Below are 250310 nucleotides of genomic sequence, written 5' to 3' on the forward strand. Positions count from 1 at the left end.
AACACGCACTCAATGTAAATAATTATGAAATACAATCATGCTGATAGGTTAATTGTTTGAATATCTTTTTGCTCCATCTATTTTCAGAGGTACAATTTAGTTATTTGTGTGTTTATGTGTCCACATAACAACAAGAGAACATCTATCCATTTTCTAACAGCTTCACCCAATTCAAGTTAGCAGGTGAGCCAGAACCTTTCCTATCAAACAAAAGGAGCAAGGCAGGATACACCCTGGACAGGCCACCAGTCTATTACAGGGCAGGCACACACTCACACCAAGACCAACTTTCCCAGAAGCTAATTAACCTTCCAGTATGTTTTTGGACTATGGGAGGAAACTGGAGCACCTGGAGCAAACTAAACAAAAGAAAATTTCATAACAAAAACATCATTCAACAGTTCAGCACTGTGAGCTTCATTTTATGTTGCTGTGAAACAATCTAATGACTAACACCATAGCAACTGAATTATCTACTCATTCCTTAAGTAGGAGTAAAAATTATTTAACCGTATCTGTAGAGAAAACATGAGTACATTGAAATGCTAGTACCTGGTAAATTAACAAAGATCGATGTTCAGTATTCATTACTTTCCCTAGCACCAAAATGCAATGATTAGTAAAATTCTGAACATACTAAAAGTATATATACAAAATGGCCCAGGCTGTGGTATGGTATTAGTTGTGATTCTTGAGGACTGTAAAACAGTATTAGACCCGGGCTTTCTCTCAGTGTGCTATGGAAAAGACCACTAAATTAAACTGGAGTGCATACCTTTTTTGTGACTGTTGCAGTATCAGCAGCAACAGAGTGGTCAATGCGAATAATCTCAGGAAGTCATACACATGTGATACATAGCTACCTCAGCTGTTGTTGGGTGAATGGTGGTAGTGGACTGATCTGCTATTAGAGGTGTTCTGTTTTGATACAGCAGAGTATATTCTCTGATATAGGGGTGTGTTTGTATGCATATTCAACAGACATCTCTCACAAAACATTATCAATAACATTTGGAAAAATGCCAGCCTGCTTGCTACAAATTATTCTAAAGGCCAATTAAATTGCAGTCATAAAACCGTCAGACAAAGTAAAATGCATGATATAATGGCTGTGTACCGATAGCAGAAATCTCAGTTAAAAAAAGGTTTAAGCACAGAGCACATTCATCAAGATGTCATCTTCCTCTGATAAGTTTTTCATTTTTCTGCATATTATTGTATAGAACAACATGAGGAAAACACCATGGATTTTCAATTAGCATTATTAGCTATGCCACCAAACCAAATGATAACTTTTCAGATTATGGTGTTTTGTGGTGGCAAAACAGCAAAATGTTAATGCTGCTGCCCCTGGTACAAATTAGGTACTTGTGAATTTGACCATGCACAACTGATGTTTGCAGTCATGAAAGACACATATGTTCATGGGTCTAAACATGCTACACAAATGGCACGGCTCACTCAAACTGTGAGAAAATGGTTCTGGGAATGCAACAATATCCCAAAATGAAAATAACAGGAGATAGATCTAGTCCACCATCTATTAATCCAACCTCACTGGTATCTGACAACAAATACTCACAACATGGTTACCAGTGTGTAATGGGTCCAAGACAGGATTGCTGGATTAGGGGAAATTGATTTGACACATCAATCGCATCAACACTAATGACTACTGACACAAGTAGACATCATGAAAAAAGACACAAACTCTATTACAGTCAGCACAGACTTACAGTTTCCAATATATCACTTGATGTCCTCTACAATGATCAATTCATGGCTCAAAATCCCTGGGTGACACAACTATAATTTGTGTATGGATACAGACAATAGCTACCTGGATATCTGCAAAGAAAGTTGTTTAAAATCAGTCCTAGTTCTGATATTTATTTAGTGATGTAAGAGCACAACTACTGTATTATAGAAAAAACATAAAATGTTGAAGGAAGTCAGCATAAGGAAATTTACACTGGTTTGGATGTAGTGTCGCAATTACAAAAGAGTAGCTGCTAATGCGATCTTAAGGAGGCATTATTTTCAGTATTAGTTTCACAATTGCTCAACATTCTGCTGGCATACTTTTAGGATATATGCTCCTGTTGTTACAGCAACAGCAAAATCAATGCCAACACAATTCTTTAATATTTCAACACACTAATTTTTATTCCCATGTGACAAGGACAAAAAATACTTTCTGGTCCAGCCTGTGTTCAGTTCAGCATCATTGACTTTTTCTCCGATCTTAGGATCAAACACCTGTAGGACAGGCTGGCTAGAACATATTTGACCCATACTTTTTTGATGACTTATTTAATGGATCCTACAGGACATGATGTTTTTAGGCCAGAATCTTGTTTCCAAATAAGAAAATGATGCTGCAGTTCAAAACCTGCTGACTTACACTGTTTAACAGAAGCTTGTGATTCATTGTTTGAACTAACACTTCAATCATTTTCTATTCCATATACATAAAACACAAATTAAGTTAATCCCTTCAAGATTTTATGATAGGTCTCAGTGAAAAAGTTTAGCATGACTAAAATTGAAAAACATCTGATAATTTAAATTTAAAACTAAGGTTCCAACCCACTTCTGTGTGTTCAAGGGTATAGAAGTGAGTAATAAAGAGTTTTCAATACTGTAATATTTGATTGTCCATCCATATATTTTCTAACTGCTTTATCTAATAAAGGCTAATGGGGGAGCCAGAGCCTATCCCGGCCAACAACAGGAGCAAGGCAGGACACACCCTGAATGGGATGACAGTCGATCGTAGGGCAGATACACTGACACAAACACAGACATGCACACACACTCACACCAGTGCCAGTTTTTCCAGATGCCAATTAACCTACAAGTAGGTCTTTAAACTTTGGGAAACGGGCGCGCCCTAAGAAAACCCGTGTGAACACAGGGAGAACCTACAAACTTGACTCAGCTTGCACCCCGGGTCTGGAATTGTACCCAGAGCCCCAGCACAGCGAGACAGAAAAGCTAACCACTGTGCCATCGTGCCATCCAATAGCTGACCGTGAAATTGCAAATAAATTTCTCCTTGCACAATAGGTTATTTCTTGAAGGCACAAAAAGTTTTCTTTAGAACATTCTACTGGTCTGAGTCAAGTAGAGTTCATATTAAATTCAAACCTTCAAGGATATGGTACAGTATATAAAGGAATAATTTGTTCCATTACTGAAGAGATAGCTGTTGCGACTGAGGCTCCTTAATCCGGAAATGACAGCCAGCAATGTATCAAGCCATCAAAACTAATTCTAATTAATGCTTTTATGTGACATTATCCTGCTGGGCAGTGATTCCTCATATAACGTCCCCCACGTTTACATCCTTTACGCTACACATCATTAATAATGGCACATCAAAGAAAGATATAAAATTAAGTCCATTTAGTCAAAACCTTCTTTAATGTTTTGCCCCCTAGAGATGTGCTTTGCATACTTGAATGTTCAAATTGATTATACAGTAAGAAGACAGTCATCTTTCCCTGTCATATAGAATGTGTAAACTTGCAAGGATAGGACTTGTCTGTAATAATCAGATGTATTACTATGCAGATAAAAGTACATCAATGTATTATATTTTTAGATTAAAATGAAAAAGTTGTTAATGCCACTGTCAGAAAATGTGTTGTTGGGAAGTGATTATTGATTTTGGTAAACATTCAGATTTCAAACATGCTGTAGATGAGTCACCCCTTTTTCAGGTCTCATTGCTTTTCAGGTGACATTGCTTACAACTGAAAACTAATTAATGAGAAACCCATGAACACCTACCAATACGCCTTAATGACCAGGCTGTGTTCCTGGTATGTAAAATGCAATGCATACTACCAGCTATGAGGGCTTCTTTATTTCACAATATAATGAGTGCAAGGGCAGCATAATTGCAACTTATTTGTGAACCTGTCTAGATTCACACTTTATGGTGGAGGTGCTGATTTCTACTCCATACAGCAAATTACAGTTCAATGTGATCCATCATGCTTTAAAAAATTCACTTAATAATGGTGAGGAAGCAGCTTTGGAGGTTAGGGGTAAGGTGGTGCAGAGCCAATTACTGATAATGAAAGTGTATGCCATATTTTGACCTAAAGGAAGTCATAAACCATGTTTAAAATGAGTACAAATAGACTTCTATCATTGTTTTTAAATTTAGTGTCAGTGAAATAAATAGTGCTCCTATTACTGAGTGACAATGGTGTCAATGATATTGATGACGGACTGCTTTCTGTTGTGTAACAATTCTTTAAACACTGAGACTGCAGTGGGTGTTTTTATGCCCTTGCCATTTTTTTTCCAGAAGGAACAAAATATTGCTTTTCCATGTCATGGATCTTTGTCATCGTAGAAACTTAGGAAAACATGAATTTGGGAACACTGTCAATTTATTAAGAAATCTGAATAATTTTTTAGAGATTATTTTAAGGAGCGTTAATAGCTCACCAAAATATTTCCCAATAAGATATTAAAATGTATAAAGCCTGTACTCTTGATATAGTAATTTCTTGGCCAAGAGTAATTTTAATACGATCTCACTTTTCAGAAACTATTGAGGACACAAGTGGCAATTGTTTTACGGTTTCACTGAGATGCTTAGCACAGTTAAAACATTTTTTTTAATTAGCTTAATTTCTTGAAAACATAAGCTATAAAAAACACAGGAATATAAACAGATTTATTACTTTAGAAAAGTTATATAATTGTTTTCTTGTCCTTTGTGGTCTACGTAAGGAGTAATACAGTATGTCTAGCGTATAGAACAGCAGCAATAAATAAACCTTATTTTATCATGGTACAGATCAGTTTAAAATAAAGATCACCTGAAAAGGTTTTGTGAGATTCAGGCAAATGACTAACTGAAGAGGCCACTGTAAATCAGGACAAAAGTACCATTAAAAAAATGGATTTGTACACTTTGACCTTCACATCAGGAGAAAGTCCACATTTCAGAAAATGCCAAAATAATTCACAAGCTGCTGGCATAATTCCACAATTTTCTCATTTTTTTAAAAGTAACATTCACGATCAGTGGATAAACCAACACATTCCACATTGATATACTGATGCAAAACGTTTACATTATAGTGCAGTTTCTAGTCACTTAAGAGTTTGGCAATAGCCTGTAAGTGATTCCTGCAGATGTACTGAAAAACTTGAGACAATTGCTTTGCTTTGTAAAAACGTCAGTCATTGCACAGATGGTGCTACTGTCATGACATGCAAAACAGTGATAATGAAGCGTGCTTCAAAGTCACTTAAAACCTCACTTTGGTAAGTCATTTGAAAGATGTTAGAAATTGAGATGAAAAGAAAGTACAGCAACTCCTTATGAAAATTTTGTTCCTGGCAAAATCATTTTATGACAAGGGCTTGGATGATGAAACTAAATGCAATACATCATAGGAGGGATAAACTGTAATTTAAAAGATTAAATGTCCTGTTCTGTATATAGAAGTGAATATTTTGAAGTCAAATTTAAAATATCACAAATAAAAGTGATAAAAAAGTCTATCATCTAGAAAAGGAACAAGTACATTGTAACATGAAAGTGAGAAACTGTAATGGTAAGTATAATTAACCTGGAGTATGATTTAGTTTCTCTCACCAAGTCAGGACAACAATGAAAATGAAGAAGAATTAAGCTTATTTGTGATTCACTACATTAGCTCTTAAATAACATAGGCTATTTATCATGTGAAATGTAAGTTTTTTTAAAACTGTTTTTTTAATACTTTGCAGTTTGTGAAACAACTTTTGAGACTATAGTCTTTCCGGGCAGTGGTTAGCATTGCTGCCTCATAGCCCTAGGGCCCTGTGTTCAATTCTGGACCAGAGGTGTAGTCTGCCTCTTGTATGTTTTCCTTGTGTTTGCATGGATTTCCACCAGGTGCTCTGGATTTCTCCCACAGTCCAAAGACATACTGGTAGGTTAATTGTCTTTTGAGAACATTGGCCCTGGTGTGAGAATGTGCGTGTATTGTATGTGTCTGTGTGTGCATTACGGCCAGAGTTTATCCTTACTTGCACCTGTTGCTTGCTGGGATAGGTCTCAGCTCCACTGCAACCCTGTATTGGTTAAAGTCATTGGAAAATGGATGGATTACAATTTCCATCTAATGAGGTATGGTAAAGTAACAACACTAGAAACCTTCATACTACAGTAGAAAGAAAAGAAGAAAATATCTAGGTAAGAGATATAACTTGCAATAACTAACAATTTCAGCTTAGGTATTCTCTTAGGTATTTCTCAATGTATTTATCTTGTTCTGGACATACTGTACAATATAACTGAAAAGAAACATACAGAGTAGATAAGTTAAATATTAAATATTAAATATACCCTTCATAAGGTGGTAGGCTAAAATGTCATATGAGAATTTCTGGGTTAAATACATTAACACATCAAAACATATCAATCTGCTAATAATGCCATCCCAAGACTGCACAGCCTACAGTATATTCCAGGTTCACAGCCTCAAAGTTGATGAAAGAATTGGGATCAAGACTGGAAGAAACTCTCTGCAAGAAGGCATAAAAACATTAAGGAATGATAAGTATCATGCATGGTGGACTCAACACACAAAGAACTTAAGTTGCTTTATTTGTGTAATTTATTATGAAGATAACATAGCTCATGTTACATTATTGATCGTAATGAGGGCTTTAGTTATAAGACTGGATGAGTCATAAAGCTGAAGTAAATGGTTGTAAAGCAGGGTATTTCTGATAACGGCTGACACATTTTGATGGGGAGTTCCCGCTTTTAAATGATTTTTTTCAAGTACTTGGTAATTTTTTTCATTTTTATTGAGTATCTAAATCCTAACAAATAACACAAAAGACAGATTTCAATATTATTACATAATTTTCTTTCTATTAGTGCTGGTCCTCAGTCTGCAGATCATAGTAATATCTTATTTTACCTTAAGACATCCTCCTCACACTGGGAGTGTAGGCTTCTGGGATATCACACATTCATCTCATGTGGACAACTAATTAATTGTTCTGTAGGTTTCCTCTTTAGCCTACACATTAGTCTCACAAAGTTTCTGTTTCTCTTATAATAGCAATGGGAAAGGGAGAGCAGATAAAGAAAGGCAATTTTTTCAGGAAACAAAATCCTTTATAAGATGCTTCACACTTAAAGAACATATCTGTTCCATGTGCATTTTTTACTTGATAAAGCTTTATGTACTTATTACCATGGAGACTGTACTGTTAATCAAAACAGAGAAACAGTTCAGTAGTGAAAATGTTTGCCTCATAGTGCAAGAAAGCAGTCATTTAAATCACTTTTTTTTCATCATTTTAATTTTTAAAGAATGTTTGTTCTGAATATCAATAAATATCAAGTCACGGAAGGAGAAGCTGAACATCCATATGAAAGGCTGGACTACATTCTGTCACTGACAGATCTCATGCAGGTACCTGGAGTTTCAAAGGCAACTCCAGCTTTTGTGCTTTTGCTAAGAGCAAACAAAAGTCAAAGGGCATGAACCCACATAATTTTTGTTTCCAAACTTGCACGCCTCTGACCGTTCAATTTAAAAAGAAAACACACTATATATAAAAATCTTAAATATGTTTTTCATGTTATCATTTTCTTTTCATCAGAAAATATTCATATAATCCACCCATTATCAATAACATGCAGCAGATTGCAACGTATACCAGAAGTATAGGCTCAAGGCAGAACTAAGAGCACCTAAGTGTTTCCCCCTTAAACAGACTCCAGGGCCATGGAGAAAGGAACTATTTAGAACAGCCAATCAAACTTAACCAGCATGTTTTTGAAAAATGTGGCAAACCCACACTAACAATGAGGGAGCATACAAGCGCCACACAGATACATACCAGATGCTGGAATCTAAACCAGGAACCTTGATATAGATCCCCCAGATTTATTTAATGAAGTGAAAAGCTATGGAAAATTAACTTGTCAATGATCAAAATACTTGGCTTACATTGGATATTAATAAGCAGTAAAAATCCTGGGCTTATATCCATGTCACTATTTTAAGAAATCAAACATAAGATTCTGAGCCCCAAGAATCCATATTAATTTAGTAATAAATTAGTTGCTTCATTACCCTAAGACCTGGAGAGGATTAATCACTTATCTTCACTTGTAGCTCAACTGTACCAAAGCCATGTTAAACAACTTATAATTAAACTAATTTAATGACAGTTTTGTAGAATCTTGCCATTCCTTTTAAACATGGATTTAGTCTTACAGTGGATATGTTTTTAGAGCATATACTCTGTTGAGAGTGTAGGCTGGGCAATAACAAAAGAGTCATCAAAGTCAGATAAAGGCTATAGATATTACTATTGCCTCCCTCCTGCCATTTCCTTTGCTGTAAATTAACTTTGTAAAATAGCAAGAATGCATTAGGTATATATCATATTTTTAAACAGACACAGCAATTGAATGTGCATTACGTGTTTAAAACCATTGGACTAAAAACATTGGACTAAGTCTAGGAAATTGGTATGAAGTAATGATTTTAGTTAACCCGAAAAATAATGCCTTCCTGGCCAATTATTTTTTCGGATCACAGTTTGTAAAACGAATGTATTAAAGTGGGCATGAAACAATGATTTCTTGAAGCATGCAATTTCTACTCCAACTCTACCAGGTTTTATCTCAGACTATGCTATTTCCAGCCATCTTTTTTTTCTAACCAGTGCTATTAAACTGTCAATATTTTTGCACCAGGCAGGGAAATGCTTCACATGTTAGGCTGATGTTAAATGCCTCTCTCTCTCTCTTGCACACACTCTCTCTGCTTCACATCCAAGAAATTGCAAGAGTAGGGCTCACCTTGGTTTATATTGGAGCTGTGAAATGAAACATATCACAATTCTAAAGGACAAGGGGTGACTCAATCAGATGATATGTGGTTTACCCATATATAAGAAGGTTGCACAGTTATAAAAGTTGATTTACTGTAAGTTATAAAAAATTTAGATATAAGTGCTGCACATTTGAATACTTTCTTCACCTGGTATAGATGGTTTTGGTTTGGTTTGTTTACTCTAGTTGTAAAAATCCCAAGGTTACATATCAAAGTTCCATCTGACATTAATATATTGGGTCTATTTCTTAAAGATTACTTTGCAATTTCAGCCAGTGGAAGACAACTTTTGAAAAAAATCGTTTGATTTCCAGGGGCATAACTGCACATGATTTTCAAAATATAAAATGACAGTTACATATGAGATTGTATTAGCAAAACAAATGAAACATAAAACAGATTATTACAATCTCATAATTTGCCAAACAAGTATTCAAGTGCCAAAAAGTGAATAGGTTTGTATAGAATTATGATTAAGGCTCTCATGTTGACATTTACTGTATGAACATAACACATATCTTTTGCTCTTTTATAACTATTGCACAGGCATCTATCTGGCTATTATTGCATTTTTTGAAAAGCAGCAATGTGATATTACTCGTGTTTTTGAAGATGGTAATAAAGTGTGCAGTAGGACACTTTTCATTCAACCTCTATGAGAGTAATTGGTCATGTATATCACACTGAAGAGTCATTAAAGGGCACTGAATTACAAAGCTGAATAATTTATTAAACATCTTCTCTACAGTACTCAGTTTTATGAGAGCAGTCTGTTTATATTTAGTATATGCTACACTAAACCTCTAAGACTAGAAAGAAACAGAAGAACCCAAAAGGTTTTTGATTTCTCATGAATCACAGCAGACATATTTTTGTGTTAAATTGACAAGGGAAAATAAATTAAGTTTGCATAAAGACTTTGACACTTTATCAATCATATAATGGCTCTATATTATTTAGTTGAATGTGTCAGACATTTAAATTCTTCAGACTAAGAACCTGAATCAAATATTTAATCCGCCTGTCAATCACTAACTGCAGAATGAATACCTGATTGGGGTTTTACATTACCACAAATAGCCTAACAAATATCCTTAAAATAGAAAACTTACATCAAGTGACATGTTGAAAATTCTTTACTGGTGAGTGTGATGAAGTTTAGAATTAATATAGGCCTACATTTCTAAATTTCTATAAAAGAAAAGGCTTGGAAGAGATTTCATAAAACCGAAAAGTCACTTAATATGCATAAAAACATCCATGCTTCCTTTGTTACAGATATAAGATCTGTAACTAAGATCTTTATCATGCAATACACCAAAAAAAAGAAGAAAACTATCAGGCTATGTTTTCAGTTAGTGTGACCTCTTTTAATTAAAACATTTTTGCTGGTTTCTGAAGTTCATTTTAAAACAGGGCCTGATAACATTTCTTAATGGTCTGTATTAGTGCTTTTTAGTATTTCATTCATGGCCAACTCCTGTGCAATCTCCATTAGATAAAGCTTTCTTGAAGTAATGGTGTCATCTATGCTAGGGTTAATGAATTATATAGAGGTCATTTCATAATAAAGTGGTACATTCCTTTTAGAGGTGAAACACTTTTTGAAAAACGTTTGAAAGTCACAATTGCCTAGCAACATCAGGGTGGATTTTACTTGTCTTACCTAAGGAAGTGCTTCCAGGTCAATAGGCATTATTTCAACAGTCATGAATGCCACACATTTTTACTGAGACTGGAATGGCTATCTCAATTGCTACCTCACCTTTTACAAAGTTAAAGTTAAATGGTATAGTGAGGTTTCATGCAAAGAAGTTAAAGAATACAAGATGAAGTACTAATAAAATAATGTGAGGTCATTGTGCCCCTGCTGGGTCATCTAATGCTTCTCAGTATTTTCAGAACATAATAACAGCTTTGACTGTACTTATTTGTCAAATTTATGAGCAGTCGCCAACTCAGATAAAACCCTATTATCTTTTTTTTTCTCACTTTATTGTGTTTTTAAATATTTTTAACATTTTCATCCCCTGGCTATTTCTTAATAATATATACCTTTAGATATATTTAGATATATCATTTTACACTATTCAATTAACTTTTTGTGAATTTACTATTGTGCAAATTATGCATCAAATTATTTATTTTATTATTTATTGCAACATGCCCTGTTGTAAGAGTACAGATACATAAGATAATTCTAATATATAAGGTCCCATTTATGTGTGGAACAAACTACGTTGTACTTCCTCTTTACAGAACAAAAAAGTAATTTATTTTATATCACATGCTGGAAGATTGTTCTCTATTCCAAGAGTACAGACTAAAGGCAATAGTAAAGGCTGAAGCAAGCACATTAAATTTTATTTCTAATCATTAAAACAAAATGTAGAGTAATGATTAGTGTTCTGGACAAGTAAGTGGAGCATTGCACGCCCCAGTCTTGGGTGGATGGATGTAGTTTGTTGCCCTATCTTTAGAGCAGTACTTTACTCAGACTGCTTCAGTAAGCTACTTGTCTATACAGATGTGAGTTGTGTTGGATAAAAATATCAAATAAATCAATAATAATCTTATTCAATCAACCTCTAGCAAATTTTCATACATTATGAAACTAGACAAGTGCCTCATTTCTGAAACTGATATTACAGTACATTTTTACCTGCAGACTATAGGGTTGCATGTTGCATCTGCTAAATTGCACTGCTAAAGTTTTACATCAGACTCAGCCTGTAAAATGGGTTTTACTTTAAATGTGCCTTTCCTCCTGGCTGCAAAGCATCAAATGAAAAGAAATTGATCTAAAGATAGTAATGCATTCTTTCTCAGGAAGGGTTAACAATAAGAGCCTAGATTCCCCCGATGTGAATGCCCATCAAAGGACTCTTAAATACTTCTTGTTTTTTTTGTTATTGTTTTTCATTTTCAAAGTGGTGATAACCTGCATTATATACTCACCAATACCAAAAATACAGAATTAACACAAGATTATCATCTTTCTTTATGAGATCCTAAAGCACATGAGAAATTCTGTGTTGGAAGAAAATAACAATTTCATGATAAGTTTGGACACCATGGTTATGTATTTACATGAATAATGGCTCCAGAGCTGTACATACTGTACCACTTGTCTCAATGACTACAATAAGATTTGCTGCAGAGCTGAAAAAAAGAACAGTTGGTTATTCCAAAACAGGTGAGTATAGAAAAACAAGAAATTCCAGTTAATTCCAATTAAGTAGCAGGATGATTGTTTAATTGTATAATGTTAATTATCTTGATTACTGTGGATATTAATAGGATTACAGACTCTGTAAAAAAAAAAAACTTTCCAATATTCTCAGGATTAAACATAAATTGTAATACATATTTTATGTTAATGTCCTTTTAATACTTATTCACTGTGAAATAATGTAATTTCAATAAGTTTAAAAATAGGGTCACTTCAACAACACTTTGTTAGCATATCTATTCTGACCATCACTTTCCATTACAGTCTCTTTATACGATTGTGACACTAACATCTAGCAGGTAAATCTTTGTCCCTGCTGTAATGCATTTCTCTCTACTGCTTTGTTGTTACTCAATTTAACAGTTGATTAATAATGTATGATATCTTCTTATTTTAGAAATGGCAGAACACCTCAACACTGTGTAGGAAATCTGTTTTGGATTATATTTATGTTCCACTGGGAGAAGAATGGCTCAGTGTGCCAGAAATTGCAGAGATGTGCTATGTGAATTTCTGAAGCCATTTTATAAAACTCAGAAAAGAGCCATCACATTATAAAATATAATTCAAATGCGATGAAGACACATGGTTCAGCTGACCATAACTGGACTTTTTTTTTAATACAGCCATATTATTTATAATGGTTTCAAATAAAAGAAAATCTCTTTTCAAAATTGAAGGCTAGTTCACAACACCAAAAGTCTACAAAAATCTTTAATTAAATCAATAACATCCCATTTCTTCAACTAATCATCTTGAATTTGTGATGAAGAAGCCCTTGACTGCTGTTTATTAAAATGTTGTTAAAATAGGGCGTGTCTGCAAGTGCCTGACATGCCACCCTATGTCTAGTTTAGCTCAAGTTCTATTTGCAAACTCACTCTGTGGTGTTACTGGTTCTATAAAAAATATATCTGTGCCTTTCACTAAAGTAGTAAATAATTGCATGTTTAAGAGTACTCCCTCCTCCTCCTCCTGCAAGAAATCTTCAAAGGGACCTAGGAGAGAGTGAAAAATCTTAGAGGATCCCACAAAGATGTTACCACAAATGTTGCGTACATATTGCCCACTCCCAACAACAAAGCCTACAGATATGCTGTATCAGTAATAATCACTGTGCCAGTATGAATTACTATGTCCACCTGATTCCAGCTTAAACAACCTGCATCTAACCATATAGCTGGTTTCCATTATTCCCATTGGAAGTGATGTATTTCAGTTTTGTTGCGTAGTAAGTTGCCACTTCAGAATAGAAAACGTATTCGTTGATTTACTTTGGCTTATGAGATTCTGATATAGCGTGCTAAACTGCACCTTGATCTGCTACAAATAAACCAAATGCAAATTAAGTGAAGGAAGCTTCAATAAAACCTAAAGGTCATCTGGTAAAATAGGCGGTACTCAAGGCCAACGTGGAGCCTAGATCACTTCCTTATGGAGATAAACCCCGGGAAGAACAATTCAGATCCCCCACTCCAACCTAATCTGCATGCCTTCGGGATGTGGGAAGAAATCAAGGCACCTGAAGAAAACCTAGGCACAAAAGAAGGACATGCAATGTAATCCACAAAAACAGGCATCTGAGGTCAAAAGCAAATTTAGGAACCTGACGCTATGAGGCAGCAATAGTAAATTTCATGACAGTGTGCTACTCCCAGATGTAAACAATAAAGCACATGATCCCAATGCATTAACATTTTTTTAATAAAAAATAAAATAGCAGCTCCTCCAAGATTTACAAGTTAATTAAATGTTCCTACACCTCCTCAAAAACTGTCACTACCAACACCCTGCTTGTGGTGTGGATAGATAATTTTGTTCAGGGCATCGACTCAGTGTTGCACTTCTACTTTCTCCCTTCTCTCCCCACCCATTTTAAACTATTGCTGTGGCTGGTTGCTACTAGAATTATAATGAAAGTGAAGCTGAATTCGGGTAGAAAGGTTTAAAAACATACAGTCCACCTCCAGGGAACCAGCTCCAGTGAACTGTTGCAGATGGATGGCAGTGCTCCAGCACAGAAGAATAATGAGCTCCAGCATAAGCTCTGACACATTGGACGTGGGTGCTGTAAGGCTCATTGTGTTAGAAATAGCCTTTTTATCAATATTCTGAAATGGTAAAGCTGCAACCCACTGTAAGGATACATCACTATTTTTCAGACTCTGGCAGTAATGTGTTTTATTGTGTCGTATTCTTCACAGGGATGAGCAAAGCCTAATAATGGCTGCGGACAGTGATAAGACTGTGGAGCTGTGCCTCTGTATTCTCACATCTATCCTCTTTTGTTTTGTCTGAAGTACACCAAATCTTCAGAAATTGTCCTCTTATTAGTGCATTCATTAGCAGATGATCTATGTTACAAAAATGAACTCGCGTTCATTGCCGTAACATGCTGGGTACTCGTTTCTGAGATTAAGAAAATCAGCAGGTGTTATGTAGGGGTAGCACATCGAGGAAGCAACAGACCAGTTTTTCCTTGCATGGAACATCTGGCATTGAAGAATAGTTTTAGTCATCATCTCCAATACAGAGGATGATATTGCCAGTGCAAAAACATGAAGGTCATAATTATTGTCATTGACACAATACTAGGTGTTTTAAGCTTGATGCAAGATGTAATGCTTCATGAAAGAAAACCTAATTCACAAGAAGCACCACAAAGTAATGGCAACAGCCATCACAGACCTTAAAATCATTACCTGCCATTGAAAATTTCACTAGGAATGACAACACCCAAGAATTATTGAAAGTTTAATGAAGCGTTTTAGTCACAATAAAATTTGGCTTAACCCACAGCTGCAAAGGTGGAGATGGGGTGGAGGTGGGATGCAAAAAATTTTACAGTATGCAAGTATGTATAATATTTATAATGTACTAGATAAGGAAATGATGTCAGGAATGATAATGAATTACTGGATGACAGCTGAGGCTGATTAAACTTGGTTGTTGTCATCACTCTTTAACTTTTGTTATGAACTCTATTTATAAGTATCTGCTATATATATTAACAAAAACTAGCTGTATTTTATCATTCCTATCCTGGATGGTGGACATATGTAGTTAATGACAGAAGAGATAAGCAAGTGAAGTGAAGTAACAACTGTAGGTAATGTATTAATAAGTTAAACAAAATACTCTGTTCCTATATTTTCTAACTCAAAAACAGGTCAGCATGCTGTGAGAAGGATGCTGAATCCTGTTGTGAGACTTCAAGGACATAGATATGACAAAGATAATGAGTTATAACTTTACCAGTGGAATGAATACTCTGAGGTGTTGTGCAAAGTTATACTGTACATCTTTTTTTGAAGACACCATTGAAAACACTCAGTGGAATACAATGAAGAAAAAATCAGACAGGCAGTGCCAAAAGTTGCCTCCTGTTTATGCAACTTGTAACAAATCCTCTTGTGATTTATTAAAATCAAATTAAGTACTCCTATTGTTTTGTTTGACATATGAAATTAAACCATCGAAAAAGGATGTTAATAGCCTCTATGACAATGGATTTAGAACTGCTATTGTAACAGATGGAAGTCAAAGTCAGTTCTAATCACATATTTATTTTGTTCCCCAAAGAATGGTAACATTTTAAATTCAGATAATCAGACAGATTTTTAAAAAATAAATCTGGAAAATATGCATTGTGAAATATGTGGATATTCAGTATGACCAGTTTTTTAGAAAGCACTGTTAAACCTTATCAGATGCTTTAGTATGAGTTTGTTTTCTCATAGGAGTTCTCCAGAATTTGGAACAGGGAGCTACAGATTCTGTTTTCCAAATTGAAAAAAGATACATGATTTATTTAACATCATCTACCAAAGTATCCATCCTGTACACTATGTTTTTCAATATGTGATTCTGTGTGGAGTAAGATGAATTTCAAGGAAATGAAAGCTGTGTTTATTTTCTTGAAACGGAGACTGATGTGCATTTCCCTTACTTAATGGAGCATTTCCACCATTTAAATAAAATCTCTCTCACACACAGTGGGGCTCCTAGCTTGATTCAATGCTGATCTCTGTGGTTTCAGTGATTAAGTCTGTCTATGGGAAGACAGATTTGTGTGGTTCATGCTCCCCTGTGTTCCCATGTACAGCTTAATGAAAAACTGCTACAACAGCTTACGCAGGGCATTATCAGTCCATGCACAGTGATTGCCACATTTTTTTAAGTCAAAGAAAAAAATATCTCTTTGCTTACGCTATATTTAGGCCTAGTACAACACTGCCTTTTGCATATCGTTTATTATTGCATAGTTATAATGATTTTGATTGCTCTCTGTAGTTGTAGTATCTCTAAACGATGTGCCATTGGTAATGCACTGGCTGAACATTAGCACCATCCATTTTTGGTGGAGATTATATAGAATTTTGTTTCTGAATCTCAAAGGAAATGTGGTATCTGCCAAGGTAACAAATATTTATTAAAAATGTGAGAATAGATTTATAACAATTAATAGGCGCCTGAAAGATGTATATATGGTGACCTGCAAACAGTGTATACAGTATTGCTTGCATTGTTTTATGGGTGGAGTGAAGCCCTGGCAAGAGACTTCTGAATAACTACATTTAAAGCATTTTCAGATTGTTTCCTAAATCATTTGTCAACGATATCTGAATGATGTTCAGAGCACTTCAGAGGAATTGTGATATATTTAAGTTTCTTAGGAACTCTAACCTTGAGTTAGAGTGGCACACATACATATTTTTATATTGGAGTAACTTATAAAGCTACTTAGAGTCAGCTCTAAGATGACAGGATATTAAATAAATTAGATTATGATAAGGACTAGAAGGCTGAGGTAAACATTTTAAATTAGGCTTTTTTTACAAAAAGGCTAAAAGTGGCAGAGAAAACCAAAAGAGTTTAATTAAACAGGTTTTTCCATGATATTAGGTTTCATTTGGGATTATGTTTAAGACAACAGTGAAGAAAAGGGGCTAAATTTAGTGCTGGATGTGGATTAAAGTATATACAAGGATGAACAATCACATTGTTGATGATTCACAAGATTATTAGCATCTTTCATCAAATCATAGACTTTGCTTTTAATGCACTTTATTCTTCACTAGTCCTAAAGCCAGAACTGATCTAGTATACTCAAGTATAGCTAAATTGTGGTAAACCACTTAACATCCATGGGAAAAGATTCTCCTGAATCCGTGAAATTCCTGGATGGTGCTACAGTACTGTGTATACATGCTGTATACTGCAGTATAGGAAATTAGATTTATACTTAATTGAGACTAACAGCTATTTTAAATGGGTTACAAATCTAGTAACATTTAAGTAAAACTATTTTAAGGATTTTTGTCTGTTAAAGAATGACAAAAACGATTTTCTTGGACAAAGTTTACAGTCCTTTTTGCGCTGTGTTCTGGTTTCTAAATGATAAATGTAAATCCCCTCACTAGCACAGTAATGGAAGTGTTTTGGGGTTTTGGAATTTTAGGTCTCTCAGGACTACGTTAGTAGAATTTAATGTAGAATGTAAACTGTCACCTCATTCAATGTTAGTTGTAGTTATTTAGTTTTTCCGATTTTAATTCTGTTGGATTAATCAGGGATTGGAGTCAGAGCCTGTGATTTATATACTTTGAAATCACATTTGTTTTGATCACCATTTACTACAATATAATTTAATGGACAATGTTATTATGTTAATATACTATATATTAGATACTGTATATATAAAGTATGTGTGTACTTTAATATAAAGTAAAACATAATGAGGAAAAACATAGAATCACATCCTGTTGACATGAGAAAACATGAGAATCACATCCTGTTGTAAATCTGTATCTCTTTACTTACAGATTTAATAAGATGCTTTTAGATGCAATATGTGCTGAAAAACAGTTTAGTTGTCAAGTTCTCATTGTTCCAACCAGGAACAAAAAGTTTGGCATAGTTTCATATGCTATATATTTTAATACACAGTGAGGCTATACCATGCTGACAACAAGCATTTTAAATACCTTCGGAGCAGGCTGAATAATCAATTTCCATCAGTCTTTAAAAAATGCTTCTTCAAGAGTTCAGAGTGTAAAATAAATTTCCGTGATATTTTACATTTTTAACATCACTGTACAATTAATTGAATCTTTAGATTATTCACAAAGAAAAAACAAAACTTAGCCAGTATGTTTTTTTTAGGTACTACAAAAATATATACTTAAGCCTTATACTGCTGACATATGATCACCCAAAGTTTAAAATAGAGCCTTGTTTTTCTTCATAAGGCATTTGGCTGGTTCAAAATGATCAGTCAGCAATATGTTCTAGATGGTTCCCAGGCTAGTGTATTATTGTGCTATGAGAATATAATAAGAGTTTGTACTGATAGGAGGCGGCATGGTGGCAGGTGGTTAGCAGTGGGTTTAGGGCTGGACCTTAGGTGCTTTGTGCATGGGATTTGTACTGTATGTTCTCCCTGTGTTCATGTGGGTTTTTTCTGTGTACTTGTTTCTTTTCCACAGTACATAAACATACTGGTAGGTTAATTGGCTTCTGGGAAACTGGCTTTGGTGTGAGTGTATCTGTGTTCCCCGTGATGGACTGGTTTGCCAGGATAAGCTCTGGCTCCCCCACGACCCTGAATTGGACAAAGCAGTTGGAAATTGGATGGATGGATTTTACTAGTATGAGTCTTCCGTTGCTTATGTTGTTGTTCTGTCTGGAAGATGAGAGAATTATTGCATACAAGAAGAATATTTACTTTGCCTCCAATGCAAAACTGTATCACGTGGGTAAGTAACAATTAGGGCCTAAATCAATAAAGAGAGCAGAGGACTTTTTACTTTATTGTCTTATCTAAAAATTATGAGAGGATCCATTCCTTCATTTTCAAGTACTATGAAAGAGATGCATTGATCGGGGAACACACAGCACAAAAGAGAATTTATTTCAACCTGGTATTACACAGATAAATCTCTAATAGTATGGAGGAGACATAACTAGGTAGAAGTACATTTCTCCCGAGAGAGACAGTGGCAGGTATATTTACAGAATTAGGTCACAGGAATAAAACTGCATCTGTAACCTTGAATGGTAGTATCCAATCGAAAATTCTTCCTGCCTGGTAATTTTCTTTAAAAAAAGGCATCACTTAAACCAATCATATATTATTTTGACTAAATGTCTGATGAAAAACTGTCCTGTCTTATCCTTCTGAAACCCTCCTGGATGCTTATGAATTAATTAAGGAGATCTCAGCGACCTTAAGACATAGACACCAGATCCATTGGTGCTGTGTGCACATAAGCACCCTCAAAATATTTCAGCATATTTTAGCAGTCTGCCTTTTTCCCTTGTGTTGGTGGTGTGGAACAGGAAGCAGCCAGAGGCAGGTTACAATGCTCACTGACATTTATTAAAAGACATGTCCTGATGAAGGCTTGTATAAGCCAAAATGTTGACAAGTATTAATAAATAAATTATTTTGCAGTAGAGAGAGTATGCGCCCTGTAGATTTTGCAATTTTTGCCAATTTTTTTCTTGACAACACATCAGTAACTTTTGGGTGTGCATTTTTTTCCCCTGTTTTTTGTTCATAGTTTTATTGCCTTTAAACCTTAACAGAAGTGTGCTAATCATCTGTTAGGACTGTGAGGTGGAGCACAGCGTTTGCTACCACCCCATGAGGCATAACTCAAAATGTCTAACTTCTGTAGAGGCAAAGAGGTGAAACAAGGTGAGCTTGCGTGGGATGGAGAGAAATGTCAGGGAAGTAGTTCCAGTTCCCCAGTCCAGCTCTGGGGGTCGGAATGCTACAGTATTATTGTTTGAGCGGGTATGAGTGCATTTTTACTTTGCTGGGAGATTTCCATAGGATTGAACTTTAACAGCGCCAAACAACAAATCAGTTTTGTTCCAACGATCTGTGGTCAGCATATCAGAGTCTTAATGAATTATGATTCAGTTGATTTTTTATTTAATGACAGCACTGTCTAGTATCCAGTCTTAGCCTGTCCAGCAATTGATGTGTATCTAGTCAAACAGTGCGTTATTCCATTGGGGATGGTTATCAACTACTGTACTATATGCCCTACAGCTCATGAAAACCTAAAAAAAACTACAAGGCACTTTCCATGATATGCAGATGGAAAATAGCCCCAAGTTGCTGCCCTATTTCCCACTTTTGTCACCCCATGACATAATGGAAAAATGAAATATATTTTGTTGTCCCATATTCACCGAAATTGTTTGACTGCACACTGAAGATGCCGTAAATAACTTCAGTAGCAGGTGTGCAACACAAAGGAACACATTCTCCAAAACACCTTCTTACTATTAATGAAGCCTTCATTAAATGTAAGAAATGTTATATTTTATGTGTTAAGGTGGAGTGAGGGGCACAGTAATGTTTTTTGCACATTTTTTAAGGCATGACCATCCGCAGTTAGAGTGTTAGTGCCTTTGCTTCAAACCTTTATTTGTTCTCAAAGACTAAATATTATTAAGTATTAAAGATAAAGAAAGGATAATGCTTTTTCCCCACAGGTCGCTCTACTTTAGATTTCAACACAGAAATGTAGCGAAAACTTTGAAAAACTCTGGAAGGTTTTGAAAAACCTTGAAAGGTAAAGTCTATAACACTAAAGCAGACCAAGGAAATATAGTTATTCTGTCTGTCTCAGCTGCCCCTAGATATTAGGAAAGGGTTTATTGATGGGACTATATCTGCCGATTCTACCAAGACACTCCAACAAGTTCTTCAGACCACAAGGGAAATTACAACATTTCTATTTTCTCAGCAGTACTATCTCTCACATTAATGACTCTTGAGGAGCATCATAAAATAGCATAGCTTTTTTCATTAGAATATTCTTTTAATATGTTTTTTTGGTTTTTTATCTTTTCTTTTTTATCTTTTGGAAAAATCATAAATCACTGTAAGACCAACAAGTCTACAGTAATTGTGTATTTAAAAAGCCTAATTCCCAACTGATTCTGTACGATACGGTCTAAAGAAAGTCTTCATCGCAACAATAGAACACTATCGAGGGTAGAACTTTTCAGCCATTTCTCGGGTCACAGAAGACGTGTCAGTCTTTGTACATGACTCATATATCAAATTAATTCGTCTGTCATTCTCACTCTATCTTAATTAAAAAAAACAACCCCAGAAGTATAGGTATAGGTTTTTACATCTAGATCTTGCCTGCATCTTGCAGACTACCTGACTAAATGTCTATATAACGAAATACTAGCTTAATCATGAGTAATCTTAGGAATTTTCTGTCAGAGGCATTGGCATTAAGAAGGCCATTTGAGGGCTTTATGCTGGATTATTACGATATAATGTATTTTAAAATAGCTTATTCTTTTCTATTATTATGAACATTACTTTTAGACAAGACCTAGAAGGTCTATGGACAGATTATTCAATTACAAAATAACAAGTCAAGTAGTGATTCATAGCATTGCTCTTTTAATTTCCATTATGTTGTTCTGCTTTCTAAAGGAGAAACTATAGTCTAAAGGACTTGACTATATTATTAATGTTTTTACTGAGTAAGTGGATAAAACAAAATACTTTCTAGACCTATTCATGTTGTTTTTACTCAATACTCTTATAATTGCATTTCCAATTTTTCATGAGAAGCTGAAAGTCCTGATAATTTGTTTAGAAGATGTAATGTCGTCCAGCTCTTCATATGTTTGTAACTCAATATTTGGTGGAAGCACTTTTGGCAACAATTACTGCTGTCTTTTTTGGGTAAGTCTTTACCAACATTACCCCAATATTGCTTGGTGCAGTATTTGTACATTTTTTTGCTGAGTTGTTCAAGGTCTCTTAAGGTGCTTGGCAATCATGTACTGGCAAAAGGTTTCAAGTCATTTCACAAATTATGATTAGAATTAAAGTTATAGCTTTGATTGGGACACTCAAGGACATTCACTTTCTCATTCTTAAGCCACTTCTCTTTAGTTTTGTCTTTGACGTTTGGACCAATGCCCTGCTAAAAGGTAAATGTTAGTAACGTTTTTATATCAGAAGTAGGTTTTGCTCTAAGTTTTTTCCAGTACTTTGCTCCATCACTCTTAACAAACCTCCTAGTCCCTGCTGATAAGAAGCAGAAATATAACATAATACTGCCATCACCATGCTTTACAGTAGGTATGATGTTGACTGAGGTATGCACTATGTTGGGTTTGCATCAGATATAAAACTTTGGATTTAGACCAAAAAGTTCCAATTTTATTTTGTGTGAGCCCAAAATGTTTTGTTACATGCCTGTAATATCACTTTAGTGCTTTGTTAGGAAACCCATGAAGGGTTTGAGATGTTATCAGTTCCATACCAGCCCTCTTTGTGGAATGATCATGATCCATGGACAGCTGAATTCTGTAAGTCTTTCAAAGTTATCGTTTGTCTCACTGTGGCATCAATAACCAGTTTCTTTCTTGCCCAGCTGCTCAGTTTGGACGGACAGCCTGATCTAGGCTGAATCCGGTTGCGGTCCACTTCTCAATGATCAACTGTAACATGCTCAAAGAGATATTAAAGGTCTTTGATTTTTTCATACTCATCTTCTGGTCTTTATTCAAATTTATCGCTGAATTATTTTAATAGATCCTTGGTCTTCATGGCTGAATCTGTGCTTGACATTCACTACCTGACTGAGGGACCATCCACAGATACAGTAGGTATATTTATTCTTCATGTGAACTACTTGTATTGCACACAGACAAAGGCCATTTAACTAATCGTGTGATTCATCAAGGGAAGTTTGTGCGCCTAAATTATTTTAGGTTTGTCACAGGAAAGAGATGAGTATGTATGTGACTTTAACGTTTCCATTTTTCTTTCTTGTTAATTATCTGTTTACTTTTTTCTTTTGATTTTTACTTTGAGTAGAGTAGAATCTGCATATAACAAATACTAATTGCTATTTCAAAGTGTCATTACCGTAAGCTTTAAAGAAACAAAATGTGAAAAGCGTGCAAGGTTTTGAATAATTTTGCAAAGCACTGTATGTGAATTTGCAATGAGATGTCAAATCAGGGATCACAAAAGGTTTGTAAGAAAATGACTAAAGGAGAGGAATAAATAGAAAATGTCCAAGCAAATGTTCCTCCATTCTGTATTTGAAAGCATTCTGCAAATACATTTGAAAAAGACACAAGTGAGATGAAGTACTGTAGATGCTTAATTGCAGCAATATAAGCCATGGCTTTTTAGTTTAATTGCTACAGCAAAATGTAGACATTAATTCACAGCTGCGTTTTGACACAATTAAAACAGGCAGTGGCAGTCAACTTGTCTTTTGAGTTTGTGTGTTTCTTGGTACACTGCAGGAACTAGGTTGTCGCCATCTGTTTAGGATCTAATTATAAAATGCTCTGTCATACTAGAGATAGTACTAATGAGTTTCTGCTTGACGTGTGTTCAAATCAGGTCATCTCTTTTATGATGGAAGAAAAAACAATGTGTTCCATAATCTCAGGTGTTTCAGAAAAGTAAGGCAATTCATAAATAAAACATGAAAGTTACCGTACAGTATATCATTTGTTGGACATCATTAATTTGTCTATAGTACCCCCTGTTTTGTCACATTTGTAGACCATTAACTAGATTGTTTTGGTACCATCCTGGTTGAAACTTTGTGATAGCTAGAACTTTCAATTAGGCCTTATGGATGTCCATAAATCCTCCTACTTTAAAACTCTCTTAAAGAGATCCAGGTTGTTGAAACATACATTTGGGAAATCAAAGATGGTTCAAGAAAATTGATTTGTTGTTAAAATTATTTCTTAATTGAAAATAAATTGTTTGTAGAATCTATGTTGGAATCCACTTTAAAATTAAATCCCACAAACACAAAAAATCCAGGTTCCTTTTCATTTATCCATTGATATTGATTAGCAATAAAGAAAAGTGCAACTCTGAGAGGTAAAACAATGCCTGAAAAAAGACAAATAATGCAGACAAATAAAGGAGAGACCTGTAAAAAGACATGCGATAACAATTGTTGTTGATATAATGTTAGAAAGGAAGTGATGATCCGAAAAAAAATCTTCAAGCCTTCATTTGTTGAAGAACCCCTATATAGAGTCTGACCCTTTCTTCTGAAATGATTTTCATTTATGATTTTCAAAGGCCTTATTTCTTCTGTCGAACTGTATTAGGTTTTGAGAAAATACTTCTGCACTCTACCTCCTAACTTCAAGCCTGATATTTGCAACCAGTTATGAAGGTAAAAGACTGTAGTTCTTCAGGTCCCTTCATTAAGTGTAAGAGGGATTGGCCCTTGAGGACTCAATCCATAAATAACCTTTATGGCTGTAAAGAAAACACAGATATTGTTTATATGTGAAAGATGTTGAATTTCCTTTGCCTTGTCTGTCAACCAACTGTTTTCCCTGTCTTGGGTTTTGGCTTTTCCTTTAAATCTCTGCCTTTATTGTTGATGGGTGTACAGAAAGCCACATACAAGTGATCAGTAAAAGCCAAGTGTCTCTTTGCAGGCATTGCTGTTAATTATCTTCAGGTCTTCCCAAATTATATGAACAGTTCTCTTCTGTTCTTGGACAAGGACTGAGAGCTTTTTCCTAAAGTATTATTGAAAACACTGTCTTATGGTTAAATCCTGAAGTGCTTTAATGTTGATTTTCCACGGATTTCCATTTTTCATTTTCATTTTCCTGTAGGCAATGTTTGGGGAGCCAGTTTGATAGACATAATTGAACATATGTCTTGAACTCCTGAAATTGAGTCGGTCAGGCGACAGTGTTTGGACTGTGGATGTTTACCAGAATATTTTGTGCCCATGCTCTTTGGTGAGGAGATAAGTTAAGTGCTGTTGCAGTTAAAATTTCAAAAGTCTTCCTTGCTGATGGTTCCATTTCAGAGACTGGCATCTCTTTCAACTCAGACATTAAAATCTCCAAGTACAATAAATCTGTCCACCTTCAGGATTCCATGAAGAACCTGGCAGAGCTTTTCCAATGCAGTAGCATCAGAACAGGTGAATTATTGAGCTCTAGAAAAGATAATATGGTCTCCCATTCTGTACTTTTACTAAAATGATATATCTGCTATTGTGTAGCAAACCATTAACGAACCCCATTATTCCATCCTAAAGAATCTTATTTCATAGAATTCCCCACAACCTGCAGTGGTCAGATAGCACAGCATCTCAACATTATGTAACACAAAAAGGTTTATGCAAAAACATTCAATATATTGTAATATTGTAATATATAACATATAGAAAGTATTTTTGTCAGGGGATTGAACACAAGCCATATGTATTTCATATCCATATGAAGTCATATTTGCTTTTCAGTTTATTAATGCTGTAAATGCTAAAAAACAGTACATTCATTTCTTTTGATTTTGATCTGTTAAGTATATGATTTATGACAGCCTTCATAATTGCACCCAGAATCACACAATACTCACTGAATTCCTCTAGGGATTTGGAGACCAAAAAGTCTAACTTTAATGTTGTAAGGGCAAAATCTGAAAAAAAGGGAATTCTTGAACTGCAATGTACTACTATCCTTAAGCCAAATATAGAAATGTAGAAGGTCTCCTTAATGCAATTAAAACATTCTTTGTTTTCTTCAGAGAGGCAATCTCAAACTAATACTATAACACAAATCAACAAATATGTTTTTGTTTCAGATTAAACTGCTGTATTAAGGTTCCTGCATTTTTCTCCTGTGTAGAAAATGTTTTACAGTTTGCATTTGTACCTGGTAAAGTAAAGAATTTAGTCTTTCTATATTCCAGTACAAAAGAGAAACATGAGCCATTGGTTTAGAGACAAAACCTCTTATCAAAGAGAAATAAGTCATGTGCAAAATGACTAAAGTATATACAGCAGGCCGTAAGCCAAATAGGAGATACATATAACAGAGACAGAAATTAAATCCTTATCCTTGCTTCTTAAGAGGATATCACCATCTATCCAATCCCAACAACCACACGAACAGTGAATTCCATCCCAAAAAATTCCCTGGGGAAAGAGAAGTCATCCCACCTTACACCCCTCCTTATTCAATCTCCTCTCCGTGATGAATCTACCACTAGCAGGGAAAATCAAAAACACAGATGGCTACCTCCCTTACAATACCAGGAAACAAAATTGGTAATAAGAAAAACAATGCTGGAGATCAAACCTCAGTGTGCTATCCCAGTGTACTGATGGCACAGTCTTTGAGCATTGTTTTTTATTTGGCATTGATTGCAGTCAAGAAAAGGTAACTCGCTAGTTAGCTTCAGAATTATTTTCACTGCAGTGTAATATTTTATTGCATTTATAAAAGTGTAATTACTGTGTATCCCTAGCTTGTACAGACTTCCACACACTAAATGCCTTGAACTGTAATCAAAACTGGCAACACACTGAGGATCTGTCAAGCTTGAGGGTTATTGAGAGTTCAAATGAATGTCCCAGTACTCATGCTGAAATATGCTTCCACTGCAGCCCTTATGAAAATTATTTCTGTATCATCTGCTGCCCCAGTGACTGTGAGATACATTTGTTCTTGCACTGGGTCAGATACATTTGTTTCCAAATGTGGCATAAAATGGCTACATTTCTTTGGTGTTGTGGGAAGAAAAAAAGAAAAAAAATCCATAAGAGAAGTGCCATTTAAAATGCATGAGTGTATTCTTTTTTTGGCTGTGCAAAATGTTTTCACAGCTGTTCCTTAGACACAGAATTGTTTGTACTAATTGTAAAATGTGGGGCTTGGAATGCTTTTCCTGTAATTGCAATTTGTATAATTATGTTGGACTACTTGTTGTTGCACTGAATGATGTTTCTCTGGTCATCAGAAAAAAATAAACAGAAAAAAACAGTTGTCTGTTAAAAAGAAAATGATAGATTCACCCATATATACAGGTAAACATAAATATAGTATCTTGCGTACACTTTATAAAAGGGATATTAAACCTCAAGATCTCAAAATAATCATATGACCTTGAATCTGGGTTTTCTTATTGTATGTGATAACACCATCATCTCATTTGTGACAGAATGCATTACTGTGGAGTATAGCTGTTTCAATTTTGGCTCTGGAGTGATCTAATTTCACTGTTTTAAATGATGTTTTATGTGTGATTTGGCTTTCTTTGAGCCGGTTTATTAGCACAGTCTCCTTTTTACAAAAAAGCAAAAAAAGTCGGTCCATTATTTCTGAAAGCAGCACAATTACAGACTAACAGATTGCTGGGTGCTGAGGCAACCAGCCCTGATGCTTCCCATGCTAATGAAGGGAAGATGATGATGTAGAAGACCTAAAACTGCCAGCCTGCCCTGAGTTATGTATTTTAATCTGCTAAGTAGCATTATGTTTCCTCCTGGCTGTCTCCTTGTAAACACCTCTCCCCTCTGTTGGCCATCAATAACAAGGAGGCAACACAGAGGGACAGTGCTTTGTGAGGATGGATATTTGTCAGTGAGAGACTGATGAGCTTTGCCCAGCACAAGGACACACAGTTGTGCCCTTACAGCTTTGAAATCATCTGCAGTCCAGCTGGCGTTGTTTGAACAGTTCAAGTTATATCCAATTTGACATTTGCAAAATTTTCATTCATTCCTTGTATTTAGTCTACAAGGTAGAATACAATTATATGTGCCATTTTAATGTATGTAGTTCATAGTGTGTATAGATTATAATAAGCTTAAGGCTTTAATTTAATTGTTGGATTTTTCTAGTCACCACAGAGGCTGCTCGTTTGACATAATGTTAATCTGCACAGAATTGCAAAAGAACAGAATTCCCTGCCAGCTGTAACCCGCCTCAACCAGAGGCACTCAGCTCAGTTCAGTGCAAGCTGGGATTCACAGCCAGTATTTGAGGCTCTTATTTCCATTTTGTAAAACTAAAAGATTTGATGTGACATAGAAAGACCAGGTCTAGACTTGACTTTATTAATTATGTATTTTATAGCATTGTTTTAAAATATATTGAAAAATGGTATGCTAAATTGAATTTAACAAATTATTCATTAACAATTTATAAATTAAGGAATAATTTGTACTCCTTGAAAGCTAAAACACCATCCAACAAAATACCTAGACTTTATAAACCTTGACTTCACATGACTCAGAATTTATCTTAAAGTAAGATTGTTACTAAGGAAACAATAGGAGTTATTTTTATACAATAGCATACATTTAGTTTTATTCAAGTGCAGTCAAAATCAAACAGCAAAATATCACTCATGATAATGCTGGTTCCGCTGAGTATTAGATAATGTTGAATATAAGAGCTGCCTATTATTTGTACAATATGCCAGCAGCCATATCACCCTGCAACTCACAACTGGCAACCCACTGAAGCTAAGCAGGTGTGAGCCTGGTCAGTACCTGGATGGGAGACCTTCTGGGAAAAACTTAGGTTGCTGCTGGATGAGGTGTTAGTGGGGCCAGCAGGGGGTGCTCACCGTGCGGTCTATGTGGGTCCTAAAGCCCCAGTATGGTGATGGGGACACTATACTGTAAACAGGTGCCGTCCTTCGGGTGAGACTCTCTGTGGTCATTAAAAATCCCAGGGCGTTTCTCGAAAAGAGTAGGGGTGTAACCCTGGCGTCCTGGCCAAATTTCCCATTGGCCCTTACCAATCATGGCCTCCTAATAATCCCCCTCTATGAATTGGCTTCATTACTCTTCTCTCCTCCCCACTAATAGCTGATGTGTGGTGAGTATTCTGGCGCACTATGGCTGCTGTTGCATCATCCAGGTGGATGCTGCACATTGGTGGTGGTGGAGGGGAGTCCCCATTACCTGTAAAGCGCTTTGAGTGGAGTGTCCAGAAAAGCGCTATATAAGTGTAAGTAATTATAATAATTATAATATTGTTCTTATAAATAGTGAAAACAGTAGAGACAGAACAGAATCTTACACATATTTTTGCCTTAGTAAGGAATTCTAAAGGTATTTGAGAGAGTTTATACTAACACTACAGAGTTTGTTTCAAAGGAATTGAGTTATCCTCAGTATCTCACCATCCATCCATCGATTTCCTGACCATTTTATCCAATACAGGGTTGCGAGGGTGACAGAGCCTAGCACAAGAAGCATTGGGTGCAAAGGACCCTGGGAAGGATGCCAGTCCATGGCAGGACAACAGTATCTATTTTAGATAAACATACTGTGTAAAGGTAACTACACAAGTGCAATTTTTGTTAAGAGCCATTATAGTACTGAGAAGCTATAAAGCTGCTGTAACACATCCATGCCAAGAATTAAAGCCATGCATCACATTATATTAAAAATATATGTGATACAGGAGTTCATCAATGAACTTCATGAAGTTATCAGACCTGTTTTATACTGAAAGTTTTGAACTGTTGGCGAAATTTCACATTTTTTCATAGGAATAACCAGCGTCACAGACGATCCTTGATATATCCTTGGGGCGGTATGGTGCCTCTGTGGCTAAGGATCCACGCCTTTGAATCCCTGAGCAAAGACCTTAACCCCAACCACTCCATGGGTGCCGTGTGAATGGCTGAACCTGCACTCTGACCCCAAGCTTCTCTCCCTGTCTGTGTGTCTCATGGTGAGAAAGTTGGGGTATACGAAAAGACAAATTTCTAATACAAGAAATTGTATATGGACAATAAAGTGATCTTATCTTATATAGATCATTTACTTTATACATCTGTTGTTTTTTTTCTTTTGGATGAAAAGGCTTTTCTGCATACAGCCACAGACTGGGTGTTTTTCTGTGGCATTACTGTAGTAACCACTCAGTGAAATCCACAGTTGTTTTTATAAAACTTCCTATGTGAATAACATCTGTCTGCCTCTTACATACTGTAAGCGTATAAGTAAAAACAGTGTAAATGTTACTGTAAGCAAATCTCACAGAAAACATAGTGCCATAGAAAATATTCTCTTTATCTATTTTACAAAACATTGAATATTCAAAAGATTTTGTTCCAGTAATATTTCATATTGGAAAATACCACACATTATGAGAATATGCTATTATGCAAATTAGTTTTGACAAATAGATATTTGGAAATATCAGACAAATTTATAGAACCTTTAGGTAATTTCTCTTACCCTGTTTCAATATTTTCTGAAACTGTCTCCTTGCAAATTTGATGTGTCGTTTCCTCTCTGGAATAGTTCATTCGAAACCTTTTGTAGCCCTCATAATTTGGGAGTATCATGGTAATAAATACCAAACCTTGATGATGTCCCTGTCTCTAATTATCAGTGTGAAATGTCCAGTATCTAAACAACTGTCCAATATGTGACATGTGACATACATCAGGATGAAGGAAGTTGTTCTTTTTAGTTCCAGTGGAGCAGACATACATTCACATTGACTAAATAAGCAGCTTTCTGCCACCACCCCCAGCCTCCAGTCTTCTGTGATTTGTTCTTGTATGCAGCATTGGGCTTTAGAAGGAGCTGAAGGTCAGGACTCAGCAGTGCTGTCCCATTGAACAAATTAATCATTCCAAAGACAAATCCGTCAAATAGAAGTTTCTTCCAGATTGAATCAACACTCACCAGTGCCAATTTGCCAATGGGGAAGGTTAAAACCGGCAGACATACCCAGCCCAGTACAGATTTAAGAAATTTGATGGATTGAAACAAATAAATTCCACTATGTAAATGTGTGTTGTCTCTAAAAACAGAGTACCTTCCTATCCCTCTTCACCAGTACAAACTGAGAAAATAATAATAGCCATAACCAAATTCTGGAAATGTTGCATCTGGTTTTCGATATTATCACAGGAATTACATTGTCATTTAATGTCATTTTTCAGTTGCCAATAAGAAAGTGTAAAAATTACGAAAGGCCTCCAGGACAGCACAGTAGTGCCTATACCTCTATTTGTTTAAAATAGAATATTTAATAACAATTCAGCCAAAGTCATCATTTAACAGGTTACTGCAAACCAGTTGCTCTTTTTATTCAAACTCCCTGTGTGCTCCGACAAGAAAAGTTCTTAGTTTAATGAGTTGTTAACATTTCCTCTAGCTTATTTTTAAAAGATGTCCTTCCTACATTATCAGTACAAAGTTAAAGACAAATCCCTTTATCCCAGGGCGGTAAACAGCTTAAAGACAATGTAAAGTTGCTAAACAAAAATTACAGTAATAGTTGTAAGTATCTTTATCATCTGGAATGTACTGCAATCGGTGGAGTGACCTGTTCCTCTGAAACAAATGAAATGTTTGTTATCTGTATGCAGTCCAGGAAACCTGTTTTAGAGGTATGTCATGTACAGCGGGACTAAGCTTGTTTTTCAAAATCTATATAGGGCACCAGTTACAAGTTACCTCCTGTGTTGTACGTTCAATAAGATCATCATAATTTAAACCTGGGTTCAACCATAAGCCAAAATACTTCTGTCAGCAGTAATGAAAATCTAACAGAGGTTAAGACCATAAAAGACCCTGTTTTATATTTCTTTTTGCTTATACAGTATATTAGAGTAGAGATGAAGACTTTAGTACTCTCAATGAACATCTGTCAATGCCAGCCTGTAAAGTGAATACGGATTAAAGCTTTGGAGATTAAAAGTTCCTTTGCTGTGGATCTTTTTTTTCTGTTTTATTTTTGAGTTTCTCCTTCATAATTAATAACGAATCAAGGCCAGACGTGTACTCTAGAATGGGTATGAAAAGTGATTCATCAATGAGTAACTTAGTTCAATAAAGTTAACATATTTATTTTAATTAATGTTGGAAACAATACATCATCTATTTTAATTGCTTCTCTTTGGACTTCATTTCATACTAAAAGAATTCATAAAAAACCAAAATATTAGGTTTGCATGGAGCTTGTGTACTCTATGAGTATTTTATTTTACAATGAGTAAAGTGCAGTATGGATATAAATGAAATTGTGATTTCTAAGTTGTACAACACTCTTGCAGCTTTTTGTATTTATTGTCTCTACATTAAACAAATGAAAGGATTGCATTTCAGTTAAACTGGTAGTCGGGGTGTTTCATTTTATCTATCCAGCCCCATCAAAATGTTTCTGAAAATAACTGTTTTTTTACACTTTAAATGGTTGGATGAGCAGTTACCTTAATTAAAAAGTACACACACAAATGTGGCATATTTATATTATTTATTATATATAAACTGTATATTCTATATATTCTCAGAGTTTTGAGAAGTATACATAAGATATAAATGCTTGTAATTGTGGACATAGCTCCTTATATTATCTCAAATTGTGTGGGAGCCAAAGCAAAGCTTCTATAATTATTATGACCATGTATATTTAATTAAAATAATAAACTAATGTGATATACCACTTCTAATTACTTCAATGGATGTCCAGATCTGATCAGATGTGAACTGAGGAATAGCCCAAACAAACTAACTAGTGGCTTACAAGTGTCCAGAATAGTACTTATTATTCTTTATTCTTATGCAACTGTAAGCACTAAATTGAGATTTTTAACATGACCAATGATTTTATATCAAGTCTGCACTTTCCTTACAAGATAAATCTAAAAAGAAATGTACTTTGCATATACAAGCATCAATAATTTATGTCACAAAGCCTCCTAGTGATTTTGACTATTAAAACTACTTAGACTGTCATTATTACATTCAGTTTGGATCTGAAGAAAGAAAGCATGTCTTTGGCAGTCTTTAATTCACATGGCTCAGAGACTGCATACATTTGATTACAGCTCAAGGAGAACTAAACAAGAGTAGCCCATATGAAGCTGCAGAATCAGTCCATCACATTTTCCAATCCAGTCTAATTGACTTCTTGTCAGGTGTTTCTTGTCATTAACATAATTCTTTTTTCCCTACACCCCTAAAGCTAAAAGGCTACTTTTGTAAAAAAACATACACATCTATTCAGATTAATTATTAAACCAAAATGACTAACTAGACTATTAGCATATACTATAATTCTGTATAAATAAATAATAACACAAGAGCAGGACAATGCAAAATGGCATACTTTTGCACAGCAGTACTTAAAATACTCATACTTTAGTATTGAGTATTTTGAATACTGCATATTTGTTCAAATCACCAGAAATCCCAGTTATTGTATGAAATGTAATTGCCTTAATAACACAAATATAGTGCAGGAACCAAAACAAGCATGATACAGTAAAGTAATTTTTGTAATACATACAGTATTGATGAAAACCTCTAGAATACCTTTTTTATTTTATCTATATTCTATTGAAGACATTAATTTAAATGTACTGTCATACTATAATATTCTACAAATACAATAATATACAATATATACAATATATCCACACCTGAAGAAGGCTCCACGGCCGAAACGTTGTGTTCTCTTTCTTCTTTTTTTCAGCATGGAATAAACCTATTACTTGTTCCTTTGCAGCCTACGCATGCTGACGCAGCTACCCACCTGAAATATATACAATATTATCATTGTACATTTGGTTAGTGTTTTAAAATATTGTTATGTTGTGTATTTATTAGTCCTTACACATTGATTATCCCATTCATATTTTTTTAATTTAGAGAGAATAATCGCTGCTGTAGATTTGATACAAGTTGATACTTCATAAAACTAAGAAAGCAGTACATGAAACTCCAGCACAAATATATATTGCTGCAACTCCTGCTTCTGTATTATATGTTCTTCTGAGAGCAATGAAACTAACTGTCATCTTAAATCAATAGACACCAAACAAACAGTTTCAAAGGTTACAGCACCAAAGCCAATTTGGCACATTCTCTGCATCTGTTAGGAAAAAAGAACCCTCTGCACTCAGCTTAAACATTTCTAAAGGCACTGTAGTTCTTTAGGTTTCATTTCATTTCACCTTAATTTTTTTAAGGCGCCATGATCTGACCTCTGAATATCCAGACATCACATAATAATCTAGATGGGATATGATAGGAAGGCCTCTTTGACACTTGTCAACTTCAGTGTCTGATTTAGTGAGAGGAAAGAATCATCATATACTGTACATCTTTACTGTGCTAAATACAAAATACAACTTGGTAATAACCTTAATAAAGCATTAACATTATTGCAGAATGTCATTTTCTGTAAAAAATGAATAAAAACATTTTTCCATTTACTTATTAAAATGTATCAGGCTATCTTCTATGGTTAAATAAATCTAATCTGAATTCTGCCAGTGATCGTCCAAAGATATTACTGCCATAAGAAGTTTAAAACTCCTCTATTTTTAGACAAAAAGAGTCTGTAAGCTTGACTAAAAAAAACATTAAAGAGTTAATGCCTTGAGAAAAGTAAAGTAAAAAAAAAACAAGTGAAAAAAAATTCTGAGAAATAAAGAATTCTTTGAAGAATACAGAATAATAGAAAAATGTATATTTGGCATACTCGAAATTGTTGTGCCGATTACAGAATCAGTTAACAAAACTTTAGGAGTTTAAAAAATTTTTGGTTCTTCCTACTGTACCTGGATCACTAGGTGATGCAGTAAATTCTACATAGATTACCTTAAAAATCCGCCGACATTGTAGCATTCTTTCTTAAATTTCTTTTTTTTTACTTTTCTGTCACAGCCACATTATATCATGAGTTTATAATAACTCAGACTCCAGAAAACTTTCTCAAGTAATTTCATAATGTTTAAAAGATAAATTATTGGCTTATTCCCTTTCTTTACTTAAGGAAAATACATCTTGTTTAATAATGGCATCTTGACACAATAGCAAATGCCTTGCCGAAAGCCTTTCTACTGCCAAAAGTATAGCATTTTTTGTCAACTCTGCTGACACTAGAGAAATGACAGTGACTGAAAGTTATAGATGATAGAATACTTGCTCAAGTCTGCAATTTTGAGTTAGGAATTTTTTCTCATTAAAATGACTATGAAAAAATGTCAATACCTACCCAGTTAAAACAAGATGTTAAGGGAAAAAAAGAGCACACTGTAAATAACACAGTGTTGTGACAGAGCAATTCAGAACAGCACCAACAACCAAACAAGCAAAACAAGCTGAATGTCTGTTATGTTCTGATGTTAATCATAAATAAAATGTATGCCTCTCCAATGTATCTTAACAGTCCAATCTCTCAAGAAGCTAACAAACAAACAAGCCACACTGTTAAAATTATCAGTGTTGTAAAGTCTTATGAGCATCCTTTTCTTATTCATTTTTAAAACTAATTTGCTTTTTGACAGTCTGAATTGTGTACAAATGTCATGTATACCATGATAAACAAGTAGCTGCGTTCAGTAAGTACTGAATATATCTTCCATAAAATATTAAGGAACACTTTCACATCAGGGCCAATTTTCCCAGAAGCTAATTAACCTACCAGTGTGTGTTTGGACTATGGGAGTAAACCAGAGCACCCAAAGGAAACCCACGCAAACACAGGAAGAACATACAAACTCCATGCAGATAGCATCATAGGTCCACAATAAAACCCAGGGCTCTCCAAAAAGCCAAAGCTAACCACTATACCACTATGCTGCCCACCTTCAATCACCATATTAATTAATTTTGAGAATGAAAGGAGATCCCAAAAGAAAATAAATTGAAAAAAAGCCAAGTTCAGATATTATCAGGAGGAAGAGGCTATATGGAACTCAATGGAGAATAAGTGTGGAATGGTTATTGAATCTTTGGGCTCCGCTCCTTTGTGAAAACAGATGACTTCCATTTCTTTCTTTAATTTTGAAACCCAGTGGCCAATTGGAATTGCATTCTTCCTGCATTACAGAGAGCTGCTAGAACTGCATAATTCTGCAGCTTAGGAAAGAAATAAAAAATACTGGAAGACAATATCAAAATCAATGCAACAACACAGCTCTGGGCCAATTCATACTGCTAGCATATTGTAGAAACCGGATAAAAATGCCTTGCAGAGTAACTTACAATAATCTACCTTCTTTTTCCCCCCCAACTGACCATGCACTGAGATTTTTAGTTTAACATACATAAATGTACTCCATGTTGTATTTGTGTATTTATGGCAATTTTACCAAACCATTTGGCCAGTTTTGCATTGTCAATTATGGAGGAGAAATATAAAGAAATAGATAAACAAGAGACATTATCTTGAGATATGAAAATTTCAAATGTCATCTTGGGAGTATAAGACAATGGATTGGGTTGTAACACCACTCGCAAAGCTGAACCATTGATATAGATCGCTGAAAAAACAAGTTGATCAAGTCTCCTTTTATGTATTGCCTCAGAACAGTACATGACAAAGCATACATTAAAATAAAAAATGTGCCACTGTTTTCAGACTTCATATATATACTACAACTGTGGAATAACCCAAGCGATATTCCCCAATTCATTCAAGAGTTTGTGTTAGCATTTCGACAAGAATTGAGATGACCAAAAGTTAATGAATTAATGCTGAAATGCAGATATAAAGAAAAAATTAGGCTGAAAATGGTGATATGACTTCAGATCACAGAAAGGATCATAACCTTGAATTATCTGATACTCTGTTTTACCATGCAGGAATGATAGCACTGCTTTTTAAATGTATGTCTGATAAATGACTGGAAGTTAAACTGACTTTAACAAAAATTAAATGCTAACTTTATCAAAGTATTGACACTTTATTTCTGAAATGACAGTAACAGACTTCTGCTGTAACATTTATAAATATTACGTAATCAATTCTAAAATAATGATGCCTTTTGCTCTGTCAAAACATATTCAAAATGTATCTATATTTCTAATTATATAGTTATTTATTTTAAAACCGAACCACTTTACAATATATTTTGAATGAACATTTATTCTAATCTGCATCCTTTTTTTCAAAGCCATTTGAGAACAAAGTCAATTTTATGGTTCCTAAAAGCATAAAAAAGGTCTGTTTACAGCACAGTTTTGAACTGGAAGCAAAAATGAAACATTTCTGAATGCTTTCAGCAAAGAAGCATTACAGGTGCAATATCTGTGTACCATTTAAATTACCTTGAGGGAAAATGTGAGGAGAGACAAGCCTTATCTTTTGGTTTAATTACATAACTCTTAAGATCCCCCAAACTCAAAGCCAAGGGATATAAGCTTACAGATTTCATTAATTTGCTACTTTTTAATGGTTATTGTTATTAATTTATCTGGTTAATTCTTTTATCCGAAGCAAAACATGACTGAAAGTAAACCCATGCCCTAGGGGCTCCTAATGCAGTTTGTCTGTATGAATATGTATAGTGTATGAGAAAATTATAAAAAGCATGCTGTGTGTAATTTAATCAGTTACAGTCTTTTCAAATGAAACTGCTAATTGCTGTGCTGGGAGTTAGCTATGGTTTGCTTTGCCATCACATTATCATGGCACAGTGTGGTTGCTTTTTGCACGCAGCTTTTCAGATATCATTACCACAAACTACGCTACTCCTATCAATATCATGATACACATTTTATTTTTAAACAGCATCAGAGAAATATAATAATTACATGGTATAACAAAACACACAGCAAGAAGGAGACCTTAAAAGTTGATTTACAGTTGTATCACGCATTTTCAGGCCTAATTAAAAATGCTCATTAAATTGTCAATTAAAAAAAAAATATGGTAAAGAGTTCATTTGGTGAATATGATTTTATGCAACCTTCAAAATACCTTCTTAGAAGCTACATGAGACATTACAATAACATTCAGAATTCTTTGTAACCATTCTTCCAAAAGACACAACTGACACATGCATTTTAATAACGACCTAATCCTAACCTACCTGCAAACCTAACTCCAACCATCACTCAAGTCCTAACCCTAATCCTATCCCCACCAACAGCTCTATACCTAAAACATACTACAACATACAGTTTGACCAATGTTTGAACACTTGTGTATTCATTATGTTTTTCTAAACAAAAGTCATAAAGCATTATGAATATGGTTCTAGTATCTTATGTAGCCTATAAGAAGATGTTATGAAAGCATTATACAAGTTTAATTCAAAGGAAACATTAATGAAATAATTACATTATTAAAAACCTATTAAGGATGTCATGGTGGCACACTGGTTAGCACTGCTCCCTTGCAGCACTGGGGCCCTGGGTTGAATGCCTTGAGTTGTATCTGCATGGGGTTTGGACGTTCTCCTTCTGTTGGCTTGGTTTTCCATTTGGCTGCTCCCACAGTTCAAAGACATACAGTACTGGTAGGTTAATTGACTTCTGGAAAAACTGCCCCTGGTGTGAATGTGTGCCTGTTTGTGTCTATGTGATAGCTTGGCATTCTGTACAGAGTGTATTCTGTCTCATGCCCATTACTTGCCAGGATAGGCTCCAGCTCCCCTGTGACCCTGTATTGGATAAAGTGGTTAGAAAATGGATGGATGGATAAACCTATTATTGCCTGCAAGACTGTATTGATTTTAATAGCAGCTCACAAAGGTTTTTTTGGGTAATAAAGATAATGTGTTTCAGATGCTTGAAACATAATATCACATTTCTTTTTTGATAAAGTGAAACTTTAACTTCTAAGAATACTGGAAAACACCCTACCTTAAATGGTAGACCGATATTGCTCATGTACATAGCTTTGGTAAAAAACCTCAGTTGAATTAAGGCAGTTGTCTTTGTTTTAGTCTACAGACTTGATACGGTGGTAGAAAATCTGTTTAAGTGACAGGGAAAAGTATGATAAAAAATGATGCAATCTGTGGTTACAGAGCTGAAGTGCATTTCTCAGGGAAATTGATAATTTTATGCCTGGGATCCAATATTCCTGTCAGTTATATTTAAATGTCTCTTGCGTTAAGAAGACAAAATACACAAACTATAGCCACAGGAGTATGGTAAATGTATTTTTCTACCTTTGGTAAAACCTTTTTATTACTTAATTTATTATTTAATACAATATATTATAAGGTAAAACCTTGTAATACCTTGAGATGATTTGAAATGACTGTCAAGATTTGATTAACATCGTTTTTTGTATAAAGTCAAATTCTTCCTTCTCTCCTTTTCAAAGCTTGAATTACAGAGAAGTAAAAACTGACAGACCGACACAACAAAAGGCACCTTGTAAAAAATGGTGACATTTAATGATATTCACTGCAATGCTGCAAATGCTTACTTACCTTAAACCCTCTAGCAGTAATGTGGTGGATTCATTCTGCAGTCAATTAAATAAAACAAATTTAATTTATATATTATATAGTGATCCATGTCTCAGATGAGAGATGTTATGTCATATTATTATAAAGAATGGAAGCAGTACGTTACCTTCCACATGACCATTAGCAAAGAAACATAAATTACTAATGTTAAGTATTATTACTTTACATATGTCATATTTGTGTGCTTGACTTCATCTTTATTAGCAGCAGTCTTTTTTCTCCCACTCAGAACAGTTCTCTGAAAACATGAAAACTTTAAACAAGCCTGCATCAGTCTTTGAGGTATAGACAGAATTTTCAAACTAATCAAAATCCCCTCCAAATGAAAAAATAAATCTTTTTAAAAATCCCTAAATGAAATGTAATAGAAGATATGAGAAAATAACAGGGAGCTACTCTGTATAGTACCAAACAACCCAATACACTTGCTAGCTGCAGGCCATTAAGAGGCTGAGATCAGAATCAGTTCACTCAGATAGTTAGAGGATCTTCCTTCCAGTGACTTCTGTACACTTCCAAAAACCTAATAGACAGCAGGCAATTTTTAGGATTTATTTATTAACTCCACCTCTTCTCCACACAGATACCAATTTAAAATGTGTTCACATCGTTTCAGCAGTAGCAACGCTCTACACTTCAATTACATTCAGTGTAATATTACAGGCTGTTCTCAGAATTGAGCCAAGCTTGATCTCCATTACAGCAAACGTTATTTATCTTTGGCCCACTGAGGTAATACCAAAACACTTCAGTATATTGGCACCCTGCAGTAGATAATTAGTTTTCCTGGTAATTTATGGTTGGGATCAAAATATTAAAAGGTTTAGAAACTGGTTACAGCACAATAACAATTTTAGGATCAATTATTTAAAAGAAGATATCATTCGATACATGATTTTACATAAACATTTTTGTCACATTTATTACACATTAATTTCTTCCTCAAATAATACCTTTTCCAAATTAAACAAAAAAGCATGGATTCCTCGATGCTTTGTCAAAATATAAATTACGTCATGGTGTTGGATTCAGAAAACTGATCAATGCTAACCATCTCACCACTATAATATTGTAGCAATAATTAAAATGTAAACATCTGACAGAATCATACATCTTTTTCGTGCTGCTTTTGTACTCTTAATATTAAGAGTTAAATCTCGGCAGTATTTTGTTATTGCTTTTAATTCTGATTTTTTGAGAAGTAGTGGAGTGAAGCGCCCCTTAGTGTTCAGTCTATAGTGTGGTTTATAAAACAGACCTAATCACTAAGGTATTGTAGAGATTAATATTATCCCAAATAAACTGCAAAAAACAGTTTTAGATATTAGAATAAATTAAACGTATTCACTCACAATCGTGCAGTGCTCATGATGCATAGAAACGTCGTTTTAATCTTCTCTGAGGCATGACCGTTTTCACAATTCAACGTTCCGAAAAACACCCTTATTTAAAACAAAGGTTAATTACCCAACATTTATGTTTATTTCAAACTACTGTACAAGTGATCTGAATTTGCAGTAAGGTTTCAAGACGCTTAATTGGGAAACCGTGTTACCTTTTACTTGGTATACATTATTCCCATCCTTAGAGAACCGACGGGGTGTCTGTGGTTTGTACAACAGCACCACCATGATATGAATATTCGGTAGTGCCGCTTTTGCATAGTTCCAGAACTTCGATAACTAGCAAGCAACACATGATCGTAGACATCATAGTAAAAATAAACACTATTCAGGTTATAAAAAATTACCACGACGTTTGCAAGGCATTTTCAAAAAAGAACTGCCAAAAAGGGTATGAATTAAAAATATAAATACATTTTACTGTGGAGGAAAAACACCGTACAAATACAGTGCATTATGATTTGAATGGTAGAATACTCTCCAAATATATGTTCAAAATAAACTAGCCTTTAAACCTTATACGTCACCTGTTAATCTTATCGTGCGCAGCATTCAGAGGAAACTGTAACAGATTGCTTTCCATTTTGGCTCACCAGCTGTATTCATAACTGAGGCGACCGCCTTTGTTAGAAGAGCCGCAATGGCGTAAATTTCCAAGATTGCCTTTGAACTATAATTGGTCAGAACCGCTGTCAATCACGACTCTTATTTGTTGGGGGGCAGGGAAATGCGGTAATTTGTTGGCTGGTTGTCCATCTGAAGTTCAGTAGTCTATGCGTAGGGAGAGCTACATAGGATTGTTTTAAAATATTTCACATTTATATTTCTTTCCCAAAATGTCACAATTCGATTCAGGGCTGCTTAGTGTCAGAGGCCAGAGATCTACTGGAGCATGGGTGCGGACACAAAATGGTAGCTATACTTTAATGCGAAATACTGAATGCATGTTATTGCAAATACTGTTCCATGTCCTTTGCGTGGTTTTGGAAATTCTCAAGTGACATTTGGAGTTATATGCTCCGTGATGCATCTAGTGATGTATTTTATACATATTTTAGGATACTACTCAAATTGAGGTGCGTACGTCTGTGGTATTTAAAATGTGCAGGTGAAGAGTGAAAATAGAACAGAAGATTATCATTGCATATAAATTGCCTTTTGTATATATCACAAAATACATTTTGAGTTATTAATTGATCAGAAACTGGAGCATGAATACTACCTAGCTATGAAAATCCGCAGTATATGGGTTGTAGTGTCATGTGACCAGAAAAGGTTCTTCGCAGCAACTTTTTTGGTACCCTCTGAGAGTAGAAATTATGTCGGCTGGTTTCTGGCTGAAGTGTATAACAAAAATAATACGGTTGAAATAATTTAATATTGGCATCTGTTGATCTGTCACGTTATTGTTCATAGCCGCAGCTAAAGAGGCCGCCCTTGGTTGTGTTTACGAACAGTTGTTTGCTGGGGTGTCTGTGTGGCGTCATACAGAAGCCTTAGTAGAATCTGCGCAAACATTGAATTATTGCCCTTTATTTTTCCTCCGAGGTCAATATTTAGATATTATACAGTCATGCGCTATGATATCTGTTGCATATACCACCAGAGAATGTTTTACTTTTTTGTAAGAAACGTGCTTAACCTTTTAGTGGATAAAACGTTGCATGATTCGAGTTTTTTTAACAAGTATTTTCTCTTAACATAGTTATGGCTGCAGCATCTATAGCCAACATTGTGAAGAGTTCCTTGGGACCAGTTGGTCTTGACAAGATGTTAGTTGATGACATTGGAGTAAGTCTGGAGTAAAGTCTTTTACACATGCCTATTCATAATGTCAGTAAAGTAATTTTCAAGAATGTTAGCTAATTTTATTTTATTTATGTTTTATTTTAAATGGTTAATTTGCCTATTGGAATTTTCAGGAAATCAACACGAATTCTCCAACAAATTATTAGCTATAGTCCCTGAACATTTAAAAGCTTGTACTATCTTCTCTTTTTTCCAACCTTGATCAAAGCAAACAAAAAAAAAATACAAAGTGACTAAATTTTCCAGGACTAGCTTTTGCCTATTTTATCACTTGATTTATTAACATTTGTGTTGACATGATAATATTTGCTACCTGTTTAAAAATTTCTTTTCACTTTTGTTTACCTATATATTATTATATATAAGATGGACATTTTGTTCGTAACGCTTTTTAATGTTAAACAAGGCTTTTTAATTGGGCATTTATACTTTGTGAAATGTGAAATTTTTGGTTCCAATTCAAGGATATAACGATTACAAATGACGGGGCCACAATCCTGAAGATGATTGAAGTTGAACATCCTGCTGCCAAGGTTCTGTGCGAACTGGCCCAATTACAAGACAAGGAGGTTGGGGATGGAACAACTTCAGTTGTAGGTGGTCTTTCATCTTATACGCTGATTTGTAATTTTGTTAACTTTTTTACCTTGTACCTATTTGGTTTGTAGTTCCTAGTTGTTTTAATACATGGCTGTCCAGCAGAGATTCCTGCATCTGTAAGTATTCCTGGTGCTGACCATCTGCCTAACAATCCTAAGCAGCCATCCAGTAAATCTTATGGACACTTAACCAAACATTTGCTTCTTATGTGAAGTGTAGCAGGCAGCGAAGGGTTGGTTCCAGATGTTTGGCCCTTTTCTCCTATATCAGATTTGATATGTTACTGTCATGGTAAGACCCATTGTCTGAAAACGTTTAGTAAATGTGGGAAAAGTTACCACCGTCGTATTAATAGATATACCTTTTGCTATATATAAATAAATTGATCTCTATGGGAGGTGTTATTACCTTAAATGGTGACTCATGCTTGCAATATAGATTTTTGTACTGGGTTCCACTGCAGTTATCTAACATTAAGAGAAATCGTTTTAAATTAGTGTATTTTTAGAGCTTATACTTTGTTTTTTTCAGGTAATACTGGCAGCTGAGCTACTGAAGAACGCAGAAGAGCTAGTTTCTCAGAAAATCCACCCTACCAGTGTCATCAGTGGTTATCGCTTGGCTTGCAAGTAAGAATCTAGATTTAAACAAAATGCTAAAAAGGCCTTGACAAAATATTGGTTAGCTTATTTATGGACCTGGTTAGGCATATGTTTGTCTATTTTTAATTCTTTCAAAACCAATAACTGCATTGCGTATAAAATGATCATACAAAAATACTGTGTACAAAACAAATTGGGCCAAGTTTATAAAATATTTAATAACATGCAACCTTTTATACTTGTTTTTCCCAATACAAAAAATAATAAAGTATTTAAGCAGTCTTTTAGGATGCAAAATGAATTTAGTTTCTTACTTTCATACAATTTTTCTTCCTTTTTTAAAGAAGGTGCAAATTTGGTGTGCAACAAATTGACATGCAGTTGGCATAACTGACACTTATTTATATAAAAGGCTGTGGAAATCTGGAAGAAACTACCCAGCTATATTCAGTCAAGAAGGGTTTGGACAAACCGTTTGGATTAATTACTTAGCAGAAACCAAGTGAACAAGTTGGGTTTATGGCCTCTTTTTGTTTGTATCATTTACTATGTTATTTTGCTCATAGCAAGAGTCAGGCACGTCTTGAAACAGGTAGCATTAATGTAAGTTGACTAATGATGAATGCAGCACAGAAGCTGATCTTTTAATACAAAACTGAAGGTACTGTGCATTTATTTCTAAAGGTTTAATGCATTTATTTACTCTCATCAAATTTTGGTATTTGGTTTTTAGTAGTTGAATGTCAGATTTTATTTTCCTTTTTTTGTTCCTAACTCAGTAGGGCTGGAGTATTATTTTCATTGTTGTTGTTGTTGTTGTTGTTGTTGTTTGATGAATAGTTGTCTAAGAAGTTATGGGACAGTTGTGGGTTGATAATTACCACAACATGGCTCAGACCTACAGTATCTGAAGGTTTGGGTGACTACTCCACTTACCAACAATTTATACTGCAAAATACATCAGCTGTTTTGGTTTTAAATATACTACTAGTATTCCTCATGTGTCTCGGGGCCATCCTAGTCTGCACTCTTAAAAATGAACAGCCCTTTGGACACTAGTTTTTATAACCCTTGCTATACCTCAAAGAACTATGACTTTTTTTGGCAAGATGATAAAGAGCTCAGAGTCTCTCAGGACCCTCGGACACTTTTCTTAACTTTTCCTGATGTTGTGTCACATACTGTAGTGTGTAGTATAGATAACATGTATATGTTCATATTTAAGTGGATTCAGCTATCACTATTGAACATTTCATACAACTGCCTGCATTCTTATCCTACTAGGGTCCCTAGTTTGATAGACCAACAGCTCTGAAACCAATACAAAATACCACATTATTACATTCCAGAACAGTATTACATCATAGATTGAATGAGATACAATTGACATTTTTCTTCTGCTCTCCTTGGAATTGTTTTCTCATTGTTTTTTGATGCGAAGCTCGAAAGCTTTTGGTTTTTATTCAGGCCCCAGGTGGTAAGACAGATTGGTCTCACCCCTTTATTTTGTATTCACAGAGAGAAATCATTGACGTGTAAAGCTCTTGCAGTTATTTATATGTAGTAGGATTCTGTGGTCTCCTGATCAACAGAATGAGCTGGACTGTGTCTGAAGCATTAAGACTTTCTAATTAGAATTCTGTAAGATGTCGGGGGCTGTCAGAGTGAAGGTAGTGTTATGAATCATCACCTCAATTGAGCATTCATTCATCAAGTGGCACTGCAGTATAAAATAGAGCATGGTCTGAAAAGCACCTGGCATGTTGGTCAGAATTTAAGATTTCTTTATCAGTCCTAGGAGACTAAATTGAAAACATCCCAACCATGATCAGCACCTCATTATTCCTAGAGTACTTCTTGACTGACTGAAAAAAAAACTTTTCAACTTCACATTATTGTCTCAGTGCAGAACAATAAGGTAGAAAGTAGTTTGATTAAGAAACTGACTGAACCCAGTGCATTACAGGTGCCTGCTACTGGAGTTCAACTCGGATTGTTGTGGCCCTAAATGTTGCATAGTGTGAAATAAAGTTGACGGACTCTTGCTTAATTTGAAAGTGATGTAATTACAGCATGGGCCAAAAGAAAGTGTTTTGTTATGTCATTTTCTTTCAGAGCTAAGGACAAAACAAAATTCAACAGATCTGCAAGGTGTTTTGTATTTTAAAATAAAACCGACTGAAATGTAGTTGGTTTTCTTTCGTTTATGAACTCTGTGGCATTTGATAAGCCAGTAAGATGAGATACTTTTTCATTATTGTGCTGGGGCACAAGTGGACCCTATTGATAAGGCAGATATAGTCTCTGAGATGATGAGAGGATTACAGATAAGTCACTAAAGCCAGCTAGTTGGTATCCTAGCCAAATCATTAAATGCGACTTTAAGACTGTACACAGTGATGATAACATACAATTAAGGTGATTTGCTTTCTGTCTGACCTGTGATGAGTAATTCACTGTTTAGCTGTTTTATAACAGTGTCTTTGGACAATCTTAATGGTACATATCTGGTCTGCATCAAAGCATTTTCTTTTGGGTTCTATTAGTCGCTGATCTTTTTTTCTTTTTTAGAGAAGCTGTCAGATTTATCAACGAAAACCTGACGATCAATACAGATGAGCTGGGACGAGAATGTCTGGTGAATGCAGCCAAGTCATCAATTTCTTCCAAAATTATTGGAAAATATCCTTTGAAACTGTAATACATAAACTTGTTACACAAAACGGTGAAGCACAGTTCTTTTGGTTTAGTTGCGATCTCAAGATACATAAGATCAAATTAAATGATTAATTTGCTGTTTCACAAGATAAAATCATTCCCCTGGCACAGTTTTTTGCTTAATGATTTAACACGTGTAATTTACTACATATTGCTCAGTGAAATACCTATAGCCCACTTCCAGACACACTGAAGAGAAATGTAGACAAATTAATGTAGGAAACATTGCAATCAAGCAGGACCAATTCAGCCTGTATAGTTTGTTTGCTTGTTGCTGATCTATCCAATAATTTCACCTACCCATTTCTTGAATGAAGCCAGGGTATCATTTTTTACAGTAAGGCTTGGAAGCTTATTCCAGACTTCCCCATCCATGTCCTACTGAAATATGTATCTGTTAATCAGTCAGAATTGTATGCTAACAAGATATTTCTTCCCCAAAATCTACAATGTAAAGCCAAGTCTCTTTATATTTTATAGCAGTAAAGCACTGATTTGAATAGTACTTTACATTGAAAAAAATGTTCTTGCAATTTTTAGATCAGTAACTTCAACTCTGAAATTACATTCTGCTTGAAGTACATCAGAAGTATGTTTTCTTCAAAGAAGCTCCCTCAATTTATTTTTAACGTCTTTGTGTTTTATCTAAAACCGCTTATAGATATTACCTTTATATATTCTGTTTATTTGTGCAAATCTTACTACAGCTGGTCCTGTGAAAGACGAGTGTCCCAGCCAGGTTGTGTCCAGCCTTGTGCCCAATGCTTCCTGGGATAGACTACCTGCCACCATGACCCTGAATTGGATAAACAGTTATTAAAATTTAAGGGATTTTTGTACAACAACTGGGTTTGCTGGATACCTTGGTCTAGGGTACAGCAGTGGCGTGCCTTCTAAGCCTTAAAGACTACTGTACGTTACCACCCTAATTCAGAAATGGGTGATAATGGCTGTTCTTTCATTTACTTTGACACAGTGATGTAGATTTCATGCAGACAAAACTAGTAGGATTTTCCAATGTTATATCCACAACAAAAAATACTTTTTAAAAGTTTTTTTATTCTTTATGGATTTTGCCATTTTGAAAAGCACACTGTTTATTCCAGTGTTTTCCTTGACTACAGTTTTCACTGATGCCGATTTCTTTGGCAATATGGTAGTGGATGCAGTCATGGCTGTGAAATTTGCAGATAGTAAAGGCCAATATCACTACCCCATTAATTCAGTTAATGTGCTTAAAGCCCACGGTCAAAGCCAGAGGGAGAGCATGCTGGTCAATGGCTATGCCATTAACTGCACTGTGGCTTCACAAGGTATTATAATTTAATATTTTTAAAAATGTTTCCTAAATACTTTTTTGTTTTACCTTGAGCATTTGTTTGTGCTTAATATGTGTTTTTAATGTTCTTATAAAAATGTTGGTCTGTTTTATTTAATTCACTAGAAGGGCCATAAAAGGCCTGTGAAATTTAGCTTTTGATATCAGTAACCCTTTAAATATATACGAAGAGGCCAACTTTTTATCATCTGGTGCTACGTGTTTTTTTCCTACTTAAGCAATTTTAAGAATGTATTAATGTACAACTCTGCAAGTTAAATATCACATTTGTGAAACATATTATTTCTAAACTTGTCTATTTCATGTACGTGGTACAGGAGTCAGATAAAGTATTATATTCTTTAAAGGGCCAGGTGGGTAGCAGATGGAATCTAGTGTTTCATGATTATATTGGGAATTAGTTTGCCTGGGAGGTCATACAAGTTTTCTTAAAGAAGGCTGAAAAAAACTCTGGATATGTTCCACATCTTATACTCATAAAGTGTGGTGTTTGATGTGTACTTTAGAAGTGCTTTAGTTTTAAGGTTTATTTTTTATGTATTAAATGTATATTAGCTAATTTATGTCAGGCTCTTGATTGTTTTTTTTTCTCACAATAATATTGCTTCAAAATGCAGGAGTATTTTTGAAAATACAAATTCAGTTTCAAAATTTATCTTAACATTACTGTGTTATAAAATATTGGAAAATATGTTGTGTTTGTATATTCTGTTCACTTTTCTTATCTATCCTTATGTATCAAATTGAAAAGCTTGAGGCTACACATGGCCTGTAAAAGGTCAAACCTCTTAAAGAATGAGTGTCTCAGACATTCTTGATGATTACCCAATCTGAAGTGACAAAATCCTTGAAATATTGCCAGGGGTAGCACACTGTGCCAGCAATTAAGCAGTGTGTTGTTAAATGCATCCAAATTCTACTTATTTCATTTTGTTTGTGTGGAGCTCTTCCAGTTTGAGCTAGACTTATTGTCATTGTATTAATTAATTTTAACCTTACTCTGCATGATTGTTTTATACTTAATATAGTTTTTTGTTGTACATTATTCCCTATCCAACTCTCCCAGATATAGATATCTTCTAAGCAAATGAATAACTTTATTAAGTAAGATGTAATAACTGTCCTTAGTTTAATTGTGGGTTTACTATTCCCTAAACTCAAGTAGAGTCACTAAAATTTGATGAAGTACAGTAATCTGGATGACATCCACAGCAGATTGTCACCAAAAAAAAGTAAAATCATTTTTTTTTTTTCCAAAGCAATGCCGAAGAAAATTACTGGTGCAAAGATCGCATGTCTGGACTTCAGTCTGCAGAAAACCAAGATGAAACTAGGAGTACATGTTGTCATTTCTGACCCAGAGAAGCTCCAGCAAATTCGCCAAAGGTACAGCAGTGATTGGTAAAATGCTGCTTATTGTGTGCAAGGAAAAAACGTATGGTTAGGTGCACGAAAATACTTCAGGAAACCTTTTCTCAAATCTCTTTGATCTGCCATGTTAACGATGTTGTGCACAGCACATTCTGAGAACTTAAAATACACTTCTCCTTGTTTTCAGCACATTCAGAACAATGTGAGTCTTGATGCTAGAAGAACATCAGTATACATCTGTGCAGAAAGTAGACTGTGAGGTAACTCCTGTTTCTTGTCGCACAGGGAAATTGATATCACAAAAGAACGAATTCAGAAAATCCTGGCAGCAGGGGCTAACGTGATCCTCACCACAGGGGGGATTGATGACATCTGTCTCAAGTACTTTGTGGAAGCGGGTGCCATGGCAGTAAGAAGAGTTCTGAAGCAAGACCTGAGGAGAATTGCAAAGGCCACTGGCGGTACTTTGAACAATTTCTCCCTCTTAACCTTTTTCACATCTTAACTTATTGATTTGAAAAGTGTGCTTTTCTCTTTATGTAGAAGTAGGGTCATTCCATATGAATTCAATTACCTGTTGATTTCACCTTTTTGAGTTTTGGGCCGCAGTTACAAAGCTCTTTGTACTCCTTGAAGATGTGCCTAATTATCGGTAAGTAAGACAACAGCCTTGGTGCCAAGTTAGGAACAATCAGATTATTTTTGCTTCAGTATTTAAATTCAGCAGTGCAGCATTCTCATTTTAAAATAAAAAGGTATCTGCTAAAGTAATCTGCCCAGACCTCATCACTCGCAGTCTGACTGTTGTTCAGCATAAGTACTGAATTTTTAGCTTGTATTTTCCGTGGTTGCCTCCAGCCTCTGTGTGCCCTACTCTGGTGAACCTGGAAGGAGAGGAAACCTTTGATTCCTCCCTGCTGGGTCAGGCGGAAGAAGTGATACAAGAGTGGATCTGTGATGATGAGCTCATTCTCATCAAGAAGTAAGTCTAGATAACACAGACACTAAAATATTTGCCAATCAAACATGTTTTGCTGCTAGAGGAATTTGATACAGTTGTGTATGCCAGGTACTGGTGACTGGGTTGGAAGTGTGTGTTGATCCAAAGTAACATGATGTTTAAAACTCAAATGACGTTTGAAATAATTTACTTACCTTAGTCCTTCCGGAAACTTCAGGAGATGTAAACAGGGGTCTAAATTGTCATGTAAAAATGAAATGAGGTCATAAGTCATAAAACAACATAATTTTTGTAACTTTAATACAAATTCTAAATTAGTATGACAAATCTGCTTAAAAGGTATAAAACTATCGATATCACACTTCTGTATTTACCAGTGATGGGGAAATGGAGGGTATCATGGGAAAAATGAGAAGGATGGTTGGACATTCAGGTCCATAATGCATGGAGAACAAAAGCAGGCATTTTGTGATTGACTTATTATGAAGGATCCCAGTAGCAATTAAGGACACTTAGGTTTAGAAGTTTCTCTATTCCTCTGTGATGAAAGTTAATTGCATTTCTAATTCCAGTACAAAAGCTCGGACAGCTGCCTCACTGATTCTAAGGGGAGCCAATGACTTCATGTGTGACGAGATGGAGCGCTCCGTTCACGATGCCCTGTGTGTAGTGAAGAGGGTCCTAGAGTCCAAATCATTGGTGGCAGGAGGGGGTGCCGTGGAAACGGCACTCAGCATCTACCTGGAAAACTTCGCAACCACTATGGTCTTTATTTGTTTTATAGAGATTGGGTACTCTTAACACAGAATGCACTCTGATTATGAATTCCATAAGTTAAAATAGTGGCAAGATCACAAAATGACACCAAGTTACGTTGACATTTCTGTAAACAGTATTGCCTATTCTGTGATGTAGTCATGTCCAGCTTTTACAGGAACATACAGTTTTATTTTTAAATAGATAATTGAATGCAGATATCTTTTTTTTTTATCGTGAAGGGCTCCAGGGAGCAGCTGGCTATAGCAGAGTTTGCCCACTCAATGCTCATCATTCCAAAGGTCCTGGCGGTGAATGCAGCCCAGGACTCCATTGACCTAGTGGCCAAGCTCAGAGCCTTCCACAACCAGGCCCAGATCAATCCTGATCGCAAGCATTTCAAATGGTAAGTGTTACTTGACAATTTGTTTTTTCAATACCAGACATAAAAGTTCTACTCTTTACAAATGACAGATCCAGCATTGATGTATTATACTCTTGTGTTTGAGATTTATATTGTATTATCTACACTAACTTTTTTCCTATCATATTATTTTTTTTAAGTACTTTTATTGAAATGGGTGGCTCCAAACCAGAAATGAATCTTGTATTTTTTTGCAGGATTGGTCTAGACCTTGTTAATGGCAAACCAAGAGACAACAAGCAAGCAGGTGTCTTTGAGCCCACAGTGGTGAAAACCAAAAGCATCAAATTCGCTACTGAAGCTTCTATCACCATACTACGTATAGATGACCTCATCAAGATCGTTCCAGATGAGAAGGAAGGTGCTAGTAAGTCATACCAAGATGCCATAGAGTCTGGGGAACTGGAAGGTTAATCAAAGCACAAAGCATATGGCTACCTGAATTAATTGCTGAACATCGGCATTCTTTATATTTTTTAAGTGTACTACTTTACCGTAATGCTAAGGATATTATAACAGACTGGTGTTTAAAGCTTATTATTTGCTAACGTGGTGGGGAATCAACAGATCTTTGCATTTTTTTTGAGCAGTCACCTTCTTCAAGTGTAATCTCAAACACAATAATTCATCCTGTTCCAATAATGTATGACTGCTGCACAAAACTAGTTGTTGTGAATTTACTTATATTTAAAGGATTCATTGTGTTACTTAAAATGAATATAGGGTGTAAAAGTTGGCTTTGTAAAAAGATTGTATTAAATGTAATTACTTAATGTTTGTTGTATAAAAAAGTTCCCCAAACTAAAACAGAGATTCTGACTTAAATTAAATTATACATACAACAAACTGCAGTATGTCACACTGTGAATTCAATAAAATGTATTTTCAATAGCGCACGTTTGTTTTCAGTTGTTTTATTATTAATAGTTTCTAGGCCTGATTTTTTTATGTGTTCAAGATATTAAAAATCTAATTTTGGTGTTAAATTAGATGGCTATGGGCAGCTGCAAGATTAATTTTGTGCAGCTGCAGCTGAAAACATTGTAGATCTTAATTTTTCCATTGTGTACTTTTCATTGACATAACCATAATGTCTTTAAGTGTGATTCTAAATTGGAATGTCAGGTTAATCTCATTGTTATGAAGAAGAAAAGAGAATAGAGAGAAATCTATTCAGCCCATCTATTTGGATCGCTAGTAGATCAATTGTTAAATGTAGCCCAGCCACCTTTATGAACTCCCCAGAAGGTCAGCTTTAATAAGTTGGCTAAACTGTCTTAAATTAGACACTCAAAAGTTGTTGTGTAAAGGAATTGTTTTAATTTGTAAGCAAGACGCTGCCCCCCAAATTTGCATTGTTGATCTCAAACTAGTCGGGCCAAGTTAATATTTGAATCAAATTCTTTCAGGCCTTATCGTTTGATAAAGATATTTTAATAGATTGTAATTCTTTTCTGCATTGCATTTGTTAGGTCAACTTCTTTAAAAAATAAACCTGATTCCCCCCTTTCAACCCTGAAGTGTAGTTATTGATTAAACGCAAAGACAATAATGTAGTTGCTATTGATGTAGGGAAAAATCAGATCAAAGCCATCAAATCTATCACTTTAAGTATAGTGTTTGGAAATAATTGTGTAACTGATGGGTTTGTTTCAAATAAACCAAACTTGTAACGTGAAAAACAACAATAAAGTGCAAAAAAATCCTTGTCCTAGTTTTGAGTCTTTTATACTACACCACACCACTCACTTTTTATTAAATCAACCAAATGTTATGTTAAACTTAACTAATATAAAGTCAGAAGCCCATAATAGGACTTACATAAAACATGACAGTTAGAATGTTGTTGGCACAAAAGGATTTATTGAAGGAATTTTGGCCAAAACCATATTAAATCAATTCACAAGAGTAACATTCTTTAAAAAAAGAAAAAAATCACTACAAAATGAGTTTTTGAATATAAATTGAAACATTATGTACAGTTATATAAAATAAAAACATGGTGCAGGAACAGCTTAGAAACCTGGCAAATACCAAGCTGATATTTATCCGGTTTATAATTTGTACAACAATTAGAAGAATAATGTCTTTGTAATACTTGTATTGTAATAAGTATTTGTATATTTAAATATGGCGATTAGTTGTTGGATCCATAACCTCCCAAAGAAATTGGCACTTGTTAGAGTGATGCTTCATTAATGATATGTCCTGGTGTGTGAAGTTCTTGTTAAATTTAACTTTCAAAATCAGTTGTCATGTGCCTGTATTCATAAAAAAGAAGTCACATTTTTTATTGAAAAGTTCTTAGAGCTGTAAAATTACCAGTAGCAGACCAATCTATTTTCATTAAAGATAGAAGTAAGGCAAAATAACTAAGCCTGTCTAATCTTCAAGCAAAATTCATATAAACTAATACATTTGGAAGTTTAAAACCTCAGCACTAATAAGGAATCCATTTGGGCTATATTCATCACATAAAAAAGGGTGTAACATAACCAAGTGTTTGAATTCAATATATTAATAATGAAGGCATTATATTCTGTCACTAGTTTAATGAAAACAGATGATATCATATTTTGTCTACTTGTACTACAGTGTATACTTTCTATTACCTCCTAATTCCATGTAATGGGGGGGGGGAACAAATGTCAGACATTTCTATAAAAATAATACTGTTTGCAAATGCCGATTGTGGGTCAAACTAAAATATTAGAACATCTTCAAAAAAATGAATGCAATCTGTACCTGCTCTAGAATATATAGCTGTAAAAAGGAACTTCAAAATGAGCACCCTAAACATTAATTTTCTTTCTTTGGATTTTTAAAATGCTTCCATTTCCTTTAAAGAGATGAACGTGTCTAGCTGAAACAAAGGAAAATAACAGAGATTAAAGGTCATATACAACAAAAAAGAAACAGGGAAATGAAGGAAAGTTTTACTTTAACTGTATTTCATGGGACTGCTAAATGGTCACGTATTATAAATGAAGTTAACCACCATTAAATGAAATGCCCTTGACTCGAAGCATGGCAACCTTGGTTGCCTAGGATATCCACAGAGGAATTTGCACTGTATACATTATAAGCCAGGATCACAGTGACATGTGACAGATGTCAGTGATTCAAGCATCTAAGTCAGGAAAATATATTTAGTATTTCATACAGAAGGCATTATCTCTTTTGCACACGGCTTAATTTCCCTATTGGATACATTTGGAATCCTTCATCCTTGACACTAAACATTAACTTCAATAAAACACTCACACTGCTTATGTGCTATATACCAGACTAATTAACATTTAGGTATCCTTACAAAAAATGTTTTGGCATACAGCCAATTACATTAGTAATTTATAGAAGCAATCTGTAATTTTTAAGTTTCTGTTACATGTTATATACTGTATATATATTAGGCCCAACAGTTTTTACATGAGCCTGGATTTTTTCCCACTAATACTGAAGGCAAATGAATGTTTACTTAGAGACTCTGTGTAAGCTACAGAATGTATTTATTAATGCACAATGTTAGCACCATAAAAAGCTTTTTCACTAAAATTGATTTGAAAACAAATGTTGTGCTTACACCACTTTTAAATATATATAAAAATACAAAAGAAAAACAAACAAACGGGAGGTTTCTCGTCAGGTTACCACGTGGATGCTGAGGTTAGGAAATGTATGAAACAGTGTAACTTTCTTCATTCATCTTGCTTCCTCTTGGGCTTCTTGGGATTGCGTGAGCGGCTCTTGGCTTTGCACAGAGGACAGATCGGGGCATTCCGGTGAATTTGCTGATGGCAAGACAGGCACGCCTAAAAAAATTAGAAATAAAATATTTTTAGATTGTAGTGCTATTGAACCCTTAGCTTAAAAGCTTGTGGAAATGGTCAGTTATAATATTGAGCTGTACCTTACCATGCATTTATAGCATGATGATCATCTATCATCCTTTTTTATTTATGAATTATGTAATATCTCATAAATTTTAGCAAATGTATGTTCTTTTTTAAACAACACAAAATGCAACAAACACAAAACAAATCATACAAAATAGGAGGAAAAGGGATGCTAATTAAGTTCTGGAGATGAAACATCTGACCATGTGTACTTTTAATTTCATTAAAAAAACAAGAACCAATGAAAAACAATACATACAAAAATATGTAGCCAAGATTTTACTAAAACTATGGTTATAATATACTTGATTCCATTGTAGAATGCATTTTCAGCTTGTTACCTTAATGGTAGATTATTCTGGATTCTCTCTGGCTTTGTAATGACTTCAACATTATGATTACTTTCTAATTGAGAGTATGATCTAAAGGTTTATTTTATTATACAGTCTCTGTACCTGTAACTTTACTGAGATCCCCCTTTATAATACCAAAGCCCTGATCAGATGTGAAAGTCAATAACCAATGTTTTGGTACAAACTATTTGGGGGTCCGATGCCTATCCAATCTCAAAACGTTCCTGAACAAAAGACAGTGTGGAATATTATTTTTATCAATTTCGTATAATATTTTTCATGAGATCTCATTACTTTGCTTGTGTCCAAGCGATTAGATTGATTTACATTTTTCACATTAATGACGATTATCAATCTGAGAGGTACAGTACTTTAACATCCAGTTAATATTTTCTTACTTTGCATAGCAGACAGCATCAAAAGAATACTTCCACATTTCTCTCATTTTATTGATGATTGATGCATTATCTGCAAAAACACTTAGGTTTTAAGCAGCAGTTTTTTGCTATTTTGCTTTAAAACTAACAATAAAATGTCATCATCAGAATTTCTTAAATGAAGCCAGTAGGCTATAAATCCTCTCACTTTTTTATTTTTACCGTATCTTTGTGATGTTTTAAGTAATTGAATCTAGGTTGTTATAAACCATAACAGGACAACATATTAAGTTAATCTTTCTATAGAAAAACCACCTAGTAGCTACAGCCCCCAATGAACAACCTATGTTGTAGTTCAGCTTCAACTCATAAAGCTGCCAGTGAAAGACTGGAATTAATCAAGTCTTGCCAGCTAGATGTCTAATTAAACCTGAGCACTTGCCAAGAAATGCCTATTTAACTGTAAAAACACAATTCAGCATTTCAGCCCAAAAATGGAAATCTTACAGGAATAAGCTGACTATACCTTAATCAGAAGCCATAATTATTATTTGCATGAAGTGGTAATAATCGTTCTTAAAAAAACTACAGGCCTACACTATACATGAAATGTTTTTAGTTTGTTCAAGATAAGCGTATAATACTTTTATATCAGTTAATGTGCCAAATTCCCTAACTGCACTAGGTTGAATGTTATTCTTTTTGGAAAGTCAATGATTTAATATGTCTAGAATTTCAGCAGTAAGGACCTCTTCTGAACAGATTATTAGGCAGGAACAGGAAAGACCTTCATTGGTGGTGGCTGCTGTCGGAAGGTGGCAGTCTGTCGAGCATCTTGTTTCCGGGCAACCTGCAGTTGCTGGGCAGCGGCAGCAGCTGCGGCCAGTGACTCAGGAATCGGGGGCTCCTGTGGTTCTGTCTGCCACTCAGCTTTCTGTTTCTCGAAGTAGCTGCATCAACCAAGAAACCGGGAAAACGAAACATGGCTGGTGAACATGTGGATTGTATCTTAAGCAAACCAAGGAGAATCATTTCTGTTTTAACTTAACATGCATCTGGCCGGCTTTTATTGTCTAAACAGTGGGGGACCTGAACACTACCGCCAAAAAACCCATAAACCTGGTGGAACACGCTTGTGTATTGTCTGGTTGCATGAGCACCATAAATTTACACCAGAAGGAATGAATAGCAGCTTAAGGTAATTTAAAATAATTGTCCAACAAATATGTCTATTCTCAAACCCCTTCTTTTTTCTCTTGTTCACCACTAAAGAACATTGACAACATTTTGTGATAACATCATATTTGATGCAGTTCTAATTTAGTAATATTAGATATCTTTATGATTTTATTTGTCCAAAAAAATGCAAGTGGTAGAAGTGTAGGGGAAAACACCCACTAGCTTTTTTATGATTAATAATTTGACTGAAATTCCGCTTGTGATTCAGACATCTTATTTGATTCTACTTATCCTTGCTGCTGCCCACAAAAATCGATTGTCCGTTGTCAGCTTTGACAAATGTTTCTATGCGTGTGCTGAAATGAAGATTAATGGCTGGTTTGTGCAACTAGAGCTGGCAGGCCAGACTAATGAATGCTGTGTCAGACTCACTCAAGTGAGAGCTTCTCTTCCTCCTCACACAGGTCTGGCAGCCTTTGTAGACCTAGTGTCATCCTCAGTGCGTCTACGTGCTCTTTCAAAGGCTTGTACTCTTCGTGGAGACGCCTCGTTGATTCCAGCAGCTTGTTCAAGTCATTTTCAGACTGCTTGATTGTGTTTTCCATCTAGAGTAGAACAGAGGGAATTTTTAAAAAAATATGAAAAGCAAGTTTAATGACTGAGATTTTTAAAGCCTTAAAAGTATTAAGATAAAAAAGTGTCCCATTTGGGAAAGAATTCCCATACCACGCAATCCCTTTCATTTGGTTGACGATTCAAGCTTCAAGCTTCACTGTAAATCCAGCATTACTGAAACTGAGTCACCAATGACTAACATCAAAATAGCTTCAGAAAATGTTTTTAACTTGACATGAAATACATTCAATTTTATTGTGATATGAGAAAATCCAGACACTCTGTTTAAACATTCAGAAAACTCCTAAAGCCCACTACTGATTATCCTTTTGAAGTATCAAAGTCAACAGGCCATTATCTATAGCCTGTTAACTGTGCTAATATTGTAAGAACACATTGAACAAACTTGGTTTGCTTTCAAGGTCACCCTCAATTTCAGGGAATGCTAGATCCTATTTTAATACTTCCTTGAGTGATGCCATCATTAGTTAGGATGACAAAGACTTGAGCAGGTATAAGTACTCTCCTGGTACTTTGTCTATCAGAAAAGCAACGAGCCCAAGAAAGAAAGATAATATCACCATGAGCACTTGCTAAAAGGCCTAATTCAGATTCTGCTGTTCTCTGACCTCTGCAGCTCTGATTTCAATAATGGATGTTCACCCCTCTAGGCTGCAGAATACATGTCCTTTGGGCACATACACCATTGCTTGTCTGCCTTTATTACACACCACATTGATGTCGGCATGGATTAGTCGTAGCTCCTCCACATGAGCCATCTTCTCTTGCAGTAACAAGTCCATCTCTTGCTTGTATTCCTTCAGGTGCTTCTCCTCTGACTCCAGGGCTTCGAACTCTGTCTTCAGACGGGACTTAATCTTTTCCATCTGGATGGTTTTATTCCTGGAAGAGCAGATCATGTAATAGATCACTATGTTCTCTAACATTACACATTTTGCCATAAACCAATTTATTTTCTCGAGTAAATGCCTAAAATAAAAATAGCGAAAATAAAAAAACAAAAACATTCCATTTAATTTGTGACCCCCCCCTATCTACTTATTTCTGTTATCTATCCTCTAGGAGTGTCAAACTCAATTGCTATGACAGTTCAGATTTTATTTGAATGTATTTCAAGGGGGCCATACCATAAATCATCAAAATACTACACACTATTGTTATATTTTTGTAGTATTTTGTGTTTGGGGTGCTTATTTTATAAATAAAAATACATGCCTCTAAAAATCAATTAGCAATCATTGTGTCTTCACTAGATGCCAATTGTACAAAACCTATTTCCCACCAAGTATGTGATGTTTTTTAGCATATTTTGAATAATAACAGTATTATAGATAATTGTTATTACTGTACACAACACAATTGTACTGTATGCAACACTACTGTACAAAACAATACTATATACAACAATTGTTTATCAAAAAATATGTAAGGACATATTATTTAATAAGTGGCAAACATAAATGGCAGCTATATACATGCATGTACTATACAATTTTTGTATTTATACAAAATCCCTTCCCTTTGTAGTCCACTTGCTTTGAGGTCTTGCTTATGTGTTGATTTGTATTATTGAAGATCATCCTTATTGTTAACATAATTTTGACAAAACATGTATCTAATGCTGCAGGTGTTACTAAAGCAAAAAAAAGAAGGAAATCATTTTGCTCTGACTGTAAAACATGAAATGATAGAAAGGACTTAAAAAGATGAGCAGTTGAGAGACTGTATATATTTAACAATTTAATATCGTTATATATTTGTCTTCATTCTGTATTAAATTAAAGGGGCACATTATCATAAACATATAATAGTATTCTTATTTCAAACAACTCATGAGCATTTGCATTTAAGGTACTGGGAATTAACACGGAAATAAACACGGAAAATGCAGAATCATAGAAAAACCAAAACACTTCACTTTTTCTATTATTGCTTTCGCTCTTTTGCAACAACAATCTGTTGTACAACTCATGTAGTACAATCCTCATTGTACTTGAGCATATATGTCCAGTCACGTCTATTAAGAAACATACATTTCTCCGCATCTCTTGAAACTTGTGACTTTTGTAAGCATTATCTTTTGTTGACAACATAATTACAGGGGCCTTATTATAATTTTCAAATCTTTAAAAACCCTATGAATACACTTTCAATGAGTCCTGTGGTGGTTCAGTTTCTGAGATTGCTCCAAAACATGGAGGGTTTGGAGGAAGTGTCTGTAAAGATCTTATAATGTTTTTCCCACTATTTTTGTGCAAAGTCACCCCCCTGTTAAACTTGATTAATGACATAATCAAAAAGCGGTACCATGACTGGACAGATGTAGGGCACCACAGGGAGCACTGTGTGTGTGTGGTACTGAACATCACCAAGTGCATGAAGTTCTTGCATATACTCTCACCACAACTACCACACAGGCCGAATAAAAGGGCTTGGTGGGACAAATCTGGCAGGTCACAATGGACTAAAGCCTAGTCTGGAACACACAGAGAGCAATATTACAAATATAGAAATTTTAACACATAAGGAACTTCATCTTGATGTCAGACTCAGGACTCAAGAGCTGTAAGGTACAGTACTACCCTACTTTGCAATCAATATCTCTAAACTGAGTTTTTCAAAGGAATCTCGCAACAAGAAATGCCCTCTATATAGTATAGCACAATTTCACTTAGAGTAGGGCTTCTTAGTCCGCTTGCGCTAATGAATCCTGATACCCACAGGTTTTTCCTCCAGTAGAGTTCCGAACCCAAATTTAAGAAAAACATACTAATTAGTTATTTTGAATTGTCTCCACTATTGGAGCTGTAAAAGACTTTGAATGTGCCTGCAAAAAAAACTCAAAGTAACTTGAAAACTTACTTTGGTGAGAACAAAGAACATCACCAAAAATGTTCTCCAATTAATCAAATAATTAGTTCAATTGAGGGCTCAATAAGGTAACAGGAAGCTCTGCTGGGATAGAGACCAGTCAGAAGGAGGGTCAACATACAGTAAGTGGGAATGGAATTCATTTCTGCATAGTTATATAACTATTGCCATACCAAACAAACGCAAAGCACACAGTACTACGTATAAATATTTATGGCTTTGTTACTCATGCAACAAATGCATCATTCACTGCAAAAAGTGAGTAAACCTTGGTCTGTATTTACAGGATCATAGTTCAGGAGTGAGTGAAATCCTCATTGCACTGAACATAAATATATACTGTAGAACTTTCCATCATCACGCATTGCATCGTAAAAGTAACTTTCTGAAATAAAATAGATATTTTCAGAGAGAAACATATATAAAAGGGCACTCTTTTCCGTGTGTTTAAAGACTCGCACAAGATCATAACCTTTACCAAAGAACATGTTTTTACTTGTATCAAATTATAAACGAAGTTATGCGAAGCAAAGTACACGTTAAGGAAATAGTCACTATTAACCTTTGCAGGTGACACAGCATCGTTAGAATTTCTAGTAACGTACAGGTCTTGGAATTAGGATCTCATCCTCAAGCTTAGTGAACGAATTTTAGAGACAGAATAAAACATTACAAAAATATAATATTTTACGGATTTCAAGTAAAACGGAGAGGCTAGAATGTGTGTAAGCCTTTAAAATCACTATGTTTTCCATTAAAAAACGAAGAATAATATAGTACTAATATAAATTTCCTCTATATTATAATATTATATATTATAAGAGCATAATAATAACTGATGATTCCATTCCCCCCTCTCACCCTCCAAAACGCTAATTCCTTTGCTAATCGGGTGATTGCATCCGAAAGGGCTACTTTCACTTGAAGTGCGCTCTCCATTGTTTCTTTCACGAGCAGATAACTGCATCAGGAAGTCGCCAATGGCAACTGTTAACTGTCCTATTGTTTTTCACAATTTCGCATGCAGAACGTTCTACGGAGCGCCTGTCATTTTGATACCGAAACAACACGTTTCTTTATTTTTTAAATTCATATCAAGTCGTGATCCTTTTGTGATTTATATGCATTCGTTTCTCAGGGAAGTTCAAAACCTCTAAAAATCATCATCAGTCGTTGTAGCTAACATGAAAATTGTTACGCTACAATGATGGTAACTTTTATCTCCTTAAACACAGGAAAAAAAATAAAAGAATTGAAAGCGGATGTTATTTCTATTTTTAATTGCTCTGCTCAAGCCTCACACTGCCAATGATATTTAACGGACCATAAAAGAAATTGTAACTACAATTCGAATAATTAAACATGCAACACCATGTATTCCGTCCTTAAATATGTTTTTTATCATTTGCATTGGCACACAGAATTATGTCAAAAGTGAAATCGTCAAGATGCAGTCTTGAAAAAAAATCTCTTTCTACTTTTGTGTCTAAATAAAAAAAAAAACAATGAATTAGAACAATCGAAAATCGCTATTTAAAGCAATTTACTTAGCGGGTGTATCTATTACCTGATTTCTTTGATGTTTTCTAATTTGCACATAATCTCTTGCTCATCCGCCATGGTGCTCTCAGTAGATTCCAATGTACCAGACCGAATATCCAAAATGCCAGCAAAACAATAGATACAAGGTAGCTCTAGCTGGAATCTGTGGGCATGTGCAAGTCGCGGGGAATCATGGTAACTGTAGTCAAGTGTAAAGAAGCATTACAGAACGCCTGAAGAATCAGGTGAAAACTACACTTCCCATCTTGTGAAATGCATGGAAGAGAGAATATTTTTCATACAAACTTTGAACATGAAAATGAAATGAAACCTATTGTTTTTATTGCAGTTATATGACAACCCAAGGAGACACCTTAAGGTTTTTACAATTTAATTAAAAACACAGATCAGTGGCATTTGTGTGTCGAGATGGGTTGCAAAAATGTCTTTTGCAACAGTTAACATTTATATTTTAGTTATTATTAAGTTGTCCGTAGTCAATTTGGTGACCCGTTTCATTTCTATAAAAGACGTCTCCATACCTCGGTCGTTTTTTCAGAACATTACACTTAAATAATTTCAACGAACAATTAAATGAACACGTCTGAAGAATAAAGCCCAGTACAAACCATAAGAGGGCGCAAAAAGCATTATGACACGGCTCCCAGTTCATGATTTTCCCGTGAGGACCGTTGGTACCTCTCTTCTTCGACGTACAGTATTATGGGTTTTGAATCACGCAGACAAACTGAGATAGCACTCTCTGGTTTTGCAAAGAATTGTATTTTATATTTGTACTAAATGTATACAATTCTCCCCCCGAATACCGGTATCCCTTTATTTAATTTTTAAAAAAACAAGCAACTCATAACCTTTATGCAAATCTCTTTTACGTTTGCAAATACTTTTGCCCGTTGTATCTCACTAAAATCCTTTTTGTTTTCTCTCTTGGGCAGAATCAGTTTTTATTAACGTATCATACTTGGATACATGGATGTAAACGTTGTAGATAACAGATGGCTTGTTTAAACATCTGGGATTTTCAGGTCTGTTGCACTAATGTATCACTATGGTATTAATCCAGTTATTCACTAATTTGCTTCATTCTTTTTGTAAAAGGAAAACTTTGCCAAAATATTTGCCAATGTTGCTCTGCTGTCTGGATATCTGATGCTAAAATATTAATACATGTCTACATATAATCAATCATACAGTACAGCACTACCTGATTTAGTGGGTATTTCAAAGGTGCTCAAAAGTATTCATCATGTCCCAAATTCAGTGGCCATTGCGCAAACTTAAAGTACTCATCAGCATAAAACTTTGTAAATTGTACTGGCATCCTGTACAATTTAGAGTGAATTTCACTATTCATATATAAGGCACTGAAGGGCCTTGTTCCAGACTGTCTGGAGGATTTTCTGCATGAATGTAGTTCAACTCTTAATCTTAGATCTGATCTTAATCTTAGGCCTTCTTAGTCTGCTGAAGATCTGGATTCACACAATGGGCAATAGACCCTTCTCATAGGCATCAATGCATCTGTGGAATTACTTTCTTAAATCCCCTTAAGAGAATAAGCAGCTGACAACATTTTCAAACTTTATTTGAAGCCCATTCATATTAATATGTAATTTATTCTTACTCTTAGTTTCAAGACTCATTGAAACTGTCAGTTTGCTGTACCTTTTTCTTTCACTTTATTTTTGCTTCGGCAGTTTATTGTGTGTGTTATGCAGTACTTTGAGTTTCTTGAAAAGCACTCATAAAATTCCATTGTTTTATTATAATCTCTAACAAAACAAACTCCAAACATTTTACAGTCAGAGGATTTTCTAGACACCGTTTTGTGTAATCAGAGGACTAAAGATTAATGAAACCTACTTAAATCATCTGTGACTTGATGACAACATGATTATATTTGCAATGAAGCAAATATGATTAACCTGTCATCAGTGCCGAAATAAACTTTAAAAAAGCATACTGATGATAAGTAAGAAATTAATTTCTCCTAAGTTGAACGAAAGTAACACCATCGGTCCTTAAGACACCAGTTGCTATGTATGTCTGGATCAATTATTCAATTAAAACCATGTGTAGAAATAAAGAACAGAGTCAAAATGAACTGGAGGGCTTTTGGGAGAAAGCAGAAATCGCCTTAATCTCTCAAAAGAAAAGTTTTTGAAAATCATGTGCTGCCTGTACTAAAACATTTACACTTTATTTTCATTCTTACAGGAGTGAGGAATTAAAATGACAATACGCAAGATATATTGCAAGAAGCATACATGATTGTTGGATAAAATAAACTCTGAAATAGAACCCAAGAGGCAAAGAACTGACTGAACATGAAGACAACAGGTTTGAAGATCACAAGATGAAATTAAGAAGTATGTTAATGCAACTAGGCCAAGGACATTGTTGAAGACTCTTGAGTAGGCCTTTATCCAACAGCTGGTAGGCAAAGACTGAAGGTGATAACCCTTGCAACACAGTTGACTATGTTAGGTACTTCATAATAGCTGTATAGCTAGAATTTTCATATCAGTACTCATTTCATTTCATTTTTAGTACTAAATAATTTTCAAATGGCATACCAAGAAGGTTACTACTTCCTCGTCAAAGAACAGAGGGAACCTGGTAGAGGCCCTATGAAACAGCATTAAATGGGTTGGAGTCTTTTGTTGGATTGCGAGGTTTGTTGTCTTCAGTACTGGCGACAGGGGGCGGCAGACTTGTTGCTAAGAGACAGTCTGTGGGAGGCAGGATGATGGAGGAAAAGGATGCAGGAGAAAATTTTGCCGAAACGCTGCTCGGGAAAAAAAGAAGCTTAAATGTCCTCACCTTTTAAAGTGTTTGACCCTTGCAGCGACTGCAATCGCCCATTAAACTCAGGAACTGCCTTTGTTTGCGTGGGTCGCTAATTTCTAATAATAAATGGTTCTGGAGCTGGCAGCGCCCGCGAGTGCAGGCCCATTGCTGCAGCGCTCTATCCCGTACATCGAGCGAGTTTTCCGGGTGAGTGTCAGGCACAGCACCGCTGAGTCAAACTGCGGCAGCGCCGGCGAAAGCAGCTTCAGCATCAGGCTGAGTATCGGGGAGGGCGAGGAAGGTGACTGCACGAAGGCAAAAGTAAGCACTAGCTAATCGCGTTTCTGTAGTTTTGTTTCTGGATTGAAATACACTTTTTTTTTTCGTATTGATGAATGGCCATGATGATAAAGCTTTTTAAAATGTCGTGCTTCAACATGTGACGGTTGATAATCATCATCATCATCATCATCATCATCATCCGCATTATTATTACTATTGTTGGGTGAATTCGATAGTAATTGAAAGTGTTCATTAGATGTTAATATTTTACGTTGAAGTATTTTAAATAAAACGAAAGCTGAAGATCTGAGAATCGCGCAACAGCAGGATCGTTTGAAAAGGTTAAGGGTGTACAGTATAAACTACAGAATAACGATGTATTTGTCATTCAAGGTCTGCCGCTTGATAAGTGGAACAAATTATTTTAACGTTAGCCTGACCTAAAACTACATTGTGCAACTGGATATGTGCGTAAATGAATATTTCCAGCGGAAAGTTATCTGCGATGCCTCTTATGCTAAAGAGCAGATAACAGGAGATGTAACAGGAGATGGGACCTTTTCGTATTCTGGTTAGTTACATCTAGAACTTCTACTGCCCATTTAAAAGGTTACAGTGCTAGCTTCTGTGATTACTCTGTAAATAATATTAGGATTATTCGATTTTGTGGAAGCGGGTTGTGTACAGGACAACAGAAGATTAATGAAGCGTTTATTATTACAAGACGAGTATGTGGGGTTAGTATCACAGGCCGGTTTGATTTGCCTCAGTGGATCTGAATTTTAGAAAAAAAATGTTCACACTACTCGGTCACATAGAATTTGGTGTGGAATTCGCACTTTAGTTCTAAAAAAGATCTAGTTAAAGTTTCAAACCAAAATGGAGATTACAGCCGATGGATAAGTATTTGTTCATTTTCTCGCTTAAGGAATTTTTATTCAAGTGTTTAAAGTGAACATGTTTCTGAACATTTGTTATTACAGTTGCATTTGATGATGTTGATTACTGTATACAGTATATGCTTACTCTTTCTAATGACTTTTAAATTGTGGCATCTAAGTTTAGACATGTGGTTAGGTATTATGTTTAGATGCTGTAAACTACAACACAGATCAAATACTCTTTTTGAGTTTTTGTAATTTAGTGGATTTTGACTTCTTTGTTTTGCTATTTAAATGCCTGTAGTCAAGCCTCTGTACAGGCCCTCATACAATAATACAGGATGCTTTGCAGCAGCCCCTATACTTATTATATTGAAAACCAAGAGGGCTTTAATGGTACTGAATGATGTGGTGAATTCCACATTTCCCATGTGTGCTGTCACATTTTTGTTTAACAGAATGACAGGGTTTAAGAATTTTCTTGATTTTTTTAGAAAGGAAATTGACATACAAAAAATCTCTCTTCGGCATGTTTAGGACCAGGTTTCTGTGGAACTGGTAAAACAGAAAATTTCTATTTAAGTCAAAATACAAAAGGGAATCTTAAATAACCTTTAAATAAGTAATTCTCCTGGAAGTATTCAGATTCTTCTCTAGGAGAAAATTCCATTGTAGCTCTTGAAGGGCTAAAGAACAGAACAGTTAAGCAGCACACAGTGTTTTGGAGAAAGAATCTTGAGTTCATTGCTGTTTTTTTGTGCGGAAGATATTTATTGTGATCCTTTCAATTTTAGTACAGTCCGGTGCTCAACTATCTTTTTACCAAAGCATTTAATGTGTAATGTAGTCTTTTTGTTGGTTTTACTTAGTCTTTTTTCTTTCTGCTTTTGAATATTGTGTGCTATTATATAGACCTTTGAGTTTATTGAACCATACTGTACTCATCTAATTCTATGATATATTAATATTGACACTATAAACACAGCCTCAATCTTTGAAGTGAAGCAAAGCTCGTTACCTGCTCAAGTTTGAAATAAAATGACCTGAATGTTAGTAAAGAAAGATGAGCAGGAATCATAAAATATATTTTTATGTCTTTCTTGTTTTTCAAATCTGAAGGAACAACCATGATTATGTTTAAAGTGATTTAGCCCACGTACCTGAAGTGGTTAAGATGTCTGGATTAGGCCAAACACATTATTATTCTAAACTGCAATTTAAACTATGTAGTATAATTATCATGGCAAACCAATATATTAGAGTTTTGAGTGACCATTTGCATTTATAAAATATTCACTTTAATAAGTTAAAGCACTTGGATTCATACTATTTTGCACTTTTACTATGAGATGATTATGAGATGATTAAAAAAATAGATTCAGTATGCACTAAGTGGCAAGGTGAATATGAATTAATTACAGTAGTTTCTTAGTGAAAATAGTAAACATTTGTTATTATATATATTTGCTGCAAAATATTGCATGTCAGAAACCTTACATATAAACATGTATGAGTGAATATGTGTCCAAATTGTTGTTTTCTCAAGAATTCGGCTAGGTAGGTGATTTAGAATGATCAAGTGAAACGGGAGATAAAAAAATGGGTTATGATCTAGTTTCCTTTAAATTAAAATGCAGATTGAAGGCTGAATCATGAAGATGGGAAAGAAAAAGTATACACTTACCACATTTTAATTTGCACAATTTGTTTTTGTTTCAGCGATGTAGTAATTTAAGGGGTTTATTCGGTAAAGTAAGGCTGAGTAGTTTTGGTCGTATGCTTTCGTTTGTTTATATAGCGTCTTAGAGATGGATTAATCTGTATGCAGTACATTTCCTATTATTGTTTTAAAGTAGTTTACTTACCGTTAAAAGTGTGAGAGGTGCAAGACTTGCTGTATGTAGTGGTTTACTAAATGCTTTTGTGTTTTCAGAAGCACAGAAAAAAACAATGGCAGAGGTGTTTCACTTGTACAGTCTCTTTTTCTGGACATGATGATGAAATGAATTTGGGTGTAACATCTCAGAGACTGGAATCAGCAGTACTTGATTCAGGGTAGATTGATAGTAGGTAATGGGCTCCTGTACTTGCAATCAGCCCCACAGAGATGCATGGCTCCACTTGTTGCTATGAGACCAGTCCCACAAGCCTGCGCATGTGCTCTTAACTCAGTGGCCTTGCTGGGTTGTGGCCTCTGTAGTGGAGGAGGAGAGGAGGAGGCCCACTGGAGTTTCAGTTGTTGTGCCTTTTCATAATGTTAGGAAATTCCAGCTTGAGGCAGAGGGAAAACACAGAGTTTGCAGCAGTTACTCACTTGCTTACTGTTTTGTTTAATATCCGTGTACTAAGTTGACGTGAGAAACAAAATGCTATTGAAAATTTTATTTTCAATATTTAGAGTCTGTCTTCATGCTTTGCTTGTTTATTCATCCAGATATCTTCTGTCTCTCTTATTTACTCTCAATAGTTGTTCTTTACATATGACTTTAGCTGTTGGTTTACGTCTTAGTGTTGTATACCATAAAATAACCATTATTTTATACCACAAAATAATCAGCTGACTGCAAATGAATACTGTTACTGCATCCATTTATATTTTAGCATTTTCTCTAAGAAAGGGAAAGGTCTAATACACATTACTGTGTTTAATTTATTTCACATGGTTCCTTGAATCAGACATTTTTTGTTCAAGAGAATGATGCGAAGGATTATCCTAGTGTTTAGTAAATATACTCTAACAATCCTCACACACTCTTACGTCTCATGTTTTAATGGTTTGATTTTTCCACCATACATAGGACGTTGATATTGGAATCCGACACTACACAAGTCTGTTAAACACACCTCAGTACTCCATGTGTACGTCTTCAGTTAGAGATCTCCTTATCAACCTCAATAAAACCACCCAGAGTGTTACAGAAACAAAAACTGACCTTTGTTTCATTCATACATATGACGTAATGCCGGTTCACGGTGACTTTTGATCTATTGCTCTTGTGCTCGATCAGGGACATGAAACTGTTTTGTGTGTGGGAGTTAATGTGGTCAAATGCATTTTTTTATGTTCAGCAAAGCCCACAAGGAATATTCAGTGCCTTTTCCTATGTGAGTGCTGTGTAATAGATTAGTCTTATTTTATTGTTTACCAATTTTACACACTGGTCTGGTGCAGATTTTGCCCTCTCAGGTTATTTGGGGTCACATATGGACAGCTGTTTTCAAATGTTTTCTCAGATTCTCAACAGTAAGGACATTGACTGGGCATTCTAGGACATTCACTGTCCTATATTAAAGACACTCCATTGGCTTGCTGGAAGGTGAATTTGTGCCCCAGTTTTAGGTCAGAAGCAGGGTTTCCTCCAAGATTTGCCAGTACTTTGATTCACTTATGTTCCTATCAGTCTTGACAAGCTTCCCAGTTCCTTGGTCATGAGAGGAAGAACTGTGATATAATACTGCCTCTACCATGCTTGACCGTAGGGATGGTGTTGACTGAGAGATGTACTGTGTTGGGTTTGGATCAGATGTAGTGCTTTGTATTTAGACCAAAAAATCTAATTTTGTCTTGTTTGAGCACAAAACATTTTGCATACAGTATGTTTGCAAGATCAGTTTAGTGCTTTGTGGAAAACCCCATACAGGATTTTAGATGTTTTTCTTTTTCACTTCCATACAATTCCTCTTTGTGGACTGACCAGGATGTTGTTGATCAATGTTCTTTTTCTACTGCCTGAGCCACTCAACTTATGAGTTATGTCTGATCAGTTTAATCTTTGACTGGCTGCTCAGTTTGATCAGGGACAGACTGATCCAGGCTGTGTCTAGGTGCCTTCGACTTCACCATGCTCAGTGATATCACAATGATATACTTCACAATGCTCAAAGAGATATTTAAAGTGTTTAAAATATTTTATACCCTTTTCCTGATTGTTTTTTGTTATTTTTGAAATCACGAGAACCCTATTATTGCACACAGTGTACCTACTTAATTTAGACACACTGTCTGTGTGCCTAAATTAATCTGTGTCCAATTTAATTAATTTGGTGTATCTCATTTTAGGTTTACCACAGCTAATGATTTATATATTGAATATATTTATGCAATCATGACTTCTGGATTTTAATTTTTTATTATCCGTTTACTTCTTTCTTTTCATTTTTCCTTTAAAAACGTGGAGTGAACTGTGTATGTAATAGGCACTAATTGGTACTTTAAAGCATCATGACTGTAAGCTTTAAAGTACCAAAAAGCGAAAAACTGTGCAGGAGTCTGAATACTTTTGCAAATCAATGTATAACAAAAGGTATTACAGAAGGCTGCACAGATGATTGGGGGGTTGGCAGTATGCCTATCTACAGGTGTTCCTAACAATTATGAAGTTGTATACTGAACAAATACTATCTGGACAGCAAGGTAGGCTACTATACCAATGTAATCGCTATGTGGCCTTTTATCTTCTTACCACATGTAAATGGCAGCTGCTTCCATAGGGTGAGTTCATGTAAACCACAAGGGCACGTTTTCTTGTTGATTTAAGGGCCGTGCAACACCCTGTCCTTTTGTACTGGAGTGCCTTTAGGGCTACCAAGTCCCTTTGCACAGAATCCATTATTCTGTATGTCTCATCTGATTCATTATAAATCAAATAATGGAAGCTGTATTTATGACCAGTTCATAAACCAGCTTCTTACTCACTCTTGATCATTTGCAAATGGGACTTTTTCTTGTGTTGTATATTTAATGATGGTTCTAGTGTTGAACTGAAGGAAATGGAGTATATCACACAAGAATGTGACAGCAGAGTCAAAATGAAACTGGCTTATAGCTTTCATGACAAAGATATTATAAGCTTTAATACAGGTTACAGTATAGTATCAGGTTCATTTTTGCTTCATTACAAGTTAACTTTTCTGTTTCAAATGAATGCATGTTCTTCATGTTGTGAGAAAACATTTAAAGGGAAGAAGATCTTTCTGACAATATTCATTGGGGTGTATTCCAAAAAACATTTTTATGCAATAAGGAGCATCTTATCCAATGATATGATAAGTTTTATTAGGTAAAAAAACCTTTTGTGAATTAGGCCCTGTGTTTGAAACAGTTCACTCTACCGAAAATATTTTTGTAGAAGATGCACAATTACAGTAAGTAACTAAATTGTTATTTCTGTGTGGTAAACTGACAGAAAAGAAATCACTTTTTTAATCCTTTAGTATTAGCTTATCAGTGCAGAATGCGTGTTGCAATAGTCCTTGTCTCTTATTTAAGACGTAATTAGAAGCATTCCAAAATTTTAATAAAGGTACTATTTTTTAAAGTGTTTGTCTGTCTTTAAGTAGCCTGTGATGCTTTATTTTATAATATGTATTGTATTACATTTTCTACTGTTTGAATGACTTAGGTTATATTCCAGACCTAAAATGGAATTAGTAATTGACATTGTATCCAAAACAGTCAGCTAGGGCCTGAAGATATGAGAGGTTATATTTTTTATTTCTTTGACACACTGATAAGTGTCTTTTAGAACCTTTTCTAATATATCATCATAATCAAAGGAAAGGTTCACATTAATTCTGAGAGTAGTGGTTGGTTTCTTGTTGCTGGGCAGAAAGACTGCTGGGCCTCGGTCTGCTTTCCATAAGCTCATAAATCTACTGGAGTGTCAGGAAAAGTTCATTTCTTTCCTGCTGTTTACCTAAAACACCTTTTGCGGAGGTGTAAACCTTTTCAGATTATTAGGCTGAGATTGCTAGTGACCTTTTACCTTAAACTCCAATTACGCCTCCAGTTTGACATTTAAAACCAGCATCTGGAGTTTTGTGAAACTAGGAGCAATTCAGGGTAGGGGGTGTTCTGCCCTGGAAATCTGAGGAATCTTTATTTTTTACTGGATATATTTTGTGCTCACTAAGTGTCACTAACGTCTGTGACAGCAAGTTAACAGACAAATTAGTTATTTGTTTCAGATTTGGCATAAGGCAGATCTGAGAATCATTTTTGATTACTTGATGTCACATACTGCTTTCTCATGCACTGGTACAACCGGAATGCTTGCTTGTAAACTTGATTACTTCTTTTAGGCACACTTACTTATGCCACAGTTGTACATTTTCCAGCAAGTATTTATTATGGCACTATCCCAGCTGTAAAATAATGTTTTTAAAGTTTTAAGTTCATTGTCTTGTGTACCACAAGATGGCAGCAAGAAATGGTGATCAAGTGTCTTCTTGCTTCTTACAGAAATAACGTATTTAAAAGGTTATTGTTTCAAGACATTTAGTCTATTACAGCTTTAACTAAATCTGAGGGTTCTTTTGCAAGAGTGCTTCAAAAATTGACTTTTGAATACCTGGTGTTTTACAGTATTTACATACTGTGCTTGTACATACTGTACTCATACTAATTTAATTCTTTTAAACAAACTAAATTAATCGAGAGGTATCAAAAATGCAGGACTGAACGTAAAAAAATGGTCATCCAGGACTGTTAATTTGCATTAGGAGCAGTAGTGATGTGTGACTATCCTTACTGATTACTGTGATTTCTCTTGAAATGTCCAATCCTGTCTGTTTAAGGTAGCCTACAGATAAATTTAAACTTTCAGTAGCCCTTGGGGAGTAGAACATTCAGCATTTTTCCAATTTTATTATAAAAAATACCTCTGATATTTCCTGAAAGTATTTGTCTATGCTTGCATTTTTGGTATCTATTGTGGTGCCTTGTGGTCTGTCACACAATGGTAAACACAGACATGTTTTTTTTTAATAGATTAGAGCTTTAATCTTTGAAAAGTCTTCTTGGTTTTCTCATCAGTTCTTTAAAGCCCCAATTCCTTATTTATTTTAAAGGAATTGTAGAAGAAATGTGCCCAAATCCAGTGAAGTGAAAAATGCATTTCCTTTATCACTCACAAATCAATGAGAATCAATGTGAGGGTAAGGTGGATGCCTTAATCGTTCTTCATATACCGGGTGCAGCTGTAGTTCCTCCTGCAGACAGTTTGGCTAGGAAGGGTTTTCCCATTAAAACAGAGGCTTTATTGGCCTTTATTATCCCATATGTGCTAATACATTATTTTTTTTATTGACAGATGCAGGAAAGAATCAAAACACCTTTAAATGCGTCCAAATGATACCAGATATCAATAAAATATACAGGTACATGAATTAAGAATTCATTGTAATTTTGTATTTAAACTCATGTAGGCTATATTATCGTCTGAACTATTTTAATGTCAGACTTTTTTTAATCCATGTACAAGATTTAAAATATAATTTATTTAAAAAAATATATAATCTCACATGTACAGTACAGTTGTCTTTATAAAGACTGAAAGTGTGTACTGTAGATCATAGATGCTTATGGTTTGGCATATCAACAAATTATGGTAAAGAGGGCATGTTCTTTTAACAGTGTGCCCTTTATATGTAGCTAATTATATACATTATAGACATGAGTTCATGTATTATGCTGTATGGTCTGATATTGTTTTTGCAATCATGTCCTTGTTATTACATTACATCCTATGAAACCAAGATCTGCCTTGCCCCCATGTTGATAATGATTATTTCAGTTCTGCTTTGAGAAAGATAGGCTCTATTTTGCCAGTTAGTCGTGACTCTGCTAAAAAGCTGTTTGCTGATGACAAGGCCCAGTTGCTAGGTAACATATGTCATGGGCTGAGCCTCTTGAAGCGCCGGTGTAGTATCTCTCTCTGTAAGACAAGGGGGTGAATTGCTGTTTCTAAAACATCACAGCATTTTTTACTTTTTATTTCTCTTACTTTTGTATTGTACTAATGCAATGCTTATGTAACAAAGTTCGTATACCCATACTTAAGTTGGTGCCTTTCAGTCAACTGACTCTAAAATCAATGATGATTTTTTTATCTCAATTTTCTTAAATCTTTGGTACTGAAAAAATGGGCTTTTGGGAAATGGAGCACCATGTACTATATTTGAAATATTGATTAGCATGAGGGGTTCATACTTATGTATTAGTGTTTTTAATGTACCAGAACTACAGCCATAAATCTAAAAACTAGACATGAAATATTGAACTCATTGACACACTAAGTAGGATTCAGAACAAGACATTGACTATGAAGAGGGGAATCTGAAATGCTGGCTATGTATGAAAAGATGAATAACTGCGCTTTCATGTCAGAATGCAAAGTAGTTTCTTGTCAGATGAAAAATAGACTTGTTCCATTACTATTATTAGAGTGATAATTCAACATTTGTACTGTGTGAGCAATTAAATGAGAGCTTTTTGATCAAAATATAACAACTGTCCTTACATAACAGTTTATGTATGAAGTGTGAACATATTTAAATTATGTTTCAAATGTTCAGATTAAAAATATATGTATATTAAAAGACCATCCACAACTGAATGTGGAGGTCACTGCAGCAATATTATATAATATTATCTCTTAGCTAGGTATTTTGTAAATGGCTTCAGAAGGGAGCATTTTCATTTTAGAATTGCAAAGAGAATTCATAGCTGTGTGTACAGAATAAGACTACTTGACACGTCTGCAGCATCTTGTGCTTGTCTTATTTTAGTATATGCATCGAACACATCAAGGAAGTGCAGAAAGCTCACAGTGTGTACAGTTGCTTTTCACAGCAGATGAACATAGATTAGAACATAGAAGTGTTTTTGTAGAACTAAAGAATATCTTTTTTTAGACAGAACCCTACTCTTTATTTTTATAGTTGTAATCACATTGATAACTATATATTCCTTTTGTGAACCATTTGCTCTTTGTTTTCAAAGACGATTACAGCATTCTGTCCCTACCGCAGAAATTTCTTCATCTATGCGTTAGTGTAAGAACGTCTAAAGGTTTGAATAATGCCTCTTACAGAAAAATGTAAATAAAAGCCAGTCTTTATTTGTTGATGAAATCTAAGACAGCCTTACCCTCTAGGGGAAGCAATTGGAGTATAATACAGAACGTATACAAAAACTGATATTGTGATTGAAAGTCTTGGAATAAATGAAGACCATCCCCATTACAAATATCACATAGAATTAATGTCTCCAAAGTGGAGGGAGTTTGATTGGGAATTACCTACAGTATAAGAAATTCATGATTTTAGAATGTATTAAAACAGGAATGTTCTGTCTTCTGTGATTTCATGAATCTTCCTATTAAATGCAGTGTTGTAATTAAGTACACAATTATAAGATGAAATGCAATCTACAATGTGAAAGGGGAAACACTAATCTAGGTATTCCATATAGTGCCCCCCCCCCAGGATTAAAAAGTGTGAGGATTAAAACAAATAAACAATGATAGCAAAACAAGTAGGACGATTACAATTTAACAGACTTTTGAAAATCTGACAGTTAAGCACACATTGCAGACATTTTATAATGCAGAATAGAAAATTAAATTTGTAAATAATTTAATTATATCCCCTCCCAACACGATTCCCTCCAGTTGTCATTCAGTTGATCAATATATCTATCATCCTGTCTTTAATTTGCTGTAGCACCTTTTGCGAAAGAGTTACAGAGTTACAGAGTTACAGAGTTACAGAGTTACAGAGTTACAGAGTTACAGAGTTACAGAGTTACAGAGTTACAGAGTTACAGAGTTACAGAATTATGTAGCTGATAAAAATATAGTGTTAGGTCGCCGGTGTAGTAAACAGCTAGACCTTATGCGGAGCGTTTAATTCAGATCCGAGAGCTTACTATCTGATTGAGGCAGAGCAGAAGGCTAAATCTAATATTCAAGGCTGAGGTCGAGAATCCAGAGAATCCAAAGGAGAGAATTGTGCGGAAGGAGTAAACTGAGCTGGCAGCAAGCTAACAAGTCAGAGACTCTAATACCGAGTGTGGAATGCAAGACAAGAGGGTTCAAATAGCAGAGAGCTGAGATATGATTGGTAAATGAGTTAATTAGTGAGGACGCGTGCAGAATTTGGTTGTAACGTATAGTAACAGTTTATCATGAAATAAGATGTAAGTAGTGTAGGACCATTTGGGTACGGAAGAGAAGAAACCAAAACTCCTAGTTTGTGAAAATAAACCTCATAGTTATGTTGGGAAATAAATATGATGGAACTAGACCTGTTAGTGCTTTGTAGCTCCAATGGAGTACCTTAAAGTCTGCCTAATAACGAACTGGCAGCTAATGTTAAGATGCTAAAATTGGATATATATGCTCCTGTTATTTTTAGTTAAGAGACACACAGTAACATTTTGAACAGTAAAAGTTGAAATCTAGATATAATGCAGTTTGGTGTGTTAGACATTAGCCCATTACAGTTGTCCAGTCTTGGTGTAACAAATGTGTAGCAGTTTTTCTTTGTCCTGTGTTGAAAGAAATGGCTTTTAATTAAAAATATTTCTGAGATCTAGTCATATATTTTCATATGAATAAAAAGATGAGTTTTTGGGCAAATAATACACCCATTGTATGTATTGAAACATTGAGGTTGAGCTTATAGCTGTCTATACTGTATTTATTTCAGATAGTTCAGAGTTCTTCTTTCCTAATAGTAAAACCTCCATTTTAACTTAATTTAACATGAAGAAAATACTAGTTATCCAACTTTTCATATTAACAAGGTAAATATATTATTTATAGCCAAGGAGTCATGGGGTTTCATAGAAAACATGTAAAAAGCATAAATTGTACAAGATGGTTCCTGATGATGTCCCCTAGGGCAAACAATAGTAGGTCAGACAGAGCCAGGCAGGATTCTTCACGTAACTTGTAATAAACACAAACATGCCTCATTTTTTAGTGTACTTTATTATCGAATCAGTAAACGTATGATCAGTTATTGAAAAAAAAAACAGAAATTGTGATGCATACAAATAAACTTAGGAAAGAGTCATAAAAATCATGCTGTAATTTCTGTGTAATGTGTACACATAAGCATTTAGACTATTAAATAATAGATGTAAATAGTTTAGGTCAGTAAGATATCAGTAACTAATCATAACTACAGTAAAATAAGAACTCTACACTGACACTACCCCCACGCATATAAAAGTCAATCATAACAAGTCATAACAAACCTATGAAAATAATAACACCCCTTTTAGTCTCTTGCAGTCCGTACTAATATAGAACAAATGAAAGTAACAGTTATATTTTTCTCTGCATGAAAATGAAAATATTCTCTGAAATATTAATTGATAATACCAATCTAGCAGGCGTAAGCATTTTTGATGGGTACAGCTTCAGGCCTTTATTTTCTACAATTGCATCTTTTCATTACTGCTGATTCTATGGAATGAAAAGCACAGTGTAAATTCAAGGAACTTTTTATTACAGGGCCTTGCAAAAATATTCTGACCCTATCTATGGTGTTAAAGTTTTTTTTTGTTTTTTGCTTTGAAAGTGTGGCGTAGGTTGTGTATATAAAAAATATTAATTGCTACTTCAAAGTGTCATGGCTGCAAGCTTTAAAGCCACTAAATGTTAAAGCTTTGCGATGGTCTGAATAGTTTTACAAGCCACTGTATGTGTGATCTGAAGAACTGTTTGCTTTTATATACTATAGCTGTGTGAAACCCTATTGCATTAATTCTGTATTAACCAAGAATCTGACACAATGGCAAAGATGATATATGCATTGTGTGGTTTTACTGGTATTTTATCTGGGTTTTTAGTTTACTTATAAAGGATGTTTCCTTTGGCAATGTTAAAGCCTCCCAGTAAGTGCTTAACCCAATCACAACCACCCACATGTTGGTCAAACTGAGATTATAAGTATTGTTAACTGTGGTTAGATGTTATGCAATTGTAAATGTGAAATCACTGCTGCTTGAAAGTTTAAGTAAAAACACATACAGGTACGTTGTTCTAAGAGTTATAAGGTTTCCCTATGTGCCTTTAGGATTAAGTATTAAACTGGTTTTAATATATTTTGTGATAATTGTCTTTTATTAGTTCTGTATTATTTTCCCTCATCGTGGCGCTTAACGCAACTCCTCCAGAGTGCATTACAAATATTGCAATCATCCACTACTCTTCAGTCTGTATTTGTGTAATTTCCTGTATGAAATCTTCACTGTGGGAATTGGCAACTGGTCTCTTCTGTCAACTTCCATAAGTTAAATATTTTTACCTTTTATTTTTATAATATACAGATTAATTTGTACCAAGGAGCATTTTTCATTATTCATGAATAGAATTATTCAGACTTTTGCTAATTTAATATATTAACTAATATATTTGAACATTTATATATTATATTAATATATTTGAACACAAATATATTAACATACTTGGGCCCTGGGATCAATTCCTGAGGTGCTATCTGCATGGAGTTAGTATGTTTCCAGGTTTCTTCCAGGTGCTCCAAATTCTCCCCACAGTTCAAACGCATATTGTATTGGGAGGTTAATTGGCTTTTGGGAAAACTGGCCCTAGTGTGAGTATGTGCATGTTTGTGTCTATATGTGTGTTGTGATGGACTGGTGTCCTGTCCTGGGTGTATCATGCCCTGCATGTGTTGCCAGGCTCCCCTGTATGTTACAAAGGGTTATAAAAAGGATGGATGACGTAATAATACCAAAATGTAAGTACTATGGTCTAACATTTGTTAGAAAGCTGTCCGTCTTGGTAAGGACCGTAGCAAGTTTAACCCTGTCCGCAAGGCGGTGGAAGGTGGGACCACTTCTATCCTGCAGAATGGGGTACCAGTCCATCATAAGACCGCAGAAGAAAGGGCCAATTTAGAATAAATCAAACTGAGCCAGCATGTTTAGGAGGTTGGAGGAACTGAACCTAGCAGTGCTAATGGTCATGCCACCATGACATTTTTACAAGGCTTGAATAAATACTGAAGATAGGTATTGGCTGTTTTGAATGTGTGAATTAAAGTTTTGCTGCACAGAATGGAAATAAAATGTTACACCTTTTCAGGGTCCAGCCTGTCATGCACTAAAACTAATACTTCTTTTCCTGTAAGTGGATAACTGATGTATTCCCAAAATGCGTCTGCAAGGCAGCTAGATTTGATACTCTCACATACTGCTGTGTATGCTGAAAATGTTGCTGAATGTTGTACTTTGAAGTAATTTTAAATTTGGCAATTTTGTATACCATTGTATACCAAGATAATAATGCTTACAACAATAGATGTACAGTATTGGGCAATTATTGATATTGATATATCATAATTAACGAGGAAGTAAAAAACGGCTTTTGCTTTGGATAATTTTAGGACTGTTGTAAACAGTGTGGTACTTGCATACTTTGCTTTTTTCCATTCTGTTGTGAATTTCTGAGAATAGTGACCTCATGTGGGCATATTTTATTATTTTAGCAGTTTTATGATGTTCAGACACTTTATAGATATACATTAATATACTTGTGATGTTTTTTCATTGGAAATAATATATCAGCCTAAAAAAACTGTAATTCATACAGGTTTAAATTTGCTTACCCTCTTTGTGAACACATCTGTATAGTCCCAAAAACAAAACAAAATAACAAATAAGAATAACCATTCTCCACCCCTGATTAACCTATCCATCACCCATCCCCTTTAGTGGTACTCAATTACAAATTTCTGCGTAAGAGCCCCTAAACTGCAACTAAACCTTTTCAACGGAACCCCAATGAAAAAAGGCTGTGACTCCATTAGTGGCAACCTTGATTCCAACACCTCCCTTTTCTCCTACTGGCACCATGGATCTAGCAATTGAAAGTTTGATTTAAATGATAATAATAATGATAAGATAGGCCAGTGATACCAGGAGAGGGCACCCAGCACAGTGCCACTGATTTTTTAGCTGCAGTAGGACCTGACAGCTAGGTCCATTTCTGATACAATGATAGAATCATCATTCCGCAACAGTGCTCAATCTGAACAGAGAAATGGATAAACAGGAACATACCTGTTTCTAGAACAACTTCTGAGCGAAATATACAAACGTGTCGACCCTGCACTCCTGGACAGGATCTAAATGAGCTAAATTGGCAAGTGAATGCCTTTTGTTTTGTACCATTTTTATGATCTTATTTTTCTGCATTGCCAAGTCAAACTAACAGACATCTAGACAATTACAAAATTGGGGAAACAGATAGAAAGCTAGACTAAGTGTATTTTGGAAACATTTCTGGAACAAACTGTCCAGATGTCCAGATAGTAAAATTCATGGATCAATAAGGCTATAGTCATGCCAGCACGAAGTGAGAATTATCAACAGCTGTGATTTCATACAATGTTTTTTTTTCTTGTAGTAATGACAGGATAATAAGCTCTCATATTGGCCTACGGAAACATATAACTACGTGCAATTATGTTTCTGTGACATCAGTGGAATAACTAGAAAATGAATTTGTCTTAGTGTGCAAACCTCTTAGTGTTGTATAGAAGTGTATAAAAGTAATTGAATGAGGAAAGACTACTAATAGGTATAGTTAATCTGCATTAACTTGAAAGCTAAGGGGAGTTTGATTGATTTTTCCAAACAATGAAAAAATTAAAAAACTCCATCAGAAACCATTCCTTTGAGAGGTTATACATGGTGAACTTTTTATACTTTTAAATTTTTTATTCATTTGACTAAGCAGATTCTACATGTGTAGCATATGCATTTGCTGAACATGTTCTATAGCTAATAGTCGGCAAATCTTGGTTTGTCCGGTTAAAAGTTTAACTCCTTTGAAAAACGTTTTACAGAAATATTTGTAGATACTGATATATGAAAAATACGGAACTGCCTAAGATTGGGTATTAAATAGTCTCAGACTTATTTGTTCTCTTAAACTCATGCACAAAATGATCTTGTTCACTGATCTGATGTGTCATTGTGATCATTTGGGAGCATCACAGAAACTCTTTTGTAGGAGGAAGCATGCAATAAAAAGCTACAGTTGTTTTAAACTTTTGCTGAGGTATTAGGGTCATTTACACCCACGTTATTTAGGGGCTTGCTTGTTGTGTTATTTTCATTCCTGTTTGACAGCTCCACCTTCACAAAATAAATTTGTATGCCTGGAAAGACGACTCTAAATAAATACAAGTGGCATGTGCTTGTGTAGCGGTACAGTGTTCCATGTGGCTGACCATGTTCATTTCTAGTTTGTGAACAAAGGCTTTGGGTTTCCATCCAGAACTACTGCTAAATCCTCAGTTTTAAAACTGCGCTCAGCAGCATAAAATCTGTAGATTATCAATTCTGATAAATAATAATGAGTTCTGGGTTTTTGTGGTCTCATTCTTCATTATGTATTGTATTTTTGGACAAAACTGTGTGACAATACATTTTTAGACTCCTAGAAAAATGTAAGCTGCAGAGTTGTGTAGACAAAAAAAGGAAAGAAGATAAAATAGCTGTTATCAAGAAAAGGCCAAGCATTTACTGCCATTCACTCTGGACCATTAAAAATTGTAGTTGTTCATTTGTGTTAAAAATGTGGTTGTTTTCAGTTCTTCAGTCCTTTTTGTGCTTTGTTTTCACATAACCTTGAAACCTCAGGGTTATACTGTATAACTCTATGAAAGACATGAAATCATGTGTTTTCCCCTCTTCCCATATGATGAAATTGAGTAAGCTCATATACTGGTGTTTTGAAACAGTCTGAAACGGATTATTTTCTCTTAACTGTGCCGCTGAAGCAGTGCCAAGGCGGTGCTGTCCGTGCGTAGAGCTTGTGACTCAGCGTCACAGTGATCCTGCAGGGGGAGTGACTGGAGAATAAAAGGAGTGCATGAACTATGTGAGCTGTTGCACACCGTATTGTAAACAGATATGGATTTGGAGTTATTAACCTTAAGAAAGATCTAATGTGAGTACCCAGGTTTTGTTTATTTTTTTTAAAGAGGACCTGCTTATTCAGAATTGTACTTTCCTTTAGGTAGCTTTATGACGTGAATTTATGTCACATATATTTACAGCCATTGTGTAAATATCTGTCTAATCTGCTTTATGTATCTGTTTATATATGTGTTCACAAATGTAGTAAAACATACAGTAGGTATAAAGTGTGACACAAGTGCTTTTATGTGTGATTTAAAATGTTGTATAACCTATAGTAAGTAAATATGTTTGGTTTAAATAAGTATTTACATCAGTTTCTTTTAATTTTATTCAGTATTATCAGCAAGATGTTTTATTGATTACGCCAAACAGATTAATGTTTTCTGAAGTTTAGCCAAATAATAAAAAATAATCTCCTGTTTTATTTCTTGTGCAACAGAGTGTTAGTTTGTCTCACAATGCAGTTTAACCATTACTTGAAATCAGATCAGTACTTATATGAATAAAAATATTCAACTAAAATATGTAATATAATATATTTTTTTATTTTGTAACAGCAGCACATTTGGTTAACCTGTACTATCGTCACACTCAGCTTTTTCAAGCCTATAATTGTTCAAATTAGTATATTTCAATTCATAGTACAAGCCTGTACTGAATTTCTGTTATATACGTGTGGGTTTTGATCCACTGTTAATTTGCATTTAATGTTCTGCAAAGCTAATGTATGGTGAGGAAAGATTTTGTGTTATCTACTATCTTTTGTTATTATGAAAATGTTTTAAGAACAATTACAATATTGCAATTAAAACAGATTATTACCTGTAACAGATGTTTGATAAAATCTTTGTATTTGAAATCAGTGATATTGCTGAATTTGATCAAAGGGAACTGTTTTGAGGGCTTTATTTGGATTAACTACAATATTGCTCCATCATGTACTGTAGATATGCTAAAATATTCTATCTAATTTTAAGGATTCATATAATTTCAACTGTTTTATCAGCTTAATTAAAATAATAGAAATAGAAAACAAAACAGTTCACAGTGTATATTTGAGTTTTTGTAATGAAAACATTTTTTTACAAATAGAAATAGTGAAACTAATCATAATCATACTTTTGGTAGTAACAGTTGACACTTGAAACTCTAATCTAAATGGAAATTATGAGTACATATGACATAAAGAGATTCATGAGACCAGACACTGTTTTCACATGTTATTATTCTTGAAATGATTTTAAAAAGGGAAGTAAGATCAAGGTAAATGGTCTAGTTCCTTTTTGGAAACTCTGTAGTGATGTAATTCTTCTGCTGAATGTTTCCCACTGTTGATAAGGAAGCTGTATTATTATTGTTCTTTTAAATTCAATTTATAACCTCTAAAAAAATCTCTAAAATGCCAAAATAAACGTGTTGTAGAAGTGAAATAAACCAATACAGGTCCTGATGGGCTGGTGTGTCTGCACTTTTTAAATTCTCTTTAAAGCACCAACACCTGAAAAGCTGGGAAAAGATGTTACATTTCTTCAATTAAGCCAACAGTAAGCTGATTCATGTCATTAAGAACTGAGTTGGGATAAAAACCAGTGGACAGATTATCTCTCCAGGAGACGGATTGAGGATCCCTGATTTAAACAAAAGATATTCAGCTTACAGTAGGAAACCCAGGGCTGTGAATGAGTGGACTGAACAGAGCAAAACATGAGAAAAGAGAGTCAAGAGATGAAGCAAGAGAAGCAGACCTGAGGTAGCTAAGTCCACAGAGAGTTCCAAAAATGTGTGTTAATCAGTGTGGGAGAAAGGAGCTAACAGAGAACGCATGAATAGAAATAGAGGGAGTTGAGGCCGTGGCGAGGTCATTAAAAGGGTCTAGGAAGGGAGAGAAGGGTGTGAAGGAGCATACAGGAGGAGTGATGGGGAGGAGGAAATATAGTCTTAAGAGAATCTGAGGTCCAATTGTTTGCTAGCCATTTAGGACATAAAGGGTAGAGTTGGAAGGTGAATCAGTTAAACATAGGGCATAAAGTTAAGTGAGTAATTAGCTTGAGAAGTAATAATATTAAACCAATATAATGGCGGGAGTAGAAAAGCAACACATTAGATTAGATTGATAAATAAATACTCCCTGCTTATGGGAGATTTTCATGTGATATTTTAATAGCTAACTAGTAATCTTAGACCTAGTAAGCTAAAATCTTCATTTTAATGTGGACGGCAGTGAAATATAATGGTGATCTTAAATTATTTAACTGTAAGACAGGTAACAAAATCAAATTTAGAAAGACTGCTTCTAATGATCTGTTTTCTTTCAGGATTATATAGTGTCTCTGATTTCACCGAAACACAGAAGGAAGGAGCGTTTAACTTTGGCACTGCGCAAACGGCTGCTGTCAGTGAAATCGATCATTGAATATGACACACAGGCTGTTGTGGAGGTGAAAGAGAACACTGTAGAGATTTCGGGTGGGGGGCACAACGTAATGACGGCCTGGTCCATGGTGGAGAAGCTGAAAATGGAGAAAAGGTCCTCCAGAGAAGATGCCAATGTCCTCAGAGAGGCAACAGATGGCAGTGGGGAGTCTGAGGATGGCACTAGCTCAGAGAGTGAAGCGGAGCAGGTCTGCAGCAAAAAGAGGGAACCACTGATCTCCACCAAGCCCCACAGACAGCTCTGCCGCTCCCCTTGCCTGGACCGGCCCAGCTTTTCCCAGAGCAGCATCTTGCAAGAGGTCCGACCAGAAGACAGCAAGGTTGCTGGCTGCAAGTTCAGCTCTGAATACCAGTCCAAAATGGATTTTGCATTGAAGCTGGGATACTCACGTGAACAAATAGAAACTGTACTCAACAAGCTAGGAGCAAATGCTCTTATTAATGACATTTTGGCAGAACTTGTAAGACTAGGCAATAAAGGTGACTTGGATGCACAAGCTAGTGGATCCACAAGCACATTGGTACCTCGGGGCCCTTGTACTAAGGAAATCTCAAGTCCTGAAGTTTCATTAGAAGATGAAGTAATGGACAATTTAGATAACCTGAGACCTATAGTTATAGATGGCTCCAATGTGGCTATGAGGTAGGTATCAAATGCCTGTTTACCAGAAGATCTCAATTGTGTTGTATTGTAAGTGGTAAAAGTTATAACAATTATATTGTGCATGAATGCTCTAAGTGTTCTAGGTAAAGTTTATCATCACTATAACTTAAGTTATAACCGCTTAAGTGCATAACCAAATTTGGTATTTTTACATTTTGTAGCATTTTGTGTGTTTGATTTGCAATCCCAGGTCACAAGTTATATATAATACTTTTGGACCACCCCTGTAAGCACAAAATGCTTATAGGTCAAATCACAGTCCTTTATCATTAGTTTCAGATTTACCATAGCGACAATAATTCAGGGCAATTATTAAACCTTAAAAAGCATAATTAAGCTATTCATCTTTAAGGCATTTAGGTGACATAAGGTGTAGTTACTTTAAACTATCAAGAATTTAATGGAAATTACTTGTTGCTTAAAATCTGTCTGTGCTTTACAGATTTTGTAAAAATTCAATCATTTTTTTCCAGTAATGACACATTGTAATACATTAATTTGAGAAAAAAGCATGTTTTAACCATAGGTTTTAACAAATGCTGTGTTAATTTTGACTTTGCATTCTTTTATCAATGTATTTTAATGAAACATTCCATTTACCTTATTCAAAGGGCTTATCCACTTTTGTTCTAAGCCTACAGTTGGAGTGAGAATATTAAATGCATTAATGGCCCTGACACAGGCACCTGCTGGAACATATTGTATGTTGCCAGTGTAACATATCAAGAAAAGCACCGCTTCTATGCAGAGCAGTGGAAACATACACTTTAACATGTTACAATTAATAGACTGTTATTTGTAATAGTTTTTCATTATGAAATTGAATATATTTAATAAGGATATAGGTCTAGAGTAAATACAGCATGCTTAAGTAGGGGTAGACTATACAGTATATTGAAATACAGTTTTACTTTCACATTTGTGTCATGTACATACACACTGCAATCTTAATTATCTTTGATTTATTATATATAACAATTATGATATCAGCTATATTCATAAAACATAATTGACAGGAATTTAATGATAATATTTGATTTCTTTATCACATATTTTAGATTTGGTTTGGGAAAAAAAGGATACATTACTTTTCAGAGCAAAGGGTTTTGTGAATTTACTCCTTTTGAAGCTGAGTTCATGAAAGAACTTTGTGTAAACATTTTTCAAACCACTGTTTAATCGGGAAGTGTTCTGTTTTATGTAAAGGTGTTAGTAATGTTAATATTATGATGGCTAATATAAAATATAGGAACCCCAAATCAGAGTTTTTAAAGAATCTGTGTTTTTACAAAAGGTAGTTGTTAGTTACGTTTGTCTTTTGTTTCTTTTTTGTAGTCATGGAAACAAAGAGGTTTTCTCCTGCCGTGGAATCCAGTTGGCTGTGGACTGGTTTCTTGAGAAAGGACACAAAGACATTACAGTATTTGTGCCTGCTTGGAGGAAAGAGCAGTCCAGGCCTGATGCCCCCATCACAGGTATGCAAGACTAGGAGAATCTCCTCAGAATCTGTATGAGTTAGGCTATTCAAAAGATATAGTGATAGGAGTAACTTACAAAATAACATATTCAGGTATAAAATAATTTAACATTGTTTAATGAAATTTAAGAACATGCTTTTAAAAGACGAAATGCTTTTGAGATTTAAATTTTCCCTACATACATTTACATTTTTTATGTAAAAATAATATGTCATTAAGCAGCAGAAACTGAAATGGTACACATGGCTAATGACTTTTACCTTACTCAGTTTGTCACAGCACCTACAAGAGATTATGTATTGATGTTGTTTTTCAATTGAGCTTTCAAGAGAGAGTGCGATCAAAATGTGATATTATTTGAAGTATACTTTGAAACTGCACTGACAGAGTGCAAAACATGTTTACAATTGGCCAATTTACTTAGTAATAGTAATAGAAGTGTACAATGTCAGGAATACAGAGTATGAAAGAATGAGAATTTGAGAAGAATGGATTAGCATGCATATGGAATAATTTAAAAGATTTTGTACTCAAAGCACAGAATAGAATTATCTCAAAAGTGAGTAAATTAAAGACTTGAAAGCAGCAGTCATATAGCTTTTATAAATCAATTAGAAACTATAAAGAGAAAATAAAAGTGTTCTATAAAATGAACAAAAAAGAACAGGATCCAGATAAAAAAAAAGAATATAACAGTAATGAATTGAAATCACAAATAAAAATAATATTGAAAAATCAAGCAATATGGAAAGAAATATTGTAGTTCAGGCTTTTTTTCAGTATTACAGCAGCAGAAGAACAAATAGAAGATGAAGTGATTTTATACAATAAATGGAAAATTGCATACTGTATGTATTAAATGAATATTTCCTTCAGGTATTTACGAAGGAAGAAATAAAAAACATACCACAGGAAAGATGAAGGTCTAGATGAAATAATATTACCCTATAGCTAAACATGTTGTATTCTAGTTGTGTTGAACTCGAAACATATCTGTGGGGTCTAATGGTATTCTATTCCTTGTCCTTGAGTGCCCCAATCTATATCCTGACTTGAATCCAATTGAGAATTTGTGGAAAGACTTGAGCAATCCACAAGCAACTTGAGAGAACCTGAGCAAATCTGCCAAGAAGAATGGGCAAAAATTGCACCAAGCCAGTGTGCAACATTGGTAGACACTTACACTCACTACACAGTGTGCCTTGTGTGGTACACAAAAAAGAAATCTTGACCACATTCAAAGTGCACACTTTTTTGAGAAAAATCAAATGTTTTTCTTCATTGTACTCTTGAATCATTGTGAGTGAATCATTAATCTATGAATGTGTATAATACTGATAATTTTGTATCTAATGGAACACTATACAGTATACACTCATTGTATAAAACTATTTTTTGACAACCTAATAAAACCAAAATATTTAACATGGGTACATAGGTGCAGGGACTTGTTGGGTTTTCTAAGCTCCTCTGCCTATTAATATTGTACACGAATTACATTTTTTGAGTTTTCTATAAATGTTAGCATTCCTATTATATATGAGCACTCCTATTTTACATAAAAATCAGACTATAAAGGGTTAGAAGATTCATTTTCAAATACAGACAGAAGGCAGCCAAGGTAACACATGTTGGTATTGAGAACTGGTTAATGGATAGAAATCAGAGTACATATAAGGGATAGATGCTCAATAATGGGTAATGTAAGTAGTAGATTACCAGAGGGATCTGTACTAGAACCACTGCTCTTTCTAATTTAGTGTTCTGGATTCTAGAGAAGTAAGTGACATTTGTAGGTGATATCAAAAGGATTATTAAGTACTGCAGAAGTTGCAAAGGAAATTTTAAAAACATTTAGATAGAATTCAGACCTGGGCAAATGTCTGGCCGCTGAAGTATAATGTAGTCAATTGCAGAGTATTACTTTGATCTAGACTGGGAAACACTGATCTTGATGAAAGTACTTATAAACATGACTTAGGTGTTAACACATATTTTAAACAATGCTAGGAGCAATAACAAATAATTTACAATAGATAAGATGACATTCCTGTAGACAAGGGCTGTAGCACAATTACCCACAGATGCTGTTAAAGTCACTGCCCTGGCTTGTTTAAAGAAACAGCTGGATAAGATCCTCAGACCAGCTGGCTACTGGCAACCAAATGACCTCCTCTTGTTTGTAACCTTTCTTATATAAAAACAATCAGATAATTTAAAGCATTATTATCTACAAATTGTAGATGAATTTCCAGTTTTGCTTCTGAAATATTTTTGAATGCATTCCACAATCAGTAAGCTTTTTTCTACAAACAGGAAATGTTTAACAATGTTTTACAGTGTTTAACAGTGCATAACATTTCTGTTTACCACACATTTTCTGTTAGTTTTGAACAACTGGAATGCAAAACATCTAATGATGTGATTACTACTAAACACTCAAAAGCTAATTCCTAATAATACTTGTTTTGCTGTGGTTTGAGATTATGATTGAGAGTTCTTGAGTTCATTTACATCAGATGCATTAATTACTGTGTCTAGTAATGAGGAGGAATCTACTGAATCAAAATTTAAACAGTGAAGATGGAAAAAAATGTTCTCGTTCACTTGAAACTTGCTTTTCAGAAGTGTTCAAATCTACTTTGGAGCAGTCAGGCGCTAGTCATTGTTATAAATCTTATTAATTTATTTATACCAGAATGACAAGGTTAAATATTTGTTTTTTACCTGTTTCTAATTCAGTGTCATATGTTACAGATCAGGAGATCCTGAGAAAGCTTGAAAAAGAGAAAATTCTTGTCTTCACTCCGTCTCGGAGAGTCCAAGGAAGAAGGGTAGTGTGCTACGATGATCGCTTTATAGTGAAGCTTGCATATGACTCTGACGGCATTATTGTATCAAATGACAACTACAGGGATCTACAGAATGAGAAACCTGAATGGAAGAAATTCATAGAGGAACGGCTGCTGATGTATTCATTTGTAAATGATAAGTGAGTAATTACAAACAAGTCTGACATAATTTATTTAAAACATACAACAGGAATTTCATGAACTGTGAAATCAGAAAAGGTATTTTCATTGACACCATTTTATAAATCAATATTAAGAGTTAAATATTTGAAATAATTGTCTTCAAATGTTTTAGTGAAGTACATTGAAAAAGATAAGCTAACGGTAATTGGACTAATCAAAGTATGTTATGCTATATATAAAAACAAAGACGTTCAAATAGGTAGCTGTGTCAGCCTGCATAGGCTGCAAAAGAACAGGTAAAAGTTTATTCCATGCTGAAAAGAAAAGAAAGGAAACACAATGTTTTGGCTGTGGAGTTTTCTTCATATAAAAACAAAGTATTCAATTTGTATTCTTTAGATTCATGCCCCCTGATGATCCCTTGGGGAGACATGGTCCAAGTTTGGAGAATTTCCTCAGAAAACGGCCTGTTATTCCAGAGCATAAAAAGCAACCTTGTCCTTATGGTGAGTTTACTGCCCTGCAACTTACACATATGTAGATTAATTAAGAATGTAAAATATATTTATATACAAACATTAAAAAGAGATAAAAACTATCCATCCATTCATTGTCTAACTGCTCTATCTGATTCAGGATCCCGCCTCAGATAAAAAATATATAATTGTCAAATACATATTATTTAACTCGTAATAATTATTACACTTAACGCTCTAGGATCTGGTATATTCTGGAATTTGCGTCTATAACTGTATATACAAATTTCTTTTAATCCTTTATTTACAGTACACCTTGCCTGACTGCTTTTTTAATTTGTCTTTAGTGCTCATCAGTATTTATTCACTGCTTTTCCTGTTTCTTTTACAGGAAAGAAATGTACCTATGGACACAAATGCAAATACTATCACCCTGAACGTGCAAACCAGCCACAGAGATCAGTAGCAGACGAACTGCGTGCTTTCGCTAAGCTTTCAGCTGTAAAAACAATGAGCGAAGGGGCCTTAGCCAAATGTGGCACAGGGCCTGCAGCAGCAAAAGGAGAGAGCAGCACTGAGGCAAAACGCATCACTCCCAAACGTCAGTCTGACCCCAGCATCCGCTCTGTGGCCTGTGAGCCTGAAGAGCGACTGTCAGCTGCCCGCAAGTCTGAGGCAAACTCTGTGCCTTCTCTTGTGTCTGCTCTCAGTGTCCCAACCATGCAGCCTGTGAAAAGCCATGCGGCTGGTGCCTTGAACACCCGATCGGCCAGCAGTCCTGTGCCAGGCTCTTCCCAGTTCTCCCACAGTTCACTGGAGCACATGTCCAGCGTGCAGTACCCACCTATTTTGGTGACCAACAGCCATGGCACCTCTGTCAACTACACTGAACAGTATGGCAAATACGATTCTGTGGGTGATCACGGGTATTATTCTATGTTGAGCGACTTTTCAAACATGAGCTTGAACAGCATGCACAACACAGACAACTTCTATAGCATGGAGCATGAACATGGGATGTACCAGAGAAATCCCAGCCCTTGCCCTGACCCGTGCAATGAATCCTATTCCTCCTACACTGATTTGTACATGAGCTCCTTAGACAGCGGTCCTGAAGAAAATGTGAAGAGTCACCTGTCATCCTCTCAGAACAGACTGCAGGCATTTGCCCATGGATTCCATGAAGCGTTAACAAGAGTGCAGAGTTACGGGCCTGATGAGCCAAAGCAGGCACCTCGTAAGCAATCTGTGTCCCATCTTGCGCCACATGTACAGCATCCAGTGGTAGGTGCCAGGTCAAGCTGCCCTGGGGATTACCCTATACCTCAAAATGTTCACCCTTCATCCACTTCACAGCCAGGTCGGGCACTAGGCATGACCAGAATGGACAGCATTTCGGACTCCAGACTCTATGAAAGTAATCCGATGAGACAAAGGAGGCCTCCACTTTGCAGGGAGCAGCATGCCAGCTGGGACCCACTTCCCTGTGGAACTGAATCCTATGGATACCACTCTTACCCCTTAAGCAACAATCTCATGCAGCCCTGTTGCGAGCGAGTCATGGTACGGAGCATGCCGGAAAAGATGGAGCAGATCTGGAGGTCGCCTTGGGAAAGCATGTCTCCGGAGCCTCAGGAACGTCACATCATCCCAGAGCACCAATACCAAACCTACCGCAACCTCTGCAACATTTTCCCAGCCTATATTGTTCACTCCGTAATGGAGAAGAATCCCCACATGACAGATCCACAGCAGCTTGCAACGGTAATAGTTGCCAAGTTAAAGTCAGGGCGTTAAAAGTTTCATTTTGAAGGGAAAATAAGTATAATATTATATATTTTATGGACTGAAGCCAGTTAAAATATATTGTGATGCACAAGGTAGAACATATTGTGTATATATTTGTACCTGCTCTAGCACTGCTGTAAATATTTTGTGATTGGCACATGATTTTTGTGAGATCTGAAACAAAAGGAAAAGGTGGAAGCCTAAGGAAGTGCATACCTCAGTGCATGGAATTTCAATTTTAATTGCCTTATATTTAAGTGACCTCAGTGCGATCGTTACTGACCACTATTAATTTATATTTAAACATTGTTAAAGAGGTCTGTTTTTGCTTTTGAAAATATCTAGTGTTATCAGTAGCTTAAAATAATCTTATTTAATTTATATTGTATTTTATAGAGAAGCTCATTTCCTTAAGACACTACCTTTTCATGGTAGGAATTTGCCAAACTTAAGAAGACTAAGCCAAACGTAAAGGCAAGAAAACAGGTCGTATTTGCATTTCAGTTGACACTGTATCTTGCGTGTTTGTTATTTGGGTTTACCTTTATTTACAAAAAAATAAAACTAGCCATGGTTAATAATATCTCAAAGCTGCTGTGATAATGCCAAAAATATACTTAACTGTGTTAGATCAAGATACAGCACATTTTTTGTTAACAGTGTTGTTTGTAGGTTGAGTGCCGCGATAGTGTGCAAATCATTTTCTCATATATTACAGGTCATGTTACATGCAGTTACCTTAATAGTATTTTGTTTTCAAAATCTGTTTGTTTTAATATTTGAAAATCCATGTGAAGGTGTGCATTGCTTTCCTTGAGACTCTGTCTCATGTACCTACTAAGGTAGATGACAAAGAGCCTTAACAGAATGGCACTTTGAATGATTTTAAATCCTTACGAGATCACAGTTTGTAATTAATTTTCTGGGGGGGGGGATGGTGTTGCTTGGCAGTAAGATGCCTTCAAAGGCGTTCCTTTCCTTTTTTAACGCTGCCCTGTAAGCAGCCATCACCCTTCTTACATTAGCTTATTTAAATACTTTTGAATGTTAATAGCTCGGACACGTTCGAGCAAGGACTTGTTGACTTCAAGTTTTTTTTCATGAAAGTCGAGAAGGCCATGTATGGCCTTTGTTTCTTCATGAGAAGGTGTGACACTGCCTAAATGTTTCTTACTGTGAAACACTCAGAACGTGAGGCTGCAGTCAGGGTTGTTTCTGGCATTTTGCTAATGGCTTGCATGCTGCTATTTAATTTGTTTCCCTGACCAAGAAGATCTTTCAAGTGACTTTTTTCAAACTCCATTACACAAAAAAAATGAGGTTGTTTGGTAAGTGTTTGAACTGAGGGTTTATTTGAGCCCATATTCTTGAAGGTGCTTCCGTAAGGTATAATGCCACACTGGTGTATTTTAGAAAGACACTAATTTTTAAGTAGATATAGTTAATAATGTGAAAAATAATAAATATCTGAAACTATATTTCAAATGTTCATCAGTTTATAAATATATTTTGTGTATATATTGCTTTTATGAGCAACATCAGTATCTCTGTTTAGACATTCAAGATTTGTGAACCTCTTTGTCATTTTGATGGCTTATCATATGTGTAACTTGTTTTAAAGAAACTATGAAAGATTTTTCACTATTGCTTAGTCCCTTTTATTCCACGCTATTGCTATCGTTTTCAATGCAGCAAACAGCAATGCCTCAAATGTCCAGAAATGACCTTTGTTTGTTGATACAAATTGTATCTCTTTCTTGATTGTAAAAAAATATTTATGAAATGTACAGTATCATCTATATAGAATAGCTTTAATAAAAAATGCCACAATGTTTGTGACACTGTGTGTCACTGGGAGTAGCCCATGGGTATGTACTATTTCTTACTGGGCACTGTAGTTTATAGACAGAAAATCTTTTTAATCTGTTACATGAAAGTGCACAGATCTCTTGTGTACAGGTGTTAGCATTATGATGTTTTCTGTATATTAGAAAGGAAAAAAATCAGCTGTATAGTAATTATGCTATTAAAACTGAAGTGTATTGATGGTATAACTGTGTCCTCATAATTTCAGTGTGGTAACCCTGGCAAGGTATATGATCAAAAAACAAAACCCTCCTTCCTTACAATATTGCTGATACACAGTGAATCACACATTTTGTAGTGTTGTAATAGATACATGCTTTCACTGAAATGCATTTTAATTTTTTAAGTCATGCAAAGTTTCAATTACATAAGTCACCTAAACTAAGGTTACCACACTCAGTTTTGAGGAAAATATATATATACGCACACACTATATAAAGTTTTTTGTAGATTATAAATCTTCTCGGGCACGTAGCTTTGCCTTAAGCATTACAAATTCAGCAACAGGCTTAAGGAGTGCCATGTAAACAATGCTCTATTTTTCTGCTGTATTCTGAAGGCCTGTCTGTCATTTTTGTAAATGACAGGACGATATCTTTGCAAAAAAACTTTTGAGTGTATGCAGCTGTTTTGAAGAATTTACTGAAATGGTATCTCTTTTAATTGTCAGTACTCAAACTTAAGCAGGGTTCTTTAAATATTATAGGGGCATGTCATAAACCTATCCTATTTTTTCACTTTACCTTGTAAATGGATTGAAAGAGATATCTGAAAATTGTACAGTATAAACAACATTTTATATAATCTGCACTGTTTAACTTACTGATCAATCTACTTAATCAACTTGTCCTCTTAATAGATAGTTATTATTATGTAGAATTCTGTGTACTCTTGTTTCAAGATGTACGTCTAGTATAGCAATTCTCAGGTAATTAATGAGATTTGTGATGAAGTTAAAGCTACACCAACTGCATTCTTGATTCTTATGCTATTCTAATGTACACGCTCAGATTTATTAAACTGAGTGAACATCTTGTGTGTTGTAAAAGTTGTTTGATGTCTTCAAGTATTGTTGTTATTATGCAATGTCAAGGGTACTCAGAGTGAGTTGACTATTTTTAGTCCTTGTGTTGTAATGAGCTGCAGTAGTTTGTTTTATTCTTTGTTGAATGAAACATGTTGCTTTTAAATTGTTTAACAAAAAGTACACAAAAAACTTTCAAAACTCTTTGAGTCTGTTGACTCAAACAAAATGTAAGTCGCAATGACAAAGTGTGTCTGTTTCTTTAAATAAAGCCAAATGTGATGTTTGTACAGAAATTGTAATATGTGAGGAATAATATTATGTAAACTGTGCCAATAACATGCGGACATAGACATGTTTTGAGGTGCAAAATCCCACTTTAGATAATTCTTGCTGAGTTTTCCAACACACAATATGATATAAGGGAAGTAAACCTAGAAACAAAAATGTGAAGGCTTTTTTAGTGTGTGATCTCTGGCTGTTTTTGGAGACACTGCACTATTAAAAACACTTGTTGCTGCTGTGTACACAGTTTATTACATGCAGAGATCTGCTCCATTTTCATTATTAGTGCCTGGGTAATGGAATTAATCCTAACAGGAATTTTCTTCATCAGAACCAAATAAAATGGTATAACACCATGAAAGGCTCAAAATGAAACTTGATTTCACAGACCTCTCTTTTAATGAGGTGTCCTGATTGCAGCTTTTTAAGTTTGTAAAAATAGAATTTACCAGCTGTTAGTAGATTTCCCCTATAATATCTGCTATGGAAACCATTTCAAACATCTACAAAAGTCAATGCTATGACAGTGGACATAATAATCCAGTAGCTTTTAATGTTTACACCTTTTTGATTCATCATTGATTGGAACCTCAGTCTTTAATTTTGCAGTTACCAGTTCATAGTGACAGGAAGGCCTACAATACAGTTAATTCTTTTTAGATGTATTGTATAGGAAGCAAATAAGATTCCTGGTAATCAGATCAATTATTACATTTGTTTGTTAAATTTCAGATTCATTTTAAAATAACAAGTATTCATTACTACAGTGTCACTGAGTTTGCAAGTGCAGCAGCATTCAAGGTTTATACTCAGTCTGGTCAAGTACAGCCCCTCATTTTCGTTTAATAATTTAAATGTCTCTTTTGACTCTAAATTTTCATCATCTATAGATGAGATTTTAGTAGCCTTATATATTATTCATCTGAAAATCCTAAAATGTATACCTCATTATATGCCTACATCAAAAGATTTGAATTTGATTAAACAGTATTTAGAGCTTCACAAACCTTGCCTTTGGGGTGGTGTTGTTTTCTGACATTTTCTTGCATTGGAGCGCTAAGTCACCTTAAAGAACCTGATACCAATTAGGAGCTGAAAAGAATCAAAAACATGTACCTGACCTTCTTCTCATTGTGTGAGGTTTCAAAAAATAGTAATAGAATTCCTTCAGAACAAAAACTTTTGAAACTACGACAACCCAGATACCAGATACCAAGTTTGGGCAGCCTTACATCGAAGGTTTACTCTAAAGCAATGAAATGGGTCTATTTTGCATACCATAGAGTATATAACTTGTATTACAACATGATATCCTTTTTCCTGAAGTAATAATGAATGTTTTCACCTATCTTAAGGCAACGCTTTGCAAGCAGAGATCTTCCTCTTTAAATAGCCCCATAAGTTATCGTGCATCACCAGTTTGTTAACCCCCACTGCACTGCCTTTTGTGTAATATTATCCTTGGTTATCTCAAGTTTCAAAGGAGATAACCGCTCCTAGGCTGCTTATTGTTTGTAAGTTACTTTGTGTACCTATAGTGAAACTTAATAAACCAATGGGTATTTTTCACATCAGAAGACAAGAAATCGTTGAATTTCCATAGGTTTCAAAATTGTTCACTTACTGAAAGCTAAAGCTCTTTTAGCACTTTTGCATTTTGGATTCATTTATGAACATGCATGTTTTCTTTATTTTAGTGTCAATCTGAAATGCACTTTTGTTCAGTTGTTATATTGTAAAGGGATAGCTTTTGGTGTTAAAAATGACTGAAAAATCTAAATTTATTAAGAGTGTAAAGTTACTTCATTACTTATAGCCCAGAATTGCTGTTATCAAATGTACAAGACATGGTATAAAGTGTAATGTGGTTTCGTTTTTTTTTTCTTGCCGGAACGTCTTGTGTTTGGAATAATAAAGGAAAAATCCACAAGGTTAATTTTTGCATTTATATCTGAACGTCCACAAAAAAACGTGCCTTTGATACACATATAAAGATGTTTTCAAGTGATTCAATATTTAAAAACACTCTGAAAAGATATAGAGGCAAAAGGACAAATAGTTGACAGACAAAACTGGCAAAACATTTCCCAGAGATGTGATATCATGTGTATTAAGTAGCATGACACACATTTCATGCTATTTAAATTTCACACACGACACAATGTTACAACCTTCCACAATTTATATAACATATAAACAGAACAATTTTTGTAATGTAACTTGTGAGGCATTTTAAAGGGCTTATTAGTGAGAGAGAAAGGGCCAAAGATAGTTGTTCAGTTGAGATGCACCTATTAACAAGATTACTAACAGTCTTCACATTATACATGGAATTTATAATCATTAAAAACACATTAAAATAACTTTTAGTACAACTACAGTATATAAACATCTTGTGTGAATACATGTGTGACATTGTTTTCTTTGGTTCTACTCTCTGGTTTAGATTGGACCCAGAACACACCAACCTATTTTCATGCATTCTTATGAGGAACTTTCATTTACACTGCATTCTTTAGGAACACATCTGCCTTGTAAATCAAGACCTACAGTAGCTGTACATTGTAATCCACAGTTACACAGCAGGGTACCTATTTTTAATCAGTCTGCAGGAGGTCCTTTTATTAGTTCAGAAATCACCCAAGATGAGTCCTACTGTATATACAGTATATATACTATATGTATGCGTGTAGCCAATTCTGAATACACACACTGTGCATGTATAGCCACTTATAAATATATACTAACATGATAATGTACAGCAGCCTTCTTTCATTCAACTAGTAATTGGCAGTTTGAGCCGTTGGGAAACAAAATTTAAGTTACCCTTCATTAACTGAAACACAAAAACAGTACACTCTTGATAGAAAAAACCCTATTTATTACATTTAATCATAAGCTGACATAACAGTTGGATTGTACAGGCTTTGGTCCACAGATTTCACTGTTAACAGATGTTCTTCTGAACACAACACATCAGAGAAGAATTTTTCAGGCATTTCATTTTTTTGTTTTAAAGGTAACTGGTTCCACAGATGAAAGGTTGGCTAACACAAGTAAAAATACGTCTGCAAAAAGCATGTCTGCAAGAGATTACAGAGCACCATACAACAAACATAGCAGTTCCAGTACGCTAAAACTGCATTGTCTGGACAGTCACCAACAAATAAAAAAGAAATACTTTGGATTAAGATGTTTACATTTCATGACACTAAAGATCTTTAAATCCCATCAATAGTTCTATGAATTACCACATATAGGTCTTGTGTGTTCCCTGTAATCCAATCTTTCTTGACCACATTAAAATAAAGACTGAAAATATGTCCTCTTTTTTCTATGCATTATTTCATTATGTAAAATATATTTTTCTAAAACAACTGTAGGCCTGCTTTCAGTTTGCTAAGATCACTGTGTGTCCACAATGGTCCATCGGTAACAGCATGGTTTAGTCCAGATTCACTGTAAAAAAAAAAGTTGTTAAAAGCAACAAGATGGCAAGTGTTTTACTGAGAGAGCTGTGCCAGACACTTTCAAAGCCAATGAATTCCCCATACTACTGCAAGGTCTGTTCAACTACAACACACTTGGACGCACTATCATTGTCATGTCACTACATCCATTTAAACCTGATTTTATCTCAGTATTTGGCAACACAAACTACTGATACCTCTCCTCATTTTACAGCACTACTGATGGCACTAGACTAAACAAGACAAACATAGGTATCCGTGCATGTCCGCCAAATCCCTCTCCCCATTTTATTTTTACTCTTACTTTGAGATTCATGACCTTCTCATAGCATAAAAGCCCAGCACTGTCTCCACAAACACTCTTCACTCTAGGGTATTTACCACCAGCACTGCTAGTGTGACGCAGCTCCACTCCGTACAGACGTAACAACCAGGCTAAACCTGATTTAATAAAGTTACTTTCCGCCCACACTCTGCTGTGTTCTACCAGGTTACCTAGCAACATCCAATAATATTTAAAACACTGGTCACTAAACAAGGAAGGTCTGTTTGCTTTGAGTTTTTCTTGTAAAAGATCATGAAATATTAAATAGGTTCTGTCCTTTATCTTGACTCCTCCAGCAGTTTTTCACACATGAGTAATATGTTAATGATATGATTCTCGGATTCTCAAATTTTGGCTAATTTTCGTTTAACTACTCTGATGTCAAACATTTAGAACACAACTTTGTGTTATTTAGTTAAGTTTTTAAATAAAAAGCATTGATATTTTTCAACCAATTACAGAAGTATTAACTCCCTGCAATAAAGAGCTGTTGAGTGTTTTTGCAGGTTTGGGGGTTTATATGTTAATGGCCAAAGAAGCAATCTGTATTTAAACAGATTATAGATTAATTACAACAAAATTTGTATTTAAATTATTCTAATCTGTAAAATTAGAACAATTAATTAGAAATAATTAGAAATTATTTTCTGATGCTATGGGTTTGTCTTTTCCACCATTACTTACAATTCATGAGTTTACTACATAAAGAAAGGTACAAAATAGCCAAGTAACTCCTTTTTCAAGCACAAAGGTAGATTGTCACAAACCTTAGGTTATACAAAAGTTGCAATCAACACCTAATAAACTCCTTTGGTATGCCTCTTTCACAGGTCCTAGTAAAATATCCAAATGATGCAAGTGAACAAGTACACAGACGTAATAATATGCCTGAAGCAGGAAATTCTTCTCATAGAAACCAATGAAAAGAATATGAGAGAAAAAATGGGAAAATCTGAGAACCAACTTTTAAATAAATTCACAATCAGATTAGCAGCAGCATACGGAGAAGAAATGACGTTTCTGTCACTACAGGGGAAGCCCAAACTCCCTGTAGGTTGGCTAATAAGATGCATTCTGTTTCCAGGATCTCACATAAGAGAACTGAGTTAACTCCCACTAACCGGATTAGATTTTCAGAGCAGTGGAAGCGAAAGAAAAGCCATACAAAACCATTATATTAAAAAATCCCAATCTGGGTTTCTGTAATAAGAATTAGTCCTTTATTATATAATGACAGAAAGGTTGTTACTTGTGTTACTTTTCCACACAATAACCAATGATTATTAGAAAAACACTACTAGTAAAAACAGATTATCGTTTATTTTTTACATGCACAAATTAGTTTGCCAATGAAAAGCTCTTTATAAATTCCAGAGTACCACACGTTAAAGTGTTATATAGCACTGAGCGTTATTTCTTTAAAAAGGGGAGCCCTGTCTTTTGGATGAGACGTTAAACTGAGGTCCTGACTCTCAGTGGTCATTAAAGATCCCCTGGCATTTCTCAATAAGAGTTGGGAGTTTTCCCCGTGTCCAGGCCAAATTTCCACCCTCAGCCTTTACCGTGGCCTCCAAATTGTCCCCATGTATGATTGGCTTGCATTTGCCCTGCGATGGACTGGCGCCATGTCTAGGGTGTACCCTGCCTTGTGCTCGTTGCCTGCCGGGTATGCAAATGACACGACATGACACACAGGGAGCCTTCTTAAAACTCTTGTGAGCAGCGTCCAGTATTTCATTCAAACAGAATTCCAAAGAGGCATTATAGCACACATTAAGGCAAAGAAAAATCTTTCTGGAGGTGTGTAACAATGTGTTAATGAATGCTAATTAAACAAACATACAGTATGAATATTAATGCCTAGAGTCATTTTGAGACCAATTATAAAGGACTCAGGAACGGGAAGTTGTTTCTAAGCATTTAGTTAAGAAATTAATTATGTGGAGTCAAATATCTTTATAAATCTGTTCTTTAACTAACCGGTCCTCACATTAAATAATAAGTCAAAAACTCAAGCTCAAGAACACTTTCTAATATTCTCAGTGGATCTGGGACTGTGATTTAGAAATGTATTAAAACAATAATTCAGCTGTCATCATTCCACCCCTACAGAGTTTCCCAGGGATGTTTTAATGAGTTCTATAAAAAGGGCTGCACTGAGTATGCTCCCACTGCTTGGTCTGACGTTGCATGTAGAGTGCTGTATATGCTGCTCTCCATACTTTGACTAGAAGTCTGTCTTTTTAAAGGAACACTGCCATATAACATATAAATGATGCTGGAATCTCAGCTTGTTGGCTACATTTACTCAACAGGTTAGCTGTGTTTCTGTACAACTGTTAGATGTTAAGATGTTAAAAATAAAAAAAACAAGAAGGTATCAACTAACACAAGCTACTTTTAATGATTCGTTCTGAAATCTGCAGTTATTTGGGGTATCTCTTTCTGTTTTATGCAGATTGACTAATTTTCTTATTGTGTGTGTATTGACGGTTAGCGATATACACTGACATTAAGGAATTCCTTTCTTCCAAACCTTTTTATCAAATAAGTAAAACAAGAAGACTCTGGAGCAGATCGATCAGACTTTCACATAGTGTTTCACTGTATGATTTTCAGTTCTATAGCAGCCACATGAAAGGGACTATTGTTACAGTGATTTGTGTCTGCCCACCAAATTCCGTTCCTTATTATGACACAGCCCTCAAGTCCTTGGAAAAGCAACTGTGCGGTCATATTTTTTCCCCACTTGGATAAGTTGTCTTCATTACTCGCGGTGGCCAAGATTTTTCTTGGTGATTTCTACAGGAAGCAGCTGCTTCTTGAACGTCATGGTTCAGCTTCCTTTAAGGGTGCTTCTCATGTTTGTTGAATGTCACAGAGTGTGAACTCAAGACACCAAAGAAGTGCTTTCTCCAGAGTTATAACCAGGAAAGCTTTAATCCACATATACAGTACAGAGAAAAGGGTGGTGACCTTCCTAGGTTGGTCTATATTGTATATTTTAGACATAAAACTTGATTCTACATTTATGAAAGTCTTAATGAAAGATAAACATAACCTGATTAAATACATAACACAAAGACATACAATATATTTGGCTCATTTAACAAAATGATCCAAAAAGCCAATGCGAGACACTGATAAACAGTCACGGGAAATGTCTATCTGAAGTTATTGTTGCCAAAGGAAGTACCGCCAGTTACTGAATCTAAAGGTTCAAACATTTAGTTAAAAAACAAAAAAGTTTAATGTGGCTATTACAAGTGAACTTGTTGTAGGCCCATCTGTACATGATTTTCTTACTTGCTTACTTACTGTTTATTTTTCCACTCAGTAACACACAGTACCAAGGTCCTTCTCTGTTCCTGAAGTGGACACATACTAGACATCACTCAGAACTAGACAGCCAGGGTCTAGACAGTCTGCCCACACCACTCTTATTACACAGAGTTGGACACCTCCTGGCTGCACTTCCTGCTCTCTCTTCAACTCCAGGTCACCGGCAGAGCCAGGAAGCAACCAATCAGCCCTCCTACCCTTATTCCATCAAGGAGGGGGGATACAGTTTCCTGCTCTTCAGTTTCCCCAACTACACATCCACCAGGAGTGCCAGGAGCTTAATAATCAGTCCTCCCACCCTTCTTCCAACAGGGCTGGGGGATTACAGCCAACACCCCTGCTCTCTTGTATTACAACTACAAGCTCAGTACAAAACACTTGCAGACAAGTTTCACAAACTTTTTTCACTCATTCTCAGGTGTTCTTTCTAGACAGGAAAAAATATCTGCAGTAGTCCGACACACCACCAGGGAATACACTATTCCCTGCTGGCTCCACAGTGTGACATACACTGGACCCCACCAGCGTGTCTCCTTACCGTGGTCCGCCATTTGCCCTTTTCCATTGAAAGCCCTCTGGGCTCCTAGCGCTCACACATTCTTCCTCTTTGGTGTTCTCCATTAACTATCTTACTCTACATTGTTCGCTCTCACAAAGAAACAGGCCACACCTCCCTGACATCAGCAGCTGACAGCCTTTGGCCATCCAGACCTCGTGGCTTCTCCGGTGCCTCCAAGCACGCATTTATCATTTATGGGCTTCTGCAGCCTACAGCAAGAATGGTGTCTAGCCCTGCTGCATCAATGGCAACCACCACATCCCCCTCAGAAGCAGCTCATAAGGTTGATTTTCAACAGGCTCTCTTTTAAAGCTCTGGCAGACAGCATAAACTCCTTTTTATCTGCATTTCACATACCTTCATGGCCATTCCAGCTGATAGCTGGTGACCTCAATAATACTTCCCTCACTTACTCAAACAGATCCCTGGCCCTTTGCCGACTTAATTCCCAGAGAGCAGCCAACACCTTTGCTGCCTTCTCCAGTGGCTTTCCCTACACCTCAGCAAAAGTCCAGACCAGCACCCAGGCCCCAACATTTCTCTGGCAAACACAGACTGCACACACACCCTTATTTTATTATTACACACTGCGGGTTCGGGAGAGTTCTCTGCTGACACACACTGCTGCTTTAAGGGGAGTGATATTTCTTCCCTCCGAGAGGGCCAGTGCAGTCACTCTGCGGTCCGAGAGAATAGAGCAGTCTCTCAAGGGAAGTTAGACAGGCCATATAAATAGGACAGCCCACAGCTGCAGCTTCCTAATCGTACACTGACTGAAGGCCTGTCATGGTGACATTTCACCATCCACAAAAATAGAGCTGGTGACCAAGTACCATCTTTAAAATGTAAACAGCATTAAATTTACAATGGTATTTACGACAGAATCCAAACAGACTGAAAAGTAAGACTGAAATTAGACCATAGAAACTCAACTACAAGCAGATATACATCAATATATAGATATTTCAGTTGATTAATCAACAAAAGACAACCAGTGAGATCTTTTTAAAACAATGTGGTGAAAAAGAAAACTCGCAACAATCCGTCTTTCATGAACACAGGAAAAATTTGTCTTCTACTAAAAGAGAACAATTAGACTTAGCTTATGGCTTGAATAACATTCTATGCCAGTTTACTTACTTATTCTATGCCTATGTATTTATTTTTTATTTATTTATTTTTATTTATTTTGTTGTCTTTTGTTTTATAACTATTCTGTTGTCTGTTTTTGCTTGTCTTGGGCTGGACTGCTGTAACACATCAATTTCCCTACGGGATTAATAAAGTATTATCTATCTATCTTTAAAGATTTAAGAAAATGACATCAGACAACAACTGGACATTTCCAGTAAAAATTATGAATTGGTAACATGACCAGGAATTTGATACAATATTTCCCAATAAGGATTTTTAAGGACAAGTTTTGAGACTCTCTAACTCTGTTCTCCTATTCTTGGTGTGCAGTTACAAAACACTTCTCAGTCTAGCATACATAAGGAGACCAACACATGGAGTTTTGTGCTTTTATTCTTAAAATGTGGAATAGTATTTCTGTGGAACAGATGAAGTTGTTTTCCCCAAAATAAATCCTCACAAGCATTTCCTCCCCAATAATTTAAAGAATAAAAATTATTTCAGTCAATATAACTAGTGCTTTAAAGATACTGTATATATTTCCACTGTATAAGCTTCATCGTATTAATGGTAATTAATATTAATTTAGTTTGTATCGACATATTAAATGTGGGGAGCTTACCTGGTGTATGTGCTGTGAGGGGCTGTCTTGTCAATATCAAGAAGCTGATCCAACACTGATATTGTGGAGAAACTGTCCACCATCAGGCAACCTGGGTCATCAGACTGACCTGGCACTTTACCAAGTGGGTAATTCTTCCATTTCACGTTGTCTGAAAAACACCAATTCAAAACTTATGGGTGAGACAGCTTGAAGGACATTTTTTTCTAGTTTTCTATGAATGTAGTTGAAAGGGGTGTCTGATAAAAAAAATTCTCAGTTCATGTTTCTGAAGAGAACAGTGTAGAATACTATTGGCCTGTCACAGATACAACTTAAGAAATAAGGGTGGGACACCTTTTACTTGCTTAAAAACCCCACGTATGAGTAACCATCGTATAGGACGCAGCTTAAAGGGCGCAACAAACTGAAAAATGCCAATATTAATATGCACCAAGGAACTAGCCTTGCTCGAGACAGTAAGGGTGTGTTGGGGTGTAAAAGTAATACAATTCAGAATATTTTAAATAAGTCTGAGAAGATAACTGCTTGTATCTCTTTCCTGGGAAGTTTAATTCCTAAGACAATCTGTAGTAATCAAAGCAACAACAATAGGCTAAACAGAGCTGTGATTGATTTTAGAGAATATACAGTATATATATAATATGGTATTACCTGTGCATATCTGCCACGGTGACCCCTTCAGTGCCATTGCTCTCTCAGCTATGACCTCTAGACTCAGGTGCTCCTGTAGGTCCTCCTTAATCTCAGGTACTGTCACTGGGTCTTTTGGGATGGCCTGGGACATTGTGTTGGAATTGTGGGTGACAACATGTGGAGACTCTTTCACGGCCCTCTTGTGAAGAGTCTCCAATGTGTAAACAGGCTGTTCTTGTTGCTCTGTGTCTGGGGAAGGGCAGGAACCACCTCTCTGTGTGTAGATGCAGCAGAGATGAAGCAGCTTCTGCTGGGTGTCGTGAGGTAAGGGCTTGTCCATATCTGTCAGGATTCTGCAAGAGCAAACATCGACCTTCAAAGGCTGCCATTGGTAGGGATGATTCTGGTGGACATGCACTGTCCAGCTGTGTAGGCTGGTGTCTCAGTGGTATAAATACAAACATTCTTTTGGTGATGATCTCTACAAATCATCATAATTGACCCTTCCAAGCTATAAGGTACACAAAGGATTTTTAGAACATTTTTTTTCAAGGGGGGCTTCTCAATGCGACGAAAAAGTACAATGCGCTCTAACCAATTCATCTTACAGAGCCCTTAATCCCTTAAAAAAAAAAGAAACACAAAATCGGTAAGTCATTGTCCAAATCCGCAATACACGAATCTGCCCTGTGACTCATACACTTGTCAGGACACAGAGGAATGCCAAAGGTCTGCGGGTTTCTGCCTCATTACCAACAGAGGTATTGTATTGCTTTTCATGTTATTTGAACTACTCCAGACATTTCACTGTTGATGAAATAGGAAACTGCAGACCAAATTAATATAGAGGTGGGAGGAGCTGCCCCTGGGTGAGGCTGAAGGAACAATCTACTCATCCACGAAATAAGTCTATGGAAGAGAAAAACAAGTCACCTCAGCAACAATAATCAAGTGAACTTGAATACCTGGGGGATGTAACACAGGAACTTTTATCCAACGCCTTCTATTTGCTGTGTATGAGGAGTAGAGGGATACACCAATGGTTAGGTGGCAGTAGTGTCAAATAAAATATCACAGACTGAATCCTTCTCCATACTATCAATTTAGCTGCTGCCCTTTCACATAAATTGCACCTGCTTCTTCTGTCCACTCTTTGAACTATTTTATATCATACTTTTGAGTACTTTTTAAGAATGTGAGATGGTGAACAGGAACCTTAAAGGGACAAAGGGAGATGGGGTTGAGGGCTGAGGCACCCTCTCTCAGTCTCTGTTGCACACTGCAGAGTCCCAGTCAGGGAAGGTCAAAACTTACTGTTGCAGCAAGTGTGGTGTTGCCACACAAGGAGCATCAAGGCACAACGACAGCAGCTTTTTCCACTGTAGCCGAACTGGGTTCACAAACATCTGAAATTTGTTTCTCATTTTCCTTTGACTTGGAGTGAGACCTTTGACTGTTTTCCCTAAAAAAGGGCAAGATTAGGAAAAACACCATGTTTGATTATCAAAGTTATTGAAAAGTCAGACAATTGGCCTCCTTTCATGACAGGACATAAGATTATACACCCCTTTCAATGAACCTCATTAGAAAATCAGAAGTCAATTCTAGACCATGACTAAATTAAGAGCAACCTCTTTCAATTCATCACATTCATGACTAATCTAATACAAAGACACAAAACAAAACGTGTTTTAAAAAAAAATACACCTTATGTATTCAGCAATATATGCCTGCTACTAATTAACACAAACGCAGAATTAACAAAATAACTTAACAGACCTGATTACAGGTTTGCATTAAAAAGGTATTACCCAATTAAAAGGACACTGAAAAAAATTAATACAAATAAGTAGTTACAGGTGGACAATACTTTGGAACATAAAGTTAATTTCAAATACTGATACTTGAGTTCTCCAAACAGATCGGTCACATTTAATTATCTCTTCTGATTTTTTAATGATTTAGTTATGACTAATATCATACCCATCTCCATTTAGAGATGCAATGGAAAAAATAAATTTAATTGTACCAATATCAACAATATCAACAGTATTTGAAGTGAAATCAGCCTGTTCCGAAGTGACTAAAGATAGTGGACTCACATATAAGAAAATAAAATATTTCCCATTATTATAGAAACCAGAAACATTTCACCTTTCATGTTTGGTGAAAATGGTAATAAACTGAAAATGAAACTCAGAAAGGAATTTAGTCCTTGGTTTTCTAAGGAACTTTAAGTCGAATAGAAATTATCTACTAAAAAAATCTCTTCAGCTTTGCATTTTAAAAGAAAAATGATCATGTCATTAGAGATTGTCTATAGTATCCGAGACACATTTTGAACACTATTCATGGATAAATGCTTACAAAGAAAACAATTAAGTCTCCATTGCTACATATCAGTTAAGGCACAAAACATCCCAAACATGCAATGTTAAATGTTAAAAATGTGTTACATTAAAACCTGACTAACAACTACAAGTGGTGTCAATACATGTATTACTTATAAATTACAAATCACCAAATCTAGCCCAGCCCAGAAACAAAGAAACTGAAGATTTTTTCTTGCATGCCATGTGTGACAAATGTATGTGTATTTTTAAGAACACACTTAATGACTATCACTCAATGCACCTGATGAAAAGAAGTAGCATACCTGCTCTGTTATTGCAGGACAGGATTTCAGAAATCCAGCCAGAGATGTAGAAAGTCCTGTGTTCAGAGGTCTCGCTGCAGAGCTGCAGCTGCAAAAACAGCTTCTCAGTCATCGTCTGGATGAACATATGGGAGTTAAGGACCCGTAGAAGTGGCAGCCAGAATTGAAGAAACAGACGAGGGATGCAGGGTGTTGAAGTATCAGAGCTGTCTGGAGGGAAATTCAGCACAATTGTAGGCGATGAAACTTAATTCATCTCACATTTTGAACAATTGTCAGTCTCACATTTTTGTTACCTGAAGGTTCGATATCTAAAATCTCAAGCTGTTCTAATGTTGGGACAAGAAAGCCATCACCAAGCAGAACATCCAGCAAAGCCTCTCTAGAAAAAGAAAAAAAACAGGAGCTTTTCAGGTAACTCAATAACTCTCAAATAACCCCGTTCCGTTCTGACATGCAGTAGGCATTGGACAAAACTCTTTTGTTCTTTAAAGTGCAGTACTGCAGGGTCTGTTCGACATATCACCTAAACATATACTCACTGAATTCCACCTCTTGAAATGTTTTAATTTGGCTGTTATGGTGACACTATTCTATGGGTGACCTAAAAACCTCACAAGGGAAAATCGCCCGGAAGATTGAAAACAAGCATAAAAAATAAGTTATTGTACTCACTGACAGTCTGTTGAGGGAGAGAAATAACTTTTAAGACAATAGGCAGGCTGCACAGTCTAGAACATTCAGCAAAAATCATCCAAAACTATTTAATTCAGGGATAATTACAGCACAGAGATGTATTAAAAGGTGTATCAAGTTTTAATTAAGCAGCGTGACCAATTCTAGCCCTCCATGATCAAGGGATGAAATATATGCACCAGAATCATAAAGTTTAGCTAAAGCTCCTACAATAGCAGTTTCAGTGGAGCTTCTCATTAATTCTGGCATCAGGCAGAGTTGCATATCAAACATTTCAATCTGTCAGTCTCAACGGCAGTAAAGATAGAGGGAGTGGGTGGCTACCTTTCCAAACACCATGGTCTGAAGCAACACCTACACACAAGACACTCCCTGTGTTTTCTTGACATACATAGGATTCTACAGCAATGCATTCCTTTTTCGTTTGAAGCTGTTTTTTTGTTCTGCAACCCCAATCACAGCTCTATTCAGTTTTCAACACAATTTGTTCAAATGAGCCTACAAATAATAATAAGGTACAAGTTATAAAAAAATAAAGGAATGACTGCATATTTATGCAAAATAACCCAAAAATGATTTATTGTACCATTTTAGTGAATTATTGTATATTTTATGATAAAGTTAAACATAAAAGAATGTACAGGTTGAGGGAAGAGTAGATCAAAAGACTTAACAGTAATTTGCATTGTGATCTTTAAAAAGAATAATTAGGCTATTTAGCGCAAATGTTATGGCTTTGGTTTCTTCGCTCAAATGTCAAGTCATATATAGACTGTGATAACCACGGCTAAAAAAACACCTTTTCCCACACTGTACCGCATAAACCACTGACACTACTAAAAATGCAGGGTAAACGAGATGGAACAAAAAACCCTTAATTGTTCCAAAGCAGCTTTTATTGTTCATATAGTAAATGTACAATATTTCCAATTGTACATTTTGGACCTCATAGATTCCTACAGCACCAGTAAGCATAAACAAATATAGGCGTATTACTTCTGATTTTTCCATCTCAGTCTTAGTTTTTGTAAAAAATCTGTGTGTGTGTGTGTGTGAAGCATGGTATGTGTGGGAGGTTGCCATGCTGGGATTCCCCAAAGTAAGTTAATAATCAATACAAGGTTGTGCAGTGTGGGTGGACATGCTGTGGAAAGAGCCCAGCTTAAACGCCATACACACAAAGAAAATGAAATGAGGGAGAAGAAACCTCCAAGACTGCAGTACGCTGGTTGCAATTACCAATTACCTCTACTGTTCTTCAATTTCTTCACACCTTGAACACTCATACTTCTGTTCTGATAATAATGACATAATTTAGGACTAGTAGTGAAACAAGGATCCAAAGACACAAATGGAAACTAAAAGTGGGTGCATTAAAAGAGAGTGAAAGAAAAATAGGGGGTACGCTTTTACACCTGGGGCTGTGGGAGCATGGAACAAACTGACCACACGTTACTGAAGCAGATTCAGGGGGCTCCTTAAAAAAAATCAGCTTGGCTAGATTAGTAAAATGGGAGCGACAAAATGAGCACCATGGACTAAACGGCCTTTCATTTGTAAATGTATTGTGTTCTTCCAAGATAATTATTAAAAAGCTCCTGCTTTCTCCGATGCATTTTCATTTGCAGAGTACAATTGTAAAGAGGTACTCCTAACTCTTCTCACTTCCAAAAAATGCAAGATGATAGAAACACTAAGGATTAAAATATTGATTTTTAATTAGAATTTGAATGCTTTTACCTTTAAGCTACTGCAGGACAGACCTGCTTAATAGCAAAAACAGCTACTGTTTAGCTTTGGGTTAATGTAATCAGGCTTTCTGCAGTATCCTTGTCCTTGTTTATAGCGCCTGTCTTGCTAGCTGGGCAAGATTCTGTGAAATCATACTAGCCAACCAAAAAAAGCTCTATTCTAAGTCTAGGCACTTTCCACCATAACCAAGAATTGAGAGGCAAGATTGTGATGGAATCAGGCAAGTTTAGATCGATTGTGAGAGAAGAACATAAGAAAGGCGGCAAATGAGAGAAGACCATTCAGCCCATCTGGCCATTTTTTGCAGGATTTAAATTTGAATCTACAACATGTTTAGTCAAATAATAACAGTACAAGACTTCACTTAGCAGGCTGTCGTGTGCTTAGATCATGAATATTTAACTGGAAAATGTGTTAATGCGAGTGTTCACATCTTTCACAGCAGCAAGGAATTCCTCATCGGAGCCAAAGAAAGTTTTCCTGCTGTCAGAAACGCGGCAGCATTTTAACATTTAAACCCAGGTTTATCATCATGTTTTCTACAAAACACACATCTTTTTAGTTTTACAATCGCTTCTTCCAATTCAGGGTCACAGGGGAACTGGAGCCTATTCCAGAAATCAATGGGTGGACAGGAAACCAGTCCTCCGCAGGGCAAACACAAGCACACTCACACCAGGACCAATTGTGCCAAAAGCCAATAAACCTGCCAGTATGTCTTTGGACTGTGAGAGGAAAACAGAGCACCCAGAGGAAAACTCAGGCAAACACAGGGAGAACACACAAACTTCACATAGAAAGCACCCCAGATCCAGAAGTGAACTCAATGAGGCAGAAATGCTAAACACTGTGCCACCATGCCGCAGTACAGGACATAATAAGGAAATGTCTTGGTCATTTGCAACCTTACCTTAAATATTAGGCCTTTGTTTTTCCACTGTATTGTATGAACACATTTGCACACTTACTACAACTACAAAATTAGTGTCATGACTAAAATCTATCTCTTTATAGGTGGAAGGTAAACATGCAGCAAGGCAGGACACAGATGACGGCATCTTAATTCCAAAACTAGAATACACATTTTGGTCTGAATAAATTGCAATAATGGCTAACCTAGACTCTGTTTCAAAGTCTTTGATTTGCATCACTATCCACTCCAGGTCAGAAGAAGGACTGGGCCATAGTTTCTTTACTTTGTCCTCTTTATGAAGTTCATCAAGAACCTGGATGAAGAAAAAAAAGACTGACATCATCAAGATGCCAACCTGTCACTGAAACATTTAGTATTGGGTCATTATTGGATTCAGGCATCATAAAACAGTCAGTAAGCAGCTTTACAAATAAAACTTACACATTCAACTATATACTTACTGGCAGTAGGCAAACTCATTGTACATTATAGAAAGTCCAATTAGTGTTTACAGATCATTTAGGTGACATTTCACTATTATGAGAAGACATAAAACATAAAACAGCAAGATAACTGAAATCCAAACACACATAAAAAGAAAAGGCACTGATACCAAAAGAGAAAAAAATATGTTGTGGAGGTTTTCACAGGAACTACACAGATGATGTCAAAAACAAGCATACTTCACAAATAAATATGTTTAATTCAGTTCTAACACTTACAAAAAAAGTGCTGTAAAAATAAAATTATTCATCTACCCGTTCAAGAAATGGTCAAACTTAACTAGACTACTACACTAGATTGCTGCTGAATATTTCATCCCTAGTTCTGGCTAGCATCACTGCTAAAACATGGTCTACTGCCTTCAAAGAGAAATTTCTCACACATTTCGGATCTCTCCCACTCCCCCTCCCACACACCTCTGTGGCGTCATGTGGTTGGCTGCGATAACCAGACGAGCCTGAGTTATAAATAATCCGTCGGACCAAGAAAACACTTCTTTGAGAATATTGCAACAAAGTAGATGCCTTCAATTAAATTCTTTTAAAAACGCCTTTGATCTTCACTCTAATTACGCTGTAATGTGAAAGTCAATGACTTGGTCTTACTAGTAACAGGAAGCTTCTAATTTGGCTGTAAACTGCTAAATAAAGTCCTTAGTGGTATTAAGAGTACTGGCATGTGCAATTAGCTGAGAATCAATTTTCTGGACTCCCTACACAATGCGTCAGCAGGCTCCAGTTAGTAAAAATACAGCAGCCAGCATCGAAATTGATGCCAAACACATTGATTTACAACTGGCTTGTATGCACTGGCCACAGATCAGACCCTTATACTCTACTAGTTTTTATGTATAAATGAATGGAGTAATGTTTGGATTAATTGATGAAATTGCCTTGCTTATATTACTCATTAGACTATACAATAATAAAGGCTGCCACTTATACTGAAGTATAACTGCTCCAAAGTGAGCACCTGTTGCGTGAATCAATTTAGGACACCAAAGTGTGACGGCATTTGTAGACAGCAGGCAGAGTAAACTAGTGTCAGAGAATGACCAGGAAGACAAGACAATGAACCATCTGCCATGCACACAGTTACCCCTGCTCTTGTATCAGCCCTGTAAGCTGAATGCAAAGGTAGAAGAAAAAGGTCCCATTTTTGGCTTGGATGCAACAAGCAACTGACCACATAAGAAGTCCACAGAATGATGATTTCCATTTGTCCAATTAAGGTAAAGTTAACACTTGGTTTAAGGAGAAGTGGCCTCCAGCCCTAGTAACATGAGGTACTGCTTACAAAGAGCTTTCACAGTACACAATGTCACCCATTTAGGGCTTTGACCTACTTATTAAAGTGTGTGGTCTGACACTGTCATAATGTTTTTTAAAACACTGCAGTAAAACATGTATTACTATAATATATGTTGCTGCCCTTGCTGTGGTTTCAGTGCTGTAATAAACATTAAACTGGAAAAAATGTGATATGGTGGACTTCATTTCTGTGATTGCGACCACACTCATTTTGTTTAATTTAGAAACCTATAAAAGGTTTAGGCTGTAGGAACTTTGAAAACAAGCATTTTAGAAACATGCACAATAAGATGTTAAGGAAAAATATGTTTTTCTGGCTTGCTAATAATAACTTTGGATCTAATGCAAGCTAGGAGCTAAAAATAATTATTACTGTTTACAGCCCGGACGTCATTGTGTGCACCTTCAGAAGTAAAGTACTATTAAACTGCTACATAAGAACATCTAATGGTACTTCTCATTAAGAGAACATTAACCCTTAAATAGAATATACACATTTTCACTGAGCATCAAAAGAAATGTATGTATAGTAAACATACTTGGATTTTAAATATTACTCAAATGTTTTTGGTAACATTATGATTAATAATTTCTGACCATGAAACACTCTAGCTCTGTTTCAAAGCATTATGTGAAAGAAATGATAGTTCACAGGTGACAAGGTGATTTAACCTATGGTTACAGCTAAGGGGGTCATAAAATACATAGTGTCTGCCAATTCACAGTTCAGAAAACCTAAAAACAATGGGTTTTTAATTCAAATGTTTGCCCTCAAGAGCTACCGAACATAGCATAAGACAAAGAAGAGAGAGGGAGAAGGAACCAGAAGGAAGACAGAGGAAACAGAGAACATCAACATCAACTTCTCTTCTTCTAAGCCTGAGCCATGTAAGCAGACCTTGTTCTGATCAGTATTGTAGACCAGGTATGAGCGAAGTAATTTAAACCTTGTAATACAGTTTGCTATCCTATTTATTTCAGAAAACTGATTTCGTTTATTGAGGAATCCTTTGGTTAAAAACTTTCTTTCCCGTTTTGGTGATGTGTTTTTAAAACAGGGAAACAGGCAGTAGGAAGACAGATTTAGTCTTGGGTTATATTCTTTTATTTAGGATGCAGAGTTTTTCTCTAGTTGGCCTGTGAAGGTGCTACATAGCTCTTTAAATTGGAATCCTGGTTTTCTATGGCTGTAAGATGTAAGCTTCTGAAACATATATATGTTTTTTAAGACAAGTGTTGTGCATTGTTAAATTTTGTTATTGTTCATTATTAATAAACATTTGTTTGACATGTCTGACTCTGATTTTACGCTCTGTGCTAGAGAACATAAAGCACTCACATGCTGGACATTTTTACATACTGCTTGGGTTCAATTTAGACATTAAAACATTTTATTTAATCACTATATTTTCCTTCCTCCACCTATTTTGTAACACTTGTGCTAATCAAGCCTGGTGAAAATCAAGAAAGAAAAAGACAGAATGGAACTGGATGCTCCATTTTTAAGAGAACACCACCTTCATGCCACCCAAGTATGTTGGAGATCTAAGGACGTCAGTGCACTCTCACTTGCCGTCTGGGGTGTTCACAGTCAGCAATTTATAACCTAGTAAAATGTTACAGTCAAACACAGTCCATCAATGACAGACCACAATCTGGAACACCATGACTCATGACAGGTGGCCAGATACGACACATCATCTTGTTAATTTTTAAACTCCTAGTTCACTCCACCAGAAACACTGACTTGCAAGTACTGATTGATTGCAACCCGACTGTGTGGCACTACAGTACATTGAGCAATGTCCTGGAACCTTAAATATTGTCCTTTTTGCAAGCTTGCCATGACAGATTGCCAGCAGGATAACACCCTCATGCTATTTGTGTAACAAGTGCCTTCTTGTGAGATGAGAATGAACTAATCACCATATCTGAGCATCACAGAACAACTGTGTCACATCTAAGCCTCACAGACCATTAACAAGGCACATACAAGATGTATGGGACAGAATTCCACAAGACAGTGGCACCAACATGCTAATTACATTGACTGACATTCACAGTAGACCTCCTGTTGATTAGCTGTGTTAATGCTAACAAATGCTAACATCAGCATAATGAATGAATAATAAAGCATTATGAATCGACATCATCATGTGGATTGAAATCTTAGTGAATCAGCTGTAAAAAAATGATAATTTTCCTAATAATTAATTTGTGAATTTGTTGCGGTTAAAAGTGATCAATTCCATTTGATGTTCGGTTTTTAAAATGTAACTTCAAATGCAAAATTACTTTATATGCTAACAATCCATTTTCTAACCACTTAATTCTATACAGAGTCACAGGTATCTACAGTATATACAACGGAAACTATATTCTGTTCAAAGGCAAAGAGAACACAAGACGTATGTTGGACTTATTTCAGTTTGATCTTTTTTTTTCACTGAGAGCACTTGATTGAGGTTAAGGAAGGTTCTATTTGAAAGGTAGTTGATTAATTAGTCTTTACTATATGAATGAAAGCTCACATCATAAAGATTAATTCAAATGAACAGCCATGCTTCTATTACGGAGGATAACAGCTTTCTCTACAAAGATAGCCTTCACAAACATCTACTGTACTTCAAATAAAAAATAATATGCAATACAACAATATTTAATAGTAATACACTATGCCTGTTCTTTAAAAAACTTAAAAGAACTGCTCCTGTAATCTAAGACCCTTTTCTTATGTAATGCTTTAGTGCCATCTGCTGTTGGATTCAGGTAAGCATGTTCACCAGGAAAAAAATGAAATTTACTGTGCAATAACTGCATAAGACTGTATGCCTTTACTCAATGAATGAATTTCTGAGTGTAAAATGGGTTTAATAAGTGTAAAATGGGTTTTCCTTCTTACTTCATCAATTAATTAAATCAGCTATTAGTGGGGAGGAGAGCAGAGTAATGTAGCCAATTCATAGATAGGGATTATTTGGAGGCCATGATTGGTAAGGGCCAATGGGAAATTTGGCCAGGACGCCGGTGTTACACCCCTACTCTTTTCGAGAAACGCCCTGGGATTTTTAATGACCACAGAGAGTCAGGACCTCGGTTTTACATCTCATCCGAAGGACGGCGCCTGTTTACAGTATAGTGTCCCTATACTGGGGCATTAGGACCCACGTAGACCACAGGGTGAGTACCCCCTGCTGGCCCCACTAACACCTCTTTCAGCAGCAACCTTAGTTTTTTCCCAGGAGGTCTCCCATCCAGGTACTGACCAGGCTCACACCTGATTAGCTTCAGAGGGCTGCCAGTTGTGAGTTGCAGGGTGATATGGCTGCTGGTTAATTACTTTGTAATGCATTCAGTCCCTATATGCAGAAGAATTACAAGGGATAAAAACAGGTTACTGTATGTACTGTATTAGAAAGACAACGGCAGACACAATATGCTGTTCTACTTACAATAAGAACACACTTAAAAAAAAAAAATTACCTGAAATTGTTCTTTTTTGTAGGATAACAACAAGTCTCTTGCTTTCCCTAAGAGGAAAAATAGAAGGGACTGTTATGGCTTTAACAATGCTCTGTGACATCTTAATAAATCATCGTCTCAAACTATAAGAATGACTTAAATACATAGACAAGAAATTTATAGAAATAGAAACAAGAAATCTAAAGAATTCTTCCAATAAAATCTAAGTAAGTTCTAATCAAAACGATTGCACTTATTAGGATTATATGAATCAACACTGCTGATGTCATGTCAAAGATCATCCAGAATAAATGTGTTTTTAGGGCCGCTCAAGACATCCAACCAGCAGTTTCAAATCTGCAGCTAACTACATTTATGTGAAATGGGAAAAATCAAGATAGGACATAGGAGATTTTCCTTAAACTAGAAATATTTTTATAAATTAATAAGCAAGCTATCTTCAAGACTGTTGTTGCATGCTACACAACCAAAAGATAATCAGAAACTCAAGTTTCTCCTTACGGTAAATTTCTCGTTTTCTATGTCTGTCAGTGAAGTCATCTTCCACTTCCAGATCTTCTTCTTCCTCCCCTACTGAGTCAGAATCCCAGGGCTCTGCTAGCGTGCTTCCCAGCTGGCGAGACCAGTACTCCTGATGTAGCCAATCCAAAACAAACTTACAACCTGAAAAACAAGGTAGAAGGTCAGTATCAGCAAGGTGTTCTACTACTACTGTGCTTCTTACACATACAGTCATGTGAAAAAGAAAGTACACCCTCTTACAATTCTATGGTTTTAAATATCAGGACATAAAGAATTATGGTAAATGAGTCCTAAAATTAGGTAAATCTAACCTCAGGTGACAAAAAACACATAACAGATTCCACTATGTCAAAATAAGCCAACATTTAGAAGCCATGTGTGAAAACTAAGTATACCCCATGATTCAGTAGCTTGTCGAACCAGCTTTAGCAGCAATATCTTAATTCCTATGGAAGCAGTAAGGGTATACTTAATTTTTCCCACATGGGTTCTGCATTTTGCCTTACTTTTTGTTGAATAAATAATGACATAGTGAAATCTGTTATGCGTGGTCTGTTATCTGAGGCTAGATTTGTCTAATTATAGAATTTGGTAAGGACCAGACGATTGTTATTCATACCCTGATAAGTAAAACCATTGAATTAAAAGAGGGTGTACTTTCATTTTACAAGACTGTACATAAAACTCTCCAAGAGTATCTATTGCTTTTGAAGCATCTACACTTTCTTTTAAAATTAATATTGCAAATTTCTACTATATATTTATCAAACTGTGTAATACTTAGCTCTCTGGCTCTTACATTCAGGAAAGAATAAGACAATCTCAATGTTGTCTGTAGAGTTGTTCATCTTTGACATACTGTAAAATCAAAAGCAGGGTCAACTCCAACTGGAAGAATGGTAAATCTCTCACTGATATCAATGAATCCCTGAAGATTTCTCACAATTTGTAGGTTTTCCTGTTGAACTGAAAGCATCCTCCCAGACTAATCTCTACCCTTTCCAGGCTGAACTTGGCGAATTATACACCACCTATGTGGGGGATCCTGGCTACAGTTGGCAAGGGACATAATCCAGTTTCAAACAAGTAATGTCTAGGCCATAGAGTTCAATTTGCTCAAAGTGAGGATCCTACACTCACTCTCACAAACTTGAACAAGAAAACCCAGCCCATCCACAAGAAGGGGGAATTGAAGGAGAGGTGTGTAAAGCTGAAAGCTGTAAATGGGGAGAATTTAAAAAGACATTTGTCAAATTATCTGTTAACTCAAGAAAAAGGAGAGCACCAGCCTTCACTGAATTCTCCTGCCTTACTTGTGCTTGTCCGCCAGAAACAGCTGGGTCAGCAACAACACAAACAGAACCACATAGTCTTACTGCTAGACACAAAACCTAAACTTTAAATAAGTGTGGATATTTGTACACTAATTTTGAGGTTTTAAGGAGGAAGCATCGGATAGTAATTAGGACTCTAAACCTATATCCAGAGGGCAGAGGGTTTATGTGCTGTATAATGATCTCATGGCTCTAATTTGTGGTCCAATAAGGCAGTAGGTTCATGAAGGTTTAACATCTTGTGCATTGTCTGGATTTAACAGCAATATCCTACAGAAACAAGCAACTCTTTCACAGAATTGCACTATTTCTAGGGACAAATATTTAAGCACTAGTTCACTCACCTTTTCGGCACCAGTACAAAGTAGGGAGCTTGCCATGAGTTATCTCATGTCGAAGATTCACTACCCATTCTGGGATGTTCATCTAAAATGTACAAAACAAGTTTATTGTATCTAGTTAAACCACATTTTAAATTCCTTAACTGGTAATCCAAGCAAAAATTATTAATCATTTTTAGAGCACACAACAGGAAACTTCATGGACATTTATTATAGCATGTATATATACATTCAGTATATTATTACAGATTGTTTTGTACACAGACCTGATGCAGTCCATTAAGAGGATATCATTTTAAAGGTTTATTTCATGCTATTAGTTTTTAAACGCAGAGATGCTTTCGTTTGTGTTAATTTATTTTCCAAATGATAAATGGGCTCCCTGGGCATGTCAGTTTTACATATCCAACTCTACTTGGGAGAGTGTACCAGGGAGACAGCCTTCACATGGAATTGTTTTATTTTAATAGGTCTGTGAAAAAAGGTCAGTGCTAGTACTGCAAACATATGTAATAAAACAATAAAAAAGTCTCCAATTATATTTTTATATTATATTTTTACCACAGCTCTCACTTTTCACGCAGGGTGTATTCTGTCTCACCTGACCTTTGAGTGCCTGACAAATGGAGGTCTGCAAGTACTTTGAACAAAGTGTAAGAAACAGACATTTAGACTATGCCCAGTAGTCCTACTAACCTGACTGGCCAGTCGTCTCAGGGGAATGGACACTATCTTCTGCCTACGTTCTGTGATTAAATTCACAAACCTGAAGCACAAAAAAATTGCATGATTTCAGACTAATTGGGCTACTGACAATTACGCTACACAAATTAGTGATAATGACAATACTACACAAAAACAATGACTGAAGACAAACATGAGATATAAATGACTGAGTCAATGATTATGTTTTTTTTTTCATTTGTCTTGTTTCTACTACTTAAAATATGGTTTTATAAAGAAAAAAGAACTTGAAATAGTTCTTTTCATAATATTTGCATTTAACTAAAGTATACTCTCCTCTTTTGAAGACTAAAGAGATTATGTTCCTCTAAACTGTAAAGTGTAAGTTAGTATTACATGGCAAATAATAGCAACGCTGTTTTGGGTGGCATTATTTAGAATATTGAGAGCAGTTTCTGAATTCATAATAAATCAATGCCACACTTTTAGCAACACTTCCCTTGATTTACTGGGTATTCTACACTTTTAACTATATAAAATAACATCATTTTGACCTTTGTACTGCTCCTCAACATTAACAATGATGGCAAATACCAAAATCACTTTTCACTCCAAAATCTCTGTTACAGACACACCATACTGCGTATAGCGTTTTTCACAGACTGGCCCAAATATTATCACAAAGGATTTACTATCTTCAAGGTAGTACTGTAAGTAGGGGTTCCTAATTCTAGTCCTCAAGTGCCACATTTCTGGTTTTACTACTCTCTTTACATCACAAGCACCTGAAATGCTGGGAAAATATTGAACTGCTCCCAATAATTAGTTCATTTAGATCATGCAGGACTGTGGTGGAATAAAAACCTGCAGGGCAGTGGTTTTAGAATTCCTGGGTCTCCAAGACAGGGAGGCACAACTCTATTCGTGGAGGATCAGAAGGTCACTGGTTTTATTTCCACCTGAGCCCTTAATTATCAAGATGAAATAATTTAATTGGACAGAATGAAGATTTAAAAAGACCTATAAAAGTTACAGGACAGGGGACTTTATGGGCCACATTTGGACAACCCTAATCTAAGCATTAACACTTAGTGAAAGTTTCTCAATTTAATTCTTGAAGGCAAACTAATTAACTAAACTCTTGAGTCATTAAGAACATATGGTAGGAAAGCTAAGACACAGGGAAGGCTGATTCAACCCTTCTAGTTTGTTGGATTGCTGGACTTCAATTGATTACAGCAGCACCTCTTACTCCTGGTCTTGGCCTAATCATTTCATCACCTCTTATCACTTATTAAGAGCTGTTAAATAAAACATAAGAGATCCAGTACTTTAATTGGCAAGTTCAGATGGCAATGCATAAGGCTCTGTGTGCTGGACTTGTTGGAAATAATGCACTTCGGGGTATTTCAGAAACAAAGGACTGAGTATGGATAAAACATCGAAATCAGCAAGTAGGGCAGTTACAGGCACCAATAACCCCTAGTAAAGAAAGGCCCAAATGGAACAAAAAACTTATAGGCGTACTGCAGGGCCTGGATTGGAGAACACTACAGCAACATACAGTACAGTAGCTGGATAGGTTGTGTACTACTCCAAAATCATTTTGTGTAAAGTGATTCCTATCCTACACCTTAATGCACTTAAATCCACTTTGAACAGAGCAAACTCTCACCTTACAAGAGCCATTCCATACAGCAAGATTAGTTCATCTGTATCCAGTTTTCCAGAGGCATCCAATACTTGACATCGGACCAATTCTGCTGTGCTCTCCACAGCCACAGGTGTGCTATTAACAAACCTAGAACACCAATCACACAGAATCGTGTATATGTATGCTATAAGAAAGACAGGCATGCAGCAGTCTTGGAAAAACTTTGATCCTGTGGATTATTACTATAATAATAATAATTATCATCATCATCATTATTATTATTATTATTATTATTATTATTATTATTATTATTATCATTATTATTATTATAATACATTTTGGTTGAGCTTTTAAAGAATAGAATGTTAATCCTGATTTTTACAATATGCATTATGAATGTATATTCCTTCAAATAATTAAAAGGAATAATTATAAAAAAATCCTAAACACATAAAGGCAATCGTTATAATAACAATAACATAACAATGTATTATCTGACGTTGTAAATTGTTAGATTACAAAGACCGCCCTTAAAAGTGTATCAAATTTATAGCAACGTTTCTTTGAACAATTCAAGTCTGCCACAGGAAACTAATGCTTATTTGAAACGAAGATCAAAATGCTACTGTACATCTCAGTTCGTCTTCTTACCTGGCTTTCCAAGCAGAGAGTCTTTGTAAAGCGTATTTCTGTAATGCACAATCTTTGGAGTACAGATATTCGAGAACCTGATCCCATTCTGCTTTGTTAAACCAAGCAACTACATGACTTGATTTTTGTGTTGATTTTCTTTTCATCCTTTTACTGTAAGTGACCGATCGCAAAACAAATCCAAAAACGTGAAAACTACAGCATGAAACCCGCCACAGCCTAACCTAAAGCTACGCCCACTTCAGCAACGTAAGGACACAAAACTGTGCTGTAGTTCCGACGTGTGTAAAAAAACCGTATACGCCCATAAAATGAATATGCTAATACAGCACACTCAAGGTTGGTTGCATTCTCATTGTGTCAGTTTGAGAGGTCTGTTTTAAAAAGGTCCCTGGAAGTATTTAGTTCGTGAAAAATGGTTCCGCATTACGATGTACGTGTTAAAACGAAGGGGGTTGAAGAAGTTATTGTATCCATAATTAAAATTCACGTGTCTTTAATAAAATGTGTATTTTTTTTAGATGTCAAATATTTTTTTTTCAATGGTGTCTTTTCGGCGTATTTCCAGATAATACAACTATAATAGTGTTGGATTATTTCATAAATTACAAAGAGGTTTTATGTTAAGGTGTGGCAATCAAGCACTGTCGTGTTTTAGGAATGCTAATATTCAAATCAGCAACGCCTAAGAGCAGTTACTTTTTCTAAAATTGAATTGGTATCAGGTAGTTTTAACACATCTGAGGTCAGGGGGCGGGTGACGGAAGTCACACATTTGCAAGATTCAAGTATTTGCAATTGCAAACGTATTTCCAATGTTTCTGTATTTTCGTTTTTTGTAACTGTCTCAGGAAATATACATTCATCCACTAGGGGTCTTCCTTTCCGTATTATTGATAATCAAGACATGAATTCATAGATGTGAGTCTCTCTATACACATATTGGAAAATAAACCTATTATGCTTTATTTTAGATATTTTGTGACGGCGTAATTCAATGAAGAAAGCTGGTATCTATTGCATGGTATTCTACATACACCCAATACTGTATACCTAAATAAAAACATTTCATACGTCATCGTACTGTAAATGTAACTGCAACTGGTAAAGAAATAATAATAATAACGTGTGTGGGAAGGGGTCTCTTGAACGCCTTACCAGTTATGAATTAAACATTAGGTTTCCAAGTCCGGTCATGACTCGCAGAACTTTTTTAAAAAGCAAAGATTATTTTCAGTTAATTGATTCCTTAACCAATATGCGATTTCCCCTTCTCCTGCGGGTTCTAGTATATAGCGGAAAGAGGGCTGAACCAATCCAGTATCATCAATTGATATTTGTTGTTGCCTCCAAAAACGTGACGTAAATCAGTGCTATTATTACACGAACAGTCTAACGTATGGTCACGCATTTCATAACTGTTAAAAAAAAGGGATAAATCTAAAGTGGTGAAAAACGTTTTACATCTACAATTCTGAAGTCCTGCTGTGATTCAGTCCTAATGTTCAGTACATCCATCCATCCATCCATTTTCCGACCTTCATCCAATGCAGTCCTGGGAAAACAATGGGTGCAAGGCAGGATACAGCTTGTCTATCGCAGGGCACATACAGACACACTCACTCCAGGGCCACTTTTCGCAGAAGCCACTTAACCCACCAGTGCAGTATGTTTTTGGACTGTGGGAAAAACACTGGAGCACCCACAGGAAACCCAAGTGCACTTGGTGTGAACATACAAACTCCATGCAGACATCATCCCAAATCCAGAATTGAACCCAGGGGTCTAGTGCTGTGAGGCAGCAATGCTAACTACTGCATCGCTATGCCACCTCATGTTCAGTACATACAGTAGATAAATTATTATTATTTATTATTTTAGCCAGCACCCATATCACCCTGCAACCCACAACTGGTAACCCACTGAAGCTCAGCAGGTGTGAGCCTGGTCAGTACCTGGCTGGGAGACCTCCTAGGAAAACCTAAGGTTGCTGCTGGAAGAGGTGTTAGTGGGGCCAGCAGGGGATGCTTACCCTGAGGCCTATGTGGGACCTAATGCCCCAGTTTAGTGACAGGGGCACTATACTGTAAAAAGGGGCTGTCCTTTGGATGAGACTTAAAACTGAGGCCCTGACTCTCTGTGGTCATTAAAAATCCCAGGGCATTTCTCGAAAAGAGTAGGGGTGTAACCCTGGTGTCCTGGCCAAATTTCCCATTAGCCCTTACCAATCATGGTCTCCTAATAATCCCCATCTATACAGTGGTGCTTGGAATTTTTTGAATTTCTGCATAAATTTTACCTAAAATGTGATCAGATCTTCATCTAAGTAAAAAATAGAGAACCCAATAAAACAAATAACACACAAAAGGATATACTTTTTCATGCATTTATTGATCAAAATGATCCAACATTAAATGTCTAGCACCACTGTAGCTGATGTGTGGTGAGTTTTCTGGCGCACTATGGCTGCCGTCGCATCTTCCAGGTGGATGCTGCACATTGGTGGTGGTGGAGGGGAGTCCCCATTACCTGTAAAATGCTTTGAGTGGAGTGTCCAGAAAAGCGCTATATACAGTAAGTGTAAGCAATTATTATTATTATTTCAGTCTTTAGTATATTTTCTATATAGTTTTAATATAGAGCTTCAATATAGTTTATACCACTAAAACAATTTAGGAAGTGTGAGCATGTCATGTATGGTATTCACACACTGACATGTTTAACATAAATGCATCCTTGCTACCACAGCTAAATATCACAACCATATTTTTGTATTTCTGATGGCTTTAGATTTTTCAACACCCTCTTAGCAATAAACAGTTGTGCTGCAACTACATCGTAGACTGCATCTATGAAAAAATCCCATTGTCCTCAACAACACCAATCTAAGGAAAATGAAATGAATGAGAACATTTAATGTAATCTGTGTCATCTTTTATTTAACAACAAATTTCCTGATGATTTCTATATAAATATTTTTTTATGTACAGTAAATATCCTGAACAATAGATTATTTGAAGACATTTCACAAAGGTCCCAACATTCAATACTGAAAGATTTCCACAATAAGCATGGTATTTATAAAAAATATTAAACAAATATAAAATATTTTATTACACAATGGAATACATCTGTAGTGTATGATTAAGCAAATGATTTACAATTACATTCTTAAATGCCAATAATAAAGACAAACCAAGCTCCAGGAGGGACAGTTACTCGAATCCTATGCTGAACTTTCATGGAATTCATGGAAAGCCTACTGAAAGATCAAGGAGCAAAAGGGATTGTTCCTTTCTGTGATGTAAATCTGATTTTTTTAGTTGTAGACTCAGAACTAACCAATGTCATGGTACTTTTAAAATTTCAATAACAGGAAATGTTTAAGAGTTTACTCTGGCTGACTCTGTCACAGGGTGATTTTTAACTTCCTGGCCAATATCTGCTTCCCCTGATTAAAATAAGCACATGGCACATGAACAAAATGGACAGAAACTTTATTAAAAATGGTGAGCAAAAGTATATAGTTTAATTATTGTTAGAAAGGGAGAGGCACAAACTAATATAGAATCATCATATAGAATCTTAAAGAGAACCTGAGAAATTCAAAGAGGGCCATCAATTTATTGTTACAACACAACAGTAAACTTGTTACATTTCATTATTTGTAACATTTCAATGATGACTATATTCAAACTAATATTGACCATTTTTGATTTGCCTCCAGAAGTAGAATTTCTCTAAATCTGTTTAATATGAAATAGTATTCTGTCTTCATGTAGATGTCTTCATGTCTTCAGTTTACATTGCTGTAAAATCATTAGGTCCTTCCTGATATAAAATACTGAATCTGTAGATGTTCTAGCATAATGTATATTAAAAGCTACTATTTTGACCATGAAACCTTAATTGTTTCCCCTCAGTTGCCCCAAAATTCAAAATTGCAGCAATGATTAAAGTTTTTCAATCCTGGCAAGGAAAGATGCAAAGTTCCTGATGTAAGTCAAAATCTTCAGTACTGTATCTCATATTCTTTAATATACATTATGCTGATAAAATTTAACACTTGAATAGCAGATGAAACATTTTCTGGTTGTACAGTGTCAAAGAAGGCCTGGGTATACTGAAATAAAAAGGCCATTTTCCCCACTCAACACATGAAGCTCAGTCTTCTTCAGTTGATATGGTAGCATAACCCAGTGGTTCTTAAACTTTTTGGACCAAGTACCACCCCTGATCAAACCAAAGCATCCAAGTACAACCTACTGTACAAAATCATCTTCTCAGAGGAACCCCAGAAAATCTCAATGACCAACATGAGTGCGGGTGCATGCACACACTCACATACACATATAATAATTATTATAATAAACTTTATTTGATATAGCACAACAATTAAAAATAAAGAATAAAAAAAACACCATTTCAGTGAGAGGGGTGAGCCTGTTTAGCCGAGCAAAACAGATGTGAATTAATTCATCGAGCCTTGATACAATTCAATACAGAGTCTAACAGATTTTAAAACCTCAGGCATTTTCTTGACGGCCAAGGCCTCGCGGTGGATGCTGCAGTGCGTCTACTTCATATCTAGAGCAACCTCTCTAATTCATGCAACTACACCGCTGTGTCGGCTTGTCATCGCTTTGGGGGCAGTAGGTCGAGCTGTTTAGCAGCTTTTTCTCCACATATAATACGTGTCAGCTCTTTTGCCAATGGTAAACAAAGTTCTTCACAAGTAGTGTTGGGCTTACCTGATTTAGCAATCCACAAGCTTGCATTTTTCCCCGTTTCAATCTCAGAAGTTAAAAAGTTTTTATTTCATGCGCATGGGAGCGAAACACAGAGAAGCTCAGTGTATTTTCTCAAATTAATTTAGAACAGTTCTTAAATATGTTTCTGTCACGCTTTCCTGTGCTCACAAGATTGCCAGAATTTGTAGCACACATTTCTATGCTTTCCTGTGCTTACAACATTGGCCTACCTCCCTATTTGCTGGAGATAACTTTTCTTAAATACAATTGGCAGCTTTCATTCGTAGCACGTATTCCTATACAATGGTATAGAATTACATAGTAGCTCTTGTGTCCACTCAAGTATTAGCACGGGCTTTATCGTAGTATGTAGGCCCAAACTAATTTTATTAAAATAGAAAATATGAAAACCCATCCTAATTTTTCAGTGCACACAACAAAGTTCTGGGATCATATGGTGTACCCCCTGGCAGCGCTCCGGGAACCACAACTGGTACGCGTACCACAGTTTGAGAACCACTGGCATAACCTATCAACAGGAACTGAGAATGTAACACTTGACCTGACCTTTCATTGTCTCACTGATGACTGACATATACTGCATTACTGTGAAACTGTGTAAGAGGTGTAATATAATTAGATACAGTACATGAATTACATTAATTACAATCTAAAAAAAGTTTTCATGTTTGTACATTTACAAACTGAGGTGAAGCTCCCGAGGTGGTACTTCATAAAAATGTTCACATGAGGAGGAAGTACTCTAAATTTGTTGTTTTACCAGTTTCTGTTTTGTTTGTAATTTTAACAAGTAAACCAGATAATTCAGAAAGGGTCAAAGCTGGGTAAAGTAGTTCAAGTTTAAACATAAGACCCCAACAAAATAATAAATAATTAAAGAAACATGTCTACCTAAATTCTAATAACTTCCCTTCTCATTTTCTTATGTCTGTAAAAGTCTCTTTGAAGACAGGACAGACTTGTTTAATATATTTTGTTGTTTTCTGTGCTTGAATACCGTTTTAAACTGTTATTAAATCAAATTATCGTTAAGCCTTTCAGGTGGAATAATATTTTAAAATAACACAATTCAAAGACGTGAAGTGCTTTGGTTCCATTTTACATTACTTGCATGTACAATTTTCAAGGTATATTCATTACTGGGTATGTGTTGTGTATTGTCTTCCAATTATCTAACCGAAAGTTGACAATACAAAGTAGCCAAAGAGCTAATTACAAAGTGCTTTTTCTTTTCTCAGGAGTGCTATGTTGTGATGTACAGACGAAACTTAACGTTTCAAGTCACACCCATTATTTCCTGTATATTTTTCTGTTTTAATGTTGTGTCCTTTTCTCTTTTGTTTAGAAACATAAATATGAAAGATGACAGGACCATAGCTACAAAAAAGGCAAATAAAATGTTCGGAAGAACAGAAGAATTGAAACAACATGCCAGACTAATATTTCAGTTATTTCATCCTAGCCCTTATTTGTAACCACAAAGCTGCCTACGTACAAACAGGATATTGAAGTCCACAAATAAAGTTATGTTTTAGAACAAAAATATAAATGATCACTACTTTGAAAACTTTGGGGGCATTAAATTCATGGTAATTGTTATGCTTTTTTTGCACATCTGGTTTGATAATGACCAATGGCCACATTTTATTGTTGCAAAAATAATGTTGTTTTTTTGTTTAGAACTGTGGATTTTAATTCGTTGCTGAATCCATTGAAAATACACGCAGGAGTACTATTAATGAAAAAAAAAGAAGAAATTCTAACTGTCATTTGGTGTCTCTCGTGGCAGGGCAAACGATAATTAATGTCGACACACTTTCCAGCATTCAAATAAAGAACTAGAACTGGAATATTTTTGGCGATTTTTTACGTACCATGCGGAGTCAAAGTAGGTTAGGGCATCCCTCATTTAACTCCTCGGAAACTTTAAGAATTCCTTTTCTCGTTTGGGGGGGTTTGACAAGGGCATTGATGAAATACGGGTCATTGAAAACACAGGCGGGGTCTATGTGCAAACTCAACTTGTATGTCTTCATTTTGCCTGGGTGTGGTTTTCAGACATTAGAGTTCCGTTAGCAGGAAATCAAACTCTAGACTCATTCAGAGCTGCAAGAAACACACAGCAGTCACAAATAAGTAAAAAAAAGAAAAGTTCCTTCAAAATCGTTTTTATTCTGTAAACTGGTTAACGGTAACTTCTCAGGGCTGTATCCGGTTTTGCTTTAGTCGTGCATGTGGCAGCTGCTGGAAAAAAGTTTTGATTCTGAAAAAGTTTCGATTGTATCGTACATTTCCTAAAGGCTTGTTATCTGGCTCCAAACTAGAGTGAAAAGATGCCGAAAACGGTGAGTACCCGACAATTTACATTTTAACTTAATTTAAATGATTATACGTCATAGTGCTGTGTTACAAATGGAAAAATGATAATACTGTATCGAATCTTGGTTCACGGTAATGGGAAAAAGACGCTGGGTTTAATATAACTTAATTCAATCCGTTTTTACCCACAATTAATGCATTTGTGAATCAGGATAGCATTTGATTATTAGAAATCTAAGTGAAACAATCGTAAAATATTCTAGTGATAAAAAACGACAAGATCTAGGATAACGTTTTTTTATTTTCTTATTTTTCCAACTAATGTGCACGCTGATTATCGTGAAATGTTGTCTTGTGTGAGCTGAGCTATTTCAGTAACAACTTAGTGAAGACTTAGTAACGCGTTTTTATATTTATCAAGCAGCTCCAAGTTCATTGCAATGCGGTACAAGTTAGTTGCGTATGCCTCAAACAGTTATTCTGTATCGACCTATGTGCCTTAAAGAATCCGTTCTTCTGTTTTGTGATTGGCCAGAAAAGAGAGCTTCTTGAAAATTGAATGGTCTGGGTTGCGTCTATTCTTCCAGCCTAGGCCTGCGGCGTTCATATTTTATACAAGCTCTTGTACATTGCAATTTCCTGTGTGAAACGTTGTAATCCAGATCATTCATCTATTTTAAATATCTATACCTACTTCTACAGAGAACCACAAAATAAAGTGCAGAGTATTTCTGACCAAGATCCCCGGTAATTTGCTAAACTTTAGGCGTGGTTGTCGTCTGTGCACATGAATTGCATGGCCTTCAAACTGTACAAAGGCAATAGTTATGGATTTTTTTCTATTCTGTGCTTGTTCTGTATTTAACATTTAAATTGATAATCTTGTTGATGACAATATTAATAGTAGAGGTACCTTTCACATACCATGTATCAGTTTATCAAATGAAAAGTACATATTTATCAATTAATCGACATAATTAACTTAATGCTATGCTTTTATTTGTGGAAGTTCACTTGAAAGCTTCTAGCCCTGTAAAAATAAATCAGTTTGTCACTGTGCAAATAGCAGTTTGGCAAGATGAAACTGAGCTATTGACTAATAAATATTCTATATGATTACTGTATTACCTAGTCTGGCACATTTACCTGTTGTATGGGAGTCAGCTAGATTTTTTAAACAAGAATTTAGTCTTATTCGCATCAGAACACAATCTTTGGTCCAGTTATATTTTTTTTGTCTTTTAGTAGTGTAATTTTTCCTTCTAATACTAATTACCTATGCTGATGTCCACATACTCTGATTGATGAAGACAACTTGATGCTAGGCACTGCAATGGCACAAAACTGCATCTTCATACTTTAACTACAGCAAAATAGACCAGGTCTCTTTTCTTTTGAATGGAAGAAACGTCTATACCATATAATCCCATGAGACAAGCTCCTTATGTTTTTGTCAGACTCATCTGACATGCTCTTTGAAATGTGAAAATTTCCTATCTGAAATTCTTACTATCTGGAGGCTGGCATCACTGAGAATATTAATTTAGCTCCTTCCAGGCATTAATGCTCTTCTTACATTATCTGCTGTGCTTTCCATGCACAACTCTGGCCACAGTGTCTGTGAAGTGTTGTTCCACCTCTACATTTAATGATCCTAAATTAACATGTTGCAAGGTCTTCAACCTATAGCAATTTATAGCTAGAAAGCTAGAAAGCCTACAGGGTTGTGGGTCTCAAAATTGTAAAACCTGGCCAGAAAGGTAAAGTACACCCTGCTGAATACAAATGAGACATCAACACACATACAGATACCAGCTTAACTTCTGACCTGGATTTCCTCTCTGATAAGCAACAAAAAAGCCTTTTTTATCACAGCATTTTGAATAGCAGAATCTGTAGGTTGGTGGTATTACTGACTGCTTTTCTTTTTATTGCACTATGTTTCAAAGTTTGCATTATGATGCTTTTGTAAATACATTTTGAGGTGACAGAGAGGGCAAGAAAATGTTTGAGATGAAAAAACTAACATTTCCTCATACTGTAAGTTTTATTTCTATGTGCATAATACTGTATAGATATTTAATTAGGGGTGTTGCTTTATTTTTCATAAAATGTGTATTTTCATCATTGGGGTACTTTTTTTCTGGCTAAAATGGTGTAGTTGTACAGCTTACTTTTGTGGTACTACCACAGATTGTAATTAAATTCCTTCTAAATCCTTGTTGGCATTGGTTCAGCTTCCCAAGGAACTGCAGTGAAATGACTCAAAGCTTCCGGTCCTACGTCAGCTCCCTGTAGACTCTTTCCTGGCTTCCAGTCACTTGACACTGCCTCTGACAGCCTTATTTGGGGATTTAGAAAGCTAGACTCCCCCTCTGCCACTGCATCAGAAAGCTCTGTAGTTATTTCCTTATCTCCTCACCACCATTAAATGTCTGCGCTGTTTTTTTAAAAAAACAACACATGGCCCCCACCTCAAGTTCTCTGTAGTTCACACTGTTACTCACTGTCTAAGCTTTATGAAAATACTGAAAGGCTGAAATGAGGTAATGGTGGGAAATTCCATGCTTTGGGGTGAACTCAGCTGTCTAATTATAGCAAGCTTGTCAAAGGGAATTGGAAGTCAGGAGTCATTTTCACGAATTATTTTTGACCAAAGCTACATTACTTTTAGATAATCTCTGCTCTTTTCTAAAGTTTCATTTGAGATTTTTTCTTTTCGTAATGATAATGATTCCCTCCTGATTGTGATGTGTGTGATACATGAAAAATTTAATACCAAACTGGTTTCCAGGCCTTTGGGTTTCTGAGCAGAGTTTTCCAGGAATCACTTCTACCAGTTCATTCAAGTTTTCCTAAGAAGTCATTCTTTAGAGACTTAGACCTAGCATTACTTTACATGACTGATCGCCATGTGATTAGATAACACTTTAAAGTTATATCGGTGCGACATAATGTAGAAAATATGATTGATTTATTTATGATAAGAATTCACAGACGCTCATAGATAATAACAACATTGAGCAGAATAGAGATTGTATGTATACAAATGTTATTTTCTTTCTTTTTAGAAAAATAATTTTAGAAAAAATACGTTACATACAGGTTTATGTCTGATTTTTATTAGGTAAATCCAAGTTTTTTTGCTGAGAAGATTCCATGAACCTTCCATTTAAATCTTATTCTTTTTCTTTAACATTTCATGTGAATGAACAGTTGCATTTATAACTTTAGAAACCATATCCTTTTTAACTTTTGGTTTCTAGGTTTGATCATAGGCCCGAGAGACTTTGTGGGGTTTGCATGTTCTGCCTGATTGCGTGGGTTTTCTCTAGATGCAGGGGTTTACCCCCTCCCCCTACAAATATGCTTGCTGCCTTTGATAAGCAATACTAAATTGTTCCTTTCTACCTGACCCTGCAACGGATTGGTGCTCAATCCAGGTTGAGAACTGTCATGTGTTTTTGGTCTTGGTGTTTGGTCTTTGGCTTGCCCCTTGTGTTTCCTGGATAGGTTATCACCCTCATCCAGACAAGCTGCCTTTTGATAACTGATTAATGGAGAACAAATGTCCATTTTTGGAATTCTTGTAGTTTCTCTTACAGCTGGAGCAAGTCAGTGTTTTAAAATCCTCTAATCTTGTCTGATTTCCAAGTTAAAACTGAAGCAGGTTTGTACTTTGGATGTTTTTGATAACTAGATAGTTCTATATATTCCAGTTTATTAGGATGGTTTTGTTTACCACTGATTCAATGTAATATATCCTTTGGCTTAATTGCAAATAAGCAAGAAACTGAAATGCTAGGCAACAGAACCAACAAAATGAACTGATGTGGAAGGGCCACTGGTATGTAAGTAGGGGATTAGGTACCACTGGGAGTTTGAAAAGCAAAGCAGGGCTTAACAGTTTGTAATAAACTAAGCTACAGGTGGTCGCCAGTGTTAAAGGGTAAATTATGTGAACTATCCCAGACCTTTACTAAGAAGATTGGCAGCAGGAAGGCAGTTTGGAAATTTATCTTTCTGGCATTAAAAGCCCAACGAATGATTTGTGCATATGTTTCCAGCTGATTATTATTTTTTCAAAAACGTTTGATGGGGTGATGGGGATTTCTTCCATGTCTTAGAGCACGTGGTAAAGCGTGTACGATTAAGTTTGTTGCAAGTAAAATGAAGCCGTAGTGTACAGCTCTGCCATCTCTTGACTGCTATTTTTACCTGTTTGCCTTGTTTCTGAACTTTACAAAAGTGAGTAGGAAGATTAGTGTAAGACTGAAGTTTGTTGACTGACAACTGTGCACAGGGTAGACGGAGATCTGCATGAGTTGAGTACGTCATCATGGGTTGGAGCTGTAGTGAAAAGGAGCACATGAGAAATGGAAAATATTTTGTAAGCAAGCATAGTACTGTACAATGTCATAGGTTGCTGAAGAGGATCTGAAAAGATTGCTCTGCAGTAGGCATAAGTTTAAAGGTTAACTGTCGTCATGCTTTAGGTTTTTAAACAGTATTTGAGAGTTTGAAGTTAGCTTGTTCAATGTTACTAATGACCACTGATTTATTTTTACAGCCTTCATATTTGTGTTGTAAATGTGGCATGATTGAATGAGAAAGGAGCAATGGTGCTTGAGTTTTTCATGCAAATAATGGTTTGACCTAGCTTGATGTACTTTATTCAATGGCTGTTTTGTATAATAAGAGAAAAGAAAGCTTGAGCTTTGATGTCAAAGTGCAGGAACATTTTTGTCTCATTTAAAAGACAATCCTACTGACTGATTGATGTTCCTCAAAATGCAAATTAACATAATTATGCCAATTGTGCACTATTTTTGTCATGTTTTCACTTAGAAGTATCTTGCTTGGTTTAGATATGCTTCCACTACTGTGTTTCTGTTGTAGTCAACATTTTAAATGTTTGAAATGTAAGTATTTCGATAGCACAGGAAGTAAACTTCTGTTTTCAGGCCTCACTGGAAGTTTTGTAAGAGTTGCTGCTGGTATGTTACACTTTGATAAGGAAAGAGGCAAATTTGAAAGTTCTATCACTTCTTTGTCTAGGGTTTAAGTATTATTTTTCTTGTTGTGATTAATTTTCATGCTTACATACTGAATCTTTTTTGAAGCACTTTATCAGTTACCAGGTTTACTGTATGCTCTTTTATCATCGTCAGAGTCGGTTTATGGTTTGAAACATCCAGAAATAAATTAACTGCATTCATCGCTGAGATGCTTGGAGATTTTGGAGGTGTAGGCTGGTTTTCTAAATAATGTCTGTCAGCTACATTCTTTCTAAAATACAACTCTCCCATTTCATACTTTTTCAAACCTATTTAGTTGTTGACCCTGTAAGTTGTTAGCCTACTGACACTGGCTTTATTGCTGTGGAGAAGCCAAAATGCTTATATGGGTGATTCATATATTTTATTACCCGGGAAACATACCTTTTAAATAGTATTAATGATGCAGATGAAATATAGAAGTTGTTTATAGCTGGTTGTATTGAAGTATATTGCTAAGTGGTGGCACACTCTACAAACTAGCAACAAGGTTTCAGAGGTTTGCAGATTTGAGTCTGTTGTCTTGAGAAGGGATACAGGACATTTAGTTAAGGGGACTCAATTTAGACTTTAAAATACCAAAAAGGCCTAGGATTCTCTTTAAAGCACAAGGAACCCAAATGGTGAATTATAGCCTAACTCTTAAAGGACACATTGTTAATCATTTTCTTTAAACTCATGACTATTGTATCTTTATATAAAGAATTATGTCATAGGCTAGGTAATTATTTAAGCAAGAACTGGGGGTCAACTACACTTTTTATAATAGAAAACATAAAAAAAGTGTCTCCACCCTTGTTCAGCATAAAGCCCCCATTGGTGTGGTGAAAGGTGATTACTGTAAAAGGGAAAAATGGTATCTTGAGGAACCTGTGAATAATTCTTCTCTCACCAATAGTGCTAATAATAGTATCTGGAAAACACCCTGATCACTAGCCTGGGCGAGACCCGCCCTTACCAGGCAGAACTGCTCATTCTTAGTTCCTTTTTAATTTGGAGATGAACTATTTTTACCAGAAACAGTCACTAGTGAAAAGGGTTTTGAAATGCGGCCAAAGAGCCGCTGGCTTCAGTAGCTAACGGAATTTCTCCCCTGACTATGAACAGCACAGAGTGTTCTTGGTGCAGTTGCACAGGGTGGGTTTTCTGCATTACATCACAATTTAAAAAAGTTACCACTCCTTCAGCAGCAAGCTGAGTAGAAAAGCCACTGGAAACTGGGTTCAGAAACCAGTTCCTGGTTGGTAATTTGACATGGAAGGTTGCTTAGCTACAGATTTAAGTATGGGGATGTCCTACCAAGGTGTTTAAGCTAGAATTCTCATTCAGAAACAGTCAGAGGGAGTTGCTTTTTCAGCACATCTTTTTGTGGATTGGGGTTCAAAGATCGGGTATGATTTCATATATGAATGTGGAAAGTATAATTTTCCTATTATGTTGATTTCTTTGAATTTCTAGTTTAGAATTTAACCATTACAATGGCACACATTGTTTTTGGAGAATCTTAGAACCAATATACAGTAGTATTATGTTATTTTCAGGAATCTTTGACTGGAGAGCTTATATAGTTTCATGTATACTACTTATGAACTGACCTTATTTCAATTAACACTACTTAATCCAATTCTATGCTCTTGGGTAATTAAAGTAACATGTAATATACAGAGCTGTCATTTTAATTTGGGTAGTTTTTCCAATAAGAAATTTCATTTATGTGCATTAAATTTATAGAAGGATTAAGCAAGAAATAGCAATCATTATTCAAACAGATTTTGTAAGTTTTAAGGTTTCTAGCTCAACCTCGGTTTGTATTTTTACACTTGTTTCATTTTCTCATACAGCATTTTAATAGGAAGAACTTATATCTAAAACTACACAAATTATGTTCTTTCAGTTACAACCAAAAGATTTCTGAAACATACAGTATAAGCACTATTGAATTATGAAGATTTACCTGCTAGTTTAAAAAAAGATATGTTTTAGTTTGTATTGCAATATTCTTGAATTTTATCACCCCAGTATTTAAGATTAGTTTTGTAGATGTAAGCCAACCCTGGTATTTGTGCTGCTTTGTCAAAGTGTTTTTACCCCCTCCCTTTTGTTAAAATGATTTTTACCCCCGTGTTGGACTATAATTTTCCGTAAGAACCCATCACAATGGAAAAAAGAAATATAAATTGTGTTACAGCTACTAAAAGGTGGTGAACCAAAAAAAAGAAGAAAATTATGCCCCCAAATCCTAATTTTCAGTTTTTTAAGGCACCACTAAGGAACCAGATTGTTCTTCTGAGGGCTTCTCCAAGGGCTGGCGGTATAATACCAGTAGTTGCTTACAGTTGCAAGGCCTTGAGATACTGTGGGCCCCACCCTGTAGACCTGCAGTCTTCGTTACACTGTTGGTGATGACAGGAAGTGGCATTGCGACAAGTACAGAGCACAGGCTGCTGATACATGAGGGAAAGAACGCAACCATTATCTGCCATGCAGCTGTGAAAAAATGCACGCCTTTGTGACTCTCAGGCTGTCGGTTTCAGTTATTTTTCATATTTATGCAAATTAATTGTGTACTTGTATTCATTGTAGTGAGGACAGTGGACATACAAATTATTTCCAAATCTTCTTTTGGACACGGCTCCTATGGTGCAGAATGAAGGCAACCTTACTGCACAGCCATATAATGATGAGTCAAAGTTTTTTTCCATTACTGCATGCCCATTCAGAAGAGTTGATTTACCAGCAGGACAGTGTATGTCCAAACAGTGCTAGAATTACAATGCCAGAATCTGAAGAAAATTATGTAGGTCTTGCTGTGTACTAAGGTTCTGCTGGACCAAGCTCAGAAGAAACATCTGTGGGACAAAATTGTTAATGCCATTAACTGGTAGCAACCACAACTAGTCAGTCTTGGCCAACTTCTGTGCAGCTGTAACCAGAGTGGCAAAACATCCCATAGCAGTCTATCCAGAGGCTGATCATATGCGTATGTCAGCACTACCATGCTTTTTAATATGAAGGGAGGTCACACCTCGTAATGGTAATCCTTACATTTATATAGCACTTTTCTGGACACTCCATTAAAAGACTCCTCTTCACCAACACCAGTGTGTAGCCCCCACCTGGATGATGCAACAGCAGCAGAAGTGCACCAGAATGCTCATCACTTATCAGCTCTCGGTGGGGAGGAGAACAGAGTAATAAAGCCAGTTCATAGATGGGGATTATTAGCAGGCCATGATTAGTAAAGGCCAGAGGGAAATTTGGCCGGGACACTGGGGTTAACACACCCTACTCTTTTCAAGAAACACCCTTTATCAAAATGAAAACATTACAATTTGGCACATTGAAGACTAAAAATTGGTCATGATGTTCCTGTTATCTAGATTTTCTTCATGTATTCTGTGGTTATTTAAAATGCGAATAGGACAGCCGGATCAGACAAGGAGGCAGCTCTTGTCTCGAATAAATTCTCAAGAAAGCTGCAGGAAATTACCTGCTGCCCAGTCAACTAATCAATTGGTGTAAGACCTGGTTGGACAAGATTAAAAAAACAGGATGTAGAGGTTTACAGGTCCATCTGTTGGACATTACTCTCCTCTTGGACAGCATATAGAATCTCTATTATGTAGCTCCACCAGAGGGAGAACTGACCATGCAACTGTGGTGCTTGAAGCTCATGACTTTGTGAGCGTTGGATTTTATAATTTTGGAAGTATGTGTTTTTGAAAGGGTTTTGAAAAGCGACTTAGCTGCCCAGTTTTTTATGATAGAGAATGATAAGATGGAGTTATGTTATGTTATGATAGAAAATCTAGGTAGCAGCTCAAAGAAAACCTTAAGTTTTTGTGTGTGATTTTGATCATTTCATCACTGTAAAATAAAAATCACGATTTTTACCTTTGTGTATTTATTTTCCTGGGATGTAAAGATCACTTCAACACCACTTCTGAGTGTATTACAAACCACATGACCACAGCATTTAAATGAAATACCTGTTTTACATATTTTCAAGATTTATGTTGTAGCTATCCCTGACATTCAAAATGGTTTTACAGCTTTCAGCTCCTTACCTAATATGTAAGCAAGTGGAATCTGTAAAATATTGATAATCTATATAATAATAAGTATTAAATTCTTCAATCATCAGCAGCCGTGTAATGCACGTGTTGACAAAATGGGTTATACAAGGTCCAAAGAACTGAATCTATTCTAGTGCTGCCTGCCGTTAATGTGTAACTAAACAAGTTATGATAGACTGATGGTGCTGCTGCCATTTTTTCTTTTAGGTGCTAGGTTTTGATAGCAGAATGGGGAGCTTTATTGAAGAGTTTACATGTTCTCCCCATCTCCATATGGGTTTTCTCCCAACCCCCAGAGGCATGCTGGTTAGGTTAATTGGTTTGTCTGATTTGTATCTGTATCTGTGTGGATGGACTAATCCCACTTTGCTCCATTTTGCAATGGTCCTTTCTTGGATTATGTGGATTTTCATATAATGGTTAGTTAGGTGGTGAGGTTCAGTAGTTATGTCTGAAGTGTGATTTTACTTTTTACCCTTGTTTGTTTTTTTAGTATTGATTAAACTTCACAGTTTACTTTTAAATTTTTCAGTCACATTTTGACTGCAATTCCGAGCCCAAACCCCTGAACATCATGAAATAGCTTTTATTTTAAAATGTAAAGTACATATTAAGATTAAATTAAGAAATTAAATTGTCTGTTTTTCCTGAATATTTGAACAAATACTTCAATAATCAATTTTAATAGCATACTAAGTATTGAACTTTTCAGTTGTATAGCTAGTTTTTTCTGAAATGAAGCCATCTACACTTTTATTCAGCATTTTGCTTTAATTTTATATTAATGTATGCATTTCCCTCTTAGTACTTTCACTCCCATAACACCACTCATGTTTATTATCTGTTTCAGTTCCTAGCCAAGATTTTACAGCTAGTTAGGGGGGACTGTATAAACTTTAGCACTTTTTTCATGTTGTCAATTATAACTCCATCACTCTTTGATTATTGCTAAGACGGTTAGCACAGAACTGTAATGATTTTAAAGGGAGGAAAATGAATTAATACCTTAAAGTGAATGTATTTCCTGAATATAACGGAAAAGCAGGAAAAGCAGAACTGCATCTGTTGCAGGGCTAGAGGAGTTTAGCCAATCAGTACTTTGCTTGTCAGGATGCAGTCTTAGTAATCAGTTTCTAACAAGCAGTAATAAAGTCAAGGCTGAGCCACCCAGTTTGGATCTAAGGGCCTAACTAGAGGATGTGGTTTATTTCCTGTAGTAGAATGGTTAATGGCTCACTTGCAAAGCAGTGAGTACAGTTCACTTGAAGGAAATCATGTAAGCATCAGTGTAATGGTGGAGCACACAAAGTAGAGGAAGTTACACTGCATTTAAATTCTACAGCAAAAATGAGAACTGGAAGCATTTTTCCACACTTATCTTCTGTACTCGTGCCTTTTCAAAGTGTGGCAATTTTTAGAGTAGACTAAGCGCAGAAGTATTGTGAAAGGGAGACAAAGATAAACTCTTCACTGAAGTGTGAGACCTTTGCTAAATGATTCTAGCTTTTATTCTGTACATAAGTCAGAATTTTTTGGAAATGGTTTGACTCAAAGCCCCCTGACCAGCATTAGAAAATTGAAGATTGCTGGATTTTTTAAAAAATCCTTAAAACTACCGAGTTTCTAAGTATTTTAAATAATGGTCCAACGCCTTGAACTGATAATATCTCAAACAACTCGCACCGTAGTTCCTTTCTTTTGTAGTTGTAATTTTTTACCTAATCTATATAAAACCATGACCTGAATGGTAAAAATCCAATGACATGACGATTTATAAACAAACCTTCATAAAGACCAATAATTACATTTTACCGGAGTATTAGGGAAGGTAACATAAGACTTTTATGTGGTATACTTAAAATCATTCTGTCCTACAGTGCAGTATAAAGTAAAGTTAAATATAATGTGATTTAATCTCATAAGGATATAAGAAAGGTTACAAACAAGAGGAGACATAGCTCAGCTAGCTGCCAACTACTTGTTAGTAATAGAATTTTAACATATTGTAACATTTTTTGACTTTGTTTATCTGTAATTACCATAGAATCAAATCATCCTACAGATGGTAATCTGTTTTAATTGTTTTCATTTCCATAATTTAACATGTGAAATAGTAAAGCCTATTGATCTATATTTACGGCCTTTTTGTGGATGGGTTCTGCTTCTAGTCAGTGGGTATTAGGCCTGTCTTCACTGACTGTATCTCTGTCAAGTGATTTAAACTTTATCACAGTGAGCCTTTTAGGGCTACATTTGTATTTTAACAGTACTGCAGTAGCAATAATTTAAGTGATTAAATCTGAAATTCTGTAACTACAGTGTATAACAGGTCACACTTGAAAACAAAACAGGGGTCTGCACCCTAGCAAGAGTGCTGAATTATTATTGGATTATAACTGTGAAAAGCCCATTTAACTCTGGTGAAGTGGGGGTTGGTTTAATTAAGTGTAATCCCTTTAAAAATTGCAAGCACTTTCATATGACTTGGTGGAAACTGAAGGCAGAAGGGGAACATTTATGAAACAGTTTGCATCTGCATTGAAAGCTTAACAAATGTCTGTAAGTATTGATTTATTAGAACCTAAAATGTATTTTAATATGTGTTGCATCCAAATTTTAAAAATCTATGACATTAGAGATCCTATATAATGTTGTATTGCTTGAAGTAAAATGAATTTGATTAAAGTAAAGTTTGAATTGAAATGTTCAGAATGATAATGCACATTTGTTGCTTTATTTTGACAATTTGACAGACATTTTGTTTTTAATGACCTTGGATTTTCTCCAGTTGGGTTTTTATCTGTAGTTTGCTGGCCTATACATCTCTGTAGATTGAGAAAAGTAATTGCAGACTAGAAAATAGTATAGAATATTTATGTCCACATTCTTTCTTGTGTGTAAACCTACATTTTGTCTTTCATTTCATTCATATTGTAGTTGCAGTATAATGAAAGCATTTTCTGTTTTTCATTGTGCTATTTTTTAATGCCTGCACAATATACATCTGTAACTTAAATACAATTGGAGGCAGAAGGCAAGCATTTCTGGAACAGTTGAGATTTACATTGAAGAAACATAGGAATAATCACTGTAATGAAACTATATGTAGGCTTTGTAGGCGTACAAGAAGGCATTTGGGCATAAATTTCCTGCACTATTTCGCAGTTTAGTTATTTTTCTACTAATTATGGCATTGAAATGCCCTAAAATTAAGGAAGAATTGAGCAATTCTAAAACTGTTAAGCACAAATGTTGCAGTAAAACTTTTTTTTTACAAAGCACGGATCTGCATGATCTATTATTTTATTATTACAAATAATAACAGTACAGTAATTCTTAAACTAGACAAACCACAGCAAAACAAAAAAGGTTAATGGTCATGGTATTTTTTAAAAATATGGTTAGATCTTTGTCTTCCTTTATGTCAGGCTTTGTGAACTCATTTTAATAATATCCTTTTGTTTGTAAAGATTAATTTGTTTTGTAAATATCACAGCAATAGTTTTGGAAATATATTCTTTATTTACTTTATAAAATTAGATCTTCACTTTGTAAAAATGTAAGCATTGAAAAGCTTACATTCATGATGTTGAATATGCATTAAAATATTTGCCTTTTCAGTGTGGCTTAAGTTTTAAGGAAATTACAGTCATACTGTGTTCTGAATACTGCCACAGTTGAATACTGTAAAATTTTAAGCTTTAAATTATTTGTAGATAAAAAATAAACTAGTTGCTTTTTCTACAGTAAGTTGTTTAAAAACATTTTCAATCGTTCTTAAAAGATAATTCTAATAAATCAGTGAAGAAAGGTTAAATATGCAGTGTGAGACTGGCTCAAATTCATTGTTTATTAGCTGCAACAATAACAGTTTATTTTGTATAAATACCTTAGAAAATGTATCTGTTTGCCATTTAACCCATACAAAACTGCTAAGATTACAAATGATCCCTTCTATGGCTTGGAAGTCATGGGAGTGGTATAATCGTCTAAAGAAGAAAAAATAGATAGGGGCTTTGAAATTTCTGGTATGTACTTGTGCAGTTTTTTATATTCTTTCTTAAGGTATACATGAGCAATAAACTTGGGCTGATTGTTTCGATTGCATAGCTCCACAAATGATATAAATATTTGCTCAAAATAAGACAGCCCAAGTACATTTAGTCCTGTAATTTGCAAAAGAATCGTTTTTGGTCTGTACATGTTACAGTGAAGGCCTGGTATTGAATAGTCTTGTCAGATCATTAATACTTGTAGTCCTCACTGCTTGGGAAGTTAGTGCTCAGGTATTTCCTTTTGCTGTTTTAATCATAGTTTTGTCACGTTTTATATTTTCTTTACATTTAAAGAACTCTTTATCAAGTTAGACACCAAAATTCATTTTCTCAAATGAGATTTTGGCCTGTGGTCTTTAAAATCAAAGACATATAAAACAACGTACTGTATCTACTGTAAGTTCCATTCCTGTTTTGCCAATCTCTTAGAGAAACAATGCGACGTCCGTGGAACTTGAGACTCTCCTTCCTCCAAACCTAGCGTCAAGAACCCAAATTAACTTATGATAGCTAAGTATGGACTTTATGCCTCACAAATTTCTCTGTGTACCCGAGAGCACATGGAAGGTAATCCTGAAGGAATTTAAAAGGGAACTCCAATGCCATTTTTATATTTTGGGGGTTAGACAGACTCAGCATTGATGAGTGCATCTCAAAACACATTAAAAGTAAAATATACACAGTAACTTGTTAAACCTCCAATTTACATCACAAAATAGATTCAATTTCCGGGTACGTGCAGTGCTATATTCTGTGATTCAGAATGAGGCAACAAAACACCCGATGACATGAAGCGGCTTTATTGTAAGCAAGTGGGCCCGTGAATACACCTATTTTAATCCAATAGAAATATTGCTCTCGACTTTGACATGGTTTTGTCAACAATACTCTGCATGCAGATCACGTTGAAACATTTCTGTGGTGAAATGCCTGCTGCACAACCTGTACTTACTCGCTTGTACATCGCATTACATTATTAGTCATTACAGTGACTAGCGAGTGGGAAGGGCTGCATCACATCACAATTCGTGGCAACAGTTCGAGACCAGGGGTTTGTGACAACATTGCGACTTACAGGAGTTTCACAAAGTTCACGATTTTGTGCTTAATTTGGAATGTAATGTAAGAATCTTTCTATACTGTCAATGAATTTATTTTGTTACTGAATTTTAATAACCGGTCTGAGAAATTGTGATCATAGTTCCCCTTTAATTGCTTCTAAAAAGTTAGCACACCATTTGATCCATGCAAGCTATGCAACGCCATACAAATGATCTGCTGAGAGTAAAAATGTACCTCACCTCTGTACATGCAGTATATGACAGAGAGGGTATGACTAGCAGCTGTTTAAATATGTATTTTGTAACTAGTATATTATGACATCTATTTTGTGTGACCATTCCAATATGCCTCTTTGCTTGAGGTCTTACTGCAGCCAAAAAATCTATTTTGCAGGCCCTTGTGGAGACTGATACTTCTGACTCACACTTGACTGCATTCATTTCTTGAAATTGTGTTTGTAGAAGAGCTTTGCTCTTGTGTGAAAACTGTCAGCCTGGCCAGATACATTTTTTTCCCTAAATCCGTTTAAATTAGCCCCTTTCCTTCCTTTTGTTTTTTGAGCTCTTTGTTATGCTGTTTTGTTTTGTAAGTGTTCAATGTTTGTTGTAAAAGGTTTACCAAAAATGTTTAAAAATTAAACAATGGAATGTAGTTCTGCGCTACATGTCTGTAAATTGAATAAAATGCTAGGATGTATGGTTCCTGCCCCCCCCCCCAACCCCCAAAATAAGACTATTAAATTATATATTGAGACAAAAAGGAGCTTTAAAGATCCTTTTTACAGATTTCTGACTTTTTCATGCTATGGCCTTTTCTGATATATACTGTAGTATCCAAACAGGCATAGGGTTTCTTCTCTTGAGTAGATAAAACCAGACACATTAAATTTCCAGATGACATGTTTATGCTTTCCAAGGGCATTAACATTTGATTCAGTATTAGACTAGGCGATTTATGAGAGAAAAAAATGGATGGACTAATCTGATATGTGTAAATAGTTTCTTTAAAATTCCCCTGAATATTGTTAATGGATTATTTTTTGAGAAAGTATATTTCTTGCTACAGCAATGTTTAATAGTCAGTTTAAAATAAGTATTCTTCAATATTCAAAATTAGAATGCAGATATTTGAATTTATATACAGTATTTACTTGTAATTGAGTTTTCTTTTATTATGTAAACGAAAAAGGCCAGTTTTTTCATTAATTTTGATTTATGTCTGACATACCATAATTTGACATAAAAAAATATTTGCACTGCAGTCAAGATAGTTTTGTGCTCCACGTTTTGGCTATAGTGTTTCCTTTGTCTTTGCTTGATAAAACCTGAAAGTGATTTAGTTGGCTTACACAGAGCTTATACTTGATAAACTGAACTGTAGTCAGAGGGAATTTCATACTCTTTTTGAAAATGAAATCCCTTTATTTCAGGCACTTTTAGAACGTTACTCCAGCAGGCTACATGGACAACAAGGAACCAGAATGATTTCCCTATCATTGACCTCCATTGCCATCTTGGACAAAGGAAAAAATTTAATTTGTTTCCATTTAGTTTGAACTGGAGGTTCAGGAACACAGATCTTGGAGAAAGAAGAAAATAAAATGTTGCCAAATTATTTTTTTTATTTATTTATTTCCTGTTTCCATACACTGTGTTTTTGTTATTTATAAAAAGGCATAAGTAGTTTATTTCCAAAGCCATTCGTCATGAACTGTGAAAGTCTCAAGCCATAATTTATAAGGCAGTGGCCAAAAGTAACCATGCAATGCAAAAATTATCCTGTGAAATCATTTTCCACAATATTTATTTTAAGAGTAGTTTAAATGTTCTTTAAATCCTACTTATTTTTTCCATTTTTGTAAATGAATTTTGGCTAATTTATAGCAAAGTGGGGAAGCAGAACAATAAGACTATTATATTAGTGTAAAGAAGTAATTATCTATACCATTTTTTACTTTTGTTAGTCTTAAGTCAAATTACTGTATTTAAAATCCATGTATCAGATCAGCTCATTAATTTCCTATAAGAATCCAAGACATGTTTTAATTTTTTTTTTAGTTTCTTGAAAAGAAACTAATCTAATATTTATGTAGAGCTATCCTTTGCAGACTGTTATAGAATATATCTTGTTTTGGATTTGTGGGCGTCTATATGAGGAAGAAGGTACAAAATAATCTTGAATCATTCTAAAGAAATTAAGGCTGACATGGTTAGGTTTAAAGTGTAGAACTTGTAGTACTGTTAGTTAACCATTGTTGTAATTCTTCTTCATGGGAATCGGTAATACATTTTCTGGCACGGCAAATTTCTCAATTATTTGCAAAGCTGTTCCTGTGTTTTCTTATTGTTGTTTTTAATAGGATGGTGATCTGTAATAGACGAGGCTGTAATAAAATCAGGTTGTTACTGGACCAGGCTTGACCTTTCATTTCATTCTGTGGGTCACCATTTGAGAAGTTTTGTCCTCAAATATTGTGTGTAGCTTTAGTACCTGCTCATCACTAAATGCTTTCAATATGACATCTAAAAAAGTTGCTTTTAACTTCTCCATTTGCATCCATCTCTATAGCTGTGGGCCACTTTAATTGTCATGACATTGCAGCATTTGTTTTCTTCCGCTTTTGCTGTCACAGTCTCGTACTATGTAAAAAATGTGCAAAACAGTGACTTGAGCTTCAATATGGGTAATATTGGTAGAATGTAGTAAGTGAATTTCAGGCATTCAATAAAAGCACTAGTGATCTGCCTCATTTGGCTTTTTAGCTGCTGGTAACACGTTTTATTCAGCCTCACAGTAAAGTACTGAACAATTAAACGCAAAGGTATACATATTTGTGGGTGGAGTTGACTGATGTCTCAATCCTGGTTGATAACTTTCTGTTGCAGTATTATATTCTGAGAAATATTACACGGGAAGTTAAAACAATCACATGCAGTGTATTACGCAATACTAATAAATACTGGCCTAACAAATTCGAGTATCTAATATTCAGACGGAAGCAAATGAAGCAAAAATACAGTGCTGGACTATGGGCAATAATAGCAAGTAAGGTGTGCATTTGTATATTCTAGAAAAGAATATGTAAAGCAACAGAGTTCAACAAAACGTGCTTGCAGTTTGCTGTTTAATGCATAGCACCACAGAAGAGCACAGTTTTTACATTACTTAGCAGTAAGGTTATAGCAATATTAGGTTTTGATTTTGTGTTGACTGTTAGGTGGTGGTCAAAGAATGTGCATTCCTGAGGTGCTGCTAACTCATTCAATTACTGGGGATTACAGAGGAGAGTAAACAGAAATATTAGGTTTGAGAGTGATGGGGAAAGTAGAACCACCTGGTTAACAGGAGATGATTGGAAGGAACGAGATTAGGGAATGCAGTTCGAATGGGGCTGAATAGTGAGAAGAGGCCTGACAAAGGTAACAGATCTCGACCAAGAGATGAGCATACAGTATAATTTGAATTGGAAAATTTAGATATAGCCTATGGCCTGTGGATTTCATTCCAGAATGCCTAGTTTAGATACGAAGGATTTTCCAGGACATAAAAAGCAGACAAGTGAGAATTAAAAACACCAGTGACTTTTGAATGATCGTGTATGTTTTCATTTTGTTCACAGATCAGTGTGCGAGTTACCACTATGGATGCCGAGCTGGAGTTTGCCATCCAGCCAAACACAACAGGCAAACAGCTTTTTGACCAGGTAAGTTTTTTTTTTACACATTTTGAAAGTCTTAAATCGACGTTACTGTTTCAGACTTTGATATAACTATGGTATCATATGGTATGATATCAACACATAGATCAAGTCATAACAGGATTTAGTGTATTTGAACTAACATGAGAATCAGTCCTTAACTTATGTCAATTTTGTACTTTGACCCTTTTGATTCTTTCCAAAAACTCACATCTGACTCTGTATAGTGAGTTGTGTGTTGTACTTTTCAGGTGACAGTGGGATCTGTCAGTTGTGATATATTAATGTCACCTACAGCAACCAAAACACACCTAAAACCAGTGAAATTGGATTATATATTTTTTTTCCAGTGTGAAATTCTCCACAAACACAGGATTGAAAAGTTCATTAACTAGTGTTTTGAATACTGATGTGGCTGGAAATTTTAAGGAGATTCTGCGTGGGGAAAAAAGTGGAAAAACATATAATAGGGCTAAAATGAGCAAATCATCTGTCAGTACGAAAATATACAAGGACCTTCCTAGGATGGTGGCCAGACTTTATTTAATGGAGGTTTGGCAGAACAATTTTGAGAGCTAACACCACTAGACATTTTCCAGGAGATGTATAAATATACTAAATACACATATTTAGGTCAATCAAAACATCTGAAGAAATGCCTGCATGTACAAACCATAAGACAGTTTACAAATGAGACAAGGCCATTAAGGTTATATCTTCTTTGTAGTTGCCCATTGAAATGGAAAGGTATATGAGAAAAAAAAATAGTTGACCTAATTCGAAGGAAACAGCTTTACCTTATTATCAAATTGCATAGTGTCATTTTAATAAAATATTGCTTTTAAAAAGCTAACTTAATGAAAAGCAATGGCTTATTCCTCTTTGAATGAGTTCCGGTACAAGTTTCAGGCATACCTCCAAAAAGAATTTAATTATTTTACTGGAGTCTTGTGGGGTGTGTGGTGACATTTAAACCTTCTGGCAGTCATTTCTGCATTTGTCAAACAGTAGCAAGGAGACAGGAATGCCAAGATTAAGAGCCACTGAAACAGATGACCTGAACATCTACAGTTGTTTTTGACCTCTTTCACCAGACTGTTTGCTATCCCAGCAGTAGTCCCACAGGTCCAATTCAGACAGCTGACGAACTCTTACTCATAGTCCATGGGATGACTCAGTTTTCTGCTTCCGAGGCAATACAGACTGGCTTTGTTACAAGTGTCTATTACTTTTGTTTACAGCTAGCTCCTCCCCTACATGCTACACATTACGTGATATAAAGGAATATTTAAGTGTTTAGATCTTGATTTCACCTTTGTGCAGCTCCAAAGCAAATAAAATGAGACATCCACACACCTTAGCAAACTTGCCTTCTATAACAGGAATCTGCAAAATGGGTAGTTTTATTATTAAAAGTTCTAATAAGCTTTAACTGTTAGCTTTGCAAAACTGTGTGCAGTTCCTTCTTAATTTTAGCTCCAGCTCCATTACAAAAGAATTTTGCACTCACAGGGATAATTGTGCCCTTAATATCCTGGAGCTTTCAATATAGACGTTTCAAACAATCAGACTTCAAAATAGAAGTTCTGTCAAAATGCATTCCTTAATCTCTTCCTTACTGGATATGTTCAAATTATAGTTGTCAGATCCTGTTGCTGACGGGGGCTAGCAGCGATGGGGGAGACAAAAGTTGAATATGCGCAGGGCAAGATGGCTAACAGTGTACCAGGGAAACTGCGTAGTGCAGCAGTAGAGACTCTGTGTCTGAGTGCACAGGGGAATATGGACCAGCATTGTACATTTACACAGGGACTGAGGTTGATCGGGAAGTGTACATTGGGAGACAAGCTGCAGGCAGGGAATATAGTTCAGATCCGTGGTTGAGCGGGGGGTTGAATCTGGGGGATGAGACATCAACAGAGCAAAGCACAAAGGACAAATCCAAAAGACATTGTTCGAATGGCAAACAGGGTCAATGCCGAGTTAACATGGAAAACAAGCCAAGGGGTGATCTGGGATCGAGGTAGAAAATAGAAGAGGTCAAGATTCCAAGCAAGCCAAAACTAGGGACTCGGAGATGCAACTCTATAACAGAACCCTGAGCAATGTCCTAGGGGTACTGGGAATTGGAGATGTCCTTAAGTACTCTGCACCTACTAATGCAGGTGAGGATGTAAATTGGCCAAAGGTGATGCAGATTTCCTGTCGGCATTCCTTTCCATGGTAACAAGCTCTGAGTGACAGGAGTGTGGCTGGTTTCCATTGAAAATGCTGGCTTGTTCCACAGTGTTAACTTGGGGTTAAGCCTAGCAATAGTTACAACAATGTTTCTGCCTTGTGTTTACAACATTTGAACTTGACCAATTAATAAGTAAATAGGTTAGTAAGGTATTTTATGGAAAATAGGCTTTTCATGTGTTCTGCAAAGAATAAAACTAATGTAGGAGGATTTCCTGTTGATTAGTCATAGAACTAAAAGAGTAAGCATGATATCACCCTCTCAGTCAGTACGTCTAAGTATTGTCTTGGGGTGTCTTGGCACTCGTTGCTGTAGATTTTATATGGGCACATAGTGGATGGTCACAGTGCTTTGGTTCAAGAAACATAATCTTCTACCTTAGTAGCAGTTCTAAGTCTTGGTGCTCAAGTACCCTTGACTGCAGGTTTTGGTCCACTCAGGCTGAGTTCTTAATCATAGGCTAATTTAGTTACATTTCCTATTTGAGGTGTTTTTTTATGTATGCTTTCAGCTCTTAATATGTTGAAAGAGATTTATTTTTGGTATGAACTCTGTGCTAATGAGTGAGTACTAGGATGTCCCTTATTCAGTTATGCCTGCTGAAATCAAGCTAATTTGACGTAAGCAGATGGAAACTTGATAAATCAGTGGTTATCTGATAGTGTTATTCCCACTTTTGTCTGTTCGCTATTAGTTCTACCTATTGGAGAGCGGTTTTGTCAGAAATAAGGGAACAAATGAATTATTTTCTAGTTCAGTAGGGACAACATAAAATTCTGTTTGTTGAACTAAAAATTTTAGTGGACAAAAAGTCCAGTAAGCAGATCAGTTACAGCCAATGGTTTAGGACTGAGAAGCACTGCTCTTCACACTTCAAGATTGTTTGAGACAGACCTAGAATTTGTTTTTAATTTTGTTTTTAGTTTGTAATAGTTTATATTGTTGGCTAAAGTAGTATCCTCTCTTGCTAGGTCTTAAATGTTCTCATTTTCCTTAAACTTTTGCAGACTTGTTTTAAATGCTAGACCCTGAATTTTTATATTTCTATGGAAGATGCTATTTGCTTCTTATGGAGCGTATAGATGGGCAGAAAGTTGGGGCATTGGAACTGCATGGAGCACAGTAGGGGAATTGCTGTTCAGATAAATATTCCAGGTGTGATGCTGTAAACTCTAATTTCATAGTTTACTGTAGATTCAGTGTCAAAAATGGCTGCAATTTCACAGGCCAGGATTGCTAGTCATATCCACTGAATGTGTAAGCTTATTAGCTACACTTAAGACTACCATTTTTTATAAAAAATAAGGACAGGTTAAGGCACAGTATTGAAATAGTGAAATGCTTGCTTTACCTCAGTACTGCTTTAGAAATGGAGAAATGCTTTGAACATGTTTATATAACAGCAATAAATGATGGAGTCTTAAAATTAAAATTAATAGGACAGGAGATGACAACTGTTTCAATTTACTGGTTTACATAATTTCTTTGGGCTCTCCAGACTCTTTCAGTTATGTTTTTTAGTGTGTTCTTGGCAGATTAATGTATTATAGCTGCTACTCAGATTTAACAAATTCTAGTGTAATAGAGCTCAGCCCAAGACTGATCTGCCAGTGTTTGTACAGAAACAGATGGGTTTTCTCTAAAGACGTCCGTTTACTTTTGGACACATTGGTGAACTTTCTAGTGATCCGCAATAAGGCTCTTGTGTTCTAACTTAGAATACAAGCTTTGTTTGTCCTTGAGAATCCTCCTTATTTCTTCTTTCTTTACTTTGATTTTGAAGTGTAATTTGGAAACAATATTTGAAAAGATGGAAGAAATTACTTTAAAATAAATCAGTTAATTGATTTAAAAAAAAGTTTTAAGAAACAGCCCTGGATTACGAGTGCCTGTGGAACTCTTTGTTTTTGACTTCTTATGTTGCACAACCTTTTCAGTCTTTAGGGTTGCTTAAGAACACATTAAATGTAATAATTCCAAAAATTAAACAGCCCAAGGTTGTTTTTCCTTAGTCTGCAATAAAACGATTATTGTAGTAGGAATACGAAGAATATATTGATGTTTTGTGCTCAGCTTTTCAACAGTAATTTTGTTTGGAAGAAAGTGTGGGCCCACTGCTTTAGCTGTCCATTAAAACACCATTTTTCTTTCAATATTTCCTTCAAAAAACTGACAGCATTTTCTATGCTGATGCATTAAATTATCTAAAGGTATTTCAGTAAGTAGCAGCTTGGCTACAATTGTTATTTGGATCCAAAAAGTGTTCTGTTTTTCTATTTGGAATTTTTATACTAACCTATTTTGTTGCAGGGACAAATTCTGTGAACTGTAAAATGCAGTTGAGTCTCTTTAATCTCAAAAGAAATGTGTATAAACAAGTTAATATTTAAATATTTAAGTTAAAATTTCTTTTTTGGGCAGGCTATTCAGTTGTTCCTAAAAGGCCACATACACACAAACAAAATTGCCTAGAAAAGCTCTTATCATTCACCATAATAACCCAAAATACAGACCCATTGTTGTAATTTAAGTTAATGTACCCAGTAATGAAACCAATTAATTTATTAGCAGCTGAGGATGAATGACCCAGAAAGATCTGAAACTGCCATATTCAACAAAGTATTTTACTAAGTATATTCAGTATGATTCAGGGTTAAGCCCCCACCTTAGTATTCAGTTCTTTATGAGATATTAGTACTGTATATTTGAAAAGCAGTGACAAAACTATTATATAAATTAATGAATGAATATAGCTGGTAATTACAGTATGGAACTTGTAATAAAACCTACTCTTGTCATGAAAGTGCTTGGTATTGTGACTACCATAGGAGATGAACAGATCTGAAATTGCTACTTACCCTCTACTTAACTTATTAATGTTCCCAAATTTAGCTGTGGGGGCAGTGTACTGCTGTTTTTGATAGGTTGAGTTTGACCCATGTTACTCCCTGGGGTATTGAATTTTCCAGAACTATCTGTTGGAAGCATCAGTTTGCTGTGGCTGGCTGTATCTCGTGTCTTGATTCCAAAGGACAGTGAAATCCGTACTTGCTTTCTTAATTGAAGATCTTGTAGTGAATCACAGAAGGTAGCAAAAAAAAAAGTCTTCCACTGTTAAGAATGTTTTCTGGCTTATGACTTTTATTTTAAAATTCAGTTTTTTAAATGAAGAATTCACTGGTAACCAAACTAGTTGGGACAGCATTTAGTGCTGTTCCTTTTATAATGTTTCCATTAAGTGCTTGAATATGTGCTTGCTTTTTTTCTATGTACTGTAGGTTCATGCTCATAGTTATAACTGGTCAGTGTCATACTGTGGATAGTATAGTTTGTAGTGTGACTGACATAAGCAGTTCACTAGTGCTGAGAGTTTATCCTGGTTATATATGCTTAAATAAAGATAAGGATGTTTGTAATGGGATAGCTGAGAGGTATCTAGGTTTAAGTTGGATCTGAAGACTGGAAACAGTGTAAGATAAAGAAAAAAGACCGCACTTCCACAGGATGCAAGACTTATCTGTACTTTTTAAAAATAAATAATTCATTGTGCCTGTACAATGAAGAATACATTCAATTTCAGCAAGCCTCCAGGGTTACCACTGACAAAAATGAAACCCTACATTTGGTTGAACAGTGCGCTTTTACAAAACTGCCTCCAATAGTAACCTAAAAACATCATCAGGAAATCACTGTTTAGTTTCAGTACTACCCATTGCTGTTGGTGATAAAATTTCATTTAAATGACCTCCGCTTATTAGTACTAGTTCTTTTAAGTGAGGCTGATGATAACAGCAGTGCATTCATTTGTGGAAATTAGAGTAATTAAAGTAAATTACAACAGAATTCTGCCAAAGCTTGTTTTTTTGTTTTTTTAAGAAACTACCATGTTGGAAAAAGCTTTAGAAGGTGTAGTAAAACTAAAACAGCGATTATATATCTGATACTTTTTAACAAGAACTTAATTTTCATTTCTATGAATCAAACTTTTGACATTTATAGTCCCTTGCAAAAGTACTCAGCTTAATATTTGTTATACAAACAACGTATTTCACAGATTCAAAGCAAAGTACATAAAACAAGGAAGTAAATAGAACATTTTAAAGTTAAGTGGGAGATGGGAGAAAATGTCCACGCTTTAAATTTCTTAGCCATTCCACAAAGAGGGCTTATATCGAACTAAAAAAAGATGAAAACAGAATTTTAATGGACCTTTTTCTTCTATTGTTACATCTGATGAAAATCCAATATACAGCAGTACAGTCAACACTAACCCTACAGCCATGCTGTGATGATGGTAGCATCAGTAAGGATTGGGGAGCTTGTCAATTGTGATGGGAACGTAGATGGAGCAACGTACTGGCAAATCACAGAGGAAAACCTGCCTCTGACCTCGAACTGGCACAAAAAATCACATTTCAACAGGACAATGATCCAGTGCAAGGCCACAGCTCCACTGGAGCGGATTGGAAATAAGGAAGTGAATGTCCTTAGGTGGCACAGTCAGAATTACTTGGTGAATTTGTGTGAAATATCTGAAAACTACTGTTGCCAGGAGCTGGAGCAAATCTGTCAAGAAGAATGGGCACAAATTGCACTAAGCCAGTGTGCAAAGTTGGTAGAAATTTATCTGGAGCTTTAATTGCTGTCAAAGGAACATGCACGAAATATTGAATTAATGTGTTGGCATACTTATTCAATCAATATATTTAAGCTATTTCACTTTAGTTTTTCTTGACCTTTACATTTCCTACCCTTAGAATTCTTCATTTTCAAGATTCAGGTGTTGAATAAAGTATTTCTAAAAACTTGTATGCGTCATTTTATAATTTTACAAAATAGGACACCATAGGAAGTTTATGAATACTTTTACAAAGGTGGTGTACATACACTGTCATAACATTTTGGTGTAATGACTTGGTTAGTTCCTTCTGAAAATACTTTGCTATGTAGTTCTGTTTAAGGGAAATGTGTATTAACAAATACACTAATACATGGTAAAAAGTGGTAAATTATAACTATATGTCTGTTCCTGCCTTCAAATTTTGAAAACAAGCTACTAAATCGCATAAAAACACCTAATATCTTCAACAAAACATACATTTGCTATACATTTTTTAAATAATTTACTAGTTCTTATAATCCAAATGTTGCCTTACATTGTGCATTGTGTGTTTCTTATCACACCCTTGGGTACATTTTTGCTTTTGTACTCCACACGTATAAAAAAATACTGATATAAAAATAGTCAACATGCATTCAACATCCATTTGGCGCGTATTTTGTTTGTTTTGCTTTTTTTCTTGGTTTGGCTTTTATATTGGGAAGTCCTGTTATATTACACCTAGTAACAATCTTGACTGCAGAGATCGAATAAGACCAGAGGAGGACTTTTGCGTAGCATTTTGAAGCTATTTTTGGTGTGAGAAAGTGATTGACCCTGCCCTTAAAGTTGTGCTGCTGTTTCCATTTCATGCACCGTACGTAGATGCTCCATCAGTGAGTCATTACTGTGAAAGCGATTTTCTCTGTTAATCCTGCCATGTAAATCTGCAACGTTCAGATGTAAAATCCTTGGCTACGACTTGATTAGATTTTCCAGAGTTATCAAGCTTCTGCTATAGCCTAAGGCTGGCATTCAGTCCTATAAGCTGTTGTGCCCTGTCCTCTTAACCATTGAATCTTAACCTTGAACTCCAGACTTTTCTGTCCCTGTAGTTCTTTTTACCTCTCTTAAGTCCAGTTAAAACCTAACCAGATAAACTGGAAATAAACCTAGAAATGTGATTCATATCTAAATTATTTCTATATTTGTGAATCCATTTAAAAGTGGAAACTACAGTTGGGACTTTCTTAAAACGATGCATATATTTTGAAAGTAGTCTGATATTTTTTTTTTGCAGGGCCTCAGATGTATTTAATCTATCACTTTGTTGTGCCGAGATACATTTCTAATTTACTGACACAAACAATGAACAAAGGTAAAACTGCTGTGTGCATGATCTGTGTTTTGTAGTTTTTTTTTAAAAAAAACCTATTAGTTGTCAACATGCAGCAGCAAAATGCAACAATTAAACCCATATTTCGGATACGAAAACACGTCCCTAACTGTCATAGTTTTTGCACATGAAAAGTGTAACCTACAGCAGATTTGCTTCTTTTTCATAAGTAACGTTTCTACAAATGAGTGCAGTTGAAGGGTATCTGACTCACACACCCAGACCCATGAGATTTTTTTTTTTACCTAGACCCGCCATGCAAGAAAGTCTCTCTGCCTCAAGATTGATAGCAATTTGGGTGTTGTCATTAAGAGGAAACACTTTTCATTTACGTTTACATCTCCAAAAATGCTTTTTGTACAGGACCTTCCCAGGATTTGTAGGACATGTTATTGGGCACATCTGGAGTGCAGTTTTTTGTCAGGTCTTTGTCGTTTGCTTTTACCTGAATTTACAAATGATTTGTAATCATTCCTTGCAGAAAATAGTGACAGAATAAAGAGGAAGAAATAGAAGAAAATGGGATCAAATAAATGTACATGCAAAGAAAAAAACACAATTGCTTTATAGATTCTGGGCTGGGAACCTAGTTGCAAACGGAGCTCTTGCCTTGCCAGTGAGTTTATTAAAATGTTCCCTGCAGCTATGACTTTGACTTAGAATTCTAAAAAAATAACAACAAAAACTTCAAAATGTAATGGATGTGCATGATTTATTAGTTAAAACTAATATTTTTTTTGTTCTTAGGTGGTGAAAACTATTGGGCTGAGAGAGGTTTGGTTTTTTGGACTACAGTACCAGGATACCAAGGGCTTCTCCACTTGGCTTAAACTCAATAAAAAGGTAAAATTACAGGGGAATTATGATCTTTGGAAGAGATCAAATTCATAGCATTTGTGGATTTAATTTTACAGTTTTAAAATCCAACCTTGCAGGGAGTAATCTCCAGAACAGGAAATTGCATTTGGACTTCAGAATTACAAATTGTTTATACTTTTGACACACTCCGCTCTCTAGTTTGTTGTATTTTGCTTTTGTTTTAAACAAAGTAGATTATTCTTGCAGATTGCTGTAAAGTAAAAAATAATATTATGCCTCCAGTAAAACAGAGAGATAATGTGTTCAGTGGGAAATATTTGCAATGCCTATCATTAGAATCATATCTTAATTTATCATATTGTATCTTTTAAAGAATAAAATGATGGACTGCTTTTTCATTACATTACATCACAACTCCTCACACGCCCTGGAGACAAGCTGCTAAATGTGGTTTTATTTTCTCTGTTGCCAGGTGACAGCGCAGGATGTGCGAAAGGAAAGCCCACTGCTGTTCAAGTTTCGGGCAAAGTTCTACCCTGAGGATGTGTCGGAGGAGTTAATCCAGGAGACAACACAGCGACTCTTCTTCTTGCAGGTCAAGGAGGGAATCCTCAATGATGATATCTACTGTCCCCCTGAAACAGCCGTGTTGTTGGCCTCATATGCAGTGCAGGCCAAGTATGGAGATTATAACAAAGATGCCCACAGTCCAGGATACCTGGCCAGTGACAAGCTACTCCCACAGAGGTACGCCCCTGTCATGTAAAGCTTCGTAAAACTTTTTAAACCATGAACAGGATCAGATTTTGATTTTCTAAAGGTATTGTACTTTTTTTGCTTTGCTGGAAAAAATGTAAATAATTGCTTACTGCATATGATCCACTTAAGTTTTACTTGTATACTAGCACTGGGAACGGTTTATATTTAATTTATGTTTCTATAATGCTGGATGTTTTTTTTTAATTAGTCAAACTGATTAATCTACAACATTTGAAGTTCATTGGATTGCCAATAGCTGTTGTTCATTCATTTACTATGTGAACACACTTATGGAATTGTGGTCTGTTATTTGTTTTAAGTATAAAGGAAAATACATGACTTACTCTTTAAAAAGGCTAAGAATATTCCTATATTTTGTTGAACAAAACTCAGTAGTAAGGCAGTGTGATATCAGATGTCTTGTGTAAGTTGTTTATCATCTTTATAATGAACTGAACAACAAGAGAAACCGCTAATAGACAAGACAGAACTCAAACACTTTTAGGACATTTTGTTTGCCCTTTCTTCATTCACAGTATATGGATATTTTGCAACTGTGGTCGTTTTGTAATATTTTCTTAATGGATGCAATTTACTGAATCTTAGATAAATCAGAATGAACCATCTCTCATGTGAAAGGATGTTTGATAAACTCACCTTTTTAGACCTAGGGTGCATAATTTAAAGAACAAGGGGACAGGTAAAATTGATCTTTTTGTAAAATAGTTGGTTTCTGCTGGAGCATTCAAGTTAAGGCTTTGTAGTTGTGATTGTACAAGCAGAGCCATTTACAGAATGGTAAACAGGGATCCGATTCACTTTTTTTTTTAGAGAATCTCTGAGGTTTTTCAGAAATGTCATGGTTCATGTGTCTGAGAATTTGGGTAGGTCTTTTCCAGACATTTGTCAGATCAGTTCACAAATTGTTCCATATGGTTTTCAGAGTACTGGAGCAGCACAAACTGAATAAGGAGCAGTGGGAGGAACGTATTCAGGTGTGGCACGAAGAGCACAGAGGAATGCTGAGGTATGTACAGTAGTACGCATAAAAATTCCAATTCTGATGCCTTAATTCATCCATCTTTACAATATTTAACTTTTTAACTTTCCTGCTGAGTTTTTTTCTTTATGAGTGTATATAACAGAAATGTACAGTATTAGTGGTTTAAAATGTATCTCTTCCAAGCAGAAAGTCTGCTTGCCTATGACGAAATTTTAATTTGTTTTCCGTTCCTCCCCCTTCTGTGAAGGAGTGTGGAAAAACTAGCAGTTTTGAAACCTGAAAGTGTTGCACAAATTATATTGGAGAAAGGGATGAATAATCACTTGTTCCAGTGATATGAGCTTACCTTTTTTTCCTTTGTAAACAATACCATCTTTAATAAGCAAATTTAAGAAAAAATTGTTAAATTTAAATTTTTAGTAGTTGTCGTAGAATGTCTGTTTGGAGTAGAATTTCCTTGGTTATAATTGTATTTATGTTGTATTTATGATGTGAAGGCAACATACAGTATATGAAACATAACATTCTGCATCTATTATTACCTTGGTCAGACATGCAAGAGTGTGTAGCTGGAAAAACTTTAATCGCACCTGTTGATTAATCAGTGGGTATTTTCTAGGCCATAGGTTCCCAGTCATGGTCTGGGAGAATTTTTAATTGCTCTCAGGTTTTAAACATGTTAGAGGCTGACTTTTAACTATTGCTTTTCATAAGTAACGTAAAAACATGCTACTTAAAATTACATTAAAAGATGTTCATTCACTTACGTAAAGACATTGGACAGCACAGAAACGTTTAAAACCTGTGTTGAAAGGGAAATATTGTGGTAAACTATTAATATTAATCATGCACAGTGGCTTAATTTTAACAAAAGTTATTGTAGTAATCTCACATTATAAATAACCAAAATGCTGGATAAAAATGAAAGTAGAAAACACAAAATTGGCCTGCAGTTACCAAAACAAAAGCAGTACAATCAAGCCATTAGCTTTACAGTGAAGATTGTGGAATCTGAAGGAAAGAGTCTAAACAGAATACAGTGTCATAACTAAGATTCAAACTGATTAAATTAAAATTGTCTGTAAATGCAGTATATTTCTAGAGTTAGGTAAATTCTAGATCTCTCAATGGTACCCCATATAGGATTGCAGTATCTGTACTTTTTGTCAAAGTCAAAATGCTAAATGCGGTTTGTTGAAGATGATGAGGAAAAAATGTTCAACAGGGAGGATTCTATGATGGAGTACCTGAAGATTGCACAGGATCTGGAGATGTATGGCGTGAACTACTTCAGCATCAAGAACAAAAAAGGATCAGAACTGTGGCTGGGAGTGGATGCTCTGGGACTTAATATATATGAGCAAAATGACAAGTAAGTTGAGAGTTCTTCCTTTCTAGAAACACTTTTTTTTGGCAAATTTCTCTCCATTTTTATTTTGCATGCTGCTTAAGAGGTATTGGTCCATACGTACAACAATTAACTTCTTTTCTTGTCTTTTAGTAATTATTGATCACATTGTTCCAGAGCTGAAAATATACTGTCTACTGATCAAACATAATTTTTTGTACTGTTTGATTCTTAATAATGAATTGACTGAATAAATGCTTCCACTAATATTAAGACACGCCTTTGCCTTTTTAAAAGGATGACTCCTAAAATTGGATTCCCATGGAGTGAGATCAGAAATATTTCCTTTAATGATAAGAAGTTTGTCATCAAACCAATTGACAAGAAAGCACCGGTATGTAAACTGCCATTTCCTTTGTTTCATTCTGTTATATTTAACTTGCTAGGTATTGAGTAATAATGAGCTGGATAAAGTCACTGGGCAGTAAGCTGTTCTGTATTTGAATAACAGTTTCACAGTCTGCAATATTGCTTTCTTCTACGTTTTGTAATCTTCCTTCAGTTTTTTTTTTCAAGGCAGACAGCTGTGCCATCTTGAAAAAACAGAGCACTTACTGCTATTAAAATGATTTGAAAAAATGAAATCTTTCCTGTATGGAGAAAGAAGTAACATAATTACATAAAATTTGAAGTGAGATTGAACATGTCATTCTCCCTCTAAAGGAGTTATGCTGTTAAAAGTGTCCTAGATACCTAGAGCTTTTCACACAGACCTGAGACTTACAAAAAAGAAGGCAGACCTTTATTGCGAGGATTTATTTTTGCTTGGCCTCCTGCTTTTTCAATGTTATGCATTGAATATAAAAATTGAATATGAATGAATTGTTCCAAATGTTCAAAGCACATGAAGAGACAATTTTTATGAATTAAAAATGAGCCAGATAACGTAAATCTGAGCAATTTTTCTTCTTCAAGAAAAGAATGCTAAACAAAGTCGTTAATATATTTTTTACTGTAATTAAAAAAGGAAAAATGGTGTCTTAGGGATGTTATTAACACATCTAAACCGGCTTCCTCTTTCAGGACTTTGTGTTTTATGCCCCTCGTCTGAGGATCAACAAGCGGATACTTGCCCTCTGTATGGGAAACCATGAGCTGTACATGAGGCGGCGCAAACCAGACACCATTGAGGTACAGCAGATGAAGGCCCAGGCTCGGGAGGAGAAGCACCAGAAGCAGATGGAAAGGTTGGTTATAATCAATAAGATGTTCCCCTTCAGTCATTCACAAATGCCATACAATGATTCAGACTTTTCTGCCTCTGAATCTCAAAAACTGCTGTACATACATACTGTAAATGCCTATCTGCTGTTTCTGTTTGGAAGTCTTACTATTGTTCTGTTTTATGCACGTTTCAGGTTTATTTGATCACTCAGATAACAGGCTTATACTGTATGTACTGTAGATTCACATTAGTTACCCTAACAGAAGGCTCCACAGCCGAAACGTTGTGTTTTCTTTCTTCTCTTTTCAGCATGGAATAAACCTATTATTTGTTCCTTAAGCATTGCCCGTTGTACTAAGTTATTCACAGTTCTGTCCTGATATGAGTAATGAGTTGACTACACTTGCTTTCAGAAATACAACAGTTTTTTCTTGTACTCAGGGCACTTTTAGAAAATGAAAAGAAGAAGAGAGAACTGGCTGAGAAGGAGAAAGAGAAGATTGAACGTGAAAAGGAGGAGCTGATGGAGAGACTGAGGCAAATCGAGGAGCAAACTAAAAAGGCTCAGCAAGGTTGGAGGAAAAAACAACAACTTCAGTTTATTGAAGTACATTAGCATTGAATGGTCATGATAAAAAGGCTTTCAACTTATTTCCTTGGTCTGGAGCACAGCTGTCATTTTCAAAGTTCTCCCTCACAAGACAGTACATTTTTCTGTTATGTTTTCTTAAGGATCTGTGCAAAAACACTGAATCAGTGACACATATTTTGGACAACAGTTTTAGCTCAAACCTCCACAATTCTAAAACTCCAGGATTTGCCTTCATTACTGAAAGCCTGTGTTTGCCCCTGCAGAGCTGGAGGAGCAGACCCGTCGGGCTTTGGAGCTGGAACAGGAGAGGAAAAGTGCCCAGGAGGAGGCTGAGCGACTGGAGAAGGATCGCCGGATGGCAGAAGAAGCTAAGGCTGCAATCCTCCAGCAGTCCGAGAGCCAGATGAAAAACCAGGAGCACCTAGTGAGTGGGACCTACTGAATAATCCATCCATTTTGTATCCATTTAATCTGGTTCAGGGTCGCGGAGGAGCTGGTGTCTGTCTTTGAAGCAATGAACGCAAGGCAGGGTACACCCTGGACAGAAGACCAGTCCATCGCAAGGGCAGACACACACATTCACACTAGGGCCAGTTAACCTACAAGTGTGTCTGTGGGAGGAAACCAGAACACCCGGAGGAAAGCCACTCAAACACAGAGTATATTTGAACTTCACACACACCCCAGGCCTGGACCCCAATGCTATGAGGCAGCAATGCTAACCAAAGTGCCACCATGCTGCTAATCAGAAAAAATGCTTAGGCCTAGTAAAGTTAGACCCATGGTCGTACACAGTGCAGTGTATGCTGGCCTCACAAACGTGTTTTTATGTGAAACAGAATCTTCCACATTCATGTAGGTAGCTACGTCAGCATATGTAGGCTGCAAAAGAACACGTAAAGGTTTATTCCATGCTGTAAAGAGAATACCCGAAGAAGGCTCCACCGCTAAAACGTTGTGTTTCTTTTCGTCTCTTTTCGGCATGGAAAAAACCTTTACTTGTTCTGTTGCACATTCATGTCAGTCATTTGTTTTTGTTTTCCTGTTATTTTCTGAGTACAGTACATGTTTTTGTTTGAGGATAATTGGTAAAGCTAAAATGTATTTGTATAATTGTTCTTGCTGCATGTGTGGAGATCACAGTCACACCGGTCACAGTTATAGGTAGAATTCAAAGTGCTTGGTTATAAATGTTACAGCACAGGAAACAGTTATTAGACTGTTCAAATAAAGTGAGCTTGTTGGAAGGGAACTGGGGAATTCTTTTCTTTTTTGGTTTGCACATGGTGTGTCTGGTGAATGCATTTGTTATTTTAGACTCTTCAGTTTAGGAAAAAAAAATACCACCCTTTCCTTTTTTTTTCCTTTTTAGGCCACTGAACTGGCTGAACTGACTTCGAAAATCTCCCTCCTGGAGGACGCCAAGAAAAAGAAGGAAGATGAGGCCCTGCAGTGGCAGCAGAAGGTGAGGAGCCCTGGTCTACCCTTGTAGCTAAAATAAGTCTTACAAGGGCCTTCTAAAAATGAACTGAGGATAGAGCATATGAGAAAATGTTTCCTTAAAAAATAAAATGAAGGTTTTAACTTTACTTCATAAAGCAAAACAATTACATTTTGGTAAAGAAATGTACCCAATTAAAATGCCAAAGTTAACGTGAGAATAGGCATCCAAAGCTTTTAATCAACCTCCCATTGCTTTTGTTGGTCATAGTACAATGCTACGAACAAGGCTCCACAGCTGAAATGTTAATTTCTATCTTTTCTTTTCAGCATGGAATAAACATACTAACTTTGCAGCCTACGCATGCTGATGCAGCTACCCACCTTTAGTACAATGCTAACCCAAGATGTCTTTTCTATGATTGCTGTATCATTTGTATCCTGTGTGTCAGTTTTGTCCTGACTGCTCAGTGTGAAAAAGTAGAAGTTCTTGACCCGGGCTTAGCCTCAAAGGCGTGCATGCACAGCCTATCCAAGGCGTCGGTGAGCTCCAGTTGTCTGTAAAGGGTGGTCTTGCTTTCTCTGAGGCAGGGAAATCCTGTTTGCCTGGGAGGATGTTTGATGCCCCATTGTGATTTTTTTTCCATATTTTAGCTTTTGAAAGAGTGTAATTATAAATGGCAATTCCCAAATGTCCTGTTATTGTGCTCGCTAAAATAAACACCGATGGTTCCTTTGGTATACGAGCTGAAACTATCACCATTTCCTACATTACTTCATTAACAGTTTAGCAGTCACAGGTTTTTCAAGTACAGGTTCACTGAAATTCCAACTAAACTATCACGATGTTGATTTCAACCATCTCAGCATTTTCATAACTAATGTCATAGTTGAGCTTAAAAGTCACATTTCTCCTAAAGTAGAACAGGGTAAAATCTTCCAATATATTAATACAGATTGGTTAAAATATTTTTTGTGGGTTGTTCATTGTGCAAGCTAAGCCTTAAAGTTCATACATACAGAATTGGCTGTGCAAAAAGTCTTGCGGTGATGTTAGCAAGAGACACTAGTCTTAGTGTTCAGTAGTCTAATTACAGACCTACCAGGTACTGTGGAGTCTGCAAAGCTGTAGTGCTGTTTGCCTCTGTTGTTGGGTTGTTAGAAAGTTGTGTTCCCATTTTTTTTCCCCTAATCTGGCATGGGAGTCATTGACAGAGAGCCCAGTCTTTAAGCAATTGGTGATGTCAAACTGGGTGGATACATACTGTATATTATCACCAATTGTTTTATTTTTTTACAGAATACTGTAATTTACTTATGTAGTAGATTACTTTGTAATAATACAGCAAATATAGGCAGATATTGATCATTAGACTGAATATGATGTAAATATTAAATATTAATGCGTGAATGGTATGTAATAGCTGCTCCTTATTACCCAGGTGAGGCTGCACTTCATTGATGGATGAAGTAGGCCCTCTTCTATATGGAAAGTGTTTTGGGAGTTTATGGGTTGAAAAAATAACTTTTTAAATATAAGCCATTAGTTGTTGTCGCATAAAAACATTTTGTAAATGAAACAAACTACAATGGAGTGCGCATTTGTTGGATATAAAGCACAATGATAAGGTAGTGTATTACTGTTACTGTTACTATTACTGTCATGGAAGAGGTAATTGTACTTGAGGGATTGTGAAAAATTGGGGAAAGTTTTTGCCAAAAAGGCAGTTCATCCTCAACATTCGTGTTATTTTGTAAGGCGACCATGGTCCAGGAAGACCTGGAGAAGACCAAAGAGGAATTGAAATCCAAGATGATGGCTGCTCACGTACAGGAGCCAGTCCACGAAGAGAACGAGCATGATGAGAATGACGAGAGCAGCGCAGAGGCCAGCGCCGAGCTCACATCAGCGGGCACCTACAAGGATCGTAGCGAGGAGGAGCGCATGACAGAGGCGGAGAAGAATGAGCGTGTGCAGAAGCACCTAATGGTAAGCGGAAGTTTGAGTTTGATGTCCATACCATATAAGGAGGCTGTTCTTAATAAGAACTCTGATGACTATATAATAAAAATAATTTCTTACACTTATATAGTGCTTTTCTGGACACTCCACTCAAAGCTCTTTACAGGTAATGGGGACTCACCTCCACCATTACCACCGATGTGCGGCATCCACCTATATCATTAATATTGTTAATTGCGTCAAGAATGATAACAATACCAGAGACTATAAATTTGGTGCTCAAAATGTGAGCTTCATTTTCCATTTTAGAATATATTCTCATTCATGCTTCTTTCGGTAACTAGAAGCACTTGCATTTCTTTGATATCGGATTCAAAACAAAACCTAAATGCAAAAAATGCAATGAGTTCCTTGTATTATAACCAAATGGGGCATTTGTGTACCACCGTCGAAGATAAGCTAAATTTATGTATAACACTGACATATGTTTGGATTATTTAATAAAACAATCTAACATTAATAAGTACACTCTTTTTAATAAGTATGTGAACCCTTGCATTTAGTAACTAGTAGAACATCCTTTGGAACCACTGACTTAAATTAGTCATTTCCTGTGACCATATACAAGTCTTTCTGATCAACCTTTATGAATTTTAGGTTCTGGCTTACAAGAGTGCTTAAGGCTGGTGACATTGGAGGGTTTCCTCGTAACAAAAACCTCAGTTCTAGTTCTGCTGGAACATTTCAGTGGTGTTTAGGCCACTAAGAATATTTCCTGTTGTGGACAAAAACTTCAACTTTTAACTTGTTTGTATAGAGAGTGTTCTTCAGTAAGAACTTAAGTAAGAAATGAATCAAGAAGCAGCCATTTGGCCCATCAAGCCCTTATAGTAGTAGTACTTAGTAGTTCAGAGTATTTTATTCAGCCATACCATGAGTTCCATGTATTGGCTTCAGCAATATTCTGTTCTTAGTTTTAAACGCATTACAATTTAGTTTCCACTTGTGCCCTTGCAGTGGTATTGTGGTTCTTCCTGGTGCTCTTCAACTAACTTAAAATGGGTGGCAACATTCTTTTTAGATAGCAGTGGTTTGTTCCTACATAGTAAAGCCTAAAGGTTTTTAGATGCTGGTGTTCTTTGTGACTTTCTGGATGATTTTCTGGGCTACTCTTTTTTTTTTTTCCCCAAGACAAACGGTGCTGGGTAGAGTCACCGTGACCTTGAATATTTTCCATTTGTTAACTCCCTGTCTGATAGTGGATGGATGGAGCCCCAGATGATACAAACCATTTCTAAACATTTTCCAAACTGATAAGCATCAACTACCCTTTTTCTAAGGTTCTTTTAAATCTTTTTTTATCATGGCATTGTGTTTTAACATTTAACCTGTATAATGGTGACCATAATGGTCTCAAACTTTCTGACCATTATGCAGAACAGGGTTGCTCAAACTCTTCTTTACTTTTCCAGAGTATTTAGCTACTTAATTCTAATGATCACCTTTATTGTGCTAAAAAAACTAAGGTTTCAGTTATTTCACAGACACTGATTTTTAATTACTATTTTTTTCTATTTTGTACACCATTGCACTTCAGAAAATATTGAATTGGTAAATATAAACCATTTTGGTTATTAAAGGAAAGACCGTCTTTTGACTAAGTTTGTAATAGTAAGAAACTAATTCAGTAAGGATATGGTTCTACCTACCACTCCTCCTGACATATTCCTGCTTCAGTACAATGACTCATCATAAAGGCAAACTCATGTGAAATAAACTCGTCAGTTACATTCCTAACCTTAAAGAAATGTCCTTTCTGAATCAGAAAATTGGTTTCAGATGGTTTCCAGTTTAAACCTGTATGCCGTTGTGGATGATCAATAATAGATCCTCAAACAGATAAACAAACAATTATTTATCTAGTATTTTTTAGACACTAGTCTTTGTCTCTTGGCTAAAATAGAACATTAAGTGACTGAAAAAAAGCCTGTTTGTTACAGGATAATGTGTTGTGTGATATTTAATTTCTTACAATTTTATGACTTGGGCTCAGTTTATTAAAATAAGACTGTCAGTGTCGATGCTGCCAGTTTGTGGATCTTACATCTTTGGGGTATAAGAAGAATGTTCACAATGAAGTGTTAAATCTTAAACATATTAAGCCTTATAAATGTGTAAAAAATGTGCAATTTGATTTGGTATGACCAGAAGTCATGTTAACTTGTATTTTCTTGAAACTGATAGGGCTTGGTATTTTTGCAGTCTTTTCACTGCACACTTTTCAAATTGTGATTAAACCTTTCATGGAAGGGTATGGCATTTAAAATTGTTTTGAAGGTAATGCCACTCATTACATTTTCTTGGTTTAATATTCACTTCTACTATCAAGATGCCAGTAGTGATAGGATGTGACCTTCAAAAAAAAAACTTGGTTACTTGCAATACAGTAGGTGTCTAACTGTATACTTGACAGTTAGTTATGACTTATTTTAGACTTATTACAAGATGTTCTGCTATCATTGAAGACTTAATTGAATGCAATCAAGCTACAGTAGTTTTTAAAACATTTCTTGTAGAGAAAGAAGTACCAGTGTTTTGATTTCCTTGCTTAATCCTCCTACATGTTCTTAGCTAAACTACTGGTTTACTTAATTAGAAGACTACTAGTCTGCATGTTATTCTTGATTGTATACTTCACAATTTTTTTCTAAGATTTTAAATACTATTTTTTATGTTGCGCTGTTTATTGAATATCCGAAGGTTGTGCATAACATGTAGAATATTCAGAATAATATAATACAGAATTAAACTAATAGTACAAAGTGCTACTCATCAGTAGGCAAGATTTCAAGAATTTGGTTTAGAAAAAGTCAAGCCTTTTATCATACCGTATCTTGTTTGTAACAAAATACAAGGTCATGTTGTCATGTGCATGTTGCTATATATTAGATCTTAAAAGCATTTTGTAGAACCTTGGTTGCATTGGTGACCAGTGACTGCAGTCCCTTATTATTGTGTAAGATCCCCACTTCAGAATAGCTGCTAGGACCCTTGACTCGTGTGACACACCGATGAAACAGGGGCTCTGCCTTAGTGCAGGTTAAAATAAACAGAGGGGCTGTAAAAACAAAACCTAGCTCCCTCGCAGCTCTACACACAGGAGAATGTAATGTGTATGCTGGTGCATTTTAGGTGCTACTCCAGTATAATTTATATATGCGCCATAATACATGAACTACCGCATAGCTTGGTTTTTAGTGGTTGACTGATTGTAGGATGTCATCCAGCGATTTCTTGAAAGAAGACCAGTGCCTGGTTGGCAACCTGTGAAAACTTGCCACATCTTGAATAAAAATAGACCATACCAGACATTCAGTTTAATTCAGTTATCCTGGAACCAAATACTGTTCTTAAATTGTTTCAATGGCGGCCTCTAGTGGTATGAATTTTCAGCTTCTCCAGCTCCGCAGGGGTAATGCACCACGTTGTTTCATGGAGATTGTAACGTGCGTTTTTTTCTTTTTGGCTTGCTTTTCCTTAGGCTTTGAGTTCAGAGCTGGCCAACGCCCGGGATGAGACCAAGAAAACGCAGAATGACATGATCCATGCAGAGAATGTGAGAGCAGGGCGGGATAAGTACAAGACACTGCGCCAGATCAGGCAAGGCAATACCAAGCAGCGCATCGATGAGTTTGAGTCCATGTGATCGGTGCCCGCTGATACCTGTGCTGGAACCACTACAGAGGAGTCCCATTGGACACTGCCGCCCCTTCACTGCAAACCTGTCTTGAACTAATCAGCAGTTACCTTTCAAGATGTGGTAAATACAATACATTAATACTGAAACCGGAACATTTAATGTGAATTGCAACCATTTTGACTCAGTTTTCATGGGCGTACTGTTACAATTTATAGTTGGTTATTGCCTGACAAAGCAGTAGACCAATTTTTGTTTTGTACACGTACTAATTTTAATTGGTTCAGTCTTCCCATTCAGTGTCAATAAAAATGTTCTAGTAAAGTTTCAGTGTTCAGTAGTCTAATTGCATACCATACACCAGGATAGTAGGTATTGGGAATGATTTAGGAACTGTGAGAAAAACAGACCTCAAAAGCATCTGATTGATGATTGAACCTTAGTGTGTTTTGATCCCCATCTTAAATTGACAACAAACAATAAAACACCAGCTTGGAACCACCTAATGGTTAAATGAAGGAGTTGTACAAATAGAACTGATTTTCTCTTGGTGTTTATTTTATGTTATGGGGAATATTAAACATGCTCAGGGTTAAATAAGAGAACTAATAACAGTTCTAAGTTAATTTTGACCTCTTCAATCAAATCTTCTGAACCCAAAAGCTGCTTTGATGCAATAGAGTAAAATATCACATTTAAGCATGACTAGAATAAATGTTGTGCAGCAATAAAGCATGTCAACAGTCATTTAGTAGTGTGTTTAAAAAGGCTTGTTTTTAATAGTATTTCTCAGATTGTGCCTTCAATAAAAGAGGTTGAGCAGGTTTGTAGTGAGGAGTCTGTTCAATTGGATGGCTCCCCACTCTTAGTAAGTTCAGTACAGTAAGATACAATAGAAACTGTATTTCTTAGTTATTTTTTTATTTTAAGCTTTTAACTTTTTTGTAAGTCCACAATGTTGTGTTCTTGAAAAGCAGTTCTTGTCTTCGTTACGTGAAAAATCAGATAATTTGCAGTATTATATTTTCAGACTCAGTATTAGATCACAATCCATGCAAGGCTGCAAAACCATGATTGCTCCTTTTGTAGTTGGTTACATATTTTTCAGTGAGTATTATTCTCTGATATATCTGTTATGATTTTTATAGCTAAGCAGAGTAGTAAGTAAAAGATATATAGGATTTTCTTTTTATATAACAAATCTTTTGCGAAATGTTGTATAATATGAAGCATCAACTATTTTGAAATAAAAATATTGTATGCAGCCTAATTGTTTCAAGGCTTGCTTAGAATATTTCCATTTTTGTTTTGTCTTTATTAAAAAATAGCTTTGTGATTTTATAAAAAAAAGCAAGAAATGTATGTATTACTAATGTAAGAGGCCCATTGAAATATTCATTTTAGCCTTTTTTGTTAAATTATGTGAAAGACAGAATGCCACCATATCAGAAGAATGTTAATATTGCATTGCTGTATTAGCGACAGGCAGTGCCTTGTTTTCATAATAATAAAAATGTTCGCTGCTTGAAAGGTTTTCATTTCAAAACTGTAATAAAATTTAAAATAATCTGGTGACTGTAATATTTTCTCTCCTTCCACCTCTCTCCTCTGTAAGTGGGTGGGTGGGTGCTGGTGAATATGCACACACCAGGCAATCATATGGAGCTATTCTCATTTAGTAATTAACTGGCCCTCCACAGCCTGTGGAAATGGTTTGAGCTGGAACTTGAACGTATTCTGAAGATTTTCAGATATTTGCTGTCCAATCTCACCTCATGAAAACCACCCTTTAATGAGGATGATGGTGTGTGAGAATGAACTGTGTCCGTTTGTAAGATGGCTGAGATTTCTTCTTGACAGGGAAGGCACACAAACTAATTAACTAAGTTCTGACTAATTAAGGATGAGCCACAGGTGTGGAGGCTCTTTAAGACACACTGAACACCTCCCGGAGGGACAAGTAGACCCCCGGAAGGGGAGGACCATTCCTCCGATTGTCCTGGAGCGGATTGTGACGGAACATCAAGGTCGTCATTTTTCCTTCATTTTATTTTTCGTTTTGCCTGTCCTGCCGTGCATCTCCACTGGGGCGGGCTGACCCTTTTTGCACAGGTTGAGGTTTTTTGTTTTGTTTTGTTTTGTTTTGTTTTGTTTTGTTTTGGCCTTGTGCTCCCTGCTCTACCAGACTGGACCCTGTCTGGCTGTGCTAAGCGGGTTCTTTTTCCCAGGCTGGGCCCTATTAAGTACGGTAGAGTAAGTTCAGACTGGATGCCGCAATGCATGGCAGCGCATATTTCTTTTTCGTCCCCCAACATCCCCCCTTTTGTGTTAGTTTTGTTGTGTTGTTTTCTCGAACCTCACACCGGTGCCTCCTCCCCCTCAGATGGGCCACTGACTTTTATTGGTGCTTGCTGTGGCTCCTCCCACTCCCGCATTGTTACAGTATATAAAACCACACTCTTACACCTTTTTCTCTATTCTACATGCTGTGTATCTGTGTATCTGAAACATCAGGTGCAGTTTTTCACTGGTTTTATTTTGAACCATGACCGCAGTCTTTTTGCACATGAGGAAATACTGTACATTCTGACAAATACAGATCTCTGTAGAGTGCTTAGATGCTCTATAGCAGATGGAGCTATGAGATGTAGGAAAAACCTTTCTTTATCGAGTACTTTCATCTCTTCATCAAAGGATCCCACAGTACATTGCTTACAGGTGGGGCCTCACTTAATTCATCCTTACCAGGATGGCATGTGCCAGCCATTTTAAATACATACTGTATATGTGTGCATGTACCTGGATACAATATTGTTGCTAATACCATTAAACTCTGCAGGTCAAGGGCAGTGTGCATTTAGAGAGGGATATTTGCACAAGTATTTAGTTGCTTAATAATTCAATTATAAATGATGTAGAATTTTTCTGGACATCCTTGGGTGATGGGAAAGATGTCACTGGTTAAGAGTTACATGTACTGAATTTATGGACGTAATGTGTGCCACAGGTGAAGGATCCCTGTTATGATTTGATTACATTTAGATGGGTAAATCGTATATCTTTTGTGCACTATAGACTTTTTGCACAAAACCTTTTACTGATAAAGATCATCTATGAACTACAGTGCAATTTGTTTTTAGGCACAGAGCAGTAGAACTCTTGAAATGGGAGTTTGCTAATCTTTCTTTAGGGGCCTTTGATTAGAACAGCCAGAGCAAAACAAGCGTCGTCATCACCTATTACATTTAAATGTTATAGACTTACCATTTTAGCAGAAACAGGGAAAATATACAGGAAATGCAGTAAAACTAGAAAGTAGTAATTCAGTGCAAGATGACAATGGTAATTTAATCATCATAAAACCATGCAAATATACTGTATACTGTATGTGGACTGATGGATATGGTCAGTTTCAGTCAGTGGCCTTTTTCTTTGTGACCTTAACCAGAAATGGTCTTAAGTGCCAATTTACTATAAATGATGCTTATTACTTTCTGATTGCTACTTCTACCTGTGGCTTTTTTTAATCATTATTGTGTTGCAATAATAAACATCTGTTTCTGGATAGCCTATGCAAGCGTAAGAGAAACACACATTCACATTTATTTTTGCTCGCTTCACTAACATTTCTTCTAGGTCTTTTGGGTTATCAAGTACTGAACTCCTGAATGTTACAAAAACATGTTTGTGTCCTTGCTTAACAGCTGTAGAACATTCAGTATGTAGAATCTTATCTAAAAAATCCATATCAGAAGATTTAAATCTTTTTTTTTTTTAAAGGAGGTGTCTGATTTATGGAAACATCAGTTATTTGGACAATAAGTATAAAAGGAATCTATAATGTTATTTGCAGTTTTCTTCAGGGAAAAAAATCACTCAGCAGATATAGCATATTCTCTTTAATGGGAGAATTCTCTTTAGATGGTTCTGTATAGTTTTAGATTTCTAGACACTATAAATAAGAGAGAAAGGAGCCAATGGCACAAGGAGTTCTTGAACAGAGGTGAACAGTGATAAAATCCTGTTTCCTGAAACTCTTCCCCACTGATAGCTGATGTGTGGGGAGCATTCTGGCGCACTATGGCTGCTGTCGCATCATCCAGGTGGATGCTGCACATTGGTGGTGGTGGAGGGGAGTCCCCATTACCTGTAAAGCTCTTTGAGTGGAATGTCCAGAAAAGCGCTATTTAAGTGTAAGCAATTATTATTATTATAAGTCCATGTAACAAAGTCTTTATTTCCTTAAAGAAGCACCCCCACCATTGTGCATATCAGCAATCATAGAACCTGCCCAGCAACAGCTTTTTGGTGTCACAAATATCAATTTCCAGGCCTTGGTGCACAGCCCCCACAGCATTATAACATTTGAAAGCAATTAGTGTTGACCAACCTTTCATTCACTGTGCTGGATTCAGACTATTCTCTGGTAGTAAGGATATTTTCTTAACTATTTGGTGGAAGTTTAACATCAGCAGTTATAAGCACAGACAACACATTTGTCTTCCTCCTCTGTAACCTTGCAGCATTTTAAAAGTTCTAAACCTCTTAAAAAAGAAAACAACCCATTTAAAACACAGCATTTTATTCACATTTGTCCCAGTGCAATTCAATAGTTAAAACCTTTACATAAAGCCATTTTGCTCTCCCTCGGCACTTGGTGAGGGTAATTTGAAGACATTTCTTGAAAATATGTCACTGAATGCAGAGCAGAGAGAGAAGTATGAATTGGAACACCATGAATGAAGGATTGATTCCTTACACTGCTTGGCTGGTGTCTTTAAATGAACTCGGATGACCCTGAGCTGACTGGATGATTGATGGAAAGATTCGAAGACCTTGGTGATGAAGGACAGAATTCTTTTTAGTATCAATGAGCCTGGTTAGTATTCTTACTACCTAACTCAAACCGTCTGTTTCAGCTGTCTTATGAAAGAAGTACGTTTTTGAAAAATCCATGTCTTAAGAACATTTGTAATATCGATAATCAGTATGTAACTATAAAATGTTGTGTTAAATACATTACGTTCTACATTCATCGTGACAAAATCTTATGTTCTGCGATGCTGATATCCAACATATGTCACTTAAAATAAAGTTTTGTATGTTTTACAAAATAATGCAAAGACAAAATAATTTAGAAAGGAATTTCTATTGTCTATAAATGCTAATATAGATCTTGATTTCTTTATATGAAAATGTTATATCCTATAATGACATATATAAATAATAAGTAAACGAGTAATAAATGATAAAACAAAAATGTAATTGTAATAAATAATAATGTGATTTTAAAGTGATATTCAAAATTACTTATATTAGATGTCTTCTATTATATGTAATATAACTTCAACCAAGTTAAGAAAGCTTGATCATTAGAACCAGCCCAGAGGTGTGAGCTAATTTCAAGGCCATTTGACTTTATCTGTATTGAGTCCTTCCTGACAGTGCAAGTTTTAAGAGAAGCACAGGCAACATGGCAAGGTGTGTTAAACTCCACTCTTTCCTTTCTGCATTCGTCTCTGGAAAACCTGGCTTTATGGGATTGAAAGTGGCAAGATATTTAACTAACACTCCACAGCTCTCAACTTTACAAAACAGGGCTGTTAGCACAAACCCAGTGTCTTACAACAGTTCAGCAGAGGAATGGTGAGTGTTCAACAAAACATTAAACTATGATATATATGTCTATAGCTATAGCTCATATACTTGTCTTTGCAACAGAGGGTTTGTAACCTTTGTGGCAGATAACCTGAATCATCTCAGTTTTATATTGAGCGTTATGTGGTAACTAGTTGGTTCAATTAAATAATTAAATCTTTCTGATGCTGATAAAAATAAACACAGAAGACCATATGGTGCTCCAAACTGAAGCTAACGGTCTTTTTTTTTCTGCTTTGAACTCTACTGCAATCACGTTTTCTTTAAAAAACAGGCATTTTAAGTAGAGGCAGTTGAGGTTGCCTTTCTAGTTGCATTGTAGAAATTAGAATTGTACCCTTTAAAAATCAATGGTTTTTGCAATATAACAATAAATCTGAATGCGACCTTCACATTTGATCTTTGAGTTAAGATAACAGCTAGTTGTTCAAGGTTTTGAGACCACTTAACAAATAATTCATAATGTGAAAGTGTAAGCGTAAAGGTTCATTCTGAATTCAAGTACTACTTGTAGCAAATTGAATGCTGATAATATTTATCATTTATGATTAACTGTAATGCCAAGCAATTCTAAAGAGCTACAATTTAAATACACTATGGTTGTATGCATTTGCATAAAGCAAGAGCTTTAACATGTAATTTTATATGGTATCTTTAGCCCCTACAGACAAATGAAATTAAAGAGAGAATTTATACCACATATTGTCAGAAAATTAGATACAATACTACTATTAAACAGAATTATGCAATTTCTAATTATCATTTTTTGGATTAGTAGAGGACTGTTATGTTCTAACACTGATAACAAGAACGCATTTTTTAAATGGTAAAAAAGATTGTGGTTTTCTAACAGCACTTTTTTTTACCAGCAAGTCAAGTGACAAGGTCGTAGTACACTTTGTGAACCAAAAAGGAGATAGAACTACTATTACAGTCACAGAAGGTGAAACCTTATTGGATGTTGTGATTAACATGAATTTGGACATCAGTGGGTTTGGTAAGTTTATTGTTTCAAATTCTAAAATGCATACTGAACATACTTTTGCAGACTGATGGATTTTTACACATTTTCCAATTTTAAACAAACTTCGAGCATCTAGAATATTTAAGAAAAAGTACAGATGTGATGATAGATAAGCAAATATTTTATGTTAAGAAAATATTTTTGGATGAACTTTTGTTTTGCTTTAGAAAGTGATGGGCATACCTACTGGCTGTTTCATTTTAATATGAATTTGTCTTACTTGCAGGTGCCTGTGAGGGTACATTAGCTTGTTCAACATGTCACCTGATATTTGAAGAGGACATTTATGCAAAAATGAAACCTTTGGTAGATGAAGAGATAGATATGCTGGATTTGGCTTATGGGCTGACCAAGACGTAAGTTAAATATGCAAACCAATGGACTCTGAAAGATCTGAACTGGATTGCAATAGGACAGCTAGCAAACAAAATTCGATTAGCCTGTTGAAACGTCTTACATCAACAAAGAGATAATCATTCTCAAGACCATACATTTGATAAATCTGCATGTAAATTGTATAATATATGAAGTGTACTACTGAAGTTAATTTCAGGATAGTTCCTTAACACTGTATGGTCTTCAAGAATGCCCTCAAGGCAGGTCACTTTACAAGAGTAGGGTGTCCTGAGTTTTTCCAAGAAGAGACAAGTATTTAATACATAATAGAAATTGCTGCTGTGTTGTCAGATCTCGCCTGGGCTGTCAAGTGTGTGTTCAGAAATGGATGGATGGCATGACTGTCCGTGTGCCACAGGACGTGATGGACATGAGAGAGACCATGGAGTCCAGACAGAATCAGTGAACCATCTGCAACCTCTGCTGAAGCAGGCTCTGAAAGACCTTGTTTGATCTTTTTTATCACTTGGAACATCTTTTAACAATATTCACTGTTTAAAACTGAAACACTGCATTAGAGCCTTGGCTAGACATCCTGGTTTCTTTATTGCTCAATTTTTAGTTGGTTTAACTCTTTAGCTGCTTAAAACCACTGTAGTGTTGAAGGCATCTACATTTATACTTCCAGAATGTGCACCACTAAAAGCTATTTTATTCATCCAACACTCACTAAGGTGATATTTTAAAAAGTAAAGCATGACTATGCTAGTTCTTTCTTGATATCCAGGACTCTTCAGAAGTTTACTCTGAAGCATTTAAACATGTTTGGCATGTAAGTCTGATTGATGAATACTTCAGAGTTACTATACTACTTTGAAATCCAAGTACAAAAGCTGTTTAAACAATGCTATAAATATTTATAACTTGTTTTCTAGTAAATAAAACCCAATTTAATTCATTTTGAAGCATTTATTTTTAATTGTGTCTTGAAAATAAATGTATTTATTAACTAGCTTCCCATGCAAATCAAATCAAATCAAAGTTTATTTATCAAATGCACAACAATACGGCGTGCAGTAGTAGTTGCTGGCAATGAAATGTCTTTTTCTGCGAGCTCACAAAAATTACAAGAATCACAAAAATCACAAAAATTCACAAAAATCACAAAATTGAGGTTACATTTTTTAAATTGAATAAAACTCAATGTGAGTAGAGCTGTTATGTGTCCGTGGTGTATGCAATATATACATGTAGTGCAGTTATGCTGGATAAAGTGAGAATTGTGTGTCCATGTAGCCATTACAGGTGATTTGCTAAGGAGCTACAGGTTGGCTATTTAGCAGTCTTATTGCCTGGAGGTTGAAGCTGTTCCATCGTCTGTTGGACTTGGACCGAATGCCTTGGTACCGTTTACCGGACGGTAGGAGGGAAAACAGTTTGTGACTGGGATGACTGGGGTCCTTGAGAATGGACCTGGCCTTCTTCAGACATCTAGCTGAGTAGACCTCCTGGATGCTTGGTAGCTCACAGCTGGTGATGAGCTGCGCTGACTTCACCACCTTCTGCAATACTTTGCAATCCCGTGCGGAGCAGCTCCCATACCAGGCAGTGATGCAACCATCACTGCCTGGATGCACACAGTTGAACATTTACAGCTTACATAGTAGGTTAGGTGATTCCTTTTTGAAAAACATTAGTAGTCAATATTCAAATTAAGTCAACATTTTAAAAAATATAGAACAAAGTAATAACTCAAGTGCAAAGAGATATTTTACTCATGTTCTCTGTGTATGACTAGGCTGTCTGAATTGGATTACTTTACTTTTTAGAAGTATAATTTCATGCTACACATTGCAAATAAACATGAAATAACTATACATTTCTTCAGAGTTCTCATATGTGGAGAAAAAGAAAGGCAATCATGTATAATCATGTGAAAAATGCACCATGTGAAAAGAGTAGGGATGTTACAGTAGGGGTGACATAGATTTTATCCGCATAATGTTGGAATGGGTTTGGATTGGATATAGGGAATGATGAGCAGGTAAAATAATGATAATTTGAAGTCATTTCTTACAAAGTTCCGACACACATCAGTTATCAGATCTGACCACCTGCCTGTGTGAGTATTGTAGAGACTGTTGTACTCTCTGTGTACACGAGGGGGCGGTATGTGGTCATGGATGTTGGACAGTTCATTTCAATGCCTAGTACTGTATAATCACCATTTAGCATGCATTTGCATTTTGAAAGTGTCTAGAAAATGTATTCACGTGATATCATGTGAAAGTAACATTTTAATCTAATTTGATCTAATCTAAATCCATAATGCATAGTACAAAAATCTTTATTTTGCACCAAAACCTCTGTGATTACTATTACGTACTGCAAAAAGAACAGTGCAATAGGGTCCATATAGGGCTGATGTGCAGTGAATTAATGTCTTCTTTTCAAATTCTTCCCTAGTTCTGCTAGAATGGGGTGACCTAAGAATAAACATGGTGATTTGGCTTTGACTGACCAGGTTTTGTGCTTATCTGTTCTGTCACGTCTTACAAAATGTGGAGGCATGATAGGCTGTCTTTGGTGTGTGAAGAATCATCCTTGCAGGTGGCAGAACCTATTTTCTTCTTGGGTCTGCCTCGCCTTCCTCTGTGCATTCAGTTTGATATTCTATACCTTCTAAATCTTGATGGCTTAATTTCTGATCTTGTTCTATAATTCTCTTAAGTTTCAAAAATAGTTACTTAGCAAAATGTTTCAGTCCTCAAATGCATAATCTGATGTATTTCCTTTTGACGATATTCCATTTCTGTGGAACACACAAAGGAATTTATGAGGAGTTTTCAAAAGTCATCAGTTGTAAAGCATGCACAATTAATATAGCATGAACACAGATTGAATTTTTCAATTGAAAACTAATGAACAATTTAAATCTTATGGCTCAGTTGTGAACATAATATTAAAACCACAACTTAGTTAAAAATGTGTAATCACAATTTATAAGATGTCTTATAAATATGTGTTTTTCATGTTTGTGTATGATGTTTTTTTCCACATTCTGTAAATACATATTGTACTTTTTAATTTTGATTTTTAAAATTATTTTATCTATAATACTTTGTAACTGGAAAATATTTATTCGAAATAGAAATAATTTGTATTTTGCATTATAAGGTGATATAAAGGAAGGTAGAGTACATTGTACATAGTAGTATATTACCATACATTTTCCTAAAATAAAAAATAAAAAAGTATTTTAGTCATTAAGATGTTTATTTAAAAACTGTGGGAAAACAACATACTGTATACAATATAGCAGACCTGTGCAACAAGGTGTCCTGGAGAAAAAAAAAAAGATTTTAAAACATGATCAAAAACAGTTCAATATATTTCCTTGATCTGCTCTTTCTTTCCTCGAATATTTTCTCTTTCATATTAATAAGGCAATTGTAGTAAAGGAGTATTTTTTCAAATGGTTTTTGCAAACACTATTATTTATAAGCACAATGACAAACCCTGTTTCCTCCTACCTGGACAAAATATATGCCCCATGGGTAATTTGTTGAATTATTTCGTTTTTTCTTCTTCGTTATTTAAAAATAAAAGTAGAGACAGAAAGAACTTCAAGGTACACTGTTCTTTTAAAAAAAATTCACAGTCTTAACTCAAAGATTTTAATAAAGATAGAGCATGTTTCTAAAGTAAAATAGCTCAGATAAGTGCTCAGCACCCTCAGCAAACTCTATTACAGTGGGATAGAAATTTACATTAGCAATACTGTACATAAGTGGTTCCCAGCCTTTCCTCGGGAGTGCATCATCATTGTGGTAACTCACATTTGCCATAAACCACAAAATAGTGAGTAACAGTACCTATTAATGCTGCATTGATGTAAGAACAAAAGCATTTAAAAATTCTCCTCAATCTTTTGTGGCTGAATGAAATTCCCCATTTCCCCTTTGAAAAGAAAAGCATAATTATGCAATTATGAAACATGAAATGTACAGCAATTTGTTTCTAGAATATGGGAGCAGGTAGGCTTTCTTAATTGATTTCCAGAGCCTCTGTTTCTCACAAAATCAAAGACCACACTTCTTCAGTGGTCATGTCCGTTCCCGGCCTTCTTCCTTCATTGCCCTTTGACAGGTCTCCTCCTAACCTGAGGGCCACAGCCCTCGCAGGTTTTGTAGGTCTCCTTAAATCATCAATAGCATAACCCAGGAAGATTGGTAAATGTACTCAATTAAGAATTAGTTAGACTCATTTAACTCTCTTGCACTGCTGTGAAGCTGTTCATAATTTAAGGAGACCTATGACACCTACAAGAACTATTGTCTTCAAGGACCAGACCAGTATGGTGTTTTTCTAGTCATCATATTTGAAATGTACTCTCAGACTTTCAGAAAAGAAAAATGTCCTCCTCACCTTCTGGTAACTGCCATGCATCCTCCACTGACAAAGAAAACCACATACTTTTGCCAACATTTCACTTGCTCGTTCACTTTACCTACACACAATGTCTATCCATTCATCCATTTTCTAATTGCTGTATCCGATACAGGGTCGCTGTGGAGCCAGAGAATATCGTGCCAAGCAATGGACACAAGGCAGGATACACTCTGAACAGGATGCCAGTCCATCACGGGGCACACACAGAGACAAATACAGAAACATACACTCAAACCAGGGCCAAATTTCCCAGAAGACAATTAACCTACCTGTATGGTAATTTGGACTGTGGGAGGAAACAGGTTCACCCAGATGAAACCCACACAAACACGGGGGAGAATTTCACACTTCATACAAAGAGCACCCGAGGTCCAGAATTGAACCCAGGGCCCCAGCACGGCAAGGAAGTAATACCAACCACTGCACCACCATGCTGCCGTATACACCATCTCACTCTTCATAAATACTTACAAAGGTCAAAGAAGGCAACAACCAGCTTATTTTCGGTTGCCTTAAAGATCTCATCTCATTATATAAAGATTTAGGTGCCATTGATGTGTAATTTAACAAATTTATCTGAAAACTGTAAATATATTGTGTTGACATGGGTAACTGTAGATGCTGTAGCTCTTTTTGCAATAAAAATGTATATGCCCACTGATATCACATTGAAGAGGAAGAGACAAATTGTACTTGTGACTATATTTACCAGAGTTGTTATGATTGTGATGTAATGTTAATACAACTGAAGATTCAAGTATTTGATAACATTTAGGAAATGTCTTTCATTTAACCTTAGAAAATTAAAAAATGCCCTCTTCAAATTTTATCATAAATGAATGGGGAAGTCTGGAGAGCTCATGTTTAAGACAACAAAATGCTCTATGTGTCAGTGCTCTCATAAATTAAGCGATGCAGATGGACACAAATAAAGGATAGAACAATTAAAGGATTGATCAAGGAGTCAGAGGAAATATTTCAGAACCATTTACATGACTTGTTTTGACATGCAGACTGTTTTTATAAAACATAGGTTTGTCAGAGGAGTGTTAAGTGTTTATAGAATTCACTGTTTAAGCACATCATTTGGCATGGAACATCCACTGCCACATCTAATATACGTCTTACAATATTTTCTCTGTTACAGTAATGCAAACAATAAACCATTGTGCAAAAGCGGTGGTGTAATTCACATATTCATTTCATAGATCCTTACAAAAGAACACTTGATGCATGATTAAACAAAAGATTCTTCTCCATGCATTAGTTTTCTAACTGTCTCTTGCTGTGAGGCTGTGTAATTCTTACTGTGCCATTCCAATTTGCTTCTTACTATTTCTTTTTCCACAGCTTTTACATCTGGGTGGCTGTTCTTAGGGTCACTGTGATGAAAGTATTCCTTAACAGTGTTTCTGACAGCAGCTGGAAGCCTTATCCGAATTGTATGCCGTATTGTGCTGGCAGCTTTGCTGTGAGTCTTTGACACTGGATGAATTTCAGGACTGTGTTCTGTGGAAATGTTGACCACTGGACCACCTGTGACAGCAGTTTTGGCCTGCCCATCATTCTCTTCAGAATTTAAGGATTGCCTCGTTGATACAGATCGCAAAACCAAAGGTGTATTTTGACCGTAAAATACACTCTGTGGGATATGGACCTGTAATGTTTGGTTTGTTTTGTCTGCATTATCTTCAGCTGCACCACTTGCACTGGACACACTCACTGAAATACTGGGCTGTTCTTTCTCATGGTGGTCTGAATGCCTTTTCACCGTCAGTTTGCTCGGGGCCATGTAGAATGTAATTTTTGTACGCTTCAACTTATCCTTATTAGGCATTGAGCCTTCAGGCCTAACCAGTTTTATGTGTTTCACTGACAGTTCTCTATGCTGGATGTTGGTCCCAGTTTTAGATGTCTCAGACGCCAGATCTGTTTCATTCCTGCCCTCTGATAGACTTGATTCCATCTCTTGTCCATCAATTTCTGAATTGTTGTCTTGGTCGGTCTCATAACTGTTAATGTTCAAGGCACTCAGACTACCCGAGCTGCTTTGTTCTTCCTCAGGGGTCTGAACATTGGCTGCCTCCTCAGCCTCACTGCTGCAGTTATTGTTCTCTTCATCCTTTTCATCATATTCATCATACCACTTCAAATCGCAAGGTTCTCGGGCCATAGAGGATGGTAAAGCCATGCTCCAATCTTTGGGGAACTTACTGGGAGTATCGGGAGAAAGTGGCTGAAGTTTTGCCGAGGTCCCGAACAGGAAAGGCAATGAAGACACATCGCTGGGGCTGAACACTGAGTCGGAACAGTATGAGAAGGCACTGTCTAGAGAGCTCAAGGACGACGCAGAGGGTGATGTGGCTGTAGAAGACAAGCTGGAAAAACTAGACCTGTTGGACAGATTCATCCGAGGTGGCCCAAAGTGCCTCATCCTTGAAGCAATCTGAGGTGACCTCCAAAGGGAGTATTTGGACTTGCTGTTTAGCTTAGGGCTGCAGTCTCCTTCTGAAACTTTGGAACTCTCTATCCTCAGCTTCTGCATGTGCTGGAAACAGTCTGTCTGTCCACGGGTCATGGCAGCGTCGCAGCTGGATTGACGCGCTACAGGAGCATGAAACCGAGTGAGGGGCTGGGAACTCATACACACACTGGGTTCTGAAGAACAGCGGTCTCTAGCAGACTGAATACTCTGTGTGGTGCCCAAACAGCAGATGGACCCAGTGGAATGGAAAGATGCATCATCTAAGTTTTCGCAGCTGTAAGCACTGTCCTCAGTTAGGACTTCCTTTTTATATGTGTCAATTGCGTCCAAAAGCCCCCAGCCCTCCTTATCCTCCTTCAGTACCAAATCATTTAAGGGCAAGAAGTAAGAGTTCCTTTCCTGACCATGTAGTAGTTTCTGCCTCTCTTGTTCAGAATCAAATTCATCAGAAGAGTACTGCTGCTGCAAAGTATCCCCATCTAAAAAAAATGTAACATGCATATTACATTAGGTAGAATCATTGCTTAGCAAAAGAACAGAATAGATAGAGCTGATAATTATAAATACTAAACAAATCAGATACAACGCCAAACAAAAGTATTTCAACCCATTGTATGCAAATGTGTATGATACAGTACACATTTTTTTAAAATGCAATATTTTCACAGAACCTGAATGCTCAAAGTGAATACTTCAAACAATGAGAAAGGTTACCGTAAATATTATCAAAAACTAAAGAGAAATAGCTTAAATAAATTGACCAAATACATTTTTCTGACACATGACTCAATATTTGGTGGAAGCTACTTTGGGAGCAATTACAGCTCCAGATAAATGTCTACCAATTTTATACACTGGTTTGGTGAAATGTTTGCCCATTCCTCTTGACAGATTTGCTCAAGGTCTCTCAAGGTTCTTGAGCGTCACTTTTGGTTGCGTTTCAAGTCTTTCCACCAATTCTCAACAGAATTCAAGTGAGGACTTCACTGTGCCACTCAAGGACATTCACTTTCTTATTCTTAAATTAATCCAGTATTGCTTTGTTCATTGCCCTACAGAAAGGTGAACCTCTGTTCAAGGTATAAATCTTTAGCTGACTGAATCAAGTTTTCCCCTCAGATTTCTCACAACTTTGCTCTATTTTTCCACCAATCTTGTCAAGTTTCCTAGTCCCTGCGGATGAGAAGCAGGACTAAAACAAAATGCTGCGACTGCTACGCTTAACAGTGGAAATGATTTTGACTAAGTGATGCACTACGTTGGGTTGAATCAGATGTGCTGTACTTTTTTGTTTTCTTACAAACCTTTTGTCACACACAGGATTTGCAGTATCACTTAAATGCTTTGTTGTAATCTCCATAGGGGATTTGAGATGGGTGTTCGACTCTGCCAATCGGACTTGCTTTGTGGAGTGACTGGGTTTTTGCTGACTCATGGAGATTTTCTCCCATCTCAGCCATTGAACTTCAGCTCTTCAGGTGACCTTTGGCAACACTGTTCCCTCCCTAACCAGTTTCCACCTTGCTTGGCTGCTTAGTTTGTTAGGACAGCTTGATCTAAGTAGTGTCTGCTGCTTTCCATTCTTAATGATTCACCTTAACTTCACCTTGCTCAAAAAGATATTTGCTTTTAAAGGTTTTGATGCACTTCTACTGATCGGTGCCTTTATACAGCTTTATCCCCACGTTGTTTTGAAAACTCCTTGGTTTAGTCACTACCTGACTAAAGAATGTAACATATACACTGTACTGTTCTGAACCACACTTTTTGCACTTCTTGAGGCTTATCAAACTGTGAATATACTCACCTATGGTATCCCCCGAGCTCTCTCTCTGCTTCTTGTTTATGTTTTTGAACAGAGACATAATGTCATCTCCAAAAATGGTTGGGGAATTTTCAATTAAGAGCTGCACTAGTGATGCCACCTTTGAGAGAACATTGAGAAAACATGTTTTATTATATCCATAAGTGATCGAGATCTTAACAAGGGAGTTGAATAAAAAACGTAAAAATGGTTATACTGTATATGGTCATATGTACATTAAACATCTGTTGTTGTGACCTCTGCATTAGGTTTTCAAAATGGATACAAATAGATATGAGGCTCATCTGTGCTATGTAGCAAGCTGGAAGCTATATCTTCACTAATGTCTAATGTTACTAATTGCCAAGTTCCCTTGCTCTACACTGCATTCTGTTCCTCTCAGGGGAGGCCTCATTATCTCTGGAATTCACATCCTCAGATAATCAAAAACCCAGGCTCCCATGTACCACAGCACATATTTGTTCATAAATTAAAAACAACAACAAACCCCCCTCCAAAATATAATGATAATAAAAAAAAGATCACAGAACCAAGATGGTCACAGTGTATCTTCTAACTCTAACCATATTTTTTTCCTGGCTTTGTTATCTTAACTCATATAATTTCTACGGAAGCGAGACAATATTTTCCATGTGTTACGAATGCTTTAAGAGTTGAGCTTTTACTTCGTGAAGAATAAGAACCGCATTCACAAAAGATTCTAATGAGATAAGAAGCATGTAAGCCTGGGATAAAGGGAGAGAACTGAAGCACCGTACTCACAAACCTAGAGCAAAAGCACATGCATGTGTAAAATCACAAAATTCAATGTAAATTTACAGAGGCTGAAGATGCGGGATAATATATGCAAATTATGCAGCAGGATAAAATACGGTTAACTATCTGCACACAATATTCACAAAATCTGTCTAAATATACATAAACATTTGTATGATTGTTTGCTTAGATGAAAAGCAGTTGTAATGGGGGACAAAAAAGGTCTAGAACATAAAGAACACAGATACCCAGATTATTATTTTAAAGGAACAAGTAATAGGTTTATTCCATGCTAAAAAGAGAAGAAAGAAAAACAGCACACCTGAAGAAGGCTCCACGCCCGAAACATTGTGTTTTCTTTCTTCTCTTTTTCAGCATGGAATACACCTATTACTTGTTCCTTTGCAGCCTGCAGATGCTGACGCAGCTACCCACCTGAACTACAGTACAGTACATTATTTTAAATACATAATATATTCTGCCCACACAGGGTTATGCATTTCAGTTTCCACCTATTTCTCTTGTAACCTGATTGTGATCTTGGACGTTGAGCGCCACTTGGGCTTACAGTAAGGTAGAGCATCTTCATTGCATCTCACCTTTCTGGTGGATTTGCTCTCTTCCTCAGGGCCTGCAGGTACTGGGAGCCACAGCATGTTGGGAGCAATACAAAGGGCCAGATTGAAGGCAGTCATTTGGTTCTCCTCTGACTTCTTCTCTATATGGTGAAGCAGGCCGAAAAGGTGACGGAGTAAGGTGACATTTGCTTCTGGCAAATGGTCTACCAATCTAGCATGGGAAATAAAGAGGCTTATGTATTTTTATCTATTATAATTACTGTAACACATGAGAAAAACTCTATGGATTATTTTATGAAAAATAAAGAATGCAATTTGTACATTTAAAAATAATTATTAAATATTTAATCATGATTGAAAAACAATTGTCCCGTACATCCTTCTTATATGGCTTATATTTCATCTAAGATGGACACAATTTTATAGGTATCTAATGGTAACAAGTGTTTTGTATACACTATGGACATTAAAGTTTAATAAAATGAAACAGGGAAATGTAACAGAAGCTCAATTTTAAAAGTCTGATATATTACCCAAACGGTTCAGGGCCATTATAGGGTTGAAAAGGTGCTGTTATCTTAACAAAGCAAAAAAAAAAACCTTACTCCATCCTTATGACATAGTGAAACGTTATTCCAGGACCCAGAGCATTGAGGTGTAAATGAAAAGCCTGTCTTCCTGTCTTGCAGAGAAGCAAAAAACCAGACACTCCTTTGACTAGACAAAAAAATCACTAACCTTTTCATGGCCTCAATCTTATCGTCGTGCTCTTCAATCTCTATGACTTCCATCCACTTTTCATACAATTCTGTTGAGAGGACACTGCCAGGGATATTACGCAGAAAATCCTAAAAAAAAAAACATGTTGTAATAGAGGTGAACATAAAATCATCTTAATTTTGACACAAATAGCTTTAATGTTTGTTTAACTGGTTTTCAATTTTTTTAAACAAATATCTATTTTTACCATTTCATTTCTGATTTCATTTTGTAATCTTGCGTCAGCTAATGTAGGTACCTCAGCTTGTCCAAAACACCCTAATATAGAAACTGCTTTTATTTAGAGATGCTAAAGTATAGACCTCATATGCAATTTTGCATAGTTACTAAAAAGCACACCAATTGAAAAATATTGGCTCAAAGTAATTAAAAGCAACAGGTTCTTATTTCACAGCACCAAAGAATATTCAGACTGACATTTAAACAGATGTCTTATATTTGCCTCGGTACACATCTGGGTTTCACCAGGAATAAGGTAAAAAACAGTTCATATAGATGTCTTACAGTGATGACAGCTGCAGCAACAAATACAGACTCCCCTTCCACTTGGACACTGCCCCCTGAATTAAGTCTTTCTTTTAACTCTTTGCATGTTTTGGCATTTGCTGAACGTCTGAAGATTCCCTTAGTTGTTGAACCTTCATGGTACAGCAGGCAGAGCATGTCCTGGAAAGGAGAAGAAACAGTAAGTAAAGTGAGGATATCATCATGGTCTGCTGTTTAGAATACATGATTTCATTTTCACAATTGCATCATCATAATCTATTTCGCAAACTTCATATTTGCCATCAGAATAAAGATTCATAAACCTCAGATTTATTTTAAAATATAATTATTACATTGCAAATTATATGGCTGCATATTGATGATAAATACTTCATATAATTGACAATGGTTCCATACTTCTTAATTTATTTTTAATTCACAAATTCGTAATTTTCTAAGGAGTTACACACACCTTAATTCATGGTTTATTCATGAGATATTCACTTACCACATTTCTAATGAATTAATCATTAATTAATCAAAGTCTCTGAGTGTAAACTGTGACCAAACGAATAATATGAACTGTGTTATACAGAGTACTGTATGTAGTGTAGCAGGGTACTTCTTTGCAGAAAGAATTGCAATGAACATAGCACGACCACTAGAGGCCGCCATGTAGACGGCAACAATACATTCGTAATTGGATCTCATCCCTCGCAAGTTGAACACTGGTGGACAACAGTTTGTCCAGAGTGGAATGTGAGGATTTTCACATGGGATTCATTTCTATGAAAAGGATATGTTTCAGCAATAGAGTGGGAGTCTGAGAAGAAGTATTTATGATTGTGTTTTAGGGACTTCTGGCTCCAATTTTTAAGATTTGTGTTTAAGAATAAAGCTGGACCTTCACTTTACTAGAAAGTGGAGTTTTCATTGGTAGCATGGTTCAGTGACATTTACACAGGATGGGAATCTTTCATAGTAATTCATCCTTCCAGTAATTCACAGCAGTGTGTTGTGGTGAGCTGCAGTCTTCCTCTTCATCAGATAAGACTCCGGTGTGTCTGAGGGCACACACACATTCACTCTCACAAGGATGGGGAGAAGCTATTTGGGGATGTAAATTAACCTGGACATCATGTCTTTGGACTGTAGATGGAAAGCAGAGTACCTGGATAAAAATCTGGGGGGAACATGCAAACTCCACAGAGACAGATTTGAAACCAGTCACTTGGATCTGTGGGACAGAGGAACTTAGCTTTCATTTCTGCCTGACTGGTTATCAATTAATGTTTTTCTGTTCTACATTACCTAACAACACAAACCCCAAACTAATTCTCACCATGATGGGTTTTGGAAGGTTTCCATTTTGACAGATTGTGGACAGGGAGTGACCAAAGAGCTTTCGGGGAGTGCTTGGAGATTCTCCTTGGCTGCTTAAGTGGCTGGTATTTCCTCTCCTCAGAGCCCAGTCTATTAGGGACTTTTTTCTTTTGAAGTGTTTTTGAAAGTAATCTAAGAAAAGAAATTCAGAATACAACAAACCTTAATGCATAAAATTTGATTACAAAAAATCAGACAAAAAAGAGGGGTGAGTAGATTACTTCCTAATGTACTGAAGTGAAGTGACATTATCAGCAATTCTTGAAAATAACATAGCAAAGAGTGCAAAAAAGGGCATAATTACAGGAAGTATAAAAATTGTGTTTCCTGTGCCATGTACTAAGAGTACTAGCGTGAGAGGAAGTTGTTTACTGTCTACAGTCTAAATTAACTTCTTCCTTCAGGAGGCTAAGATAATGTTTTAAATTTCCAAAGCATTTCCTTGTACCTAGAGAGAGGATCTAGTTTGTTGTGAACACAAGGATTATGTCCATAATTACTGTACATAAGTAAATAAATCAGAGAATAAATTATGTGGGAGGTATATTTCATCTTGAGAAACATTAACTAGGCAAACATGCTTTGTAAATTCGATATGGAAATGAAATGTCTCCTGTGGCCAAGGTCTGTTAAATGAAAACATTGCAGTGATGATAGTTTGAGAATCCTACAAGGATAGAAAGATTTACTGTAAAATCTGTTACACTGCCTTGGTACAAACATTATGGATTTGTTAATGTTCCATTATATGTAAATGTTCTAGTGTAACTACCTTATATTATGCTTGTTCTTAAAAATGACCTTTTTCTTTGTTTAAAATTACTTGTTTTTTCACAAATTGCTGTAAAATGTATAATTTGCAGGCAGACTATTTATGCTGAACAGATTATTAAAACGAAACAAAAAGTGCACCCAAAATTGTTGTTTTTTTTAATTATTAAATATTACATGCTGAATTCTAATGAAATGTGGTCTTTCCTGCCTTTGACTGAACTTGAATGAGATTTTTTGCTTCCTTGTGTGAAAGGCACAAAATGAATTCCATTTTCATGCTTGTACACACCTGTCCTCATGTGGCTACGTACTGCCTTTCTGGGCTTCAGAATGAACTGGCACTGCTGATCCTTGGGGATCTGCTCTGGTAGAAGTGTCCCATCTGGTGTTATGATGTTGTTGTTGGCCAGGTAGCACTGGTCCACAGACTCCCGCACGCAGTTCATTATAATACTAAATGGGTACTCATGGCCTGTTCAGAAGAAAGCTACGTAATGAGTCATACAAATAATGGGGTAAATTAATTTATGCCTAATCTAAAATCAAGGTTAAATCTATAATACATTATTTTTCTATCTTTTACCTTGTTTGCTCTTGACAGAAAACTCACATTTTGTGTGCATTGTTGCCTTAAAAGACTTGTGCAAGGGACAAATGGTGCCAGACTATAAAAATAGCACAGACGTCTTGTCAGAAAAATCATGGACTTTCTGCTCAGTTCTAATGCAGCAGGAGGAATGAGCCACTTACAGGTGGAACAATGTCTAAAGAGATTAAGATTTTGTTCTCAAGTAGAATTTTTATATACAGTACGATAGCATATTGTGCAACTAAATCGATTGCTGATTATCTTTGCATTTACCAGAATATATTTGAAAAATAACGTAAACATATTTATATTGTATGTAACATATATAAACATATTTTCCATATTGAACATTTATAGCATCTCTACTTCTTGTTATTTCAAGACGAAACTCCAATGTTATATAAAGATAAAGACCAGACAATCATCATGCCATAATACTACTGAATTTATCATTTTCAACCTGTCACTCCCAATATGTGTTTTTACTATCAAGTTAAAGTCCTCGGATTTTTCCGTTTTTTAAAATAAAGCATTCATTTTTACATTTGTTCTTGCCCAAAACCCATTCCTAACAGGCAAATATCTCAAAGTACTGCATTAAAGGGTTGCTTATACAGTATTTTTCATGGAAATAATAACACAATATATCACAACCTTTTACAAGACTGAAATGAAGTATGGAAAAGTAAACTATGTAATAGTAAATAATTCATAAGCAAGACAAGAATGTCTGACCAAGTCCTGAAATGTCAGTTACATCACCATTCTGCGAAAGTAATTTACTTAAAAATACATTATCCACTGGATAAGCCAGGGATAGCATAAAGTTAACTTTCTAAAAACTGAACCTATAAGGTATGTTGCTACATACAGTAGTTTTGTAATCATTACCACTAGATTTTCATTTTATTTGTAATCACAGTGTATAATCTCAGTATCATTCTGACGCAAAGAGCTAACACTGTTTTATTAAACATACATTTCAGACATTCTTAAGCTCTTATGAGGTCAATATGTCTGAAATCTTTAAGATTCAAAGATTAAACCTTGCTTTCCTAAAAGGTGAAAAGATTTCAAAGTTATATTTAGAGCACTATACCCTTCATGAAGCGGTTTGTTGAAATTGGAAAGAGTTACACCAACAATTAAGCATTTATTAAAGTTATGGTGGCCTAAGAAAATCTCCTTTGTGCATTTGCTATTATCCCAAATTCTGGTTGTAAGGCTGTGTAGGGGTAAAGAAAACAGACTGATTCCTTTTGTTGTTCCTGTTCTGGCATCTGTGTTATCCTAGGTACAGGATAGTACATTTTCTTACCAATGAGAGGGTATGGGGCTTCCTCTTTCCCTGAAATTACCCAGAGATGGTAATCAGTCGGCCTGCCCTGTGGGGTGAGAAATGAATATTATGTCTCAGAAGGGAAACAGATAACTGGGGTGACAGTCATGGGAGAGAAGAGGAAATTCCTGTTGGGTAACAAAAAAAACACTGTTAGTCATTTTGTTTTCCACGGCTTTTACAGATGAAGACAGATGGCCTGGGGACTTCCTTTCTGGGGGAGTCTAATAGAACAGCTTTTAGGCATCATATCTAAATAATATTTCTAATAAAGTAATCAAGTGATTGACATAGTCTTTTTAAATCTATGAGGCACATTACAGTTTTTGCTTATTTTAGACTGTTTGGCCACAGGTACTGTTCAGAGAAAATAGAACAAACTTGTCCACCAAATCAGGGGTGAGTGACACAAAGAAAATGTGCATAATGCCAGATATCAGAAAGTGATAGATAGTCTTTGAATCTTTTATGACCAAAAATAGAAATACTGTAGATGCACCTGTACATGCATAAAATTGCACCTGTACTATCTTTCTTTAGTTACAAACACCTCCACAGACCTGTTCTACTTCTTTACGTAATCACGTCAGTACCATAAAACTCATAATACACATTTCAAAATGAAATGTAGAATCTATAAAGTATTTGACGAACTACTCACCAAAAATCCAAGCTGCTGTATGGCAATCATTATCACTTTTTCCACTGTATCTTTATTGCTCACATCTATAGTTGTTGTCTAAAGGCAAATAAAATAGCAACAAATAAAAAGTATAGTATAAATAACTCCTTAGTAAGAGTATTTTGAATTAGCTTTCTTAATGCTGATGAATTGCACTTACAGATGTGCAGTTTCCAACATCCAAAAGCATTATTTTCATGGCTATTTTCTTTGGATACTCGTCTTGTTTCATTTCGTTGATCTGCCTGTAAGATGAAAAGGCAAGGATATTGAGATCTGATCCCACTCCATCATCATTATACAGAATGTATAGTCAAACTACTGTTCCAAGTTTGTGCATTGCTTTTTCCCTGTCATTTGTTTTCAGAGAATAAACTGCATAAAAAATGAATTTCTGAAAAGAATATGCAAAGCTGCTCTTTTTAAGTTGCTGTCTGAATATTTTTAGTCATAATATTGGCATAATATTTTTTTCCCACCAACAAACCAGACAATATATCCTTGTGGAAATATGTACGTGACAATATGTTATAGTTTAAATAACACTTTCAACTGTAATCATAATTGTAATGATGTAACAGTTTAACTATTCCAAATATAACAAAACTTAAATGACTATACTAGGTGAAATAAATCTTACCATTGCAGAGTTGAAAACCATTTCTCTTTAGCTTCAGAGGAGCTGGAATTAAATACAGGGCATTAAAAAAATGCAAAATTAAAAATGCATAGTTTGTACTCTCTAATCTCAGTAGTATGAATCTCATTCTGAAGCAAGGTCAAACAGATTGTCTAAAGCCTCAAAGTGCCTGAGGCCTGCACAGTCTATCATTGTTAATCCTCTTATAGAAAGTTAACTCCACAGCATTTACAATGTTATACAATGTAAAGGTTTTAAAGAGAAAGAGAAAGCTTGTTATTTAAGTAAAAGAAATTCAAGACATCCATTAATTTTCTAACTGTTTCTTCCAATTAAGGATCACAAGCCTATCCAAGCAAGCAATAGACACAAGGCAGGATACACTCTGGATGGGATGCCTGTCCATCACAGGACAGGCAGACAAAAAAACAGACATGCACACACTCATACCAGGGTCACATTTCCTACCAGCCAATTAGCCTACCAGTATGTTTTTGGATTGTGGGAGAAAAAACACACAAACACAGGGAAACACAGGATGTTTTTTTCTAACCTCAGAGGTGACTCTTTACTTTGAACTAAATCAATTAGACTGACAGTTTGTTGACAGTTTTCATTTTAGGAGGTGGGTTTCTACTCTACTTCAATGTGGACAATGACCTTGCACAGTATATAGACATTCTGTGCTTAATAGAGCACAACATGTTATTTTTTGCAAAACATTTGTTCAGACCTTGAACAAATATTTTACCTTAGTGTAACCACATAATTTGTGGTCGGCCAGCCGATGACGAAGGAGTTCTTTAGGCTCAGCTTCCTCTCTGCTACCTCATCCATGCAAGATGCAATCCACATCTCAGAGAGACGCACCTGATGTTTCAGCTTTAGGTTAGATGAGGACCTACATTGTGAAACACAAAATGAGGTAATCAGCTCTTTTTCTTTAGCAATCAAATTCAGGGTTGGAAATATCAATGCTTTTGTTGACCATGTAATTCTATAATATTAAAAATTAGCAGATGCCAAAGAATATTTTTTCACATTAATGTTTGTCATCATCAAGGTTACTAAATTCCAAGAGGTTAACATATTTCAAGAAAATGGAACGTTTTAAAACAGGTTACTTCAACCTTTTTACCTTTTGTTGCTGTTAATGTTTTTAATTCTGAAGTCATGATAGCTTGTGGAAAGTCATTTGAAAGTAATGAGGGCCGAGATATGATTTTGCAGGAATCTCACTGATACACTACATCAGCTGCATTTGTAATTTTGGCATTATCATTAAATTGATGAAAAGCAGGGTGTGACCAAAGAGTTCCCTTCCCCTCCCCAAAATAGATGGCATTACTGATCACTGGAATAAAAACAAAATGCGCACTCACTTTGACTTGGCTATAATAAGGATGTCACTGAAAAGGAAGAGGTGCCGCTCTTGAGTCTGTAGGCCTGTGGTGAGGTGAACATGTTCCTCCATGATGAAAGTTGATGTCTGGGATGTAAAGGCCTGGATGAAAGAGCCATTGTTGGAGGGGACTGTCAAGAGATGCCCATCTCTGGAGATACAAAAAAGACATCAAGTTGATAGGTCTCTTTGGCAGTCTGCTTCTTACACTCCCTTAGTTTTTTACATTTTATTTTTGTTGTGGGAATATATTAAAACAATTCCTTTAGCTCACAGTGACATATATTGTTTTATTACCTCATCATTAATTAGTAGATATTTACTATGAGGTAAATATCTTACCTCATAGTCTTACAACAGCCAGATTATTAGAGTGCTCTACAGAAATATTCAGACTCGGTATGGTTTTCACATTTTGTTGCTATAAAGCTTTCATTCATGACACTTTGAAGCAGTGATTACTATTTGTTATATATGCAACCTACTCCACACATTCCAAAACAATAAAAAGACAGAATTAAATAGATAATTAATATGAAAGAAAAATGGCAAAGCTATGATTGCTTAAGTAATAATAGAGGTTAATATTATTTCAGAATAAATATACTGATCCGTCTCTATAAGGCCCTACAGACAGGTAGTGAATTACAAGCAAACATTTAACCATGAAGAGCAAGGAGCTTTCAAAACAACTCAGAGATAAAATTGTAGAAAAGCACAGATCATAAGAAGAATATAAAGATTTTTGAAAGAATATTCCTTTGAATCCAGTGAAGTGGAAGGTATATTGTACCACCAAGACACTGCCTAGATCAGGGTGTCAGAAGAGTTCAGTCCACATAGATGACCTCTATGGTAGAGTGGAAAAGTCATCTCAAATTGTGCATGGAGCTTGCAACAAAGCATTTATATGATATTATAAACATATGGCAAAAGGTTTTGTAGTCAGATGGCACCAAATTGGAACTTTGTGGTCTAAATGCCAAGCATTACATTTAGCTCAGACCTAGCACAGCATCTCCCAGACAACAATCCATACAGTCAAGCATTGTGGTGGCAGGATCATGCTATGGGGATGCTTCTTCTCAAAAGTGACTGCAAACTTTTTAGGATTGAAGGAAAAATAGAAAGGAAAAATTCTTCTAAGAACTTAAAACTGAGGCACAAATAGGACATTGGTCTTCAGTAATGCGGAAGGTCAGAGCTATGCTGGATTAATTTAAGAATAAGAAAGTGAATGTCCGTGATTTTTCCAATCAAAGCCCTGACTTGAATTCTATTGAGAATCTGTGGAAAGACTTAAACACTGCTGACCAAAAGCTATCCACAAACAACTTGAGAGTTTGTGCAAATCTGCCAAGAAGAATGGCAAATATTGCACCAAGCCAGTGTGCAGTCAGTAGACTTACCCAAAAACACCTGTGACTGTTATTAATACCAAAGGTACTGCTAAATATTGACTTTATGTCTCTGAATACTCATGCAATCTACATGTTTAAGTCTTTTTCTCTTTCAATTTTGTTGACATTAATTATAACTTACTTTACCCTTACAAGTTTTCAGTTAGAGCATTTTATCTTTTTGATTAAAATATTATTTAGAAATGTGTATGGATTATTATGTAATTTCACAAAACTAGAAACCATGTGAAGAGTCTTAATACTCTTGCAAGGCAATATACAGTATCATGTATACATTTGTCTTTGTTTGCATGTGCAGTATTTATGTGTACACATTTCTCCAAGTAAGAAGCTGCTTGAAGGTTTTTTTGTGTGGATAAGACAGGGTATCAGGTGCCAAGGATGAAACAAGAGGAACAAAAAAGTCCACATAGAAGTATTCATGTCTGTCAGCACTTGAGACAGAGTGAAAAAAGTCTGTATATAACTTTAACTGTCATTTAACTTTGAACATTTTAAATGTACTGTATGAGAACACAACTGGTAATACTGTGCTAAATGAAAAATTCCATGTTCTGATAATTATAACACATTAACAAACAGAACTTTGAAGAGAAAACAGGGTGTAAGTTTTGGGAAAGTACAGGGAATTTGTAACCACTTAAGAACAATTGACGCTACAGTATGTCCTAACGCATTCCAAAGTACTGTGAAATGTGTTCCAATTCTTGATTATAAAATTGGAATTCTTGAGCAGATGAATATGGATAAAACTTGAAAAGTTTCTGTGTTCAATTCAGTTTTTATTTTAATTTAGCACATTTTTACACTCTCAGTTTTATCTGTTGTAGACAAATTATCTGAAGCAATTTAAAATAAATTAGAATACAGTAGATGGAGAGAAGTGAACATGATATTTAGGTAGCATTTATTTAAAGTTATTTGTTATTATGGTGGAAATACAGGTCAATTCCACTCTGAAAAAAATCAAAAGTAATCAAAAAACGCTCTGCAACTCAAACCTTGTTTTTGCATTTCCTGCATGGAATTTACCTCTGTTGGGTCCTTTAAAGCTCCCCAGTCAAACTGTTTGAAATTACAGCTAGTTTTTAAATGTTTTACAGATGATTAACAGTTTTACAGTGGCTTTCAGAAGACAAAACCAATAACCATAAACACTTTTTAGGACCCATATACTGAAACTAACATTAAACATTCAAAGATTTTTTCAGCATAGGAATAAATGCATATTGGAAAAAAATCAGAATTGGTGTGAAATACTTCTTGTTTTAATGTGAGAAACTCAATTGGTATATTTAGTCTTTAGCAAAGCCTGACTAAACATTAACCCAGACAGAAGCTTTTCAAATCCATTCAAATAAGAGAAAAGACTGTGTCAAATGGATATACTTACATTTAGCTGCACATTAAGCATGAAATCTGCTAATACGTATCACTTTTCCATTTCAAGTGCTTAGAAGCAATTTTTGGGTTAATTGCCAGCTCTTGTAATACTGATTGATTACTGGATTACTCTTACAGCTTTGTGCGTCAATGTGAAACACAAATGATCACAACGAGGGATCCAAACTACGCTGGATAAATGTTAAGCTTTTGTAAACACAAAGACACATGAAAAAAAAATTCCACTCATTTTCTTTCAGGACAAAGTCAAGATGGCATAACAGTTAGAATTCCAAGGCTATATTTCAAAGCCACTGTTTAGATTTTTTTTTTCATTATTTAGTTGCAGTTTCCATGATAGAACTTCTCTGCCGCCAAATAAAGGCAGGAATTCCTCAGAGAAAGGGACACTGGGTCTGAAGAGAGAAAAGTCCCATGAAGACATTGAGTTTGAACAGAGCTTTGTGTGGGGGATAAAGAATTTGGAGGTTAATAAGTTTTACAGTTCCAGGGCATTTGTGTATAAACTTTGGTGGTGTGTTACACAGAACACAGCTCTTGTGATATGACAAAAGAGGGTCTTGTCATATAAGACACCTGTTTGTTTCATACCTATACACGCCATAATTTGTCTTTCTATCTATCAGAAATAGTGTTGGAATTCCACTGAAGCTAAAACTTGTTAAGTGCAGCATAAAAAAGTTAAAACAACCACTAAAAGCACTAAATGTAACATAAAGCACAGGCTGGCTAAAGACGTAAATTGCCCAGTACTTTAATGTGTTATTATCAGCTGCACATTTACTGAAAAGTGAAGAAACTGTATGATGGTATGAAATTACTGCAGTGCTTTTTCAAGACCTGAATTAGGACAAAGGTCAAAGCTCATAACCTGTGGATTAAAGGGTATTGATTTTCTGTCTCAGAAAATGTCACAATTTGATTCTTGATAAAAAATCAAATTAAGCAGAATAAAGGTATTCTGATTATTTTAAAACCGATATATACTGTACCATACAGTATATACTGCTGCACAAAAGAAAACACAATAATGATATGATTTTATACAGAACAAAATCACAGAAAATGGAAAATGTTTTCCATTATGAAATGCAACATGAGACCAGATGTCCATCACAATGTTAGTATGGGATATGATGTCTTTGAGCACTAAACAATCCTGGTGTATGCACACTCGATAAACCTTTGGATACATAATGGAATGCACTGTCTCTCTCGCAGTGCTGGTTCAGCTAACAACTGGCCAAGGTTGGTTGGTTGTGATTGGCTCCTGTAGATGGTATTGGTAAGTTGGTCTCATACAATTAGATACCCAATTGGACCCCCATCACAAGAATAAGCTGGCTATAGCAAGACTTCAACTGTCTCAAAGCCTTCCACGATGGAAGGAGGCATTGTGTGGTTCAAAGCTGGTATATGCATGAGATACCAAGATTAAATTTTGACAGGGATGAGATGTGTGCATTACATATGTGCTCAATGAGCTATTGATTTATGTAAATTATTGTGTGTGTTTTGTGCATCACTATAGTTTTACACCTACAAGTAAAGCATTTCATTGCGATGGTTTTTACAGTGTAAGACTGAAATGGTTGAAATCTGACCTGCTTGATGTTCTGGATTTGCTGAGGGCCTTAGTGATGGCTGAAGGGGCAGAGCGTCTTCTCTGTATGGTCGTCTTCATCTTCTGAAAAGAACAGATCACCGTAAACACTTGCACAAGGGCCTAGGCAGTCATATTTTGTGTGAAGTAAAAGCTAGTAATTCAGAGATTTTTGCATGGGCAAGTTCCTAATGTTCAAATGATCAAGACAGATTGAATAGCTTCCTCTATTTTAAGAAGCTCCTACGATAAGTCTGATAGTGGTAACCCTACTGGAGAGTATTAATTCAGCTGCACAAATAACAGTGAACATGGAAGAGTACATTGTTTTACTAGTGTACCATGCTCTGCCCATGACTTTTCTACTGAATTCCAATACCATAGATAGTGGTGAACTTGCCTATTTATTGGAATAGGAATATTTCCGGTTATTGGAGTTAACTGAACTAAGTGAAAAACCCTAGAGCCAATGCATTGAGATGTCAAATGTGTATATGATATTACTCTGGCTCTTGTGTTAATGATCAGAAGGTAAACCCTGTCATTAAAACATTTATTTTTGAAATGGTGCAGGTTACAGATGTGTGGCTTAATCACTAATAGCTTGCTTACGTTGACATTTTTTGCAGTCTTGTCTAGTTGAGGCTGAATAATAGACCTTGATATAAAATTAGTCACTTTTCTGAAATTGACTTTTGACATATGAGAATGAGTAAGCTAGATGGCCAGAATTAAGTCAGAGCTCTCAAAAAATGTACAGTATGAACATCTTTTCATATATCTGTCTGAGATACAGGAAGGATAGAACACTCAGGGATTGAACTTTAACCTGGATCGCTGACAGGAAGGGTTAATTATCTAAGCACAGAGAAAATGGTAAACAGAAGTTTAAGTTGGGATTGGCTTTGGCATTTATTGCAGAGGAACAGTCAAAGGTTAAATCCACCATGAATAGCAGAAGGAAGGAACATAGCGTTTTGACCGTTGAGCCTTACAACCCTGAAGAAGTTTGAATATCTGAAAAGTTGTGTCTTGTCCTTCTACTTTTAAAGTGGTAGCTGGCTGCTATGCGCACCCTTGGACACACACCAAAGGATGTACCCATCACTTATCTTTGTTTGTTCAATAGGACTAGAGTACCAAAGCTCTTACATTATTTACACAGTATATCTTTATTAGGGAAGCAGGTGCTTGATCACAAATGGTGGGAGTGAGAACCTGATTTAAAACATACAATGTCTGAGAAACAACACCAGAGATATCTAACGTTCCTGGAAATGGACACTGCTTAGAATTTATTTCTAGTTCTTTCCAAAACAAGTCTGATGATGAAAAGAATAATCAAGTGGATCCTACGGGATGTCCTCTTTTGGTGGTGGGCCTGTTATTTTGTGTGATAAAGTAGTACCATTTCAAATATCATACTGATGACCACACGCTCCAGCCACAAATTGAAAATTCAATGAATGTAATAATAGCTAAGGGTTTGTATAAACTATTGGCACACACAGCAAAGCTAGAATTTTTCTGAAACCTGATGTCAATGACTGAGACTATTAGCTGCTGTGAAAATGCCCATTTTAACAGCAGCTAATATTGAAAAAATATAGAAATATAACATTTCTTTTGTAAGAACATTTTGTTATACAGTTCAGTTCAGTTCTCTATGGTTCAGGCTAGAAGTGCTTTACATACAGATAAGTCTATGCTGCAGTACCAAAATTGATGTAGCAGTGGAAAGCAGTTCTCCAGCTTTTATTGAACAAGTTAGGGCGCCATTCTCAGTTGAAACCATTTAAAAATTCAAAATAAGAATAGTAAATTCTCCTGAAAAATGAAACATCTCAGTTCAGTACCATCAGTTTATTTATTATTGTAATTTTTATTTTTGAGTGGTATATTTTTGTGTTTTTTATGTTTTGCAAGGGAATAATATCTACCATAGAAACATCTGTTTCCTGTTCCTGAATGGCTAGTAGTATTTTAAAGGAAACTCCCTCTATTCCAGTGCCATTATTAGCCCAGGTGCATTAAAAATAGACTGTTTGTGATGGGTTGTTTGTTCACATGTATTTTAGCACTAAACGTATAGAGCAATAGTTTGCCAACAACTCATTAGTTTTATTAACTTAGTTATTTGATAAAGTAGAAAATATATTTGCCAGAAACAATATATTTAAATTGAATAAAATGCTGTGTAACAATACCATGGAGTTGGTACTTTGTACAAAATCACAGAGTAATCCAGAGTTGTATTGAAGTGCTATGATGAATAAAAATATGTATAATAATTCTAAATAGATACGAAAAGAGCAAAGAAACATAAAATGGTGCTTCTCTCTTAATTTGTACCAAAAAGTTCCAATGTACCTGGAGCTAAAATATTTATCAAAGCCACTATAAAGGAGATTAGATTAATGGAATGAAAAAACCAGAAACCCACATAAAAATGTTCTACTTACTACGTACATACAGGTGCTCAGACACTATGGGGCTCTAAATGTATTCTAGAACTTATGTAAAATAAAATTCTCCATCCAGCAGAGCTATAGTAAAAGCTAAAGAAATTTTATATTTTGGATACTGTTTCATTTTCATGCTCTAGAATCTAGATCATATGTAATATAACTGGAGGTTTCTATACTCTTGTATTTTCTACTCAATTATTTATGCCACTCAAATGTCATTTGGGAACTGAAATTAAAGGTTTTTAACCTACAGTAGATCAAAGAAAACAGAAGCCAATCTTCCCTAGCATACATAATGTCTAATGAGAAAACAACAACCTTCACAATTTTACCTGATATGTTTGAAATAGCAATGATTGCTAATTACACATTTGGCATGGAACAAATATATATAGTCTAAACTTTTCTCCATCTGGTTTTTATGACTTTTAATCATTAATTATTATGTGCTTTCAGAGAGATTTTATGCTTTCTCTTCAGTTTATCTTTAATAACTGGGTATTTCTGTTTTCAATGTATGTATAAAATTTTCAGAGAAGACAAAAAATATTACACAGACAAACGTAAAAACAAATACAGAACAACACAAACAAAAATACATAACAACAAATACACATTTACTATGAGGTACTTTATGCCTAATTTCAGTCATTTTGTAATATGGCATTTTTTACTTGTAGTTTTTGTAGGAAAAATCTACAGGGTTAGAAGGAGAAGAGAAGAGGGTCATTGAACTCTGGAGCCTTTTCCAGTAATAAAGAATTGCTTATATTAATCCTCCTTATACATGACTATGAAGTAAAGGTTGAACTAGACAGTCAGACACTCTGCCTGCACTGCTATGGCAACAGTAGAGCAGTAAACACATTCATCCAATTATACTTATCGGTATCTATCAAACTAACTCCAAGACTGTTATTTCAAAAGAGGTTTGGGGTTTCTGGTGTATATAAATTACACTTTGTGTGCCAGACCAAGTGGAATTAAAGGCAAATAACCTCTTAATTACTGTTGCTTCCATCACCTTCTTTGATTTGCATATCTTCACACTGTAACTGAGGAGAGTCTCCACGAAAGACTCTAATAAAGCTACAGGATAATAAAAAGAGGTTGTATAAAATTTGAATATTGTAGGAATATCCATTACAAAAGTTTAACACAATACATTTAATTGGAATCTGAGCAGGTTTTTATGTACTTCTAGCATGGATTCACTTTGCTTTACAATTATTTCTCACAGATAATTACTATCACACTTCTCTTTTCCTTTCTGTGTGGTTACCATGATTTCTGCTTTACTTAAATTGTAGGTCATGTATTTATAAACTTATGTCTTTAAAATGTGCACTTACCCATGTACATGTAAAACCACACAAATATAATTTTATTATTTAGACTTACTGCTTAATTTAGAATTTAGCGTGTTTCTCTTTAAAATAACCCATCTCATACACACTACATTGACATACACACTACAAACCATACTGAACATGCCTTTCTATGACAGACAGTTAATTTAAGATAGAATGTCACAATCTATGAAAAATCTGAAAGAGAAAAGATGCCTGAACAGGAACAGGAACAGCTGGATAGAATATTTTAGTCTTGTTATAGGAACTGTTGTATTGTTTTTCTTTTGACTTGTTCTGCATTACAAATTCAAAATATTAAATGTAGAAAACAAATAAAACGTGTAATTATAGCATATTTGCTGTAGCAGGTGGTCATCAGTCTTTGAATACACCCAGCTGATTAATGTTACGTTGGAATAGGGGTTCTTGGAGCTACCTTCTTTTCATTGTTCATTTTAAATTACCCTGGTTCTGTGATAATTCCTGTGTATTTTTAAACTGGCTTTACTGCTTTAAACAGATAAACATCCTGTTCAAGACTGACATTTCTGCAGTTTTTCATTGTAGTTGGTCCCTGTTGTTCTAAAATGTGACATAAAAACTCAGCAGCTCCATTTGTTTTCTTTCTCTTTGTGACTTGAAGCTCAGCAATGAGTGACAAATCTTCCGTCTGTTTTAACTTCCTTCTGAATGTGGTTTATATCCAGACCGGACATGGCTAGAAGCCCTACCAGTACATTACTATCTCCTTTCTTAGCATTTTTGAATGTTCGATTTTTCATTTTACTTTAATCCTTAAAGAGATAATCTCTCAAATGACATTACAAAAAGTACATACAGAACTTTTGCTGCCATGATAACACAGAGTTAAAACTGGAGCCTTTTATTTTTTAAATTTCAGTCCAAACTCTATGATCAGATTATAGTCTACAGTACATTGGCAACATCTGGGGTAAATGGGTTTTACACATCTGGAATAAACACCAATGTGCTGCCAAATATGGAGATATTTTATACAATATTTATAGCAATGTGGGGGCATAATGCATGTAGAATCCTAATACATTTGGTCATTAATCAACTAGAAGTTAATATAAAAACGAGTTACACATTTTTATTCAGAGCTTTCAGCAGACAAATGACTAAAAATATAGGATTTAGATGACTCCCACTCTTTCCAATACAGGACTATAAGACTTCTTTTAAGAATTTTGCCAGCTATTAGAGAGTGGTACCCAAACAACAGAGTGTATTTCTGCAAGTTTACTATTTCTTCTCATTTATGACATGTATACTGAGAGGCACAAAATGCAGTTCCATGATTATGAATATGTAAACATAAAATATCAGTTTATGAAGTCATGCTGGGTCATATTGCAGGTTCACTGGTTTAGTTTATCATTAGACATAAAAAGGAAATAAATGACTGGCTTTAACTCAACAGGTGTCATGAATACATATAGAGTATTCCCATTAATGGCAATTAATAGGTGTAACCAGCTTGTGCCCTGGCATTTAGATGCAGGTCCAAGATATTGATGTCTCACTAGTGCTTGTGGGATGACTGTCCAAAGATGCTACAAGTCCAGTAAGAACTTTACAGTGGTCTGTGGTTGAGAATGTTGCTGTTGAACATGATTACCCAACAAGAGTCAATTGGGATCATGTCAGGTGATCATGAGGGCCAATCCTATACTTGATCACTGTGTGCTTGACAGAATTCCTGTGTAAGTGCCTGTGTAGAGCATGCACTGCTATGTGGGAAAATGAGCTGTCTGTGCCTGCCAGGTTCCACTACTAGTAGGACGGCTTCTGGTTGCAACATGTCTCCACTTATTACAGGGCAATGGGAGCAACCTGTGCGACAACTAATTCTGACTGGAATTGAGAGTACTTTGAATCCCATTATTATACCTTTATCAAACTGATCTTGGTTAGCAATAGAATAACAAAAATTACTCTCTCTGGCACTGATAGACATGGAGTTGGATATCAGTAAAACACAGATTAAACCTATATTCATCAATGGGAACGACATTGTCCCATCTTCTTCAACTGCTACTCAACATTGCCAGGTACTGTAAGTCGATGTTGATGACTAATGATTTGGTCATGAAAGGCTCTGAAAGCTAATGAATAGTCTGTCAGATGTCTTTGGATTGTTTTGTTACTAATTAGCCTTTTTCCTTTCTTGATGACAACATTTTCTGTAACTCTGGGTGATTGTTTAGCTTTGGTGACACAGTGTACCAGGGTTGGAATGATTACAATAAATGTTGTTTTAATGCAGTCTAAAATATGAGAAATGGTTTCTGGATGGACATTAAAACAACATCCAACCATGTGCTAGGACATTCCATTCCATTAATCATCCCAAGTGCCTGGTTCCTCTCTAATGTCTTGTTTTTATAGAGCTGTGATTTGAACAGTACAGTATGTGTGCATCACAATATCTTTACACCAAATGGCATTTCATGAATTTCAAGCATACAGTAGGAGCATTTGTCAGTTATTCAGAAATAACACTAACAAACCATAGACAAAATCATACATAAACATTGATTAATTTAATTAATATTCTAAGAAATTTATAGATAATGCATTAAGATTTGACTAGAAAGGTAATTGAATCACACATTCATTAGTTACCTCCTACATATTAGGGGTAATTAGTTGCCACTTGTGGATATTAATACCCAATTGTGCATTCATAAATCATAATCAAACAATCCTTATTATACATTGGTTTGTTCAAGGCTATAGGCACAATATTTATACTTTTATCATTTATAAAGGATTAGAAGTAATTTATAAAATGAATATGTAGCCACATCGTTAGGCTGTATCTAATAAGATAAAATCTGTAAAAACAAGGCATACCTGTGCTAATTAAATAATTGGCATCCAGAGGGAGTGAGATGCCACATGAGGAAACGGCCTGATGGAATAGGCTTTGTGTAGAACTGGCCACTCCCCTGGACTAACTGGGAGGGTTATAAAAGCAGTCAGGAGAAACAAAAGGATTTTTACGCTGTCAGTAGGTTCTAGCATGAAAGAGCTCCTAAAGGAGTCTGCCATAGCAACAGGTTGAGCTGGCTTATAGGCTTATTAAAAATATATCTTACACTATACTGAGGGGTATTACAAATGCTGGACAGGCTGTCTGACTGGCAGGCTCATTTGCTAGGATCAAAAGGGTTGAAGTGTTCTATCAAGGAACAGGGCTGGCAAGATGAACCTGGACTGATGGAAGGCATTAGCACCTGAAGGAGCAGGGCAGCAAGTAGAAAGATAGCACCATATCTTCTCCCCATAAAAAAAGAGCGAAGAGTCCAGATAGCACAACTGGAATTCTGAATACTAGGCTATAATATCAGCAGACAGGTGTGTGGTCTGAGAATGTGAATAACAAACTGCTGCCATGTCAGTGATGCAAGTGCATGAAGCAGGGGAGCTATGTCCATGGCCAACCAAGATCAGCTGGTATAGACAAAAATGGAGAATGAACGGGGGTTTTGTGAATAGCATGAAAATAGACAGTGAAGACTGGAAAGAGAATGCAACTAACTGATTAGTTTAGTGAAATTAAAATATTGGGTGATGGAGTCAGTAGTGTAGAATATTTTGGTGCCTAACTAGTTGGGGGGGGGGGGTGTGATTATTGAGGATATGGTGATTGGGTTCTCTCACACTCAGAGAGTACGACAAGAGGCGAACAACCAATTGACTAGCAGCCCGGAGGGGCTCTGTTTGTGAGACTTAATGTCAGACCACTAAAATTGAGAAAAATGACATGTGACATGCTAACATTATTGTTTTTAGCATGGTGTGGGTGATGTTATTCAGCCTATAACCTAAGAAGTTAAGAAGCTTTCCTGATCACTGTCTGTTGGACATTTAAAGATATCTGGAAAACCTGTGGGACTACTGTTCTCTGGAACCATTGTTCCAAACCAATGGATTGAAGAGTCTGAATTGTTTAGCCTGGGACAGAAAGCATTACATGGGGACTTGATTCTGAAAGGTATTGACCAAGTCCCTTCTGGGGATTTCTTCCATATCAAGCAGCAATACAAAAACCTTGGGACACAAGGCGGGATTGAACTTGAGGAGCATTCAGGGCAAAAAATGCGACTTCATTACATAGGGACCTCTGGGAATCTAATACAACTTCCTAGCATGTAGTCGAGCTCACTTTGTTGTATCCTTGGATCATTAAGCTACTAACAAGCAAAAAAGCAGTAAAGATCAAATGACCTCCTCTCATTTATAACCTGTCTTACAAATGCCGGTTGGCTTTTGTAGTACCCTTAAAATGGTTGAATGTTAGCCAGCTGGAATGTGTTCCAGTGTTTCAGAATGTCAGCATATCAAAGGTTTTCTCCTGTTAACTTTCACACACAACACAAGCAAGATGGAATTTTCACCTACTGTAGATAAGACCCAACCTTGTGACATTTAAAGATACTTTCAAGTGGGCATAGCTGCATTTAGCTTTGTAGCACAAGGAGTAATTATCTCTACTATGCTACTATTAATTTTACTACTGCAATGCAGTACAGTATGGGAAGGATCCACAGACCTAATTAAAGATACTTGATATTTTCTTTGCAATTTCTTGCTAATTGCAATATCTTGCCCCTGAATCAACTTGGAATGGGAAGCACTAAGACCATGTAGACTTTACCTTTTATACCCACTATGCTTTCTACAGTCTTTATTTTAATTTAAAGGAAGCACAAATATCAAATTCACTTAAGTTTTCAAGTCAATTTGCACAAATAAAAAGATAGAGTTTTTTATGGAAATTGAGACAAAGATGTATTTCAGATGATAGTTTTGTTATTGTTTTCAGCTGTGGTCTTTTATTTAATTAAGTTTCAAGAACTGAACAAGATGTACAGTACATCACAGAAACATATTTAATCCATTACTGCAGCACATCCACTGCTTTGCAGTATCAAGTATCATTTTGTGACCTCAGTTTCATACAATACCATCACAGCATTGTATTAATATGTAATTACCTTTTCAAAAATACATATTTCTCAGCCAATATCATCAACCTGTCCTAATGCTGTTGCTGATAGTGGCAAGCAAAACAGCATCAAATGTCTGGCACAGTTAATGTTTGAACATTGCAATGTAATTTAAAAAATACCATTATTTCAAAACTTGTGTAAACTTATAGGCTTATTGTGTAAACAACAATAATAATAATAAGTAATATACATATGAATCATGGGCATTAACAATTATCAATTACAGTATCATACAAGAATAAATATGCATACTCCAAAAAATCCTGAAACTGACTTATAAGTTGTTTTTTATAAAGGTTTTCATAACAACAATGATAACCATAAGTACTGTAACCATTTACAAAACATCAGTCTTTTACATAAACATACTGTACTGTACATACTGGAAAAGTAAAGGAATGCATTGACCTTGTGACTTTTAATATAAGTACACAAAATGTATTTAAAACGCAGCTATGTAAGTAGTTTACATAGTACAATTTTTGTAACCCTTCCAGACTTCATATTTTTGTTGCTAGGGAAGCACAGAAGTAGTATCTCTCTCAAAATCAAACAAACAGGTTTGAAAAAAGGAACTACAAAAAGAGAAGACACAAATATAGGGGATAGAGGACACAGCTATTTCATTGATTCCTTCCAGTAGCTAAACCCTTTATTTTAAAAACATCCCTACTCTTGTCAACAGCTCTGCAGTCTGCTAGCCTGAATAGCAAAAGGAAGAAACATAATTTTAAATATAAAAAAACAACATTTTCCTTTGAGTGTTTATTGTCATGGACAGAACCCAGCAGACAGATTAGAAAATGTACAGAATGATAATTAGCCACGGTCAATATCTATTGGACTTCACACAAATTTAGCACAAGCAGGTTCACAACTTGCTTATTACTACTTGCCTTCTCTCTCTCTTGTATTCTTGCCCTTACTTCATCATGGTTTTCCTTCAGGTGCTGGTTGTTATTCTGTTGGGGTGTCATCTTAAGTCCAGGGAAGGAGTCCTAAACGCAGAACCATTATTTTCCAAATCTGACGATATCCAACTTTCAGGAATTAAAAGAGAGAGAGAGGAAAAAACAGCAGAGGGGATGTAAGAAGTGGAAAAAAAGTGTTGAAAAAGAAACAAAAAAGCTAAAATAACATTCTATAAAATTTCCCAGACGGCCCACAGTGAGCAGCGGGCTATGCCTGTTCCCTCATAGACTGCTCACTGACTGTTCACCTCTATCAGTGCTCCAAAGAGGGTCTAGAATGAGTGCTGTTCCTCCTCATTGACTAAATAAGGACATCCCAACACAGTCATTCTCTTTTCACTGCCCACAGGAGTCCCCTGCACAGCTACAGAGCATAAGGCTAGAGAAGACATTTCTCCAAGTTCAGGGATCCTGCACAAGTTTCAGAGCACACAAAAAATGCATTGTGCTCTTAGTAACTGGATTTCCTGCTCTAGCATAGTGCAGGTTGGCAGGTTTATTTTATTTTTTAAAATATGTCTTCTTTTTATTCTTCTGCTGATTCTTCTTGTTTAAGTGAGATGAATAAATAAATGAAGGTCCTTATATTATATATAAGGAAGATTAAGGGGGCAATGAAACCCTATCACACACAAAACATAACTTTATAACCTATTTCAATTAAACATATGCCTGTTTTAGAACTACTTACGGTGTATTAGTGTTGATTCTTTTTAATTATTAGTTATTGCTGGTTAACGTCAAGTAAAATAAAACAGTTTGATAAATTACCTAAAGTGTTAAAAAACCGATGCTTAATGATCAAATAAAATAACACTGGAGTATAAAGAGAAATAAAATTAATATTTTATGTAAAATATCTTTTTTTTCTAAATTAGCTCTAATGGGAGTCAACAGAACCACAATACGTGTATTTGTCAAAATCCCTATAAAGATTATATGGATAGCAGCATTTGCAGAAAATCACCAGATTGCTGAACTTTCTTTGCAAATGAGTCATGCATGTCTTGAGCCCACAGACATATGGAACTTATTGTGATGAGCAACAGATGTCAGATGTATTAGAGGGGCCTAAATTACAGAAACACTCAACTCCACACATGACACACCTAGTTCAAAATATAAATTATGCCTAGAGCTTATTGTTCACAGAGGGATTCAGCAAGCCAATGTGTAATTTTTTGGCTAGTCAATACATATAAAAATCAAAAGCCCAAAATTCTTTTGTCCAAGTCTACACACTTCATAGCATTTTTAATTTCTGCAGATTTGTTTTAAATCTAATGCAACATTCCAAAATTCTCCCCTTCACTGTTAATGTCAAGTATATAAAAAAAAGTTTGAAATGAAAAACATGGATTTTAAAATGCCAGATATGAACTTTCACAAAACCTAAAAAGTATTTTACCAAGAGAGTATTTTGCTTTCCAGCCCCATTTCTTATGGATTAATAAAGGGAATGACCATGGGACCCATTTCCCCACAAGGGAAGAGACAGTGGAAGTGAAATTCACTGGAGAATTTGCATGTTGTAGATTAACCCACTTGGAAAAGAACCAGACCATACACAGAGGCAGAGGGTATTTGTTTAACTTTAGAATCATAGGAGACTTTGATGTCTTGTACTATTGACCCGCAAGGAGATGCAGGCATTCCCCAAGCAAGGAGAAATGCAAATAAAGACTTTACTATATATTTTAACTCCATTACAGGATTAACACAAATTTTGCATCATAGATGTTTTAAAATTGAAGTATTGTATTTAAGTGTATATACAGTATGTATAAAGTGTATTTAAGTTGAAATGTTATAAATAAAACTTGAATCAAAATAACTAAAGAGAAAGCACATTAGTTCAGGCATTTTATAGTCAAGCTCAGAACAGTCAATATCATTGTAAAATATCCCACAATATATTTAATTAATTTAATGTACAGTATATAGCAGTAACCAAACCTGGGTTGATCAAGGGCACAGCAGTCCCATTTTCATTGTTTCAGCAATCTTATGAAAATAATTGGAGTTTGTAGGTGTTGAACCTGGGATCTGATTACCTTAATACTGCAAATCAACTGTGCTTTCTATCAGGACTCTTGTTTCAAGTGATCATTTTGCTATGACATTCTAATTTTGGATTAGAACTTTGGAACTGTTCAAAATGCAAAAACTGAAGATCGTTCCAGGCAAATATTAAATATAAATGCATGTTTATTGTAAAGCAAAGTTAACATTCTCCAAATCTAAACTCATTTCCCTTAAACCATGCAAAATAATGTTTGTCTACTATGCCTAATGCACATCCCAAGTGTCATATTGCATGACAAGAACAAGAGCTAAAACCCCAGGACATCCACTGAAGTTGTAACAAACTAACATTTTTTCTATGTCCCAGAACGGCAAGATAACCAAAAGTTAAAATATTTATTAAAGCCCCCCACATGCGCATAGAAAAATAAAAGACAAGTATAACAAAAAAACTGATTGTTCAGTTCAAAAACAGATTGGTTTTTGTTCAGTTCAAAAATCTTTATATAGAAGCATACTTATCTTTCCAAATAAGACTTCCAACAGATTCAACATTTAGCCTAAGTGCTTCTTTTAATTACATCCAAGGTGACATTGAACAGTTCTGTTGTGTCAGTACTAAGCAAACGTTCAGAATAATGAGCCATATGTAATACATCTCATTTAATGGAGGGACAGGTTCTATTAACTGTAAAATAAAACTTTCACTTGACACTTTTCAAGGATTGAATTACCTGTAATTACATTGTCTTTTCTATGAATGAGACACAGATCTATTTTTCTGAAGGATAAGTACACATTCACCATTTAAAAATTTTCAATGCCCCTATAAACTTAGACAATAATGGAAGTGAAATGTACAGGCTGTCTTAACACATGTCTTTCCTGTTATCTGTTGCACAGTAACTGTGGGATAAATGAATATGCTTTGGTTTTTTATTGTTCATTAGAATTTAAGGCATGTTCTACAAGGCAGGTTCATGCTAGTTATTATAGAAACAAAGGACAAGGGGACTCTTGATTTCATTTAACAAGAAAGTAAAAAAAATATAAACTTGTACACATGCAGAGGTAAATACACAGTCTTCTGGGCTCTAACCAGGATCCCAACTATCATACTCCAGATAAATTCTGTCTTGAAGAGAAATAGAACCATCGAACGATATGTACAGTACCATATATTTACCACAATATGTATTGTGAGTAGAAGAGTTATTCTGTATTAAATGCTTAAAGTATTAAAGTATTTGAGTATTAAAGTTATTTTAATTAAAAGCTTAATTTGGGTTGCACCAGTGCAACAAAAATACTAATACATACAAACTTTAATTTATGTGGTTATAATCAATAATACAATTATCTTCATCCCAACTAGTTTTTTAGACTACTTCTGTCACCATATTGACAATTAGTGGGCAAACTTTGGGTTTTAAAGAACAAACTGATGAACTTGACTTCTCTCATAGTGTTTAATAGTGTATAGTCTTGTAAATTGAACTGAGTTGGACAACGTGATTTTTGCAATATCAAGGCTCAAAATACTTTCTATTGGTTATCTTAAGAGTAAATTCACTTCATTCCTGAAATCTATTCTGCACAGTGTTAGAGCACAGTATTAGAAATATAGACTAATTGTAGAAATACACAGGTCTCCTGAATTGTCTATTCTGCAGTGTGCTGTTGCATAAACATTGAACATTCTGCACTTATTGCTAAATTGTGAAATGGGAACAACAATGGTTTTGATTTTCTCTTTTTAAGAAAATAAGTTAATTTTAACAGTCTGATGGCTGCCTATGACCCTTGTGTAGATTTGACTCATGGTGCTGATATTATTAAACTTCCCAGCTATGAAAACAACTCAGCACACCAGGGTGTCAATTCTTCACATTTCACTAGGAATTTGAAGTTAGAATATTGTTTTCTTTGGGCCAAAATCCAGCTCATTTATATCTGAGAGGATATGAAAACCATTGAACTTTCCACATTCTACCATTTACTATGGTTGCATTTTATTTTGTGTTTGAAGTCAATGGTTGTGTATGAATATATTCCAAGTCACCTTTAAATGAATCAAATATCTGGTAATTTTACACAGAAACAATTTTACCAAGCTGATATTACTCATACACTATTTCTATACTTTGAGTCTCCAAACTATAAGAATATGAAAATGAATATTGCATATAATACCTAATAGTTGATTTAAAGAAGCTTTTCCTTGGCACTGTACATTTTTTTCTCAATTGGATCAAAGACTGACCCCAAAAAATGACAAAATCACAAAAAGCATTGAAATAAATGTAATAATTCCAGTGAAACAATATTTGGTATACCCATTATATACAGTAAGAATATTCATCCTTTATAAGCTATTCATTCCTGTTAACAGTAATGACAATGTGGAAATGTTCCTAGATGGGTAGTAACAAGTTGGAATTATACCCTGGACAGGACACCAAGCAGGGATCATTTAGAGTTATCGTAGCTAGCATATCTTTGGAAAGTGGTTGAAAACCAGTGTGCTCAATGAAAATCCACAGATAAAAAAACCCAACAACACCTGCAAACTTCACAGAGAAGGTGCCTTAGTCTGCAATCAAACATACTGTAGTACTTGCACATTGTGAGGCAGTAGTTCTGATTGCTACACCCTGACAGCGCCGTGCAGGCTAGAAACACATGTGCTTTTCTAAAAAGTGTTAAACTGAACTACAAATCGAGATATTTTTTGCCTCAATCTACAGCATCAGAAGGCAGTAGTACAATAACATTTTAAGCCATACAGCGTATGTTTTAAAAACATACAGCATTTGTTTTCTTCTGTGTGCATACAACATCTTAAAGAACACTTTTCACCTAAGTGGAATTATTGTTTTTTTTGTCAAAAAAGATTTTTGGTTTAACTTAATTGATTATCTGTTGAAGTCCTTCCATCTTTTGTTTGCAGCAGAAAATATATTACCATATTTTCAATTTCCGATTTGCACCAATAGCCTTAATGGCCATAATTGTTTTATGTATTAGAATAATTGAAAAAATATATGTCAAAGGGCTAATTAAAAAATAAGAAGTGTTTTTATTTCTTCTTATTTCAGAAATGCTCAGCTAACAAGGTATTTTTAGGACTCCGGCTGCTCCCCTGCATTATGAAATAAGATAAGTAAAAAGTAGCCTGTCTAATAAACTGCATCAAAATATGGCACCATCTTAAGTACCAAACCCCCCAAAAAAACAAACTTAAATATTTGTTTTTAATTGTTTTTTCAAAAAAAGCTTCAAACATTTCAAGCAGAACTACAAAGGGTTTTAAAGGCCTTCTTCAACTGGATAACCCTAGTTTTGGAAAATATTTTTTAAAATACTTTACAAAATACTTTTAAGTGTAACATGTGAGGGTACAGCAGCTGCAGGAACAGTGGGAAGAAGCTGCTTAGAAACAATAAGAAACGAAAATATTTTGCAGCTGGAACCCCTGACTTCTCTGCAGGATGTTGTGTGGGGCAGCACAGGAATGATTTTACAGCTGAAGGTTTAGCCTGCCATGGCCTCCTGAACTGTACTGCTTCTGAAATAGATGAAAAAGATACCATTTCACCAAGACGAATGCATGTTAAAACTTATATATTCATTTTTTCTGGTAAATAATATGACACTGGAACCTTTTCTATAAATTACTACATGGGGTCAATTTTGGAAACAATTTTTTCTGAAGGATTATGAATTTCAGCTATAAAATAGCAGTAAATTATATGTTGCCAATGGAAAACTTCCATGGAAACTGTACATCATTTCCCAAAAGAAAAGAGCGTATGAGTTAAAGTAAAAATAATTTGAAATATAGGATATCATTGAGAAGGTAAAATCTGCACCTGCAGGTCCCACTTTTTGTTCTTGGTCAAGTCAGATGTCAGATGGTTAGACATTTTAGCAGGTCTATTATGTTAATTGTCTTTATGACTTCTGTTATGTTTTAGTAAAGCCTTTTAGTACAATAGTTTTGAACAGATGGTGTCCTGAAAAGAGTATGCAGGCTGAATGCAACTTTTACCAAAAAATTAAATTAAAGTTGTATAATAATTATCTAAGCATAAACTATCAAACAGAAACTTGAGAAAATACCAAAATGACAAACAACACCTTAGCACGCAATGTATTAACATCTTAGTGAAAAATAATACATTATCCATCCACCCATCCATTTTTACTCCACTTTTCCTGGTGAGGGTCACGGAAAATACTGTACATTATTAATACTAAAAATGTTCTTTCCTGTATGTATTAGTGCATGACAAATTCTGGGTTGTTTAAGCATATCTGAGGGTAATTTATAAATGCATACTTGGTTATCATTGCTAGTTAATCCTCAACTGGTATTTTACAACCCAAATCATGTTACACAGAATGTTTCTGTGTTTTTGAATACGACTGTATGTTATTCTATTGAACTACAAAACAAATACGTCAAGAATATGACTGTCCATCTATCCATTTTCTAACAGCTTCATCAAATTCAGGGTTGCGGGAGACCTCTCCACAGGCACAGATGCGAGGCATGGGATGCCAGCTCATTGCACAGTACAGGCAGACACGCACACACTCATACCAGAAGCCAATTAAACTACCAGTGTGCCTTTGGACTGTGGGAGGAAAGCCAAGCACCTGTAAGGAATCCACACAGAGAACATACAAACTCCACTTCTGAGGTCCAGAATTGAACCCAGGACCACCATGCCTCCCCATGATTGTAAACAAAAATTTTTTTAATCTATATTAAATGGATATATAGATCCATTTTTTTAATCTATATATCTTCAATATCCCTTAATTGATGGTGCATGCTATTACTGTATTTAATAACACTTCTACAAATGCACTTTTTTAGTGCATTTTTAAGCGGTTTTGTATTTTATATTACTTACAGTGATTCTAAAGTTCATGCACTTCAGCGGGAATTCTGTGTGGAAACGGTGACGTGAATTAAGCCATAATGAAGAACGTTAACATAAATATAGCTTCATTCCAGGACAGGGGTGGGGAGCAGGAAGGGGGCTCAAGTTTCAAGCTGGTGGTGTGATGGAGGAATTGATATTTGGACAAAAAAGGCATAATATTTTCCTGCACTGTCATTGCTCCATCTACAAAATTACATTTGTTAACTAAGCAAACACTTCTGCAACTGAAAAAACAGACTTCCCTGCAAAACGGCACCTTGTTCATCAACATAGTCATATCAGTTTCTCACACCAGTACTTGAGCTCATGCTACCTAATTTTCTTTATAAACACTCCATTCTATAAAATGGAATAAGGAGGGTATTTTGGTACTTTTGCCTTAGAATGTTGCTTGTTATTGAATCTACAGTAAATAGATTCAATATGGTTGAGCTAAATAGTTTTAGGATATATAATAAATTTGCTTTGCAAAGATTTAATTCATTACTCAAATTAAAGTTAGCAAGATTTGCCAGTGAAAATTAGTGTCAAAAAGCTGAGTGGTTGTTTAACGTATCCGCATTATGATATACAATAAAACTCCACACATTTACAATGTGCTTGTATAATCAGGGTTTTTATAATAAACCAGACTGTCACTGTAATACAAGCAGCACAATACCACTTTTTTAGAATTTACACCACTAGAAAAATGTATGGACTAAAAGTCTGCTTAAAATGTAGTTTCTGCCATTAAATACTTCATAGATAATAAATATCCAATAATAAAAAATATCAACCTCAAAACTATAGAACTCTCCTGTTTCATTTGTGAACATTTACAATACTAATTTAATTGAAAATATACTGTAACATTTTAATAAACTCAAAAGGCAGTACAATGCAATTCATTTATGAACATTCCAGGGAAGCTTTTCTATTACAAATTCAAGAGGAAATGTGGTGTGTTTGTGAGGCGTGTTGCTCAATACCATGGGACACAGTCATAGTGCTGACGTCTCACAATCCATTCAAATGAATAAGGAGGTGGTCATTGCCTTTGTGGAATTGTTAGTTCATAGTAAACTAAAAAAAACTGTAGTTTATATATAACAAGTGTGCCTTTCCTTTAGAATTGTATAATTGTGATCCCAAAATATTGATATTATTGGTTTGATATATTTTTTCAAACAAAGTTCCATGTTACAGGTGTGGAACCTATCAGATTAGCCTGGTCATGTGATGAATAGTAAAGATTCGACCTGACCTAAGGGTCTCAGATCAAAGAGCTGGATGTGAAGCACAACAAAACTATTTATTTGAGTTCAATGACAGGAAATAGCTGGTGTGGGAAGGTCTTTCTCCTATTTTCCTTTTAGGTCAATGCATGCTACCACATGTGTTCCGCTAAAAACAATGAAACCTGGAAAATTCTCAATGTAGAAATGAAGGATCATTCTGTTCTGTTGCATAGATATTTAAAGACGTCACAGTATCCATAAATTTAATAAATATACGTGTGATTTTATATATATTGTTATATATTTTATAAATAGTGCTTCTGTTCCATGGGCTAGTGGTCATTTTTTAATAGAAAAGGAAATATCCTGATAGACAACACCTTATGATAATACAAATGTACAAAAATGGCCTTTACTATCTTATTACTTATTTTTAAAAGCTTTATAAAAAAGATATCAAAATGTGTTAGTGACTTTGAACACTGTAAATATTCAATTACTCATTTATAGAATCTGGATTTCTGACAAGTCCCTAGTACATTTGTCCTGCTCTTAGAATTGTATTGTAATTGAATACTCCTCATACTCACTAAACTGGATAAGGTTTGACCAGTGAATACTAAATGGACTGATAATTGTTAACATTATGAGAATTAGAACAACAAAAGTTCAAGAACACTGTTTTTAAAAGACAAATTGTTAGTCTTTCCTTCGGAAATGTCTTACCAGTCTGTCACTTTGACGCATTTCTACAGACCCTATAAGGCATAAACACTTCATGGAAAATGGGACTGTTTATAATTTGGAAAGCCCTTGTCATTCCAGCAACGTCAGATGAACATACTTTTTTTTGCTGTTAAAAGAGGCTGTAGAGAACATTGACTTTTAAATGACATCTCTATATGTATGAGGTTATTTGGTTAAAAGCACAACGAAATTTAGTTAACCACAATGCAATTACAGCCAAGTACTGAGGGGCATGACACAATGGCTAAGCATAGTGAATGTCCTGCATAAGAATGCAAAAACCTGCTAAATTACAGTTCACATGTACCTTATTAAACGTGAATAAGCATGTAATTATACATAGCTCAAACCACCTTTTGGTATTGTGTTCCTTGTTTATGAAGCAAAGGTTATACCATCTTTTTTTAAAAAACAAACAAAAACAGGACACTTTTTCATTTGTGGCACAAAAATGCATCAGCAAAAATAAACGTTTTCAGTTCTAAGCACAAAAATGAGTCATCCCACTCAAGCTTTCTTCCACAAAGGAAGTCCATAAACTTCCATGTGAAAAAAATAACCCAGAGTCAATACATTCCAAAGAAACAAGAATACAATGTACAATATCTGTCTTTCAATATCCATTCTTTAATTTTAATGCTATACAAAATAGATGGCACGCAATAATACGATCTTATTTCATTTTTTAAAAATATTGAATTACTAGTTATTTTCTCATATTTAACCGGTGGTCTTCAACCATCAGTCAATCTCATTTAACTTGGTTTTCACACTGTGTCTTTTACTTGTATCCACAGGGATAGAGAAGGTCCCTTACCTTAAGGGCAGAACTAAATTATAAAGTCGTCAATTACACAGTGCCCCGTAAAGAGTCTTGTGACATAAAGGCAAGACTGTTACGGTGATTGAACCTACTGTATGCAGCTAGGACTGGACCTTTTGGCATCATGCTTTTCTGGGCATTGCAAATTGGGTACAGCAATTCCAGTAAGGTGTCTGACTACAGTATCCTAAGATAAATTGGGAGAGACATTTAGAACTCACTTATAGCACTTTTCTGTCTGACTCCAGCCAGTCCAATCAGGAGTGAGCTCCCACCACCTAAGGATGAGGAATTCTGGACCACTAGCTGGATGTAGGACTAAAGTTGCACTTTCCTAATAGACTCTTACTGATTAATTAGCCTTGGAGCTTTGTACATTACTCAACAGGATCTGTAAGGTTAAAACATACAGTGCAATGAAAAACAGAAAAAAAAACCTGGCTCTATCCTACAGTAGCTATGCTTCTTTGAGCATCCAAAGAACAAAGTCCCCTTTTGCAAATCTGCAAACCAAAACCAAAAGCCCTCTTTGAAAAATTCACGCTCCACATGTGTCAATGATTCCTCAGCCTGTCAGTTGGATGGACATTTTCTTCCCTCTCTCCCTCCTCTGGTGCAGGGACATAACAGAGGACCTGACATGTGGAGCCCTCTTGCACACAAGAATGAAAAAAGTCTACGAATAGAAGAGTTCCTTTATTTTCAAAAGAAAAATAATGTATGGCGTTTATAATGTACTGAGTGGATGTGAAAATAAATCCAAACTGAGTGAATCTCAAGTCATGACTTGAAAAGTTGGACTGATTCAGGAATTGTCACTCCTGTCTTTTTCAATCACAATATAGACTTTAAGTTCAATTGCAATAAAATTAGTTCTAAAATATGGGATTTTTATTGCAGAAAGACATGTCTTTCTCAATACCTATCAGAATTTCTGTCATTTCTTCAATCAAGTTCCCCTACAGTCTCTGTTCAAGACTAAAGAGGTGTCTTTTAGCCATTTTGTGGAAGACTTTAATTTAGGACAGGGTTTAACCTTTCTGCCTTACTGTAAACTGATTCTAGAGCACAAAGGTCTTATTTTATAGTATGGTGGCCAAACTTAAAATGAATACTTTAAATAAAGTCTTACTAAGGCAGTATATAATTTTAACATAGTGTTCCTTAACTTAATTTCTGTACTTTTCGCAATATAGCCTAATGGTTTGTTGGCTTTTTTTTATTGCTTCACCACATTATCTGGATGAGGACATACTGTAAATGAGTCCACATAAGTACTTAAACCCTTTTAACATCATTTCCCCTTCTGTTCCCTCACTCTAGTGTTTTTCATGTTCAGCCTTAATATCTACATTTAATATTTTGTACTTCTTCACATTCAATTTGTTTCACTCAATGTCAGTTAAGTGTTTAATGCTTTTGTAATGACTGAGATTCTAAAAAACAATTAACTACTAACAGCCAAACAAACATCTGGAGCTAAAAGGGCACCTTCTACATGTAACAATTCTCATGTGTTTAGAAAATCATTACATGCAACTTCCTTTTTAGTTTGTAGCTATCTGAAATATATATATATATGACTGAAGGGGCATATAACTTCATACAAATTATTGTCATCATACAGCTAACGACTGTAGATGGGTATATAATAATGAACATTAATGCAGCTTTCAAGGTAATTTTATGGAAGAATCAATAATAATTAAATCCCAAGGTTCTGGGATTTATTTCCCAAGGTTTGAAAATAACTCAGCTTTCTATAAAATCTGCAGCACATTCTTCTGCTTTGCATATCTGACTATTTCTGATTACCTGTTACATTAAAAAGAAATCACTTTTCTCCAGGAAAACATTATATATCTAACATATATAACATTTTAAGTACAAGCTGGAGTTTTAAAAAAATAGTACATTATGTAATACTGTAACTATAAATAGGAAAAAAATACCTTAAAGGACGGAATCTATGCCGGAATATGCCTGCAAGTCACACCACTCAACTTCTTCCCACAAATTATACTGAATTATACTGCCTTTCCAAATGAGCAACACATATATTGTATGTACTGTAGGCATAATAGGGGCCTCATTGAATGAAGATTCAGTATAATAAAGATATGTGAAACAGTTGTAGAAAAGCCCAATAAAGTGAACAACCAATTCAAGAATTTTAAGAAAGAAACAGAAGACCCTGCACATCTACGGGACCAGAATTAAGGTTTTCTCTGCTTTCATTCTCAGAAATGAGTGAGCATACAGTAGATGGACTAAATGTGTTACTCTAAACCTTGACTTTTCTCATGCCCTTATTTTATATTAGATCCTATTTATATTGGCTTTCTTCTAACATTCAGACCAGCCCTTTTTAAGTTGCTACTTATGGGAATCACTGATACAGCCAGTCAAAATATGCCATAGATATACACCTATAGAACACCCTGAAAAGTCATATCCACAGCAGTTAAAAATGAGAAAGAGAAAAAACAAATAAACACAGACTTCCTTGTCAATATCCTACCATATAACAGCACAGCTGTTGTGAAAGGTTTGGGCAAGGAGGTGACATCAGCGGACTCCCAATCTGGAGTAGACAATGGAAGGAAGAATGAACAAAATCAGCAAAAAAGGAGGAGAATGAGACAAGCAGTGAAGTGTGAGAAAAAAACAAGTTTTTATGTTTCTGTTTCTGTACCATTTTCTTTAGTGCTTAAGTCTTATCAGTTCTAAGCAGTAACATTGTTGGCCCACACCAGAAGAATGTTATCACAAGAAGTGCAAAGTATTTTTACACTGTGCGTCTTCAGAATGTTTTAAAAAGACATACAGTACATGTTTTCAAGTCTTGTAATGTGAATTTAAGCATTTAAATACGTACTGTATACTGGGAGGCATTAAGATGCTTCTCTGTATGTTTTAAAAAAATAAAATATGTTAACTCCTGGGTCTTGAAGGATAAAGAAAGACAGGGCTTTGTGTACATGTACTGTAATGTGAGTGTACGTGTGTGACTGTTCCATGTTTCCCCATCCTGATCCGTGGTCTTGGGTTCTCACCCTGACCTGTCTGGCCTGTGTTAGTCAGGATGCCACACCTTCACCCACTTCAGTTTCTGCTGGCCGGTAAGAGCAGTCCTTTTAAGGACTGTGTAACTATGCTATTCTGATTAATAAAATAGCACTTCTGTTACCACTTCTCTGCATAATTATTTCCCATGTTACTGTTTAAAATTTGCAAGATAGTGTCCCAGGTTGGGGACTGTATACAGGCCCTAGTGCTGCAAGGTACTGTCACTCTTCCTTTTATTTAAGTCTTTACGTATTTAAAGACTTCAATTCAATTAGCTTTATTCCTTCTTTCACAGACTTGAAAATACAAAAGTATTTATGTGAGATAATGAGGCCTTGCTGTTCCTTAGAAGAAGCATTAAGCATACAATGTCATAACAGGCTATACCGTAGTTTGATCTCTTGCTCTTTTGATGGTAATTAACTGTGGTAAAGTCTGATTGATTTGGAAAAGTCATAGACCTAATCTTGGCACAACAAGTGTTTAATCTAACTACAAAGAGTAAAAATGATAAAACTGCAGCTTCCAGGACAGCAAAGCTAAGCAACTTACAGAAGTAAAGTTTTCTTTATTATTTTCAATTCTGGGTCCCTTTTAAAAATTGCATTAACTGCTTTAGGGAAATTAAAGATGTGAGTGGATTTTTATGTTATTAGATATGGAGTAACCCAAAATTTGTTATGGACTTCGTATAAAATTATCTGAATTTATGGGCTATTCATATTACGTCCCATATCCATGAATAATTCTAATTACATTTTATGTAATTTATTACAAGTGTAACTGATTTAAGTGTAACTGATTAAATCAATCGCCAAAAGTTCTCTCAGAAAGAAAAATGTTTTTGATCATGCATAAGCACTTTTCATGAGCAAATGCAATTTCTTTTTTTTAAATGTATTATAATGTGTATTTGAAATGTTAGGCATAAAGAGTTTGGTAAGAGGTGAGCTTCTTCTGCAATGTGTCCTCTCAGAAACAGGATTTTTTTGTACTAGAAGTTTTTCAGTTGTACAGATGAATGTTTGAATTGAAATACAAGTGTAGGTTGACCAAATATTACATGCTCACTAAAAATAGCATTGTGCCATTGGAGTAAAAAAATACAGATCAATGAGTAATGCAAAGTTTTCAATGACATAAGTTAATTTTGTGAGAGATTTTTCTAAGAGTTTAAATTTCTTTGCTTTGTTCTCATCCTTTTTCAGAGTTTCCTTATTATTTCTCCATGCTCCCTAATTAGCAAATTCAAGAGATTGAAGTCAGATCTTGTTTGTTACTATTGTGGTGAGTCAGGATGGGGAAAAGGAAAAGATCTGTGGTCTCATAAGTGCCTTGAAATATATTCAGATGCTTACAGAGTGTTGACATTTTTAATGACTTAATGTTTGTAGCCACAACACTTTGAAGTAGCAATTAAAATTTTTATATGCATGCTACTCCACACATGCAAGCAAAAAACAGAAAGGAGTAAATAGTTAATATGAAAGAAAATTGCAATTTGCAATTGTGGAAGTATTCATTATTCATTTTGCTGTAGTAAATCTTCATTAATTTATGAGGTTAAATTAAATCCTAAATTACTGTAGGTAATTTAGCAGGCCACTCAATTAGTTGAATGGCCTCTTTGTGCAATAAGTGGGTCATATGATTTCAGAATAAATACAACCTGGAAGTTTTCAGAACAACTCAGAGATCAGTAAAGCTGATCATTCAGAACATGAAGGTACTGTGTATTGTACCAGACCTAGATCAAGGTGTCCCTACATATTTTGTAGCAGTGCCGTGCCTGTGGGAGGTCAACGGAAACAGACAGGCAGAGTCCAATGGCTGAGATGGGGAAAAAATGTTCATGCGTCAAAGCTCACTTGTATGACAGAGCGAAAAGAAAGAGGGCATTACTGAAAACAAAAACACGGCATCACAAGTAACACTGGAATGGCTTAAGAATAAAAAAAAAATGTACAGTATCTCCTTGGATGATCCCTCCATTGGGGCCTTCTTTTCCGACCACCTAATCTGCGCAACCTTCTTGTTCACAGCTCCCTTGACCGCCCTCAGCAACCATCCACACCAGGCACTTTCCCTTGCAACAGAGCTCGCTGTATCACCTGCAAGTACACATCTAACACCACACTCAATTCACGGACCCTAAGGACAATTCCGGATCACCCAGATGGCATCATGTACCTCCAGCAACCTTATTTACTGTATCTCTTGCAGTAAATGCCCAGCCATCTACATTGGAGAAACAGGAAGGAGACTTAGAGACCACTTCAGAGAACATGTTAGGGCTTTGAAGATTAAAGATCTCTCCAAGCCCATTGTTTCCCATTTCACCTCTGACGGCCATGACCACTCTAATCTCTCCGTCTGTGTTCTCAAAAACGGTTTTCTGAACTCATACAGTACATCAGAAAGACTACCAAAATGATCCTGCAGCTAGGATCACACCTTCCCCCTTCTCTTAATGACAGACTTCTTTTCTTCTAAATTTTCTCCATTCATTGGAGGTTTCATTTCACACCTCTCTTCACCTATCCTGACTTCACACCTCTTGATTGGCCTCTCTTTCTGTCCCCTGCTCCCACCTGTCGCTCCTCCTCTCTCCCAGCCTTTGTTCTCCTGCTACATTACCTTTGCTTACTGCCTTGTCTTTCTCACACCTGAAGAAGGCTCCACGGCCGAAACGTTGTGTTTTCTTTCTTCTTTTTTTTCAGCACAGAATAAACCTATTACTTCTTTTTTTACAACCTGTAAAGCCTCAGGAGGAACTCTGGAGATCAAGTAATCACGTATTTGTACTTTAAAAGAAGAACTTGTGTTGTTTGACATGAAATTCAGCTGTGCCAGACTGAAGGACATTCTTCAGAAAGCAGTCTTGACAACATTTTTCAGTAAAATACATTTCATTTTGCTTAATTTAATAAAAATCATGTGCTTTCAAGAGAATACTGCCATGAAACATTATTCATATCAAATGTTGTGATTATTTGAGTGCACCATATCTGACATTTGGAAATGTTACAGTACTACAGTACATTCATTTGAATGCAGCCTAAAGTATTGTTAACAGCACCTTCCTTTTTATTTATTTTTTCACTCTAAAACAGTGAGAGGGCTGGGTCTTGAAAACAAGCTACGTTTGGTGCAAAGATTAATTTTCCACACCCATTTCCTGTTTTCACTCATAGACCATGTTGTTGCAAAATAATCAGAAAACAAATAGTATAACACCCGTATTCAATTTCCTGCTGTGACCATGATGTGAGTGTGGGCTTTCCAATATAATTTTCAGTCCTGTATTTGTAGTACAGAAATACTGTCAATTCAAAAGCAAGCCAAATACTGTATACAGTAACCTTTTACTTTTTACCACTTTTTATTATGGTGGATTTTCATTGCTTGACTATTTTTTCTTGAGCTTCTCTGACTCATGCTATAATAGCATTTATAGTGTAGCATACTGTATATTGTTATACTGTCTTACTGTATATCATTAGTTACAAAGGAAAATTAGGCTCTTCTATTGTATGGCAAAAACAATTTAACAGCACGAAAGGTAAAATAACAGCAAGTTTAACTGAGGTGTACAGCCATAAAATAAAAAAAATAAGAAACATGCTGAAGCTACTACAACATAAACACATCTGTTGTAAATTGTGTACCAAGTCCTTATTTAAAATTTCAGATGTATATTCAGCTTTTAGCTTATTTTACAGTTTAATAGCAAATGTCCTGCTGGTGTTATCAATCATTGTTGTCAATGGTTTCATAAATCTAAAAAAAGCTAGGGAATGTGGATAAGTAAACAAATAGATAGGCAAAGGGTGTCCCAGTAGGGGTTGAAAATATGCAGATTTTGGGTGTGGGCACAAACTGGAGCTCTTGTTTTTTAGCTCCCTTTGAGATTATGTACAGCTGTTGTCACGGAATATTTCATAGCTTCTATGAGAATCAAAATGTATTACCACTAATGTATATAGTGTAAACAGACAGTCTTAAATAATTATACTTGATCCTTTTTACGTTTGTATCAATAATGTGTTTTTGGTGTATATTTTTTCCCAAATAGTAGAAGAATTTGAGCTAACAAGTATAATGTAATTATTTTCTTAACTGAAAGACTCCAAAGAAATCTATTAAATAATACTTGCTTCTTGTTGTACTACATTGAGTTATTTATCTGTATTTGACAGTGTGAATACAATGACTGAACATAAAAAATATCTACTGTAAATAGTCCTTCATGTAATGAGGTTAGAAATGATACTGTATGTTAGTGGAAAAGTGCAATTTAATTATACCTACTAGAGAGAGAGAGACTATTAAGATTAAGTAATTTTAAACTTCAAAAACCCAAAGGGTACTACTGTCCATTTCAACTGGAATGCTACAGAGGAAATCATTACTCCCCTTTAATCTGCAAAATGCAAACAAGGCACGTTTGATAATGAGGACCAAACGAACTTTCTAGCTGTGAGGAAATTGATAATTATTCCTGGCCTGTCCTTAAGCCGAAGGGAGCTTGTGGGGGAATTCTTTTCCAAGTACTTTCAGTGTTTCCTGCCATAAAGGTAGTTTGGGATCTGGGGATTGTTAGTCAAAAAATTGAGTTGCTTTTACTCAGCTACTCTTGTACAAATACAAACTATGCCTTCATTACGCTGTGCAGGCAATTTATTCGAAGGAGGAAACAAAAAGAAACACATAATCACAAATAGTAAAATGCAAGTCTGATGTTGCTTACTGTCATTACACAGACTAAGACTATAATCACTAAAATCAGTTTTCTTTTACAGCAAGTGTTGCTCAGAGCTTTCCTGATCCCACTTAAATGGGCCTGTTGAGAGGATCGTACAATACTTCCTAGTTCTCAAATTTAAATAGTCTGCAACTACTCTATGCATTCAGTATACAGGCTATTCTAATTAAACTAATTCTGCTTGGATAAGTCTCAGTTCTTTCTTGTGACAAAACCACCTGTGAGGAAATTCAGGGGTGGTCACAAACTTCATAAAAACACCAAGAAAAAGATTGGGTAAAAAGGTATTTACTAAAAAGGGCTCTGTGTTTTACCAAAAAGTGAACAAAACATTCAGCAAAAAGGAGCAAACTGCAGTCTTTCAAGACTTAGTAATCACCAGACTGTGGAATATCAGAGACAGGGTACAATAAATAGGTCATCCTACCCAAACACTCAAAAAAAGCCTAACTGCTACAACCATGAGTGCCAGGTTAAATACTCTGAGCTTCACTCATAGATTCAATTGATGGACAGCAAGTCTCCATTTAAACCAGGGGTGAGACAGGCTCTGTAATCCTAACAACATGATAGGTCCACAACAGCTGAGTCAAATACAAAACAACTAATACATACTGTAGGTTAACATATTTACAGTACAATACTTACACAAAAGTCAAAGAGGATAATTTGTTCTTGTAGAATGGCAATGGGTGAATAAATGAAAAAGATATGACTGACCTCACGAAAGGTCAAGTGAAGAGGGTGTGTACAAGCCCTTCATCACAGTTCCAGATAAACCCATAAACCCAAACTTGTTTTCTCTGCACCATTGCTTTAATCTCCATATTTTCTCTTGCTTCTTTGGCCTTGCACATGGCACTGGCAGAATTCCTGAGACCAATAGACATCCACTTCCTGTTTACAAGCTAAATCCTTAAACTTGTCTTTGCAGAATTGTCATCCCTCCTCTAGAGGGCGCTCCGACCCTTTTGTATTTTAGTTTCATTATTACAGTACGTGCACCTGTCTCCTATTTTCCTGTCACTACTTAAGTTTGGCGTCTCCATCTTAAGATGGACGCCACAAGGCTTGCCTATCCCCCGGGCAGGTCTTATTCCCTGGCGTCCTGACTAGCTGGGTCCGTCGCTCGGAGCACCCGGCTCCTTTATGATTTTACTTCCGTTCCTGATTCCTCGTCCACATGCCTGTGTCTGTTTGGATGGATCTCCCGGCAATGGACTTTGAACTTTTTCCTGTTTTCCCTTCAGGATTATGTTGGACTTGTTTGCCTGCGCCACGCTCCGCGAGCACCGGAACACTGCCGTCATGCCCCCCTGTCAGTCATCCCGTCCCGATCCTATCGTGTTTCCGTATTGCCCTTCTCTAGTCTCTTCCTGATTTTACCGTCTGCATAATGTCCTAAATACGCTGTACACTGGAGTGTGAACCGACTCCTGTTACAACTTCTTTCTATATAAAGTATGTTTCCATATAATTTTGTTGTAATGTCTTGTTCAACAAAAACTTAAAATGTGTTTCTGTTTACAGTAATTCATTTGTTAAATTAAAGCTTAAAAATACAGACTTGTGTTGGTAAGAATTACCACACAGAAATTAAGGATTTTTTTCTTTCCTTTCCTCCTAAGCCAATATAATCTTTTTTTTTCTTCAAAAATACAATAGAAGCAAAAGTGGAATGTTTTTCAGAAATAGTGTTTTTGAATGAGCTCCAAAGCATGGATTCTTTTGCTGTGAAACACAGTCTTGACATCTTATCCAGAAACATATGGTGAACATAACTTGCACAACATGTCAGAATAAACACATAAAATTAAATCTGTCATTCTTATAATGTGATTGTGCAACCCATGTTTGAATTTACAAACTGATGTTATTATGAACTTTTTTTGCTTCACATTTTATTACTTTGGTTACCTTTGTGTACATTATTACAGATGTAAAATCCTTTGTTTGGATTGTGAAGAGAGCAATTCAGTCAACAGTTTGCTAATCAGCATCCTAGAACATTTTTTTTATGTTAGTTGAATAGGTGCTTCACAAATGGCCTAACTACCAGAATCTTAATCATTTTTGTGACCTGTATATATCCAAATTATTTAATGGAACTATTATCAAATTAAAATGAAGCAGTTTGAAATTGATTGAGTGACTTTCTACAAATTGCATATCTTATGTCTTTCACAGTTTTGAAGCTGTATTTGTGATGCTTTTTGTGCTGCAAGGCCTTCACTCAACAGAGTCATAAACACAACAATAACGAATGTTAGAAAGAAGAACATTTTAAGAGACAAAGCTAAAAAGTGAAGCAAAAGTCTGTGTACAATGAAATAATTCCATGATCTAAGTTTTCAGTACTTTGAGATTGTGCTAATGATAATTTATACAAAATATTATTTTATTTATTTCATTTACTTACATTAGTCTTTAACATTTGAGTGTTATTGCAATTTTCATACACCTAAAGCTATCCAGGTAGTATTTAAATTTAATGACAGTAACAAACTGATTAAAGAAGGCATAAGAAAAGGCCAAATGGGCTCCTCTCATTTGTTTCATTTTTTCTTAAAAGCTTCGCTGAGCAATTTATAGTATTTAAATGCCTAAAAAGTCAGTTATTAGATCATTTGTGTCAAAGGTCCAAGAAAAGAAAAGCTGTTGCCTGAAATGTCCTGTAACAAACACATTTTTAATCATTTAAAGCTTTTGTATATCCCTGAAACTCTTTTCTTTTTCAGGTTTTTCATTTTGTACTCTGTAGTTCAACCTCCTCTGACACTTTTAAAATTGCTGGAACGATCTGAACAGTTTATGGTGACAAAAATAAACTATGACTATGCTGGGCTGCCCAATCATGTAACCGTGAACCCAGTTATACACATTTTAATACAGAAGAGTGGTGCAAAACTCTGTTTCCTCAAGATCATACATATTGAATCCCAATTGTGTTTGCAGAGGCAATGCACTGACATACTGCACTGTTGTTTGCTGTTTGTTGTTTGTTTACTGTGTGGTCATTTGGAAACCAAACAATAACAGAACAAAAAACAAGTCTTCTAACTCTGCCTTATGAAATTCAGGCTCATATTAAGGCCACTTGTCTTTCACCTCTTAGCTTTTACTTCTTTTCTCTTTGGCAACACACACCAAAATCCTTTCCAGAAATCCCCACCTACTGGATTTATACAGTACTAGAAAAATGTAAATTTACACAATTATATTTGAGAGGGCTGAACACAATCTGAGCTGTCACACAGATTTTTGCTTGAACTGTTTCTGTTTTTGAATGAAATTAAAACTTTAGAAGACACAGATTTTGTACTGCTTAAACTAACTAGTATAGACAGGATTTGGACTGAACTTGTTATCCATCAATTTGTGGTTAATTGGATAACGGAACATATGTTTTTACAGCCTTTTGTTTGCATGTTAAAGTATATATACAGTACTATACTATTATAGTATAGAATAGTTGTAACGTATATTTTTCATTTGAATTATTTACATTGTTCTTGGGCTGACTCCAGGACATACTGTATATACAATGGTAACACTTTTCATAATGTAAAGAATTAATCCTTTTAAAATCAACTTTCCCGCAGACTAGGAAGACTAATGGAGTGCCTATAGATCTTGATTTACAAGAAACTCCCCCGAGAATAAAAATAAGGTGAAAAGCTTGAAATCTTTCCCATTGATAGAGGAAGAATAATGAGAAGGTATTAAGGTTGTACTGTAAATACAAAATTAAATGAGATTCTTTAATACATTTTATAACATGGTTCAGTTGTCAGTACAGTATGTCTCTAACAGTGACAAACTTAAGTTTAATACAACATTATAGCAAACCTGTTTAGTACACAGTGACATTATAACCACAAATAAAGTTGAAATCTGTAGCTAAAAATAGTGTAGTGTAGGTTCATAGGCATTTTGTCTGTTTTGTTTTTTATCGTCTATTTATACACATTTAATTTTAGTACGGCTCTGGAGTCTGGTTTTAGCATTCTGGTTTTAATTTTCAAGTGAACAACAATAGTTCAGGATAAATTCTTAATCACCCTCAGTGATTAATATTGTAACTAATCAAAATACTGTTGGAAAAACGAAAGAGTATAAGCAAAGCAAAAGCATAGAAATTGAGAAAATGTATATGCAGAATAGTGAAAAACCTGCTACTACAACTGCATTGCATTAATACTCCTTAGATCAATAACACCTGTGTCAGAGAATGCTAAGCTTTCAAAGTTTACACAACAGCAATGTAATTTCCTGTTTCCGTAAACCTTTGGAATTTTACAGAATAACATTATGTTAATCTTTCTACCCAGAATCTGCAAGGCCTTGTGAAATTAGGTAGGATTATTCTCTAAAATGATCTCTTTCACTAAAAGCAACATATCCATGAACATACTGTATGAGGCTGCGGTGTAAACTGGGATTGAACTCCATATTGTGGCTTTGGTTGTATCATCAGGCTAGGTTTCATTTTCACAAATTATGCATTTTAGTGAGACAAATAACCTTGTTTTTATGCGAATGCTTGGTAGATGTTGGTGACTGATTAAAAACATGACTGCTACAGAATTAGTTTGAGGATATTTAATCATCATAGTACTTAAACCTTTTTGACTTGCATGTAGAAATGTAATAGTATTCATATTAGCAGCCCTGGTCTGGGTTCTTAAGCTTTTTATTATATTTTATTTATTAACTTATTTGTATTCACTTTTAATTTGGTTTGCTGTTCATAGCAGACTTTTATTGTGACATGCACAAGACAATTCTCAATGTTTTGTACCCCTGAACAATACTAGCTCTATATTTTTGTAAAAATAATTGGGAAACCAAGAGAAAATATCCAAAACCTATCGTTGGTATGTAAGTACAATATGTATAGTAAATGTACATGTGAAAATGATTACATTTCACATTGGAACAAATAATTGCAGATTTTAGCTGCATACTCTATGTATGCTGACATCAAACCACTCCATGTTTTAATGTGTTTTGTCTGAAGCAGTTGATTCTGATTTGTTTGTTGCCGTTAGTGAATTTAATATCATGCCAAATGTAGATACACAACAGCAGAATAGTCAAGAGCCTATATCTGAAACAGAATTTTTTTTTCAATAGCTGAATACGAATATTTTCTTTCCATATTTATTTTTACACAATATTCTCTGTACGATGCTGCACTGCAGCTTGCTTTCAGGTTATTATTACACACTGACTTGAATTTTAAACGAATGTGAAACTCTCTGCTTTCTGGTTTTTGGGGGTGGTCGGCAACAATTAGCAACAGGCGTAAAGGTTTTAAAAGCTTCCTTTGCCCTGGTATATTATGAAAAAAAGAGGTGGCAGTTTGATAGTAATTGCATTTCACTAGGCATAACAACACCCTAAAATTAAGTGCATTGAAAATGTTTATTGAGCATTTTATTCATAGCAAATTTGGCTTAAAAAAGTTGCTGAAGGCCAGCCTCTGGGGCAAAGGATGAGAAGGCTGGGACACACCTGCAGAATGAGTAGTGACCAGAGGCCAGCTGTAGAGGTGGAGATGGAGTGGAGGAGGGATGCAAAAGACAAATGTCAGGGAGTGAAGGGGCTTATGTACAACATTTATCTTTTTAATTTGAGAAAATGACATAAGGAATGATTATGGTTAAGGACATTTGAGGCCAATTGAAGTTGACTGCTGTTATCGCTTCTGAACTTTTGTTGTCCCTTGACTTCTAAACTCTTTAAAAGTCAAGGGACTCACAAAGCACATGTACTGTACTGTTCACTACACTGAAACAAAGAAGCATCTTTTAAAAAATATTTTACTAAATATTTTTATTATTTAAACGCCCTAGATTAAATTGAGTTTTTGACCCACTTCATCGGTCATGGAATTGAACCCAGTACTTCATGCTTTCCGTGAGATGAACCCTATGAATCTCTATCAGATTTCAGACTTAGAATTCTGGGTTTGTTGGCAGTTTGAAATTAAGGCTTAATCTTTACATGAGGAAAATTAATAGTATGTTCTATTCTTTTAAAGTGTGAACATTACACTACATTTGCATTTTCCATTAAGCTTCACTATAACTGGCCGGTTATTTAAGAACTTTAAACTTTATTACAATGTGTAATCAAATTAACTTTATGTTTAAGCAACAATCTTTTCTGCAGGAGGTAAATGCTTAAACATGCAATGTCCTTATCTAACACTGGTGCAGTTTTGTTGATGTCAGTTTGCTGCCCTCTAAAGTCACTCTGCATTTTATTTTTCCCCTGTGCAGCAGTTGTAGAGACACCATTCCCATGAACACTGCTAGAAAAAAAGAAAACTGCCTGGGAACATTCCTCAAAGTCCAAAGAACTGTCAAGGGAGAGTACAGAGGCCTAAAGTTTCCCAAACAAAATAACAACACAAATGAAACGCAAACTTACTGGACATCATGGGTTTGCAGTATATGTTGTGAAATGTGTGACATGATTTAGTGTGAGGCCTCTTTAAATAAAATCAAATAACTTGATTTCAGCTATAGGGAAGTTCATAAGTTCTGATTTCATTAGTAACACATGAAAGAAGACATTCATTCAAAGCTTACAGTACATAAACATTAAGAGTTCAATGGCCATGGAGAAATGGAATCAAAGCTACAGTTGATAAAGCTTTTTGTAATTTTCTGAGAAAACTTCACTCTGAGAGGAGTACTGATCAGTAATTATCATCTGAGAGTTGATTCAGAAGCAATCAGCCTTTAATTCCTGTATTTTTGTTTTCTAAGTAATGTATGTTAGCCTTTTCTACTTAAAACCCACCATCATGCTGCTTTTATTCACTGTCTTTTTCAGCATTTTTTTATTCATGAAGGCCAGAAACCATTCAAGAAACTAGGTTATACAGTAATACTGACTTCTTGAAATTAAATAAAAGTACTTTAGAGTTAAATGATGAACTACTTCCTGTGGTCTAGATAAACTCACAGCATTTCCAGCAGGGGGCATTTGCTGTGATTGATTTCACATGCTCGTTTAAGGAACAACGCAGACTCACTACAGCAGAATATAAATCATAAATGTATCATTTAGATTTTACCTTTCCTCAAGCCAAATCTTAAAATCTGTCCCAGTGGCAATGACAAGTAATATCCATAGATTAAATATTGTTTCATTTAATTCGGTTTAATTTGGTTAAACTCGGTTGTTTCAATTTGGTTGCTAATTGTGCTGTTAAATGTGGCAAAACATTTCATTTTGGAAAGACTTCAGAAGACATTTAACAATGTAATGAACAATATGGCCTTTTTGTATAACCTTTTTTAGTTCTGTTACTGATATCAAAGTAGGATACATAAAAGAAAATTGAGGAAAATCATGACTGCATTCTTTGAACATAAGAACACAAATTCAAAGTGGATTTTGGATACTTGCATCAGTCCCCTCATCAGTTCTCTTATCTATTACTGTACTTACAAGGTTAAGATTTGTCCCAGAATGCATCTGGTTGCTTTTTTCTGGACTGATTCCAGAGCAACAATATCTTATCAAGCAGCCCTAGAAATATCTATCTTGATTTGGAAATCAAGGGATGGGCTCTATTGCAATCCAACTGAGCAATGGATTAGGAAAGTTGCTTCATATTCCTCCAACCCCTAGAGTACTTTGCATACACTGGGAAGAATGACAACCTTCATTTCACCCTCATAGATAAATGACACAGAACTGGCACACAGATGCAAGATTTAGATGTCTCAAAAGAGACTTATAACAATAACATTTGAGAGTTAAGACGATTGTGAGATGAAAAACTAACACTATAATAAGTGATCAGCTCACGCTTTTTTATACTCTAATGCATAAAGTGTATCTGTGGATTGCAAAAACAGCTTGCACATTGACTATTTTAAAAAAAATATTGTATTGCTGTATTACTGCATTTGTACTGTACTGTGTTGATTGTGCCTGGCTGCTGTAGCTCTTAAATTTCCTGCATAGGATTAATAAAGTACCTACCTACCTATCAATGAAGAAACATATAGCCTTCCGTTTCAGTAGGTCTCTCCTAGACATGCAGTATCTTATTTGTAGCTGTGAAGATTATTCGTTTCATTTTGATTTTTTCCCTAGATCTTTTTATATATTAAGTGTAGTTTTACTGTTATATATGATCCCTGCAAATGTTAAAGAATGTTCATTGTAAAAAGTTGGCAAATTAATTTACCTGGGGCCTTGTAGAGTGGCACCTAGTACTTAAAGTAAAGCTTTGCACTTTGGCTTTCAAATGTAACTTACTAGAAAATTCTCAGACTAACAGTTTTCCATATCTTTTCCATCTTGCATAAATTTTGTACAATGGGACTATGTTTTTAAAAATAACAAAAGCTGAAAACAATATCAACAGTAATAATTGCTTTGGAACAATTTAATGAGATTTCCTCATTCAATTTAGCAATAGATTTATTTTTGGGGGAATAATACATTTACATTACATGCATTTAAGAATCATACAGCATGATTTACAGAGTTTTGACTTATTTAAACCAAATGTAATTTATGCATAGTGGTTTTGATCTCCTCTAATAGTAAAAGCTTTCATTTTGTTTCATAGTTATAAAGCCGATTTCCACATTGCAGTGAGACTGATGAAAACTAAACTGACTCTCTTAAGCAACTTTGTGGAGAGTGGTGGTGGTTAGGCACTTCCCCTTTAAAATGACTTAGCAACTAAAGGCAAAAGTGATGAAATTTTCAAATTTACTGAGGTACCTTTTGCTTTTTTCATGTTTCATGTTGAACAGTTTTATATCTGGCCTTGTCAAATGCAAAATTCAATTTAATTTCCTAGCATCCATCCAGTAAATCATGATTCATAAAAAAAAAACATATCCACAAATTATATTTTCTATTAATTTGTTTTCAATATCACTCATATGAAACTGATGTTATAGCATATTTAATGCATATAAGCATTTTTGTGTGCCCCCTTTTTATATTTGACCTTTAAAAGTTCATTGAGGACCCTTTATCATATACTGCTCCAATCACCTTACCAACAGATACCTGAAAGATGAAGACTCTTTCAGAGGTCTTCTGAAGATCACTGGATTGTGATCTCTGTCTGATTTGTTGTGTTCTAGTGCTCTAATAGTATATTAAGGACTCAAATTAAGGACTCAAAGACACTAAAGAAGTAGAAAGTATGAGAGAGTGTGTTTACAGGACTGACAACTGCTTAACCACCTTTTTGAAGTAGATATCAGGAAACTGCTGGATCAATACGCTACCACCAAACAAATTAATCTGATGGCATCATGGGCCTTTAGCTATTTTTGTGCTCTTGTTTCTTTTATTCTGTTAACTATTGTCTTCTAATTTTGTGATATTTATGTAGGTCTTTAGTGTAAATTAGAAAGTCCTGTGTTAATAACACTAATCCCTGAACCCACCCATCAAACGTGCCCAAAGTTAGACTTAGCAACTTAGATTGCTCAACCAATTAAATTAAGGAGAAAATTTAGCCAGGCTAGAATATGAAAGCAATCTAAAGTAAGTTTTGAAATCCTGGTCCATAGGGAAGAGCGCCACCTTCTGGTCCACTGATGGCTCTCACAGCAGCAGCCTTTTTTTTTTAAGAGTCTGCCAATTTCGGACTGGCCAGGCCCAGACTTGTTTAGCTTCTGAGATTTGACAAGATCGGGTTAGAAGGCGATAGCGTTGCCATTCATAAGATCTGTGAGAGGATCATAGAAGTTCTGAAATGTATAGCTGATTAAAAAAACTACAGTAGTTCCCACACCTGAAAACAAATCCTGATGTAAAAGACAAAAAGTGACAAATAGTTTCAATAATATTTTATACAATTGTCTGAAAGCATAATCTGTTCTAGTAAGATCATAATGGTTGATAACTACAAACAAAAATGTGTCTGTGGTTAAGGTAAAGAAGCAGTTTTAAAGCAATGGGTGCAATGCTTTTTGTTACATTCAGCAATGCATAATAGATGAAAAGACTAATATATACATTTTAGCTCAAAATGGATGATAGAACTGTATACACATGAAACTGAAATAAATGGATTTAACATGCTGTAAAAATCTTAAAATGGATTGTCTCGATACAGAGTGGTGTATCTACTGTAGTGCGACATGAAGCACACAAGGAAGGACACATGGAAATAACTTGTATCTTCTGCACGTACTGTACCAGAGAGTAATGCAGAACTTATGCAGAAGGCAGCTATCGATACCACAAATGTGAAGCTGTTGTGAAAATGCAATAAATTATGTTCAATTATTTGGATATACTTCATTATAAGGGGTTCGTGAGGGGTTCTGTACATGTACAGAAACATGATGTGAGTGGATTATTAGCTCTTTTTCTTCCCTGCAACAACACAAAACAGAGAGATCACAAGGTTTTAATAATAATTTCTTACACTTACTGTACAGTATATAGCACTTTTTTGGGCACTGCACCACTAGCAACGTGTAGCTCCACTTTGATGATGTGTCAGCTGCTGAAGTGCACCAGTAAGCTCACCACACATCAGCTCTCACTGGGGAGGACAACAGAGAAATAAAGCTACTGTAATTGTTAGATGAGGATTATGAGGAGGCCATGATTGGTAAAGGCCAGGGGGAAAAGTTGGCCAGGGCACTGGGGTAACATTCCTATTCTTTTTGAGAAACACCCTGAGATGTTTAATGACCAGGGAGAGTCAGAACCTGGTTTTATGTGAAGTACGGTGCCTTTTTACAGTATAGTGTCCCAAACACTATACTGATGGCATAAACTGCTTATATAACTGCTTACTCATAATGTTGTGCAATCTACCAATGCAGTAACGCATTGCATGGACATGATCAGAAATCATGTTCTGCAATATTGCCTATGGTTCTTTGTAACTAATGTGCATAAATGTGCTCCAGGAAGAATAATTGAAATGCTTCTCTGGCAGGGTTCAAGGAAACCCATTTACAGCAATGTGTCTATATTAAAACAACTAATTTGTTTTTAATTATGTTTGGGTGGGAAGAAACCACGTTTGATGTCTTTAATTCACATTAATCATAATCTTCAAAAAGATGATCACAACAAAGATGCGCTAATTTGAAAACTCCATGAAGCTTAAATGTTTCTTTTTCAACTACAAAAATACAAATCATTTAGAACTGTTATCTTAAAACAAAAGGGCTAAAACTCCACGTCAGGAATGGCATTAAGCCATGGATATGGCATAATGTGTGAAATATGTTTCTAAAGAAGAAAGATGAAAAAAATTGAATGAAAGTGAAAACAGTGCAATACGAAATGTGTAAGATGTGCTCAGAAGTGAATACTGTGTGAGTGGTCAAGGGTGCAATTTATGTTAATAAAAAAATAGTTTCATACCTAAAAAACACAAAAATGAACAAACTCTAAAAAATGGAAAAGGAGCCTTAATTTGCAAGATGAGAAAATGCATCTGACTGTCCTGTCAAAACATAACCTAATTTTCTTCTTTCTATAAAAATATTTTCTGCTCAAACAAAATACATCATGCCAGAACATTGAGAGTAACTTGGAGATCGTCATTGAGAAGAAGCAGTTGTGGACTCTGCAACACAGCCACACCCAAAATCGCTCGATCACAGTGCACTCTTAAAACATGTGTAAATGGGTACTGGGTTCATGTACAGTACATCCCGAATATATCTGTGGCAACGAGGGTCAGGAGAAACCTTCATCTGGAACAACTGCTACCACTGCTATGATGTGTAAATTCAATGTTCAAGTTTGAAATTGGATCCCTGATGGTTTTAGATGTTTATTAAGAAAGAGAAAGCATTTTCTCATCCTCTAAAGCTTATTAACCCAAATAGATACAAATAGCTCCACTTTTGATTGCTGTCACCTTGTCTTTTGAATGACAAGTCACAATAACCACTTGTAGCATTTGACTTCAATTATTAAAAGCTAAATTAGACCTTGCTCTGAGTTTACAAAGTCATTAACAGTAAATAATTGTTGCATTCCTTGAAATGAGTATAAATGTAGGGAAATAAACAGGAGGTGATTCAATAGAACTTAGATTAATCAATTTCAATGAAAGGAAGAAAATGTTTTTCACAAGTCAAGAAACTTGGGTGCAGCCCCAAACCAGTTCTGTTCTAATACAAAAACCAAAGAACAACTCTCATCTTGGTGAAATTACAATTGAGATATAGACATTACTCTTCTACATTTTAATAGTTGGTGCAATATTTGTTTTGATTTAAAATAGTTTCGCTTCGTATATGAAATGAATGGTGCTCACATTGCATACGGGCATGCATTAATTGAAAGTACAGAAAATATCTTATTTTGAGGAAGAGAACAATATTCACAAACCCTAAAGAGTACTGCATTTTTTAGGCAAAAACTTGGTTATGCTACATAGTGGTGCATGCTGGAAAAATACTATTTGTCACTCTGGCATGTAAAGTTTGACAGCAAAACCAAAACTGATAAGATATTCTTATCACTGTTACATTCTGAACAACACCTCAGTCCATTAAGGGAAGTATGTGGTGTAGTGGTCCAAATTATATTCTGTAGCCTTTTAATAGTTGGAGGTTAGTGTATTTTTTTTAAGTTCACACCCATAAAATATTAAATTCCTACACCCTAATATGAAGAACCAACCCCACCTGATACACTAAACCAGGGGATTCAGTGCAAGACACATCCTTAATCGAAAATTTCAAAACATCTAAGGAGGGAAGCTTATAAAGTCTCATTAGACTTTTGAATTAATAACTTACATTTTTGTATACATATTTGCTGTGCGTATCACATTTTTAGATCCTATGTAATAGTTTTTTAACTATTAAAAATTTGACAGGCTCAACAGCATTTTCCTAATGTTGCTAGGAAACGTAGGTAGTTCTTATCATTTGCTTTGTATTGAAGTAGGCCTCCCCCGATGGACTGGCATCCCATCCAGGGTGCATCCTGGCTTTCACCCATTGCTCGTCGGGTTAGACTCCAGCTTACCTCGCAGTCCTGTACTGGATAAAGTGGTTTAGAAACTAAATGGATTAAGTAGGCCTCCTGCTTATTACATTCAAAATATTTTCAAGAGGACTCCCAAGAATGACATGCAATTGTATTGTTTAAATTAATGGACTTTTAGGACAAAATGTCTTACATGTGGACATTTTGTTTCCTAATCCAGCAAAAATTATTTTGTTCACAGCTATCAGTGACCTTGGAGTAGTGCTAGCTAATTTATTATTCAGGCTTAGTTTTACTGTACAGTTGTTCCCAATGTAGAATGCCGGAGGCCTTTGAAAATGATTGTTCACCTAGGGCTTAAAGGGATTCTATGACAGATAACACTATAAATGTCTAAGAGAGTTGTAGGATCCTATATTGAAATTAGACAATAAATAACTGCCAATATGCAATTTTGCAAATATCTTTATACAAAATATATCCTAGAACCAAATCTATGTTTCTTGAATATACAGTAAACCACTACATCTGTTAAAAGCTATACAATATTTAAGCAACAATATTTGTTGTCTTCTCTTTTATATCATATATGTAGATGTGAGCTGTCCTGAATAGAAGGGAACTGAAATAGTATCATGAACAGCATTACTACCTGAACATCACGACGAGCTGTCTGCCAATGCAAGATAATATTTGAGGTTTCCTGGTTTCTGTATTTCTTACTTTGGCTTATGTGAATGCCATTTTACCCCACAAATCATACTTTTAGCAGTGCTGAAAAATGTACTGTACATAGCAGTTATTACATTGCAAATGTGATGTAAAACCCAACACTACATAAAGAACTGATATCAGTGTACTCATACATGGTTGAAATAGCCCGTTTTGGATCTTGGTAGAGACACTCTCCAGGAGAGAGGCAAATTTCAGGTCAATTCCATGGCACTGTAGCCTCCAGGCCTCCCAGATGTAACTCAACAATATAGCAATCGGGCAATTGTACCGATCTATCGTTGTGCTCAAAGTGGCAGCTGTGGTCTGTCCTCCTTCCCTGGTCTCGTTCCCAAGAGCTTTCCCATTTCCACAAGAGGAATCAAAATTATGCAACTGCTGATATGGTGCCTTACAGGTAATGGCATTCAATGAAATAAATTACAACTATAGTATTATACTTAAAGACAAGACATTTAGAAGTGATAAGTCTGAAATTCAAAGATACTTTTCTAATACAGTAAATACTATAAAAGTATAACATTGAAACCCATGAAATACTTGGGGAAGTATTGCTGCTTGCTTCTAACTCATTAGATATTAGAAAATGTTTCTGTGTTGACCTGCTATGGCACTGTTATGAATTAACACATGCTTCACAAACTCTATAAATCGCTTTAATACTTTTAAATAAAGAGTCAAGAAAGTGAAGGTCTAGAAAAATACCAGAAACAGGAGGAATAGAGGTTCTCTGTAATGTGTAAATGCATCTAGACCAGGGGATGGTTTTAGCACATACCATAAACTGGACACCAGAGCAAACAGTTAAAAGCTTCTGGGGTGTTTCACAACTGTGACATTTTGTCACTTGAATCCCAGATATTTCCTGCTAGCTAACCTCACAGTTATCTTCCCCATTTTCAGCTTCCTCTTAGCAATTTCAAACCTTGAAAATGATCAGCCTTCCTGCCTTTACTGCACTTGTCATTGATACAAGCAAAAGACGAAGCCCTGCTTTTCTGTCCTCAGCACTGAGGCCTAATGGAAATGGTCAAACATTTCTGGCAGGGTTAAGCCAAGGCCAAACAGGTATGTAAAAGATAAAAGTCTTGTTTTGTATGTCTTAGAAATTGTAAATATTACCAATATTAATTATATTTTCGGTCGGTTTTCTGATCTGCCATGTTATAGATAAAATATCGTTAAAATATACTTCTGTATCATTTTCCACTAGTTGATAAATGAAATTGAAACAGAGGCGTGTAGATTTCAGATAGGCAGTATGGTCCAGGTCTATAATCCCATGGATTTTTTAATGAGTAAAAAAATATTTTTAATTAATAAAACAAAGAAGACAAAAACTGTATTAATGCAATTATTTTAAACAGCAGTGGTGATATTTTGGAAAAGAAAAGTGTTTTCTCTTTCAAGAATTCAAAGGTAACACTTCATATTCTGTTTCGGCATCTACTATTGCCAGCTACGTAGCTTTAGTCTGACCTTTTCAAAATACGTTTATCTGTCATTTACAATTTCCTATTTTTAAGATATTAAAAATCAAGGGATAATAAGCCTAGTATCTTTCAATGATATATATTTGCAACACATTTAAAAAAATCAATCAGTAAGAACATTACTAGAAAGGGAACCTACGACACATATATATTTTCCTTGGAACAAAACCATACCAGATCCATTAGCCAACTTTACTAAGAATGAGACTGGTCTTCAGCTACAAGATTAAAAAAAAAACTTCAATAGACTTGAACATATTGTGTATATGAATATATGAATGAACTCTACAGATCACATAACCTTAGAGATAAAAACAGATTTCTAACATTTCATTTTTTTTATATGAGTAATTGAAAAGTTGAGATCAAAGCAATTAACCATACTAGGAACACAAATATGTGGGACGTGTTACTCAAAAGATTAATAAAAATGAAAAGAACATACTGCGATATGCCACCTCTCTTATAGAATTTGTAAATCAGCTTCAACTTATAAAGCATGAATGTATGAATTTCAGGATTAAAAGTGAAATGTTTTTCATGTATTTAAATTTTATATAATGTTAAAAAAGGAATGGACTTTTCCTATAGCAATAAGAGTGAAGACATTTTGTAGCAAATTAACCTCTATAAATCCACAATGATAAAACAGAAACACTGTAGAAAGCCTTCCGGGGGGATGTTCAAAGCTCACAATTAGCTTTCTTTTACATCAGATGTGACGCATTTAGCATCTACAGGGCTGTCTGATATACAGGAAGCCCAGCAAGAGCTTGTGGCTATAAGTGGGCTCAGAATCACAAGAGTCTACATGTGAGTTAAAGTTAAGGGCCTTAGCTATTCCATTAGGCTACTGTCACTGCAAACAAAGTTACTGATTTTAATTAAAGAATAGTACTAAGATAGCAAAAAAATCTCCTTGTTAAAGTCAGGCGCATTTGAAAGCAACTTGATTAGTTACAAATTTGTGCTGTCTAGTTAAAGAACATAATGCAGATCTCCCAAAATGAAGAGACGAGCAATTTTTGTGAGTACATTTTGACTTGTGTTTTTACTTTTATAGATGTCACTACACGGTGTGATATAATGGACAGAAATAAAACTCCTAAAGATATTTGGTAAAGTTAATGTTTATCCTAGAAAGACCTTGACAATTAAGCGGGTTAAAATGTTTTTACTATTAATTTCCCTTTGGTTATGGATTGCATGTTTTTTTCCAATCTGTCTGCTCTGGAAAATGCAAATGATTAGTATTCTAAATAAAATTAATAAATCTTAGTAACGATTAGATTATTCTTCTAACTTAATTTCCTGATGGATATTAATATTCCAAAAGGATCTTATTTTTATTGATGCAGTCCTGTTAGTTTTTTTTCCTCAAAATGTTCCAATTTTGGGGGGGGTCACTTTAATTTCGTAACAATTTGTAGACTTAGACATTAAATTCCATCCTTTCAGTGTTCTTATTTAAAAAAAAAGCATTTAAAGAAATATAATGCTTGTTCTCCTGCTTTTATCTTAGAAATTCATGTAAAATGTAAAGAAAGCATTACGTACACAGACTAATATTGCTAGCATTTCAGTGGCCTTTGTGTTGATTTTATCTACTTAGAGAACTGACACAGCAGTTTGAAACTGTAGAATTTTCTTTAGTCATCAGAGCAGGCAGTTTTCAAAAGACAGTCAAAATACAATGATGTTTTTTGTAAAGATAATGTTTAATGCAATGATTTATAGTCTCTCATCAATGTACTGTATGTTGTTTTCCTCTCTGTATTAAACCAAAGTGTTCTTTTTTCTTCTAGAAGTTTTTGCACATGGTGGCCATTTCTACTTTTGAATTTGAAGCCTTCCACTCAGTGTATTTGACAAGCTGAGTTCGACACTCAATTTAGCAGGGTGTCAGTTTGTCAAATACCCCAAGTGAGAGGCTGTCTGACATCTGAATTTTCTCCAAGTCCACATGTGCCTCAATCAACAGCTCTTCGCATCGAAGAGGATAGATAAAGCAATCTTCTCTACAATGTTTTTTTAGTATAAAGCAAAACTTTTATGCACTCAGCATCTACAATCATACTAAACAGTTGCATACTCAGCCATTTTGACTTTTATTTAAGCAAAAAATATGTAAGCAAAATAAAACAGAAGGTAATTGAAATTATTTTAATGTGTGTATGTTGTGTACTCAGAAGACAGAATAAAACTCAAAAAATAAGTAATTGTCTACCTAAAAATGATTGCTTATTTAAATTGACTTTTGTACCTTTTTATATGTTTAGCACAAGATTTAGCATTTCTGATAAAGAAACTTACTATATATACGGCTCATTGTATTATCCTGTACACTGGTTAATATATATATATATTTTTCTGTTTATGAATGCTGGGATATTAATTATGTAAATGAAAGACAATGAAAGCTAAACAAAATAAAATATATATCTACAGTAACTGTATTCGTAGTTTTTATTATTCAAAATAACAGACTTGTGAAGATTAAATCACAGTTCTGTGGCTAAAATATAGGTCCAGAGATCCACTGAATTAAAATTTGCTTATGCAAATTATGTACAATACATAATCAAGAGGTACTGTTTCTTTTTTCCTGTAGTCATAGGATCAAGGCTATTGTGGGCTGTTAACATTTTTTGCATGTCTGAGTTTCTTGAAAGATGCATGAACTCATGAAAACAGCCTGTTCTGTGACATATTAAGTACAAAATGAGTATATCATGAAGAGTGAGTCATTTGCCTACTGTTCATTTGGTTAATTGTAGCATAGCTTCACAGTAAACATAGTTATAATGAGATGTACAATGGAATTCATAGATTTAGAACAAAACATATAGAAAAAAGTGAAATAAAGGAGAATACATTTAGAAACTACAAGAAAGTGCTCTAAAAACTGAGAACAAGAGGCACAATTTACAAAAAGCTCTGTGCTGGTCTGGAACTGGGTCTACTGTATATTGGTCTGTATTGGTTAAGCCAATACAAGAAGCCTGTACAATACAAGAAACAGCAGGATGAAAAAAAATATTTTGATGAATAAGTTTATAGCAGCCAAATGATCTAGTCAGACTGAATGGCCTCATCTCATTTGCAACCTTTCTTATCTTCTTCTGTGAAGAAATGCTTATGATTATTTGCATAAATGTGTTCTTTGTCAAATGAGACCTTACTTGAATCTTCTGTTTGTGTTTTTGGTTCAATTAAAGACAGATATAGTGGCTTGGAGGCAATAGAATGTCAATTTAAAGTAATCTACAGTATATAGTATCATATAATCTATACAAATAGTGTCCCTGCCAACATTCAATCCCTGTCTGATTACTGTGGATGGATCTGGTCCTCTCTCCCCTTTGGGGTTCATAGATACAGAACAATTCAAACTTAGAAAATCTGAATAAATGTGAAGAGAAAGAAATGAAAGAGATGACCTATTAAAAAGCAAACATTGAACAAGTGGTCTATAAAGAGAATACTATACACCAGGAAAGAAAACAGGATATCGTTTGCAACAGGTACAGTAAGTAATGCAAGAGAAAATGTTACGGGGAAATAATTACTCTCAGAAATGTTAGTTTGATATTAATGGTAATGAATAACACAGTTGTTGTGTATCGTGAAAAGAGGAAACTGAGGGTTTCATGCTTCTGTGACAAATTTAAATGTATTTGGGATGCCACATAAATAATGTGCTATGATATGGTTTTTATGGCTTCTGTGGCAATGAATGCTTAAGAAAATCTTTAAGCACTTATTAATTTGCTGCAACAGCTAATGCACATCCAGGAGTTCTGATGTGTGTTTTTTAGTGCGAGTCCTTGGCTTTGGGAGCACATTCAAATACTGTAGTGAGGATTTTGTGTCTCCTACTAAAGAATATATAGAGGAACATTTGGTATCTATTTTCTCACTCCATATATCTTTTTGCTGGAGTTTGTTTCAGCCACCCTTGTAAAAACATCTTTCTGTGGCTAAAAAGAACAAAAAACTACCCCAAGGAGAATGTTTCATAGAAAAAATGCTGAACTCTGAAAAAACATACCTGAGAATTTCTTGAATCCTTTAAATTAGGACTGTGATACTATTTGCTCAACTCAACTAACAAAACAAACTCAACTGACAAAATGTGCAGTTTGAAGTAAAAAGCTGTGAGATCTTAAATGGAGATCAGTATGGACAAAAGGAGTAACTTAGAGTGGTAATGGTATGATGAAACAGAAAAACAGCGTATAATAATTTATCTGTAGTCTCTTAATTAAGAACACGAATTAATCACAATGGATCGTAAATCATATACAAATTATATGAGTTTTATTAAGGCCCTTTGAATAGAATGAGTTTGATCCAGCCTTGTGAAATAACCTTTATCGACTGCAAGGCAGGTGTAACTGTTAATTTAGCCCTCAGAAACTGTTAGAAATCACGAAATGTTACAAGGATACCATTATAACATTTAAAAATAAAACAGAACTTTGGAAACTCTACAAAAAATAAATGGTGGTCAATTCATTCTTAACATAAACCTAAAGTCACAGATTTTACTTCTCATTAATTCATATTATTATTAGAAGTCTCAGTTTTATCCAGAGCAGACAACGACATTTTAATTCACAACTGAAATTAAACCAACAAATTTTAAAAATATTAGTAAGCACATGTTATTTGCAAAAACTTAGTAAAGCTATCAGTGAATGTCAGTGTTCCTCATGACTTCCCCTCTTAACTGAATATGGTTTGAGTAAGAGAGGATGTGCGATATCCTGTGATCTGATAGCTATATATGGCAAATGTGTCAGCAGTGTTTGGCATGGCTACTTGGCTAATGGTTATTCAGAGACATGAGGCAAACCACTAGCTGCTAAAGTTTAAATAATGTGAATCACCAGCAATAAAATTAAACCATCTGAATAAAAGGTTTCAAACTCCAACAATGTATTCACACATTCGGGCCAGGGAGTTTAGAATAATTTAAGATATGGATCTTAGGATAATCTAAGGGAAATGCATCTTTGAATCTCTAAATTGCTTTAAGTGTGGGGATCTTAGATTAAATTTGCTGTCCTTATACATTTTGCTTTAACCATAGGAGGGGCCTTAAGATAAAAATATTTTTAAAAAGTGTCAGTTGAACTTGTCACTATATTTATTGGTTTTACCATATTAACACATTTCATGTACAGAATTCTTTATCTAGGGTGTGTCCATCACACAGGATTGTGATCAAAACTTTCTTCCTCCTTACATTTCTACTGGTCTTGATAAAAAAATATTTCAGTTTAAATTTCAGTTTCTTTAACTGTATGAGCTAAAGTTTGATCAAGTGTTACATACTGTAGTAATTACTGTACAGTATATACTGTATATGCACACATTTCTTCTAAAATCATTCTCCTGCATGCTTCAGGTATTCATATTTTATATGGTCTCTGTTAAGCTAAAGTGAGGACTGAGTGTAATGTAATGGTTTGTAATGATGAAAAACAGGATAAAGTGTACAATGTTAATGTTAAACTGTCTGATGCTTGTTTTCGATTTGATTTTTAACTTATTTTATTTTATTTTCCACTTTTTTTTTATTAGTGATACAATCATCACTAATACAGTACCAATGCTAATAATAATGAATACTACCCAAATTTATATTGTAGAAAGGGATAGGGAGAGTAATAATGATGTGGTAACTGAAACATTTGTTTTGCTGTAATATTAATTCATATTTGACCTTCCAGAGTTCCTAAAAGTAGTACTTCAATAATGATTACTTGTCTTTCAGTTACAGTGGAAGAAAATTCGCGATTTTTCTACTGTACAGTACATTTACATTCTAGTACTAATATTTGCATTCTTAACAGTACAGTATACAATTATACTTACTTTTCTGTATCATAGAAATTTCCTGAAAATAACAACAAAAACATAATTATTGAATTAACAGATTAAAACCACTATACAAAGGATGAATATAATATATATAATATATAATATAGTATTTATACCAAAAAAATAGGAGATAACTAAAATGTGTCTTTTTGGTCATGGTTAACTGTCAGATACATGAGATTGTTCTATAAGCACTAAATAAACTTATTAACATGTAACATGTAAAGAGATCTTTTAACTCACTGACTGGCAAGCCTGGTACTGTAGATACTGTATCATGTCCCTGCTCAAGCCATCTGGGGTGTAATTTCTCATCTGGTGTGATGTACTATAATAATCAGATGCAGTCTCCCAAAGATCTGGGAGATCACAAGCCATAACACCTTCCCAGGATCTTGATCAGCTCCTGGGACCTTACATGGTCAATGTCCTGACATGACATTACATTACAGAAGGACAATGCCTAACCCCTTGATGCCTAACTATTGCTTTCTTGCAGAATAAGAATGCGATATTGCTTCCAACAATGGTCACATGTGCTACTGGCTAGTACCACTAGTACACTTTCGTTGTATAGCTCCTGTCTATCAACTCTGCTAACAAATGTTAATCAGCATAATGAATCTACATACTGTATGTCATGTCTGTTCAATAAAATGTCAGTGCACCTGCTGCAAAATAATTGCTATGATGTTCCTGATATCTTTGTGAATTTGTGGCAATTCTAAGTAATACTTTTGTTTTGATGTTCAGTATACAGTATTCAGTTGATGGTCATACAGTAATTGTATATTTTCTATAATCGAGGCTTTACATACAGTCATTTGGAAAATGATTTTATGCTTGAGGTCTTTAGGAGGTCTGCATCATATTATCAATTATAGAATTATAAGGTACTGTAAACCCAATTGAAAAGCTGCCATTTAGAATAAATAGGAATTCTGACCAATATATTTATTTATTTGAGTGTACATGTCACTTATTCTGTCAAATATTTAGTTTTATATCAAAATATTACAAAAGGCACATGGATTTTGGGCACATGGGTTATTGAATCATGTTATTTACTGTATAGCAGTCTGTATAGCAATCGTTAAGTACAGGATGCATTAAGCTGAGTCATACTTGAAATAATGCCTACAAACATTGCTCTATAGTGAACTCTGTTGGTAGAAGTGAAGCTTTAAGAACAAAACTCAGGCCTACTCTTTAGTTACATTGAGGGAGTAATTCTAAGAAAATATACATCAACTACTTGAAGGAAATTAACAAGATGGTTTTCAACCTACTGCATTTTATGTGAAAGTGGGTACATTTCAGAATTACTACTATTAATAACTACAGAATTACTAATTACTACTAATTGTAATTACAAGTAATGACAATTACCCTGCAGATATGAAGAAGTGTGTGGAGTCCACGAAATGTTTTCTTCAAAATTTTGATTCTACGGCTGTAATGGCATTAACTTTCTTTCATCTTTCTTACATATTCTAACCCTCTGATAATCCATTATGACTGTCAACTGAATTGACTGATGCCTGATGATATAATGACTGATGATAAAAAGATGTTGTGATGTACTTAGATATGTCAAGCAATGTCATTTCCACTGTAGTGATTTTTTACTGTATTACCTTGAAAGAAATTAAAAAAGATGTTTACATTTCAAATCTGGGAATAATTCACTTTTATTTTCTCTGCATTGATCACTCTTAAACTAAAATAACGCTTTGATTTTTTTAATTGGGTACAATCACAAAGTTTATGGTATTCACAATAACGTAGACACACTGATGTTACTCTGTAAATGTTTTCTTCAAAATATTTCTTTAAAACATTATATTAGTTTAATGTGGATCCTTGCATTAATATACTGGCTAGCTACACAAAACATTTTATTTGGTTAGTTAAAACTATTTTGTAAGATAAAAGGTTTCCAATATTTACCCTTTTCATTCATCATTCACCGGCAAGTCATTAACCAAATCTGTTAGTTTGGAAATAATTTATCCTAAAATATTAATGAAAAAGACTGTTGTCAATACGTTATGCATAGTTATTTATAAACAATATAAATCTATTATAATACAAATAGAGAAAGGACCTAGAATATAATGAATTCCTATCCACTGCATAGTTTATTATTTCTATAAAAGCCTTCAGGGCTCAGTAAAGGTCCATTTGTGTGGTCCATTCCACATCTAATCTAAATTTGTGAAATGGACTGATAATTGGCATAAGAATTCATTTAGCTCATATTTAGTCTGATCAGTAGTACGAATTAGCAACTGGTTTTAAATGGTCTGAGCTGATATGTAATGGTATAAACTGAATCTGTATGTTCCCCAAATTCTACTAGAAATCTAATGATTAAGTGATGGAAAATTAGTAGCAAGAGTCAAGGCAACTAACAGAAGCCAGTAGTTGGCATGCAAACAAGTGTGGCTTCTGAGCTAAAGGGCATTTTGAGTTGTAAAATTTTAATTGAAAAGTACCCAGCTTGTAGTCCGGAACTAGTGATGAACTGCTATTGAAAGTGATGAGCAGCTCCTCTCTACCATCGGTCAGGTAGAACAGTAAGAAATTGCTTCACCAATTTAATTAAAGGAGGTCAGATTTGTAAAAGCCCAGAGTAGAAATTTGCCAGGATTAACACCTCTATACTTTTGATAAATGACATGCAATGATTAATGACCAAGTACTCTGGACTTTCAGTTTAACATCTCATCTGATGAAATGTACAGTAGTGTATGCGTCTTCTACAGCACATGCCTCAATCACCGTACAGGACTATGTTTTTTTACATTTGTCATTAAATGTTTAAGGAAATAGAAAATGTTTTTTCATCACTACAGATATTAGTTGTGATTCTATTTATACTTTTAAAGTGCTCTTGTACTGTTTGCAAGATGAACATACTGTACCACTGTAAAATAAGTGTCATAAAATAAAAAAGCAAGTTTGCAAAGCAAACCACAAACCTCATTATCAAATTCCTTTGACACCCTTCAAAACTCAAGCAACAGTGATAAACTGCACAAAACAGCATCCTGTTCTAAACATACTTTCTATACTACAAAGCTTTGTAATGGTTTCTCAAGAAGAAAATGTAAACATGTATTGTATGTTCTTCTCCCTGGTGCTAATTAGTGAAAAATAAGGAACTGAGAAATAAGGAATTGACAAATACTACTACTTTATAGTAGAGATGAAATCCTGCTCTGTGAAAGGTAACATGTTAAAAAAATCAGAGTTCAGTTACATTTCATTAAGTGGGAAAAAATTTATACAGGTGTCTCACAAAAATACAATTAAGACATTAATAGATTACCTTGTTTGGTACTTATTTCAAGGCAGGGATCTAGAGAGGAAAATTCTTCTGCTGAAGTGAATATAAAACAGATATTGCAGACTACATCAGATTAGTTAGCAAGACAGTTACTGTAGATCATTCAATTCACGTTATTTTCTACATTACTAATTATAACAATACAAACATGAGATCAAAAGAACACAAACTCAACAAAAAATATGAAGGATAAAAGATTTAGATTCAGATTTTGTTTAAAATATTCACTTACAAATGTGTTTACATTTCATACCCTGTAATATCCATTGAAATATAAGGCAATCAGTCACAATATCCATAAACGATCTTGCATATTTGTGTATTAAATTTGAGAACTTGAAGAAGTCAAGTTCACTTTAAGATACGCATTATAAAGATGTATTCTTCAAAGTTTAAAATGATTACTCATGTTAAAGGGTGTCTCAAATTGCACCTAACATTTTGTAATCAATTAATCATATTTTATTTTTAATACCACTCCCATGAATCATATCTCAGCTAGTAATACTAATTATATATTTTGAACCTTTTCATTCCACAAATTGTTACATCCAATCTGCATGTATTTTACAAAAAATAACAATTATGATGCTAAAACAGTAGGCCATGAAAATTATTTTTACTTTTGAAAATAAATGTGATTCCATTTACTGATGTACAAAAATGAAAACTGAAAACATTCTTTCAAATTATCTATGAATTCTCCTGTATTATGTTACACATGTTAAAATATGCATATGTAAGTTTATTTTGAAACAGAAGTATTGGAAAAAATATTATATTAATCAAGTTTAATTTTCATAAAATATTTCTTAGCTATTATAATTTTAGAATACTAAAATCAATGACATTCTTCAGTGTCCAGAACTGCAATTTACCTATTTTTTATAAAATGGAATTTCAAGATATTTGTAGCTACAAAGACATTTTCTGTATTGTGTGAATTCACAAAAGCAGAGCAACTGTCCAAAACGTCTGAATTGTAAATTTCCGAGACTGAACTTAAAGAAATGCATATATTTTAAAAGATAACACATTTTAAGAAACATGAACCACTTACCAAGATTCAGGTGATGATTAAAACGGCAATCTCAACTTTTCATTATTGCAGAATTATACTATTCTACAGTGCATTCATGTGAAGTATTCTGGATAGACAATTACTTAAGATAAAAGGTCAAGACTTCCAAGAACAATACCTACCCATGCCTGAACACAATAGAAGTAAAATGACAGCAAACATCATCTTTGCGTGAATGTTATGAGACAAAACCCTCTATGAGAAAAACAAATTAAGAGCACTATTGTAAGGAGGTTCTCCTTTTCTTTTTATTAAATAGAGCAGTGTAATTTCAAACATCACGGATTACTTAATAAGCCTTCTAGTTTCAGCAACATGGTGAAAATAAATGTTGATCAGT

General features: G+C 35.4%; 7 protein-coding genes and 2 long non-coding RNA genes across 15 annotated transcripts; 5 read left to right on the forward strand and 4 right to left on the reverse strand.

The window, feature by feature from the left end:
• The first annotated feature begins 41252 nt into the window (after nt 1–41252).
• On the forward strand, nt 41253–52027 carry LOC148653816 (T-complex protein 1 subunit alpha-like). Its single transcript, XM_088596764.1, has 12 exons — nt 41253–41463; nt 42257–42342; nt 42825–42953; nt 43492–43589; nt 46134–46244; nt 47412–47593; nt 48879–49005; nt 49276–49451; nt 49849–49972; nt 50524–50716; nt 50950–51113; nt 51329–52027. Exons 1-12 carry the CDS (start codon nt 41388–41390, stop codon nt 51543–51545), a joined length of 1683 nt encoding a protein of 560 aa, XP_088452890.1. The 5' UTR covers nt 41253–41387; the 3' UTR covers nt 51546–52027.
• A 2025-nt stretch (nt 52028–54052) lies between these two features.
• On the reverse strand, nt 54053–62164 carry zc4h2 (zinc finger, C4H2 domain containing). The gene is made up of 5 exons (XM_088596763.1): nt 62011–62164; nt 58283–58454; nt 57369–57541; nt 56545–56707; nt 54053–54943 (listed from the first exon to the last, which is right to left on the reverse strand). The coding sequence occupies exons 1-5, from the start codon at nt 62061–62063 to the stop codon at nt 54830–54832; spliced, it is 675 nt and encodes a 224-aa protein (XP_088452889.1). The 5' UTR covers nt 62064–62164; the 3' UTR covers nt 54053–54829.
• Nucleotides 62165–64756: 2592 nt separating this feature from the next.
• Nucleotides 64757–96629, forward strand: zc3h12b (zinc finger CCCH-type containing 12B). Of its 4 annotated transcripts, none has more exons than XM_088596765.1 (6): nt 64757–65117; nt 84020–84780; nt 86137–86276; nt 89037–89271; nt 89633–89760; nt 90122–96629. In XM_088596765.1, the coding sequence occupies exons 1-6, from the start codon at nt 64923–64925 to the stop codon at nt 91525–91527; spliced, it is 2865 nt and encodes a 954-aa protein (XP_088452891.1). In that variant the 5' UTR covers nt 64757–64922; the 3' UTR covers nt 91528–96629. The 4 variants fall into 4 exon arrangements, with proteins under 4 accessions (XP_088452891.1, XP_088452892.1, XP_088452893.1 ...); XM_088596766.1 differs by having other exon boundaries at nt 89654–89760; XM_088596767.1 differs by having other exon boundaries at nt 64757–65003.
• A 924-nt stretch (nt 96630–97553) lies between these two features.
• Nucleotides 97554–121572, reverse strand: las1l (LAS1 like ribosome biogenesis factor). The gene is made up of 13 exons (XM_088596769.1): nt 121282–121572; nt 120652–120777; nt 118989–119058; nt 118296–118377; nt 116597–116758; nt 116096–116142; nt 111002–111111; nt 107734–107819; nt 107438–107647; nt 106096–106243; nt 104800–105134; nt 104146–104296; nt 97554–98152 (listed from the first exon to the last, which is right to left on the reverse strand). Exons 1-13 carry the CDS (start codon nt 121425–121427, stop codon nt 98062–98064), a joined length of 1764 nt encoding a protein of 587 aa, XP_088452895.1. The 5' UTR covers nt 121428–121572; the 3' UTR covers nt 97554–98061.
• A 6510-nt stretch (nt 121573–128082) lies between these two features.
• On the forward strand, nt 128083–168969 carry msna (moesin a). 3 transcript variants are annotated; one of them, XM_088596773.1, is made up of 13 exons: nt 128083–128398; nt 146242–146325; nt 155302–155397; nt 155846–156120; nt 157076–157159; nt 158361–158507; nt 158781–158877; nt 159567–159730; nt 160150–160280; nt 160564–160724; nt 161673–161765; nt 163500–163730; nt 167245–168969. In XM_088596773.1, the coding sequence occupies exons 1-13, from the start codon at nt 128387–128389 to the stop codon at nt 167407–167409; spliced, it is 1740 nt and encodes a 579-aa protein (XP_088452899.1). In that variant the 5' UTR covers nt 128083–128386; the 3' UTR covers nt 167410–168969. The 3 variants fall into 3 exon arrangements, with proteins under 3 accessions (XP_088452899.1, XP_088452901.1, XP_088452900.1); XM_088596775.1 differs by lacking the exon at nt 128083–128398 and adding an exon at nt 134800–134820; XM_088596774.1 differs by lacking the exon at nt 128083–128398 and adding an exon at nt 140042–140064.
• A 3859-nt stretch (nt 168970–172828) lies between these two features.
• fdx1b (ferredoxin 1b) lies at nt 172829–176934 on the forward strand. The gene is made up of 4 exons (XM_088596776.1): nt 172829–173046; nt 173928–174055; nt 174309–174438; nt 174770–176934. Exons 1-4 carry the CDS (start codon nt 172874–172876, stop codon nt 174882–174884), a joined length of 546 nt encoding a protein of 181 aa, XP_088452902.1. The 5' UTR covers nt 172829–172873; the 3' UTR covers nt 174885–176934.
• A 741-nt stretch (nt 176935–177675) lies between these two features.
• Nucleotides 177676–207146, reverse strand: arhgap20b (Rho GTPase activating protein 20b). Of its 2 annotated transcripts, none has more exons than XM_088596772.1 (15): nt 206776–207146; nt 197019–197098; nt 192570–192740; nt 191939–192088; nt 191188–191229; nt 190708–190792; nt 190527–190604; nt 189845–189911; nt 188227–188409; nt 187123–187295; nt 185799–185960; nt 185253–185362; nt 184536–184725; nt 183163–183280; nt 177676–181834 (listed from the first exon to the last, which is right to left on the reverse strand). In XM_088596772.1, exons 1-15 carry the CDS (start codon nt 206854–206856, stop codon nt 180108–180110), a joined length of 3417 nt encoding a protein of 1138 aa, XP_088452898.1. In that variant the 5' UTR covers nt 206857–207146; the 3' UTR covers nt 177676–180107. The 2 variants fall into 2 exon arrangements, with proteins under 2 accessions (XP_088452898.1, XP_088452896.1); XM_088596770.1 differs by having other exon boundaries at nt 197019–197101; nt 206776–207145.
• Nucleotides 207147–211942: 4796 nt separating this feature from the next.
• LOC148653823 (uncharacterized) lies at nt 211943–225754 on the reverse strand. The gene is made up of 3 exons (XR_015924848.1): nt 225103–225754; nt 219142–219204; nt 211943–212443 (listed from the first exon to the last, which is right to left on the reverse strand). It is a non-coding gene; the product is annotated as an uncharacterized LOC148653823 (long non-coding RNA).
• Nucleotides 225755–239066: 13312 nt separating this feature from the next.
• On the forward strand, nt 239067–242099 carry LOC148653824 (uncharacterized). The gene is made up of 3 exons (XR_015924849.1): nt 239067–239223; nt 240712–240766; nt 241454–242099. It is a non-coding gene; the product is annotated as an uncharacterized LOC148653824 (long non-coding RNA).
• Nucleotides 242100–250310: the final 8211 nt, after the last annotated feature.

This window comes from Lepisosteus platostomus, chromosome 10 (assembly GCF_059453375.1).
Source record: "Lepisosteus platostomus isolate fLepPlt1 chromosome 10, fLepPlt1.hap1, whole genome shotgun sequence".
Lineage (NCBI taxonomy): Eukaryota > Metazoa > Chordata > Actinopteri > Semionotiformes > Lepisosteidae > Lepisosteus > Lepisosteus platostomus.

What these genes read in the sequence shown, in the direction of transcription:
- zc3h12b (XM_088596765.1), top strand. Translation starts at nt 64,923, where the DNA reads ATGGTTCTGGAGCTGGCAGCGCCCGCGAGTGCAGGCCCATTGCTGCAG. An exon ending in GGCTCCAATGTGGCTATGAG is followed by an intron (nt 84,781 to 86,136) that starts GTAGGTATCAAA and finishes TCTTTTTTGTAG; the next exon opens with TCATGGAAACAAAGAGGTTT. An exon ending in GCCTGATGCCCCCATCACAG is followed by an intron (nt 86,277 to 89,036) that starts GTATGCAAGACT and finishes CATATGTTACAG; the next exon opens with ATCAGGAGATCCTGAGAAAG.
- arhgap20b (XM_088596770.1), bottom strand. Translation starts at nt 206,856, where the DNA reads ATGACACCCCAACAGAATAACAACCAGCACCTGAAGGAAAACCATGAT. An exon ending in AATTATGTGGTTACACTAAG is followed by an intron (nt 191,230 to 191,938) that starts GTAAAATATTTG and finishes ATTTAATTCCAG; the next exon opens with CTCCTCTGAAGCTAAAGAGA. An exon ending in TGGTTTTCAACTCTGCAATG is followed by an intron (nt 190,793 to 191,187) that starts GTAAGATTTATT and finishes TTCATCTTACAG; the next exon opens with GCAGATCAACGAAATGAAAC.
- msna (XM_088596773.1), top strand. An exon ending in CACCAGAAGCAGATGGAAAG is followed by an intron (nt 159,731 to 160,149) that starts GTTGGTTATAAT and finishes TCTTGTACTCAG; the next exon opens with GGCACTTTTAGAAAATGAAA. An exon ending in GTGTGCAGAAGCACCTAATG is followed by an intron (nt 163,731 to 167,244) that starts GTAAGCGGAAGT and finishes GCTTTTCCTTAG; the next exon opens with GCTTTGAGTTCAGAGCTGGC.
- LOC148653816 (XM_088596764.1), top strand. Translation starts at nt 41,388, where the DNA reads ATGTCACAATTCGATTCAGGGCTGCTTAGTGTCAGAGGCCAGAGATCT. An exon ending in GGGATGGAACAACTTCAGTT is followed by an intron (nt 42,954 to 43,491) that starts GTAGGTGGTCTT and finishes TGTTTTTTTCAG; the next exon opens with GTAATACTGGCAGCTGAGCT. An exon ending in CTCCAGCAAATTCGCCAAAG is followed by an intron (nt 49,006 to 49,275) that starts GTACAGCAGTGA and finishes CTTGTCGCACAG; the next exon opens with GGAAATTGATATCACAAAAG.
- fdx1b (XM_088596776.1), top strand. Translation starts at nt 172,874, where the DNA reads ATGGCAAGGTGTGTTAAACTCCACTCTTTCCTTTCTGCATTCGTCTCT. An exon ending in AACAGTTCAGCAGAGGAATG is followed by an intron (nt 173,047 to 173,927) that starts GTGAGTGTTCAA and finishes TTTTTTTACCAG; the next exon opens with CAAGTCAAGTGACAAGGTCG. An exon ending in GCTTATGGGCTGACCAAGAC is followed by an intron (nt 174,439 to 174,769) that starts GTAAGTTAAATA and finishes CTGTGTTGTCAG; the next exon opens with ATCTCGCCTGGGCTGTCAAG.
- las1l (XM_088596769.1), bottom strand. Translation starts at nt 121,427, where the DNA reads ATGAAAAGAAAATCAACACAAAAATCAAGTCATGTAGTTGCTTGGTTT. An exon ending in TATGGAATGGCTCTTGTAAG is followed by an intron (nt 119,059 to 120,651) that starts GTGAGAGTTTGC and finishes TTTGTGCTTCAG; the next exon opens with GTTTGTGAATTTAATCACAG. An exon ending in GACTTTGAAACAGAGTCTAG is followed by an intron (nt 107,820 to 111,001) that starts GTTAGCCATTAT and finishes TTCTTTTTCTAG; the next exon opens with AGAGGCTTTGCTGGATGTTC.
- zc4h2 (XM_088596763.1), bottom strand. Translation starts at nt 62,063, where the DNA reads ATGGCGGATGAGCAAGAGATTATGTGCAAATTAGAAAACATCAAAGAA. An exon ending in GAAAACATCAAAGAAATCAG is followed by an intron (nt 58,455 to 62,010) that starts GTAATAGATACA and finishes CTGCTCTTCCAG; the next exon opens with GAATAAAACCATCCAGATGG. An exon ending in GAAGAGAAGCTCTCACTTGA is followed by an intron (nt 56,708 to 57,368) that starts GTGAGTCTGACA and finishes TGGTTGATGCAG; the next exon opens with CTACTTCGAGAAACAGAAAG.